The sequence below is a fragment of the Pempheris klunzingeri genome, chromosome 21 (genome assembly GCF_042242105.1).
Source record: "Pempheris klunzingeri isolate RE-2024b chromosome 21, fPemKlu1.hap1, whole genome shotgun sequence".
Taxonomy (NCBI): Eukaryota; Metazoa; Chordata; class Actinopteri; order Acropomatiformes; family Pempheridae; genus Pempheris; species Pempheris klunzingeri.
Window position 1 is genome coordinate 14,579,896 of NC_092032.1, and position 283,107 is coordinate 14,863,002.

Below are 283,107 nucleotides of genomic sequence, written 5' to 3' on the forward strand. Positions count from 1 at the left end.
GTCAATATAGCTGAGTTTGTGCTGTGATAACAAGCTCAGAATGGCAAATTAACATAATCACCGTGCAAAGTGTGCAATGAAACTAATCCCCAATACAAATAAGACGACTGCTTGACAGCTGTGTGCTCAGATTTTACAGAAATATGTTGAAGCTGAGAGCACTAGAATTAAATCACAGCAAGCTGATTAAAAAGATGGGAAAAAAAAGCTTCTCTGAAGCCCAGTCATGCTTTCAATATCACAAATCCAATTTTGTACAAATAAGTTGATTTACAGGGTTTCATTTATCTCATTGTACTGATGTATTCATCACATTCTCCACCTCCTTTTGCAGGTCCACTCTGGCCGGTAAAGAGCGTGTGCGCTGTGTGGGCCGGATCGCTCCAGAGTTTCTGTCTTGCACAGCGAGCATTAGTCATCCAGGTTGGTGGATGAAGAGAACAAGTAGCTCAGGTGGGTGGAAGTGCCCTCATATTGGATCACAGAGAGGCCTCAAAAACAAAGAACAATGCCTCCGAGATGAGACGCTGAAAGAGAGCAACGTTTCTTTAAACGGGTCTTCAAAAATAAATGTGTTTCAGAGCAGCTTATGCCTAAGAAAGTCACAGTACTTTATTCTTTGCACCAAATATAAGAGCCTCTCATTTAGCCAATTGTATATTTAGGAATTTTCTATATATACAACTCCTGAAAAGCACTGAAATTTGGTACATATCTATAATAGGGAAAATGTGTATTTCCTTGAATAAAAAGGGGAGTTAACTTTGAAAGCTGTAGACATTTACAAGGCAGGGAGCCTCTTAAGTCTCCTTGTAAAATATGCCTTTCGTGAGTCCTCCCATTTGTCGAAGGGCAGAACTAAATCACCACAGTTTACATTTAATTGGAATTCATTGGAGGAGTAAAAAATGAAGACTGTTTTTCTTATAATTAGTCCTCAGTACAAGTACAAAAGCAATAAAAACTCATATTGACTTGACGACTTTTTAAATTCCCCCACTCAGTATAAAGAAACTGACATAAGATAAGTAAGTAACAAGTAGACTGACTATACTTTATATTTTGCTGTTGAGAAATTACTTTAAAATCAAATGGTTTGATTGTCTGAGGCAATATGAATATTTCACAGGGCAAAAGAAACTGTTTCTGATGCAGCCAAATAAGGTCATCAGAGTTTGAACTACAGTATTTAGTGTCCACCCATGATACCTAACATACAAAAATAAATCATAGAGTATAAAAATGAGGTTTCATACAGCTAATGTACATTTATCATCCAGTGCTGACACTACGTCATGATGAATACTCACTCTTTGAGCAAAAATGACTCATTAAAACATCCTGGTTGCACACACTAACACTTGCATGTGTTAAGAGCAGGACATGACAAAACACTAAGATAAGTCAACATTTTTCTTTTCGACTCAACTCGGCGTGAAGAGATACGTCAGGTTCACTGCATTTAGAATTTGAGTTCATGTTCGAAGAGGGCGAGGAGCAGCAGACAGGCCCAGCCCATCAGTAGGCCGAGGTTCTGCAGGAGAAACATGACACATGGTCTGTCGGTCTTCACTCGGCTCATCTCTGGAAGCTGAAAAAAAGGAAAGAAATGACGAGTAAAACAATATTAACAGTAGTGGTGGCAATATGTTTTAAAGAAAAAGGCTTTTTATTCTATATTTCTTATCGTCAAGAAATCCCACGAGACAACCAGCAATGTGGCAGTTGGTCTGTCAGTACTGTGTCAGGCTGGTGTGTGCAGGGGAACGTGAATACAGGGGATACGACCCAAACGCAGATGACTGGGCCAGAAATGACACAGTTCTGTGATTTGGTTATCAAAGGGTGAAGGTACAAAGGCTTAAGGAGACATGAAACAGGCAAGGGTCAGAACCTGGAAGGGAGGAATGAGGGGACAGGCGGAAAATCCAAGGTACAAAATGTGAGGGAAGATTTAAAACAAACAGGTAACAGGTGAACAGATTACAGAATATTAAGGCTAGAAAGGAAAACCGTGAAGCTACTTCGTCAATCTGAAGAGGGCAAAACTCCAGCAACTCTTTTACTATACAACAACATTATTGTTAGACCATTGTGTTTAAGCTTGTACCCTTCATCAGGAGTGAGTGGGAATGCTGTGGGGGAGCGTCTGCAAGACTCATGAGGGAAGTGGTGACAGGTGTGTGGATGGGTGGGGCAGTCAAGTGATGGGGAAAGGGGGGAAAGTCTGAGGGCATCTGGTGGACAGCTGGAGGATGGCAGGTCTGGGGAGATGGATGAACGTACATGGCCTGGGAGTAGTGAACATAGGCCAGTGTGGCTGAACAGAGGGACTGTAGAGCAGATCACATATGTATAGTTTTCTAAAAAGGTTAAATAATTTCCTAAAACATTGCTCGAATAGAAATAGAGGCTTTTTCTTGCTATATTTCAGACCCTCTCAAATGCAACAACGAGTCGACAACAGTTAAAAGGTTAATGTGACAATAATTAACAAATGTGTGTATAGATATATAATCAAATCCTAATTTCTTTCTTTTTGTTTTTTTCATAGGATGCACTGACAATAAGAGAAATATAGAATATCATCAGCCCTATGGTTTACTGAGGCTTTGTTACCATTTCTACCAGTGACAAATAGAGGAAAATCCCAGCAGTAACAGCAAAGATCCACTGCTGCACTTCTGTCTCTGAGGAAACAAACAGTCCGATGTAAAGGCCCATGAAGGCCGTCAGAGCGCTGAGAAAGTTCATTAGCACAGCAGTCTTCACCGAGAGTCCGGAGCTGAGCAACACTGCAAAGTCCCCTTTGAGACAGAAAGCAGAAAAAGATAAGCAGAGTGTTTCCTGGCCTCAGCCAAAAAAAACAACAAAAGCGTTCCCGTGACCTCTCACCCATCTCGTGGGGGATCTCGTGGCACAGGATGGCCACGGTGGTCGCCATGCCAGTTTCGGCTGAAGAGGAGAAGGCCGCCCCAACAACCAGGCCATCGGCAAAGTTATGAAGGCTGTCTCCCACGATTACCATCACAGCCAGCAGAGGAACCCCTTGTCCTGGGAACACAAAGGGAGCCAGTGTCATTCATCCCCAGACCGTGACGATTGCTCTGTCATGCCAGGCGACTAATTACAAAGCACATCACATTCAGCTGCGTTGTGTAGCTCATATTGACGGAGCTTACTCTGATGTGAAGGCCTCCTTGTGTCTGTGTGCTCAGGAGATACTTCTGTACACTCCAAGTCATCAACCGGTCCCTGCAGGACACATTTAATTATTCACAGCACAGATTTCTGAACTTTTTTAACCTTTGATTCTAATTTAAGCGATTAAGAATGGTTAAACAAAGGCAGCTGGATGAGACAAATTCACTGAAGCAGGATATTCGGATGGAGCAAGAAAAAAATAGGCCCCAGCTTGATGTACACTAAAACAGGCTTTCCACGTGAGTGACCTGTCTCCGAAATGTTCTAGTTTTGAAGTATGCACAAGCATGAAGTGCTTTCTGAATGATTCAATACTTCTCATTCTCCAACATCCTACATGCCCTGTTCCTTCACTCCCTCCCACACCACTCTTCATTGCCTGTTATATAAGAGCAGAGCAGGAAAATTGATTTTTAAGAGAATTTTTCAGTTAGTTTTTGAAATGTGAACAGGGATTTAATGGATTCATGCTGTCCTTGATCTACAGTATGTGTACATTTTTTCTTAAGATGGGGGTTCAGCCATTGTCTCATCTATTTTTTTTTTTTTCGATTCTCTGGTTTTACCCTGCTGTATATGTGTGCATATATTTAAAAAATGTCCAAAATTGTGCAGTAATTGACTGGCTGCTTTCCTGTCAACAGTGCCCTCTAGCAGAACTCCACTGTTTATAACTAGTGCTTTAGTGCTTCGATGCTTGGGCGGAGGAGTAGTGTGGGAGTGAAGCATCATCAGAGCAAATGAAACTATATTGACTTTAATAACTCCACAGTGGCACAGCACAGCAAAAACAGTATGTAAGTAATGAGTTAACTTAACCCTACCACTGCTGCTTGTTGTTTTTGGAGTGTAATAAGCTTTGTGGCACAAAGTAGGAATTAAAATTGTTGCTTTTGACAGTAATGGAGAGCAGTGTAATCATCATAATTCACATATTTGTGTTAAGGAGGAAGATGAACAAGAATAGGATCACAAATGAATTGATACTGAACTTAAGTATATTTGTGGTTGCAATAACCAATAAATTACCATAAGCCAACTGCTCGGGAGATTCCTCCCACCAACCTAATTTCATTGTGTTTGAAATTTTGATTGAATTAGCCAGCAAGCATAACAGTTGCAATAGATGGCAAAGGATAAATGGTTGAGACTGCCAGCTTCTCAATGTAGTAGCAGTGCAAATGCAAAAACGTTAAGTTTTTTCTTTCACTTCTACGAACTTGACATCTGATGCTGTTTTGATATTTTACTGCTTTGTCCTGGTCACTGCATGTGCTTTACCAAGTAAATAACAGGGGGGATGTCAGGGATCAGGTTTTGCAGCCAAAAACACCATGAGAAAACCAAATGGTTCAGTCTGGGTGGCGATGAGACTTACCAGCTGTATAGTGGAGATGGACTTGCCCCTCTGTGACTGGCCATTGCAGTTGAGCTCCAAGGGAAGGTCACTAGAATGACCCTGCAGAGAAAAGAAAATCAGACAACAATCAGCTCTGCAAAAGTTCAGACGCGGCTCAAACTTGTTTGTTTATGGAGAACTTTAAAAGTTCTACCTCTGGCTAGATAAAGAAAATCAGCTGCAATTTCAGTGGCTTGCAGTATCCGTGTCATATTTGTGTCATTAAATTGATATGGGCTGCAAAAAATAAAACTCTTACATGGCCATGAGAAGGAACCAAAAAAGAAAAGATTCTCTCAATAAGGAAAAAGCCATAGATGCCTGCAATCATGCCCAAGATCCTCCACAGATAATCCTTTCCTTCTGTGCTGTGTTCGTCATGACTGTGAGTGGCATCATGGAGGCCAAGGATCTCCAAAGGAGACAAAGAGGAAAGCGATTAGACATTAACTCCACAGTCTTTATACATATCTGCTCCTTGACTGTCCTATACCTGTGGTATGAGGTGCAGGAGTGCATCTCCTGACAGGGTCCCCACTGCCAGGCCCACAAACAGCTGCAGGATGAGTGTGTAGGTCTCCTGACAGGAGCTGAAGAAGATCAGGCAGATCCCGAGCATGGAGCCCACCGTGATGAGCAGGACAGCGGCCGTGCTGTAGCCATACTCTGCAAGGAGGAGACACATTTTTGTCTGTTCAAATGTTAAGATTATAAATTCTGAAGGTTACAAGGTTTAAATTGTTTGGGGTGGCCTTTTCCTTCTCCACTTAGTTATAATATTGTTAGTCTTTTTTGTGTTTTCTAATAATAAACCAAAAAATATTATTTGTTCAATTTAGGCCACTAACTTAAATGTATCATAAGTTATTCATAGCCAATTAAATCATTGAATTGAGTTGAATTTTTGACCCTAAAACAAAAGTATTTAATGGCAAAGGGCCTCTGAAATTCAGTAAAAAAAAGTCACAAATCTGCTGTTTGATTTATCACCAAATCTAGTGGCAATCTTTATTAGTGACTGAAGGCTGAAGAGAGAAACGATGTAATATCTCACTCTCAAGGGCAGTGGGCAGAGATCCTCTTCTTTTCTGCTCTGCAGACTCACAGGCGTTGCCTAGCAACTGCTGAATGATGGCTGGGCAAATTTGTCTGAAGTGCTCCTTGGAAATTGGCAAATGAGGATTCAGAGCAAAAATATCCACCAGCTGATTGGCTGAAAAGCATACCTGATTAGATTCAAGGGAAAAGACAAATGTGTAGATGAGTAGGAGGCTTCAAATCAAGCCCTGCAGTACGTGCCTGCAGCTCACAGCAACATCACCGTGCTTCTTGTGAGTACAGAATATTCTCTCTCAAACATTTGCTTCAGCCTCACCTGTGCCCAATCTCTGCTCATTTCTCCAGTTTCATGGTTGCAGCCATCCTGCGGGTGTGCGGTCCCTTTCTCTGAACTCCCTTTGACGCTCCGCCTCTTCCTGCTGTGAGAGTGCGTCACTCCTTCCTGTCCTACTCCCAGCTGATGAAGCAACTCCTCCAAGTCTGAGCAAAGAAATGACTGCATTGTGACACCATGTCAACCAAAACTCATCTGTGTAAAGTACAACTTTACACAGATGAGATTGAAAATGGAGACTAAGAAAGGTTCTCAAAACAAACAACACAGGTGACTAATCATTAATGGTTGTATCCAGTATCTTCTGTTTAAATGTGCATAAGAAGCCAAATGTGGTCTCAAACTTACCCATTATCTGCAGGTTGCTTGTACGATTAAGGGACTGAAAGATATAGTTGGTAAAGAAAGCGGGAGACGGAAGGTTCCTCTGTCTGAAACAATGACCCTGCAGGATGTGGCTGATGATGGCTGCAGCCACTTTAGGGACAGAAGACACATCAGCACCTGGATTTTTTTGTGCATTAACATCTTCAAGGAGGTGAGCGGCATCAATACACTGTGGGAGCAAAAGTGAAATGATCATATGTGGATGCCCAGCTGTTGAGACAGGATAGATCTCTCAGATAAAAGTTCCTTACTTGCAAATCAGATGAGGTATCTTGATTGGCCGGATCGTAATGCTGGTTGATGAGCTGCAGGATACTTTCTGTCTCACTGGATGACAGGACGCGACTGTCCTCAGCTGGATGGAGATTGGTGAGGGCCAAAAGGTAGAACTGATAGTTCCCAAGTGAGGAGGATGATGAGGAAATGGAGGAAGAGGAGGCAGCATCTGACACACACATGTCTTGTAAGTTAATTATGTAGTAAAGCAGAACAGTGGAGATGTGCCGGTAGTCCTCCTCAGTGAGGTAAGCCTTCCCATCATCCTCTAGCACGGAGAGAGCCACGTCTGGTGTCAGGCACTTTAACAAGAACAGGAACGTACAAGAGGAGGAGAACCATTTTAATCGGATTTTAAGGACAGACAGTTGCAGAATTCCAGGTTGTGATGTGAGTACCGACCTTAGATTTATATATCAACATCTGGTGGAATAGAGTCCGGTTGATAAAAGGCCCATTTGCTGCCTACTTGCACTGTAATCTGCTTCTCAGAAAAGCTTTGTGCTGCTGCTTTTTGCGATTTGGCGGGTCGAATTCAAGCCCAATTAGAAGCACAGAGTCTGTCAAGCACTGTACCTTGTTGGAGAGAACAGACTAGGAAAGTGGAAAGTTGCTCTCTTCGTTTTTAAATCTCACTCTCAAGCACATAATCCTATTGTCAGGCAGCCTGCACAAACATGTGAAGTACCTCCAGCTCCACTGTATGGAGTTTATTATGTCAAACTGAGGGATGTCTAAAGCCACTCAGCATGAATGCCCCATAGAGGTCAAGGACTTAAGCCTCCACATTCACTCACATTCCAGCCATAACAAGCACTTTTTTGGAATAAGCAGGCAGGAATGGGATGAATACATAATAAGTACTCAGTATATGGAGGTAAAAGTTCAGTTTATCATGCAGAGAAAGTTGTACGATAACATTAAAACAGGTACCTTGTCACAGACATCCTGAGAGGTGCCGGTCCTCTCTGCACAGTGGACTGCCTGGAGGAGCTTGGCGATCAGGATACCGATGTGGTTCTTTTGGAGCTGTGGCTCGTCATTGGTACCCAGGGGCAGATCTAACACCCGGAGAGCCTCCTGCAGGTACCCCTGCTCCTGCCCTCTCACTTCCAGCACCCTCTCCAGTGGACAAAGGAGCAGCAGCAGCAGCAGCAGCAGCAAAGTGGGAGCACTGCTCCTGAAGCGCATGTTCCCACCAAGGCCGTCCGACTCCCTCCCAGCACTGGCTTAGGGCTTCAGACAACAAGTAGATGATGGATAGAGAACACAAACAAGCAAAGAAAGGAGGAAGTTTGAATTACAGTAAATAAGAAGAGAGAACTGAAAGGTTTTAGGAAAGAAGAGCTGAGGTACGTCTGATCTGAGGACAGGAGGACTTGATGGGCACCCTTCAGCAGAGCAGCCCTACTGTGCCGAACGGTCAGCCAAAGCCTGGGCCCCTCTGTCCACAACAAAAGGATTAGTGCAGGCAAGTGAGAGAGCACAGGGGCAGGGAGAAGGGGACACGAAGGGGGAGACAGTGGAGAAAATAATTAGTAATGAGGAAAAGTTATTAATAAGGCAAAGCAGTGGCTCAAACAGACGGGCATCCACATCTAAAACAAAGTAGTTCTCCAAAAGTGCTGGTCAGGTAGCACAGAGGTCACTGGAACCGCAGCACCTCTTCAGTCTCAGTTTAAGAAAGTCTGAATCTTTCCATAACAGTCTAAATACTGAGCCAGTCTCCTTCTTTAGCAGCATCAATTGTTTAAGAACAAAACAGCAGCTTGGATCAGTGAGTGCATGTGATGTGTTGACTACAAGCCTCAGAGCCCGCCCCCCCCCCCCCAATCCATAAAGCACTGGGGATGTTCAAATCAAAGGGTTTTTTATTCAGTATGATCTCTGAGTCAAACACACAGTGCAAAACATGCCAAGCTTTCTCGCAACACATTCCAACATCCTCCCACACTGAACACCCTGCAGGTCACGCCGACCGAGCAATAACAGTTCAAAAGCTACAGTAATACCTGAGATAGAATAGATGAGAAAGCTTACCGGATGAACCTGGCCTATCGTTCTCCCCTCTGCTCCCCTCAGCTGCTGTAACTAGGCTTGTTTTCCTCCTCCGGTAGGATAAACAGAAGATCCAGTGCTTGTTTGGGGAGAATTCTTGGGCATTGGTGCCGCTGGTAAAAACCTCTTACGAGAAGTGAGAGTTGAGTAAGCTCCTGAGGATTAGCTGCGACAGCCTTAGAGGGCTGTGGTTGCCATGGAGAACGCTGCCTCATTTTCAACAGTGAGGTGATGGGGGTGGCCAGCCGCGGGTGGGGGTGATTGAGTGGTTGATGCCTGACAGTCATATTTTGAAATTGCTTTACGATTTACATTTTAAATTAGCTTTTATAAAAGGCTGACAATAATTTGATTGTATGCCTCACTTTCATCAACAATTTAAAAGTCATGCTGTTGCCAAAGTCAGTTTGTATCTACATAAGCAGCAAAACACAAACATGGAAACATTTGTGAGTGTAATTTGCAATAACATGAGAATTAATCAGTTGTCTCTAGTCATTAGAGAAGGGGTCTTGTGTGTGTTAAGGGTTGTGACATGGTGCTCTACTCCCTTGATCACTCTGATGGATATCCTGCAGCATAAGGTTAAGGTTGGCCAGACAACAACAGTTTTTCACACTGCAAACGCAGCTTTAAGAAAACACATCAATGTATCCTGTAGTCACTTAGATAAAGGTGATCTTGTTAAGACAATAGTATATTTTTAATAAGTCCGAGAAGAAAAGGGCGGATTCACTTCTAGCGTTTGATTAGGAGGCCTCATTTTAGGTTTTAAATATTGCCTTAATTTGAGGCAGTGAGGGTTAGGGATGGCAGTGTTGGTCTGCTTATTGGTTCAGCACTTTGGCCCAGACTGAAATATCCAACTATTGGATGAGTTGTGATAAAAATTGGTACAGAGATTCATGGCCCCCAGAGGATGAAGCTCACAGATTTCGGTGATCCCCTGGCTTTTCATCCCACAGCACCATGAGGTTTGTCTTGTTAGTTAGTTTTGGTTGAAATGTCTTGACAACTGTTGGACGATATTGCTATGAAATTTGACACAGATATTCTCGGTCTCCAGAGGATGAATCCTGATTACTTTTTGGATCCTCTGACACTGACAAGTCAAAGTTTTGACTTCTTCAGCGAGATATCTCAACGTCTTCCTTAGCGCCATATTTACATTCATGATTCTCAGTCGATGAACCACAGTGAATTTTAAGATGTCTTGATTTTACCTGTAGCGCCACCATGAGGTTCACATTTGGTTCAGTGTGAAATATCTCAACAGTTGGATATATGTTTACTGAACACACCATCTACGAAAAAAGAGGTCATTTCAGTTTTGTTCATTGTATTTCTTTTATTTGGCATCTATTTACAATATTGTAAGTCAGAAACGAGCTGATGAACAGCCCATGAATGATAACTAGCAATCCAGTTGAGAAAAATCTGGCTTAGGAATTAACAAAACATCTTCATATTTCTCAATTTCAACAATTTGTTCAACTGCTGTTTGATCTATAAATGTTCTTGGCTATGTTGATTGATGAAAATAAAAAAATAACCTTTACACAAATCACATAATCACATTAAATTTGCCATAGATTGTTCACTTATATTACCTTGTCCCTAATTCACTTAGTGCAGTGCCAGTGCTTGCATGAATTATTATATGACTATGAAACATTATCTTTCAATCCTCTTTAAATGAAAAAAACAAAAAAAAACAAGATGAAAGTCGTTTTCATAGTTCTGATTACCTCTTTCTATGCATGTTCATTCTGCTCTATGTTGGCCACCAAACCCTTGGTGTCTACACGGGCTCGGATCGGATTGCTGAAGTATAACTTGTTGTCAAAGGTGCTTTCTCCCAAGACAGGACTGGGAATTCGTTTCCGTAAGAGGAGGAAGGCACCAAGTCCAACGACAACGATTACAACTAGTACTACAGCCACGGTGATGCCAGCAGAGCCATGAGAAGCTTCTTTAACAACAACGTGGGCTGAGGAGGCGAAACAGAGAAGTGTTTACAATCATATAATGCAGTTTTCAAACATCATATTTAATATTTTGGATAAAATTACTTACCAACAGCTGGTGGCTTCTCTGTGGGTTTAAGAACTGAAAACAGAGAATAAATGCTCAATGTAAGTGACTCTTGGGTGAATTCAAAACTACAAACCAGCTAATGAAACGTACCTTTGGCTGTTTTGCAGATGTAATTCCGGTATCTTCTGCATCTCGTTGTGCTCCACTCCCCAGTCTCAGAACTGATGTCCACACATGAATCTTGGTCATCCACCGATGGCATCCTTTTTTTCCAATTAGTGTAGTCCACAACACTGTTATCAATCCACTTCCACTCACCTGAAACAAGGAAGCTTGTTACATTCATGGCCACACCGGTGCGCTCAGACAGTAAAGCTCCAGTCTGTGCCTCTCTGGTGTTGTCAATGCATTTGAGTCAGAGCTGAGCATCCAATTTTCCAAGAAATAAATGTCAAATGACGTTTGGAAAAACTCACCTCAGGTTTGAAGGTATTTTCAGAATCCTTAAAGACATAAAATATTCCTAACACTAAGACTCTGTCTCCAGCTGATTATTTCATGTTTCCATATGATTCATTTTAAACCAAGATTATACACATAATGGCTATACATGGTATACTGCTAAAAGATTGAGGTTAAACGTACAGTAAACATCAATATGTGACATGGAAAGACAGGAGCATTGTTTGTATATTTGTTTGTGTACTGGCAGGTTAGGCTGGTTAGTGCTTAGTTAGTACTATATAACAGTATTGTCAGATTAACCGGTGGTGGCCTTTATTGTCTTCCATCCAGATAACACGAGACACGCTAACATCTACAGCTACTAAACTACTAAGCTACTAAACGCCATTTCTGGCCACCATCTTTGTTTCGATGAAACAACTGAATAAACTAACCAAATAAAACTAAATAAAAAATCTAAATCTCTATATGTGTGTATATATGTGTCAATCAAATATCACATAAATCTCCATAAAAAACACATAAGGTAATGGAACTCCTGCTCTCCATTATCAGTATTATGAGTAAAAATGTAATTTAGATATCATTCGTTCTAACATAAGCATTGGACAGTTTGGATGCTCGCAATAGAAAAACCTTTAGTATGCTACTTTATACTTTAGTGTAACTGTGCAATATGTACCTAGGAAGTGTTTGACTTCTTTATATGATGAGAAAATGAAACTGCAAGACACTGAAGCTGAGTTTGACATAAGTAAACCATGCTCACCGTTAAGAGACTTGAAGAGGCCGATCCAGAAGGACTTGGCACTGTCTTCCAGGATCTCTAGGTTTTGTTTTATGAACAGACTCTCTTGAGGGTCCTCAATACTAACCAGAGAGGCTCCTGATGAACACAGCCACAGCAGCATACTGTCAAGATTTTGTACACTAACAACCGATAACTTATTAGTGGAGATTCTTCATAGCATACCAATTTTCAGACATTCAACTGAGGCATGGGCCCAGTTGTCCGATACTGAGCTGATGAAGGAATAACAATGGCCTCTGAAAGGTATCCAGGTGATTCGCCTGTTTGATTCTGGACAGTCGCCAGGGAGCTGCGGCGGCTCAGTGGGTGCTATTTCTGAAAAAGAGACCCAAAAATGCCATGGCTAACCATCCTTAGTGTTTGGTTATGTATAGTTTATAGAGCAAAAGAGCTAATAGAGGGACTGTCTGACCTGGTGACTTCTTGCAAAGGGAATAGTGAGTATTGGTACATGGTGCAGTCTTCCATGTTCTGTCCACATCTATGTATACACAGCCGTAGTTGTCTTTAGGCTCATTTTTGCCCCATTTGGAATAAGACAGGAGCCAGTTATCGACCCACTTGAACCGTCCACCAGTCTGTAAGAACAAAAAAAAAACATACATGCGTTAGTGAATGTTCACACAGAGCTAAAAGGTCCTTGACTCAATATGAAATCCCACTTGAATTAGTGGTACAAAATAACAGGTAAGCCCTTTACCACGTTGTTGTTGAGGCCAATCCACACAGGCTCATTGTGCTTGAAAATCTGCAAGGTGATGAATGCCTGGCTTATGGAGTCCAGGATACTAGCAAGATCTGCATCGTCTGCTTGGCACTGCCTCCTCGCCTCGTCCCATCTCATCTTCTGGGCTACCAGTTTGTAAGAGTCATTTCCAAGTTTGTAGAAAGCCTTCGGTAATACAGTTGTGGATGGAACTGCAATCTGTGAATCTTTGCAAACAAGAAACATTAATTGTTAGTCACTGTAATAAAAAAAGTAGCGATAATTCAGCTGAAAATTTACAATTGATGTTGTCCCCAGTGAGCATTTGCACAATACTTGACTATTAATTCTGTCAGTATAACCCACGACAATGTGCCTGTGTCTTACTCACCAGTGTTTCTTTTACAGATGAAGCCACGTTTTACAGAGCAGCTTTCCACCTTCCAAAATCCTGTTAGTTTGGAGTCAGTGCCCACCATAATCACACAGTCAAACTGCTGTTAGACAGAAAAATAATGGTACGTTAGCTCCCCTTAGTTGTACCAGTCTGAGTTGAACCACTGGTTTAATCTTTAACAATGAATGGTCTTCGCTAAGCTTTTCATGCTTTTTATTTTTATGGTGGTTAAAGGTGGGGGTAATCTTAATTACTTTATATATTGGTGGGAAGCTTGTGAATCCTCCACCCCTTATCTTATTTTAACCTATTGTAATTCATCATAATTTATTTTTTGATTATATTTTGTATTGTAGTCAGAATCTGCAATTAACTTATCAAATATATTTGAGTACAAATCTGAAATGTACTGGAGTAGCAGTAGGAAGTATGTATTTAGCTCGCTGCATAGCTGTGCTACACGCATATAGTGAAGGTGAATGATAGGCTTGTAAAACATTGTGGGGCAACCCTTGTATAGTCTTTATTGTGAGCAGTCAATATTGTAATTTAAAATCTATTAGGTTAGAATAAAGAAAGTTCTTTGGCAGAGGTGAGGGGTTGTCTAGTGATAAAGGTAGTTTTTTGTTTTCAGGTGTCACATTAACCATCATGTTATTGAATTAAACTCTATGAGAGAGCTCGTTGGACAGGAAAAGCTTTGGATATAGAAGCTGAAGTTTAAATAACCTCTTCATAAAATGAATATTGTCCCACAGGATGTGCTACTGGCTGCCCTTTAGCCCAGTTGGTGTATGAAATGCCTTTGCTGTCCGTCCACACAAAGTGCATATCCCAGTTGACGTCGTTCATGCCGATCCACAAATCGTCATTGTATCTCAGCATCTGCATTGTTAGGAATGCTAGAAAGAAAGAAATTTTTTTGTCTGTGACTCCCTGAAATTGTGGTTGATTTACATACTTCATAACTGCATTATGCAACTTTTGCAGACGACCACAAAGGGAACAACACGCTGCTCCAAACGCTCACCTTGCTCTTTGTCGTTGAGGATAGAAGCAAGGTTTCCTCCCTGGCTTATGCAGTGCTGCCTGGCCTGTTGCCAGTCCTTATTGTCATTCCCCAAAACAAATTTGTAGCACTGTGTAAAGAAGATGAATTTGCACTGTTTCAGAATTAGGTAACCAGTGTCCATTAAACAATTGTCAGGATATGGGAACACATTTCACAAAAACAGATTTAAAAACATAGAAGAGTTTAAATCACATCCTGAAAGTTGTGATAAGATATGCATATTCAGTATTGTGTTGGAATAATTTATTTTGTTCGCAGTTAGATATCATTACCTTTCCTTGGAAAGATATCCACTCTGGTGCACATCCTCCCTTAGGGACAGTGGTTGGGGCCATTGTTGTATTGATAAAATTACTGCTTCTTTTGCAAATAGAAGGTAGCTCCAAACCACAGTTAATATCATTCCAGTATCCTATGTATGAAAGTTTACAATTAATAAACAATAAAAAGAAATGAAGTTAGCCAATATTTATGAAACTAACACAGTAAGGTGTGACTCACCCATGTTCTTGTAGATGGTCACACAGTTTTCATCATTATTAGCAAAGTTGGGCTCGTTGTGTTCCCATGCAGTGAATGTAACAGGAGTGCCATCCAGCCAGCTGAAAATAGAAAGAAAATAATGAGCAAGATATCAGTGATAACATAACATCTGTATTTGTGTTGTGTATCAAACTTCATTTTACATTATAATGGATAGCTAATATGGCTAATATCCACTATATTTACTAATGTGGCTAAACTGATTTACCTAAATGTCTTATCCAATTCCACTGTCATACCAATGTAGTACTGACCCTGAACCCCATTCATTATCTGTAAGACAGACATTACATTTAGGTTAAATCAAAAAACTATTGTTACACATAGTTTTCAGGACTTTTGCCACCACATCAAATCAGTTTTTTGAGAACATAAATGCTGTAACAGTTTTGTTGTTTTGGGAAAAACATTCAGTATTTCTTGCCTGTTTCCAAATGAACTTCCTCTCACTCTCGCCTGTGATGACTGCAAGTTCACCGAAGTTCTTTCGGCAGAAACTTCTAGCAGATTCCATGTTTAGATCGTCATTGTTGATGAAATACTGCGTGTCGTTGTATATAAGCCAGCCATCCTCTGTGGTGTTGTATACTGTAAACGGAACAAAACTGGTACAGGGATTGGTGGAAAACAAGACTAAGAGCCTACTGATCTAAATTAATGTCAGCATGCTAACATGACCACAGTTACAATGCTAATATGTTGACATTCCCTCGCAGACCTTGCCACAACATTGTGATTTTAAAGGTTTAATGACTTAAGGAGGTATGATATGTTTAGGATGGGTGAATGGGTGTAAGGAGGGCAATGAATGTTGGGGAGGAAGAAGTCCATGCACCACTGGCTGTTCAGCTGTACAAATGCAGGCAGAAAACAAGGGAGTTAACGTGTGTTCTGCTAGACAAACTATGTGATTACACCATTTCTAAATACCCAAAGCATCTTTTTCTACATTATGTTCTGTAAAAAAGTTTTAATATATCAAATTGTACATCCAATATACCTCCAATATCTACCGGCATATCTGTGATAGTCCAATAAAGTATCTAGCTCTGGCTCTGGTATGGATATCCTGGAGCTTTTGTGCCTTCAAAGGTTGGCAGCTGTGACGAATGCATGGGGAGCAGGTCTCTGAGTTGAGGAGCATTTGACTACTTTGATACATTTGACTTGATTTGAGGTGATTAGAGGTGAAACTTACCTGTCTCAACTATGACAGGCTCAGGCTTGGGAGTCACCCCTGAAAGTACAAGAACCATGAAGGAAGAGCCTTAACAGCAGGGCAAAACTGTACTTAAACATTACTTAGGTCAAAATGGCTGTGTAAACTTAAGCTCCATAATGAGACCGGTCAGGGTTACCTTTGCGTATCTGGCAGATCCAGTCATTGTTGGACTCACAGTGGCGATCATTCCAGTAGCGTTCGTAGTAAACGGCAACCTCTGCACAGTGTTCGTTGTCATTGTGGTTGTTTGGTTCCCCATAGCCCCAGTTCTCATAGCTAAACTAGGTCACAGTTTTTGGAAATACACATAATTAGGCCAGGGTTGGGAATAACAGTGAGTAAAGCTTTTTGTGATAACAATAAAGTGCTACATACAGCCGACCCATCACTCCAGGTGAAGCCTTCATTGGTGCCCATGCTGAGGCCAATCCAAGCTACTTTACTGAACTTGAGCCTTAATGACAGTAGAAAACACCAGTACTGATTCCTTGAATGGTTAAGTAACATGATATGAAATCTGACATGTACAGACTGTGAAGCCAACATACGATGCATAGCTCAGGTCCTCCTGACTGTGAATGCTCATCAAGTCCCCACCAATGGCTTTGCAGAATTCTCTTGCTTCTTGCCAAGACTTTTTAAGACTTTTTAAGGATTTTGTGTAAATCTTTGCAATGAGTAAAAAAAGAAAAATGTGTTGAGTTTTATGTACTTAAAATTGGACAGGTTTCACAGATTGGTTCAGATTGCTCTCTTACTTTGTAGCAGACGTTCCTGTTGCTTGCAGGGAGCCACCCAGACGCACAGCTGAGGGCTGGGGTGGTGGGTGGAACTGTTGTCACATGTACACCCTCCGCTGGCTTCTTGCAGATGTACTTCTCCTTGTTGCTACAGCTGACAACATCCCATAACCCAGCGAAAACTCCGGTTGTCATGGCAACACATCCTTGTTTTCTGTCTTTTTTGAAACACACCAAAAGAAATCGGAAGAATATAGATATCCTGAGCTCAAGGATATGAAAACAGTGACCACTTATTATGCTCAAGGGAGGTGCCATGTAGTAGATAAAGAATGTGAGTGTTATTACAGGAAAAAATAAACAGTAAATGACTAAGCCATGTTCTGTGAGGCTATATGTGGGTACAACGGTGCTTTGAGCTAAAGGCTAATATCAACATGCTCAATGACTTGCTAACGTGCTGATGTTCAGGGGTTTTAATGTTTACCATATTCGCAATCTTAGTTCAGCATGTTAGCATGCCAACCTTTGCTAAACAACACAGCTCAGTTTGACAGGAATTTGTTCATAAATCAAAGTATTTGAGAAATTCAAACTTCCATCTCACGATAACTCCATATGAAAAATGAAGGAATCATCAATATTATTACACTTCATCCTAAGGGGGGCACTAATGTCTGTACTACATTTCTCTTTAAAATAAAATATAAACTATTAAATCAACTAAATATAGCACGTCATGACTCTTCCCCTCCAATCAAAATGTAATTAACACATTACATATAACTTGCTGCGTAAAACACAGATACACAGCTAAAGAGAAGTGTGCTCCACTATACCTGGCATGCCCACATTGAAATGAGTGAATGTGACTGCTCTTCTGGTGGTCCACTTGAAAGTGCTTCTGTCGTCTGTGTTGGAACAGCCTGTCCAGAAATACTTCTCTGGTCTCAAACCCACCATACTGACCAAGAAGGCATTCTCATATCTGCATGAGCACATATTACAGCATTCAACACATGTTATAAGACTTAATTACAGTGATTGACATACATTGAAAGCAGATTTTTTTTTTACATTTTACATAAACATGACATAAATTTAAAAAAAAACATACCTATCAGCCACATCCACCAAGTTAGCCCCATCTTCTGAGCATGCCCGCTTTGCCTCGTCAAAAGTTTTTGTCTCAGGTCCAATCTTGTAACAATAAGAACCAAATCTCATTGAGCCCTTGGGATAAAGAAAAAACAGTGAGACTAAGTACGATAAAAGCTTTGTTGTATAATTATACTCATTATTTAAAGAAAATTACGTCACTCACAAGCTTGCATCCTGGGTTGGCCTCCTCTTGAGCGCCTTCTGCTGGTACAATGGAGGCCTTCTTCTTACAGATGTATCCAAACATCTTCTCACACATGTGGTCAGCCCAACTCCCGTCCTGTATGGGCCAGTATACAACAGATAAGAACAGCACCACGCGTATTATTATTGCATTCATCAGCAACATTTTATGTTTCCCTTTTGTACCTTTCCTCTGATGAGGACACAATCCTCCTGGAGGTTGGTGACATGAGACGGCTCATCAGTCTGCCACTGGGTATAGGTAACATGGGAGTGATCGGACCATTCAAACAGCAACTGGTTCTTCTGATCATTCAAGCCAATCCAGAGCACATCTGTCGGCACTGAGGGGTTTAAATGCACATGCAGATATTAATGTGGTCATAGAGTAGAATGTTTTCATGCTCAACTTTAGATGAGAGGATCAATGCAACTTCCGTATCTGCATGGTGCGTTTGAAGCTAGAGCCAGCAGCAGATTAACTTGTCTTAACACAAAGACCGGAAACAGAGGGAGACAGTCAGCCTGGCTCTGTCCAAAGTAAGAAGATCCACCCACCAGCACCTATTAACACTCAATACTCAATAAGACACAATGTTTCATTAGTTTAATCTCTACAAAATCTCTAATTTTGCATCTACAACGCAGCACGTTGGGGTTTTACAAGTAGAGATGTGCTGCCCTGTTATGGAGCCCAGAGCAGTCAATTCTTGTTGTCACCATGAGTTTGCCAGGGGAACCAGGAGAGACTTCAGGAAGTTACTGCGCTCAGCCAAAACATAGTCTGGCACATAACCGCCTGGAAAACCATAACATGATGTCTTTGCACTTTGTTAGTTGTATGGATTAAATCCATACAAATCCGTGGATTAATTACTGAGCTTTAGAGGTATTTGTGAGCAGATGTTGTTACAGGCAAACAGAGCCAAGCTAGCTGCTTCCCCTTGTTTGCAGTCTTTATGCTAAGCTAAGATAATTAGTTGCTGGCTGTAGTCTCATATGTACCATGCAGATATAAGAACTTTTGATCTTCTTGTCTCTTTTTGCAAGAAAGCAAGTTGTTAGAGGAGAGGAGGGCAGGAAGCAGGAAGCAAGCAATCTCATCACACTTTTAAACGAAAAACTGAAAGTCACCAATGATAGCTTCAAGAAACCTAATAGTGTCAGGGTAGGACAATAATTCTATTTTTACCCAGAAGTCATCTTCTTTCAACAGATTAAGGGTATTTTCTATTCACCATTATATGTCAGGCATCTTCTATTACTAATAAAGGATTCCAAAGTCTTAACTTTTAGTATAGATCAAAGACCAAATAACTATAGAAGATGATTTGTTGCACACTTACGGTATCCAGATTGAGATATCATGAAGCTCTGCTCCTCTATATTGTGTATGCTGGCCAAATCTGCTCCCTCTTTGTGACACGCAGCCAAAGCGTCCTTCCATATCTTCTTACTCCTCTCCAGGTAGTAGCAGTTTCCTGCATATGGAACCCAGTGAAGGGGGCAGAAGCTGGGCTGGTCTTTGCCTGTGGATAGAGACCAAAAGAGGTGAGAACATATCTGGTAGTGACGTTGTACCACAAAGACTCACTCTAATGATAATAATCCAGATTCTGATCATTTGGAATTATGATATTATTTTACTTGGTGGTGGGGGCAGACTAGTAGAGTTTCCTCTGCGGCAAACATAACCAAGTTTCTTGGTGCAGGCGACACTCTCCCATTTTGAGGCTTTTCCAGCATTAAGGGTTGCACAGTTAAGCCCAGGCTCTGATGAAGGGTTACCTGTTGGAAATATTGATCCATGTAGTTTTTCATTTGTAATGTAAAAATGATTTTATATTTAATGAGAGCATTTGTAACACTAGTTGCTCCAACTGTAAATGTGTAGTCACAAAATAGTTTGATCATTGCAGTTATCATTTAGCTGGTCACATTGAGTGAAACGTGTCCGGCTGCTGTCACAGTATGTTACACGTCTTCACTAACCTGGGGCCCAATTTAAATATCTGAACGGGTTCCCGTTGCTCCACTGCCATCCACTCTCAAAATCCAAACTGTTCAGTCCGATCCACAGAGATGCTCCCAAAGTGTCTGTCAACCCTGCGTCAACCCATACATTATTATGCAGTTAAAGATCAATAATGTTTATTGTGTAGTGAGGATCAGTGGTGCAAGGCTGACTTTGTACCTGAAATGTATGACTGTTCATGTAGCTCTACAATGCTGAGGAGGTCGGCTCCCTGCTGCTGGCAGCTTTTCCTGGCCTGATGCCACGTCAACACCGACAGTGCGTTCCTCTGATACTGAACCCCTGTGACTGGATCAGTGTCCCAACCTGAGGTTGCTGCATTATAGTAGAGACACAAAGGACTAACACTTAGGGAAACAATTTACTTCAGGATGTAAAAGTACATGTTATCCTGAATGTATTTCGAGAGCAATCAGTAATAATAGTAAGTGGATTAATTTTGAAGATTGAGAAACATCTTCTTCATCCCTATCTAGGTCTGTGTGTAAAACTGAGAGTTCATTCCCACTTTTAGAGCAGCGTCAGGGGACAGACAGGCCTGTGAGAAGAGGAAAAGAAGGACAGTGCTGTGTTGACAACTCATGAAAGGAAGTGGTAGTGTTGTTCTGCTCCAGGGAGAGGAGGGGGGTCAGAAACCAGACCTGTCAGCACTGACCTCTTCATTGATAGCACTTGGAGAAATTACAGACAAGCAAGATATTTCTACATGGTGTGATGAATGAGGCATTGAATTGTTCTGTGAATTCTTAATAAAAGGAATGCTGGTTATCATAGATGTGAAATGATTGAAATGTTTCTCGCTCTTACCTTTGGTGGGACAAAAGCCCCACTTCTTAGTTATATCGTAATCTCTGTCTGTGGCACACCACAGGTATCCATCCGAGCGACCCTCCTTTGTGCATTCAGAGTACCACTTCTCCTGAAACTTAAATGGGAACTGACAGGGGATTCCGAAGCCATTACCCCCGATTGTGAAAATCTCTGAGGAGAAACAGATCACGAATTTAAAGATAATCAAAAATTAGTTTAGCGAATTAGAATCAAGCAAATCCTGCAAATCAGCAACTTGTTGGAAGAAAAACTAGATGTCCAAAAGTATGCGGACACTTTATCGTGACACACAAATGGGATTGTTGAGCATGGGCTGTTTCATCGGCCACTTTTTCAGAAGTCTCTCCAGGAGATTTTATGCACATAGTAGTAAATATATTTTTGACTATGTGCCAATAGTGTCGGGATACAATACGCATACAACAGTTTTACTAACTGGCTCTCCATCTGCCCACACTGTAGCCTTTTCTTAAGTCTGTTCTCAATGTATACACTGGACTGAAGGCATATTTCCTAAATTGCCCTCATTTACAGACAGGACTGGTTTTATCTGAGTCACAGATGGGTTCAAGGCCGACTATTAGACTATAGATTTGCCACAATATTGTTGCTGCTCTGAGGAGGCCAGTTACCTGCGGCAAGTGCCGCAACTGCATTTTGATCTAGTCACTTTGTGTCAAGTGTGATTGATATTTGCGACACATTGCTGCATTGTGGCAATCTGGACGGTCAAACTTCAGCAGTCTACAGATATTATAATGTACTTGGCCTTGATTGCTCACTTTTCTTTAAATACTGTACTCTTCTTATAATAACTCCATTTTAGCATACTGTATCTACTGGTAAATAACTATGTCCAAACCTAGAAGAATATGGGTGTTGGGTTTTCCACAACTTAGCTGAATAAGCATCAATGGCGCACAGGACCTACAGACATAAAGTTGTGGGATGAGAGACGCAGGAGTGATGGACTGCTACATAGACCTTAGCAGTTAGGAGTTGGACTTGAACCTGCCATCTCTGGAGCTACTGTCCCTCCAAATTACTAGGCATCTTTTTTAATTACCAGAAAATTTGGAATAAAAAGATATCACAAGCCAAACTGACTCTGAGACATCACAATATGCTGCATAGTATTACTATAGCATTACTTGAGAACTGAAATACCTTTCAACTATCCCCCGCATGGGAATATCGAAAACTATCGGAGGGATTTCTGACATTTCTGCAGCACATTCCACTTTAGATTCTGCAGTATATACTGTTGAAGCTTTTTCTTTATATTGACTGTGTCCCTATGATTCCTACCTTGATAGCCCTTAGAGCAAAGGTCGCCCTGGGTGCCAAATATCCTCCAGCGACTCCAGAGCCCTGAGCCTTTGTAGATCATTATGTTCCTCTCATTGCGGTTGCCCCAGTTTAAGTGCAGGTCTTGGTCTATTAGGCCAAATAGGGTCTCATTCTTGCACTGCCAATGCTGGAGGTTACTTTTCTCATCGCATTCAAACAGTACCACCTTCACCCAGTCTTTGATCTCTGTGGCTGCCAGACAGAGCTTGAGGGACAGACTGAGGACACGCGATTCGGAGGCCCAACGAAACTGCTGTTCTTTGGCATGAGGATTACACTGGGCCACTGTTATTGAGGTGGCACTCTCCACTTGTATGCACTTGTTGTGGTTCTCGTTGTAGATCAGGAAGGAGCCAGCGTCTGGAGTAGAACAGAGCAGCCTCAACTAGAGTCTGATATGGCAATTTTAAATGAATTTACAATTAGATTGCTCTCATAATTTTACTCACAGTCAAGTCGAATAGACAAAAATGTTTCTTGGGTACGTACCTATGTCTGCAGTAATGCAGAAGACTTGCAGGAGATAGAGGACCACAGCAAAATTTGAACAGGGTAACATTATCCTGGCTTGCACTCAGTGGTAGATGAGGTTGTAGGAGAGTTTTCCAGTCATGAGAGAAGTGGTCTGGTGTTTGCCAAGGTGTGTGACATAAAGCAACAATGACACAGAGACATGGTGCTTTCCTCCCTAAATCAGACTGTTGGATATCCTGTCACATGGGTAGCTAAGGTTGGTCAAACGACAGCAATTTCCATGGACCTCCACAGAATTTTGTTAGAGGAGAGGAGGGCAGGAAGCAGGGAGCAAGCGATCTCATCACACTTTTAAACGAAAAACTGAAAGTCACCAATGATAGCTTCAAGAAACCTAATAGTGTCAGGGTAGGACAATAATTCTATTTTTAATAAATCAAAGGCAAAAGAGGAACTGGATGATTAATTTGTGGAAGCACACTTCAATTTATTGTCTTATCTGAGTTGTTTGATCTATTTTAAATTGCCCTTCAGTCTGTGCTAAATCTGTACCTGGATAATAAACCCAGAGAGCAGATGCTATTCAGCAAGACTGGCTTTAAAAAAGTTTTAGGTGTTTTAGGAATCACATCTGATCAGCTCTGTGTCATAATTACTATGCCAGAGTAACTGAGGATTAAATGCAGTTTGCAGAACTTTGCTGATGTGATGGTTTTTCTTGGGATAGTAGTCCCCAGGAGGTCCGTGGGGCTTCGGGTGAGGAGTGCAGTGATGGTACAAGTCAGTAGAAAGAGAGGACAACAGGAAATCCTGTTTCCTATTGGGGGAAGTGAGTGGAGACCTGAACACTTTGGCCTCATAACTGCAGGGATGCCCAGCAATGGTGCGCAAAAACACCTGTCCTTTGTATGGACAATGCTGAATTAAACACAAAGATTTAGCAAAACCTATCACTGCGAGTTGTGCAGTATATTCTAATGAACATTTATCGACTGCAACCTTTGATGATTTATTTTGTCACTTGTGTCTACGAATGGGAATCATGAGGTTGCAGTTCTGGGCCTTTTTTGTTGTTACCACAAGGAGTCAGAAATGTTCAAAGCCTCCATATAGGGATATTCAGTGGCCATAACTCTGGTCACAAGTCTGACTCGGCTGAAAATGCTCACACGTGTTACTTTCTTGAAAGCCCTACTATTGACATGGTGTAGCCAAAATGTTCTTCAAAAACCAGCAATTGAACATGAAAATTGTGCAGCCGTGACAAAGAGTGTGCACTTTATTGCTCATTCGTCATGTAAAATGATTTTCAAATAGAAAACAAACATTTGGAGTTGTCCAACAGTTATTTTGGCTTTCATTATGCTTTTCAATTCTCTTCAAAATAAGATAAGATAAGCTCCTAATTTAAAGTTGAATTAATTAATTTTTTGTCCACCTCAGGGCAGAGGAACAACTTTGATAACTCAAAATTGACATAAAACTGTATGAAGTTGTTGAATGTGTTAGCAAACAGATTTCTGCAGATACTGTATGGCACATCATCAGCATTCATATCGTGTTTCGGTGAAGTTTTACCCACCCTGAAAATTGTGATTTGGATAGCACTGGATTGCACATGTGAAATTTTGTCTTCTAGTTGTTATTGCTCTTGTGTTCCGTACCATGTCGGCTTACGGGAAGGGATGTGATGAGAGTGTGCAGAAAAATGTCAGGAAATCTGTTCTCTCTGGGAGCGAAATTCCAGTGTAAAAGGTTTGTTTGAAGGTCAAAAACACAGAGTATATGTGCTTCCATTTCATGCCATTATTTTCTGCATACATGATGAATCACACAAGTGAAACTTCAAACATATATTTTAATGATTTTCTTTATTAATCTTACCAAAATATATGTATCAATGATACAAACTCACACTTTGTTTCTTTTGTGAATATAACTTAGCAAAGAAAAATCTAATATAAACAACATTAATTTCTGCTTTTACATATTCACTGCACTTTATGATGGTAGAAAAAAATCTGCCAAAAAATCTCAAGTGACATTACAGGTACATTCCCAAAGTGCCATGCTTGGTGAGGGTGAGGGGTTTTGAGGGGTAAAAAAGTATGTTTGAACATAAAGGTAAATAATACATAACACAACAGTTGTTTGACACATAATGTCCTTTATGGGAAAAACATTGCCCAAGAGCTCCCTTTTGGCCTGTTAAAAGTACCATCATGCGTTTGAACAAAATATTTCTTGCATACACAAATTCATACTTGCACCAGCTATTCTTAAATACCTTACTAAATTTGTGCCTAAAGTTCTTCCAAAGTTTTGTAGGTAGTTAGTGATTTGGATTGGACCATCAGAGCGCAAGAAATGTCTTAGCTTGTAATGTGTAAATAGTTTGCCAGGAAATATCTGTTTCACTGTCCAGTTCGAAATTGGTAAACATGAAGTCACTTTAGCATCACAATCTGTAGCATTGCTTCTAAAAATTGCAGTTTTAGGGGGTCCAGTAATATATTAAAATTATCTACATTCTTTTCGTGAATGTAACTGTTTTATTTATACATGGAAAAATATATGCGCTTCAGTAGTTTAGTAGTTTCATTCGGTTTTGAATGAGTATGAAATTTTGGCTAATGCTAACGTAACTGACATAATTAGATCAAACATTTTTAATTAAACATTTTGTAACTGGAGTTGTGTTATTTTTTTGTGGAACGCAATTCCAAATCTTCTCAATTTGCATCATGAGAATGTATTATTAGTAACATTTCAAATGGCCGCTTTTAGGTTCACATATTAGCAAGCTAACATTAGTTTTGTTAGCGTTAATTGGTGCAGTTAATGGTTGTATATATTCAATCTTAAAAAAAACTATTTATTTATCATGCCCACCATGTAAACTTATTCTTGCGATAAAGGGGGTCATGTATTAGCAAGCTAATGTTAGTAATGTCAGTTAGCTAACAGCAGTTACACCAAGTGCAGTGTAAATATTGAGTGACAAATCTCCATGAACAAAACTAGATTGTGTGTTACAACCTCTTTGTTCTTCACTTTGTAAATACTTAAATTAAACCTAAGCTAAAGACGAATTTACGAAGAGCTGGTGCAACTACCTCCTGAATCCTAGCATCCTGCAGTTCCTGATTGTGCCACCCTTTTGTTCCTACTATATATTTTAATGAGTGTTAATAAGTGTTGGTCTCAAAAGAACATCCTCTCTGTGTTGAAGACCCTCAGCTTAGTCATGAAGTTGAAATAGACAAAGGCCAGGCAGACCAACAGATTCTTCATCAAGTAGAGGAGCGGTGTGACAAAGCCGAAGAAGGCGATGAGGCCAACACGCACAAAGAAGAAGGGTAAGTCCTGCACAACCACTCCTAGTGAGGAAAGTAGGGGGCTGTGGGGCATGACCACCACACGCAGGCAAGACAGGTAGCTGAAGATATAGATGGGGAACACCCAGCCTGAGAAGTAGACCAGGGGATGTCCTGCCACCCTCACCATCTCAACTGTATCCATCCAGAACATAAAGCTGTCCACAAACACATCAGCTCGGGCGTCACTGGCACAAAGGAATCTCAGTGGACCCGTGTAGGCGTACGGAGATATGTGGTACGCTGTGGTGCTCGCTGATCGTGAGCTCAATCCAGAGATACTAAATGGTCTCCCAGGATTACCCGGTATCCCCGGGACTGTGCCATTGGTCTCTGGTCGAGCCCCTGCTCCATTCTGGTTCCTGTCATTGAGCTGGCTTGCCGCAGGGGCTGCAGGAGCTGGTGCAGCCTGCCCGGGCACAGCTGGCCCTGGCGCAGCTGGAGCAACAGGTGCTACTGGTGTTACCTGTTCCACATGTGTGAGGACAGTGGAGGGGATGTCTGCATCTCTCTCGTCATTAGCTGGAGAGAGAAAAGAATACACTTGTTGGTGTTCAAGCGGTTGTTTCTTTTGGAAATTAACCAAACTTGGCAAAAATCATAATGTGCAGCATGATTTTTATTTGAATTTTGTTTGACCAAAGTTGGGAGAACAGATTTAGTGAGAAATCAATATGACAGAGCTACATAATGCACCAGATCTTGTGATCATAAAAAAGTAACCATTAATTTACCATGTAGTTGGAGCCAAAACTAAGACAGCTGACATTACAAAAGAATTGGATTTTTCCAAGAAATACCACATAAACGGTGTTATTCTTGAACCACCTTAGTGTCTCCCATTAGAATAACATTGCTGAAGTTTTGTCAATTCAGCGCTGTTACAGCAAGTGGCTAAGAAATTTCCTGCTAATTTCCTCATTTGAACCAATATTTTTCAACTGCAGGCACAGAGTCAAATATAAAAAGTTCAAACTAGGTCTCTAAATTGGTGGGGATGAATGATATAAAGAGCTGCTAGCTGTATTTGTTGCCTCCGAGCTAAAGCGATGTAAAGCCGGGCTGGTATCACTATAGAAGTTGGCAGAGGAAAGTTCAGGATCTATAGCACTCTGTGAGTGATTTGTGCAATGTGTTCAGAGAGCTGCGCTCACCCTGGCCGGTCAGTCTGCAGTGGCGTATCCTCTCGACAACGTCAATACAGATGAGAGAGAAGAGGACTAGTGATACAGGGAGCTCCGTGAATGTGTCATTTTTCATGTTGTTATTTATCTGAACCTGGGCAAACAGCCAGAACATTAGTTGAACATGTAATTATTTCCTCACTTTCAATCAATACAGAACACATCAGTTCATCTCAGCAATCATGAACCTTTGCACCAAGAATTTACATCTATGTTTCTGACCTCCTCTTGTACTGGTTTGTGGGCCAAATCAGTTGTAGCTCTGATATTTGCCTGAGTCAGGACTTCAGACCACAGAAGACAGAACAAAGCAGACAAGCTGGTCATCTTAGCAGAATTTATGGCTCTTATGTAAAAGACACCAGATAAACCAGGGCCGAAAGGTCAGCCTGGGCTCTAGAAAGGGCCACATAAAACAGCAAATAGGTCCTGGGCTGCAGCCAGCGAGGAAGTGAAAATGTGCCTCATGGACAGATGATTTGACAAGGGCAGTTTGGACAGGAAGAGGAACCAAGCTGCTTATCAGTAGCTCCTTATCCATAAGGCTGGATATTCCTCCCCTGAGAACCAAAAGGTTCCTCGCAAATCACCACCTTTCTCTCTCTCTCTACTCACACTGTGACTCCACTCACCTACAAAAGTTTTCCTTAAGTTTCAAGCAATCTCTTTGGATGATAAACACAATAATCCAAAATAACTACAAAAGAGCTACAATTACAGACAGGCTCTTGTTACAACTATGGCATAATATAAGGGTCAAAGTTCATGATCAGAGTACAAATAAATTGATGTGATTAAACAAATTAAACAAATGGCAAGCAATGCACAACAAGCTGTACCTCAGAGCTGGCGATGAGAAAGGCAAAGCAGGGTAGTGTGGACAGGATCACATATACGAGGGCCACAGGCCTCCTGATACAAAGACAAAGGAAGGGTAAGACAAAAAAGTAAGGAAGGAAGACAAAGGCATTTGCAGGACTTGCTAACTCATGGTATTTGCCAGCCAAGTGCAGTCCAAACAAGCTACAGGCCTGTTCAGACTCAAACCAGCTGGTCAGGTCTCAGTCAGAGCTGCACTGGGTTCCCGGCTGCTGACCGTAACAACTAAGAGCAGCCCTGTTGACGTCAGGATTAAAGCGGGAGAAACTCACCACTTCTTCCTCCCAATGAGGAACTTCTTCTTCATGAACACCATATACTTCAGGGGTACCCAGACCAGCAGGGCGGTGGAGGTGACATAGGCAATGGAGGAGGCCACGATCAACCAGTAGGCCGTGCTGCCGTCGCCGGCGGGCTGCGCCGAGGTTTTGACCTTTGCTACGATGATGGCGAACCTCTGCATGACGATGAAGAGTGGCACGCACAGGCCTGCAAACTGCAGCACCTCGCACAGGGCGAACTTCAGCGTCCTCCCTGAGCCCATGCTGTGGTAGCTCAAAAAAAGAAAAAGAAGGGAGGGAGACGGGGGCTGTTGTCGCAGTGAGGCGACCCCTGTCCCTCTGAGGGCTGGTCAGGCCTCGGACAAGAGCATTGTCTGCCTCCACTAGCATTTTCCACACACCACAGCCCTGGCTCTCTGCTCACCCAACTGCTTACACTGCACTAGGCATTGTGTACCTCGGTGTGACGGTGATGCAACTGGCCCTTTACTCTCTTTATATACAGGATACAAACAACGATTTTCTAATTCTGCACCCTGAAGGATGCATGTGCACTACAGGCATCTCAGTGGGAGGATTCAGTGTTGGAAACAGTACTTCCATCAATGCTTCTGAAGCTAAAATCCTGTCTTATCAACCAGCCACACATAACAGACGACCTACATTGTAGAGTACATGAAGCTTTGCGTTAGTTACACCCTATATTCTACAGGAACATTCTCCAAAACCAGCAAATATAAGTGGACTGGATAACACCCACAGTAAAAGCAACATCCAAGGGCTCGCGGCTGTAAACTGAAGCCACGCGATCCCTGAAAGGCACTTGTGGCTGTTCTCATATTAACACATTGCCATCTAGTGGAAGAATATAAGAAGTGTAAAATGTCCAAAGCTGCACAAGGACGTCACAAATACATATCAGTAGTTACTAAAACAGTGCATCACCACATCAGTGTTCAGCAAATTCAGATAAGTTGATTACATTCATGCCAAGCAAAAGCATGACCTGAATTTATGAATTAATGTGACTGGTCTCTTTGGTCCAAATAGCATCCATGCAAGAAGAGATAACTCAAGATTGTACTTTTGATTGAAAAGTACCTCAAAACTGTACTTAAGTACAGTCCATTTTCTGCTACTGTCAACTTCTTCTCCACTACATTTCAGAGGCAAATATTGTATATTATACATTATTTACTTCACTACATTTATTTGATAACTTCGGCAGCGAGTTAATGTGCAGATTCTGATTATTAATACAAAATATCAACAGATAAAACATGATGCGTTATTATAGGTTAATGAGCTTTGCACTGCAAATCAATTTAATGTTTTTTTCTTTACAATGGCATTAATGTAATCATTGGTAACTATGAGCCATGTGGGGCCTGAAGAACTGTTTTTAGGGGTCACAGATTCATTTGCTGCACCTGCACATAGAGAGCATTCACATCCTTTACTTAAGTGAAAGTACAAAGGAGTGAGGAAAATGTACTAACTGTTAAAATAATCAGTGTTGTGACTGTTAAATGTTTTATCATTATTATTACTATCAGTGCATTCATGTAAAAGCAGCCATTTACTCTTGTTGTTGTCGATTGACCTTATCTTATCTATTTTGTACAGGACTGCATATAGGGATTATTTTCATTTCATTATGGATAAATCTGCTGATTATTTTCTCAATTAATCGATTGATCATTTGAAAAAAATGTTCATCTGCAGCTGTGGTTTATAGAAGCACAAGATGAACAGACTTCAGTACAAGACCCTCTGTACTAACACTCTCTGGCCCCCCGGCAGGCCACGCACTTGTTGCTGCACTAGTCCCGCGAGAGAGTGGAGCCGTGGGCGGATAGATGGATGGATGACCCTGCTGCTCCCCTCCCCACCAGCCCCAGCTGTCAGCTCCCTTCCTGACTTCCCCACCCTGCCCCCGGTACCATGGCGTCCAGCGAGGAGGACGGCACGGTTGAGGAGAAGGAAAACAACAACAAGAAGAGAACGAAAAGCGCCCTCGCTACCGCATGGCTCACTTTCTACAACATCGCCATGACCGCCGGGTACGTGCGTAATTCCGCCTCTGTCGCCTATTAATAAGAAAAAGCGTAAAGTTCGCCGCTCCCTGTAACACCGTAAGCGTGTGTTGCTGTTTATAGGACTGTGCGTCTGTGGCAAGTCCAAAGTGCCTGTTCAGATCGCTCAATCCAGCGGCTCCCCGGCGTTGGGCAAAACTTGACTGAAAGATTTGAGTGTTTTAAAAAAAAAGCTAAAATGCAATGTATTTATCTGAGTGTTAAAAAAATGAATGAATGGCGTTTGGTTAAAGTGACAGGCTGGAGCTGCAGCCGTGTCCAAATAGGGCTGACTGCGTGGTGTCAGCGTCAAGGCCCACTGTGCGTCCCACAGTTGCAGTGATAAGTATAGCCGGAGCGCGCTGACACTGGAGCTCAGGTCTGGGACACTGAAATGCTCAATGGGCAGATTCTTTAATAACAACATAACATTTGTGAAGTGCAAACAGAGCGCGGCAATATCGATCCTGCCTCGTGTTGAGATGATAAACCGGTAAAACAAACAGGTGGGAATCGATATTTGCTGCTGCTGATGTTAATAAAGCAGCAGTGGAGGAATTAGGCTCCTCAGAGCTTTTTACCACAGTAAAAAACAGTAAAAACAGGGTTGAAATAATGCTACAACCAAGAGTCATGCATTCAAAATGTTCATAATAATAACAATAATAATAATATACCAAAAGTTAAAGTAGCTTTCTCATAGAGGCATGCATATTACTGGATTAATGATTATTGATGCATTCATGTGTAAATCACCCCATGTGTGTTGCTGCTGGTGAAGGTGGAGCTCATTTTAATTACAATATATATGTTAGTGGCTATCTTTGTCTATAATGAGCCATCATAATTTGTTCATGGATTATAATCTTTATTATTAAAATGAAGCAGCAAAGTAACAGGTAACTAAAATAATTGAACATATGTAGGTGAGTTGAAGCAATTAAACGTGACTTAAGATTGATTGTCAAAACAGTTTCCAATTCATTTTCTATCAATTGAATAATCAGTTAATCGTTACAGCTGTGCTTGTGTGTACTTTTGGGTAGTTTATATAATCCAAACAATGTACCAGTAACCAAATCAGTCAAGTAATTGTACTGGAATAGAGGTATGAAGTAGAACAAAATGGGAACGCTCAAATACCTCAGAATTACAGTTATAGATTATATTATAAAGTAATTAGTTGTAGTTACTAAAGTAGTTACTTTCCACCACTGCTCAATGGATCAATAATGCACCTCCAGTTAATGTGATTGGAAGTAGAGGACAGAAGTACAGAAGTATTATAATCAAAGTGTATTTTAAGTGTCTAAAGTAAAAGTACTTATTTACTATATTATAGTAGTTGTATATTATTATATTTTACATGATTAGATCATTAATACTGATGAATAAATGTGCAAGTAGCAGTCAGTGGATGGATTGGACCCCTCTAAAGGGTCACCAAATAAATCTGAGAGAGATGTTTGATGAGAGGGAATTATTATTTATCAGTATGTTAGACTTTTCTCTAATCTTTGCTTTTTAGTGAAATATTATTTGGGATTCAGACATTTATTCCATTCTTATACTGAAGGCTACAAATGATCTGTGTCGCTTTTTAAGCAGCTTTCACCAGTTTCTGCTTTTCAAATGTGAGAATTTTCTGCTTCTCCATATGAATGTCAACTGGAGGTCTTTGGGTTTTGAACTTGGATTTGATCTACTTGAAGTGTAATGGCACTAAATTCAATTATTTTAGGAGGGCCACATACAGAAAAACATCCAAAGGTCTGGGCCACTCACTAGAAGTGAGCTATGCTGCTAACTTTAATCCACTAGAGGTGATGTATATCTCCTCACCTCTTGTGGATTAAAGTTGGCAAAATCAATCACATGTAGGTAAATTCTGCTTGATAACTGAATATGATTCAAGAAAAAAAACAGCCTTTCCATTAGTGGGCTTTCATTTATTAGCTGTGGTACAAGCTGGTCTTTGCCTTGTGGGCTCTTCTTCAGTGTGTTAAGGTGAGCCAGCCCCCCCCCAGCCCCATCCCTCATACCTCCACACTGCTCTTCCCATTTAACTCCGATCATGCCGACTGCTCTTCAGACTGCTAACATCAAGCAGCTCCTCTGTAATGCAAAAGTGATCATCATTAGTTTTTAGCTGTGCTCTCATCGCACACCGCGTCTGAAACTTTCTACACTCACTTGCTCTCTTACGTTTCCTTAATTCCGCCATTTTGAGTCACCTGTAGCACATTTCTTCTTCTATTACTCATTTTATAGAGAAGCTGCCTCGTTCAAGACAGTTACTCCACCTAGTGGTGAGACTAAGAAGTACAACACAGTCCAGCGCAGGTTCCATGTGTGGGCCGCATTCCAATACATTTTTTGAATTTCCTGCGGGCCAATGAAAAATGGACCACGGGCTGCAGTTGGCCCGCGGGCCGTAGTTTGGACACCCCTGCTGTAAGCAGTTGTGTGTGTGGTGACTCTTCACAGCTGCAGTCTCTCCTCCTGTTCACTCTGACTGTGTTATATGTTGCTGAGTCGGGTTCAGAGGGGGCAGCCTGAGCAGATGGGTGACGTCATGACAATTTGGGTAAAGGACTTTTGAATGTTACACCTGGATCACATTTTGGTTGTGTTTCACTTGGAATAGAGTTGTCCACAAGACTTCAGGGACAGTCAGCCTTTACTCACAATGTCTCAGCTCTGAAGGGAAGGAGTATACAGGTTTTTATATTGTGTTACATGAAGGGTTGGCTATTGTTGACATGTTTGTTATAAAGGAGAACTGTAGAGAGCGTGGAAATAATTAAATAGTTAAACTTGAAACAGCTTTTTCTGGACAAAATGGATGCTGCTCAGTTTCAGAAAGGTGTTAATGACAAGTTTAAATTGCAAAAACTAATCGGGAGTGAGTTTAACTTTTAGTGTAACGACACCTCTTTTCAAATGTCGTTTTAAACGTCACCCATGACTTTGTTAATGTAATCATCACATTTTATCACGTTTCATCAAATCAGTCGTCACCAGCAAATATCTATTGTCCCATAACTTTCACGTTTTGTGAAGCACAGGAGCAGCCAGATATCCTGTGCACGCCCTCTTAAAGGTGGCTTCAGTTGATGTTGATGCTCTGTCTTGGACCTGGAGAAGAAAATATAAATATGTGCTTTCTTTTGTGTTTTAGTCTCCTGACTGAAGAAATGATATACGTGAGATAGTTGTTGATACTGACTATGCACATCAGAAAATGGAAAGAATACTGCATGTGAACAGAGCTGTGTGAGTTTGGGTTTCAAATAAATGAGCATTTGCCATGTCACAAAACACTCTGCGTACAACTACATGCACAGCTGAATGACACCAGTTTAATTTCTGCTGTCATTAAAAAGCCCCTTTCCAGATCCAGCCCGCCCCACGTTGCCCGTTCTCTCTTACTGGTCACACTAACTGGTGCCATCATGTACTGTTGTCTGTCTTTCTTTCTCCAGGTGGCTGGTTTTGGCCATGGCCATGATACGCTTCTACATCCAGAAAGGCACACACAAGGGTCTGTACAGAAGTATAGCAAGGACACTCAAGTTTTTCCAGACCTTTGCATTAGTTGAGGTAAGAGCTTTGAGTAGGTGGTGCTGATGGAGCTGTCAAATCATAATCATTTAAATATAGAAAAAGGAAACCATCTTATTTTTACGTGTCTTGTCTTTCAGGTGGGACATTGTGCCATCGGTATGTGGTTATTTCTCTGTATCTTTAATGTTGAAATGTAAACAAAATTTGCTCACATACCAACACCTCTGCAGCTGTAAACAGTTTTTTTCCCTGATCGGCTGCAGGAATTGTGAGGACTTCTGTGATTGTAACCGGGGTTCAAGTGTGTTCGCGGATTTTCATGGTTTGGTTCATTACCAACAGCATCAGACAGGTGACAGTCACAGCACAACACAGACTCTACTGCCACCGCAGGTTCAGTATTACATACAGTGTACATATTGATGATATTCTCTCATCAAATGCAGATTCTCATTGGGGTTCCTGGGACGAATCTAATCAATTGAGGCTTCTATTATGTGTCTATTTCAGCATCCGTTGCATGAAAATTGCTTTATTATAGTTTAGTTTGTTTTGTATTTACCAGTTCACATCATTGCTGCTACACATTTGTACACACCAGCACTCATCAGGTCTGACTCATGCAAACATCCTCTCCTTCCTCTGTATATTCGTCAATTTTTCTGACATAAATGAAGATCCAGAGTGAAGAAAGCGTAATCCTATTCCTGGTTGTGTGGACGATGACTGAGATTACCAGATATTCCTACTACACATTCAACCTGCTCCACCACCTGCCGTACTTCATCAAATGGGCCAGGTGGAGATGCCATTACCCGAGGCCGGGATGAGCTTGAATTGTCATTGCTGTGTCGGACATTGTGTGTGAGCATGTCGGCCTGATCTGGTGATTTCACCTCTGGCATGCTTCCCTGCCCGGGCCTAGACCGGCTTTACATCAGGAAGTAGTGCAGCCGTGTGTGTATTAAGTATCGCCTGGCTCACACACAGAGGAGAAGCATGTGTGTGTTTATTGATTAGCACCTCATTAGCCATTCTCAGTCAATGGTGGGTGAGCTAACGGCTAACATTGTGCTCTGACAATACTGATAATGCACAACAGAAGTTACAGGCGACAGACTGACATTTAATAATTTTAGCGCTTATTTAGATGTTTTATCAGTTATTTAATCATTTAAAAATATATTTAAAATATGGATTACAATGACATACATTTCTCCTAACACACTGTGTCTTTGCATTGTTATAAGAAACTGTAAAAAACAATTTCTGACAAATCTAAAAAGTGTTGTTTTAAATCTAAAGCTTTAATATAAGCGCAGAAAACATAGAGTTGACAGTCATGATTATCAGTGAAATGGGATGACGATCAACTAATTTCTCATCTCCAGAGTGACATAATGTCTGCCTTCTACTGTATGGAGAGTGTGTATGACGTGGCGGTCTGGCCCTGCGTGTCTCTCTGCTACAGTAGCTCAGCTGAAATCGGAGTAGGTGGGAGGAACACCAGCTGTACACATTGATAGCTGTCCAACACACAGGCTTGGCATCTTGCAGCCCAGAGAGGGCTATCTCGCTTAAGAATAGTGAAGTTTACATATTACATCTACTCATTTACAAGGTGAGACATTGTTTTGACTGTCGGTCACCGCAGACAGAAGTTCACCTGCAAAATATGCATTTTTCTGCTACTTCGGTGTGTTATGTGATCATCAGGAGATGGTTCGGTTTTGTGACAATCAGTCTTTTGTTTTGGGTTCTGATTCTCCTGTAGTGAATGCCACTCTCCTCCCCGCCCCCACGCTTCACGTCTTTCTTTAAGCGCGGAGGAGACGCCAGGCCCCCGGGAGAGGGGCTCATGTTCAGCTGCTCCTGTTTTTAAGACCATCTGTTTTGGTCATGGAATGTTCGCCCAACATTTCTCTCACATCCGCTGAGACGCTCCCCTGAGCCTTTGCTGTGGTCTTGACTAAATACAGGGTCTCTGCAGCCGTAGCCTGCAGAGTCACGGCATATACTGTACCAGAGAGGCCATGTGTTGTTACAAAGGGAGGCAGGCTATCTCACACTTATGTGAAGCGACAGGCGTGATTTTGTGGCATTCCCAGATCTGTTTACCAAGTTACCAAAGTTAAGCCAACTTTATGTTGAATAATTCCAACCTATTGATGTTTTAAGCCTTGTAATGAAACACTGGTCGTCATCCAGTTGGAGAGACTGTCTGTGCATTCATGTGTGTATGCCAAATGTATTCATTGTCACTGTAGTAATCAGTCATTTAGTGCAGGGATTCAGTCGCTGACAGTTGTCAGAGGCCCAAAGTGCAGCCACAACCTGATCCTGCAGCTTTGCCCACCTCAACATCTGCCAAATCAAATCCTTGTTCACTGGGGATTCCCAGCTCTCTGTCCAAGTTTTAGTCACCACCCATCGACAGTAGTGGAAACGTTTCTTGAGCAGCTGCTTTGCTCCACTTTAAATACAAGAAGAAGTAGCATAGAGGCATTTTAATAGTGGACATTTGGGACTGGCCTGAATGTCATCCTACTTTCATCCTTCTCTTTTTCCAGTTTTCTGGTGGTTATAATCTCTACTAAGACTGCAGGTTGGCCACTGACCTGTACTGCATCAGGAAGATCAGTGTTGTTAGAGATTCAACAACAAATATGGATGTTGAGAAAAGGACCCTGTCATTTTTGTAGCTTCTCAACTCTCGAATCTGACAGTTTGTCCAATAACACGCTTGCTTCAAGCTGCATACCAATGCACTGACAGCAGCATATGCAGAGCATGAATAAAATATAAAAAGAGAATGAATGCATTGTTTTTGATTACCTGTGGTTTGAGAAATGAAGTCAGACAAAGATTGTCCAGAAAGTCAGAAAAATCTGCTCTTCAGTCTGAAAAGCAAGAGGATATTATAGCTCAGAGTAAAAAGAGACAAAAACATGCAAACATCAGAATCCTAAAGCTCGTCTTTCTTTGTACAAATGTTCTGAAAATATGATGAATGATCGTATCCTTTATATTGCATGTGCTTACATCAGAGCAGTGTGCATTTGACTGTTGTATGTCCTACGATTGGTTTCTTATGCTTACTGTATGTTAGTGATGATTGAAATTTAAGCTAATTCAAGCATGCATTAATTGATGAACTCATCCTTAAAAGGTTGCATACGAATGCGTATTGTGTGTGTCAGATGTCTTTGCTGTATTTGGACGTCTAAGCATGTGAGTGAGTTTTGACGGCTGTAAACTTTAACTGTAGTGATGCAGATGTGTGATGCAGATGTGTGGGCGTGTATATCCCTGAGCCACACTGCTGAATGTTGAAACATCCTTCCTCTTTCCCTTCCCAGATACAACCTCTTCATCGTCTTGTACCCGCTGGGAGTCATTGGAGAGCTGCTCACCATTTACGCTGCTCTGCCGTTCGTACGCAGATCTGGAATGTACTCCATGAGGCTCCCCAACTTGTATAACGTGTCGTTCGACTACTACTACTGCCTCATCATCGTCATGCTGTCCTACATCCCACGTAAGGAGCGTTTTCGGTCCTACACAGCACTTTATGATAGAACATGTAGAGGAGGATGACCCACCCAAAAACCAGTCATCATGCTTGTGAAGTGTCACTTGCTGAGATCACTGACTATGATGTTGTCAGCCTCATATGTCATCATTATGACCAATGTTATGAGAAGAGAGCTATTAACATTACACTGCAGACACCAACACTGACCGTAACCGTTAATCTCCAAGATTAAGTCCTGTCAGTGATTATTCTCGGTGTGGTCAGCAGGGCCACTTCAGAAAGGCTCTCCAGTGGGGATTCATCTGTGGACGTCACACTACTGGAGACTTTAGAGATAGCTTATCATGTCTGTGGAGCATTATAACAGCAGCTCAAAGGGTCTGAAAGAAAGACAACATTTTGGAGCTGAGGGTAGAATCCCACATGTCCTCTAAAATCTGCTGCACTGAAAGATTTTGCGATCTGTGTTGGTTTTCTTGCCACTCTCATATCTGTGCTTAAAACGTAACGCTGGAGCCAGGAGACTGTTATGTTGGCTTAGCATGAAAGCTGGAGATGGGGAGGATCACCGAGCATGGCTCTGTCTGAAGGTAGCAAAATATATCTGGTTTTATTCGGTAAATGTGTGTGAATGTGAAATTGTTATATACAACATATAACGTGGGCAGTATAATTCAAATTCCATGCAGAAAATACTCCTTTTAAGAGGCTGATAATAAATAAATGTGGTTGAGAAAGTTGCTATAGTTTGGGTTGTTGTATGTTGATTGAATTGCACACATTTAAATACACATTCTTCTTCTTCTTATTATTATTATTATTATTATCATTCTTATTATTATTTCTTAGTCAGTGTACAGACATGAAGAGAGAGTTGTGTGACATCCAACAAAGGTCCCAAAAATATGAAACTGATGTTATATTTTATTCTAATTGAGGCTTTAAAATGTCGTAGTGGTGATAATCAGCTTCTGGAGTTACAGTAGTGGCCTCTTCCTCCCAAATCACCGACTGTAACATACAGAACAGTAATGGAAAGTGTCGGCTCAGTCCTGTTTGTGTTTTTTTCCCCAGTGTTTCCTCAGCTCTACTTCCACATGCTGCGGCAGAGGAGAAGGGTTCTTCACGGGGAGGTCATAGTGGAGAAGGACGACTAGACAAGTCACCACCTCATGCTTTCGTTTGAGCCAGCCTGTCCCCGCACACCACCCTCACCTCCCCCACCTTCATGCCCACCTCATCTTTAGCACCATCGGCCGTTACATTCTTCACTGCACGGGACCGGGAGAACCGCACGGATGACGACCTGTCTGACGAGAGCCGTAATAATCAGGAAGAAAGGAGTTCATCAGTACTGAGCAATAATAACTGATCCTAAGTTTTTCTGTACAGGATTAATTCCTATCCGAGTGGTAATATTGGAAACATGTTTACAGTCCCAGTGTTGCTGGAACTTGAGGCAGAAGCCTGACGTCGTGTCTCAGCACAGAGAAATCCTGAATCCTTTATTCACCCACCAGCCTTATCGCACCTTGTTGCACTGAAAATGATGAGCCATCACACAGTCACAGTCACAGCACCGCACCGCACCCACTTGTCTGAAGGAGAAAAAATGCAAATGAGAGGCTTCCAGGGAAATGTGAAATAAAACGTGGGAGGAAGATTGTAAGTTGTGTCTCCTCAGTTGCCCCCGCTTCATCCCCCAACCTACCCAATTGGCAGTTTTATTATTTTTAAGTGTATTCCACCGCAATGATTTTATACAGAAATAGTGAGGCTGAAACAAAACAAGGTTTCAAAAGAGAAAATATTCGTAGTTCTATCATACCTCAACAATAAATCTACATTTAGACAATATGCTGCTTCTTTTGTGTATGTTTTACCTTATGTGTAAATGATGCAATGTGAAATTGCAGTTAATAATAAGCATATTTCTTAATATAGTAATTTATTCACATATTGTATCACTTAGAGCAAGCACAGCTCAAACTTAACATTTTGTCTGCTTGGCTCAGCATTCTTATATGTTGCTTTGATGTTTACTATGTCAAATTAATTTACAAGAGTGCTTCTTAAATGAAATTGAGTCTTCAAACAGCAGTGGCCTTTTCTATAGACTACAATTCAAAAAAAAAAATGTTTGAGCGCTCAGTCTGCAGTCGCTGTTGTGTTTGTCTTTTTAACCTAAAGGATCTCATGTCCATGTTGATAGAAAGGTTGTTAGATTCCCTCCTACTAAAGGTGCTATTGTAAGATCATTTCAATCTTCTGTGCAGCTGAAGGAGTGACTGTGACCGGAGTTGACCTGAAGTAAGAAAAACAGGATGTGAAATGATTGAGAGGAAATGTTAGTCAATGAACTGCATAGCCCACGGTTATCTACGAAATTCAACATTTCTGCTTATGATCTGGGTTAGAGAGGAGAAAAACAACAAAAGTCAATGTCAAATCACTGTAAAAGTTATTTGTCAAGAAAAAAACACTATAAAATGTGAAAATACCTTTTTGTGCAAAATCAATAAACTAAATTCTACAATACTGTGGAGAGTTTTGTTCACACTGAGTCATACGCAGACAGATTAGCCGTCTGGTTCTAGATCTATTCATCTGGATGTAGAAAGAAGCCGACACATGCAAACATCTTGTGGGTTTTACATATTTATTTGAGTGTTTCCTTCATCTTTCATAGTGTTGCTTCAACTCAAGTGTTTTTTTTCTTAACAGGAAACAGTACCTGAGTGCAGAAAATGGCACATTTTATAATTGTAGTTAGGATCCACAGATATTCAGAAACATATGTACGTCTGTAATAGTGAAAAATAAATCTCATTATCACAAAATACTGCATCATACATAGAGTATTAAAACTGTAAACTCGCAGTCTTGAACTAAAACTCAAGCTGATTGTGACACTTTTCTGTATTCATGTGTAAATACTTCATTGGTTTCTACTCGTATAATTGGAAATGCTATGCAGACATTCATGAGGGTAGATAACAGGCTCCTCAAAGATAGCATATCAGCGACATTATGTTTTTTGCGCATCATTTTGCACCTTTTCATTCTAAGACATACATATTGTGAAAAGCACTACGGTAAGTCCACTTGGCTTCATAGAATTTATAATTTCCTACAAAACTTGCATAATGAAATATACATTCAGATATTCAGTTGCACATGGAATACAGTTTGATAAAATGTATTTCAAATAACCATAAAAATATTTATATATATATAAAAATCAATTGGTGACTTGGTTCTTAAAAAAGTTGAAGTCCTCCATCTTTGATTGCCCTGCTGTATTGCACTTGCTGGTAAAGTTAGACTGGGTTCACTTTGGAGGAATAAGGCATCTCTTTGGCATCGGAGAGACGTTTGCTGCTGCAGCCCTGGGCTCATTTCAAAATTGTCCCATCGCTCTCTCCGTACGGACTCTCCATGTGCTCTGTCAGTGCACCAGTGCCACACGGGGGAAGTCTAGCTGCTCACTGCAAGCTCCCTTTCAAGACGTCGCTACGACCCAGGCGATCTTGCTGCAGAAAAAGACACAGAATGGCATTAGGACACCTCTGAGGAAATCATCATTCTCAAGATGTTTGTGGAGCAGGAAGAAAACAGTGGCATTTGGAAAGGCAGAAATAAACGTACAGGTCTCCATTTCCTTCTCACAGATGTAGCTTATGAGATCTTCACAGAAGAAATCATTCCATAATCCTTCATGGATGAGCCCGGCACAGTCTTCTCCCATTTCATGCCCATGGCCCCAGTTGTCAGGCTGACCTGATTTCCACTTTCTGCAGGCAAACAACAGGGGGCGATCACACATTAGATTTATGATATTTCATCAGTCTGGTGGAAAACCACAGCATGGAAGAAAGAATAAACTGCAGCAGGAATTGGAAGTTGGTGAGTTGGATCATCAGATTTCTTTGGCAGATTTTAACATTTTGATTCAGACCACCAGTGTGGATCTGTAATCCTTTATTTGCAGTTTCTTAAGCTTTAATATTTGTCCTAATGTTGAATTCTTGCCTTTTGCTTTTATCGTCCTGTGTAAACAGAGCACCATAGAGAGTGAACTGCTCTGACTGGTCCACCCTAAATAAATCAAGGTTTATTAAATGTTAAAGTATTTGTTTTATTTGAAAGGGCAGTGGGAATATAGGAGTGGCGTTTTGCAATCAGGTCAAGCAATCAAAAGTTGAGATTTTCACAAGAATTTTCATATTTATTTGGTGTTGTTTCATGTAACTGAAAGCCTACCGGCTGTTATTATTACTGGAAAGCAGTAGTTTGCACAGTTCTAAAACAAAATATCCATTCCAGAAACAGCACCTTCTTTCAGGCAGGATAAGACGTTCCCTATGACAGAGATATTTTCTGATCTGATACTGACGTGAAAGCAGGCTCAGTCCCGTCCAGCCAGCGCCAAACGTTCTCCTCCTGCTTGTCGGTCAGACCCATCCAGAAGTAACCTTTCCCAAAGATCTGCTTCTTCAGCCATTTCTGAGTCACACAAGGACAGAAAAGGCACTGAGTCACAGCTAAGAAGGTACCTCACAAATTACAGAGCAATGACAGCCTTTCCCTCCACTACATAATGATTTTAGTGGATGAGGTAAATCATAATTTGTCACCTGTTCCTCCATATCATTGATGATCAACAGAGAAGCAGACGTTGATTCACAGGTTGCCTTTGCGTCATCAAAACTGTGCAGGTCTTTGGAGAAAAAGTAGCACTTGTCTCTGTAGTTCACCCACTCATAAGGGCATCCTGTAAAACAAAGTGATTTCATTTAACTAATTAAAACATTATTATCAATAATAATGCTGAAGTGGTATAGGTCAAATGTATTCATTATAATTATTATTATTAGGGTTTGGGTGGTTTTGATCAGGTAACGTGAGTTGATTCAATGCATTTGTTCAGATTTTCATAAGTTGATTCTAGTGCTGAAAAGTGAATTCAAAATTGATGACTTAAAGACTTAATGAGTAAAGTTGTACCTGGGGCCCACAGTGTTGGAGCTACTGCCTCATCCTGCAGAGACACAGGGCCCAAAGGAATGACTGGACTCTGGAATGGGATTCCTGGTTGTCCCGGTGGTCCCGCTGGGCCCGGAGGCCCCACTGGTCCCGACAGTCCCCTTGCCCCCTGCTCCCCTGCTGGCCCCATTGAGCCTCTGATACCCGGAGGGCCCTGTGCCCCCTGAGGACCAGGCTGTCCATCTCTTCCAGGCAGACCAGCAGCGCCTGGCTCTCCTTTACTTCCAGGAGGTCCAGCCCTCCCTCCCGACCCTCGGGAGCCCTTGACCCCTGGGATGCCGGGTATGCCCGGCAGGCCTTTTAACCCTGGCAGACCTGGTGGTCCTGGGATACCCTGCTCTCCTCGGGATCCTCGTATCCCTGGATTACCCTTTTCCCCTTTCTCTCCCTTCTGACCAGGCTGGCCAGGTGGTCCCAGGGGTCCTTTGTCCCCTCTTGGTCCTCTGGGACCAGGGGGACCTGAAAAACAAGATCAATCATCAAAATAGTTCCAAGAAAGTGAACAAGAGAATTTCCCCCAAACCCCAAACAATTCCTTCCACTTAAAAACAAACATTTCATGCACCCCTCACCCTGTAAAATAGTAAAGTTGGTTATTAGTTGTGAGTGCTTGGTGTCCACCAGCTTCATCTCCTCCATGACAATAGACAGGTTGGTAACCTCTTTGTCCAAACGTGCTGCCAGCTCCTCCTGCTGGGACCTTAGACTGGCTGCATCTGTCCTCACATCTGCCATGCTGCTGTTGAGGTTTAGTAAGAAGTCTGAGTGACGGCCGACAGTCTCTGAACAAGTGCGTAGGTCATTTAGGTTGAGGTTGATGGCGCCCAGGAGCTGCGTGGTGAAGCTGATGTTGCCGGTCACACGGTCCATGCTTTGCTCTGTCTCGTCCATCCGCACCTCCAGTCGGTCAAACTTGGTGGATGTGAGGTTAATGAAGTCCCTCTGCTCGTCCAAAATCTCCCTCAGGGTCTGGTCATGAGTGTCAGCCCTGCTGCTGGTGTTCTGGAGCTGGGTGGCCATAAGAGAGAGCTGCGATCCCACCTCGTCCAGGCTGTCGTTGTTAGCCTTTGCAAGAGCTGAGACATTACTGGCCGTGGCCTGTAAGTTTTCCACCTTACTACGGAGCCACTCAGTATCAGAACGTGTCTGTCGGGCCATCTGCTCAATGCCCTGATAGTCATTGCGCATTTTCTGGATGGCCTGGCTGGTGTCATCCACTGAGCGCTGCAGCACAGCGATGAGGCCCCTCTGCTGGGCCTGGGTGAAGTTGAGGCTGCTGATGCTGAGCAGCGCCTGGTCCTGAATCTTCACCTGCTGCTGGAGCTCTCTCTGCAGCCTGATCGTGTCTTCCTGCAGACCGTCAATGATGCTACCATAAGACTGCAGGGTGCCATTTACTGAGTGCAAGGTGGCTGTGTTGCTCTCCAGTAGCCCCTGAATAGAGCCCTGGTTGTTCTGGATGTCTGAGCCAATGTTCTGCAGCTGACTCAGCGTAACTTGATCGCTGTGGATGCGTTCCTCCACCGCAGACAGCTGCCTCTGGAGACTCCAGATGTTGTTCTTGAAAGCCTGGATTTCTGTGGTGGTATTCTCCGACTTCTCCCCTGCTTGATCATCTGAAAAGGGAGATTTGTAGAATAAATTACAAATCAGTTTCAGCCTCTCACTGTAACTTTCGCTTATCCATATATATACATATAAAACGTACTTATATATAAAACTTACCGAGCTTTTTCAAATCAGACTCAACAGCAATTATCTTTCCTCCATAGTTTGCGATACCTTCAGACACACTGTCAACTCTTTGCACCACTGAAAGAAAAGCAGGATAGGTAGGACAAAGGTTAGCGTCATAATCTCCTTTATTAACAGACTAGAATGTCCTGCAACCACAGACATCATATATAAAAGGGATCAGAGAGGAAACCAATGAAATTCACTGACAGATGCTATAAGTGATGTGTCTACATATCTTGTAGGCATGTAATAATGTTGGACTCGATTAATGTAATCTCTTGGTTTAGGCCAGATTTAAAGTGTGACAGAGGAAGAGAAAAGCAATAATTTACAATTAAGTTTAGGCTGCGAGACAGAAAAAGGTGGGTATTGCGAAAGAGACAGAAGGAGAGAGGGAGGGAGGAAGTAACGTTGAAGATGGAGTGGGTGGTCAATGAGAGAGACCGCAGTGCATGGGGAGACACTGGCAAGGGCCCTCGGGGACAGGAAGTGACCTGGAAGGGGGGGTGGTCTTCAGTAAACAGGCCGATCAAAGACAGCCCAGAGGAGACAGACACTGTGGCAGGGAGGCTCTTCACGCCCCCACAGGCGACACCAGCGTTCATTTCCTCTGGAATGTGTCTGGGATTCCAGGGAATCAGCCCACTTCTACCACCAGCCTCGCCGGGGGGACACATCCTTTAACTGGGAAGCGCATGGGCTCCTCTTTTGGGAAGCTGCATCCCAGCTGTTTGTTCCAAAAGTTAAGACAACAGCTCAGTCACAAGGCTTTCGCCTCCAGAGGTCAAATCACCAGAAAGACAAGATGAGCTGGTTTAAACCCATCCATCCCTCCAAAGGAGGACATGGGTAAAGCCTTTTATTTATGGCCCGATTAGCACTAATAGTTGCCTACATTTTTGGTATTATAGTTAGCCGCTAGTTTATGTCTCCTGTTTTCTAAACCTAAGGCCGTGACTTTTTTGGGGAATATGCTTTTTCTATTTCTTGCTTAAAGTTACATGAGAAGATTGAAACCTCTCTTATGTTTGTCCCTTAAGTATGAAGTTACCCCCAGCCAGGCTAGCTTAGCTTAGCATGAAGAGTGGCTCTGTCCAAAGCTAACAGCAACTCCAAAGCCTATGAATCACCACATTATAAATGTTTGTTTAATCTGCACCAAAACTGTTGCTGAACCAGGCTAGCTGTTAACCCTTGTTTCCAGTGTTCATGCCAAGCTAACTGTCTCCTGGCTCTAGCTTTATATTTACATTATATTTACCCTGCAGATATGATGGTGGAATAGATCAGCTAACTCTCTGCATATAAAGTGTTATTCTGTAACAGATTGTAAAAGGATTCTCTGGTCTCCAGACTGCAAATGGAAAAGACCTTTTACTGTCCTGAAAAAAATGGCCTCCACTGAAATGTTTTGGAAATATCAAATTGGAAAATTAATGTTTAACCAATATGCTCAAAGCAGCTTTTTGTTTCTTTTCTTCACCCCGTTAGACGACCTACACACGCACTACTGTGTCTCATGGAACAAATAAACACATTTAAAACCATACAAACTTAAAATGTTCTGCACAGATTTGCACATTATTTTTAGTTATGGCAGAACATTTTCCACACATCAAACTAAATGGGACACAGAACGTACAGTTCAGCATTGCAGAGCACAAAAGACACTTTGACTTCAAGTCCACAGGCCAACCATAGGGTGACCTATGGCACATTGTTTCTTTCACCAACACTTGCACATACTGTACACTAGCCTGGAAACTGAAACTAAAACAAACAAACTCCCACATAGACACATTTCTAGGCCTTTTCCATGTGTTCTGTCCATGTACTGGCCTCCAGGGAAACTCATTGCATCACCCCATGGCAAAATTAACCGTAAAACACTCATGCAAAGAAACTGAAATTGCGACAGGGCTGCAGTGGAAAGACCTTATGGGTCCAAAATGAGCTGTTTTGTACCCTGTTTGAACTCTTTCCAGTTCTTGTGTGGGTGGTTCTTAAAACTGTCCGGGCTGTCTTGTAAAATCCAACTTCCTCATACATATAAAGTCAGGAATAGTAAAAAATAGTTATGAAGTGAGTGAAGTGTAAACTCCTTGCTTTGATTATTTTAGAATTTTTTAGAAGTCACAGGACATGCATCTCAAAACTCACCATACAGCTGAAAGCACAACTGCTAGGAGAGATCAGATTGCATAAACATTTGAGGTTCAATTTAAAATTTAAGTGGAAACGCATTTACACATAAATGTAGAGCTTTCATGTCATTTCCACTGGACACACTTAGTTTGTTTTATTGCTCGTGAATTCAACTTTTCGCTTATAAGCCGAAGGCTATGTTACTTCTTCGATCAACAGTTACACACCTGACTTTAACAACTACAATCATCTGTTCTTTATGGTGTAAAACTGAATTCAACTGAGACTGAATGTAAGTGAAAAGCCTGGATCCAGACAAAGCTTGCTCGCTCCTTAAGGGACATGAAAACATCTACAGAGGACACTGAAGGAGATGTGTCATTCTCCTCTCTGTTACACTGCTGAACAGGATGCTTTGCTTGACACTTTGCTTGCTGTGACACTTTTTGTGCTCATTTACAGTAAAAGCAGTTGTGGTCTTTGAGAATAAAAAGACTCTCACACAGGGAATGAGGTAAAATGCACGGGTTATGTCCTTGCGTTCTCTCCCAGTCACTTTGCTTACTGTCTGTGAGGATTATTAATGGGATTTAAATCCTCCAGGGTCCAGAGAATGACCTCACATTGCCTTTGGTCGTGTCAGTCAAGACAACAGGCTGCTGGGGGGAAGACAGGACGTCACTGAATCCCTGCCAACCTTTTTAAGGATAAATTGCACCAAAACAAAAGAGCCACATAGAGGACGTTTCCATGGGTCATTGATGGAGGACAGAGAGAAGCACACATGTTAAGTGCATAGAGCACTCTGGGTCTCACTACATAACCATCTGGAGCTGGGAGAGTGTTTAGGCTGAGCTGTGGTTCCCTTGACAGAGCCGTGCTTCAGTGCCAGTAAAAACCCAATTTCAGTGGGTTCTGCTGGAGTTGCACTGAGTTCACTCACCGCTCATCTGGGATCAATTAGGCCTGCATGAAAACATGCACCATGGAACAAGTAGGACCGACTGAGCTCAGAGAGTAAGAGGACATCATTGTTAATGTACTCAAGACACACAGATAACCCCTGAACAACTGAAAACAAGGAGGGGGCATACGCATATTGGAGTGTTTAGCACAATTATGGAAGGAACATTCGGAGTTCAGTTCTCTGAAAGACAGCGGGACCGTTTCCTGACCTGGAAAAAATGTGAAAAACCCAACCAGGAAGTTCAGCTACACACAGCCAGAAGACCCTCCCAGAGGTGTGAGCTTTGGGGGTGTTGGTAAAATAAACTGTGAGAAGGTTGTAGGGTGGAGACACAGGGGCTAAAGCACAGAGAGAGGGGACAGATAGACAGAAGAGGATGAAACGTAAAGGGCTGGTTCACCCAAATTACATAGCATGCAGCGTTTTCTAAAAAGTCTCAGTTACTGTGAACAGTTTTCACTGCATCTAGTTTCCACCAAATAAATAAGAATATGATAGTATATAATAGAAATACAATAGTAATATAGAAAATGTTGACAGTGAGATCCATGGAGATGAATTGATGAGACGAAACCAAAACTGTACTATCTACATGGTTAGACACTACTCACTCTCGAGGAATAGCTCAACAGTTTAAGAAAGGCACTTCGCTTTCTTGCCAAGAGTTAGATGAGATTATTGTTACCACTTTCATGTCTGCACACTAAATATGAATATACAGCCAGCATCCAGTTAGTTTAGCTTAGCACAAAGAGTGGAAACAGCAAGCCTGCCTCTGCTCAAAGGCAATAAAATCTGTGTGACAACATCTCTAAAGGCCACTAATTAACATGTTGCATCTTGTTTAATCCGTTTTATCCGTATAAAAGCTTAAGTGTTAAAATGACAAGTTGTGGTTTTGCAGAGGGGAGGCAGGCTAACTGATTCCCTCTGCTTCCAGTATTCGTGCTAAGCTAAGCTAACCAGCTGCTGGTTGTAGCTTCATATCTAACGGCCTGATTTAACTTCATCTGACTCCTTTATCTTTATCTAAAAGTTACTTCTGAGAAAGAAGCTGCTGATTTTTTCTTATGGTTGTCGTTGTCCTCTCCTCATATTTCACTGACCTATTGTCTAAATAGGTTGTTAAAAAAGAAACATTACTAAAGAACGTCAGTGCCATTCTTTCCCACGTTGAAGGCCACTCCAGTAATGACAAACTCTTTGTTTCTCACAAATAAACACACGCGAGGTCTCAGTGCACACATGCACTCATCAAACAGCATTCTTGGAAGCTGGAAGAGAAACCAAATGATATGTTTGGACTCCCGTGCAGTGTAAGCAAATCATTTTATGATTTTAGATACAAATTGCATCACCGAAGTGATGATTAGAAATGTTTGCTGTCCTTGCTGTTGAATAAGTGTCCCATCAAAGTGCTAGATAGAAGACTGCAGTTTACTGGGCTGTCTTACCTTTATATCCAAGTACAGCGACAGCGATGGTGAGGAGAGTACATAGCACATAGAGCAGAGCTATGGAGGTCTTCAGCGCCCATTCATTCTTACACTTAGTGCACTGGGTGCCCTCCTGGATCCCTGAGTGAAAAAGAAGAAAGAATACCACATGATTGAATACATTTTGCTGCCTATTGCACATTTCAAGATCTAAAAAGGACATGTGGCTAGAATTTGGTGTTAACTAGGGACTCTCCATGTCCAGGAGTCCCACATCTGGACAAACAGGCCTGGAGTCTACATTAAAGAGTCCAGCAGTTCCCTTAGGGCCTGGGTGGTGAAGGGGCAGGGGACACAAAAACAATCCCCCCCACTGACTTGTTTACAGGCAGCGACATGCTTATTTTCCTGAACTCAGCCTTCACTCAACAAACTTCCTCTTTTTCAGTCCTGGTCTCTCTCGTGTGCACAGATTCCCTCTCAGCGAAGCACAAACAGACTTCAGGAGTTTTACATACGAAACACACACATGAAAGTAAATTATGTTTATTGTACGTTTTGTGCAACATTAAATGCTGCCTCTTTGTGATTCTGCACCCTTTTAGTTCTCCTCTCGCAGTGCCAGTTGACTTTGGAGTCAAAGTAAAAGCCTTTAGCTAGCGGGGACACTTGTGGAATATTTCTTTCTGAGGATATCTTTCATGACAGATGAGTGGTGAGATCCACAGCACTGACGGGAACACAGCTGCGTTTCATTTTCAATTCAGGAAGTGTGTGTCTGCGAATGTGTGTGTGTGTGGAAAGGTTGGGAGCGCGTTGTGTGAGGATTCTGGTTTTCATACACCTGGAATGAAACACACTTCACATTGGCAATATGAAGGAGCAGCTCTTATTCAACATGGCAACACAAAGAGTGCAATGCATGACTATCACCATCTGAAAGCCAGTCAATCACATGAGCCTCATTCATCAACCTGTGAAGTGCAGGAACCATTTTAGAGCCAAAGGTTTCACCACACATCTAGTTCAAGTAAATTTTAATAGATGAGGTAATACTTCAGTAAATTATTTGCACCACTGATTGCCTCGTTGGGGTCTCAATGGGAGATTAGATGCCAAAGTTAACAATTTCACTCTTACGAGTGTGAAGGGATTGTTAATGATCGCTGAGTGTTAGACCTAAACACAGTCCAGCTGGAAGGCAGGTCTCCTCAGTGCCCAGCCAGCCTGAGAGAACATGAGATTTACAGTAAAGAGCATGGGCAATCCTGCAAAAATAAGTGAGTTTAATGGGGTTTTGAATTTAATACCTCAATGGTTTTGATTCTTTGCCAACTCAAATGACACCATTGCTTCACAGGCCAGAACACAGACTTACGTTAGTTCATCTGCCTGAAGCTGCACTGCCTGCGTCGCCAAAAGTGACCGAGCAAAATCTAGCATCTAGCATCAAACTCCAATATTAAGTCATTGGAGATACATTGGTGTAGATGACGGGAGGAACTGAAGTACAGAAATGACTAACTTGATTTGGTCATTTAGAATCACCATTACATATTTGGTCCAAAATATATCAAGACCAAAAAATTTAAATTGCCATCTAACAATTGATTGTGATTGGATTTTTTATTAACTCCCACATTTTGATATCAGTATCTCCCTCAAAAGTCCAGCAAATAATTTATTTACACATCCAGCAGATATGTAGCAAAATTAGCATTCGTTCATTCATGCTTTACGTGACCTGACAAATACAAATCTTCACTATCGTTTTAGTTTTATTTTGGCCTCCACCAACCCCTGCAGGAAACATCTGGCTCTTTAGCTGCTAAATGCTTCACCGTGCTCACCAGCTAGTCACTAACTTTTAGAGCTTTTTCACTGCCTGCTGCAGTTTAAAAAGATACGTATGAGACATTTGAATGAATATGGATACTTTTACTGTAACTATTTTTCTTTATATGTTTATACTTCAAAAGATGCTACAAAACTCGGTAGAACTGAGGGAAACCGCAGACTTAGGTGATAATTCTATGTGAGCTTGTCACTGACGGCAAGTCTTTTCAGATGAAACATTTGCGTCTTGTCATTTGATATAAGAATAATGATTATAGCAGATTTAAACTAAACTTTTTTTGAAAGGGTTTTATAGCGTGCTTCCACAGTTTTGACTCTTTACCAAAACAGATGACACAATCGTCTCTCAGACCAAATAAGTCCTGATTTATTTTTTTTTGCCTAAAGCTCCACTGAAACATCTGTAAATAAATCTTATCTTGATTCCAAGCTTCCAAGAATGACAATGTAGTAGAACATAAATTTCATCAAACTGTTTCACAGCATGACATCTTTACATAAACGAAATCAACTATTTGTGACTTTTGACGATTTCTTGCCAAAACCATCTTCAAAGCAAGCACGTTTTTATCTGAAAACAGTTTCTACAAAAGGTGGTGGGAAAGAGAATCAAGAACAGACAAAAAAAACTGTGGACTGAGGAGAAAACTGTTGTTTTGGGGTGTTCTTTACACTTTATGTATTGTGCCACACACCTGAGAGTGAACTCAGCTTTTACAACATGGCTGGTGCTGATCCTCATGTTCAAAATATGTTAAGATCCTCAATGGGCTCCTTAAAATGTATTAACAAGTGTATTTGCCTGAAAGACATTTGTCTTTTAAAAGTGCAGCTCTCGCTCTGGGTGTGGAATGAGTTACTATGCACAAACTGGCGAACACAGCTGTGTATGAGACGTCAGGACTTACCAAAGTCTTCCCTCGCCACCGGTTTAAGTGTAAGCAAAGAGGTGCATTCTGGGAATACAGCCGAGATAAATGATTGCATTTCTGAAATATTCATAACTGTTGACATGTTTGAAGTGTCAGCTCATGCATGCTCCCACAATACAGTGAGCATATCAGTTCATCAGTTCACAGTAATCAAAGAGCTGCTGCCCAAAGTTTCTGTTCCAATCCAAACAGGCTGACAGTGTTTACAAATCTGCTGCGCTGAAATGACACCAAAACAATTTGTAAGGGTATAAACTATTATACAGACAAAAGGTTTTTCCATTCCAGTGCACACTTGACTTACGAGCCTCAGATGCTCATTGGATTTTGAGTTGGCTGTCAAATGTGGAGGACACCTGGCATAACACAAAACACATGGCCTGCAACGCAACAACACAGAGATTTCAGCTTCACAGCTCATTCAGCTCCTCTGTGAGATCATGGGGAGAACAGACATAAGATAGAGCAGCTGTAAACTTTTCAACCCCCGGGTGTCGACACACCAGTGGGTTGTCTAAGCCTCTATCAGGGGTTGCGACCTGCTTGCTGTTCATTTCCCAGTGGGTCACTTCCTGGGTGAGCAGGACAAATAAGGAAAAGAGACAGATGCTAGACTGGACTGCTGAGCAAGGCTTTAGGACAATATTTGTGTTTTCGTAAATGTTTTGTTTCCTGGCTCTTTTAACCCTCCAGAGTCTTGGGGTGAAATGGCCGTTTTTTACTACTTTTCATTTTACCTTTGTGTTTCCCATTAAAACTGTTTAGCTTGCTTTCTTTGTGTTTGTGTCTTTGACGCCGACGGGCGGTCCGAGACTCTGAAGAGTTAAATTGTTCCTTGTGATGTCTATATATACACATGAACATCATCAGCATAAGTGAAGATATCAGGACTTGTTTTCTTGCTTTCAAGAAGCAATTTGTTGTTCATTTATTGTACTTACACTGATTATATTTTGACTAAAATCTTGATAAAAATCCCAAAGATTATGTAAAGAATTGCAACATACATACACAAAATACATACTGAATGAGATGCTTGACAGTTGAAATATCAACTGTTTCACTATTAGTATTGTGCATGAACGCGGTAGAAGAGTGCTCATTGGACATGCTCATGTTTTTGGTAAATGAAGATGATGTTTCCTAAACACAATCAGTCAAACAAACACACACCAAAATGACTAAAGTCTCAAACTAAATTATCAATTAAATCAGAAACAATAAAAGAAAAAGTCAAGAAGAGTATGAATTAGACCAAGTGTCAAGTCCAGCTTTCAGTACCTGAAAATAATACCAAAAAATTCAACTATCCTTGGTTATGTTAGAGTCTGCTTAGTATCAGTCACCTCATCCCTACAGGGAGGAAGATTAAAGACATTCCCAAGTTCAAGTTTACACTACGCTAAATTGGGTTGAAAGGTCTAAAGCTAAAAAAAGTCTAGGTTACATGTAACTGTTGCTGCAACAGCGTTTAAATGCCTACTTTTCAATGTGAAGTAGGTCCTACTTACACGTTGAGAGGTAAACATTGAAATCCTGTTCAAATGGTGGTGAGATGTAACTATAGACATCTATGAAGCTCATTTTCCAACCAAATTTAGCTCAGTTTGAAGTTTGTCTTTTACCAAAACCATGCTCACATGGATGTTGCTGTGTAAAGTATATTGTCACATTTGTGTCTTCTTACTTGGGCCGTTTTGGTTAGCAGGAATAGAAAGTTCAAAATGACAAATAAAAAGTGAATCCAATACATTATGAATTACAGAAGTGAACTATACTATAGACAAAGAGAACCACAAATGGTTCTGAATCCAAATTACACATCATCATGAAATATCACAGAGACACCTGGGATATGGCATCTCTCTACATTCCCTAACAAAATGTTTACATGACAAATGGCCAGATGGATATAAGACAGCCAGGACACGCGGCTTTCACACATTGTCAAATATCTGTCACACTAACAGGGCCCAGATGCACAAATTCAAACACATGGATAAAATATCTTGAGGTCTATAGCACAAGACGTTTGGCCAAATGTGGTGTTGTGTGTAGTAGTTTAAGGCCTGCTGATAAAGCTAAAAACAGAAGACACAGAGTGAGTTCTTAATATATATTCAAATTTTGATATTGAACTTGAAGCAGACTGCAGAAAAACATGTGAACACTGACCTCCTTGTTCACAATTTAACATCAGAGACTCAGTTTCCTTTAGTCTGGCTGCTCATCATTAAAATTGGACACTGATTCGTCATCTTTCCCCCTCGCCTGCACCGTCAGACACAGTCAGATCTGACCGACAACGACCACAAAGACAACCATCGTCCAGGATGCTCAGACCACAACTTGACAACAACACTTTTACTGCTCATAGCAAAACAAAAATGATGCTCCAAAGACAAAGAGCCTTTCCAAAACAAAAACACACCAGTGGGTTTTTTAAATGTAAATGGGTTCGTTTGTCATTGTGTGTTCTGGCTGGATATAGTCACCCATTGTTCCAGCAAAACCTCTATGTTGAAAAAAATACCTGGACAGGGTCCACCTTAACGATAATGAAGTGTCTCCAAGCATGTGTCTCTCACCAGCCTAAAACAAAGGATTACCCACACATCATGGGTATTAATTTGCAGCCATAGACCTCGCTCATAATAAGGCAATGTTTATTTACTGTAAATAGCAGAGGGGACGCTATAGTAACGGATGAGAACACAAAGCCGTGAGCTGAGGTCACACAAACTGTGATTTGGATCCCTGCCTTGCCTAACACACACTCAAGTCCTTTCCAGGAACCAGAGTGCGGATTACTCCAAGAGGGCAATCAGTAAATTGTACCTGGCACCAAAGACGAGGGGAGCAGCTCAAGACAAACTACTGCGATGGAAGAATACGTCCTCAAAGCCTCGACTGAAGTGAAAGTGTCTCAGAATGGAATAATACTGTGTTACACGATAAATGTCTGCATTCGAAATGATGTAGTACCGTAGCAAAACTAGCAAACATAGTCACTGTGAAGAAAGAAAGAAAGAAAGTTTGAGAGAAAGAAGGTAAAGCGATAGATGTAAAAGAAGAGAACACCATCATTGGAAAAAGGGACCTCAGCAAAAAAAAAAAAGGGTCAAAGAGGGACAGAAAGAAGACACAAAGTAATAAAACTGACAGAAAGTACAAGTCGCCCAACTTAAATGACAAAGTATCTCCTTGCCCTCCAGGATGACAAATAGAAAGCTCTTTCTGACATTAGGTCACTACTGACATCATCTCTGTTTCAAAAGTAAATCTTTTGAACGTTTTATGGATTTGACAGTGCTGTGATTATGGTTTTATTACATTTAGAACTACTTGGTTAGGTTTAAGGAAAGATCATGGTTTGGGTTGATTTAAGTGCTTAGTTAGGATCAGGGAAACTCCTTGGTCTGGGACATAGTTACTACTTTGTTAAGGTTAGGGGACCTTCGTCATCATGGTTGCAATAATAAATACGTGGTTAAGGTTAAGGGACAGTCAAGGTTAAACCAAACCAACATTTGACTGACGAGCAGTCGGACACAGGAAACAAACAGCAGTGCCGTTACTTCTGCCTTTGGTCCCAGCAGTCAAGACTTATATTTCCCACAGCCACTAGAGGGCTTTGTTACATGAACATACAAAAATGCTTTTGGACATTTGCTAAAAGGGTCTTGAAAGACAGAAGGGCAGAAAAAAGTCAAAAAGAATAACAAAAAAGCCTTGTACAGGTTGAATGTAATCTTAATAATGTGTCAGTATCATTCTCTATAAGACTAAGACAAAGATTTTCAGTTATGCCCAAACTGACATCCTTAAGATACAAGATGCTAACCCGAAAACAACACTGACATACTTTTAAATCCAAAATCTTAATCTGCAAAGCAATGAGTAACTTCAGCTGCCAAAGACAATGTAGATTTGTAAAAAGTACTTAAAGATTTTATTTGTTGCTTTAAAAATGTCTAACATTGGTGCTCTCAACTAGTAGTATTTAAAAAGTACAGAGATACTAATGAACGGCTGGTCTCCACCAACAGAATCTATGCTGATTAAGAATTTATTTATTTATTTATTTTGCCATAACTGTAGTTGTTTGTTTCCAGTTGTTTTCTTAAATAGCGCTCACCGCTCATGCCATCTGTCCTTCATTACCGGAGCAGAAATAAGACGTTTTACAAGATCTCTGATACACTGTAACACAAGCCAAGTTGTTTTACAGTCAGGAGAGAGATGATGGCTCAATGAATGAGTCACGCACCGCTCAGCTTTCTCAATGGCATGGCGATGTGGCCTGCACTGAATCATGTGCTGCAATAGTGTGTGTGCACGAGTGTGTGTGTGTGTGTGTGTGTGTGTGTGTGTATGTTCTACGTGTATGTGCATGTTGGTGTGCAACTTTCAGGCCCTTTCAATTGCTGCTTTTGGATCTTCTCACGCATGAAACACCCTTTATCTGTGATGTGTGATGCATTCTGGGAGAAGTTTTGTGATGTTTTAAATTCACATATTTGGTGGAACTACTTTGCCTCAACCTCTCTAAAGGTGATTTCTTACTGCAAAATTTAGAGGTCAACTTGTTGTGTTCAACAAGTTGTAGCTGAAAAGAAGGAAATGTTCCTGCTCAGAAATGTGGTTCTCTTCATACAAAACTGTTCCATAAAATTTAAAAAAAAAAAACTCGAAATGAAAATTACATCACTAACAGCTCTTGTAACTGTATTTTTGGAAGGAATTCCCTCGAAAGGACGTAAAGAGAGGTGCTGTGCACTAAGCACTGTCAACAGCCAATGCACAAAGCTCTCTCGACGTGGAGGTCTTGGCTGCGTGGTTACCACGCCTAATAACTGACTGTTTAACAGCTTGGAGAACACACTCCGTCCTACAGCATGCCCACTGCGCTCAGTTCGAGGCTGTACCTGCCAATGACGCCATCAGAGGAAGTGAGAATTAGGGCCAAAGGGTTCTGAGTTCATGGGATGGCTCTGGGGCCCTGCAGGAAACCGACACCATCCCAGCTCCATGTGTGGCCTGATTTAGGCTCCATCTCTTTTATTACATGTGATGGAAACCATACGCCTCCATCACATGAGACAGGCGGGCATGATGCTCATGGTGTACGTAAATGAATGAGGGGTGAGAGGAGGAGTGGAGACAGGCAGGACAAGGCCAGTGATCATCGCAAAAAGGATGAAATCAGAGAGAAAAACAAAATGTGAGAAAAAAAACACGGCAGAGTGGGAGAGCAAAATGATTTACAGATCTAAGAGGTGGAAACAAAGCAGTGACAGATGAACTGTAAAAGCCAGTAACCTCTGTCACATCATCCACAGTGAGCCAAGAACGTCTCAGGGACTGCAACATGGGCCAGATGATCCACATAGAAATAGGAAAGAGAGAGAAAAAGTGGTGCCTCTCTGAAAGGATATCTGTGACCGAGCATCCAACAAAAGGCATTGTCAGATTGTGAGGCAACCAAGATTGCAGCATCCAGCAGTTCTCACAGGCTCCAACTGTCTGCCGCCTCTCTGTAGGGGAGCGAGGCAGAACCTTTTTCTTTTCCACATAAAGATCTAATTCATCGGATCTCTTTTGATCCACTGACAGGTTTATGGGGTTACATTAGACACATGTTAAAAGGGAAAGGAAAATCATGCCGACCAAACAAAATGTCTGCCTCAATGTCACTGAGCAGGATGAGTTTGTAAAGAGATGTGCAAAACGTATTTTTTGAAAGTGGAAAACAGATACAAGGCAAGTTTAAAGGTGGTAAACTGTGAGCATTTTTTTCTTCCCAGAGAGCCAAATAAATAATAAAAACTAAATAGAAAATCATTGGATGGTTAAAATTCTTTTCTTTGTTCATTCCCTTGAAGAGAAAGAATCTCGAGTTGTCACTCGCCATGCAAACACCTCTGGTCAGACACAGAGAGCTCGCCAAACTGCCCATTCCTCATCCTACCCTAATGACATCTCACCATCTGATAGTCAAGGTAGAGATATAAACACTTCCAAAATGGTTTTCAGATGAGCTGCGGTCAGACGGGCACGCAGGCTCCGGTAGCATCCCAGGCCTCTCCTCCTGTCCTGCAGCCCTGCCCCCTCCCACAAGCCCAGAGGCCCCGCTCGGCTCTGCACAGACTCAGCGCTCGCTGCAGTTACACAAACAGGTCGTCTTTCCAGAAAACTACATCAACAACGGAGTGGGGAGCGGGAATGGACTTACTCAGCTAAGGGATTTGGGGCCCACCGAGTGACTTGGGTTTTAGTTACAAAGCAAAACATCGGAGCTTAAGCACCCAAAACGTTGCAGCTCTCTAGTAAGTGTGTGTGCTTCTTTGTGTGTGTGTGTGTGTGGCCCACAGGTTAATGACCATCACATTAGCATCCAGAATTTGATAGCCTGGCTACGCTCAACTTTGAAGGAAATACAACACCATCAGCAAAAAGAAGTGAGTTCAAAGTGAGAATGCAGGAGAGCAGTCAAGAAAAACAAAAGAAACTCTTTACCCAATGAAAAACAAGATTCAAAGGCTGTTTATCTTCAGTCGGCTGCCACTGAACTGTGCGAAATGATCGTAAACGAGAATCAGCATTTTTGAGGATCCAGGACCTTCCTGCAGAGCCGCCGCTCAGCTGCGATGATCTCAATCTGAGTTTCTGTCTCTGAAACCTCATCTGATCTTTGTCTCCCCTCCCGGGTCAGATCTCCTGCTGGTAGCTTCAGGTGCCACTCAAAATGTGAAAACCACTACAAAGACCCCCAGTGCCGACGGAGCACTGCCAAGTACTTCAAAGAAAAACAAACAGCTAAATGCCGCCAGTCAGAGAAAACCAGAAGTAACATAAATAACATGACATTTTCCCTCTGATCAGCAGCTGAGAAAATAAACCACAAAAATGATATTGGAGGCATTCAAATTTACTTTCTGTCTTATCTGCAGAAATGACTGCCGTTAAATCAAAGTGCAGCCACCACAGCTCAGTGCTGGATACTAATGCAAAATTGTCCAAAGACGCAGTGTCAATGACGGCCACTAGATGCATTAGCAGGAGTGTTGGCGGTAACCTCCCACTAAAACGGTACTACGCCATATTTTCTTAGGATCAATACTTTAAGAATGGCAGTGTTTGAATAGGTTAGGTTGAATAGTGGTTAGCACTGTTTCCTCACAGCTAGAAGGCTCCAGGTTTGAAGGTGTGAGTGTGATTGGCTGTCTGTCTCTATGTGTTGGCCCTGTGATTGGCTAGCGACCAGTCCACAGTGTGCTCCGCATTGTTTTGACAACTATGTGAAGTTTGGATCGCAAAAGTAGTTTTAGTCTAACGTGTGCTTTGTTTGGATGATACGTGTCTCATTCATTTTCAGGCTCAACGCTGCCAATTTGACACATTCATATTAGGTAAATGTGCCTGTTGTCACTAGTGATGTGATTTGAATTCCCATCAAAATCTGATCAAACAATCACTTTTCATATATATGTCAGATGGATGAATGAACAACAGGATGATTCTGATCAATTATCTCCAGTCTATCTGCTTGACAAAACTTTCTTCAAAGATCTAAAACTAATAGTATCCAGCAGAAGAAGAGGCCGATTCTAAGTTTTTTCTCAGTTGTTGTGATGTCAGACTGAATTTCAAGCTCAGGCTACTGTCACACTTCATGTCCCACTAAAACAGTCTGAAATGTAAATGTACTGAACTACAGTTTCTGTTCTGCTACATTGCTGCCAGATAAAACCAGGAAGGCTTTAAAGAGCTGTGCAGATTTTTGGGATACTTGAAGGAAAAGTCGGTTGGGAAAGTCTCACTGGGACAGTTCTTTTACAGACCATGTCCACATGAGCCAAACTCATCACCATGTTGGCCACATCCGTCACTGACTCCGCCATATGGACGGAGGACAGGTCTACACCAAAGCGTGTGTTCTTTGAATGCGTTTCCCCTCCAACAGATCTACTAAAGGGCTGAGATTTTCTATCCGAGCCGGTGGTTTCTGCCCTGGTGTCGCTTGTGGGTGATGTTGGTATAACATTATGGTCATCGTGGAGTGAGCCGCTCTGTGATCTCAGAGCTGCTCGTAACAAGAAGCTCTATAATTTAACAGTGGCTTTGAGAGAGCATGGAGGGCTGTAAAGTATGGATACGACTGTGGTCTGTGTGTTGTCAGGTGGTTAGACTGACTTAAAGGGGCTTAGAATTAGTTCACTCACATGAGGTGAACATTCATGCAAATTTGGAAAAATGAATGGAATTTATTGAAGTTTACAGTTCAGACATTTAAACCTTTTTGTCTCATACAGTGTAAGTGAAGTTGCTTTTAATAAAAGTAAGCGAAGGAGGAGATTTTGAACTAAATATTTAATCTTCAGAAAGTGGAAACTTCAGAATGGAAACAAGATAATTATGATCACTTGCATGAATTGCTCAGCGCAATAATTCATATTTGAGAGTGAAAGCAAACCACATGCAGAACATTCAATTACAAAATTATACACTTTTCCTCTGAATGCTGTGCAGCCTCCAAAATCAACAGAGAAAATACGAAAAGGTACAGGTCTAAGGTCTGATGGGTAACAATAGAAATGCCTTCCGCTATGCAGCATCATGGGTGTTGGAGTTCCTTCTGGGTGGCCCGCCACGTCTGTGGTCTGATGCGGGGGCCTGGTCTGTCAGGCTGAATGACAATAAGTCGTCTTCTCCTGCCATCGGTCAGGAAGAAGAGGAAGTTTTTATGCCTAAATCTGCTCAGACAGACGCTCTCCAGACATGGGGGTGGCACGCTCCTCTACCTCAGAGCAGCCTGGAGTCGACATGAAGCGTCAAGAGGCTGCAGGAGCTATCTGACATCTGGACAGTGAATCACACGGAGACGATACCACTCACTGAAAGCAGTAATTAACCCCCGACAATGGCTGTAAATTACTCTACTGTTTGTCTGGCGTTAATTAGAAGGGAAACTCCTCTCTAAGTGGTGAAAGAAATTAGTTTGTGCTTCCTTATCGGGAACCAGACTCAATAACAACAGCAAGATCGGATTACCAAAAACTATTAGTAATCCAGCTGTGCATTCAGAGCCTTTTCTTAGAGTTTCAGCAATGTGTGGTATGCAGAGATGAGTAACAGAATCCTGCTGAAGTGATCACCTATTATATTCTGCTGTATTTGTAGCTGTGTAGTGTATTCTGATTACAGATTCTCATGACAACCTTAGACAACGTGTGCCTCCACAAAGTTGTTTTTCATACAAACTACACAAACTGGTGAGATGAACCTATTAGTGTCTGTGGAGAAATCGTGGCTGGGACTCCAGTGGGTGCTGCCATTCCTTTCATACCACAATAGAGCAAGTGCTAATCCCACAGTATATACAGTCCATAACATATCAATGTGTGTGAGGATCCCTGTCATAGTACATGTAGGAATGCAAAGTCAAAGGCGTCGTCAATAAGTTACTGTTAGCAAGCCCAGTTCCCTTTGATTTATATGACTAATTTATATGATATGAATACACAAATGTCAAATAGGTCAAAAAACTCATTGAGGGCCATGTAGGCTCACATGACCTGCTCGATACCATATATCCCACAGTATAAAATCAGCTGCCTCAATATTAATATCATCTTTTCTTCTATATACATGTACATCACCAAATATGAACAAACTTTTGCTCCATAAACAGGAAACTGGGATTTTTTTTTGCTTTGGTACACTTACAGTTCGGTTTTCTCATTAGCATTAAAAGAAAACGAATGTCTAGTTTTCATAGTGTTCCAGCTCCTATGATTAGATGTCATGCTACTGTGTATCTGCACAAAACATCAATACTATTTTTGGCAAATCACTGATTCTTAAACTGCACTATCATACAAGGGATGTTGGAAACATATGCAGCCATTAAATACAGACTATTGTGTATAAATTACATAAGCATGTATATTCAGAGTGGCTTAAGCTCAAAGTGGAGCATAATCAGATACAGCATGTGACCTTTGGAAAAACAACACAAATATACTGTATTCCTTTTTTAATTTGTTAATTAACCAGATGCATGCATGACAAGCACTGTGCAGAGCTCTGTGAGGTGCCAGAAAATGAATTTAGTGAATTCCCTCTGTCGGCATTCTTAGCCACACATGGAAAATGTGATAGTCATTATGTATCTGACAGAGTTTTGGAACAGACCCTGTTCCTCTCCGCTTCAACTCCCTTTTGCAAACCAGGAAGCTGTAGGTTGATCTTGGCAGCCCTCACAGTCATTTTCCCCCCTTTCATTAACATTTTGGACTGTGAAGAGCAGATTTAGGAGGTTTTATTACTTAAACTAAAAGAGGAGAAATTAGAATCCCCAAGTTCATTGTTAAAGTGTGTCTGTGTGTTCTGCCGCCAGAGGTGTCGGAGATATTTTAGCATTCATGCACACAAGAGGCTCACATACATATATGTTTTCAGTTTGTATTACAAAAGTGTGATGTTGTGTGTTACTGTAAGGTTGAAAACACACACATACGCACACATGGAGGGAATACAAATGTAAGCTCTAATGTACGAGCATGTTCCTCGCAGAACAAAGAGCTGCAGCTTTCCAACTGGAACACAAGCCTTTTCATGGGAGGCGTTACAGGAACGCAGGTGTCTTGGAACGCCTTCTCTCTGCGCCACTATTCTTTTATTTAATTACCAAATCAATGACTCAGACCCCCTTGTTGGAACGCCCCCTTAAAAGGCACTTAAATAGGGGCCATACTGAACTCCAGAAACCCTCCCCTGACATCTGCATGTGGGTCACATCAAGGACACCGGGGTTATTATGGTGTGTGAGAGCCGGAGGGGGACTGCGATGGGGTTTGCTGCTTTTCCTCACTCTTAAAAGGTGAGTCAGAAAAGTCACTGACACTCGGATGATCATAGGCCAGATTGAAAATAGCAGCTAACGACCAGCACATGTGTTGTTCTGGCAAAAACATCACCGATCGACGCCTGCTCTTCACATCCAGCGCCTGGAGTCATGTTACTGCTGTTTTATTCAGCCTAATGAAGGCGTAACAGGGAGAGAAAAAGGAGGAGGGTGTGGAAAGTTTGGACAAAAGTTAACAGGATCTCTCAGAACTTTATAGTGATGTTAAAACCATCTATTGTGTGGTAGTTTCTCTACTCGCTGTCCAGTTTTGAAACATCTATCCATATCATTTTATTGTCAGTCCACTGATTTATTTTTTTCAATTAACAAACCACGAGTCTGATATAAGCATCATTTTAATGCTTATGGAAACTGAATCTAAATTTTATGTACTTTATATACTATTAAGCTGCCTAATGCATGGCAATATGCTGATAAATATATTAATCAAACGTATTATGAGGATGCAGCATCTAATTTTCCTGAAAAATACTCTCTAGCACAGAAAATATGCGTCTTAAACATGCGAGTAACTAGTGTGAACTTGTATTTTTACTTTCATGCTTTTGTGTTAAATCAACACACTCAAGTACAAATATCTTGAAACTATACTTGAGGCATGTGTGAAAATGGATTCAGCTACTTTCCCTCATTGCTTCCGTCATCCTACCTACAACCTACTGTTGTAAAGTCAAATAAAGGAAGAAAAGATGTTTTCATAAAATTCCTCTGTGATCTGTTGCTATTTTCCCCCGTTTGGCTGCCTTTCTTCACATTCAGACTCCAGATTCCAGGTTGAAAGGATTGAATTATAACAGAGATAAGACAGCGTCTAAATGTCTGAGTGTGTGAGGAACAAAATCTGAAAAAGTGGTGCTAAACTAATGATTTGTTAAATGTATATGCGAGCGATTGTGATGTCATGTCACAAAGGTGTGTACGTTTGTGCTTCAGATAAACAGTTCCAGCTGGATCTTGTGCTGTTACCTCCTTTTCTTTATCAACTACCATCACACACACACACACAAACCCTTATCTCCTCACAAAGAGCTCCTCTCATGTTCCTCCAAACCCATCCATCCACTTCCTGCTCTTCTCTTACAACCGGCTGCGTCTCCTCCACCTTCTCCCACTTCCTCTTCACTCCCTTCCCTTCTCCTGGGATAAAATACCCTCTCACCAAGCACCCCCTGCTCTTCTAGCTCATTCAGCATCCCTGTGTTATCTCTCCTCCCGTCTGTCCGCCGGTGCAACATTTTCCCAAAACCAGATATGAGGAAATCCCTCATTCCTGGTCTGTACATCATCTCTGTTTACACACTGCAGAGGCTTCAGTTTTAACAGCCCACTCCAGAATCTCTGGGCGAACTATGAGAGAAAATAAGCCTTAAGCCTCACAAGAGAAACTGAGACGTGGAGCTGGTTTCTATAAGCCACTGGCTGACATCTAACTTTATGTATTTAATCACATTATACTTGTATTGTTTTTGGGTGTCTCCTCGGGGGATGTAATTTGTAGCGTCTGCCGACATATCTTTCACTCTCACTCAAACACGAAACACTTAATTCGCCTCTTTCTCCTCTTGTCACCACATTCAAACCTCCACATTTCACGAACGTGCTTTGAGATCTTTTCAGGGATCACCACAGATTTTAAAAAGGGTTAAAGTATGAACATTTTCAAGGCAATAATCAATCAATCAAAGAATAAGATCTGTGCCCAGGTTATGGGACTCCAAATGGCGCAAGTTAAAGGAAAACATATTTTTGAAGTGATTGCTCAAGCAATTAAGATGAATGCAGAGAGTTTAACATCAGAGCCAAACAGAGCAGCAGCCGCACACCGTTCTGTTTATACTCAACGAGCTTCATTAGTCAACAAGCAGCAGGTGGGGGCCAACGGGTGCAACAGGTGTTAGAGGACTGATGCACTTTGATAGGAGGAAAACATTTAAATATGAAAAAATGTGTGCTTGAAAATGTTTAAAAATTAATTTATGGCCTTGAGATCAATTTAAAGCATTAAAATAGCACTTACATGTGAAGGAATGACGGGTATTTATGCTGATACTTTTAAATTCAAGATTATGACTAAAACAGGAGACCCCAGTGATGTGTAACCCAGAGGCCAATTTTAACTTCCTGATTTTTACCAGACCAGCCCTTGAAAGTCAAAGACAAACCCTGTGTTTTATTGCTGGTCTTCCCCATTTTAGCAGGTGACTCCACTAAGTGTTTTCCCATCTCTGTCTGCTGTCTGCAACAGGTGTTTAACCCGCTGCATACTCAGGTCACGTCTGTCTGCGTCTGTCTGTTTCTACAGGAGCTCATTTCAAAAGGTCACCATGAAGCACTTAAACACACCTTAAATGATTGTTTGGCCGCTTGGGGGCAGCAGAGAATAGCTTCAAAAACAACGCTGACAAAGAATCGGTTCTCTCAGGTTCCTACATGTAAACGTACCAAAGCTTTTTTCTGATATGCCATCTGTTGTAGAACATGAATGTTCAACAATTAGTGTTGCCTGCCCCAAATAATTTCTCTTAAATACATTACCACACATTATTCTCCATATATACATTTACAGATAAGCTATAAGATAAAATATTTATTTATTGCATTGATTCAGCATCCCATTTGCCTGTAGGTAAGCTCAACATGCTGTTACAGAAATGTGCTTTGACTGCATCAAGACAAAAAGCTACTAGCTGAAAGCTAATTCTAATGCTAATGTACAGTAGCTACATGCTAACGCTTGCTACAGTATCACATTAAGTCAGTAACATCCACCAAGCTGATACAGAGCAACATTAACATTTATTTGGGTCATGTTTGGGCCCAACTGATGAATGTAAGTATGTATGTATGTATGCCTATCAATCACTCTCTTTTAGCTCTGATTTGGTCTCCACCACCTCCTGAGGGAAGTATCCATGAGCTACAATATCTACTGTAGCTCACTGGCTGCTAAATGCTCCACTATGTTCACCAGCTTGCTACTAACTTTGTCTGTCTGCCACTGATTGCTGGGAAAAGAAAGGAAAAGACAAGCGACTTGCTGGACGATGAGAATCACATGAGAGAGAATGTAAACATTAAGCAGAAAACAGAGAAGCACAATCAAAACAAGACAAATTCACATGTGCTCACACACAGGATGAGTATGTTTGCTGAATGTGAAGTCTCGAGGCCAAGGGAACATTTCTGACAGCGGTGTGGCAGACAGTGAAGAACGCTGTGCACACTTCACAAAAGTATTAAGTGATCAAAGCCAACCAAGCAATTTCAAGAAAGAACGTCGAGGCAGAATTTGAGAATACCACAACACAACACTGCAAAAACAGCAAAGAAACCACAGTGCATAAAAGTCCTCATCAGACATTCTGACAAACATACTGCAAAGGATCACATGACAGCACGTTTTAAATGTGTGAGGGTCTGACAAAAGCTGGCTAGTGATGTTAAAATGTTTGATTCCATGTTAACCAGGATGGATGAGGTGGTGGGTGAGGTGTCATTATGACTAGAGCTGAGGGTGGTTGTGAAGTCGGGGAATGCTCTCCGTCAGAGAAACCCACCGGACCGAACCGAGCCCCGGCTGTGCTGACACAGCTGGTTCCAGGCACAGACAGCCTACCACCGATTCCAGAAATGTTCCGGGGCCTCGCCGGAGAAACCATAACAAGTGCAGGAAACAGATTAGTGCACTTTGGGTTCCACACTGGCCGCAAACCTCCTGAGGCCAGCCTCTCCAAGCCCACGTGTGGGAACAGGAGGTGCAGCGGAGGGAGTAAGACCCCCACCTAGACGTCAGTGAAGATCCCAGGAGGACCAGCTGCATGGAGTAATCAGGCCCCCATTATTTCATGACTGGCCTTGACTTGTATGTGGAGACCAACCTGCAAGTCCTCCAATAAAAATACTCAAGAGCCTAATGTACACTAACACACATATAATATTTGGTGCCTGTAACTCAATGAGTTGTGAAAAAAATCATACTTTGATTACATTATTATTATATACATAATTGACATTGTTTTTGCTTTCCAAAATCATAGCTGTCTGGGTCAAAAACCCTGCAACTACCTGGGACATAAATGCTTCCTTTGGGTGCAACTAGCATTTTGCCCCACCATTACTGCTGGAATTCTTATCTTGATTTTCATCGTGCGTGTGCCTGAACCTCTTGCAATTGGCAGTAACTTATATAGCCTACATGTGGAGAGACAGCAGTGAATACTGATAAGGGCAAGATAAACTGGAGACAGCATGGCTTGAAAGCTGTGTTTCATTCAGGTCAACTGAAGCTAGTATCTGTGGAGAAACCGCCTCTTTCTGTACTATCAACAGTCTGACTATGTATAAATGACCCCCAAGCCTGATGTATACCAACAGTCTAAATATTTTCTGCTGTTCATTTGTAACTGCACTCTAGATAAACCTCAGTTTGTCAACTTGTCTACATTTAACCAGTTAATATCCGAAAGAATAATACACCCCCGTGTCGACAAGCACAAGGCCAATGGCCGATGATTATACCAGCTCTGTGGGGGCTGGAAGAGTTCAGCCAAAGCTCAGGTAGATTTCTGTTTTATTCTGATGGCTGTCTTATGTCAACCCCCCACAGAAAAATAAATATGTTTAAACCTTGAGCACTGTGGAAGCAATTCCGGCCTGGCTTCAACTTGGCAGGGAGAGAGATGGGATTACCATATGAGTTCACTCAGAGACTCTACTGGTGTGTGTGTGTTGTGCATTTCCAGATATATACAAAGGAATGGAAAAATTCCTGTTTATGTGTGTATTTGTGTAAATATACATGATGTATGCATGCCTTCTGTATGATGTTTGTGTAAGATAGATCGTGTGTGTGTGTGTGTGTGTGTGTGTGTGTGTGAGTGTGTGTGTGTTTCCCCAGTCGACTCTTTCTGACCAGTGGAAAGCTGACTTGTTACTTTGCACATCAAAAAATGTACAAACACCCCCAAAGATATTTTAAGAACAAGGACACTTTGTGTTACTTGTACATGTGTGTTTTTTGGTCTTTTGTGTGAATGAATTCTGGCCAAAGCAGTGAAGAGACTGAGTCAAGGCTCTTGTCAGATTTTATTACAAAACTGAGATGAGTGCATCAAATCTTGGAATTCATGAAATTGGGGGAGACTTTCATAAATACCTTCACTGGGAAATGAGACTGTTAGACCATATGGTGTTTTACTGCTCCTTTATCTTTCCTTATATGTTCTTTAAAGTCACCAGCCTCCCCTTTTGTCACCCCCCTTTATCCCCCTGAAGCATCTTGCTGAAAGGACCGCTGTGTTTCTTTTTAAGCCAGCCAACTACAAGCCATGTATTCTTTGTGATAATAAAGGCCATTTTCAGAAGCATGTCATGACTTTTAAAGGTGCAGTGTGTAGGATTTGGTGGGATCTACTGGAAGAAATGGAATATAACATTGATGAATAAACCTGAAAAAAACCTGAAACTAAGTTTTTATTTGCTTACAATGAGCCCTTTATATCTACATAGAGAGCAGGTCATCTTCCCCGGAGTCTGTCATTTTGCATTGGCATGTTTCCAAAGTAGCCCAGAAAGGACAAAAGGGATCTTTCGCATATTTACATTGTGGAGTGGTATCTTAGATTTGATTGTGTGAATGCACTGATTTGAAGATGAAGAAGAAGAAAGAGGAGGAATGTCTGAGGATCATTCTTTTACTTAGCACGAGGAAAAGCAAAGGAGCACGAATCCTCATCAGCCACCGTAGTTTCTTCTCCTGGAAAGGGAAGGGTGACCTGAGGGGTATTCAGTTAGCTGCAATCGGCAACCTCACAGCTAGATGTCACTAAATCCCACACACTGCACCTTTAAGATTGATTTCTTGATCGTCAACCATTGACCTCTAATCATTTCAGTCAGGTATGAAAATCAACTTGCAGATACTTGAAACTTAGTTGAAACAGCTAATTCATCACAGTGAACATGTAGTTCTCTGTGTTGCTGTGGTCATGGCTTGTGTGAAACTACACAATCAGAAGCAACCTAATAATCCAGAAAAATACAAACTTCTAATCATATAATCATGACATCTTTTATATTGTTCAGATTTGATTTATTCTACACAGTAATTATGTAATGCTTTACTCACAATTTACCAATCATTCACACACGCTCACACTGATGGTGGCAAGCTCCCACAAGCAGAAAATGCTTTTCAGTGTCTTGCTCAACTTCGACACTTTGACCTGGGGACAGGAGCAGCCGGGGATCGAACCGCCAACCCTGAGATTAGTGGACAACGCGCTGTACCTGTGACAACCACCCATTTCTTGACAACGCGGCTGCTAACTTGCTAACAGTGGATGTCCAAACATCACAAAAATTGCTTTCAGAACCGTCTCTGCTTCCAGCTGCATTGCTACACAGCAAGCATGTAACTTTGACTGGACACTATAGGTGGGTAAAGTCACTGATGGAATATATATTCATGTTTCAAAACTTTGCAAGATGGTTTATATTGTGTACTGGAACTGGTGGAAGTCAGTGGCTTCCTGGAAAAAGCTTCTGGAACACTTTGTAAAATCGTGATGCAAAATATGGGAAATATGTGTGTAAATCAACTAATTAAAACAAAAGCCCACTGATATTGTATGTGCTGTTTACTTTCTTAAAAAGGATTAAGTGTGTCTGTGTCTAGTCATCCTCCTTCGAGCTCAGTTTTGCACAACAGTCACAGCTTTGACATATCACAACTCTTTAAACACTATCAGTCTCCTGGGAGATTGCAATGAGTTGTAGCAAAACATGCAGAGAGGAAATAACTGCTTGTTTCCCCTGAGTGCTGAGATTATAGTGCTAATAGTGAAGAATGAGGGTTTGTGATGGTTTGCATGAATGCAGCTCTATTGCACAACAAAGCCTCTGGAGAGGCGAGGCGGACCCCTCGGAGCCGGCCCCTCCAAGCATCTGCCGCGTCCCTGAGTGGGCCAACAGCACTCGGCCCAGAGTTCAGCAGCTCTCTCTTCCGACTCCTCTACATGTCAAGAGTTCATATGAATGAAGTTAAAAGTGAGCTGGATTTGGCTCCCCTGCCTCCCCTCTCTAATCTAATCCATGAGCGGGACTCGCACGCGCTCACAAAGAAAGACAAACAGGATGCTTCTACTCGGGTGACTCGGATGAAAGAGAATTAACACAGTTTGAATTCTTCTCTGCTGGTGCTGTGTAGTCCGCTGCCTCACATCCACTCTCATGGACCTCAGCCGAACTGTGTGTGAATGAGTCACACTGCAGCAACACCCAAAGTACAGAGACATAGAGGCTCCTGATCCCAAATCAGTGTTGAATCAACAGAACAGTGACGGAGCACGCGCTCCGTCTCCAAGGAGAGTAATAATGATGTGTTTGAGTGTGTGTGTGACACAGTGTTTGCCCTTTACAGCCATTTTTTTTCTTCTTCATCCAAAAGCATGAAAGCATGCACTTGATGGAAAACATACTGCCTCACAAAACCCAACAGCAGCAGCTGGAGGAGCATCTGATCTTTACTGGGAATGGTGAGATTGCGCACCATTGTATGAGAAACAAATGCGCATTTGTGAAATAAAAATGCTAATTGTGTTAAAGAAGAAAGGTAGGAGGACAGAATGGAGCATATTATAGTTACCACAAGGGCAAAAAATGGGCTAGAGGCACACATATGAAAGGGTCAGTTCACAAGAAATTACATAAGACATATTTATCCACTTTATAAGAAGTATTAGTCATAGGAGCTATTTGTTTGGCAGAAAATAAAATCTGTGGATTATCCAGTGAAATTGGGACACTTTTTCCTTTGAGCAACACTAATAAAAGACTAATCACCTCCACTGTTTTGGGGACAAACCGCATGAGCTGACCACTAGAGGTTAAGTGCTTGCAATTTGGGTGAACTGACCCTTTAAGCGTTTTTATCACTCTGGTCTTTTCTGCTTCACTACCAGTGTACAAGTCAGCTGGGACAACTGGGGTGTAAAAGTGCCAGACTGCATCCTTTGAGCTGCACAAACCAAATGCATGTGAGCTCTGTCTGCTTGTGCCGCACCACAACAGAAACGTATAAGTTGACTACAATTTCAGTTTGAGTAACTCCACATATTTGAGGTTCCAGGGCTTGTTTGTGTGAGTCAGTGGGTTTAAGTGGCTCAGTTTAAGTGGATGAAAGAGAAAAGAGAGTTTTCCGGAACTTCTTGATCTGGCGTCGGGCCTGGGGTTAGCCGGACCTCACAGACTGCCAGCCACATTGATGTTTAGCCCAAACCCTGCAGACCAAATAGTCACAGAGCCAAATATCAGGACAGGTGAGGCTCTGACTGCCTGCCGTCTGTCCTGACATGACAAATGTGTCTTTTGTGTTAACTGGTGGATTCACTTTGATCGCAAATGCTCGCAAATATCAAGATTAAGGTAAGTAACAGCAGAGGAGAGAGTCAAGCCCACACACTTAGAGGCTTTAATTCACAACATTTCAGTCTGAACACATCAAAAGGTTTATGATTACAGCTTTTGTTCTTCGGAAAAAGGACAGACTTTTCACTCACCGAACCTCTTGTATCCAAAAGACTGTACTTCCTCCTCGTCTGCAAAGTCGTCTGCATGACATAATGAGAAAGAGGACATAAATAAGTCGTGCACAAGCTGTTGGGGGTCCAATGTGTCTAAAGCAGTTGTTAAGACTCCACAAACACAATAAAACAGAGCCAAGAATTCATAATGTCATCCTAAAATATATTGACCTCTGCTGTTTAGTGGAGCGGAGGCAGCCAACGAGGCATTGGGTTGGAGATAGTGGAGCATCATCTGTGTGTGTGTGTGTGTGTGTGTGTGTGTGTGTGTGTGTGTGTGTGTGTGTGTGTGTGGAGATAGGTCCAGAGAACTGTAAAAGCCACAGGCTGCGGTTTCTCTGGGTTGTTGACAGTAAACCCTAATTACACTGTGCTGCACTACAATGGAGACTGGAGCTCAGGGGGGACTTCACTAATGGTAAACAGATGGGACTTAAGGAGGGGGGGGGGGCAGGGAAGACAGGAGAGGGATGAGCAGAGTGTGTGCTTGTTGGTGGGGGGTCAGAGGGGGTTAGGCTGGATGAAGAGCCATTGATGCCAGCTGAGTGTTATTTCACATCTGTTCACTGAGTAAAATTAATGAAATATTGTAGTGGAGGCTACAAATACAGCATGTTGAATTAAGTGAAACCAGTTGGCTGTAAGATCAAATTCAGCAGGCAGTGATGAATTAGTGTTAACTGGTCATCATCAGTGGTGCAGGATCTTTTCTCTACCACTTTTTTTTTGGAAACAGCATCTTCGCCTTTTATTTCACGACTTTTTAAAACAAGTTTATAATGGCATTCTTTACCGGATGCCTAATTGCGCCAACATGATTTGCTGTTTTATATCCTTCAATGGGGTGCAACTAAGTGGTGGAAGAAAAGAAAAGAAAAAACTCCCAAGTATTTCACAACTTCTGCACCGCAGCAGTACCGTAATGTCATCCAGATGTGGGCCGCGCACCACGAAGAAATACGGACAGACTGGATGAAATCTGTAATCTGTGAGTTTGGGTTTTAAAACAAAAAAATGCATTTAAAATATCAGCCACGCGTAAAAGTACCACCCTCTTACCTTTCATGGCGTTTTATAGCTCGTTGAGGACAGTAGAAGAGATGAGGACCCCTGTCACTTTCTGCGCATCTCAGCATCCAGTGCAAAGGTGTAAAGTTGCTCCACGGAGAACGAAGCGACGCTACTAACAGACAAACTGTGAGGATGTCTTCATGCTGCACTTTAAAATCCCATCGTCTCGTCTCTGCTCTCTCGCTCGCTTTGTTTCTCAACTTTTTGCCGGAGTGATGTGATGTTCAGCCTCCTGGAGGAGGAAGGAGCGGACTGATACTACCAGTGTAAAGCCACACAGCATGACATGCGGCACTTCCGGTGAAGCTTTCAGAATTAAATCACAACAACGATATAACGTTTCAAGAGGAATAACTGCTGTATGAAAATAAAGTTACCTTTTTCAACCTTACTCTGGATATTTAGCACAAGATTCACATTCAGGGTGATAAATTCACTTTAGTGCCTGTAGTTAGATGAGAGGATTGGCACCAGTGTCACGTCTGTCCATTCAATAGAAAGCTACTAAAACAGCTAAATTTACTTGCAGACAGAAATTTTAATCAAGAAAGATTGCAAATAAGGATAGTGTTAAAAAAAAATGGCAAACTATTCCTATATTGCTATTATCTTTGGATATTTTTTTTAAACTTTCACATTTGTTGCAGGTTTCTACTATTCTACAACAAGTTTTCCCAGAAACACAATTTTATCCCTAAAACAAAGACAAACTCTTATTTTGAAAGCTACTTTTCCTCATTTCCGGTTTTCCTTAATTTTCCACCGCCACTGTCTCACTGTGATCTGAAGTCGTACAGTGACTGTCCCGTCCTCCCCTGCTGTGTCTCCCCCTGGAGGGAGACAGGAGGTGCGGCCTGCTTTCAGCACCACAGCCCCCGGGACGTCGTGCACTAATCCAGCCGGAGATGAGATTAAGTTACTGGGGGTTGATGGCAATCGCGTCCCCGGGTGAAAATCTGGTTCTCATTACAGATAATTTCAAAGCAATCCTGAAACGGCGACATTTCAGAGCAGTTTTTGTATTTTTACATCTTCACATCTCATTTCCTTTAAGGATGAAAAATCTCTTTTATACTCATGTGATATTATTTTAGGACCATTTGGCCCCTCTGTGGTGCTCAGTAGTAGGTTAATAATGTGGTTTGGTGCAGCCTAGGTGTGGTTCAGGTGTGGTTTGAGCTATTTCTGCCCTATTTTATCAACGGATTTATCACAATTACCCTCCATTCCTGCAAAAATGTACATTTTTACAATTCATTTTTTCCTGTTACTTTGATAAAATAAATGAAAGAATCTGACAGCACAGCAAAACTGGTTCAACCTCTTCTGATACAAACAACTTCTTTAAAATAAAAAAAGCAAGAAGTAAGTATCTATGTCTTAAACAATGACAAATAGCTTCACTAAAATTAAGAAAAGTAACAATGATTTCTAGGAAAGTCTTGGATTAAGTTGATTTGGCCTAATGAATTAAGTAATCTTGCTAATTTGAATAAATTCAAATGTATTGGATTTAATCATAGACAGTAACCACCTCCTGAGGACATAGATTTTGCATTTTAGAGCTAGATTATCTGTATTAGGCTGAACTGGTTTACCCTGTGCTTTTTAGTGCTTTTATGTTTATCTGGTGTGTCTGTTTTTTTAGTAAAAAAGACTGATTTGCTTTGCTGTGACACATGACGTCCTTCCTAACTTAATCATAAAATGGTACAAATGTTTGCATTTGATTGCTTTTGCCATAACAAGGATTTCTGTTGCGTAAAAAGGTCCCAATGGCTGACAAGAGTGTCCACAATCTATCAGAATTAGACTGTAAGCTTCACTGGCAGCCATTTCCCTTTAACTCCTCCAGGTGATGTGATAATTTCGTCAGTTCCTGTGGCCATAATCTCTCCGGCCTGCAGATGCAGACCACTGATCAAAGGCAGAAAAAAAACCAGCTGCATCGAGCATCAGAGAAATTAGACAGAACCACTCTCATGTCTTCACAGCGCAGGTTAGTGTCGCCGGGTTAGATTGCACTGATGTGGCCCTGATGTTAATCTGTTTTACGCTCGCTCAGTTCAAACCAACTGAGGAGAAGGATACAGATAACACAAAGTGACTCAGCCCTAAAATCCTCTCAGTTCAAAAAAAAAAAAAAAAAAGACAATAAACTAGGATCTGTTTTTCTTCTGTCAATGAATAACAGAACCTTCAAACCCAAGCTCAGTGCTAATAGCTCACGTTTGATCCAGTCCACCACATATTATTCTCCAGACCAGCCTGAGATGATAAACCGACTAATTACTTGTTTTCCTAAAGGCTTCAAAACTGTTATTTTACTGTCGGCCATAATTGGAGCAGCAGGCTGGTTTTAGGGCTCAGATAGGGATCGTGGTGGGCTGATAAAAAGCAGCTGAGGGCCCGGGTATCTGACGGCCCCGCTCCTGCTGGTCCTCATTCAGAGGTTGGGACCTCATTTGCTGGGTCAAGGCGCTCGGCAGTGGGCTCAGATTAACAGAGGGCTGAGAAAGCGTGCAGGAATTCCACATTCACCACCCTGCTGCCATGTTTAGATATAGTGATAAGAACAAGTCAGATTGTCTTGTGTGCTGCAGGAGAGAGACAGGAAGCAAAATGACTTTTTCTCATACAGTGCTGACACGGTATGATGGATGTTTTAGATTATGTTAGCTAAGAACTTGCAGGAAAGTCTGAAAAGTTGATAAGAATCTATATTCATGATATCATGAATTTTTCTGCTGGTAACTCAGCGTTTAATCAAAAAATTTAATCAAAAAAAAAAAACCTGCAGCAACAGATTATTACTGCAGATTATTTATTTACATAACCATCAGTTATGGAGCAACACTGTCATTCATTTGGAGTCGTGTTTCTGGCCACCTGGCGAATATAAATCCAATATTCACCCTTTTTTTTGCTCTGCTTTCCATCTCCACTGACTCCTGGGGGAAATATCTGGCTCCTTAGCTGTGAAATGCTTTGCTATGTTGATGTTCACTGGCTGGTGTGTGTCTAACACTTGGTTTTGAGCAGACAATGTTCAGTGGATTTACCACAGCTTTGTCATTCAAAACAGCTGGAAACAAAACTGTGAGAGTGAACCAAAACAGTGAGTTAGCAGCTGAAAGATGCTAAAACGGCCAGCAGAGTTGAGGGAATTGAGTTGTATGATAATAGTAGTTGTGCTCTTTTCATAAAAAAAAATACTTAGTATTAAAGTTAGTTTTGAGTTATTTTTTTGACGAATGCTTTCTGGTGTAGATTATATAAATAAATTTGACCTGTATGGTTGATGCATCACCTCACAACAAGTAAAAGGTTGCAAAAAGACTGGTTTCCTCTGTAATGTTTTTGTATTAGCATGCATGTTTGCACCTGCACGTGCAGTCCAGCTTAGCTGAGACCATGCCAGTGTGTGCCAGGTCTCTACAGGGAGCCCAGGCTTACTGTCAGTCCGATGGAGATTAGAGCACAAAGTTTTACCTCAGGAGGGCTCCGGAGTATGTTGGAGACAATTAAGTGAGGTAGATCTGCAAACAATTGACCATGTAATGTTTACTGTGCATTAAAGCCTGTCTTTAGATCATCTGTAGTTATTCCGTGCACGTAGGGCTTAATAACCAATAATGCCAACACACTAATAGGATCTGAGCCGGTGAGTAGATCCATAAAAATAGAACACAAAGCAGACGAGTCACTCTCACTCTCCAACAGCACAACCTGCTGCTTTTCCTTTGGAGTCTGATGTTTTCATAGCTGTCGAGGTAAATATTTTTCACTGTATTTCGGTTTAGCATAGGTTTAACATCACTGTGGTTCACTCTTAAATAGTAGGAGATACAGTCATAGTCTGTCTGTGTGACCAGATTTTTGTACACATGCAACCTGAGAGATACACAGTAATGAAAATGACCATAAAAGAGACAATACGATAATATTTATTCTATGTGCTGAGGTTCGGTGCCAGTTTGTGCTGACTTTAATTCATATTATCATTCTGTTTTTCTCTTTTACTACTTACACATGTGCACAGAGATGTTATATACTGCATAACAGTTGCTTACTGTTGTTAAATGTCCACAGTCCACCTTTACAGCTGCTAGAACAGAAGTAGTCCAACTTATTTTCCATCTTATATATCATGCTAAAGAATTAACATTTATGTCCTCTGGGATAATTAGTTGCCCTCAATATTGTTTTCATTTGAAATGGCCTCTAAATCAAAATGCTTGAGAAATGGCACCACCTTGTGGCAGGTTACCGAGCAGACACACAAATCAGAGCTTGTGTTTTGAGGTGCTGCGTGGTGCAGTGTAGCAGAATAATGGGTCATTTCTGCACTTTTTTACAGATAAAGACAGGATGAGGACGCTGCTCGTTATTGTTTGCATCACTGAAGCTCTGCTCTGCACTGCTGACTCTCCACCTGTGAGCGGGGACACCCTGAAAAGTGAGGCCTTCATGTCATAAAAAACACTTTTTACACTAATACTGTTTGCAGAACTCAAAAAGAGTATTTTTCATTTGGTGTGTGTAGTGCTGTCTGCAGCAGGAGAGCAGTATGTCGATGAGGAAATCAAGCGAGCGTTACTCGGGGTGAAGCGGGTGAAGGAAATGATGGAGAAAAAAGAGGAGAAGCACCAACATCTTATGGACGCCCTGAGACACAGCAGTGACAAGAAGAAGGTACAAAATGTGTTTCTGTGATTGTCTCTGTAAACCTTTTATATTTGCTGTAATCATTCCTGATGTATGAAACCCACAATCAAAATACTGTGAAGTCAGGTTGTGTTTAAACACAAGAACGCCTCCCAGAACATGACCATTATACATGCCTTTGAGCATTATTCTGACCCATCACATATTTTCTGCCTCATAAAGGCAAAGCCACAGAAAGCCTCACACAGAAACCTCAAAGTAGTCGGTGAATAATGCATGTGGGAGTAGGGCTAGTCTACGGAGCCGGGGTGTAGTTTTACTCCAGTCAGGATAAATGAACTGTCTGTAGATTCATCTGGTCATTTCAAAATAAAAGACAGGGCTTGGTGCCAAGGCCCCAAACCACATCTTATCCTGTCTGGCTTATTAAGACGCAAAGTATCTGTGACAGAATTTTCTGTTTTCCATCAGGGGGCGATGCAGCTGGCCCGAGAAACAGAGCAGAAACTAGAGGAGGCTGAGCAGCAATGTCGAGACTTAACTAAATCTTCCTTTGAGGAGTGTCGACCTTGTCTTGAAGATACTTGTAAGGCCTTCTACACCTCTACATGTCGGCGTGGTTTCACCTCTTTCTCGTTCAAGGTTTGACCTCAGCATATTCCTGTTATAACTGGCTCAGACCTGATGAGTTGACACTGTTGTGTAACGGGCTCCATCACATGATGGCTCTGGTATGAATCTCTCTCTCCACAGGTGGAGGAGTTTTTCAGGAAAATGGCCGCCCAGCTGGACGCAACAGAGCAGGTTTACAATCAGAACGAGGAGAAGGTGGGTCGCACCAGCTCAGCCGAGAACCAGGTCTCAGAGGATGCGGCCGATCTGGAGCTTCTGCAGGTGGATGCATCATTCAGCCAGATGCTGCCAAACATCAGCCTCCTGTACAACCGGAGCGTCACGCTGGTGAAGAAGATGCAGCAGGTGTTTGGGCGTTCCTTCCTGGCGGCCTTCACCGCCGAGCTCCATCCTAGCCCGCGGTCAGCCATGCAGGCCGACTCGAGCGCTGGCTTCGTCAGGACGGTGGGTCTGGATCACATCGTTGATTCAGTGTATGACTTTGGGAGGAATGTGCTGGAAGAATTCAGCACCACAGTGGCTGATACATTTGAGGATATACATGAAGCAGAGGAATTCTTTCAGCAAGGTATCCCATTCCACTTGCAGCAACACATTCGTATTCACCTCATTCACTCCCATATAGAATAACAATAACCGCTGTCACATCTTTTATTGTATGTTTGTCTACAAAGATGCAGGATTACTTTCTGTTTTGGGAACATCCCAGAGCAGAGATTTGTGCAGACGGCTCCGCAGACAAGCATCAGAGTGCTGGCAGCTCCAAAAATTGTGCGAGACGTGTGGTGATTATCTGGTAAAAGGTACATAACTGCCACAAATGTCATGTTATTTTAGCGAGCACTATTCCAGATCTATTTAGCTGCTCCTCCCACACAGTCACACATGCGCATATACTGTAGTAGAGATATGCAAATTGTTCCTATCTGGACTTTAAATGCAAATTCTGGCCCAAATAATGGGGATTTTTACCTAAAGCAACAATAGCAGTGTAGCCTCCTACACTTTTAGGTTTTAATCTTGTGAACTAGCCTTTGAAATAATAGGCATCATGAGTGAAACATTCTGCAATATTCTGATCCATTATTGATTGTTTGACCACCAATCCAAAACATAAAAGATATTTACACAGTGGTGTGAAACAAAGAAAATCTTTTTCTTACGCCATGACTTCACCATGCACACCTGGATTTATGCATTTATTCTCTCATTTATGTGATCATCTGTGCCAACAGAGTGTCCCAGCGTCCAGCAGTTACACTCTGAGATGGAGGAGATGCACATGCTGCTCAATGCCTCCCACCAGCAGTACGACGACAGGCTGCAGCTCGTCCAGAGACACACAGCGGACACACAGAGGTGGCTCTGCAGCAGGGACGACAAGTACGGCTGGGTCAGCCGGCTGTCCAACAGCACAGTGGGCCCACACAGCATCTTCAGTGTGATCACAGTATGTGATGTTGGATTTGTCAGACTTTGTCATGCAGTATTTAGTTTGGGATGTGTGATGAGAGCCGCTTAGTGCCAAATGCATTTTAATATTTCTGTTTTGGCTAATAAATCAACAAGGATTACTGTCACTCCTACCTTCAACGGGTGAATTTCTTTGCCAAAGAGTATTCAAAATAATCGTGTTATTTGAATTCTGTCATAGATAATATATTTGATTCCTTAAAGGGATGAATAAATAAATAAATGATCCGTGTTTATATTAAAACTCCAAAGCCAAATCCCATCCTGTTTATTGAATTTTTACCTGATTCTCTACATAATGTGTATAATAACGTTGGCTGGTAAGAATCTTGTTAGGAATACTATTAGAAAAATTATTTGTTGTACTTCCATCAGAAGTATTGATGTAGTTTCACTCATTCTCATTTTCCAGGTGAATCGACAGCAACAGATGAAGAATATCAGGCCTAAAGCTGACAGCAGTGTGGTTGTTACCATACTGGACTCGGCTCCAATAACTGTGTCAGTCCCAGCAGAGCTGGAGGTGGAAGACCCTGCTTTTATCCAATATGTAGCTCAGGAGGCCCTGACGCTCCATAAACAGCAGATTAAAGGTATCGATCCCGGCAGTGTTGTGGCCTAGTTAATTATTTGGCTCACGGCAACATCTGGCAGAGCTCCAGACTGAATCTGGTAAAAATGAATTGTGATCATCTGAAACCGCCAACAACCAATCTGAATTCTAAGAAACACAATGCAAACGGTTTGACAGGTTGTAATCCAAAGTAAAATGTAAAATGAATTTTAATCCTTTAATCCAACCCTCTGTACACCTACATGGTTTAAAATGGTATTTTTTCTATAAATCTGTTTTGTTTTTTCTCTACACAGGAATGGAGTAATGTGAACCTCTCAGTGGTCACACTTCATGTTGAATAAGGAGTACAGCGCCAGTGTTTTCTTTGCACAATTAAGCTGATCTTTGTAAAACTTGAAATTTGCTTATATATTTGCTTATATTCTTTTAAATCATGCGTGTGCAATTTTTAGGATTTTAAATATCTCTGCAATAAATCTGTGTACTGTCTGCTTGAGCCATCCTTTTGTCTTTTGTTATTTTTGTCCAGAGTCATCTCAAGAAAGTCATTGACATTTACGTAACAACTTCTGAAACAATTATTTAGAATGTAAAATTTGCATATTTTGTAAAGATGATATTTTGAATAATTAGAACAGATTTTCTGAAGCTTTACTTTTGGAACAATCTGTATCTATGGTTGTGCAAAACCAAAACCTTGACTTAAAATATTTTAGTTGAACATATAATGGTAACATATGGTTGACTGGGTCAACAAAATGATCCTGCTTAGAAAATTCAATTCACACAAATGTTTATTTTAATATTAATACATTAGAACTATAAAATCATCTCTGCTGCTGTCAGTTTCAATGTTAAAATGCAATTCAGTATGTGATAATAATAATCTCACAGTATACTATATAATAATACGCCCATTTTGAGAGTACTTTTACTTAGATTTACACTTTTATTTACATTTTCTTGATAATACATACCTACTTACATAGAAAAACTAAATAAGTAACTTTGAATCCAATATTACATGTAACAACATTTCTCAAACGTCAGTTTAACTACTTATGCAATTATATTTTATTTTACTATATTATGTTTATTGTATTCATTGCTATATTCAATTAGTCTCTGGTTTATTGTGGGAGTCGTGACTGCTGAGAAAAATAAATATATATGTATGTAAATGTATATATGTAAATATGTTTGGTGGTTCTGTGGCGCGCTTTTTACCGGAAACCGGAAGCGATCATTGGCGCGCTGTTGTTGGCGGTAGTTGACTGTTTCCATCTGTTTCACCCGGGATATTTGAGAGGTAACGCGCAACAACACAGCACGTCTCTGAGCAGACCAGGCTCCTAAACCGTCCGCAAATATGCCCGCCACTTCAGAAATCCACACCGGAGACACGCACAGTGCGGAGAAGAAGGAGAAGAAGAGCTTCGGTGTTTTCTGTGATGAACGCGGGTATCTGGACCAGGTGGAGTACATCATGCAGCACGGCCGCAAAAAGGGGGACCGAACCGGGACAGGAGTCATCTCTGTGTTCGGTGCTCAGGCCAGATACAGTCTGAGAGGTCTGATACATCTCACTTTGTTTGGCTTTTAATGTGTTTACTGTAAATACTGGTTAGAAGGATTCTGTACTAATACCACACTGAAAACATGTTGCAAGTAAGAGTCCTGCTTTGAAAATGTAATTTATAGTTAATATTAATATAAGTATGATCATAATGGACTAATAATTTCACTTGTAAAGCTGCTGGGTAGTTGGATTTATAACAAAACATCAGATTTTATAAGCTCTTCATATGTTTTCTATGCTAAAATCTGTACATTTGTAATATAACTAGGGCTGTCAAATAGCTGCAGTGCACAGGAAATAAAAAGTGAAAAAGTGAAGTCCAGTTATTTTCCACCAGAGCTGGAGGAAGTAAAAGTACCACAATGTAAAAATACTCCTAAATGATACTACCGAACTCAAAATGTTGTCAAAGTATCTGCAAACTGAACTTAGAAAAGTATCACATTTTACAGAATGGCCTTTTTCAGTGTCATTTATTATATATATATATTTTTTTGTAATTATAGGAAAGCAGCATTTTTATGTTCCAGGTAAATTAACCATTACATAAATGTAATGCTAATGTAAGTATTATTATTGAATTCAATAATATCAATATATCCATATTTATGCTTTTTAAAGGAGAAGCAGTTTAAAATAGCATGAAATGAAAACACTCAAGTAAAAGTAGCCTAAGTCAGTAGTTGTATAAGTGCAGAAACCCAACAGATAAACTGGCAGCAATGATGTTATTACAGATACACCGGTGGGCTAATAAGTAACAATAAACTATGGCACAGACATGCCAAAGATATGTTGGTGGTTATATAGAAACGGTGTCACCGTTACAGCGCGTGTCCACCAGGGAGCACTGACACGTTTATTTTTCAACTGTAAAATTTCCCTTACACATCTTGGTCATGATTAAGAAATTGATTCTAAGGATCATTAAAAATGTTTGTTTTTGTGTAAAAAGAAAAAAATAAAACTCTCAAATATGAATATTGTTTGGTGGCCTCATTTGCACCACAAACAATTAAGTTGGTAATATCAAATAACTTGTTTCTGTTTATTTGTAGATCAGTTTCCCCTGCTGACGACCAAGAGAGTGTTTTGGAAAGGAATCCTTGAAGAACTGCTGTGGTTTATCAAGGTGAGGATCATAAGACAAGATGGACCTTTTTTCTTTCTTTCTTTCCAGAAACCATCTCCATCGCTCACCTAGACTAGAAAATACCTACATGTCTACATGAGATGAGATATTTTTTGCTTCATTTCTGTCTGAAGTTGTCTGTCAGTTGCGCTTTAATATTTCTTTGTGTCACCACAGGGATCAACTAACGCCAAGGAGCTCTCTGCCAAAGGGGTGAAGATTTGGGAGGCCAACGGGTCCCGGGACTTCCTGGACAACCTGGGCTTCACAGATAGAGAGGAGGGCGACCTGGGACCTGTGTACGGTTTCCAGTGGAGGCACTTTGGTGCTGAGTACACGAACATGCATGCAGGTACAAAATGCCACAGCCACACACAGTTTACTTGTGTAGAAACCAAAAATATGTATTTTTGGTTTTATTTTTGACACCCAGGCCCCACTTCTGTTTAAACAAAACTTGTGGCAACCGAGTGTGGATTTGACTGTATGATCAAAGTCATTTGGAAATGCTGTGGCCAAGTATTGGCTACCACTTTAACTGGATGTATTATTTAAAGACTTTGCAAACTGTGCATATCAGGCTTCTGTTTTTAAATGTAGGACCACGAAACCTTAAAGAAATTGTTTGACATTTTGGGGAATGCCCTTTATTGACTTTCTTGCTTGGAAACTGATATCTGCACTTTAAACATGAAGCTACAGCTAGCAGACAGTTAGCCAAGCTTAGCATAAAGGCTGGAAGCAGGGGGAAGCAGCTCGTCTGGCTCTGTCTGAATCTGATCTGTATGAAAACCAAAGCGTGAGTAGACATGTTGTAGTCTTACAGTGGTCACGTGCCGGACTATTTCCAGGTTTGGTGGCAGGAAACTATTTTATTAATGTTGCGCAAACTCTTGGCAAGACAGCAAATGAGTGCGTTTCTCAAAACATAGAACTATTCTGCTCAGCTGCTCCACATGTATCAGATTACTGAGCGCCACATCTTAATTGATCCTTTTTCCATCAATTCCTTCAACAGATTACACAGGACAAGGTGTTGACCAGCTGCAGAACATCATTGACACCATCAAGAAGAATCCGGAGGACAGGCGGATCATCATGTGCGCTTGGAACCCCAAAGGTGAAGCATTTCCAACATTTAAAACCACTGCTCCAGAGCGCTCTTTAAGTCTGACTGCAGTGACGCATCATTTTAAATGTTGTTGCAGACCTGCCCCTCATGGCTCTGCCCCCCTGCCACGCCCTGTGTCAGTTCTACGTGTGTGACGGCGAGCTGTCGTGTCAGCTGTACCAGCGCTCAGGTGACATGGGCCTCGGGGTGCCTTTCAATATCGCCAGCTATGCTCTTCTTACCTACATGATCGCACACATCACGGGACTCCAGGTGAGAGCAACATTTGTTAAAAACAACTTTTGATATATTGTTGCAGACTCCATTGCCTCACCTTTTTTTTTTTTTTTTTTAACTCCTTCTTCCAGCCGGGCGACTTTGTTCACACTCTGGGAGATGCTCACATCTACGTCAACCACATCGAACCTCTCAAAATACAGGTGGGTCGGTTGAGGATAGTTTTCTGCCTGTTCTCTCTGCTTGATTTCAAACTTACACCAGCTCGTCTGTCTAAATTTGCAGCTTGAGAGGGAGATCCGCCCCTTCCCCAAGCTGAAGATCCTCAGAAAAGTGGAGAGCATTGATGATTTTCGCTCAGAGGACTTTGAGATCTGCGACTACAACCCTCATCCCACCATTAAGATGCAGATGGCTGTGTGAGAATCCAAATGTAATGGTAATGAGGGATAGATGTGGTGTGTGTGGAAAGCGCTTTAGATTTGTGTGCGTGTACTTTATGATATATATCTAAGTTTTAGAAAGATCATATGTTTTAAAAGTTCCGTTCATCCAGATCACAAAAAGAGGTACGCAGTAAACTGTATTGTGATTTTAGTGAACTAACACTTAAAATTACATGAAGTTGTTACAGAAAAGTATTTTCTTCCATTGCTGTAGTTGAACTGCGGATGTATAAAGTTTGATTGAGAGAAGAGGAATGTTTTTGTGACAAACACAAGTTAGATCTGCTTCATTTTCCTCATGTGAAATATTATTGATATCTGATTTGTAAATAAAGAATTTACGTTTGTGTCGTCTTGATTTGTGCAGGATTGTTATTGAAGCAACGACAGACTTAATTTGAGTCCTCATTTGCTTGTGTGCAGCTTCCACACGGCTCCTTCTGGGTACTGGTATCTCTGCACTGACGATTCCAGCATCTCACAAGAATATCCTGAATCCTGTGAATTATAATTATCGGACTCAAACAAGTGCCTAAGTGCTGTATTTTTTTAGATTATTATTTATTTACTTGAATTTTTTATTTAAATCGTAGTTGGCATGTGTACTTCATCTTACCTTGGGGGGAACGTAGTGGGCGTTACGAATGAGCACAGGACTGCTGAAGTGTTCATGCAGGTGATCTACGTATTCACACATTCTGGAAACAAAATAAAAATAAAACTGATTATAATGTGCTAATCTGCTGCAGTCAAGAGTTCTCAGAAAAACAAATCCTGCTCTTACCGGTTGTGGAGACTTCCAGACACACAGATGTAGTCGAACAGAATCAGATGCTGGACAAGCTCACAGAGACCCACTCCTCCAGCATGAGGACAAACCGGCACTAGAGCAAATGAAAGTAATGTGTGTGTTGTAGCCATGTGTTTAGTCAGAATATTACTTCTAGTATATGCTGATACTATGGGGCCCCAGTTTATCATTTTTCCTTTGATCACTAATCAGTTGGTAAAAAAAAAGGATAAAGTTATATTTCCTTTTTACCTCCAAACAGTTCAGAACTTCATATTACCAGCTATTCTATTTTTTCAGCTCCTTAGTCGTCTATTTTTTGGTCATAGACTAAGTTTAACCACATCCATTTTCCCCATGCAACATTTCCAGTGATTAGTCCTGAAAATGGGGAATAAATAAATACATATCTCAATTTATGGTAAGTGAAAAAAACTGAGGTGAATCGTGTGCATGAAATTAACTAGTGAAAGATAAAAAGAAGAGAGGACATTTATGTCATTAACTTATTAAAACTATGAGAAGAGAAATTTTTTTTTCAACTAACTAATTTGAGTTAAAATAAAAATGTTATTTTTTCCATTTTTTGATTGTAATTTAGTCTCTTCTGAGGCTCTATAAAAAAAAAAATCAAGGACTTTTAGGACCCCATATGCTTCTCTCGTGTGATGGTTGACTTTTACCCTGGAACTTGTGGGCCATCAGCAGCACAGCCAGGTTCTCGTTGACACTGCCCAGCCGACAGCTGTCTATTTGGACAAACTGCAGGGCCGAGGCCTGGAGGAACTGCTTAAACATCACCCTGCTGTGACACTGGAGAGGAAACAGTTACCCAGTTAGAAACCATTCATCAGCCAGTGATACAGTTTGCATGCTAGAACAAACTTGAGCTCTGACCTGCTCTCCTGTTGCCACTCCAATCCCGAGCGGAGCCAAAGCCTGCAGCAGCAAAGTCAAACATCTTTTATCAGTGCTACAGAGAAAAAGACACAAAACGACTAAAAACGAGACACAAGCTAAGGGAGACTAAAACCAAGCACAAAGAGGCACAAAACGTCCGTTTCTGTTTGGGTGTCTTGCTCCTATCCTCAGTGGCCTTCAGCACACAAACATCAAGCTGCAAAAGCCAAACTTCTCCGTCACCTTGGATATAACAGCGTGACCCAGGATGTCATCAGGACACGTTGGCTCCTCGATCCAAAGAGGTTTGAACTCAGCCAGGCTGGACACCCAGCTGACGGCCTCGGCTACGTCCCATCTCTGGTTGGCATCGATCATCTAAGGCAAAGACACTTTTAGCACACTGTTATTTCTAAATATAATAGCCAAGGCATAGGCCACCTTACCAAAGTGTTAGTGGGCCCAATCATTTGCCTTATGAGGCGACATCTGCGTATGTCGTCCTCCAGATCAGCGCCGACTTTCACCTTGAACTTGGTCCAACCGCTTTTCAGTGCATCTGTGCAGAGCTTCAGACAAACAAACACACACACACACACACACACGCCTGTCGTGATTACTTGTCCGACCTGAGAAATGACATTTCGCGTTTTACATCACAGAGACCTGTTTGAGCTGCTGGTCTGAGTATCCGAGCCACGCACAGGAGGTGGTGTAGGCAGGATAACCGTCTTCTAGCATTTGATCCTCTGGTAGGAGAAATAATAAACACTCAAGGAGAAGTGTGTTTTAATAGAGCAATCATGGAGTGCAGGGGGCTATTATGGAGCCTAAAAGTACTCCCGATCGTCTCTAAAGAGGCAATTTTGTTCCACAAAATCCCATTTAGCCATGTAATTAATGACTCTTTGTAGAGTGCTCACCTCTCTGCTGCTTGCCCTCCTGTGCTTTCACAAGCATGTCTGAATAAGGAGAGAAAAGCGAAAGAAATAGTCTACTGCTTTGGCTACACTTCTGTAAAACTGTACTGAACATATACCATTCACCCACCTAGAGCCTCCTCCTCTGTAAGCACATCTGTGATGTATCTGAAGTCGATGCATGACACAATCTGCTTGGGATCCTGAGGTGAAAAAAAAAACATGTCAGTCCCCCTGTGATCACACCCCGGATTTAAAATCAAACATCTAAACTTCCTTTGACCCACCATGTCAACAAGCAGCTTCCACAGCGGCTACAGGAAAGTGGAACAACAGGTCGTGAGTCACCAAGTGTCATAACTGTGGAGAAAATGGTGTTTTTCTAATAACGCCCCATCGAACAGGCCCACCTTTCTCTCCGCCCTCGCCCAGAGGTCCCACACAGCATTCAGGACTGCGGCGGTGGCCAGGTGGATCACTCCTTTCTCTGGGCCTAACTGGTTCAGACAAGAGTTTAAAAACAGTTTAAAACAGTAACGTGTGTTATGGCAGGATTTGTAGGCAGAGTTTTCAAATCTCCACCAATTTGGCTCATTCAGTCATTACGTTGGGACTTTGAGACCTTCAAAAACTAGACTACATTTCTTTATCTGTTGCACACATAAGATGTTGCTTTCTTTGTGTCTGAAGAGCCTCTTGTGCACACACCTGACACTACTCACAATGCCTGGACTCTTTCACATTTATTTGCCTGAGCCTGCGAGTCTTTTGTGAGATTTTAGGACCATAAGAAACTAGATTAAAGGGCCTGTGGGAACAATCCAGTAGACTGAAGAGTGATTTTTAAATTTCAATCTTTAACCAAACAGGACTTTATGTCTCTTATTTCCTATTTCTGGATGAAGAGACAGAAGCCAGATATCTTATAATAAAGAATGAATGCAGTTAAAGGACTCCATGACATAAGCAAGAAGGTAATTATAGCTCATTCTCTGCCATCCAGCCCTTTAAAGCCACCAGGCTGTTCTCTGATTGCCATCTACATTTTCACTGCTTGTGTTCTCACCCATCTCATCTGGCCATCACTGGTCAGGAGCCGGTAAAATCCACGGAAGTCGCCCACAATCTCCTGCAAGGATTTCCCAACAACCAGTGCGGCCAGGGCCTCCACAGCACACACCACTCCAGGGGAACAGTTCACAAAAAAAAACACAACCTCTAAAAGGACGAACCTCACAATTTAACTAAACCTCACATGCACCATGTTGTGGTCTTTGAAGAGAAGCAGCTACACTCTGTTTTTCACAAATATCACCACAAGATGGCGGTGTAAGGCTTAAATCTTGAAGAAATCTTTAGGCCCAATCAGAAATACTGAATCTTTTGTTACCTAAATGTAACATTTTATTAACATGACTTAATAATTATTTATCATTATTTTAGTAACATTGTTAAGCAGTATAATTAGCATTAAGGTTGTTTTTTTTTGTCTTCCTGTGTTATCTTTCTTTTTTGCTTTTTGCCGTTTTTGCTTTATTCACAGGAGTTAAAAGTAATATCTAAGTTAAATATTGTGTCTGTAATTAAACGTTTGGTAGTTTAGAATCTAATGCAATTAGCTGATCTATCTATCTATCTGTGTGTGTGTGTGTGTGTGTGTGTGTTATATTCAACAAGCCTTTGAGGCAATTCACAAATTAATTTAATGGAATTTGCACGAAATTCAAACCAGGAAGTCGAAATTCGAACTTTATTAGGCGCACCTGAACGCAGCAGCAGCAGCAGCATAGTAAACATGAGCGTCAGTACTTCAGGTGTCGTGAAGCTACACTGTGTCTTTTCTCACTGAGCGGCTCTTACCAATCTCTGTGCCTTTTCCCAGAGTGAAAGTGAGGCCGAAGCCTTTCAGCCCGCTGTCCGTGTCGAGGACCACATATGCGGCCGAGTAATCCGGGTCTGTGTGCTGGAGTGCGGAAAGTTACAGTGAGGAAACGCACGCATTGATCACGTGCTGCTCAAGCTGCAGAAACCTCCTCACCATCGCATCTGAGCCGTGTTGCTCCAAAGACGTCGGGAATCTCACATCCCTGACAGACAAATTAATAATTTTGTGCAGCATTTCGCCGCTGAGATCACATCAGATTCAGACACAGCCAAGAGTGGTTTCTTCTGAAATGACCTGTACAAGTAGATCCCACCCTCCTCAGCCTGCCATTGGTTTAAACACTGTCCACTTTGGACACTTAAAGAGACAAACCAAAACATTTCATGTATGAAAAAGGACAACTGGACCGTGTAAAATCACGTATTTATTGTACAAATTCCTCAGATGAGTCTCCACCCACTACACCCCCCCTGCCCCCCCCCCCTCCCCACCCCACGTATATTTTGCAATCTTGCCCATTTTTTTTTATTAATAATCTTATAAAATGAGGATTTCATAGCATACAAAGCCCTTCTTTACAAGCTCAGGCGTCAATTAGCGTTATTCCCATCATAATACTGTACCATACAGGAGCAAAATGCAAAGATAAAATCACTGTAAAAAAAACTGTGATCATTGCTATACAAAGAGCCAGCTTAGATTATGCGAAAGAGACCCAAGTTCTTCAGTCAGTCACATTGTAGGAGATAAAATGGATGTTTCCAACTTGTCTGCTGGCTTTTCAAGTGATCTCCACTTTTAGAAAGAGCCGCTTAAAATTCATCGAGGCTATACGAGAAGAGTCATGTGAAGAGAGGCCGCAGGTCCACGAGTTTCATCACTGTTTAACTCAGTGACCCATTAAACAGATTGTTTCTATGTAAGCAAGCCGCTGTAGTGATCACAGTGAGATCACACAGTGCAAACCGGGCCGCGAGGGACAGAGGGAATTATGGCACCATAATAAAAAAGTCTGAGATTTCTGGGTGATGATGGACAGTTGGGGAGGTCTTCAGGTGAAGCTATAAAACCCTGTCCATGTGATATGCATACATGGTGATAATACATGATAACGAAGGAGCATAGAACATAAGATTTAAAAGAATGCATTGTAAAACATTAGAAAGGCATAAAAGACTATGTCACAGTCTCACTTTAGTTGTAACAAATTTAAAAAAAAAAAGCACTGTAGCTGATGAAATGTAACCGTTAAGCTGTGTGGGATTTACTTTTAAATAATCACTGTCAAATGGACTGTGATAATGACCACCAGGCCCCTGAGAGCTTCTAGCTATTTAGTTTAATATATTATCTCTTTAATAATCAATTGTTTTGACACATAATTCACCAATTCACCACAAAAGAATACAATTTGGAGGCGAATGGAGTGTGAAATCTCCACATTAGCCACATGAACAGCCCAACAGTGGGACTGTCAATCTCGACAACATCTTTTTCTATTGCGAGGCATTATCACAGCTTATTTCACAGCAACGCACTGTGTTCAAGAGAAAGAATCCCACATGTAGTGTAGTTAAAACAGAACTCAGTTTGTGTCCTCCTAACCACAGTTAGTATTGTACATGGTGATAAAGTCCACATTAAATAAAAAAAAAAAACATGTCACACAGCTAAGACTTGTGTAGTACCATGACTGAAAACATATGAATATAAAATGAAATGGTGGCAGACACTGAAAAAAACAAAATAAAGAATAGGTAGAGCAAATAGTGGTTTAGCCTGGTTTTCAGTCGACTTTTATGGAGTCAAATAATTAAGAGCTCGTGTCTTTTCTCTGTCTGTCAGTAAGTCTGCTCCCAGGCGGAGGGATACGCAGGCAGGCTATAGGTTCTCTCCAGGTTGGTACTGTGGCTCCGTGGCCGTAAAATAGTCCTCCAGGAAGGACTGCAGGTACTCAAAGGTGGGCCTCTCGTCGGGCTCCTTCTTCCAGCAGAGCTTCATCATCTCGTGCAGGGACTCGGGGCACCCCTGGGGGCAGGGCATGCGGTAGCCTCGCTCCACCTGCTCCAGTACCTCACGGTTCACCATGCCTGAGGAGGAGACGGGACACAGAGGGGGCTGTCAGAGCTTTGTTTGTTGTTGTTTTTTAGGCTTTGGTTAGTGGAATCAAAAAATTGGAATACCAATGGCACAAGTGAGAGGAGGACACTGCCAGGTGCTCGTGTGTTTGTTTTCAAGTCGATAGATTACAGACTTAAGAGTTTATTGTGTCTTTTCACACATTAAGAGTATATAAATGTAAAAAAGAAAAGATGCAAATTCCCAAGTTTAAGAGGCTCAAACCAGCAAATATTTTTGCTTGATAAATGGCATAAATAAAAGAAAAGATCAACTTCATGTGACTTATCCTCGTTTGCTCTTTTGCTGAGAGTTAGATGAGAAGATATTTGCCACTCTCATACCTGTTCAATGAATTTGCTACAGCCAGGAGACGGTTAGATTAGTTTATATAAATGAAAAGTGGAAACAGGGTTAAAGAGCCTGGCTCCCTCTGAGGGAAACAGTTTCCACCCACCAGCACCTCTGAAGCTCACCAAAGAAAGTCACTGCACCCGGCTAAGAAATAGTCCCACACATAACTCCCTATAAAACCACAACTTGGCATTCTTACACCTTAGCTTTCATATGGATTCAACAAATGAGATATAACATGTTAAACAATGGGCTTTAGGTAGAGTTTGTTAGCTTTGGACTGAGCCAAGCTACCTGTTTCCAGTCTTTATGCTAAGCTAAGCTAATGGACGTCAAGCTGTAGCTTCATATTTAGCGTACAGCTATTCCTTAAATCAATCATCAGAACTGTTTTTCATTAACTTTCTGTATGGATGGATCAATCTATTAGTTGTTTCAGTGCTACATCTGATAGAAAGCGGAGTTGTGTGAGGGTGAAGCAGAGCACTGCAGGCACTGCTCCCCAGGGCAATATCAGTCTGGCAGATGGTTATAAACAAGAGTGGTGTTCAATCTCCTGATCGTCCTCCACCAGATGGTCTCATCTAATCTCAGATGTGTGTGTGTGGGTGTGTGTGTGTGGATGTCTCTGTTCCCCCTGCAGAGGCATAAACAACCAGCGCAGACAATGTCAGACAGCTTCACTTCATCCTTCGATATTAACGAGCACGCCAGCTTGACGTCTACTGACAGACTGGAAGCTGATAACTCTGGCTGTGAATCGACGCCCTCTGACGCTACATATGCATGTTTTTGTGTGTGTGTGTGTGTGTGTGTGTGTGTGTGTTGTCACTGTCACTCACCCGGGTAGGGCACCCTGCCTTTGGTGACAAGCTCGGTGAGTAAGATCCCAAAGGACCAGACGTCTGACTTGATGGTGAAGCGGCCGTACAGGGCGGCCTCTGGAGCCGTCCATTTAATAGGAAATTTGGCCCCTGCATGTGATGGAGGGGAGGAGAGGGGTGAGGTGATGCTACTAGAGGGGGCATGCCTTCATTTCTGGTTTTATTTCCAGGAAATCACAAAGACCACAGTGGCCCACAATGACATTATTAAGACTACATCATTTTTTGGTATTCAGTTTCATACAGGAACCTCAGAGAAAAGTCTCACAACTCTCAAATGAAAGATTTCAGGGATACGAATGAGTATAAAGGACATCATTAAGGATTTTGTTGTAAAGGGTCGGTTCAACTTCTGGGTGCCCAAACATGACTTTATATTCTATGGCATATGTGATATCTAGCCACGCAGGTAGTTTTGGATTTCTTCACCTGTTTAAAGTTATTTCTGCCACCACGGCGGACTGAATTCTGTTTGTGTTAACATTAATGTAGTTAATCGGTACGTCTTTCTAGAAACATAATACTCGTGCAAGTTTTCATTGGAACCGTTTATATGTTGTCCTTGTAAATTCCCGATATAACACTGGTACTGGAAAGCTGCTGAAAGTTTTAAACGTAACTTTTTCGTTGCTGTTGGCATCACAAACAACATTTAATCTCCTCATCAGTCTCCTTTTCTGCCACCAGAAGTTAGTTTCAGTTGAACATCCTGTTGCTAGTGGCAACCACTCCTGTCAGTGACAGTTAGAAACCAAGTACCCGAGCAAATATCGACGGGCATCTTTTATGTACTATTCAAGTGCCCTTGTAGGAGCTGTGTCTGTAGATACTCTTTTCACAGCTGCTTTATGACTATTGATTTTGTTTTCCTGTGGGGACTTCCTGCCATCAGGGACAAAGTAACTACAATACTTACCATCCTATACTTTTGTAAACCCAGCTTCCTTATTACTGTAGTAATTCATTTTAGCAGTAAGTAGCAAATGATACCTGCTAAACATTAGCGTGTTAACATTCTGACTGAGGGCATGTAAGTGTGCTGCTGTTAGCTTTTAGCGGTTAGCTTTAATACAGCTGCACCCATCGACTGCATAAAAGTGGACGTAGCTTCTGGGACTAAAAAGTGAAGCCAATACGAAGTTTCTAATATCCAGCAGGGGGCGTCTCACTGGCTCCAAACAGAGGTCTGATTGTATGGAAGTCTATGAGAAAATGACCCTGATTCTGACTTGATTTATTACATCAGTAAAGATTTTCCTAATCAGTTTATGATCCCAATCACTAGTTTCAAGTCTCCTCCAATACAAAATGATGTTGATTTTGTAAATTCTGATCCTGTTTAGAGTAAAATAGACCATAAAGCAGGTTGTGCTTTAGGGCAGGGCTACCGTCTGACTAAACAAAGGCAGTCTTCTTGGGACGAATGTCACTTCAGGCTCCAAAAAAACCAAGATGGCGACACCTACACAGCCAGACTCAAGGCTTCAAAACGGCAGTCCATACATCAATAGGTGACATCACGGTAGCTACATGCACTTCTTAAATACAGGCAATGGCTGCGCCTAACAGTGCTGTAGGTTCTTGGTCTTGTTACAATACATTTAGTCTCCCATGTTTTATGATATTTTATCTTTTTTTTTCTAATATAATACTGGATTTGTTGTCCAATATTGTTTTTACAGTTTCACAACTGCTTCCAGACTCCGGATCTCAGAGACAGAAATATCAAAGTCTGAGTAAATAAAACAAAAATTGCCCACATAGCTAAACACCACTGCAGGCAAGTGAGAAAATATTTTTTTGTAATTTGGGTAGGTCAGTCCTTTAAGGAACAGCCACAGCAGTGAGATGAATTATCTCAGCGTGTGAAAAGTGCAGCTAATCAGAGGGAACAGGAGCATCTGGTTTCCACTATTATCCTAATTCACCATGATAGGAGACAACGCGGAGTCGTCCTTGCTGTGAGGTCACTGCTCCATCCATTTCTACCCCGACACCTCATTCACCTGTGACTCACACAGTCTAGGTTTGTGTTTACGTGCTCTGTGTGTACCCACCTTGCCTCGCTGTGTACTCATTGTCCTCTATCAACCTGGCCAGACCAAAGTCGGCGATCTTGCACACCAGGTTGTCACCCACGAGAATGTTGGCAGCGCGCAGGTCCCTGTGGATGTAATTCATCCTCTCGATGAAAGCCATGCCGTCAGCGATCTATAAACAAAACATTTGACAGCATCTCACGACAGCTGCTTCGGCAAATAATTTTTAGCTTCTCACACTCGGAACATCAAGCCCTCTGTCAGGCATAAAGAGGAGACTAATAGTGAAAGAACAAAAGCAAAAGCGTGCCAAATCTGGGAGAGGAAGACATGTTTACCTGAGGCAGTTCTTTTTTTAAAATCAGGGGCTCAAAATAGAACTTAACAGCACGAATCACTCACATAAACTCCGCTATCTGAAATCAAACAACACAGGAATTTGTGGTTTGTCTCACCTGTGCAGCCATGTCCACCAACAAGGGGAGTTTAAGGAATTTGCCGTCACCCTCTTTGAGGAAGTCAAGCAAGCTTCCTATAAAGACAGCACCAGTGAGAGGTCATAAATTCAGGGCAGCCATAATATGCTGTGGGAGCAATAAAAAGGCCAGTGTTACACCCTGCCTACTAATCTACTGCTATATGAAATGTTAAATATATCAATGAAGCCCTCCATCCTTACCATACCTGGGTGGAAAATTAAATTGAATATTAAATTAGGCTATGAATTGATATGCGAGTCATAGTGACATCTAATCACTCCATCTAATTCGGAGGTAGTATTTTCTGCATGACGAGTGGGGGAACTGTGGAAAATACAACAGCAGTTGCTCTAAGAGCTCACGACACACAGCCGACCAACAAACTGAAGGCATTTAGACAAGCATGCACACACAGAGGCATATGTCATAGAGTCAACATTTATGCACACATAAATCTAATTACTCATAAAAGCCTGAAAAAAAGAAAAGAAACGCATTGCAGCTGAAGCTATGAAAGCCTCCCACAAAACCGCTGCAGTTTTCAATTAAACATCCCAGTTTTGGGCCTCAGGGTGCCACAGGGGATTTTCAAGGACTTTCAATCCGTACAGCATATTAATTAAAACATCCATAAAATTTACATTTCCCCTTTAAGGAAATCACCATGCGTATATCTGTGCAACATCAGTGCCTGAAAATCCAAGACCGTGTGATCAACTTTATGCCTGAAAAGTCTACAGGCTGAGGCTTGATGTTGTTTTGCTTCTCTTTAAAAATAGACCTCATCAGTGGCATGTAACAGGAAACAGCTGAGTCTTGTTAATCTCTAGGGCTGAGAGTTCTCAGAAAATCAGTTTAATTGCTTATCAAATAAGCCATTCTGGAGCTTGTAATGGGTTTTCAGGTATGTTTCAGGGTACCTTTGGCCATGTACTCTGTGACGATGTAAATGGGCTCCTCGGACACCACAGCATAAAGAGGCACCAGTTTGTCGTGCCTGAGCTTCTTCATGATCTGAGCCTCTTGGAGGAAGGCCTCGGGCGACATGGTGCCCGGCTTCAGCGTCTTTATGGCCACCTTAGTGGTGCCGTTCCACGTGCCTGCAGTGACAAGACAGGGAGGTAAAAGCCCGCAGGCCGCAGGGGTAATCAGTGCTGTTAATGGGGTGGGAGCAGGACAATATCATTAATTAGGTCTTGTAATTGCTCAGACATGTGCTGTCATGCATGCGCTCCTCGCAAAAATATCCCTGGGATGAGCGAATACGAAGCCTGCAGTTCAAAAAAGGAACAAATAAATGAGTGAGACGATCTCTGGAGATTGAGAGAATACAACAAACAGAGGAAGCAACTGCAGGAAGTGGATAATTCCCCTGTTTGGACAAAAATAGACACAACAAATATAAGCTTCAAGTGTTTGTGTGTTTGATTTATGCGCATAATGTCTGAATTTCCTACATAAATCTGGGCTGATTTTGTATTTCCCCATCAAGATAATTACAACTGAATACTAAACAAACGCATAAGGCCAGAAAGCATTTTGCGAACACGTTCCTGTGCGTCTCGTCTTGTCTTGCTCTTACCCATCCAGACCTCTCCGAAGCAGCCCTGGCCCAGTTTGAGCTCCAGTCGCAAGGACTCTCTGGGAATCTCCCAGGCGTCTTTAGCAAGCCCCTGGGTCTGAGGCTTGACTGTGGGGCAAACCGTGGTCAGCCTGTGGCAAAGCCCGTCGGCGTGCTCTGTGATAAAGCGAGACACGGAGATCAAAACGCTACATTACACCCAGCAGGGTCACACACACCCACACGAGTCTTTGAAACCAGCAGGATGCAGCGTTTAAAAGCCAGCCTGTTTCATGCATCGATTCATTCCATTTGATGTGGATGAATTTTTACTCTTATACTAACTGTGATGAAATATAAATGAGATGAAGTGGCTGTTTAACACACCAAAACCCTCTCTGGAGTCAGACTGAAGTGAACCTCAAGCCTTTTCAGGCAGAAGACAACGAGGGAGGCTCAAAATCATAACCGCACCATGGATTGTTAATAAAATTGAATGCTATTCATCTGCCTGTAACACCCCGGGGCCTGTTGTAGGTGGCACAGAGCACAGGTGTGACTGACAGTAATTTTCAGGTGTGATGAAAACGACAGAAGACAGAACAAGAGAGTGAGCAGGAAGCTTTGCACAAGACATACCTGTGTAGTGTTTGACGAGCTTCTGTAATGTGTCAAACTGCGCTCGTGTAGTGATGTAGTATCCCCCGCTGTCAAGCTTGCGGATCTTGTAGTGTTTCACATTGTCTCCTTTGGCTTCATCCCAGTCTCGTATGGAGAGAGAATACGCACCTAGAGGAGGCAAGAGAAACGTCCTTCATCCGTCCAAACAAAGAAGAGATTTTGACGTTTATAGAACTGCAAAGTGGGATGAGACGCTGCTTCTCTGAGTCCTTTTTTGCCACTATAAATTCCACTTTATGACCAAATAACTTCAAAGCTAATGACATTCCCATCAGCCTCCACTGTACATTAAGTCGGTCACCTTTGTACGCATTGACCGTAGTAAAACAGGAGAAAGTAGACTTGAGATGTAAAAATACGCTTTGGTTCAGTACGCTCAGAACATAGTTACATGGAAAATGACCATGGTGACATTAGCATTCAGCATTTAGTATGGTTTAAGTCCTGTTATACACCGTCTTCTCCGTTTCTGTTGTCTCCCTCTTTCCACTTTTCTGATTGGATGTTTCATACCAAAATGCTCACTGGAATTTGTAGTGGACTTGTTTCCTTTTGTTTTGTGTCTAACTACTAGCAGGCTAGCATTGTCCCAGCAGGAAATTAATAGAAGTTTTACTCATGGATGCCTGAAAACTACACTTCCCACTTTACCGCTCTGTTAATGAAGAAGCGATCGTCACCTTTAGTAGTTTCACTTTCTCGCACCAGGAAGGTTCCTCGATGGTTCCCTGGATTCAGCAGCAACCTTTCAGCATCTTTGCGACCCATTTTGCCAAAGTACCACCTATAAAGAGACACATACATAAAAAAAACTGCCCAACTCTAACGTGGAGACAGAGAAGCTGATAAAGCTGTTAAAAATTAGCTTTACAAGATGTTGTTGATTACAACATCAAAATCACATTATGAAGCTGTTAATGTTGGGACAGCGTGCTTGTTGTAACCCATGTGACACGAGATCATGCTAGCGTTAATAGTCTTCTGGTGCAGTCGTTGTAAATGGAGTAATGAGGTTATAACAAGTGGCAACAAGGCCCTACTCTTCAGCCTGGATGGAGTCAGCGGGGGCCACATAATTGCTCGGGATGTAGCCTTTCCTCCCCGTGTTGATGGAGCGAGCCTCCCACCAGTCTCCTTCTCTGCAGGAGGACAATGACACAGGAGAGATGAGACAAATGGCCAACCAAGGCCTGGTGCTTATGTATCTTACTATGACTGATCCTCTGGGTGAATCCCAGTTTATAATTGCTAATTGTTAATGATTGGAGGATCAGCCTTGTATACAATTATCCTCAGTAATTTGTTCTGCATTCATTTAACCCTCCAGATTTGATTAAAAAAAATGTCGAACTGGCTTAAAAAATGCGAGGCGGGACTGAAAAACACTGTCACTATTGGGATTGAATGAAACTAATCTACTTTACATTACAATGCTATAACCTCAGGCAACATCTCTGCCACAGCATGAATTAAATAAAAGATTCACAGAACTGTGCAGAAAGGCAGCTTCAGGAAACAAGTTGCAATCAAACTCATTCATGAATACAGACACACAGGGAACAGGTGCAGTTTAGGATTGCAGCATGAAAGAGAGGCATCTTGTTATCACTGCTCCACTACAAACATATCTAAATAAATGCAACATGAACTGAGAGAGAAACTGCGAAGATGCTCACGTGTTGTTGATGATCTGGAAGCGGTCCCCTTTTTTAAATGAAAGGTCATCTGATGTTCTTGCTTCATAGTCATACAAGGCAACAAAGAAGGTAACACCACCTAGAAACACAAAAACAGACCCACCTATAATAAAAGACAACCTTGTGCGCTTGTGCAAGTGAACACACACATAATAGCAGACAATGATGTAAGTAGAGGGCATTAGAGATTTCAGGAAACAGCAGGTTTGTTTGTTGTCTAAAGGCCAGTGAAGGTAAATCTGTCTCGCCACATTCTGAGAGCTCATGCTGTATTGATTTTTTTTGGCCTGTGAATAGTATGAGAACTTCCCCTGCATGGAAATATGACTGTGACTAGACTCCACAGAGACAGACAATGATACTCAGACACAAGCCAAAGTAGAGTCAATATATCCAACTTTTAATATAACAGTCTCCATAACTGTCATAAACATAAACTGGAGCTCAAACAAGACATCACAAGACCATAATTTCAGTAAATTATGGTACGTGTCAACATCTCAAAACATTTTGCCCTCTATATTGCCGGACCCCCGGACAGATGACATTCATATCCCCTCCGCTGACAGCAGTGATTGTCAACAGTAATCCCATTATCTCCAGCAGAAAGCAAACACCATGGCAGTGCCACCTTCACCCTCCCTCTGAGAGCAGATAATCCAACGTGGAGGAGGATTACAACCTAAATCCCACCGAAACAGGAGGGTTCAATCTCATCACTTTGCCCTCAGGATCGCTGTAAGCAGCTCAGACACGTTTAGAGTGATCACAGCTGATAGCCGGACCTGTGTTCAATCTAACAAGGAGAAGCTAGTTAAAATGACAATAACAGGGGCATTAGCTGTAATGCCGACATGCCAGATCAGCATACTGACCAAGTTCAGCTCGGTGTTAAGTAATGCTATGTTTGCACGTTTTAACCCAATTATTGTAATAAAAATTATTTGAATTTTAACTTGCTAACTGGTAACCATTCACCTGTGTTTTATACTGACATCAATGTTTCCATTATGTCTATTTTTAATTTTTTTTTTACTCAAGATTGGTTTGATAAGTCATGCACCACACCACACAATGACAGCCATGCTAACATATCCGTAAGGTGTAATGCTGCTGACAAAGCGAACACACTGATGTTTAGAAGGTATTATGTTTATCACAGTCTTAGTTTGGCGGGCCACTATGCTAACACTTGCTAATTAGCACTAAACATAATGTACTGCAGAGTGTCACAAAGTGATGGTGCTACTTTAGGAGTTAACAGATCACCAAAGTCATTACAATTCATCTTGAGGGAGGCATGAATGTGTGTATAAAATTTCATAGCAATCCATCGATTAGTTGTTGAAATATTTCATTGAAAATCTCAAAAGTCAACCTCAATGTGGCGCTAGAGGAAGTCAGGGGATGATCAAAGTCAGTAGGATGCACCGTTCAGGAACCACAAATACCTTTATAAAAATTCAGTGCCACTTTATCTGCTGGAGGATTAAATTCAAAATGGGATGATTGGTCATTAGGATTCATCCACTGGGGACCATGATCTAAACTGACGGACGGTGATACTGAACATATCTGAGATCACTTAAGTCATTCAGATTCATTCTGGCAAAGTAGCGGATCTCCATCCCTTCAGCCGAGCCACTAGCACGACAAAATGATGATGAAAAAGCATGATGGATTGCTCATCTGCAGCAACTCAATCAACTGGATTTAAATACCATAGCAAAAAAAATATGTCAGTAAAGACAAGATACCATACAGCATTGTGGAAATACCACAGATTGAAGAATATAAAGATTATGAGTATCTGTCTGGAAGATAATAAATGGGCTAAAATGTATGTATTGAACATGAATATTAACAGGGAAATGCTCTCCATGTTGACCATTACCACCATTGAAATTACATCTTACAATAAAACACAACTCACTTGAGACAGCTCCCGAGAACGAGTTGGAAACAGGACCGGTGAACGAGGACGACGCCCCTCCAAAGGGAGTCATGGCAGACGAGGAGCCACCAAACGGCGTAAGGGTGTGGTTGAAGTTTGCAGCCCCAGAGCCTGTTGAGGAGGAGGGAAGTTGACTTTGCTGCAGTTGGGTGGGATCCGGTCCGTAGTGACCTACGTGAGGTGTAGAGGCGGTGGCGTTGGGGTCAGACGCCACGGAGTTCTCTGGCCGATACTTCATCGTAGGGCCTTTGTCCTCTTTGCTCTTTATGCAGCCCATCGTCTCGACCTGCCTGGACAGACAGGACACAAAGCCGTCCAGTTAATTCCAGCAGATTGAAGAATACAGCATCCAAATCATGCCTCGCCTTAATGATACATGAATAAAGTGAAGGGCCAAGGGAGATGTGGGATTAACGCTTGCAACATAAGGCCTGTTGGAACATGCGTTATGAAATGAAAATTTAATGACCTGATATTAAAATGTGAATCATTTTGTTGTTTTTGTTGCAACCGCTAAGACTATAAGCCATGTGGTAACTGGGGCATATGGGTAAATGTAAAGTGAGTCAAATGTGTCAATTCCATTGTGCATGCATGTTTTGAGGTATGACAAGTGAAAAATAGAGGGATGATCATTTTACATTGTTGTGATCTATTACATAATATTGTCTTTCCATGGAGAGATCACATGAGAAATTGAAACCAATCTAGAGCAACTCCGCCTTGAAATGGAGAACAATATGAACTCAAGATCTTAAGGGAATAACAGAAAAAAAGGAGTGACCACTAGGGCCTGGAGCTGAAGCAGGTCATGCTGGCCTGTAGCGACCTTCGATAGTTGTCGTGCTTGCCTGAAAACAGGCGCTGGCTCTAGCTCAGGGGTCAGGGGTCCCTGGGCCAGAGCTTCCGTATGAAGTGGTAGTTAATATTTTTTGTTGGAAAGAATGGAGGACAATGACCACAACGAGACACAAAATGACTACCAAGAGATCCAAAGTGACTACAAAGAGATACAAAACCAACACAAAGGGGCGAAACCCGAACGCAATCACAAATTGACCACAAAGAGACTCAAAACGATCGTAAAAGAATCCAAATGACCACAAAAAACTCAAAAACGACTACAAAGAGACCCAAAACAACCAAAGAGAGACTCAAATCGACAACAAAAAGATGCAAAATGAGTTCAGGTCTGCTCCTATGTATGAAGGGTGTTATGTCTGTCATGTGTTACATGCCTGTACCCTGGGGCCTATTGTCTCTCCATCCCTCAGCCTGACCACGCTACAAGATTTAAAACACTGGTGTGTCTCCATCTGCGTGGTTGTCATTCCTCCTCCTAACATAATTTGGCCGGAGTCACACTGAGGCATTCTTTTGTGAGGTGAAGGCCCGGAAAATGTGGAGACAATCAGACACGCTTGTAAAGAAGCCTGAGCTCTGGGAGATCAGAAGGTTTCCATTCGCCAAGAACAACAGCTGCTCGAGGAGTTGGACTTGGTTAATTGGTGCTGACACACTACAAGACAGTAAAACAATAGAGGATTGAAGTGAAATAGGAGCTTTTATTCAGCGCGGAGAAGATGTGGAACATGAAAGCAGCCTAAACAATCGTGGTGCTACTGAGCAGCACCGTGGCACAGTTGGTGACAGGAGTGACAAGGGTGGCAGTTCTCTTCAATTACAGGGTCACACTCCAGCAGTGTTGAAATGCAAGAGAATGTGGTGCAGCGATACACCTTTCACTGATTTTGGAACAGCGGCCTTGATGTTGGGAGGCGGGAAGGATTTTTTTCTGCATCAGAGAAGGAGGGGCGAAACGGAGAGTTCATCGAGTTCTCCAGCTGAACTGCCAAGGAAATCAACAAAATGGGGACAAACCACAGAAACCTTCCAAAGATTCAGAACACTTTGCTCAAATAAAACCGTACAAGCGTTTAAATTGCAGGTTACAGCTCGTCCTGAGCACTGGTCGTCCTCTACAAAACCATTTCAAGAGTGGTCAGTCACCGGAGACGCTTCAAAGTGAAACAGACTTCTTGAAAATGCTTTCAAAGGAATACGCCGATAAATCTAATCTCAGATGTTAGAACTACTGCCAATATGCTGAAAATGTTGGCACGGAAAAAAGACTTGAACTTTCCGAGCCAAACTTTCCTTTAACCCCAAGACACAGTCAGTGTCGTGGAAAGCAGAGGGCTTCGTTCAGCGGCTTGGTCAACTACGGTGGGCTTGTGTTTCATCATCAGAGCCTGGACGGTTGGCTCAGCAGTGAACTGACCGCGCCATAAAAGCACTGGACACTGTCCCAGGAATATTTGCACTTTAAAGTGAGGATGTTTTTCCCTTCTAAAACTGAGACATCAGCCGTTTCATAAAACTGACATCACTCTTCCAAAATTATCATAACTGCACAAAACCTCAGCTGAACTTCTGGAGCCTTTCGAAAATAAAGCACCACATTAGTCATTTACATTCATAATGTACAAGAAGCTTGCTTAATAATTATGCACAATGTTTTTGTTTTTCTGATAAGGATTTGTGTTGATGCAAATGGTTGACTGATTTCACAAAGTTTTGACAATCAATCCTTTCTAGTGAAAAGGAAACCGTCAAACTGTGTTTTCTTTGGTTCAGGTCCAGCATGTTGTTGCATGTGATTCTCTATCTGTTGTCCCCTCATTTCCTGTCATCTCTCTACTGCTGACTGACTAATAAAGAATAAAACATCATTATATAAGAAAATCAATAATTTTTAGTCATTTAATGTGTAAAAATACCAAACATTTGCTGGCTAAAGCATTAAAAAGAAGATTTGTACATTTTTAGCCAAGCTCTCGGCTCAGTGGTGACATTGGTCAGTTCTCCACTTTGGTCCAGATTGAATTATCTAAAAATCTGAACCCCACCTGAATTGATTTAATTTGTCCAATACTTTGGCTTATGACCAAAGAACTTGTGTTTAGTGCTGGTAACCAAAAGTTAGCATGCTAACCCACTAAACTAAAATGGCAAACCTGGTAAATATTACCTGCTAAATATCAGCATGGTGGCATACTGACGCTCAAATCACAGCTTTGCCTAAATACGGCCTCAGAGGGACCACAAGTAAGTTGTTTTAAGGGAATTTATAGAGCAAATAGTTTATTATATATTGTGAACAGAGGAATCAGTGATTAAAATATGTGTTAGCAGTATCAAATGTTTTTTTTAGCTTGTAGACAATGTGTGTTTTCTTTCAGTGCTGTAGCTTCTCTGTGAGCAGAGAGGGGGTGTATACACACTGGTCTCTGGTCATATACAGGGAGAAACAATATAATATATGGTCCATCATCTTCACTGAGAGCTGAGCTAAATCTACACTGCCCGATACAGATGAAATGAATTCTATTGGACAAATGCATTTAAAGTGAAGCAAATCAATACCTTTTATGTACATAAATATATATCTAAGAAAATATATATCTAAGTCTAATGTTTCCCACCGAATCCAGGATGATAAGTGAAGCACTGCAAGGCAAAAGAATAACTCTGATATAACTCCCATTGGTGGCTGTGTGGGCATGAAGAAAATAATTGAGATCGAGTCTAAGAGAGAAACAGAGGGGAGACAGCAGGTTGGTTGAATGAGGGAGGGGGGCACCAGGCAGGCAGTGCCAGCTCTACCAGCTTGATCTACTAGGAGGATTATGAGGATGGAGGATTTACCCTAAGAGGATAATGACAGAAAACAAAAAAAACCCAACAAAATAAAATGAGTGACCCCTAGGGCCCGTAGCTGAAGCAGGTCATTCTGGCCTGTAGCAAACGCCCATGTTTAAAAGTACAAACAGTGAGATGTGTTTCAGAGATGACAGGGCTCTCTATTGGAGGCCTCTTACGGACTCCTGGCTGCGATGACATGATGCAAACAGCCTTTGCCTTTGAATCAGCTCAGCTCACCCTCTATCAATGACATACTGGTAAAAGCAGCCAGCCGTCACATGATGACACCACGGGCTGTGTCCACACTTCAGATCGCACCGCCAACGTGAGAATGCAGCGACTCTGGATGAGGTGAAAAATTATGCAACAAAAATAGTTTGTCCTGGTGGCATTTAAGGCCACAGAGGAGAATGAAAAGTGTTTTTCCAGGAAAGATGTTGCTGGATCTTAAATGTCAAACCAGATTTTACATTCAAAGTCTATTCAGTTCAACACAAGATCATTCCTGAACAGAAGAGCCAGAAAATCTGCCTGATTCTAATTATAGTAACTAATAGTAACATCCCACTGCCCCCGGGATGATTACTTGACCTACAACAGCACACGGCATCCAAACACGAGAATACTCCCAGTTGCACCAGTTGGAGCCACACACAGAAACAATGAGAGAGGAAGGTGAAGAGTTTAAATAAGGAAGTTTATATGACATCGCTAAGTATAAAAACGTGTGTGTCCTTCCTCTATCTGATTGGAGAGCCGTGGTGTTATTGTCTTAGCGCTGCTCCCGTCTGATAGATGGAGACAGACAAGGAGGACAAAGTCAGCTTGACTTTTCTTTCAGCTTCAGTCAAAGCACTTGGTGTTCAAAATGTTCCACTATCACTATCCACTAAAGGCAAAAATGTCTCTTTCTTCAGCCAACGTGACTATGAAAGTTTAAAAATGATTTATACATTCATTCCTCTTCTCCTCTTTTCTCAGAAAAATGAATACACAAGCATCTGCAATAAAAGCCTTGCGTAACTTTTCTGTCTCTGCTTAGTTTGCTTCTGTCGACAGGGTTCATCTTTTTTTTTTTTTTTATCTGTCTCAATAGTGTTACGTGCCACAGATGGATAGATGGTATGTTTGTTTAATATTCCTCCTCTGGACGGGTCAGATTGCTCCGTCAGTCACTGCAGAGCTGATAGCTGGAGGGAATACAGCGTCTTGCTCAAGGACACTTCATCAGAGCAGATTCTCACAACACCTGCCTGAAACATGATGACTCTAACTCAGGGACACTTTGAAAAGGAGATTTCTTTTTTTTTTTTTTTTTTTTGATTAGCAAGATTCGGTTCACACAAAGCCAGCGATGGCTGTGAATGTTATGCCTTCACATAAGTGTCTGAGAGCCTTTAGTTCAGATGTTCAGTTTATTATCATTTAAGAAGACTCATATTCTTACATTCGAAAAGCTGAACACAGCAAATATTTGGCTCTTTTTCTTAAACAGATGACTAAAACTATTCTTTCATTATCCAAATAATTGCAGTTTTTTGTGTAACCCTCTTACTGTTACATTAAGCTGTAAGCTCCCTTATTGCTAATATAGCCAAAACACATTTCATTTAGCAACGACCCAAAAGTATCTACAACAAACAGAAAACGAAAGGCTCCAGATGTTCCCCTGAGGGACTGAGTCCTCCAGGAACATCTGAAGCTCCCCCATGACCTTTGACCTCTCTGGTCCCTGCTTGTTTCCACATACAACATTCACAGTCTTCTTTCACATACCAAGAGGTTTGGAAACAGCTCTGCACACAAAACCAAAAACAGGCCGCTATTCAATTTGGGCTTTTCAGACCAGCCCCCAGCTCTAACGCTATGACATCAGAACTTTCTATATTCTTCTGTTACAGTGATAACTCTGACCTGCACTCTTCTTATCAGCGACCCGCCTACGCTCCCCCCGCCCCGCCGCTCCGACCACAGAGTGAGAATTCCACACAGGCTTCACAAAATGCTGATAAGACAGAGGAGGGCTCAGGTTTTTCTCTCTCACGCTCGCTGATAGCCGGAGTGGTGAGGAAGTTTGGCTGCTTGCAGTGGTCATGGTTCTGAATTTTAAAGAAGGCTGCAGAGACAAAGTTAAGCTGAGTTTACAGACGGCGCAGGAATATTTGTGTCATCCACATTTACAGTCCTACTGGTCAGGAGCAAAGAGACGCCTTTAGCTTTAATGTACAGAAGATCACCTGCAAAGAATCCACCGCTGGTCGCCGTTGGTTGACAAAGTCTTTATCGCCAAGAATTTTAATGATTATTTATCAGGCCAAAATGCCAGGATTTGCTGCTTTTCTTTGCTTACTATCATTTTAATGAAGTACGTTTGGCTTTCAGACTGTGGAAACAAGCTTTTGGAGGGATAAATTGATCATTAATCATTGAATGATTATTTGACTCACTACAGAACAAACATTTTGAAAGACTATTTGATAGTTGATTACTATTAGGAAGAACCTTACACATCAGCTAAATCTAACATTTTTATTGGTTTGACCGAGATGACTTAAATGTGAACCTGATACTGATGGCACTGAATGGGTACAGTCACAATACGTAACGTGTCAGTGAAGTACCCATTGCTGGACAAAGTGAAAATATGTGTTATCTTATGCAGAACTTGCAATCTGACTGACGCAGCATATCATGCATATCATGCATATCATGCATCATAAATAAACTAAACTCTGATTCTCAAATATACTGTGGTCCTTTTAGCACAAACGGCCTTCGGTGTTTACACAGCCTCCATTCCCCTGGGTTTGGATTATCCACCCTCTAATGAAGCTGACATTTGGCCGGATGACTGTCAGACAGCCGAGCTGAGGGGTACGATGGTGGGCTTCCTCCATCCATCAGCCGGCCGTCTGAGTGAAACCCTTCCCAGCATCTCCTCGGACAGGTGCTAGCGGCTGACGCTGCGGCTGCAGACGGGGAGGGTCTCCAGAGCTTTACTGGGCCTCAGATCTGCAACAGATGCTGCCTGCCACCATTTACCGCATTCCTCTGATGCCAAAGGGTTAAAACTGGGCCTGGAGAAATGTCATGTGACGTTTGGGAAGTCTAGCCTCGGAGCGGATAAGTGGCCCATACTGAGATCCACACTGAACTGGGTGTAGAGATCTCAAACAGACCAGGAAGCTCACAACAGTTTGAGGTCAAGAAAAGACTCGGAAGCAGCCTAATTCCTCAGCTCTCTTTGAAATTCAAGAAAATATTATGATTAATTTTGAGAAAGATAGTTTGTAGGAAATCCAAGTCCTCATGGAAAAGCATGTGAGCAAGGGTGCTGCCGGAGAACAGGCATCGCATATTCTTTAGAATAACAGGTCTTGTGGGAATACCTGAATACTGGTACCTGAGTCTCAGCTAAGTGGGAGCTATTTTGGGAATCTGAGTGTTGTCTACAATCATCCATTTGTCAGGACACATAACAGGGCCCAGTGTTTGAACTGTCAACATCTAACGGGGTGACTTTAAAAGTCATTCGATAGCCCGGATTAGGAAGTTTTCTCTGGAAAAATACACTCACTAAAATGTGATTCTTTAAAGGTTTTGCGGCGGGCTTGTTTGAGCTGAAGGAATATTCTGCTTTACTGTGAGACAACAGAGAGGAAAGAGCACAAACATATCAAAACCCACTGTCACATACTGACTGCTGACAAGAGTTTCATCCTAAAAAGTTTGCTCATGTTTATGTGTATTAAGTGGATTGTGGCTGGCAGCTTCCTAAAGGATTTAATGCAAGTGGACACAACTAGAATCTTTTCCTGCCTCTGTTGTTCTGATGGTTTTCTTGATGAACGACTGATGAATTATTTAGCTGCAGTGCAGATCATAATAAGCTGTTTAATGTCCACTCAGACACTCAGTGTTTTACAGAGACGCTGGTGGAGGAGGTGCTGCTTTGCTCAAGAGCGCTTCGCCATTTTCAAAATCTAAATAGAAAATACTCTCTAGGAACCTTTACACGGTAGCCATGAACTTGCAACACTCTTTCCCAAAGCTGGAGAGACAGAAAATCTGAATTTGACTATGATGAGAAATCAGCTGCATGACAAAGTCGCTCGGCCTCTTCAGGCTGTTCAGGGATCTGCGATTACCTAATAGTTACATTTTAAAATTCAGTGTTTCCAGATCGGAGTCACCCATTCAGCAATCTCTGCCTCATGTTGCGTTAAATTAACAGGATCTGAATGAGTTTCACACAGTCAGTGAGGTACACAGTCAGTGATGATTAGAGTAGTTCTGGTAGCAGCAGATACTGATATAATACTGCTAGAAAGTAGCTTGAATTCCAACCGTCCTGCCGTGCAATAACTCATCCTGTGGGCCAACAAAGTCACTGTCTGTTCACTGTCTGTGGAGCGGTGCCAAATTTTTATCACATATATCTTAGAAATTGCGGCATTCCCCTTTAACTCCCCTCAGGCCAGGTTCAGCAGCCCTCACATGGGTTTATACTAGCAATGACTGCTGCTGTTCAGGATGAGCTGCACGCTTTACATGACAAGCTCTCCAGGCAGGTTAAGCGTGACAGTCACTTTACTTCACACAGGCTGTCACACACACACACACACACACACACACACACACACACACACACACACACACACTGAGTGGGTAACGAGGACAAACCCCCAGCCGCTGCCTTCAGAGCGGAAAGGCAGAGCTAGAAGAAGAAGAATAAAAGCAACAGCACAAAACTGGGGAAGACTCAGAAAGTGTGACTCAGCTGTTCGACCAGTAAGTTTGAATTGAACTGACAGTATCACAGAAAGGGCTTGAACCTCCTCTTCCTCCTCCTCTTCCTCCTCCTACTTGACTGATCTGACAATAATCTGACTCAGCATGAGTCAAAGATTGGGTTAGATATTTGAAAAGATGAGGTGGCACTTATCCCCTCTTGTGTCTGGCTTTAAATGAGTACAATAAGAGGGAAGCATCACTGCAGTCATGAAGACTGATGGAAACACAGAACATTTTTGCATAAGATTTGAAAAAAAGACAATTAAATCATTTTTTTTTATTGATGTTTTAACTTTTGTTTCCCATAATCCTTTAATGACAAGTTAATCTTTACATTTATATGATTAAACTAATCTAATATGAGCTTTTTAACACATGCAGTGTTATTAAACTGTCAAATATCCGTGCTTAAATGACCTTGTCCTACTTTAAAGTGTTTTTTTCTGATATCTGATATGGTTGCACTAATATCCCTCGGGGACTTGAAGCACATGCTGTGTATTCACTGATATTTTCTCCTATTTAAAGATGATTAATACGCGGATCTCAGCTTGCAGGCAGAGCTACAGTGCAGACTTCACCCTGCAGACAGGTATATATTTGTACGATCATAAGGCAGCTTCATTCCTTTGTTGATGACAGGTCAGACAGGCGAGCAGCTGCGTTTCGGCCCATCCTTATCTAATCCTGCTGCTCTGACAAAGACACGTTTCATTTGGGATTTTTTTACCTTCACAAATCCGCGTCTTCCTTCTGTGTATTCTGCTTTTTTTTTCCTCCCCTTCAATCAAATCCGGGAAAAAAAAAAAATCTGAGTTATTCCAACCGGGACCGAACCGCCTTCATCCTCACTTCATCCATCCAGCAGAGCAACTGTGGTCAGATAGGGAGCTGAAGTTAAACCAAAGCGGTGCCACAGTGTGTGAGGATGGTGGAGGCGCTGGAGGAGACGGTCATTGTTGTCACAGAGGATGGATCCAGCAGCAGCATGACACTGGATTTAAAATTTAAAAAAAAAGGAAACAGGAAAAAGTGAGATCCTGAAGTGTCCCAGCTCTTTGTCGCCTCTACTTCCTACTACTAAACTTACATCCACCCCCACACAACAACATGGCCGACCCTGCCTGCGGGACTGGAGCCACGCACAGCTGGAGACGCGGATCCGTCCGGTGCAGCTGATCTGAGAGCAGCTCGAAGGCGATCAGGGGAGCAGAGCCAGAGGGATAAAGATTATACTCTGAAGAGATAATAATGTGGGAGCGGAGGGAGAGCGGACTGGCAGAGAGGAGGATGGTTTGTGGAGAAAAAAAAGGAGGACTCAGAGCGACCTCAATCTGATGAGCTTTCAGCAAAAAGTACAGGTCGCTGGCGCCCCCTGTTGGTTTAAAGGCGGTACTGCAGCTGCACATCTGCAGGTCAGGGAAATCTCACTTTATAGGTCATGTAATCTGCTCATTATGAAGTTCATACTTGTGCTTGGAGGTCCCACTAGAACAGGTTTGCATGGTTTGATGTTCAAAAAGCAGTTTTTTCTCATGCTGCTGCAGTCTGCACACTGTTTCAGAGGAACACATCAATGTGTGTGCTGTGATCTCACCTTCAGGAGTCGGCGTTAGTGAGGAAAAAACAACGGAGGACTCAGTGGATTCAGGATGCTGTTACTATCTGGTGACAGACGGCCTGCTGACTGTTTGGAGGAGGTCACATAATCAACATATCCCCTTATGACATCATAAGGGGAGCTAAATCTAAAGGGAGGAGGGAGCAGGAGGAAAAGAGAGAGGACGGCCTTTTCTTGTAGTTTTGTGGTCTCTTGGGGGCGCATATATATGTTGGCATTGAATTAAAAATTAAAAAGACATAAGATTAAAAATGAAATTAAAAAGGGCATTTTGCACAACGTGGGGCCTTTAAAAATGTGTTTGCTGTCAGTGGTGGTGGTTTAAACATTCACCTGTAAAAACTAATGCAATCCAGTACAACAGCTGTACCATGAATTCTTTCTTTACAAAGATAATAATATTTAGTTTTGACTGATACTGTCAGAGAGGGATTCATTTAACTCTTTAAAGGTATTTTGCAGTGGTGTTCGGCTGGACTGTATTATACTAGGAGGTGTTTCGCATGTTTTACTATTTACCACTTAAAAACATGAGAGGACGAATATTAGAAACATATTTCTATGTAATGCAGTTCATTACAACAATCTCAGTCATAAGAGAGCTCAATTTACACCTTTTGGACAGTTTTAACAAAAGCCGGCCATTATATGCTTCGTAACGGTCGGACATGTGGCAGAGGTGTATTACATTTGATTGTATTGGCCAGGGAGTATTTATTTTACTGTATCTATGTACAAACTCAAAGTACTATTTTCTTTTTTTGCAACTGTATCCTTGTACTTCACTACATCTTAAGGGCAAAAACTGTACTTTTTACTGCACTACATATATTTTACAGTTTTAGTTACTTTTCAGATTAAACTTTTTCATACTGTCCTGTTGAATCAAAACCAAATATGTATTTTGGGTATTCATGATTCTTTAGATGTTTGTGAACTTAAGGATGAGGTGTTTCTTTATGGGTCGAGACAATTCTCCCACTTTTACATAATATATACTTTTACTTTTGATACTTTAAGTACATTTTGCTGATGATACTGACGTAATACCTGTAGTGAAGTCTTGTGCACCCACACAACATTCGTTTCACGCACTTTTGTCAAACAGAATAGGACCAGAAGGATTCAAGACTGTTAAAGTGTCCTTGAGCAAGGCAGCTCAAGAGGCATTTTTCTACAGTAGAAACTCTTGGGCATTAATACCGCACAACACAACCAGCTTTAATGTGTTGATTTTACGGAAAAGGAAGCGTTGTTGGTCTGTTTTTAGCTTTAAAGACATCCGAAGGTTTTGTAGCCAACTCTTTGTAAGATTGTAATTATTTAATGTCAAACTAGGGATGGATGGATATCAGGTCAACAGATTATTGCCCTTTTAATAAGATAAGGATTTATTGATCTTCAGACAACTACAGAATGAGTACAGATGAATAGAGAAAAGGAGGTATGAAAAGATAATATCTGGTATGCTAATATGGCAGCTTTTCATCGCTATCAAATGAAAAACATGGATGTCCAAATTTGGTAAATCGTGAGTGAGAAAATAGTGATTGATGGTGAATTAATAGTTCCCATGTGGGTTAAGGAGATTCTCCTACTTCTTAAGGTGAAGAAACCCACAGTTTAAAAACCCACTGAATTATTTGAAAAAATAATTATCACATTTTATTGTGTTTATATTTTTTCCACATGTCCATTTTGCATCTTTTTTAAATTTCTTCTCTGCTGTTCTGATTGCACACACATACCTGTACTTCTCCCTTTGTGAGGACCCTCATTGACATGATGCATTCCCCAGCCCCTCATCCTAACCTTAACCATCACAACTAAATGCTAAATCCCAACCCTTTGCCTAACCTTAACTTGAACCTGATTATTAAAACCTTAACCTTAAAAACCAAGTCTTAACCTTCAAACAGCCCTCTCATATTGTGAGGACAGGCGAAAATGTCCTCACTTCCCAAAAATGTCCTCAATCTGTCTTCTGGTCCTCACAATGGAGCAAGTACACACACACACACACACACACACACACACACACACACACACACACCCACACACACACCTTTCAGATTTGATTTAAAAAGCTACTTTCTGTCAACACTCATCGCTGTAAAAGCTGAGTATTAAAATACCTGAGTCATGAGACTGTAACCTCAATAAAACATGACATGTCGGTAACAGGTCAGCACTATAAAAAGCCACCAGCGCTAAAATTAGAGTGAGTCATATGTTCTTCTCTGTCTTGTTTGGTGTGATGATAAAGCTCAGCCGGTATGATTGCTCACAGCTCTCCTTCCAAGTGAAACATATTAAATAAGTGAGTCTGTTTGCACACCCATCTGAGCAAACAGAAACACATTGTCCTTTACTGTACATCATTTTTAAAACTTACCGCATATGGATTTTGTTACATTTATCAGATTGTCTATCGGCTTAATTAAAAATCCAGAAGTCATACTAAGAACAACAACAAACAGTTCAGCCAACTTGTAACAGGAGATTAAAATGCTTCTATGAATCATAAATTGATCATAAATTGAATATGCCGCTATGATTGCAACAGGGAGGCACTTAAATGGTGTGGTGAATCAAGCACCAGTTGGTTGCTGGATAAATATTCTTATCTGCTTCATGCTCTCGGCTCTGAACATGTAATTAGGTGATGAAGAAGTGATATCCTGCAAGCATCATGTCAAATAGTTTTAACATCATTTTGCTGAAAGCTCGCTGAGTAATCAGCGTTTTACTGTGATCAGTGATTCACTCCCACATGAGACGATAGCGATTATATCATGATTGTTTTGTGTTAAACGTAATTAATTTCCACCCTATTCACTTAAGGGTCCAAAAGGAAAAAACGTGGCACACACACACACACGCACACACACACAGGTCCTTGTTACAAAAATGGAAAGCATGATTCCTAGGAACACATTGTTCTGTAATTTGGCTGTAATGGGATCATTTTGCTGTTACATGTCTGAATTGATACAGGAAGGTATTTGTATCCTGTGTAAGTTTTCATCCTGACATTAAAAATCTTGATACACCACGGTGCACTTTCTTCTCATAACCACTTGGGTGCAGTGCTCTCTCAGAGTAAAGAAAGAGCTCCGTTGCGGTCGGCATTTCCCCTCCACGTCTTTAAGATTCAAAGTCAAGTGTTTCTCTACGCTGAGCAAACTGTCACATGATGCCAGAGCCAGGAGAGGATCGACCGGTCTGAATCACCCACTAAAGATTCAACACATGGTCCTGATTCCTGTGTGGAGGGAGGACACAGCTGACTGTTAATGAATGTGGCCATAAAGATAGTCATGAGAGCCTGAAAATGAGAACAAGTCAAGCAGAAAACACAAAGTTCGTAACATTTTAAGTAAAATAACCAACTACTATACGTAAGTACAGTTTCAGGGCACTTTAGTCACACCATTTCATGCTACTTTATACTTAAACATACATACATTTCTTTTATATTTCAGAGAGATCGATTGTACTTTTTACTTTACAACATTTACTAGGCAAAAGTAGTTACTTGTTACTTGTTGGATTAATATTTTACATAGAGAATATATGAGTTTATAGAATAAAATGTACTGTTAAAGATTAAACCAGTGGTTTCCCACCTGTTTAACAGTGTCTAGTAGGGACTCCTCGCCATGGTTCATATATCAATGAGTTGTTAGCAGTTTCATGAGAGAGATGTTTCCCCTCTGAACTTCCATTATTCATCCATTATTTCAGAAAAAAAACTAACCTTGGGATAAAGTCCAAAAAGGATGTTCATTTGGAAGAGCTTTAGTTTTCATCTTTTTCCTTCCCCTCAGGTTCCCCTCGTGGCCTTTTGGGTGGGTGTGGCCCCTTGGTTGGAAACCATTGGACAACACTGCCGAACTTTACATGAAATCGTTAAAATGATCTCCACCTCAACCAGCTACAACTACAGCTGTAAACTAAGGCCTCAGTATGAATGAATGTACAATAATTCATGACTGACACCATCCTGAAGAAGGAGCCTTTTTACTTTTGGTACATTTTGTTGATACTAATGGATTCTGAATGCTGGACTTTTATTTTTAATTATTTAAAGGATTTGAATACTTCTCCACTATTGGATTCAACCGTAAGTGTTCAGCATCACTTAAGTGTTTGAAATAAGGACAACAAGGAGAACCAAGTGGTTAAAGATACCATAACCAGATGACTCAGGTGGCAAATGTCTGTTTCTATAACTGAGGCCTTAACAGAGTTGGATGGTAAAACAAAAAAATAAATGCTGATAAATGAAGCCAGAGACATCTCTTAGGTGCTTTAGTTTAAAAAGAAAGAAGTTTATATTTCAGACCTGGACAGCTTCACAAGGCAAAAGCCGATGTTAGATACATAAATATGCAAATTCATCAGCTTTACCAGTCAATGAAAATCATGTAGTTCCATGTTTGGTGCTGTGTTGTGGCATGAATGGTTCATTTATGGATTCTCTTCTCTTAAGCTAAATAAACAATCTAAAATCCCATTGGGTTATCTGATAAATGCCTGATCATAAAGCTGAAAATAAACTTGTTTTTATCAAGTTGGTGTTTTGGAGATACACGGTTATCCTGGGACTGGAACGAAGACACAAACACCAAAACATCAGAGTTGAAAAGCTCATTAACACAAATCCTTCAACCGCATGACTCTAAACTCTGAACATTAAACTTAAGCAGTTCTTTAACTGAGCCAGAGTCAGCTGACATCTTACAGAAGAGAGGCTGTCCGTCATATTTCAGCAGCTCCACCAAACAACAGCTTGTGTTTCATTTATAAAACAATATAAATATTTGTCACTGTCCAATTCACCCTCTGATCAATAGAGTGTCTGGCTGGTGTGACTGACCTCTGACCTCAGCAGAGGTAGACAGGTGAATCATGGGAAAAACATCTAAAAATACATGTAAATCATACTAAATTACGTGAGCTGCCTCGCAGACATCTCTCTGATGCCTCAGTTAGAGGAACTTTTTGAAGGAGGGAGGCTGTCGGTCATATTTCAGCACTGGACAGCTCCCCCCATCCCACCAGGCTTCAGAGACCACGTGGTCCTGTTAATGGCGTGACGTCAAATGTTGGCATTAATTTACTGTTTAATTAATGATCATGCTTCAATTCAAGATCCCTTCCGTTTTTTATGACTTGGCCCGGGGTCTTTCATTGACGCGAGAGAAGGATACTCTCCAATGGGACGAGGAAGGGGGGCGATGACGCAGCCGCACACCTCCCTTCTCCAGCCTCCCCCCACCCCCACCCCCACCTACGTGACAAGTGAAAAAGGCATGCCTTTCGCATCCATGGATAAAAAACCAAGGGGAGTTAAGTTCATAGGACGCGGGAAAGTTCTCCGCAGACAAATGTTTGGCGCTCTTCTTTCCGCCCATGACCGAGTACACGTAGAAATCTGAGCTGCGGAGGGCTGCACACTCGGACCAAGCACAAGGAGACCGAAGAGGCGCTTCACTGAGGGAATAGAGGAAGAGGAGAGGAAGGGAGAGAGAGACACAGAGAGAGAGAGACCGAGATAGAGATCCTATCTCACTCTCCCAGTTGAGGTCTTCAGCGGATCGCGTCCAGCGTCTCGCAACCGGTAAGAGGAGGCACTTTTACGCAGCGTAAAAGTAGGGAGCGTTTTGGGTGGAGAGCCAGGTGTGGCTGATTTTATGCTTTTGGAAACTCACAGGTGTGTCGTGAAAGTAACTAATTATCACATGAAACAGTAGAGCATCAAAGAATTCTTCTTCTAAGTTTGATTTTACACCTGTGGACTCACTTCATGTCGTTTTTCCCCCCTTTTGCAGCAGGACAATGTCTAGTAAAGCGACTTTAGCCTTACTCATCTATGGAATCATAATGCATTACAGCGTCAACTGCTCACCTGTGGGGCTTAGCTTTCCCAGTGTTAGGTACGTACACTCTTACTTATCGTTTAAGTGTCACTTTTCAGGTGTTGATTTCCCTTTGAAGGCAGAATTTAGAGGCTAAAGACCGCATCTGCTGCTCTGTTAGTTACCTCTGCGGCTATAATAGTGTGCTGGATTACTGGATAACATCATCTGACAGACAATCCATAGAGCTGCTCACACAGAAATAATTGCAGAGAAACATTCACCAGGGAGCGAATGTAATTTAGGCTACTGAGGCAGTGTCCCGGTGTGTCCTGCGGCCATTAAAACCCACCATTTTATGTAATTATGTAATTAATAGAACAGCTTTTTGTGGGGAAAAAGGCTTAGAGCTCTGATTTTTATCTTTAGAAAATTGTATTTTTGTTCAACAACAATCAAAGAAATGTTTCTGGTGGATAATTATACAAAACAGTGCTTTTTTTCCCCTCTTTTTTTTTTTTTTTTTTTTTACATGTAAGGCATTAAAGGGTCTCGAAACGAGTTCATAAAACAAAAGTGTCTAATTTTTCCAGACTTGACAGTGATGTTTATGATGAGGATGGAAATTCCTTACCGTCCCTGGATTACGACAGAGACCAAATGGATGTGAGGAGCCCTCCGTCTGTCGCTGACGACGTCTACACTTTGTATTACCCACCAGAGAAAAGGTGACTATCTTCACCGTTTTATCCCAAACTCTGTTTTTTTTCCCCCTCAACGTTGGAGACGTCCATGTTGAACATCTCATTGCTGTGGTCCTATTTCTGTCCACGTATGTTGTACGTTTTGTGTGAATCAGTGTAACGTATCGTCGAAACGTTGTCAGTAACTTTCAACACTATGAAAATGTCTTTTTTTGAAATTATTTATTATTTCAAGACATGCATTCACCCAGTTAGTCTCTCTCTCTCTCTCTCTCTCTTTTTTTTTTTTTTTTTACTGAATTCCCAGGAGAGCTCAGTCGAGTTAAATCGTGCTTTCTTTAAAATGACATGAATAAAGATTTAAAAAAAAAAATTGCAAGAAAAGTTGAAGAAAAATCCATGAAATCTGGCTGCATAAAGAAGCGCTGAACTTCATCTGCAAATTTTAGTCTTAAAACAGTTTTTTCTCAGTATAAGTGAAATATTCAGCATGGAGTCCTGTAGAATATCCTGAACAAAGGAATTATAAAAAGTGAAAAAAAATCCAACACCTCTTTCTCACTTTCTCCAATGAAAAACAAGTAGGAGGCCCAGTGTTACACCTATAATTGACTTGTTAAGAAAAGGTATTTTTTGCAGTGCAGCTGCTTGAAATTGTTGCCTCTTGCGCTGGGTGTGTGGTGACTTTACTGTGTGGCTATCTATCATCCCAGAACGGAAAGGCATGCAGACGGCATGTTTAATAAAGCCTACAGGAAAGCGCTGGGTCAGTTATCAGCAAGGAAATATCTGCATTCTCTGATGGCAAAACGTGTAGGGTAAGAACATCTTCTTGGTTTGTCACCTCTTCTCTTACACTTAATGTTTCCTGTCCTATGTGCCTTTTTGTTTCTGATCCTCTAAATGCTCATGGTTCATAATTCTGTCACACGTCCTGTATATGTCTGTGGTCCCGTTATCTCCAAGCGTGCAGCTAAATCATGCGCCCTCGCCCTCTGAATCAGCCTTTATTAATGCTCTGAGATCGTCTGGGAGAGCACAAACGGGCACTTGATTGATTTGGGAAGTGTCATTTGTCTGAGCGCGCTGCTGTGGCGCAGAGGGAAGAATTAACCCGCACAGGCTTAAATTTATTTCCATATGAATAATTTATAGGATGGAGTCCCAGTGGTTCCCAATGGAAGGGGGGGTATGCTGGGAGGGGGTGCAATTACTCTTGCCTTATGGGAAGGCCTATCACATCTTATTGCAGGTCGGACATATATGTCAAATCATCCTGGGATGGGCTAAAAGTTAAACAAAGAGACTGTGTCGTTGAATCAGATGCCTTTGTAACATCATGTTGCTGCTATATTTTCTGCAAAATGACACACATGCTTCCTGTTTTGTCCCAGAATCAACTCAATGGTGCAATCTGATTCTTTTCCCTAAAAAGCTCCACAGTTAAGGACAGAGTGGGTGTCTGCTCAGCTCTACAGGCTGCATTGTTCTGATAAAAATCTGGATTATTTCATTAGTCACCCCCTCCCCAATTACAAAGATCCTCCCAGCTCTAATTTAAGTGTCCACGCTCTTCACTCAGCACCACAGGCTGTACATACAGGGGGTCATCATGTGGATGTAAATGCACCAGCGTGATGGTGGTGAAACCTGCCTCTCTTCTCTCTCTCCCTGTCTCACAGCGGGGGCAAAACACTGGACGACAGCTCGGAGCCTCTGTCCAAGCGACACTCGGACGGGATCTTCACAGACAGCTACAGCCGCTACCGAAAGCAAATGGCAGTCAAGAAATACCTGGCAGCAGTCCTTGGGAAAAGGTATAGACAGCGAATTAGAAACAAAGGACGCCGACTGGCATATTTGTAGCATCCTCCCCTCCCCTCCTGAAAAAAACAGAAAACTTAAGTGTGTGCAGCCCCCAGATGAAGTCATTTTGAGATCTGAACAATCAGTGGATCGCTTTTGTGTTCTTAAACATGTATTTATGTATGAAGTAAGCCATTAAAATGAATATTTTGATAATAATATTGTTTTTTATTTTGTACTTAAAGCACTTGAGGACACGCATATCTACTTTGTGGACCAATTTTTGTTCATTCTAAAAAAAAAAAAAAAAATAGCCTCTATTTATGTATTCATTGATTTATTTTTTTTAGACCTATTTATTGAGGGGAGACAATTGTTCACATGACGATATGCTCCAACAGCCCTGTCTTTTAAACATTCAGTGAAGAGATATGATTGTGAGGAAAATAAATAGTTTAAAAGACAATCAATGTATTGAATGCTGCTTTTTGTAAAGTGACATTAAGAGTTTAGTTGTCTTTATTCACAACAGCCTTGAAGACATAGGTTTTCACCATATCCTACAAGACATAGACTTTGATGCCCTCCCGGACGGGGATGAGTTTGAGGCTTTTATGGGAGACTGGCTGAAACAGTTCTCTCCCGAATTTCCGGTGAGTTTCAGGCTCTTTCCTGAGGCCGTGTCCTCGCGGGGGCGTCTCATGTCCCTCCCTTTTCCTCTCACCTTTAACTCTTGTGATCTTGCTCCAAACACTCGAACCTGACTCTTCTTCCACCTCATTTGTGCTCCTGTCTCTCTCTAGAGTCTCACAGATTTTCACCCTTAATCCCACTTTTACCCACAATGTGGAGAGACCTCGCCTAGACCGATATGTTATACATATCACTGTTGATTGAAACAGACAGACTAGATTTATAAGCATCCTGTTATGGAATCAAGGATGATATAATGATGCTAAGAGCTTATTTTAGTAGATCTGGGTTAGACCAGATCAGAGCCCTGTTGGCTTAGAAACCTTCAAAATGCCAGTTATCCATTTTTTAAAGTCAAAGCTCGTCAAAAAAACAAAGAAAATCCCAAATTTGAGATGAGGACCAGAGTACTTTTGAGGTTTTTCTTGTCCTTTTCTTCTGCAGTGTTTACAGAGTGAGCTTACACCTTTGACTCATGTAAAGTGCCAATCTTGTGTTTCTATCAGCTGGTTTCTGTGTGTTTGGAAACCTCTTATAACCTCTGCTGCGGGTTTTCTCACGTCTCTCTGCCCATATAATAAGTATCACTGACATCTAAAGCACCATTAAGCAAATTTAAACAAAAAAAGCATTAAAAAAAAAGGAAAATGATACTTGTTACATGGTGACTTATCCATCGATTGGTTCTTTGTGAGAGACATACGAGGCAGTTTGATCTTTTGTGTTTGAACCTTCTGGGTCTATTGTGCTTCCCTTTTCTGTCATGTGAACCAATGTAAAAACTACAGTAGATTGCATGATTAAAGTAATTGCACTAGCCACCGCATCTGTGCAGACGACTCCAACTAGATGGTTTTGCTTGCTTTCTGACTACTGCAAACATACATACCTGTCATTTCTGGATGTTGTTTTGTGTTCTGTTCTCCTCACTGACATTTCCACACAAGCTGTATGTTGAACTTTGAATGAAGAATCATCTGAATGTACTTTTACGACTGGCAAGAATCTCTCAGTCTAATGTCATGCTTTACCTTTTAGGGGAGTTTGTAACCAACTGTTCACTTGTATATGAAGAAAAAGCTGTGATTGGACATTGAAAATGGTCTCTGCCTATTATCGATCTGCAGAATGGCACAAAGGCTGCCATAACTGATTAATTGACATAATTGCATTAAAAGAAGAGGAAGGATGAGATGCAAGTACACAAGAGGCAAACACAGTTAGAAACACATCAAGAGAAAGCAAATAAAGGAAGCGAGGGATGAGCGAGGACATGCTGATTTTGAGTTTAGGCCTCAGTCTACATGTGAAACTAAAAACTGACTGTAAACACATCACATTATAAAAGTTACAGTAGTTGCACTCCAAGACCCCCCTCCCCCCTCCTTTGCAAGCTTCTTACCAAATTTGTGAGGAAGGAATACAGAGCGAGTTAGTTTTCAAACGTTCTTCGATCTGTGTTTACTGTATCAATCTTTCTTTAATTTTGCATTCTCCTCTAGGCTTTGTGACGCAGGAGGCAGTTTGCGGCTGTGGTGCCTTGCATCGACTTTAAAATCGCCATGAATCACAGATGGCTATTTAGTGGCCCTACAATGCTGCACATCATCAGCTTACATTTCACCCTTTTGTTGTTGTTTTTGTGTTTCACAGACGTTTGGTAGGATCTTTAGTAGCATCCAGCTTAGACATCAAGCGTTCTTGCTTGCACTGCTTTCTTTTGCATTTTGTTTTTAGAGCACTAGACGTAGATTTTTGTGAAAATAGAAGGAAGGATCAGTTTCCCACTCTCCATGAAACATTATATGTATGATAATGAAAGCGCCAATAGCCTTACTAAAATGAAATAATCTTCAAAGATATATATATATATATATTTACTGTGTAGAAAGTGATTAGATTACTACTTCAAATGGCGATCTGCAAGGGTCAAGTCAATAAATGTTTAAAAAAAAAAGTGTTGTAAGATTTGTATGAATAAATTTTTGTAAACAACAAAAATTTCGTCTAATCTTTGAAGCCAATATCACCATAAGTCTTTAAGTAAAGACACATTTAAGAGGATGAAAACGAGTAATAAAGACCAAACTCATTATACTCCTACAATCCAGATAGACCCTCCCTCGACAGTTTTAACAGGATGTTACATAAGAAAGGAGAGAAACAAAAATCAGCTCGTGGACATCACAGAGGGAAACAATAGTGAAATACTGGCAGTATGAAACATTAAAAAAAGACCACACACACAAGTACACATAATTAAATGAGACAAAGCAGCATACAGAAAATCAGTTTCAAAGCACAGCCACACATGCACATGTATTAGCTGGAAATAAAAACCTATTAAAACCATGCTGAATGTAACAAAAATAAGACGTGTCAATCACTTTCCTCTCTTCATCAATGTGGGTGTTACGTGTTGTAGCCGTGTGGATGGTCAATAACTGCAAAATGTTGCAAAATAAATCAGCAAACCACACAAACAAAGGATAAGCTGGTGAAAAGGAGACCAAAAGATCCAAGTCTCTGTCCCATTTTCATGGTGACTCAGTGGCTTTGGCGGAGGAACAGTGACACCAGTTGGCTGGGTGTCTGCCTCCCCTTGGGACAGCATGAGTAAAGAGACGTGGGAGGGATCACCCAGCCCGCTCCACACACTGCCTCGCTGCACTTTACACCTCTCCAGGACTTCAGCAGTCACCACCAAAGGCCTGCAGTACTGGTGGAACAGTTGGCCGGTCTCAACACTGATACATTCACATTGTGCCAAAAACAACAATGTTGACGCGTGAAGCGAAGGAGCTGGTGCGGACTGGTTTCAACCAAACATGCACAGCGATGAGGAAATGTAACAAGATAGATATCTACCTTTTTATGTTCGCTCTTACATAAAATACTCTGGTGGAACAGCTGCTGTGGGAGAAGCCATCTTTTCCCAGCTCACCTTCATGGCACAACCCACATCGCAAAATAGACCAAAGGTAGTTTAATTCAGTGGCTGAGCTTTCTTTTATGTTTTTTCTCTGTTACATAAAGTTAAAAGTTTCATGGATACGTTTTCATATGGAGGGTTAGATTCAGATTTCTTCCAAATTAATGCATCTGTTTATTTTAGAGAACAATTAGCCGAGACAGAAAATGAATCAGCAACTGTTATAATGATATAATGATAAAATAACTTCAAATTCTATAATGCCAAAAAACTCACTCCAGCTTCTTAAATGAATATTTACTGGAGTCTGCGATGTTAAACTAAATATTTTTGGATTTGAATTAAAATGTCTGGGATTGAAATTTTAAGCATGGGAAATTCCAAAGGGACATTTTATAGACAAACAATCAATTCATCATTCATCAACACATTGATCAATAGTGAATGTAACTGTTATTTACATATATACAAGCAATACTGCAACAGTAGGAGACATAAAGAAATAAGAAATGCACCCTTAAACTATAGTTTTGTATCTCTACACTGTTCCACAGGTTTTGGTTCAGGTTGTTGGTCTTTATCGGTATAAAAGTGAAGAGCTCTTTTAGAGCGAGCAGATCAACTTAATGCAAAGTGTGGTTTTGGCCCTGAAAGCGTTCCCTTTGTAATCCCTGTTGTGCAGGAATACACCTAATGAGATGCAAATGATGTTAGAATAAGTTCTTTTAAAAACAAGCAGGCGCTAATGCTTTCACAGTGAGGAAAAGAAAATATGAAGTATTCTCACAGGTTTTGGAAAACAGCCTGGCTATGTGAGCTCACTAACATTTAATAGCTGAACACGTTAGCTGACATTGCAAGTACTTTGTCTTTAAATCTACATTTCATTACATTATCACAACAAATCACAAGTTAAATGCGTGTTCCCTGTAAGAGAACTAACAAACTCGATAGTGAAATTTGAGCAGGAGTAACAGAAGCTAAAATGCTAAGTTAGCAGTCAGATAGCCTTTTTCAGACCAGACAATGTGGCATGTCACCGCAGGAGAAGCAGACGTGAATATTAGTGATAATGACTGCATTTCATTTAGGTGAGCTAGTTCCACTGTCCTGTTGTTTCTGCATGCTGGCTCACCGGGGCCTTAATGTTACTTGTTGCACCTGTTGCCTTCCTTCTATGACAAGTCAAAATGTCTGCTGTAAAAAAGCTCCAGTGTCTTCGTATAAACAACATTTTGTTTTTTTCTCCGTAATCTCGCCACTTGCCAGAGCTGAGACGAAACCAACAGAGTCCAAGTTAAAGCTCGTATTGACTCCCATACATAAGCCGGATCAGGACGTTAAACATGTTGAATAATCGCCATAATTTGATAATGAAAAGGGTTAACACAACATCTTGCTTGTGATGTGACCCATCAGCCCAGTGCTCAGACCCAAAGGGACCCCACACTATGGGTGCAGCAGATGGCATTTGAAACACCACCACCCACTCTATAGCCCTCCACCCTGTTCCTTTCCTCCACACGTGACCCCTTTTCATACTTGTGTGTTAATCCAAATCACAGCAAATTGAATAAATTAAATAGATCCCCCATATCTCCTAATGTCTGATAGTAGGTCACCACAGAGGAGGATCTTTTCTAGACATCGAGGGCTTGTCCCTGCAGACCCGCCCTCTCTGGGGTAGGTCTTCACTTACAATCACGTCGCTTGTGTTTGTGAGTCGTCGCAGCATCACACCGTGATGAGCGGTAAGGGATGTCAGACTGAGCAGCCACACAAAGCCTGCCATGTCTCGCTTCGCTCCCCCCGTGTGCGTAATAACCCTCTCTCAGACATGATGGCAGGGCTTTGATTTTGTGGCTGTGGCCTCAGCTCTCGGAGGAGTGCAGAGAGAAGATGATCAATGGGAGTGATCTGATTCCTCCGGCCCGTGCCAGACCCTTTCTTAACCCTGCTAACCCAATCAGCCAGTGTTGCCAGGCAACCAGTCCCAGGAGGATGGGCTGGAAGTGGGCGGGGCGCCAGCGGCCTTCCCGGGCACCCAAATACCACACTGGATATATTTCACTCAAATAGCTTCAGTCTCAGCTATGTTGCCTTTTACTGGCTGCAGTGGCAAGTTGGACTGGAGGGAGGGGCTGATAGATGGAGGAAAACAGCGGTGATTCATAAAAGTGTGCAGATGTAGAGAAATACACAAACAGGCACGCACTGTTACCACTGCTCTCATAAAGTGACAGAGTGAAGCAAGACTCACGACATTTTCATGACAAAAGATGTGCTAAAAGTAAAAACAACTCTACAGCACTCTGTGCCTCTGTGAATCTGTACCACAGAGGGATTTTTCAGGGTTATCTTATTCAAAGGATTTCGAGGCACGAGGAGGTCATAGTATTCAGCTCAAAGATTGCTATTCAGCCATGCTCTGTGAGGCTGCTCTTGGGTACAGCATTGTTTTGTGCCAAATGCTACAATTTGCATGCTAACATACATACACGGGTAAAGTCAGATTTTGACCTGATGATACATGAAATGAATTTTGAGTCATGCCCTGGGGAACACGATTGGCTTTATCAGATTTTGTGCCAATCTGGAGTCTGAGATATTTAATTGGATACGTGAAAACTTTGACCTTCTGGTGGCGCTAGATAAAGGTCAGGGGATCACCAAAGTCAGTGGATTTCATCCTCTGGGGACCATGATTGTCCATACAAAGTTCCAATCAATCCGGTAGTTGGTGGGATATTTCAGTCTGTCGGTGGACTGACTGACAGACAGACATACCGACATTGTCATCCATGACGTCACCCTGCAGTGTGGATAAAAGGAGGTGTAAGGGCGACATGGAGCTCATTCATCCCTAAATAGTGCGTAGTAGTGTTCGACTGATAAAGGCTTGAGCAGTGTTGATGCTAAAAATGTTGTGATTGAAGCCGACAGAGCTGAGGCTTTCTTCCTAAGAGAAGAAATGAAAGAAGCAACGCGATCAAATAGCAAATATATTCAAATATATGTGCTGCCATTGTTCCACATTGATTCTATTTTGGTCCAATCCAACTTTGCTGTTGGCAAACTGCTGCCTAAAATACTCAGACTGTCTCCCTCACCCGTTAAACTTCTGCTCCACAACACAAACTCTGAGCTTCAACCCAGGATCCCCCCTACTCCTCTGGGGGCCGTGTGAGTGACAGCTTTCTGGAGGGGGAATCCACATGAAGCCCTTTCATCAGTGCCGCCCCCTGGGCCCCGCTTGACTGACTGCAGCACAGTGCAAAAGTTCAGCCATTATGGAAAGCTTCTGCTTGTATTTACACTGGTGAAATGTGTCATTTTTTTAATGCCAGTCCTCTGGCTGTGTGAGAGGACAGAATCCATCATCTTCTACTTTTGAAGGTGGGAAACCTTTTTTTCACGGGTGTAAAAAGGGTCTGAGGTGTTTGGCGTGAATGCATTGAGCAAGTCTGCCTAACTGAATCACCAAATCTACAAAAAACAGTCCTGGATTTAAGTTGTTTTTTAAGGCAAATTATTGCGCTTACATTTTTGTATTGAATTTGTGAATCTCCAAAATTTCATACTAATATTAAATCTCTTTAAGATCAACCATATTCATTAGAGAAAATGAGAAGAATCCTATTAATGTCGAGGTGGAATTCTCTCTGAAACCACTTTTACTCTCACTTTTCACTCTCTCACCCCCATCCCTCTGCGTCGCTTTCTGTCCCTGTCTCCATCCTCTGCTCACTCCTCCATGTCATTTTCTCCAGACCTGCCATCCTTGAGCTGTCCACCAGATGCCCTTGGACTTTCCCTCCTTTCTTGGTCACCTTGAGCTCTGTGTGCTTACTTGTTAACCACTGTTCATCTGAGACCTGCTTCTTCCTACCTGACCTGTGTGTTTGACCCTTTGCCTGTTTATTGGACTTTGGATCCCTTCCTGCTCCTCATCAGATTTGTTTGCCTATTTGGACTGTTTTTCGTCAGTTTAGACCCTTACCCCTGTCTCACTCCCTCCGTAGGTTTGTGTACCTCCACTTGTCGTAATTGAACCCCTGAAGTATATATCCAGTAGAAACGTATGGATGTGAGTTGATCTGTGTCGTATGTGAGCAGCTTTATATCTATTTAGTGTCATTTATGGCTACAATACCTGGGTCACTTAAAGGCAGAATGGCCCATACATCTGTTAAACATCATTTATTTACAGAATCAGTGAACAATTAAATAAAAAACTTTTGGAAATTCAACAGATTGTGCAACATGACTAGTGGATATGTGACATTTGATAAAGGCCAAGCAGCTGGCAGCTGCAAACTATTTGTTTGCAGTAGTCTCAGTTACACAGTGCATATGTATCTCTTAGTCTCTGCTGTGAGTGTATGGGGAATAGAAAGAGCTGACAGCAGTTCCCAGAATACCTTGTTAAGTGGCTGAAATGTCTGCTTTTCATCCCACCTTCCTAACTGAGGCATAAAGTGCTAAAGGCACAAAGTTTTTATTAACAACATCTATGAGGAGCCATCTGAACAGAGACCTGTATCTAAATAATGAATTTGCAATATTTCATTTCTGTATTCACACACCCAATTTCTGATGTTTCTCCTCCACCTCCCCCCTCTCTGTGGACACTGTTCGGTACATCTGAGCCCAATTAGCATTCTCCCGGCTCAGACGTCATGGCAGTCTGGGGTCAGGGGCCAGAGGTAGGGGAGCATGTACCTGGATTTGGACTGAACACTGTACTCATTATTAGGCTGTCAGCTGACCCCTGATGTCATTTTCCTCACATCATTAGAGATACTGTAGGTCTCAAGGCTAAACTGAGCACACACACACACTCATAGACACACACACACACTCATAGACACACACACATACAGAGGCCGCAGTGGCTTTAATATGCATCTACTGACGTCACACTATCGATCTGTCCATTAGTGCAGCATATTACCTCATGAAATCATGGCTGAGAAAGGACAGTGGCTGTAACTTTGCAAGCATACACTATGTGGAAGGTCACGGACACTTTGGGAGATTTGGCAGATATGCACACAATTAAATCGCACACCTCTCTGCACATTACAGTATGCTCTTGTTCACTGTGCTGGGGGGACATAGATAAAAAAGAAAAACAAGGCTGGTGTCTTGTTGTGGTAGTTTTCATATCTAGACGTTCATCATTCATGTGACACCACTGTGATGGTGGTAATACATCAGTTCAGCCTCTTGCTTTAAATCCTGCTAAAGATAGAGGTACACTTAATTCATCTCACTTGTGCTGACGTGGATATACCTGTCCTCTGTTGTTGCAGGTGGTACACTGCAAGCAGAGATAAATCATATGCTACCAGAACAGAGCATTCAGTCATCTCTTAGAAACACTTTTATAGCTTTGTTCTTTTGTTCCGTTGAGGCCAGTTGAAAAGAACAAATATTTCTTTTATTTCAGGCAAATTATTCAAGAATAAAGGGATATTAAAAATGTGTCTGCTTGTGAGAAAAGCTTTGATTATGTACATACATGCTGCAGAATCTCTAGTGAAGCTAACATTTATTTTGTAACATTATAATGAATATTAACACAAAAAGGCAGCATAAATATCAACGTAAACAAAAACAAAAGATAATATAATGACCAATTATTAGCCTCTGACACAATTCATGCCTAGTGATCATCTACTTCTTGTTTCAGTCTACATTTGGGTCACACAGTATCTTTTCTCTCTTGTAAATCTTTGGAAAAAGTGATTCATAAATACTGTGCATGTCCAAATCTACTATGATTCTATAAAGAGTCCATTCATTCCTTTTGTTCCACAACAGCACAGCAGTTTCTTTGGGCTGGCATTTCAAGAATGGCTCCTGTTATTCATCTTCATCGGAGGTTTCCTCCATCAGTCTTCCCAGCTGCCAATGTGAGCTGCAGTCTAATAAGGTTTCATGGATTCATTTAACCCTTTTAAGTGGCCGCCATTGTAATGACACATAAACAAACTGGTGATGAATAAGAAAGGTAATTAGATATGACTCAAGCTGAAACGTATTTCTAAATTAGCTGAGCAATAGCTGCATGACCATTACAATCTGCTATGTCGAAGAAATTAATTTCCTGTCATACACGATTAGACAGCTTGTTCTGAATATTATCCTGTTCACAGTTAAGCAAATGAGTCATTCGCCCCTCTTTGGGTTTTACAAATTGTTAACATCCCTTTGCAGTGTAGCTGAACATTAAACAGTATTTTCTTAATGATGCTGAATATAGTATGCACACTTTCTTGTTCTTATGTTGGTGAATGGCCCTTAAATGCCCACATGAACTAATGTTAATATTTTATGCCATGGGTCAGTGGGTTAATGACCAAAAACAGCAGCAGGTTTGTTGCTCAGATGCTGGGCTAATTTGCAGCTTGACCGCTAATCAACAACTACCCCTTGTCAATTAAACATCCATAATCACACTCGTGGTCACTGACTGATGATAACCTTTGGATGTTTAACAAAAGCAGCTTTGTAGTCAAAGTCTGAATGAGTGTGCTATCATTCATCTTCTCCTCTGCCTCTTTCATATGTATCTTTAATATCTTCAGTTGCAAAAATAGAGCTTCTATCTTTAGCTGTTCACAGTTCATCTTGGCAGACATGACTGCGCCTGAAATAAAGTCTTTCGTCTTCTCAGATTCCTCCTGAGGTAATGCTGCCAGGCAGAAGTGTTGATGAAGCAGCAGGGAGCAAATGACTGAAAAGCCAGAAGACTTTTAGTGACTGAAAAGCATTGACATCATCATTCTGTAGCTGATAAATAATGCAAAAATAAGATATTATAGATACGATAGAAACGCAGACAACTGAGCAACACAGCAGCTGCAGACTTTAAAGGTGAAAGGATGGAAAAAGTTTGTTTCCCCTCATAAAATCTGTGGTTTCTTTGACGTGTTAAGTCTTGAAAAATGCATGATTCTCGTTTATTTGTCCCCTGCACACACTGAAAGATCACAGCCAAGCAGCAAACAGCCCTTTATGTCAGAATCAGCACCATTACTGTCTGACAGTGAGTAGCGCTGTTAAGCTCTGAGCTTATTAAAAAAGACTGAGCACACCGTATCTGCTGACAGCCCTGAATCATTCAGTTAAGCCTTTCTCTTATTGTTTGGGAACATGTGGAGGGGCGACCCTCTTGGGTGTCATCCTATGTACTTTCTGTTATTCCTTATGTGCTGGTGCTCCATTTGAACCTATATAATGATGTCATATATTTGTTAAATGACATCATCAAGTGCTACAGTGACTTAGAGAGACTCACAAAAGAGCCATTTTTTTAGACAGATGATGGCATTGTAAAAGACATGAAATAGCAACTATACCATGAAGAAAAAGTTCTCCAGCGGTGCACGGCACCTTCCTCCTCTGGGAGTGGAAGCCTGTGCTCACCGACTGTAGCCCAAGGGCTCCTCTAAGCTTTTCCCCTGCTCCCCCCTGATTCCTCGCCGTTTGGTGCGCATTCAGGAGGACGGTTTAGGATTCTGGTGGCTCCAGAGAGCACCAGCGCTCATCTTAAACTTGCTCTGCCTGCTTGTTTGTCATCATACAGTGGACTTTCTTTAGCTCCCCAATTTTGCCAATGTAATGCAGTGGCGTGGCTCCATGGATGGAGCCTGGTTTATTGGTTGGTTCACCTCAACAAGTATTGGACTTTTTTTTATTAGACTATAAAACTTTGTACAGACATTCATGTTCTCAAGACAATGAATTCTGACTTTGGTGATCCCCTGGCTTTTCTTTTAGTGCCACCATCAGGTTCACATTTATTGGTTTTGAGTGAAATGTCACAACAACTGTTGGATAGGTGGCCAAAAACTTTGGTACAGATTTGTCCTGCAAAAAAAGCACCTGCAAAATGTTTCCGAATATCCTCAGCTGTACATTGTGTTGTACATGTGCTAATTAGCAAAGGTTAGCATGCTAATCAGTTAAATACTGATGTTATAATATGTATATAAATATATATACTGTGCTGTATGTGACTTGTTATTCATTACAAAGGCTACCTGACCAATAAAAAGTGTGACAAAGGGCTTCTCTGAAGGAAAATCCATATTTAACAAAGTGGGGGAAGCCAGTCGAGATGGCCTAATTACTTTTTTGCACACAAATAAAATGAATTAAATTTAATATGATGATGGCTTCAAATGCAATCACAGGTGATACATTTCAAGGTAAATCTTTACCTCAGGCTGCTAGAATGCCATGAAAAATGTGCCTTATTAATAGGAGAAATATAAGACAAGGTTAACTGACAGCAAACGTCACTCCATGTAACCGAAGTTGTAATTTTCAACAAATAATTACCACATACAGTTACGGTTGTGGAGGATGTGACCCTGGATTGTGATTTTCCCCAATCCGAGAGGTGGATGCGTTATTAATGGTGCTCCTTATGGCCTGTGTGTTCTTGGGGACACATTTTCATTTGTGCGTGAGGGCACTGATGACAGTGAGGGCACGGCACCCTCACCTCACCCTGAATTTCATCTGCTCATATACCACAAGGGTATCTGGTCACACAAAAATCTACCTGGAGGAGAAAAGATTCCCCCCAGCAGCTGTCATTTTGACCTGCAGTGTTAATTACACTGAATTATAATGGCTCAAAAAAGGAATAATGGAAAAATACCATTAAAAGGCTGAAATAAAAGTCTCCGTGAGCTTGGTGCAATTATGTCAAAAACCTTTCTTCATGTTTAATTGAGAGGTTGCATGATCAGGATGAGTGTTTTCCTCTTCTCTCCTCTCTGTTTTGCAGGAACAAGGACTTGCTCATTATTGCTCCATTCAATGCAAGGGTGTTATAGTGTCAAATGAGATTTGTCTCACCATTACAAGAAGTAATTGGTGGAGGCTCTCTCTGTAATTTACTCTCAGCCAGTACTGCATTGCTTTATGGTGAATAATTGCTCCTGTCTGGCTCACTACTGTTATGTGCAACATGAGTGTGGAGCCCCTGCAGCTGTGGAGACGATGATCCACAATCCACAGGGCTCTCATATGTTCTCATCTGCAGTGATGTCTTGTTTGGAGCTTAATATATTTTTGGAAAAATTACAGAAAGTTTGTTATTTTGTTAACAAGAACGCTTGCAGATATATGAGAAGACAGTGCGAGAATGAGTAAATATTTGATGAAGTTATAAAAGGATTTATGCCTCTTTCTAATGCGCTCTGCCAGGATACTAACCCCCTATGAAACTTGAATTTAAAAGTTCACTCCTGGCAAATTTGTATTTATGACACTCCTTAAACCACATCCCTGCCTCTTGGTGATAAACAATGAAGGTGAATGATACCACAATCTCATTTAATGCCCATAATGTGTTCATAAGACAAGCTCACAGCACTATGGATAATGCAGCCGCACAGACATTTTAATAATCCAGTACTGTGGTTCTTTTTCTATTCCAATCACCTCACTGTATACTGATGAGCTGGTGTGAGTCTTGCTATTCATATGAAAAATATTATAGGCTGAACTCTGAGTGCTTTATTCAGTTTTCTTTGTCTGGTAGATAATCATCAATCACCATTTGGGTTTATTAAAGTCAATCATGAAGTCATGTCTGAACCCAAACATAAAATGCAATTTTTCGTCCTGATGTCCACAAACGACTCTTTATGAGTCTGTGCTTAAGTTCTTTGTATTTGGCTTTTTTCATTACAACTGAGAACTATTTTTTTCATATTTAGGTATAGCATTTACATACATTATATTATGTACAGCTAAATGTCTTTCACCAAGTGGGACTGATATTCTGTTTCTGTAATTAAATATGAATGCAGACAAATCCCAACAAAGAATAAAATACATGTGAGATATTCAAAAAGGCAGATAATCATTAATCATTTGTGCACAAGCATGATGTTTACGTACAAAGTAAGATTGGACAAAATAGTTACAAAATGAAACCATAAAATGAAATAAAACAGGCTGCAAATGAATTTGGAATAAGAGAAATAGTTAAATTTCTTTCTTTAACTATTCTTTAACTACAATTTCTTTAATTATTGTTAGGCTTTTAGAGTTTCTGACAAACTTCCTCAAAGTCAGTCCCGTCCAGATGGCGATTTCACTGACGTGACAATTGGTATGTAAAAGTAGTTAGTTGTTTTGCGTACAGTTATGTAAACCTATCAGATTAGAGATTTAGGTGACTGGGAAATTAGTTCATATTGTTCTTCCGTTGCAGCCTTTCAAAGCACCTTTACACAATGTTCCTCTCCCACCCTCAGCACCACAGGTAGTGATGTGGATCCAACATACACCATACAACACTGCTGTAAGGCAAGCAACATTACCAGGGTTTCCTTCTCTATGGTGGAGGATCTTCACTGATGTCTGAGAAAAGTGGCAGACCACACGGCTCACTCCCTGTGCATCATCTTGGAAGATGACTGCTCCAGCTCCTGCATTGCTCGCATCCACCTCCACTTTAAAGGGCTGGGAAGGAAGCACAGGTGAACGCAACAGGAGAGCTTTAGCACATTCAAAGGCATGCTGGCAATCTGCGGTCCAGGAAAAGGGCCACTTTGGTCTACACAGACTTGTAAGAGGAGCTGCGACAAGTATTTACAGACAAATCTGTAGTTGCCACCCATTCCTCTCTGTGTGTTTATGTGTGGTTCGATTTTCTCATCAGCAGTTCATCCGATGACATCCGATGTCCGATGACATCAAAGGTATCATTAAAAGAAAACATTTAGGGGATCTTGACCTCCCCAAGATGGCGGCCTCACTACCTCAGATGTGTGTGCATATGCTGTATGTAGGCTACAGTAGCATGAGTTTCTGTAGAGCAGGAAAGGAATCTGTAGCTCACTTGGCTATGGGCCACAGAGGAAACAGGCCCTCATGGTATATTGATGGCCTTGGCTCAGATCCGAGTCCTTCACTGTCTGCTAGCGGTGTCCTGGTTATACATGCCTCACAAATTTTTAGCTTAGGGGTAGTATTTCAATAAAAACGTCATAAATGATTTAGCGATAAAAATGTTCCTGTCCTTATGACGTGCGTCCTTCTCTGTGTGAAATAATTTGGCAAGCTTTTCACAATGAGGTTCACCTCAGGTATAACCTTGCTGCATCTCAGAAATAGTCCAGAAAGAGCCTCATTCAACAAACAAACATATAAGTAAGCGGCTTTGTATCACCACCTGGCTGATATTTATGACTTTTTTCAAGGAGTTTTTAGTCAGTTCAAGATAAACTTTGTCAAATCAGGAGGTTAAATGTGAAGGCCACATATTCTTTGCATGACGAAAGCTCACATCTGAGTTTGACAGCTGTGATTGACAGTTTTGGCTCTCTCCTTTGTGCTGAAAAAGTTATTTTTGCAATGCTAACCATAGGCAGCGGGCACACGCCTGAGACGTGGCATTCAGTGTCAAGAGAAAACACGAGTATTGTGTCTTAGCTCATTAGTTTGTATCTCATCGTTAAATGTTCAAAAACTCGCTTGAAATCTTTGAATCTGAGGAGGTCAAATAATTTGCAAATAGCAGATTTGCTAATTGTCCTAATGTGACATCAAATTAGGCTGCAATGTTGTTCTCGGGGGTAATTAGCTGAAATTATGCTAATAGAAGTCTTCCTCTGATTTTCGAGAGATTTAATTACAGATACAGCTAATTGGGCAAAGATCTAGCCTTATTAATGTTGAACAAGTCCTGTAACCCTGGAAAAAGTAACAGGCTAAGCATTTTCTTCTCCTTCTACTCGTGATTTGAAACTGAAAAACATATTGAAAATGTTTAAATTGGTAGCCTTTTGAGATTGTGAGCTGTTTGTAGCACGTACAAAAGTGTCATGATTGAATAAACAACTCAAGAATCATGTGTGTTGCATGTTGAAGGCAGAGCTGTAAATCTCCCCATGTCTGTAAATCTCTGTTACACCTTGACACTTTTATACGCGACATATCTGTTCACACATTTGATGTGTTCATGGCGGCCCCCGGCGATGCTTTGATATCACTTACTGTATGGATCAGGTGCTCGTGGGGCCGGACATGCTATGGTGAATTTCCCTGAAGGAGATGGAGGAGAGAGGGAGGCGGTGTGTGTGTGTGTGAAGAGGGCCATGACAGTGAGTGGGGTAAGGTAATTTGCTCATGTCCATTCATTACCTTCATTAAAGTTTGAGGGGCAGACACATGCTCGCTGTCTGATTTATTCTGTCAATCACAGCAATGATAGGACACTCAATTACGCTCCCTCCTCCAATGAGATTCTAGTTCACGGTCTCATTTTGCTGCAAGTGTGAACATCAAAATATGCAGGGAGGATGCACCGTGAACAGCATGCCGTGCTGCAGATGACGCATACAGGACTCATCTGTCTTTTATTCATGACCATCTCTATTTCTGTATTTCCCTATGCTTAAGAAGTTAAAGTCATGTTTGTTAGGGAGTGTTGTTTAGCATTTGTGGTCATGTGAATGTGTATTCCAGCCTCATTAAGGCAATGGGGGAAAAAAAGAAATCAAATTGACAGAGCACATATTTGTCTCCCACTTATGAAATCACCAGAGAGAAAAACTCAATATTTTGCAGATCTTTTTTGTGTGTCCTGTCTATTATTCTCCACTGTTAAGAGTTAAGACTTGGGCACAGTGGTGTTTTTAGCTAAATGCTGATGTCAGCATACTAACATGCTGATGTTTAGCAGGTATAATGTTTAACATTCATCATCTTAGCTTGGCATGTTAGCATGCTAACATTTGCAAATTAGCAGTAAACAAAAAGTGAAGCCGGGGGTGATGGGAATGCCATTAGGTTTAGTACGGACAAATTAACATTTCAACACAATGGTTGCACTGGAGCAAAAGTCAGGGGATCACATAAGTCATACTGGCAAGAACAGAAAGCACAACATTTTAATTCTGCACCATAAAAAAGTTGTTGAGACATTTAGCCTAGAAGAAGAATCATGGGATAACTAACATCAGTGGGATTCACCCTCTGGGGGCCATGAGTGTCTGTACAAAATGTAATCAGGTCTGAAATGGTGGATGTGTCTACCCAACAATAGAACATAGTTGGTTAATTGTTTGGATTGTTTCACTTTGAACCAATTAAACCTTCTATGATGGTTAATTAATCCCACCCTAACATTAAACATCACAGATTTCCTCCACCTAACAGATAACCCACTGCTTTACATTTTGAATGACACATTCCTGGTGTTATGTCCTGCCTAATCATATTGTTTTAACAGGAAATGCACCAAATTAAGACGGCATAATGCTCTCAAAATACTATTCCATTGTACATTTAAAAGACCCATAAAGAAAATGCTGTAAGACTGTAAAAGGAATGGAAAGGCTTTCAGGACCATACAACACTATCTACCAGATTAAAAATGATCTCCACAGTGAATCAGCACCTCTGTGCTCATCCTTTTGTCCTCCGCCTGTTTGATGGATATTTATAGACAATGAAAGAATTCTCAGTTTTGCTCAGTGTCAAACTGGAACCAGGTAATTAAAAGTCACAGTGCAATCTCAGCCCAACACCCAGGAACCCCTTAAACTTCACAATAAGTTTAAGGAGACACGCTATGCTCATTTTCAGGTTCATACTTGTATGTTGTAATGTTCAAAAAACATTTTTCTTATGCTCTTTCTTACACTGCATATTGCTCTTTTTAGCCTCTTTCCGAACCCTCTGTTTCAGCTCCTGTCTGTTTCTGCTGAGGTCTGGTGGCCTTGAGCCTGAGCTGGATGTCAGGCTGAGGAGGAGAGAGCTTGATTGGAATTAAGGCTCTGTTTGTGGAAGCTCCCACAGTGACGGCCACAGGAGGCTAACTGGTCTTTGTCATTAAACACATTGTCGGTCGGAGTCAGCGGACACGTTCCCCCATGTGTTTTGACTTCTAGGTTTGCATGAAAGAGCAGAGAACAGCATGAGAAGATGCAATGCAATGCTTATCTCACATAAGGATTCCTGAATGAGGATATAAGTCATATTTTTGGTGATTTTTACATGTTAATGCTAAATGTTAGGTTCTGCAAGGCCATCATGATACAACACTGACATGCCCGTATGTACAGTTGCTTTAATCATTCTGATGTGAAAAGAAAGAGGCACAAATCATCTGTCTTCAGTGGTCTGAGTAAGCCAAATCAGATGGGAGCTGTCCAAAGCTACAGTTTTGTATTAGGCAGTTGCCTCTGTAAGGTGTGTAACACAGGCCTCATTAGAAATAAGTATTTTCCCCTGCTTTGTGCTTTGTAATGGTGTCTTCCAATCCTTTTCTCAGTATACTAAACCAAAATCCTCATTCTTAGTCATTTTGTTTAAGATTGCCTGCAGGAATTTGTTGAATGGCATCAAATGGTTGAAACGATCAGTGTACTACTGCAGTTTGTCTTCATCTCTGTACTGTCACTACTAGTATGTACTGTACTGTCTTTTACAATGCACAGGCCACACATGGGATTTCAGAGCTGTTGGGCTTTGACCTGCTGGCATTTCTGGAGGCAGAGCAGAACAGATCAACTCTCCCTGCAGCCTCCCTGCTGGGCAACAGGGATCTCACTGAGTCATGTGTGTGTGTGTGTGTGTGTGTGTGTGTGTGTGTGTGTGTGTGTGTGTGTGGACTCCAGTTTTCCTCATTGTCACCAGTTTCCACAGAACCTGTCATCCTCAATCAGCTCACTGTGACTGACATTAAATGCTTGGTAACTGCGAGAAGCCTGCAGAGCCAAAGATCAGGAAACAACCTGTCTGTGATGGTACTACTCTGACATAGCTCCTCTACCTTCAGCGGAGATTTAACAATGCAAAGCCTCTCCTGGTGAGTAACCTCAAACCTCTAGTGACATAATACACGCAGGGTAGAATTAATACATGATATGCAAAATAAAACCAGCATGAAAGTCGTTATCAGAATAATCTCATGCTTTCTGCACACGTGTCACCCTCATGCTTTGCACATCCTCTCACATCGTAGATACAAAACCAAGGATGTGACATTCTCAAGTGTTTCATCACATAATTACATTGTATGGAAAGACTACGTATATGTGCTATGTTTTAATGCCTCATACATTTTCTGTGGAATATACTTGGTTTTCTCTTGAGTTAGGGCAGCAGGGAATCTTAAAACCAGATTTGATCTCACTCTTTAAAACACTATTTCACCAACTGTTGCCGTATTTCATCACAGAAACTGTCAATATATCTGTTACGGCTTTTTCTTCCTTAAAACCTCTCTTTTCATCATTTCATCATTTACCCCAAATCTAATGAAATATTCAATTACCATGAGATTGATGTCCAAATTCCCAGGGTTGTCATGACGAACACCAGTAAATGTTCTTTTGTTGTATTTTGTTTGCAGCTTTTTCATGCAGAAGTCTTTTATTTTTATTACAAAGAATAAAAACAGTCATGCTGGCTTTCTATATGAAAAATACCTAGTGTGTGATGCTGACATACTGTATCATTTGGTTTAAAAAAAAAAGAAGGATGTACTGGAATATGCGCAGAGTCTCATTAAGTGCGAAGAGGAATAGCTCTTGGACGTCAGCCTGTTCTCTCACAGACAAAAGTTCAGACATCATCTTTATTTAATGGATCATGTTTTTTGGATTCTGACACTAAAACCTGAAGATAAATGTACATCTACAAAACTGCCATGCATGACACCACTGTAAAAATAGTTAAAAAGCTTCACAAAATGGTTCAGCTTCCTGCAAACAGATGAACAGAAAAATACAAAAAATTCCTGCAAATTGAATTAGTCATGGCATTAATGTAAATTATGTAGAAGTGTTATATGCATATGTATACTTATACCTTTACTTTAACTAGGGGAGAACGGGATGATTTGAGCCTGTGGGGAAGTTCAGCCACCCATTGTTCCTAGAGGACCGTAGACAAAACACCATTTTAAAGAGTCATCCATTTTAATCACCCTGTGATATAAAGAGGCCTGTGGAATAATAAGTGGTAAGGACATTTAACTTAACAAAAAACTGTTCTTTGCTTTTAAAATTGATTTTTTTTAATGTTCAATGGGGCATGATTCTTGCGTCTGAGCAGTCTGTTAAAAGTCTGTTAAAATAATGGGGGTGGGGTCATTTGAACCTAAAGGCCTGAGAGTAGTTTAGCCAGTGGTTAGATTTATTTATTGGCTCCATAGTACCACTATGTTTACGTCATTACTGACTACTGGTTTGCTTAGCTTACCACAAAATTAGGATCAACAGTCAACATAGTTTGGTAAAAGTAAAGGATAAACAGTTGAAATAGTTACCTGAAAGTAAAGGATATATGAGGTGAAAATGTTCAGTTCACCATAATCACAGTTTATTCCCATGTGGCTCAATTTATCCTCTCCCTCTTCTGGGGTAAGCTGAGCCAAGAGACCACTTTTGTTTTGGAAAGTCGTACATGGAAAATCGCTTCTTTTAGATCCAAATTGATTATTCTCAGGGACGCACTAAATCCTAAAATGTATGTAAATGTTTTAGTTGGAGACATTACTGTCCTACCCTCACATTAAAAACACCTCAAGTAAAAACTGCCTCAGCTCTCCCTGCTCTCTAATTAGGATTAGCATCTTCTAAAGACGTTTCTTTCACAAAATTATATACTTCAATTTGGCTAAACTTTCAACAAAGAACAAGGCAGAGGTCATGCAAAAGCATGAACCTTTATTGGAATATTTTCAATATACACTAATAGAAAGACAATAATTAGAAGTAACATAAAAATGTATCAAAAACATTTCCCTTGTGATAATTAATGCTTTCCCTGGTCAAGTATTTTCTTTCATTAAGCCATGTCCACCTGCCACATTTCTGCTCATTAGCAGCTTGCTACTTCAACCTGCTACTTAAGCTTGCAGTAAGCGTAGCACAATGGCCTCATGGGAGAATAGGTGACCAGTCCGTCTCTGCAAAGGAGGTGTTGTTGCTTACAGATGACTACCAATTAGCATATAGGTACATTCTATCCATTTTAAACCTGTAATGTGAGGAACCTCGAGTATCTTTAACTGATAAATATTAATATTTGTGTTAAAGAACAACTCTCTAGAGTATAGATGTAAACCTACATGCATACATTTTTAATATCTATCATTATTATTCCTGCCCTCATACAATCTGGCTAACCTCACCGTGTGTGTGTGTGTGTGTGTGTGTGTGAGGCATGGCTATGAGATTTAACAATTTACACCACTTGCAGAAAGAAGAAAAAACTAATTAGTAAAAAAGTAGATTGCAGAAAGAAAGGAAGATGCTGCATGGTCAATTAACATGCATTTACTGATGTAATGACAGCATCATCCCACTAAACCCACACACGCTCATCCATTCAGTCAAGGCCAACCACTCTCTATTGATCTGGCCGCTGAAGAATGTTGTGCAATATAGGACTGCGCTTTCACTATTATTCATCTCAGCTGAATGGAAACACTGCAGCAACAAACTACAGAAAAACAGTGGGAAAATAAAGTGAAAAGGTGAGTGTGGGAGGTGATGCTGAGATCTAGCTGTAACTGGAAGTGGAAGTCCACGCAGGATTCGTGTAAAGACACTTATGACAGCCCTACAAAGCCAGAACTATCTGGAATCTAAGTTTTTACTCATCTGTTTTGCACATGAAAGCATAGTATGCCACAGAACTGTAATTACTGTTAAAATTGCTTGTGAAATTTGCATTTATTACAAAACAGAGCTAAAAATAAGCAGTAGCTGAACTCTAAATGAATTCAATCAATGTTTTTTTTCTCCCCCATTGCTATTATACATAATTGAATAATATCCACTTTGATTGAATGAAATGTTAAATCCATTTGTTACTCCACAGTTACTTTGACTAATGAAGTAACTAAATCCAGCAATCTGCAGGTTTTGATTCTAGAAGAATTCATGTGATTTGATATTAGATGAAAGAAAGTGATTAAAAGATATTTTTATTAATTGAAGAAGTTCAAAGTAGTCAAAATGGCCAATGAAGCTGAGAAAACACTTGATAGATAACACATGCTGCTACTGTTTAGATTTAAAATACTCTTACCAGTGGCTATAAAGTGCATTTGGTTTAATAGATAAGTTGAATAATCAGCCTACCAGAAACAAATCAGATGTGGACAGACTGAATAAAATGTAAAAAATGGGACAACTTGAGTTGACTAGACACCTGCCAAATCGCATAGGAGAATATTAGGTGGCAGAAAACTATACGAAGAGACTTGGGAGTTGAAGTAATTAATGTGAGCAGAGAAGGCAGATTATAAACAAACTTGTGGCACCTAGAGCCTTTGAATTAAGTTGGACGACCACAGAGATGGAGCTCAGGTGTGTTTAGTGATGATTAAAAAGCAACAGCTGAGCTCTCTGATCAAGGCTGGAGTTGCACTGAATTCCCATGTTGTTCTCGTCCCAGTCTGATCAACAACAACAGACTGCATCTACCTGCCAGGTTAATAACACCTGATATTTCCACGTAGAGTATTCATAATTAAATAATAAGTCAAAACAAGCTTGGCAGTCAATATCACACCACAGACTTATTTGGAAAAAGCCTGCACTTCTCGTTTCTATGGCTACTACTATTCATCCTCCTAAAATACAACATTGATTGCAAAACGATGGGTTTGAATAGCAACAGTGAGCACCAAAAGAATGCACCAAGCTGAACTGAATGGAAATCATATAAAGCTGGCTAAACCTGATTCAGCCCAAATCAATGGGAGCTCAAGGTCAGCCTTTTGTTGGATATGGTTGTGAATGAAAAAAGTCGATGCGCATATACCGTGGTATTCAGAAACAAGGCTCCCAGCAGATTTGAATGGATCATTGTAGTAGGCAGACCTTCAGGTCGAACAGGGCAGGACGACACTCCAGGTGTCATTGCAGTAAGATGAACGGGAGGATGTGACCTCAGACGTAGACGGACGTCTGTCTATTCTCTAAAGTACTGTTTTACTGAGGGGGCTTTGATGCTTGCTGCGCCACACCTGACATCACTGCATTTTAGTGACAAAATCAGGCTTTGATGTAACGCAGCTTGGACAGGATGCAGTTGTGAGTGGTCATGTCCTCTCAGGAAACGTCAATCTAAACCTAGAGAAATGTACAGATGAATTTTGGGAGATAGTAGCATGTTCTGAAACTTCAAGCAAGTGAAACACTTTGTTTCTTTATATCTGCACTTTGACATTTGATAACCAACATCTGGTTATTATGTGAACATTCTGTTATTTTAGGAGATTTTGAGTTTAAAATTTGATTTCTAATTATATTTTTGTTGTAGCTCTTCTTACATTGTTACTCTCGTCCCTCACTCTTACTGCCCCCATACCTTCAAATGAAACCAAATCACAGAAATAAAATCAGAGAAAAAAGATTGCAAGATATTAGCAAAGGCCATAAACTGGATGTATGTGTTAAGAAACTTCTTGACCTTGACCAGCTATGCAGTGAAGTTGTTTAGTCAACTACAGTTTTATAATGAATTCTCAATCTGAGTTTTTAAGGCAACATACACATGAAGACCCAGCATGCAAAAATGTGCCAGTTAGTCCAACAAACATGTATGTGGTGCAGTTGAGGTGAGGAGAGTGTGCAATTTGATGACCCCAGAATTGCATCTCTGCTTTTTGCAGATGATGTGGTTCTGTTCATCAGATTGTCACCTCCAGCATATACTGTTGTGGTTAGCGGATAATAGTGCCATGGCTAGGATGAGAGTCGGCACCTCTAAGTCTGGTTGTCTACCAGAATATGGTGGATTGCTCCCTCTGGGTTGTGAGTAAGTTGCTGCCCCAAGCGAAGGTATTGCTAAGGCTCTTGTTCACGACGGAGGGATTGGTGTGGTATCAGCAGTAGTGCATGCTCTGTACCTGACCCTTGTGGTGAAGAGGGAGCTAAAGCTTTCAATTTACCTGTCCATCTACATTCCAACCCTCACCTGTACCTCATGGTAATAAGCTTTGGGTAATGACTGAAAGAACAAGAATTCCAATACAAGCTGGATGAACATGTGTGGTATTGTTCAAAACCACGTAGCAGGGAAATTGATTAATGATGGGTTCACTTTGAAAACAATGTTTCAAGGGTTCAGGGGAAAAAAGTGTGACACTTCTCAGTCTATATCTAAAATGATTTAATTTATAATTGTGCCTTCAAAATAAATTGTTTTCCTTTTAAAGAGAGGATTTCTCTTTTCATGTCCGAGGTCTTTAATTGGAATTAGGTGTTAATGAACAGACTGCTTGTTAGTGCTTGTCACAATGAACCTGTTGTGTACTGAGAGGAACGTCTCCAAGAAACACACAACCTCCCTCAGCATCATCTGAAAGTATCGACGTGTTTCCATAGAAACTCGGAGCTACTTCCAACTGAAATGAAAGCATTTCTGAGAACAGACCCAGATGACGTGAACAATACCTTACAGACTTAACACAAAGATGATTTTTAACACTCACAAAGGTTCAAGGACTCTTTCTCTTCCTCTGTGGAGATAAAACCTAATTCAAGCATTTTGGTCAACATCATCAAAGACTATCATCTGAATTTCTCCCACATACTCTCTTAAATTTAAAATATGGCTGTAAATTAATTGAATTTCCATTTTCACTTTGCCCAAAAAGACAGGAGAGGTGCCATATAATCACATAAAGATGCTGTTGAACTTTCTATTATAACATTTTTTTCAAATAATATTAATAAATAAATGAACTGACATTTTGCAAAATAACTGAACTCAATACTTTACAAGTTTGCCTTGAATTGAAAAGAAAGAAGTCTTTCTTCAGCTAATGTACAATTTTTCCAGTTTTTCCTTTTCCTTTTTCCTTGTAGTGAGGTGTTCCCACATCACGTTCAGCTGTCCAGTCATGTCTTTGTACCAATCCCTTTTCTGATTCCCTGTTCATACATGTGATCAAAGGCCAATGATCTGACCTCCACCTGCATATTTTTTCTTGTTTGTGTTTCCGCTTTGAGGGGTTTGATGGGAGTTGTTGGGAGAACGCCCCTCATGTATTATTGATGAGGCAAGCTCCCCATTGATTCATCTGCTGTTTAATCTCAGCGGTGGCACGATATTTTCCCACGTCAAAGTCACCGTCACTACTCCCTCAGCCTCAGCTGTCACAGAGAATTACCTGCTCCACCCTTTGCCAGCTGAGGTGAGTTCAGGGGTACGGAGGGAACATTAGACACTTTTCTTAAGCAACACCAAGACAGACCCCAAAGTATTATGAGATTAGTTTGAGAAAGACCCTGTTACTTTTTCTTTACTATGACTTTTGAGTCCTAAGAGTCTTTTTTGTGAGGGCCTGATTGTGGCTTTATACACTTTTTTAGATATGTTTTTTTATATAGATTTTATATGTATATATATATCACACAATAGAAACTAAAATGGTGGCCTGTGGCGGCTCTTGCATTTTTAGCTGGCCTAGAAGTTTGAATATCCTAAGACTGGCTCAATGAATAATGAATAAAGGTAAGGTAAGCCCAAAAAAGGTACCAAAAAGAGGAATTACACATCTAAACTTAAATCTATTTAAAACAAAAATGTATTGAACAGAGCTAAAAGATCTGAGATCTCCTTTTTAGCAACTTGTCAAACTGGACTGTAACATTTGTCTAGAAAATAAAACTCTATTTTTATGACCTTAAAACCTTGTTAAATCCTGCAGTAGCACAGAGCAAAATGGTGCCATTGTGTTGTTGAATGAAGCGAGGTGATTCACAACACCTCTGAGAAATGTACTTTTTGCTCTGAGTGCTCTTTCCCTCCACAACAGGGACACTGACAACAGCCTTTCAGTTGGCCATAACAGTATGGTGGTCACATATCCAGTCACAGTAAATGCAGTCATAGCAGCATAATCAACCACCTACAGCTTGGCTAATTGGCAAATGCCTGGGTCCCTGAATATTTCATATCAGACATTAGTTATAAGATCAAAATGAGTCTGTATTTGACTATAATGACCCACAAAAGGTTAAGGATTGGCTCACTACTGAGGCACTCTCTGTGCGACCAGGGAGTACTCACACAGCTAATGACATTCACAAGTCCATCAGCAGCCTGGTGCGGCGGTCACTGCCAGACCACAGCGGTTAGAAGAAGAGACTCTACAGAGGAAAGTCTTATTGATTCTTTTCAGATGAAATCAGTCAAGCGACAGAAACATGTTCTTGTAATTTATCATATTTAAGTTTCACTCATCACATTCTTCATAATATCCAGAAGTGGAAGACAATAAAAGCAGCAGCAGGTAGTAGTGGCCCAAAAAGCATTTTCTCCATCGGCCACAATTGTAAAAGAGACATCTGTAAAACTGCTGACAGGACACCTCCAGCTATAAATGCGGACAATTATTATTTTTGCTGACGTCACCATGATGACTCATCAGCATGGCTGGGCCAGAGGCATGATGGGATTAACACTACCCTGCATATTAAGGTTGCATGCCCCAGAACCTAATTTGTAAGCACTTTTTTTGACATATGTGCCAGGCAAGCAATTCTTTTTGGATTGAATAGGCGCCATTTTCAGTCCGGTATCCAGATCCTATAATATACCCATGATCAATGCCGGCTGTACGTGACCTGACTTCAGACTTGGAAGCTGTACGTTTTGTGGTGTTTTACATTGTTTTGCATTGTTATGAACTCATGGATATATAATGAGAACTGGATACAGCGTCTCTTCATTCTTATGGAAGTTATTCAGTGGCGCAAGGAGCCTTCAACTTCCTGGGTACAAAAGCACCCGCAACGTCCAACGCAGGCCAGCCGAACAAACACCATTTCCCATAAGCTCCCGACCCCTGGGGGCTAAAATGTCTCAACATAGCATGCGAGCCTGTGGGACATGTGTGTAATAGCAGCAAAACAGAGGACTGAATGGTGCTGCATAGTTGTTTTAGACAGCAGGGATTACAGCTGAGGAGTCAAGGAACGACTTCAGATGAAACAAAACTAAGTTACAATGACGCAAGTGCTCGCACAGGTGTGCTGGCAAATTTTCATGGGAGCTGTAGTTTTTTCTATTGTATAGCCAAAGTATTTTTGTTTGACTTTTTTCAACTCACGCACGTTTGAATTTCATCATCTGTTGATGCCAAGTTGTGATCATAATCTCCAGGAACATGCTTCATTTTTCATAAAGATAGATGACATATAGTGTATGCCTATAGTGGACTACTACCAAACAAAAGTCCAATTTTCCAATTGTCTGTCTATAATTTGGTTGGTTGCTGCATGGAAGCGCAATATGAATTTGTCAGCGTGTTTGTGCTGAAAACAATGTTGATGGGAACCACAAAAAAGCTCTGTAGGGTTGAAGGGAACGGAAGAGTCACTACTCGTGATCCTATTCACATATACATAGTCATTTCATCCATTATTAATATGAAAATATACTTAGTTTCCACCGCTGATAACGCTTTAGGCCATGCTCATCCGGGCAATCAAATACACAAACATACCCTCAAAGTTTATTGGGTTTTCAATGACTCTCAAACAAGTCACTCAGGTTGCATTTATTACAAACAGGAAATTTGAAAGTGTCTCATGTTCGCTTAATATTCTGTTGATCTAAATTAGACAAACATTGTGTGGGTAACAGCTGCAATATAAAAGTAATTACTGCTATTAGTGTCACAATGAAATATAAATACAGAGCATGTAGAGAGTTTCCACTGAAAGGGTTTAAAATTGCATTAGTCATTAAACTGGGCACAAGGTCACAGGCGATTTATTTCTACCTATTGTAGGTGTGACATTTCTGATTGGACAACACACTCATCCTCAGATGTGTTATTTTTCCATTCAGACACTTTCTCTGATCCATAAGTATAAGACAGGTCCAAACTCCTCATGCATCATTCACATCTAAATATAGTTTACACAAAAACTCAGCAATAAAATAAAGTATGCCTCTGGCATTTCAAAGGAGATGAAAGAGTTTCATGACAGAAATGTCAATGTTACTAAATATTTCATCTATTTGACGTGACCACTGAATAGTCATATAGCGGGTGTAATCTCTCAGGAGTAAAATGTAGGACCAAATTAGCAGTTTGATTTCCATATCAAAAGCCACCGTACATTCACTGTTCAGGACTTTGGGTGGGGTTGGAAATGGTAGAAAACAGTACAGGAAATAGGGGAAAGGCAAGTCCTGGAGTTGTTTCTGTGCAATATGATATGCAGTGCGATTATGATGTGATGATATGAATTGAAAGCTAGTTGTCCACACTTCACCTTCATCATGTGACATCCTGTAAAATTGTGCTCTGGGGCTACGAAACAGGTTTTATATTAAACTCAATGCATCAGGGATCGCACCTGTCTTCTGCTCTGCATAGACGCAAATCTTTGGGATGATTGAAGCAATTTTCTTTCTTATAGAATGTGTTTGCGGTAGATTTTAGTAGTAAAGAAATCTCTCTTTGTCATATTTCTTGCTGTTTTTTTAATCATGAAATATACCATAGTCGTACTGTTGTCAGTGATTTAGGACTCAAAGCATGTCTATTGACATGATGTCCATGAACTTGACATCATGACAGATTCTAATTGTTGCCTCATTACAAGATTAATACATGAACATTCAATAAAGGATTTAATATCTGTCTTTAGAAATGGTTATCAATTGAGCTCAGCTCAACATAATGTCCTGCGGGTCAATCACTGGAAGCTTTGTAAATGCTTAATCAGTGGGCTGAGTGACTTATCTACCATGGGTCATGTAACATTAGCGTCACAGTATTGATTTCAAGTGTTTTTTCCTGAATGATGTTCAGACGCTGTCAAAACTGTAATTGTTTTATTCAACACCTTACGTTAAAGTAACTGGGAATTCAATAAGTATTGATTTCATTTTAAAGTGTATAATAAGTTCAAAATATGTCACTGGGAGTGGATAATAACTTGCAGTGTCAGGACTTAAAAGCAGAGTTTGGTGTTTATCTGACTTTACTAAAGCAATTCTCCCTGCAAAACTTTTATTGGATTCCCTCAAGTCTGATTTATTTGGGATAATTTAGACATCAAATACATAATCCAGTCATGTTAGCTTAAAGAGCAGCTTCACTTTGTGCTTTATCTTGAAAACATTTTGTTCACCAGCTATTTGCTCTCTAAATAGACAAAATTAGACTATTTAAATCGTCTATACTTAATATACACCATTTTATATGAGTGGATTTTAAGACATGGATGCTCTCCACCTCTTCTGCTGCAAAGAAGATCTTACGTGTGTGTGTTAGATCAGTAACACTCCTCCAACATCAACTCTCACTTTTCAGCTAAACACATCGCAGTTATTTCACGGATATTTCAGACATTGCCATTGGTGTTTTAAAACAAGAAGAGATTTCCATTCCATTCTGCTATGCTGCAGCCATAATGAGTGTGTGAGAGTGTGCACAGTATCAGACCTGTCATTGATTGCTGACACGCTGTGGAAGCAGAGGACAGAGTCGGGCCAAAGGATAAGAAGCTGAGCTACAGTCTGAGCACAGGCTGTCAGTGAACACAGCTGACCTTATAGCAGGAAAACCTGCAGAGAAAGAGAAGAAGCCTCTGCAGCGCTTTGTTCCACAACTTGATAGTAGCTGGGAGGCTGGAGGGAGTTTATTTTTGTTTGTTTTTCATGTCAGGAACCACCCAGGGATGCCACTGGCTGTTTTTAATTGCACTCACCACCTTGGTTAAGCTTTAATTACTTTATTTTACTGTGGAGCTCATTGTGCTGGTTTGTTGCTTCATCTTTTAGCAAGGATTCAAAGATATGCTAATATTTGTGTGGTTTAAAATAAAACCTGGGGTGTTCTTCTCAGCCTCATGAATAAAAACATATGCTAAATGGCCTAGTTATCCCTCAGACTTCGGACAACAGTGATGCATTTTAAGGCACCGTTGCCATGAGGTGTTTTCTTGTCTCAAAACTTAGACTCATATTGATTCACACACAGTGACACATAAGGTTCAAGCCTCCATGAAAGCAGTAATGTAATGTATTACCAATGGCTATTATTGTAATCAGTTTACAATTTATTGTGAATTATGAGATAAACACGCTAAAAGAAAGATGTTTTCCAAAAAACTATGCACCATATTGTCTCATGATTGACAGAATGGCTGAACTTCACCACCAAGGAACTGCTGCAAGTAGTGGTCTGCTGTGTGTATGTGTGTGTGTGTGTGTGTGTGTGTGTGTGTGTGTGGGACCACGTAATGAGCAGTTAAGTGTCTCTCTCTTTCTGGGACAGCACACCCATTAGTCTATTATTTATTTATTTATGTCCACCTCTACCATTAGTTATTTTAGAGATCCCCATGCTGCTCAGACTAAAAGTCGAATCCTGGCTGCCTGTGCACGTGTGTGAGTATCCCTCTTTGCAACCTCTCCACTGTGCTCTCCAAAGACAGACCATCTCAAATTTCTTAATCCCACTGTTTGCATGTATGAGCATGTCCTCGGTCAAGCCTGAGAGAGCCAGAGAGAGCCAGATCTCATTGATTGTCCACGAGTCTCTCAAAGAAAAAGCAATTTGGTTTTTTGATGCTCAGGAACATGATGAATGAAGTGTGTTGAGAAATAAAAAAATGTGAAGTTTTGATTAAAAGAGGTGGAATTATGATTAATGAGTGTCAGTGAGTGTTAAAAAACAAAATTGTAGATCATCTCATTCTATGAGATTGTTTTACATCTTGAAAAACAATACAGTGCGGTGCGATTCAGAGAGCAAGATTAAATATAGTGGCAATCCATATTGATGCTGAAGGCTTTACTGATGAGATTCAAGGATACAGAAAACCAAAAACCAAGAGAAATCAATGTCCACTAAAATTTTAAAACTGTGAGAGAGCTCATTTTCAGTCAACATCAATTCTTTTGAGGAGAGGGAAAACCGAAACTGACGGAACAAGACGGGTTTTTGAGATTATAAACTTGACCAGTTTACAACAATATCACCACCATAAAAGCCTTCAACATCCCAAGAAGTTACTGTTACTGCCAAAAACTGCCAAAAGGGAGCCTTATAGTAAAGTATAAAACATGCTATCATTTATAAGTGACTTACTACCATTTGCAAGTGGAAAAATGAAGAAGGCTGCTGACAGCTGCTGAAGCCTTAGTGTGTGAATCTGGTCATTTTAGATGCCAAATGAAACTTTTTGACAATCAAGATATACCAATGGTGGTTAAATGCCAGTAACTTGTTAACAAATACATGATGGTGCTGGCATGTATAAATGCTGACTTAACTGGCTTAAATCCTGATGTTGAACTTCTCCCTGTGATGTAGACCTGCACCTGAGGGCGTGTCAGTACACCATGACATCATGGTTGGGCGTGGCTACCGGTGCAACAGAGGACACTTCTGACACCAACCTACTTTAAACTATATCAGAAAACCAGAATCAGAAAATATTAATACTGTTTACTCTACTCTACTATGTCTTAATTTTGATTTGACAGCTAATGTTGGCATATTTTAGCTCTAGAAATGTCTTATAATGTAGTTTGCAGCTACATGTTGTAAAAAGACCATCAGTGTTTGATAGATGCAGAGACTTTATCATCCAGAATTAGATACGGATAACAACTTGTTTGTTGTTTTTGTTGTGTTGTTGTGAGAAGAGTTCATGCAGAGTGACCTGAACAAGTGTTGATTCTGTCCAATGAGACTAAAAGAACTAAATTAGTCTGAGCTGCGTGGGTGGGTAACTTTTACTCTCACAATGTTTTCCAAGACATTTTGAAAGCAAAAAAAATCCATCATAATGACACTCAATGACAGTAGTGTCTGCTTATTCTAAGGCTTCAGTGAAGTTGTATCACATTCATACTCCAATCCAAGGATGCCATTTTCATAGCTGAAGCATCAAATGAAAATGTGTTGAGGGAATCATGTTACACACATTGTTATGAAATGTAGTAGATATAATTGTTTCCTCTGAAAACCCCAGGATTTTAACCGGAATTTTAAACAAAAGTCTGTGGGTGTGAAGATTTTTATTGTTATTTGATTTAAGATTTCAATAATCTACTATATATTTCCAGGGAAATTATATAATCTTCACTTTTAATCATGCTAAAACAACTCATCTTTAACTACAGCCCCGCCTCCCCAAGAGAGGGAACCCATGTACACTTTGTTTCCCAATCATCCTGTTTGATGTAGAGAAGCTGCTCATCGCCTTGTTTCTCTGCCTTGTTAGCTTAACATGGGTTTAATTGCTGATATCACATTCACACTCCTGCCTGCATTTGTTTGCTTTCTCTCCATGTGGTAGTGAGTAGGTGGAAAACGCAAATGTCACCAGCGATAAGGTGTAGGCTAATGCATATGCTGTGATTTAACACACACTGAATGGTAAACAACAAAAGTGTGGCAAGAAAAGACAAACTGTTTCTTTGCTTGAATGAAGAGAACTCGCCATTCAGCCCAACTTTGACCATACATCCTCGACAGGTTGCTCTTTGTATCATAGTGTGATTGAGCGAAAACAGAATGATGTATTTTTGTGCTGCTCCCCACACCTTTAAAGCACCTTTCACCTGCCAATTTGTATTCTGGTTTTCTGGTGTTGGGCTCTTAGCACGCACAAGCAGGGATATACCTGGGGGAGCAGAGAGGAGGTGGGATAAATAAGGCTTTGAGCCCAGTATTGACCTCAACCTGAAGATTCACAACATGTGAAATGACCCCTGCAAGAGAACAAAACAAGGAAACATTACGTAGACTTTGTCAAAAGAAGTTTGTATTAATTTCCTTCATTTCCTCTACTTTTTTATATTCATGCATTTCCCTTGGACAAATCGTAGTTTTTTTTTTTGCATCTGTTTATACCAAGCAAGCAAGGACGCATGAAACTAACTATTTAGTCCTTTAATGAAAAGTTGGGGTGAAAAGCCTGCCATGGTTTTGTAATCATTCAAATGTGCATAACAGAGCACATTTTTCGGTCAGTCTTTTCTCTGATTAATTCATTGTGTTGCACCCAGTTGTGATGAAAGTTCTTGTGTAAGAAGACAAAAAAAACAGGGGCACAACTGACCAGTCATTGTGTGAAGGGAACAGAAATGTCGCATTGTCAGTTTCAAAAAGTTACAGAAATGTGGGGGAGGGGATTTCAGATGCTGTATGGCTAATCAACAAGCTTCTTGGATGAAGCTTACTTAACCGTTAGTCCTGCATTTTTCACACACAAAAACAATGTTTCGACTCAACCCAGTAATCCCTTAAAATTTCGGATGACTTCTGCTGTTTTCTGGCTGAAAGAAAAAAGTAAAGATGTGCAAACTTCAGTAGTTTAGCATATGAGTGTGGACAGTGAATTCTATAAAAATGGCCTGAAAACAGTGTGAATGCACATTACTTTCAGATTTAGCTGTCTCAGGTGTGCACATACTGCCACTCTCTCTTGGCAGACTGCCCATGATCTTTGAATATGCTGTTGGGGTGAACTAGGACATCTTGAAGTATCTCGTCTTACTTCGCACATGTACTCCACCTCTTCTCAAACCTTCTGCTCTCCTCCCACATCTTTAGCTCTCTTTGTAGTGGCTCAGTCACTCTGCTGCCTCTCTCCTCTCTCTTCGGCATGATGAGTGCTCCCTCTGTGTTCCCTCCTAATCCTCCAGATGCCACAACAAGACAGGGACAGCTGTTCTTGCTTGTACAAATAATGCAAAAAAAATAGCTGAATGTGCCTTGAATCAACACTCGTGGCCATTTTGTTTAAGTAGAATTACTTTGGTGACATCGTTTTTGATGCGCGCGCTCTTTTTGTTCACTTCTTCATTGAGTTTATGAGTTCATTCACATCCTTTGAGCATTCATAATGTTGCTGACAACTGCACTGTGTGAGCTGAAGCTTAATTTAGAGTGTTAATTAACGAAGCTCTCACTCCTGCTCTGGTTGTTCTTGCAGTTTGATTTGTTTGTGTCACCCAGCTCAGACGCCTCCATCGTTTTCTGCTGCCGATCTTGTACATTTGAATATCTGAATATAGTGCAGATTTATTAAGGTAAATATAGAGCTGTTGTATAGTCTAATGTCTATCACTACTATTTGCTTTTCTTGTGTGGTGTATAATGAAAGAAACTACTACTATCTACTGAATTCATTTAAGATGATGTCTCACTTTTTAATTGAAGAATGAAAGATAACAATCGCTCTTTTAAACAGATTTTTTAGGTTCTCCTCTGTTGTTTTTTAAGTTTGTGTTTTTCACCATGGTATGGGGTGTACTGACTGTGTCCTAGCCCTAGAGGGGCAAACTATTCTGAGTCCTATGTACCATCCCAGCCTGGACTGACTAAATTAACTTAAAAGGTACAGTGTGTTGGATTTAGGGTCACTTATTGGCAGCAAGTTAAACGTAATAGGTATTCAGCATTATGTTTTCAGTTGTGTATAAACACCTGAAACCGAAAGAGTCATTGTGTTTTTGTTAGGTTAGAATGAGCCATTTGTATCTACACAGGGAGCAAAATCCATCATGGTGCCCCGTAATGTTTCTACAGCAGCCCAGAGTGGACAAACAGAACCTGTGGCAGTTGACAAAGGCAAAGAAGAAGAAAGACGAGGAAAGCTATTTAGTGCTGTAAGAAGTTCGAGAACCCAAATTTTGACAAATAAACAATTGTCTTTATCATTTAGCACAAGATAAAGCAAAAAGCAAAGAAGCGTGAAAATGTGTTGGTCATTGTAGCCTCCCCTGTAAGCTTGGAAAGGAAAGAGACGCTGCTCCTTTAAAGACCAAATATTCAGCTAAAATATCAGCACCATTGTCTGATATGTTTTACACTTGTTTGAGTGGGTCAAAGGCAAACATTTTGCTCCATCAGGTGACATGGAGTCACCAGCTATTGTTGGAACAATGGACTTTGATTGATTAAATGATTCTAACCTCACATTAGCTGTCTTCACTATTCCACAGCCTTCTTCACTTGGGATTTTGATCATATGACAACAGGTGGAGGTAAAGTACAGTCCTTTACCAGGACTCCAGTCATTTAATGAATTTGTTTGTTTTCTGCTGCACATCAGCTTCACAGCAGGAAGGACGTGGAGATTTGTGGTGTTGCAGTTCAAACACTGCACAGGTGCAGTTAGGGTGCCCTATGCTCTTTAATTATTTTTCAGTAAATCCCTCACACAGTGGCCGTCTCTGTCTCTGCCCCTTTCTTTTTTCTATGATTTCACTAAATTGCAAGATGTGCTTTGTCACTACTTGATCTTTCTTTCCTCCCAGGAGATACCGGGCAGATAGAGCAATGTCTGTCTCCATCTCTGCGTGCATGTTAGCAGCATCTGTTCCATCTCTGCTGGGTTATTGGTGAATGAATACACAAACGGTCACCAGATTTGTCTTGGCTGTGTAATATTGATGACAAATCCGGCAACCCCTGAGACGCTTGTTATCATCTGTCAACAGTCAATTGTTATAGGGATCATTCATCCAACCCCCTGTCCTTGTACATCGTTACATCTACTTTGGTAAATACAGCACTCATAGAGCTGTTTTTTTAAAGGAGAATGTTTTGATCTCATACAATGGTCTCAAACAGTTAAGCTAATGAAGCAGTTTTAGACGTGGAAAGCATTACAACAACGGTAACAGTGAAGAAGTACAAATCGTGCCCTACATAGACTTGAATAACTGAGATTAGATGATGTTTTGAATGAGTCACATTCACACAGAATCACAATTTTTCACTCATTCTTCTTTTTAAATTACATTTCTTTACTTGTGGCACCAGTCAAAATGCATCATCAGCTTCGGATCGAACTGCATGTTTGTTAGGCAAAATGTAAAATTTCTTTCTTTTCATTAATCTAATTGTCTCATGTTTCCAGTCAGAGAGATATTGTTTTACTGTCCACAAACCTCCAGGAAGGGACACTTTAATTCTAAAATAATTGATGCAGAACAAAATTCTCATAATTCATTATATAAACTATCATATATACTGTATATTTAGGCACAGTGTATTTTAGGTGTCAATTTGAAACAAAAGTCTCAAAGGAGTTTTACTTTCACCGTAGTCAAGTAAACATCCGTCACCCTCCAGCCTCCACACACACACACACACACACACACACAGAGATACGCTGAAAAACACACATGTGTTGATGAGATGTTATTTATGGACAAAGCAGGTACTCTTTCACTCACCTCTTTGTCTTCCACTGAATCCTCCAGAGAATGAGGGTGTTTTACTGTTCTGGCAGTTTTGTCCTGTTAATAGATGTTCATTAAAATCCAATTGCTATGTTTTGATGTGTTTTTGTTTTCTGCATCTAACGAGCACAATTAAAATGTATTCAGTGATTCAATGCTATTGTCTCTGTGGACCTTTCAAGCGTTTTGGCCAAAAATACTAATTAGTGTCAGATTTCCACTGTAGATTAATTTACTCTTTTTTTCCTCACACACACAGACAGGCTCTGGTGTCTCTAATGAGGCCTGTCTAGGTCTGGAGGAGGAGAGAGGATAGGAAGTACAGGTGGCAGCTCTCTAATGATGTCCCCAGTGGATGACTACATTACCCAGGTACCCCAGGCTTCTGACAGGTGGGTGGGTGGATTGGAGATGGACCATCACTGGGATGAATGACAATCTTAATGAATCATTTCCTCTCTTATTCCATTAGGGAAGGGAGTGGGCCAATGTTTTTCCAGTGATAATTACAGCAGAATTTCAACAAGATGATGCACTTTTGTTGTCTCTGCACAGTTGAACTGAAATCACAGGGGAGGCGTCCAAACATTCATTTCTGCATTATCTGTGCTGTCAAGATTTTGACTTAAAGGCTACAGTTTTAGTTTTTGGCTGCCAAGATAGCACCCTATATATTAGTGCTCACCATAGACTGTGAAAAAAGTGGATATTGGTTTCAGGGACTGTAAAACTTCATTCTCTCTAATAGCCAGCAGGGGGCGACTCCACTGAAAACTCCAAAAGTCAGATTGTATGGAAGTCTATGAGAAAATAACGCTCTACCTCTAAATAGTTTCTCCTTTGGTTTATTACTTCAGTAAACATTTTCCTAATGAGCTTAATGTGCCACTGAGCAACTTTAATAAGAATGAACGGGGCCCACCTCCAACGTTGTATCCAGTTCTCTTTACACTTAACTAGACTAGCTACTAGCTCCTTTGTATGATAACACAGCACACTGTAAAGTAGCTCCCGTTGACTCAACAGGTGTTGAGATAACAAGAACAAGAAGAAGAAAAGTAATGTCTTGTTAGCAATGCAATTGTTAGCAAGCTAGTCAGCTAGCAAGCTGTGTCCCACCAAATGTTTAATGTTGTAAAGGTACAGGCAGTGTACAGTTAATAAATAAAGCTATGTGGGAAAAGGGGGAAAAACATAATATTAGCATTCTTTATATTTTAATATTAGCTTTACAGGCAACAACGTGCTCCACTGACGCACCGCGGAAGTTGCTGATTGCAATTTTGGCTCTCAAAAGTTGCCATGGGAAACGCCTCCCAGGAAACCTGATGTTTTTTCACTAATATGTCAGGTTTTATTCTGTTTTGAAAAATAATTATAGTTCATATTTCCCTTCTCCCAAAATGTGAGGAGAATTACATCTCCAGTTCGACTGTAAACAGGTTTAATTAATAGCCCTTGGCAAGTGATTTCATCACTATTGGATTGTGATCTTTCAATATTCCCCTCACCCCCCCTTCCCTGGACTCTCCTCTTATTTGAGTAAACAGTAATTGTCATTTTGAAACGGTCACGGGAGCGGGCCGAAGCTTCTTTGGCAGTGATTTGTGTGGAGGGAGTCGGGTCCCATCTGTTCCCTGTCCGCGGGGTATGTTGGGTTAGGCAGCCACTCTCCACCATCACCACCCTCCCCCCTCCTGTCGCCACTCCTCCTTAACACCCAGAGAGAGGATAATGAGAACAGGGAGAGGGTGCACCGCACATCACCGGGCAGCATGCGTGTCTGAGCTCCCGCCTCGTCACGTCTCGCCCCCTCACCCGTCATATAGACTTGGGGTCTCAGCTGGTCACATGTGATCAGAGCTACCAAGAGATATTCTTCGGATGCAGATGAGCTGTTTGACTTATGTCCCAGTGACTGTTGCTGACGTATCCTGTAGCACTTTAAGGGTCAATCCACCCATATTACCAAAAAAACCTTGCTGTGAAAACAGTTTTATAATGTCTTCTGAAGCTCTGGAAGTAGCTTACACTTAGATCTAGAAAATGTATCTTGAGTTGGGCTTCACAATTCAAGTGCTTGACAGAAAACGGGCGTTTCAAACAGAGGGCGTATGATTTCAAAATTTAGGGTAAGATAAGTCCAGGAAGTAAAGGTTGACTCAGACTAGGGAGTAAAAGTGAAGATACCTCAGCTTCTGGTTTAAGGTCAGGGTAAGGTCGGAAGTGTTGGGTCATAAAATGCTTATATAAATGATTTTCATAATCATCATATGTATGTGAAAGCTACTGACGCTACTGATGCTGTCCTGCAGATAGAGGCCGGCAGATCAGAAAATAGGTTATAATGGAAAACAATGACAAACACAATTTGGACATTTTGTCTTATAGGCTGGAGGACTTGTTGCATTTGTCAATGTTGTGAGCACTACAAACTAATTTCTAGTCACCTCCATTATATTAGAGTAAGAGCACAAGTATCAGAGTTGGATAGCAATAAAAACCTGGGCAAATAAAACCAAAAAACTGCATGAATTTGCTAGATACGATGGATAAATAAGTGAGAAAATATGTGATTTAGGAATTTGGGTGAGTCGACCCTTTAATCATTCTGTCAATAAATGGCCATCAGCCATTGATTCATCAGCCATGATTTTAGCTTGCAAGTCAAAGTAAAGACTTTTTTACTTATGTGTCTTGCAGCTCACTCACAGTACTTTGTGTATCTTGGATCACTTCCTCCTGTCACTGTTGAGCTTTCAGTGGAGGCAGGTCAAGACACAGCTTCAAATATTCAACTGAAATATTTAATTAAAAGGGGAATGGCAAAAGATGCAGCACTTGAATCCAGTTTTTGTTTTTGTTATTTTTATCCCTGTTTTCAGAGCCACTGAACCACAGCAAGGTGTCAAACTCACTTCTCTCTAAGTGTTATCATTTTTCTCTGTGATAGAGAATCAATCAGTTGCTTCTCCCCTGACAGCAGTTTGGAAGAGCCTTTCTGTAAACACCGCCTGAGTTGTGACTAAGAGGCCACCTTGATTTGTGCCTTCGCCCCTCCCAGATGACGTCTTTCATTACCTCCCTGCACCTCTCGGCCCTCTGACAAGAGCTCTGACAAATGTTAATTCTTTATTCAGAGTTAGACGGAGCGTTAAGTCATTTATTTCAGCTTGTTCAAGACGACCAGTCTCATTGTCTGGCACGACTGCAGCCCGCAGTGATGCAGCCGCAGACCGAAGGCTTAAAATCTCACGACTTAACAGTGTGACCAGATGTTCCAGTGACCGTCTCACATTTGCAGTGTAACAGATGAGCTGTGGCATCACACTCTCTGCTGGCCGGGAGATGAGGACACACCCACACATGCACACGCAACTCCTGATGGGCCCTCGCTGCCTGAAAATGAAATTCCCCTCACACCGCCTGCAGAACACAATGTGCTTAGATTTGCATGTGTGAATGAAAGTGCGCTCCCCTCGTGTGCCGTCTGAATACTAGTAATGTATTCTTGTTCTTTTCACCCTCTGCAAGATTAGTGTTACACAAAAAAAAACAGAGCCACTGTATATATATTTGCTTAACTTTTCAATATCTCATCCTGTTCTTGTTCTTAGTGTTTGGTTGATTGGTTGTCCTCAAATAATCACATTAAACAAAGGGTAAAATACAGAGCCAGAAAACACCCGAGTCCTTTAGGGACCCGGGTCAGACCATTATTAGAATACTGATTCACACAGAAAATGGACTCAGGTCAGCCTGGCACCGACACACTTTGCAGCATAGTAAAAATATAACAGTATCTGAGAGTTTTGTGGAACATTATTGTATTTTATTCTAATGGGATGCTTTTTATTTCAAAAGTGAAAAGGTGATTCCGTCCTGAGCTCAGCTTTAAACATTTGCAGCACATTATTCATGCCTGCCAGTATTACCATCTCCTCCCAGACCTGCAGTAGTCCTCAGTCCTTCCTGATGCTCCCCAGTCACCTGACCATCACCTGCCTGCACACCTGCTCCTCACTGCCCCTCATTCATCACTTAGTTTATATATATTCCATCCACACAGTTGCTCTTTTAGCCAGTTTTCTTGTAACTGTGTAACTCTGTGTAACTCCTGTAACATTTTCCATGAAGACCAAATAAAGCATTTCTCTGTCTTTACTGCTCTGCTGCTGAGTCCTACTTTTGGAATGTGACACATTTTCTTTTAGGGTACACTTTTAAGTTTCAATTGTTGAAAGTTTACTTGCCAAAGCAAAACAGCCCACTTTATTTGGTCTTTCAGAGTTTGTGGCGTGGATGGACTCTAGTCTATCCTGTGCAGGTGTTAGTTCAGTTGACTATCCAGGTGTGTGATGCTAATATTAGCTAATGTGGTCACTGTTTAAAAAAAGTTGAAAGGTTTAGAGAAAAGTTGAAAAACTTTAAATATTGTCTGAAGTTTAATACCTAACTGGAATAACCTTTTCAGCATGTTAGACTCTATTGTATGTCCATAGTCTTTTGTACATTTCTATTACGTTTTCTCCAACAACTTTGTTTTGGCTGAAAGTACTCTGAAATCTGAAAGTACTCAGTATTAAGTGGTGTGTTGGCGTTTTTAAATGAGATTGTGTGGCAGCAAAGTTTGTCCTTTACTGTATTTAAGACACGTAAAAGCCTCCGTTCAGATTTTAATTATGCTTCATGAATCTCGACTGTAATATTAATAGCACATTCTGTAAAAAGTGTCTGGAGTTATGTAAATTGCAGCATTAAAAACGCTGTTGAAAATTCTCCATGTTCACCATCCCTGTGCCTTTCTTTTACGTGAGAAGTTCATGAATTATGCAACCAGGGCAGTGTGAAAGAGGTGAAAATTTGTTTTTTCTGCTAGTGTGAGAGCTGCTCAGGGTTAATTCATTTTTCACCACCACCACCTCCCCCTGGTGTCACACACACCTGCATCTGCCTACACGCCTACCCACCTACACACACACACACACACACACACACTATAGGATGTAAACAAGCCCAGAGGTCAGAGGGGCAGCGGAGACACAGGAGAAAAGGAGGAGTGAGGCTTTGAGTCACTCTCCACCTCCAGTCTCTGAGCATCCTGCTGCTCCTTCGTACCTGATGGGGACACCTGACTGTTTGATGTGTGTGACAGCGGTACAGAGAACACCACACCCTGCAGTTCTGATCTGGTCTAATCATGGACCCACCACTGGGTTCCCCCGCCGATCCGCATCCTGTCACCTGCAGGGGAAAAGGTCAGTCTAGGTAACATCACGGCTCGCAAGGCGGGTAACTCACGATTATTTGTACTGTCCCAAACAAACATGGCTGCCGTGACACTCCGCCCACTTACCTCTCAGTGCATGTTTTAAATCCACGCCTTCACACGGAGCTGGACGCTGCAGGTGAGAAACCAAGAGGTGGCTACAACAGTTGAGTGTTGAAGCCAGAGCAGAAGTGCCTTCGGATGCAGTTCCTCAAATGGCATTTAGAAGCTCAACAGTAGGAGGATGTTGGGGAGGGAGCTAATACAAGGAGGGAGTGTGTGAAGACTGTGCTCAGTACATCAAATGTAAAACACTGACTTACATTCATTTGTAATTATTTTGCACGTGGAAAATTACGCACAAGGCAAAGTATGCTTGCAATTTGTTTTTGTTTTTTTTAACCTGTAATGAATCAGGCAGAATTGTTATATTTAAAATATAGTTTCACTGTAAAATGTTCATTTAAGTTCATTTAAGTTTGGGAAGGATAACTGCATAAATTCCATGGGTTTATCCAACCATACCTCAACATCGAGGTCCTTTCAAACTGCTCAACTCACTCCCTTATCCTGCAGGTTTGAGGTAAGAAGGTGAGAGCTGGGGCAAACATTTCCCTGTACGCTTAGACGAGCTGAGCCTGCGCCTAACCTGCATTCAGTCTGATTTCTATAAGAAGAAACCAGGTTTAATTTGTTTTAGTCATCAAAGAATATGTTTTTCAGGTGTCATTTAATATTTATTTAATGAAAATGTCAAACACTCTATGTGCCCGTGCACATTAGACTAACGCCTTGATGTGATTGATGAACAAAGGCAACTTTAAAACAGACACTTGTTCACAAAGTTGACCAATCAAAAGTATCTCAACATGATATGACGACATGAACTATTTTATTCATACCCGCTTCTCAAGAATCAACTCACTCTGCTTTTTCTCCTTCTCTCTGATTCACTGTAATCATATGCTATTCTACTCCGTTGTCCTTTGGTGTCATCATAAATGTCCTCATAATCAGAGTTAATAGCACAATGAGGTACTCGTATTTTTAATCCTCTTTTAATGAAGTATCTATTGTTAAGTAAATGAATGTAAGTGCCTTTTTCTTCCTTTTGCCCTCTTATGAAAAAACAAATCTAAGTTAAAGGGATAGTTTGTGTTTTTTAAAGTGGGGCTGTATGAGGTACTTACTCATAGTCAGCGTATTACGTACAGTAGGTGTCAGTCAGCCCATAGTTTGGAGAAGCAGACAGGAGTCAAACAATGTACTGCTGTGGACACATTTTAGCCATCTAAAAGAGGCCATCTGAAAATAATCTGTTTAAATGCATGCAATATTTAGAATATTTCCACCATTTTACCTTGCAGGCAGACAGCTCTCTCCTTTAGCACTACATTTTCTGAACTACAGAGCCTTTGTATAGCTATGAATGCTGTGTAATATACTGTGTGCTGCAGATCAGCTGTTTGGATCAGAGTTTGAGCAGAATACGAATCTTCTAAATGCTAATGTCAGTATAGACCAGACCGGCACCACAGGTACTTTTGTCATGTCGCTTTTTTGGGGAATAGAAAACTGGAGGAAAAATATTCTCTAGATGTCAATTGAATTTGACGTGTGTGTGGACAATGATTTTTGACACTCAGTAGTTTCTGACATTCTGTGAAAGTACCAGCTTACCCGCAAAATGGGTTTTGAGTTTGACGGCTGATGATGCTATATCAGTCAGGTCTATGCCAAATTTTTCACAGTGAAAATGCTAACATGCTGATGTAGGAGGTCACTTTTGTGTCTTTATTATGCAGTTAAACAGAAGAGATTTTAGGGCAAAACTATTGACAATGAACTATAAAATAAATTTGTAATTAAAAATGTGTCGATGCAAATCAAAAAGTTCGTTTTCAAAACCAAAAATTTTGTTTGGGAATCCAAAAGTTTTGTTGCCTCCCAGCCATGACATTCAGCTCAACAAACTGACATTGTGAAAGCTCAATTTCCACAGACATGCGGCCTTTGTTCATTTAAACCTGTATTTTCTAAATGTTATCTCTCAGGTCCTACTACAGTTTATAGACAAAACTGTAATACTACACCGGCCCTAAATAAGACAATAGTACCTTAAACAAACGCCACATAATGAGTGTATTATGTAACGCCGAAGGCTGCTAATCTTTGGGCGAAGAGTCACAAGGTTAACCTAATAAGAAAGGCAATATTTCTCACTCGATCTCAACATTGCTGCTTCTACAAGGTGAGAGATGCTCAAATGGAAAAAATATATAGATGTAAAACCTCAATGCAGAAAAACAATATAAGACAGAACATTATGAAAGAGTAAATATGCAACACTTTGTGGGCTGCAGATATTAAAAAAGGGAGACGGTGTTTTTAATGAAAGAATAATCATGGCTAAATCCCCGCGCTCTGTGAGAGGGGGGTGTGAAGGCACCCAGATTGAGACTGAGGTGGTGAAATGTTCTACAGAGGGAGGACAGAAGGGGGGAAGTCGGTCGAGGCTATTGATACCGTGGCTCTCCCCAAGGAAATAGTATGAGAGGTTTAATTCACAGAACCATCTCACGATTGGGAGGCGAATAAGAGCTTCGGCAGCCGCAGAAAATGAGACACCTTTTATGAGGAACAGAATTTTCCTTCGCTCACAGGAACAAGTATGCATGGAGATAGAGTGTGATGCTGCTACATGCTAATGACCAAGTGCTCATTTACATTGATACTCTATGAGACCTCATGTTTATGATTTAAGATATAAGAACAGAAATTGTCAGCTGTTTAGGAGCCTGTTTGTGTTTGAAAACTCTTTCAAATATGACTCGAAACCACACTGAAGTCATAAAAGCCTGTTGTTGAATGAGTTTATAATGAACGCAACACCTGAGCAAACATATTTACAGAATAATAAAGTCACATTATGTGCTTTATTGCCATCAAGCAGCCAAGCCTATCGATGTCTGTTTGATCATCTCCACCGCGGTCTGTTTAATGATCTCCACTGCTTTCTTCTTGCTATGAGCCGTCTGTCAAAATTCAATTAATTTGTCAGAGGTTATTCGCCTGTCAGTGCAATGCATTTTAATAAAGCTGGAGGGCTTTGATAAGACCTCACTTTAATCGACAGCGAGCAAGCGATAAAGCCGGCGTTATTTATTTCCTCCTTTTATTTTGTCTCCTGCAGTTGAGGTTTCTCCACTGCAGGCTGATCAGTGAATCAAGGATGCGCCCCCTTAAGCTCTCCTGAAGTTGCACTGAGAGTTTTCAGCAAGTGCTCTTGTTTGAACTCCCCTCCGGGTTTAGGAGAAGGACAGTGGCATCCCAAAGCTGGGACTGGTCCTCCCTCTTATCTGCTGTCTCTGTCACGCTGGTATTCTGAGCTGACACGTCTCTTTTCCATCAAAGCAGCACATCTGGCCCTCCTGGAGCTGTACTCAAATGTCACCCACAGCCCCCCACAGAGTGATGCCAGCCCTGTGTTGGGTTACACCACCAGATATTGAAGCATTTATGTGTCATTCTTGTGTCGCTGCCCACTGTGATGCCCATGGGCTACTGTCTGGTTGTCCATTTTAAGAATTGTGATATAATGGTTTAACAGGTTATCATGATTCAACCAGGTTTTCCTTTGTGATTATCTTCTTTTTTTTTTAGTATGAATATTATCAGCAGTGGAGCATAATATTCAGTTTACACCAGTAAGATTTTAAATCATCTCTTGACCAATTATTTTGCATCATCATCCTGATAGCTAATTTATAAGTCAACACATTTTTACTGACTTTCAGGTGGATGTTACTATAATAATAATAAACTCATCCACACCCCAGCACACACACTTGCATGCATGCACGCACAGTATACAATCTTTGCACATAACTCATAAACACAGTTTATAGTTGGCACATTTATACATCTGCAGCCCAGGATTTATGACCACACGCCAACACACATGTGTTAAAAAGTCCACCTGTGCAGACCCCTGATGTGATATAAATAGAATCGGGTGTACATCCGCTGTCCATCCCATGAACATATGAGACCTATGATAAGGTGGCGCAAGCAAACACTGCTTCATATTAAAGCAGTGCACCATTGATTTTACAACCTCACTAAGATCAGTACTATCCAGCCTCAACAGCTCTATAATGATGTGTGATCGAGGGTTATCTCAGCCTGAATTCGAAGACCACAGAACGCTTGTTGGGAACAGTAGTGGCTGGGTGTTTAAAATCTTGACCTACCTTTAATTTTGACATTTTGTTAAGAATACCATCTGTCTGTTGCAACTGATTAAAATGCTTCTGCTGCATTAACATTTTTAAATCTGGTTCTTTTGAGACTATTTCACAGAATTCCTATCAAAAAGGTCATAAATCTCTAAAATTCCTCAAACCCATTTCATTCACTGTGAACCGTTGTGTACTGTCAGTTGTGGCCCTTTGAGATCATACAAAAAGGGTTCCTATAGCAGCCGACGTGTGCATTTTTTAATTAAAGCAAAATTTGTGATTCTAGTGTTGATTCCATACCTCATAGGATCTCATTTTCTAACTCGATGTTCTAACTTCATAAAATGTCACCAAGTTATCACTGTTGCAGGATGTTGTTGCCATTTTCCAGTGATTCTTGTTATCAAAGGGATACCCTCGAAACATTACGATATTTCCATAAATAACCACTTCAGCACCCAGGCACCAACATCACCTCACGCTTTCCCATGGGTGCAGCTATTCTGAGACGGCTTATTTCTTTCTGTCTTCTAATCAGCCACAACCGAGATGCGTTCAGTTTCAGATTTACTTGTCATTTCTGCTTCCAGCTCCTTCCCCTGAAGCTCTGACGAAATGGTCAACATGAAGAGCTCAGTACAGAGAGCTACGTGTTCTCAAGCAAGACTGGTGAATGCCTCAGGATAAAAATACACACAAACCCATTGTTCCCCTCAGTGTTTCATTCACTTTTGCACTCTTGTCTTTTTTTTTTTTTTTTTGCCCTTAGAGACTTGATTGAATGGTTCTCAGACTGGCCTTGACAGGTTAAGTAGGGCACGAGACGCTGCTCTCTGCAGGTCCCGGCCCGCTGCTAACTCACATTACCAGATACATCTGTTGGAAGAGTTTTCTTTAAAGGCCGATAAGTCAAGTTGTCATCGGCACTTTTCCCTGGGTGGAGACTCATTTTGTACACGGAAAATCAAGAAGGACTCCGGGTTTGGCATCAGCGTCTGCTAATGGGTTTTCAGCAAACTGCTTGTTCTTCCTTGTCCAAATCAACTCTGGCGTGTTTGCTTATTGACTGCCACATTTTTAGATTCATGATAATCTAACATATTATGAAATCCCACGCAGGGCTGTGGTGTTTCCTCTGGGCTAATCATCTAATCATTTGATGCAGGGTGCTTGTCTTGTTTCTACATCTATTGAATAAAATATTGTAATGTGCTTTATTTTGAAAGTACTAAATGATATACAGTGATGAAGCATAAACTGCTGCTGCATATTGCCTGTTTATGTTATTTAGCATTTCCTATTTTTTAAACTTTCTATGAAGTAAACACTTTTATTAGGGCCATTCATTTGGATAATAAAGAGGCTCTGTTTCGCCAACGTTTTCACTCAAGATAATGAGTGTGACTGTTCAGATCTCCTCTGGCATTTTAGCTGATTAAAGTGGGCTAACCAAGTGAGCAAGAAACATAGAAAGGAATTATATCCTTTTCCATAAAATGAGAATATCAGCTGTAGCACACAATTAAATGCATTTACACCACAGATCTCACTACATTTTGATCCTGCTTGTCACGACCAGACCCAAATGCTCGACTCAACACAGAGGTGCTCAGAAAATATTTAATGAAAAGTTCTTGTTAGAAAAGTACAACAGAAAAGCACTCTTAAAGAGGAAAAGTTCAATGAAAACAGACAAAGGAAGTACAAAGGAAAATACGGCTCAAAGCTCTTCCAAAAAAATCACAGGGACTTGACTTGACTCGATGCTGGCTCTCTGACACAAACGGACAAAGGGAGACATGGACTATATATACACATAAGACTAAACTAAATAAAACAACTGAACATAATTTATGAGACATGACACTGCTAGCAATGGTGGAAGATTTTAATTTCCAGCCCTGCCAAACAGACACAAACATACAATGTATTTATTATTATTGGCAAATTTCTGTTTTGACTTGGCAAATTAAAAAATATTACCCAATACAGAGCCAGAACTAGTCTAAAGGTCATTAGTGAACTCTGTACCGCAGCCATGGTGGTAATAATGACTAGCTCAGGGTCATAAGCAACATGCACAAAATCACTGGCTGATGGAGGAGTTAGTTAAGCATTAATGCAGGGACACTACACCCAGATCCCTGACTGGTCTGAGGGCAGAAGACGAGCTCCATCCCATCATCCTGTCTTTGCATGAGCGAGCCAAAGTGGGTTTGGATTTGACTGTCTGGAGAAATAAAAAGGCACGATGTTGGAGATGTGTGTCTATGTGTGTGCATGTGTGTGTGTGCATGTGTGTGTGTGTGCATGTGTGTGTGTGCATGTGTGTGTGTGTGGGGTGGGGGGGGCTTTAGGGGCAGTTGTTCCTGCTGGACAAGACTTTATTTAAGGCCAGAGTAAATGCCAAAGTGGCTCAAAAGGTCCCTAATTAAGAGTTCGGCTGTGAAGAGAGCTTAGTGGTCAAACCATTATATCTTCGCCTTTCACTTCATCTCCTCCTCGGCGATGGAGCGGGCCTGTAATCATTAACGAAATGTTATGGATGAGTCCGTCAGGAAATCCTCCGCAATGTTCACTTGAGCATCAATCATGTATTGACTGGGTTTGTCCAACAAAGGGAGACACCAATATCAGAAGTTTTGGGCTGCCCCTGTCCTAACTTTATAACAAGCTGTCCAAATTGTCCATTAAAAGGTGTCTATTAAAAGCTTTCTGTCTGAGGCTGTACCTGTCACTTTCTCCCCCACATCAAACCGAAACAATGACAGTCACAGCCTGGAGTAGAAACTGACAATATTTGTTACAGCACACGTACCTTTGGTGCAGCATCTATACCGAAAGTCCATTTTTTACTTGACTTAATGACAGATGTCATACATATCTTGTATTGTAACAGTTTTAATTACTTTTCTCCCTCTGTAGATTGATGAAGACAAGAAAATAGCACCTGCATATTGTTTGTTCATTAAAGAATCTATGTATTTTGACTTGTTTCTAATAGAGATGGTATACATGAGGATGTTTCTGACATTATAGTTAATATTTTCTCCATGTAATGTGGTTCCAGGGTGTCAGATTCTTAGTTTTTTGCCCACGATTTAGACACAAACTGATCAAATGTTCATGTTTTTCACATGATGCAGTTTTATGCAACAGGTGTTCTGGGCTCCAAACCTCATTCGCACCTTTAGAGTTAATCCTGGCGATGTGAAACACCACATCAAAGGAAATATCATAGGCTCTCCAAAAATGACTGCATGCAATTAATCCTCAGTAACACCAGATCAGAAAATAGGAGCTGAATACTAAATGAAAACAGTTCAAACCGAGAGACTGAAATTGATACTAGTTTTCAAAATCAGACAAGGCCCCATGGTGAGAAGCCAAGATCTAAGGTCAAACTCGCCTTAGTGGGTTGGAGTGTGTATGCATTATGAGTGTGTGTGTTTGTTTGTGCTTGCAGTTGTTCAACTTTGCAGGTGGACTGGAAACACAGAATCATTTGGAAAATGTATATTACTCTTTATAATTATGTGTATGAAAGAACAGTATGCTACGGTATGTTCATGTCCTCTACGTGAGAGAATTAGACCATCCAATAACTGCTTGATATTTTGATAGGAGTTATTGCAGCGCTCTTTGTGATCCCGGCTCTTCACACAGTCAGAATTCGTAAGTCTCGCAAAATGAAAGTAAACTCGATTAGGTGATATTAAACATGTGAAATGTAGTTCCTGTTTATTCACGCAAGCCTGGCTCCGAGCCAACTCCTGCCCGACTCATCTAATTATTTCTGTAAACTGTTTAGCACAAAGCAAGTCATTCATTAGTGTGATCGCCACCAGCTTTGATTGTTCAGAGCTCCCGATGATAGATTTGTTTTATGTAAATAAGTTGTTGTGTTGATCAAGTAGTCTGTAACCATCTGGTTTAATGTCATTGCCTTTTCACTATTAATTGCTTCTGGCAATTCATAAACCTACATGTTGCTCTGTTGTAGAAAAAACAAAACAACCAAAGGCAGTCCACATGACAGCAGTACCATCATATGCAACTGATCTATTTTTAATATCATTTTCAAGGTCTCTGTTACTAAATCAGATGGAAAAATGGGGTTCATACATTCATTTAATTTTCACTTGACACGTGCTTTGCTGCAACGAGTCCCCCAAGTCATTTGTTGTTGCCTTTCAAAACTCATGCGAATCAAAAATAAAACAATTTTCTGATATTACATCACTATGGTAAGATTTAGGCACAAAAAACAACTTGGTTAGAGTTAGAGAAAGGTTTGGAGACCTGTGGCATCATGTTTATAATAACTTGTAAAGGTCAAGGAACAACTGAAAGAAACCAGCACTGACTATCTGTAAGAAACGGGACATGAACAATAATTTGATGTTTTCTAGACCTGTATAACATAACAACATCACACTACTTCCTCTTTTGCTCCCAGAGGTCATAATTACAACGGTGGCTACGGGGCTTCACTTCATCGTAAACATATGACATTTATGGTCCCATGGTGCGACGACTGATGGAGTCATTTTTCTGTGAGGGACAGGCTTCTTTGGTGCCACCGTTTGCTGACGCAGTTTCAGTGGCGTCACTTTTCATTTCTGAAGCTCACTGTTTTGAAGAAAAAAAGAGAGGCTGGTATTTATCTTTTTCCTCGCCCTCCCTCATCTCTCTCACATTGAGCTTTGCTATTGTAGTCAGTTTCCATGTTAAGTCCTTCCTCTCTAAAATAGAGCTCCAGAGCCCTGGAGAGTGGATGCTGAAGTGACGGCATGTCATCGCTGTCCCATATCAGTGACTCACTGAGGCCCGTGTGCCCCGGCCTGTCACCGGCCTGTCGCTCTCTCTTGGTGGGCCAGTTGGCAGCACGATGTCTCACCACCGTTGTTAACACCAGCTCGGAAGAATCCTCACCCCTTCCACAAGAAAAAACACAGCTAAGATACCTGTCCTTCTCTCTTAATGTCTCTCTGCAGCATCCCTTCAAAACAAACCTTTAACTTCAGCATAAAACAAAAAAGACCAAATGTTAAAACTGTAAAAACATAACTTAAAGGAAGTGTGCTCAAGTAGTTTCACTGGCAGGCCTGAGTAATTTCTACTGCTGGTTAATTTGGTTTACAGCCACAGCCCTCCCCTGTGCCAGAGGGTAGAATAATTACAAATGTCCGAGAAATGGATTTCCCTAACCTGCCGGAAACACTTTGTTATGCCATTAAAGGCGACGTACTTAGAGGCAGATTTGTGAGCTGTCAGTAACAAAGGGAATAAGGACGGAAGTGATATAGTGTAGACTTGGAAATGTAACTTAATCTGAACAGAAAAGCTTTATGTGGCACGGCATGTGCTGCGGGGCATCCGCTCCCCAATACTGAGCAAAATATTTGAAATTGTAATTTGTGGGTTCATAAAAGCCACAAGTGAGGGTGTGGGTGGCCTTATTTCTTTGCTGCTGATCTATAATGACAGATATTTTCAAATAACAGAGGGATGATATTTTATAGAGCTTGCTTCGGGGCTTATTTGAAAAAAATAAGAAAAGAAGCTGAATTAAGCTCTTTCTATCATTAGTCTCCACTATAGCTAAACTTTAAGACCTTAATCTACTTGTGCCATTTAAACAGTGAAATAATACTTTAATTTCAGCGGAGTTACTTAAGTTTGCTGCTGCGTGTTTTTTCAGTGACTGTTATCACTATCAAAGCTAAAACATAAAGTCACGAGAGGCTGAAATTACAAAGACATAAGAGCAGACACAAATTAGTGAGTGTTTGACCTGCCGTGATCAATTAAACCCCTGTTACGAATTAACATTTAGAAAAGAACCCTTCAGTCTGTCTCCGCAGGATAGCTTTATTTGGCCTGAAATTCATTATAGATGGGTCAGTTTCCAGCACAACTACTCAGCGTTAAAGGTGAAACTCATTAATCTTCGGAAGAACCTTCCCACTTTCTTGGAGAATGGTTTTTGAAAGGACTGATCAAAACACAAGTAGACCTGGATCTGTTAAAAAAAACAACCTTAAATGTTAAAAAGTTTGTGGTTGATTTATGAGCAGATGATTACCTGTGACATTAGCTTACATACTTGTTATTTTCAGTCTCTTTTCACTTTTACCTACCGAGGATTGGGGCAAGCTGATGTGTCTTTAGACTTTAGCTGGGATGTGAACTTCCCCAATAAAGAGCAGGACCAGCAGAGTATTATGCCAAAGCATATAGTAGACCTGCGATCCGTGTCCAGAATAGCATGTCAGTGTCACGTTTTGCCTTAGCAAGTCAAGTATACGCCTGCATGAAGGTGCAATACCAGCAGGGGTTGATAATGACGGCAGCAAAGGACGAATGTAGCACAGACACAGGGCACCCAGGAGTCCAGGGTTTGTTTCCCTTCGTGACATGATTTTAAGTTACATCAAAATCAAGTTACATCAAAGAAATAAGTCAAAGTTGACCATTTAGTTGGGGAAATTGCAGCCATCACCTGATGTGTTTCTGAGCAAACTTTATTATGAGAGTGTAAAAGTTAGGGTTGGGATGTTGCATATTCATTATTGCTAACTTGACCACAGAATGACAACATTTTGATACATAAGCGGAGCACAACATGATACTGACATGATGTTCTCTAGTGGACTGGTGAGTGGCTGATACCAGGACAGATGACAGGACAGGGCCGCTAACGTTAGCCCAACGTTATCTTTAGCCGCTAATGTTACCCTAATCTTTGATAACATCCAGGACCTCCTCTACATAGTGGGGGAATACCACACAGTGGATGTGATCATTTTGAACAAGGCTTATTTTATTTTAACATTTCACTGCATGTCCTTGCACTTTTGCTCTCCGACAGGCCTGAAGGGTCTCAAAGAATCTTCAGTCCTGAAACTGACAAAATGAATAAAAGAGCATCTTGACAGTGTGGCGAATGAGTTTTTCATTGGTATTCAATTTACAGACTACAGTAGCTCACACTTAATTCAGCATGGATGATTCATCATCCCTTGGCATTATAAATGGCAGTTGTTACAGTTTGTTCCTTCATGTCTTTTTGAAGATGTGAGCAGTGTCCATAGACTAACTCTCCTGAGTGGAGACATGCTTATCGGTGGTAAATTTAACACAGCTTAAAGTGATATTTCACAAGTCAGAAACTTTTTAATTTTTGCCAAATAATGCAACTTTAACATGAGTTCATGAACTGTGTCTTCTGATATACGATGTTGCAGGGCGTTGATGCAATAACACCTGTTGATGCAGTCAGATAAAGCCTCGCAGCAAATGATGATTCAACTACAAGCAGATTTTTGGTGCTGTTGGTTTTAGTGTCGTCGTAGTGGATTCTATAATATCAAGTATTATATCAGGTATTCTGTTTTGTTAATGGTTTGATAGGATAACATGAACATCTGAACTTTTAAAGCCAATGCATTGCATTATATTTTTATCTTAAGTCCACAAAGAAGTGCTCTCCTCCCTCTGTTTAAGGCTACAAATACATATCGTATACATTTGAATGGAGGTAAAATAGTGAGAAAATCTACCTAAACCTTCTGTAACATAATTTAAAATTAAAAACTGCACAAAGCACACAGGTGTAATACTTTGTTCAAGTGATCTTTGCCTCAAAAAAAACAGGAAATTACTTCTTGAAAAGCCCTCAGTGGTTTGTATGTTGTTAATACAATAGATTTTTGTACAATTTTCTTTGGATTCCCCTTTGAACAAATAAAATTTACAGAGCTCTACATTACCTCCACTTTATCACTTCTCCTGCAGTCAGCTCAATACCAGGATACTAACCTGAAGAGTCTGAGTCAATACCCAACAAAGGTTATCCATCGGATTCTTTCCATAAAGCTCCGATCCATACTGCCCTATGAGCAGCGTGTTTAAACAATCGCCCTACTGCTGGCTTTGTTTACACAGGGCTTTATTGAATTGAAGCTACAGTGCGGCAAAAAAGTATTTAGTCAGCCACCAATTGTGCAAGTTCTCCCACTTAAAAAGATGAGAGAGGCCTGTAATTTTCATCATAGGTACACTTCAACTATGAGAGACAGAATGGGGGGAAAGAATCTAGGAAATCACATTGTAGGATTTTTAATGAATTAATTGTTAAATTCCTCTGTAAAATAAGTATTTGGTCACCTACAAACAAGCAAGATTTCTGGCTCTCACAGACCTGTAACTTCTTCTTTAAGAGGCTCCTCTGTCCTCCACTCGTTACCTGTATTAATGGCACCTGTTTGAACTCGTTATCAGTATAAAAGACACCTGTCCACAACCTCAAACAGCCACACTCCAAACTCCACTATGGCCAAGACCAAAGAGCTGTCAAAGGACACCAGAAACAAAATTGTAGACCTGCACCAGGCTGGGAAGACTGAATCTGCAATAGGCAAGCAGCTTGGTGTGAAGAAATCAACTGTGGGAGCAATTATTAGAAAATGGAAGACATACAAGACCACTGATAATCTCCCTCAATCTGGGGCTCCACGCAAGATCTCACCCCGTGGGGTCAAAATGATCACAAGAATGGTGAGCAAAAATCCCAGAACCACACGGGGGGACCTAGTGAATGACCTGCAGAGAGCTGGGACCAAAGTAACAAAGGCTACCATCAGTAACACACTACGCCGCCAGGGACTCAAATCCTGCAGTGCCAGACGTGTCCCCCTGCTTAAGCCAGTACATGTCCAGGCCCCTCTGAAGTTTGCTAGAGAGCATTTGGATGATCCAGAAGAGGATTGGGAGAATGTCATATGGTCAGATGAAACCAAAATAGAACTTTTTGGTAAAAACTCAACTTGTCGTGTTTGGAGGAGAAAGAATGCTGAGTTACATCCAAAGAACACCATACCTACTGTGAAGCATGGGGGTGGAAACATCATGCTTTGGGGCTGTTTTTCTGCAAAGGGACCAGGACGACTGATCCGTGTAAAGGAAAGAATGAATGGGGCCGTGTATCGTGAGATTTTGAGTGAAAACCTCCTTCCATCAGTAAGGGCATTGAAGATGAAACGTGGCTGGGTCTTTCAGCATGACAATGATCCCAAACACACCGCCCGGGCAATGAAAGAGTGGCTTCGTAAGAAGCATTTCAAGGTCCTGGAGTGGCCTAGCCAGTCTCCAGATCTCAACCCCATAGAAAATCTTTGGAGGGAGTTGAAAGTCTGTGTTGCCCAGCAACAGCCCCAAAACATCACTGCTCTAGAGGAGATCTGCATGGAGGAATGGGCCAAAATACCAGCAACAGTGTGTGAAAACCTTGTGAAGACTTACAGAAAACGTTTGACCTCTGTCATTGCCAACAAAGGGCATATAACAAAGTATTGAGATGAACTTTTGTTATTGACCAAATACTTATTTTCCACCATAATTTGCAAATAAATTCTTTTAAAATCCTACAATGTGATTTTCTGGATTTTTTTTTTTTCTCATTTTTGTCTCTTGAAAATTACAGGCCTCTCTCATCTTTTTAAGTGGGAGAACTTGCACAATTGGTGGCTGACTAAATAATTTTTTGCCCCACTGTATTTTTATTACTCTAAAATGTATTCCCTCTGCTTTTGAGACAAAGGTTGACAGCGATAGCTCTCCATGTGATTAAAGTTTATAAAACATATGCATTTGTATATTTTTATATTTGTAGCATTTGTGAAAATCATATTTCATCTACAAATTACGCTCTAGTGAAGCTCATATGTCATTTATCTCGCCCCTGCCTCCTTGTGTCCATGTACTCTTTAAAGGTCAAGGTAAGAAAAAATAGAGGTTGTTGTTGCTGTACTGCAGAGGTGGGAGTTTAGGGAGGCGTAGACACACCACTGGGACTGTGATTGATGGAAACCCCTCTGAATAACTGGGTAGCTGGCTCTTACCGGCAGCAATCTGCCAGCGCTGCAGCCTCATCAACACAAACCCACGTCCTACACTCACGAATTTACTCTCTTTCACATACTCCCAGTGGCAGGCATGGCTGTCGCTCTGATATCCCGTTAATACTTAATGGCACAAACAGCTGAAACAAATTATCCTGTTTCTGAGAAGAAAAAATCCAGGTGTTTTCTCATCCGCCCTTAGCTGCATGCATGGGCACCTGATTGTTGCATGTCAAGATACAAGCAGAGCCAAGAGATAGCGCCCATACCCAGGTCAGCGCTCTATTATGATTCACTAGCAAGGTTTCTATCAAGATGTGATGCAAATATTCCAATTCCAATTCAATCCAATTTCCAGAAAATCACCAAAGAAAATGTGTTTCTACCATTTTCTCCAATCCTCCAATTGGGCGCCATTTGTTTTGTTGGTTTACTTTTAGGGGAGTCTATTGATCCATCTGGCCAGGTACTACACATAAAATGACCCTTTTAGCTACTTCTCACAGATTTACTGCTATAATAATAATAATAATAATAACAATAATAATAATAATAAGAAGCAGTAAAATAGGGTGCAACAAGATGACATGTTTAAAAGAATCCCAGGCAAAACTCAAACAGAGGAAAACAATGTACAAAACATGATGGAAATTTTACATTTATGTTTCTTTCATGTATTAATTTGTGCCTATTTTTAGTCTCTGCGGTGTAGCAGAAGCCTCAGCAGATGTTTAAATCACATCTTTCATGTACATCATGATTTCTGAGACATCTGAGGTATCGTTCAGCGCTGGAACAGCAGAGAACTACTTCATGAAGAAAAGCTTCCTCTGTGTGGTAGACGATTTGAACCATATTTTCCTTTGAATGCAACTTATTGCATTTTATTTTGCCCCGCCATGTGTGGCCTAAAAACAAATCGGTTCACACATACCTTACCCCACATGGCACACAGGTGCCAGCCTAACAGATGGTATTGGATAGCTGGATTAAAGTTGTCAAAGCAAAGGATCAAAGTACAGTCTGCTCCCTCATGCCAGACTCTGGTCATACTTTGGCTGTTGCCAGGTTGTGGCTTCTTAAACGGTAACAGCACAGCAGGAGTAAAATTCGCTGTCCACTTTATTAGATACACCTGTAAGATGTAATGCAATCCAAAACAACAACTCAGTCATAAATTCTGCTGTTACAAAGATAATAATGTTCAGTTTGCAGTGGTGTTGAACTGGACTTCATTGTATTTAAAGCCTTTTTGAGGGGGAAGAATACAAACACACTTTGATATGATTTTAATCTATTCAAATATCTTAAATAAAGCAAACAGAAATGCTTTTGTGTGTAAAAAGTGCTGATCTTGCTTTGAAGTATTCAAATCAAAGTACATGTTTTTATGTCTGCACAGCAGCATAAAATTTAAATATTCTAGATGTCTTCTGCATCATGTTCAACACTTTTATCCGAAAGTCAGGCTGACATGTTTGGTATTTTTAGAAAACTTTGGGGTCTTCACCAGAATTTAAAGTTGCCCTGCACAACATGAGTTTGTACAGTCATTACAAATTCAGTTCAGTTAAATCATCAACTGAAATTGTGCATTAATTGTTAACTGCTCCTCGACAAATTGCTCTGTATCATCCATTGGCTCGCTGTTTGTACAATTACAAACCCAAACAAAGGCACATAGCTCTTAAAAGTGTCTTTTAGAGGAGAAAGATCTGCAGTCATATTGTTTCCAGTGTCGTCCTGATTTTTGTTTGGACCACCGCTGACCTTTGCCCCGTAGAGATAGGGGGATAGGTGTTCTCCCCCTGAACCTGACAGAAAGCATTCACAAGCCAAGCAGGCAAGGAGCTGCGGCTGCACAGTCTGGCCCGTTACTGAGTAGAGGACCACTGCTACAGTTTCTGTGGCCAATTTAGCAAAACGGATTGTGCTAAAGGAAAGGAGGATGAGTCAGGGTGACCATAGTTCCTATGTAATGGCACAGCTGATGTTTGGTAAATACAATAAACCTAATGAGGTGAGGAAAGGTGTGAAAAGAATGAGGGGAGGTCTGTGTCACTACGGGACATGGACAAATAAAAAACACATTCTGTCTGGCCATATCAAGCAGTAGTTTTGCTGCAACCTTTTATTGAACACAATGACGAATCCTACTAAGTATAAGAGCAGATGCTTGATTGCCCACCCTCTTAATACTCGTTAAGAAATTCTGTGTCCACACAGTCCCTGTGTTCGTATAGTCTCTCTAAAAATAAATGCAGGAATGACATTTGTTTTCCCTGTAACTTGTTCCTTTACTACATGGCCAAAAATATGTGGAACATTACACCCAAATATATGAGGAAGAACTCATCCCAACAGCACAGCAGCCTCCGCCGTTTTCCACAAGAGTTTGGCATTTTCTGCAGGGATTTGCTCAGTAAGACAGTAAGATTTGTTACTCAAATTAGCCTCTATTGAGAATTAATATCAAGAAAGGAAATTAAATCAAAGACAAAAATGATATATTGTATTGTATATATTGTCAAATTAATGAAACTAAATGATCAAAATATTACCCAAAGAAGATGTATCTGCCAAAGGCCACAGTTTTGGACAAAGCGCTGCTTTAGTTTCAGATGGCGGTGGCAGCTGCAGCTTCACTGACGGTGAAAGTGAACTTTGAGATCCATTTCCTTCTTGATTTGTGAGTACCATTTCTTTTTGACTTTTTTGTCCCTCCTACGGTTGAGACCTGGAGCGGAGCTACCTGTATATGCTTCTTGTCAGTGTTCAGTATTACTGTGTTACACTGCAGTTTACTCTCTACTGTGCTTCCTACAGCAGACAGTGTGCAGTGTGTTGGCCTGCACAAAGACTTTAACCACATCCAAGCTGGAAGACCACTAAGTTTTTCCACATTTGACTGGGAAAACCATTTCTTTATGGACCTGGCTTTGTGAATGGTGGCATTGTCATGTTGACACAGGAAATGTGTCCTTAAACAGTTATCTGAAATATCATATATAATATAATATTAGAATTTAGCATAAATAACAAGAAAACTACCCAAGGTCAAACAGGATCAGTGTAGTAAACCACACAAGTATAAAAACATACTGTACATCTTTAATCTACCCACCTCTTTTCCAAAGTATTCACTCACCTGTTAAAGCTCCATCTCACCGTTTAACAGCATCACTATACTAATGCTGACAGACTCAGGCTTGACGATCAAACATGAATTCAGTTTTAACATCTAGTTTTACCCACTCAGATGCTATTTCACAAAGGGATTCTTGCCTGAAATCTGTATTACACAGCAGCCTTTGGCATTTTATTCATTTCCATAGATTAATTTTCCTCCCACAGAATTAAAAAAAAACTTCTGTGATTTTGTTTACTCCTCTCACAGCGGCGTACCCTGCAGCAATGCATCTACTGTGATGCAACATGACCCGTCGCTGACACAGAACTAATACTTAAGAAGATCTTCCTGAGCAAAAATAATGAGGCGTCTCTTATGCAAAGTGAGTAAAAGGGAAGCATTTTATGAGTTTACTGAGGAATAGCAGGGTTTTTCCTTTTAAATGTGCCCCATTCACAAATTTACCTCTCTACTACCGCTACTTCCTACTGCTGATCTACTACTGTACAGTTTTGTAAGTTTGTAAATGCACATCACAGACAAAGACAGCAAGCAGAGTTGGGACAGACAGGGAAAGAGCTGTCATGAATCTTTCTGTTTATCAAAGCCAAAATGTTTGCAAATCTGGCACAGAGTGATTTCCTGCCTGCTGCCATCCACCTGTCAGCCATTTTGACACCTAAGCTGCTAATATCCCTCAATTCATCTCCTTCAGTGACTATTTTGGACTGGCTGCCCATGTTCAGATGTTCAAACTGTCCTTTTTTTTCCTCCCTGACACCTTTTCATTGACTCACTGACACACGCTGCTTGCTGACAGACAGATCTTTACATGAGAGACATGAGGTATCCTGTGAATGAATATGGATGGAGCCATCCATCTGTCCATCTGCCATTAGGCCTCGCTGACACTGAACGCTGACAGGATTCAGGGAGAGGCTGAAAAGAATCTGAAAATGAGCTTGATGTGAATGAGGCTCTAATATTTTCCAGAAAGCCCAGGGGAAAAGCAGTCAGCCTCAAGGAATAGTTTCAGTTGTGTTCATACTCCACGTGAAGGCAGAGTGGGGAAGGGCTTTGAAATATTAGCTTTGAGCTTTCTGACAATATGAGGAGAGTGACTGTCAGAATTAACAGATAAAGGAGGAGGAGGAGGAGGAGGTTTGGATGAGATGAGAAGGAAGACAGGTTCAGCACAGAGATACAGAAATAAGCATATTGTCGTTGACAATATATTGTCATGCACTGGACAGAGGGCTGGAAAATACCCTGGACAGCAGGTCGCCTGTTAAAAGACAAAATGTACCAACGCTCACATTCAGAACAGTAGGCAATTAGGAGTCTCCGCTCCACCTGACAGGCATTTCTGTGGATGTGTGGCTGGAGGGGAGCAGCAGGAAGCAAAACCCACACAGAGACAGAGATGACTAATTAACGGAAATCAAATTAAAACTGAAGATGTATAAGATGTAAATAAAAAAGAATGCAGCATCCATCATCAAGTGGAATAAAATGACGGAAAGTTAAACGACTGCTGCTCACACAGTGTTTGTGTGTTTCACTGCTTCTCAGCTTGTTGGTTTGTTAGCGTATTAGCTGTCAGTGGCTTGCAGCAGGACTTCTTATTATACAGGAACACTGTTGCTCTGTTCTGTCCTCTATGGATGATTTTGGTCAGGTAGTAAAACGTTCTTTAGACACGTGACTTGGGTTTAAGTATGCGTGCTCAGCCTCAATTGGAAAATGAGAGGAAATGCAGGTGCAGGTCTCCTTAAAGCGGTATTAATTGATTTATTTCGCCACTTAAGGGGCGGTCAAACGAGTTGGAAACACAATTTGGCACATTATCACAGTGTTTCTGGCCACCTGGCAAAAATCACACGTTTTAGCTCTAGAGCAACAAAGTTTGCTCACATCAGATTTTAAGTTTGCACTTTGTTACCCAGCCTACACTCAACGTTTTTTTTAAGCATGACTATGATTGTTCCCTATAACCTTAACCACGTGTTTATCATTGTCATTATGATTACAAAGTTCCCCTAAGTCATAATTTTAACTCAAACCAGAGTGAAACATCACCTGACTTCCTCCTTTGGTCCAGTCACATGTCGTTTTGGGGCGCTTGTTTCAGCAGTGTGACTGAAGATGATGTTTTTCTTCAGAGGCAGATGAAGTATGAAGGTTGTGTTCTCTGGACGCCACCAGCTGAAATGTCATCACAAGGAATAATAAAGTCCGAGACACATGCGCCGGATCCAGCAGTAGCTGCAATGTTAGCAGCAACTTATGAGAACATGCAGTACAAAAGGGGGCCTGAACATTTACATTTAAAACCCCTTAAACCACTTGACTATGACATTATAACTTTATGAAGAAACTTTGATCCAAGTGTTACTTTTCTTCTTTAGTATTCACTCACTGTACAGGGACCAGTGTTCCCAGTTTGTATCCAATAAGTCCACATGATGTAGCTCTTCAGCACTGACTCCTATTCAGGGTGAAAGTGCGAGATCTCTGAACTTCTCTGCGTTCTTCTAAAGTGATTAGCTCTACAGCAAGTCTCGATTTAGCTCTAAAACACCCTCATCGCTTTCTCCCCCCTCCTCATATGTATATTTAATGGCAGCCAGATATATCTTGTCCCTTGGGTGACTTTGAAACATTTCATAAATTACATGGCGCTGCATTAAAACTGATTATGTTACCAGAGTCTACATCCTCATGAATACATTTAAGATATTCGGCAAAGCATTTGCTTTGATTCCTCTCATCTCAAATTTAGAGGTAAATGAATCCTTTGAGGAGATGAAATTATCATTTGAATGTGTATCAGAGAGGAAATCAAAGCTCGCCGTTCTGCCTGTTTAAGGAACTGCGTAAAAAAAAAAAAAAAAAAGGACTAATATCAAATATTAGGATTTCTGCTGATGCATAATGAAGTCCGAGTCAGGCAGCAGGAAGTGTGTCCACAATAAACTAAATAGCAGAAATGGAGATTTTAACTTTTTCTAAGTGCAGCTTATTTTGCTGTACTGTCTACCTTGCAGAAGAGAAAAGATAAGAGACTCCTTAGTTAAAAATTTCCAGTGGTGGTGTTTCTTTTACCACAAAACTCTTCTTTAGAAATGTAAAACCATACTAGAGCTGCTACCATAAACATCAGAGCTGGTGGTAATACATTTGCACCTTGGGAACTGTTTCCACGTCTGCACCCTCAACTTCAGATTTCACATTCTCTCTGATGATGCTCACTGATGAAACTACTAAGTGTTGCTGCTCATTCATTGTAGTTGCTTCAGAGCTGCGTGTGTGTCTAGCAAAGACAGCACAGCGGACAGGGCCGAGGGATTGAGACAGACGAGGAGAAGCAGCACCTCTTTGGAAATAATTATCTCTCTCATCCCCCCGCAGCCTCCTGTGGGAGATCTAGCTGTGATGGCTGCCAGTTTGCTGCACGGCTGTCTCTGAACCAAAGGCTTTGTTTTTCCCTCTGCGAGAGAAGTTGTTGACAAAGCTTCTGACTGTTTACAGCAACATTTTCTCAAACTCTCTCATATCCAGAGTTACATGAGGAATGTGTCTGGTAGTTTACCATTGGCATTGTGGGATAGTGTCTTGTGATAGCTAAGCACAATGAGCGTGATGTCTGATGTGATCAAAGCCAGTGTAACAGACTTTGTGACACTTTGTGACACATTCTTTTCCTCAACCATCTTGAAACACTGGCGGCGTTTAGATGGACGTTAATATTTGTCCAACAGTCAGAATGATAGCCAAGTCGGAATAAAAATGACCTTCTCAATCGGAGGTGACTGGCCTGATTAGAAGTCATTACTGTAATCCGTTAAATAGGAAAATATTAGCACCTATAATTGTGTAAACACTTGTTCCTTTTGTTCACAGGTCGTGGGAGTGTGGCTTTGAAAGGATCCCTGAAGGAAAGGTTGGGTATTTTCTGTTGAATACTCTCAAAATCTGGCTACTCCTGTTAGTTTCTTGAATTTTGCAGACCCTGTCTTTTTGAAATACAATACAATGGAATAGATCCTGGATATACTCTATAAAGCAGCATTTTTATTACACTGTTTTTTTGCTTTGTGATCTATTCACCACATGCTTCTGTTGTTTGCTAAGTGTTGATTGTAATAATGGATTTCTTTGGTTGTGTCAATTACAGGCCATCAGCCTTTGAGAGGGATGATGATGTTCTTAGTGTTTCCAGTTTGAGGCTGAAAGAAATCATACATTAGGTGAAACTGTAGTGAAGGAAAAGCTCTTAGCCCTCCATCTCCTCTACAAAGCCAACAGCAATCAGTGCTCATTGACAATTTGAGGCTCCTGCTCCTGGTGTGAGAGGCAAAATTGACAGTGAAGTCAAAAAGCTATGATTTAAAACAACAAAATACAAACCGTACAACCTCAGTTCATCAGAGTAGGTGGGGGAGCTGGAGGAAGAAGGGATGACTAGGTCCTCACCGTGGTGCTTCATCTTGAGTTTGACAGGACACTCTCCATCCACTGGCGCCTGGAAGAGAGATGATGGCCGTGGTGACATCACTCTGCGGTGTATTGTAGGCTTTTAGGGAGTGATTACGTATTCAGAGATGATGACTATTGAGCAAAAAGAGAAAAAAAAAAGCCAGTGATGAGGAAGGAGAACAAAGGGAGAAGAAAGGACAGACATTTGGGGCGATGATGGTGTGATATGGATATGGAGTTCAGGTGGGCAGGCAAGCGTTCGAAATAGCAGAAGGAGGGAAAACGTCAAAGAAAAGCCAAACGAAACAAAGTGCATCATGCGAGCAACTCTGTGTGTGCCATATGCTGTAATTAAGTCATTTGTGGGATGTTTCATAAAGTATCTGTTTCTGAGACATTCAAGGACGAGTGGTGAGCGATTCTTTCCTTTGCCTCTCGTTTCCTTGGGAACACAGACAACAAGAAGAAATCCTTGGTGAGCTGATTGGCATTGGAGACTGATTGGAGACATTTCATCATGATGTTTGACTATTATCAGTGAAGTTCTTTCTCAATTGTTAGAAGTTACCTTCGACCATATATATTTATGTTATGCGCCTCTTTCTGTTTAAAGTTTAAATGGCTGAAAGACACATATGTCGTGGAATTAAATGAAATTAAATGAAAGCACAGCAACTGTATGGAGTAATGAGTCACTTAGATAATAAACCACAATGTCTCTACATTGTTTACGCCTCCTGACATTTCAGATTTTAATTCATATAAAGTACCTATGCCTGTATCTTATTCCACATTCAGTCCTTCTCCATCTATTTAATTGATTTTTAACGTACGCCAATGACATTGATTTCATCAAGGCACTTTATTAGACCAAACTGATTAGCCATATTGGCTCTTTACCATAAAAGAAAGAGATTTTGACTTACAGTGGTGGTGTAGAGCAGATGTTTCAAACAACAGGCAATTAAAGAAGCTACTTTAAAACCCTTAGTGCCTGATTGTAACAAAATTCATACTCAGAGTTAGAATTTGAACAAACAGGAGGGAAACACATACCTGTAGTTTCAGTGTGACTTAACACTTTCCCTGGATTTCATGATCTTCGATGTCTTGTCACTGCATTGCTGTGGCACCAGCTGCAGATGGAGGGGCAGGAAGTGATTTTCTACACTGAAAGCACTAAGACAACCGCTCAAAATGCCCATGGTTTGCATTATGTATGGCTCAATGTGTATGGTAGATTTAAAACAACAACTAAAGGCAACACCACCAACACTTAAAGACAGGTGATCATGCATAACTTACCCTGTCATGCAATTGCAATGAGACGCCAGTCTTTTCCGTCTTGTTTCACGATGATCTACCTCTTTAGTGGTGTTTCACGGGACCTTTGAGAGTAGTTAACCTTGTAATGTTAAACAACTGTAACATTAATGTGGAGAATGTGTAGCTATGGTAATCCACAGGACAACAGATGAAAAAAGCCACTCATCCACTGTGGAGCACCTTGGAACAGAGGTTTTCTTGAATAGGATGTCTGGAGGACAAGGTGTTTATATGTTTCTACATACTGCCTCAATACTGGGCATGTCCTTCAGTCGGGTTGAAAATTGCTCTTACCTTTGTTATATAGTATGACGTACTTAAGAGTTTGTTGGATGTATTTAGAGCATCATAAAAAATCACTCATGCTGCTGTATTTAAAATCAATAATCATGATGATTACAGAATCAAATACACTCTAACCTTTACAACATACTAAAGAGGTTGAAAAACTCACATCATCTGGTATAATTGCAGGAAATCTGTTTAATAACTTTGATTTGCCTTTGAATATCATAGAGACATTGCTCCAAAAAGTGCTTCTCTGCCTCTCATCCTAACTTTAGTCTGGGCAGATAAGGAGAAATAGATATATAGACGGGTGTGTGTGTCACAGAGAGACAGAGAGCATGACTAGGTAATGTGTAAATGATCTTGCTGGAGTCACACTCTGGCTTCATTAGCTGTGATGTGTACGGAGCTGCAGCGGCCGTAACTCATTCTCACCTGCCTTTAAGACAGCCCAGCTCATCCCCACAACATCACCACACCATCTCTCCTCTCTCTGGAGAATACAGACTCATTAGAGAAGCTCCACCCAGTAGGAGAAGGTAGGTTAATGGCTATGCTGACGGTTAGAAGTGTCACACAGGGAAGAGTGCGTCTTTCAGCAGAAACAAGGAACATTCACGGACAAACCATCTAAGGGTAGAACTGGGCGTCCTTGACAGTACAAAGGCAGACTGGAGGATAAAGCAACGAGCTGCTCGAGTGAAAACTTTGAACAAAATGTCTGTTGGCAGAGGAAAGTTAGGAGCAAACCAAATGCATTCAATATGAAACTTTCTTTCATTAGGATTTTAAAATTCAGATCAAAACAGCATGAAATGAGTAAAAATAGAAATACTTTGATCATCCTTAAGGCACATATTGTGCCAAAGATTACTCACAAGGCAAAAAAATAAAACCTTGCATGTTTATCTGATCGCACTGTGGGACGTTAAAAACATAGCTGCACAGAAATGCACTTTCATCTCTCCTAATGCATCATCAGCCCTGCGATTCACCACCTTTAAAAACGTACCCTGACCCAAAAAAGAAATCAAACGTCCCGCATGCATGAGACGTACAGATCAAAAGGAATTGGTATCGAAACATTTTAGCGTTGAAGCTTTATTAAAAACACACTGAAATACTGACGTGACAAGCGATGAAGAGGAGGCGTTATTCCACAGTGTTGGGACAATGACATGGAGGGGAGGATTCCCCGGGTGAGCTCAACGCTGGTGTGACTGTGGGTTTGTCCCTGCAGAGGTCTGTGGCCTCGTCGTCTTTAGGGACGTCTGCTTGATCATCGGTGGGTGTGAAAGTGAAGTAGCTCGTGTGCTGAAATTTGAGAACTTCGTTGCCCCAGCTGGTCCATCCGGGCTGAAGACTTCTGGCAAACAGCTCTAAGCACTTGGCCTCAGCTCGGACGTACGGCTTTAACACCTCTGCAGAAAGAACGAAATGAGTAAGAGGAATGATCAGGGCTGGTTTAACACACTTTTTGCCCTAATTGACCCCCTGTTGCCTTTGCTCTCAATTCAAATTAAGTGCAAACTGGAGACTACACATGGCAACATTATATTTTTGCCAAGGGAGCCAATAAACAACCAGTTCTGCCTGCCTTAGGTTTGCTGTCTCAATTAGCTTTCTGCAACTTAACACCAGGCTGAGCAGCAGTGACTCACTCTCTGGTTAAAGGTTTGTGATGTTATGGTGCTCTGGCTTTCGGACCTCACCACACCATGTTAAGAATCGGAATCACTGTATGTCAACAAAAACACAAAGCTGCTGTTAGGTTGCTCTTTAAAGAGTAACTGCAGCCAGACGAAGAAACAAATCTAGCTTGCCCTGCCAACTAGTGGTGACAACATGCCTTATCCACAGCCTGGAGAGCAGTGATACTGTAGCATGTTATAGCACAGCTGGGTGTTGTCACGAGTGCAACAATCCACTTTAAAACAATAGAAATGCAACAATATTCTTACGCTTTCATGCATTAAATAAAAATGAATGCACAGAGTGTGAAAAACTAAAGATCCCCCCATAAAAATTTACATTTTAATACATTGGATGTCAGGCTGTGTGATCACTGCATTGCATCCATTTATAATGGAGGCTTGTTTGTTACTCTGTGAAATGCAGAAGGCAGCACTGGCAACTGCCCAGCTCCTTCACCTACCACAGCACCGATTTTTCTATGAGCAGACTGGCAGTGACCTTGAGCCTGTAAGCGATGATATTCCGGGAGCAGCACACCTGACAGATACGTCTCACTTCCTCTGCCCCTGTGCTACTCTGCCTGCTCTTGTGCATGCTCAAACCTCCCTGACACTCCCCTCAGCCAATGCTCAGGGAGTTAATGAGCACAAAGGCCTGATCCCCAAACCGATCCAAATTGCACCATGCGGAGTCCGGCCCCCATTTTCTCTTTCTTTGCACGTCAGACAGCCACAAGGCGGAAAGGCCAAACATGCAGCTCTCCGACTGATTCAACCCCAACCGGTGACTCAGCTCTCAAAGTTGAACAGAGAATAAAAGGTCTAATTATCCTCTTAACTCTGAAATGGGACAACGTATGATATGTCTTCCATAAGGGAAAAGGGGGGTATCACTATTCTCTAGACAAGCAATTTCTTCAGTCTTAGATCTTGCAGGCTCCTCCTGCTCTTTCTAGGGCGGATCCAGGATTAACCAAGTAATAGGGAAACTAATTATGTTGTACAGAACTGCTCCGTTAGCTCAATTAAATACAGTGAGTAATTTCTCCGTCCTATCGTTCCAATTGAATGCCTTCAGTCAATATAATGAATGACTTCGATTGTCAGCGCACGCTGGCCGGCAGGTTTGTGGTTTGAACCTCGAACATTTCTGTGTGCATGTTCCCCACGTGCTTACGTGGGTTTTCTCCGGATAGTCCAAAGACATGCAGATTAGGTTAATTGGTGACTCTAAATTGCCCGTGAGAGTGAAGGGTTGTCTGTCTCTATGTGTCGGCCCTGTGATTGGGTGGCGACCAGTCCAGGGTGGCTGGCAGAGATATTTTTTCCTCAGGAGTTGGTGGAGAGTAAAACAGAGCAAAAAGAAGAAGTAACACTGGACTAAAAGAAGTTTCCAAATGAAAGCTAATGTTACTCTGTGCTAACATTTTTCACTGTATCAAGTCATAGACTATATCAGAAGTGGATATAGCCGTAACCGTGACGTCACCCATTGGTTTATAAACTGCCATTTTGAAGCCTCGAGTTTGGCATTGTGGTCGTTGCCATCCTGGTTTCGAAACCAGAAATGATGAACATTTCGAGAAAACATTAGCTTCTAATGGTTATATGGCTGTTTCATAGAAAGTTTTTTTTATTCTTTTTTATCAATCAACTGTACCTCCCCAAAATGTAGGTCAATATTGAGAAACCAAAGCACTACAAGCAGCCCCCTACAGGCAATACTGTTCAGTGATTCCAACCATCTGAGTTAAAGAAATAAAAGGGAATCAGACTTTTAGCAGCAGGGTTTCAAGACTCTGGAACGACGACCATGAATAGCTTGAATCTGAACAATATTGTATTTCACTACTAATTGACTGGCCATGTGAAAATAGAATAGTTGGTAAAGAAAGCAAAATATTGTAACTGCCAATGAAACATACTCGTGCCTAGATCACTGTCACAGATCCATTCCCAAATCAGCGGCAGTGCAACCCACACAACTGGCAGTGTGCCATTTCCTGAGACAAATATTAGAAGCAGCCATTTAACCACTAATTATAATACCAAGTTGAGAAGGGACTTCCTTTTCTCACAATTTCTAAAGTTGTAAGGGGTCCTAATTAATATAAACCACACGTCTTGTCATTTGGAGAAGTGCAAACACTTTTTTTCTGCAGCTTGACCATCTGGCAAGGATGTGTAGTATCTGTAATGGTGGAACGGTGTCCCTTATCTCTCCATAGCAACCAAGGATGTCAGTGATAGGAGCCCCATCTGAGAGGGGAGGAGAAGTGGGTCAGGGTTTCTCAACACTGCAGGCTGGAGGGTTGTGGCTTCACACCACAAGGGCTGCCCACTGGCTCTGGCAGACCTGACAGGCTCGACATGAACACAAAGTGCAGCAGAATTACTGGGAGGAAAGCTTGCGATGAGAGTAAGAAAGCTCAGGTTGATTAATGCCAGAGGTCTTGGGACATATTTGAAATTTCTAGCAGTTGCATAATCTATCGCAGGAGTGAACAAAAGAAAGAGTCATTCATACTTTAAGCCCCGAGGTGTTAAATTATCATCTCAAATAGTTAAACTGTTATGCTTTTTCTGGCATCCCAGCAAGAGTTGGATCAGGCCTTTTTAATATTTGCATTTACAATTATCACACTCACAGATTTAGAGCCACACCCACTGCCAACAGAGGTTTCTCACCTCTTGCTAAAAAAAAGGGGGGCACAGAGACTTGAGTTGAAACGAATGCAACAGAGGTACACCACCGTTAGAGAGGCTGCTCATCCTGCACATTTAGTTGGACAAATGTTTATTTAGAATACAAAGAAATAACTAATGTGTTAAATAGTTTTGTCTTTAATTATTAGTGCAATTTAGTCTACCTATTGAGCAGCCAAGTACATTGAAATAAATATGTTGTCTGTATAACAGGCAATAAAAAAAGCCTCCACAGCAGCAAATAACTGCAATAAACAGAGCACTGATTAAACCTGCTGAGAGGCTTTGCAGTGACCAAAGAATCACTGAGTAAGAATGAACACAATCTGTATCCTCATCTACTTGATCTCTATGGAATCTCAGCTCCACAATGGCATCACTGTGATTTAAATCAATGTATTTTGACAATAACCAGCCACCTCCATGAGGTGGAGGCTTTTCTGTGCTGAAAGGGCACCGACAAACGCTGGCCGTGTTTTGCTCTCCATACTGCACAATAAATCGCGTTCCCCTGAGAGGGAGGGAGATGACGTCAAGCCTCGCTTATTCACAGCCCCTGCATATTCATTGTCAAGGTTTTACATTGATTCTAAGTAGCAGAGTCCATGTTGGAGTCGAGACTTGCCACACCACAATCAGTGCAGACGCGACAAATTCAATCAGATATGAGCAGCAGAAGGTCCCATTTGGAGAAATCAAACCTGGCGTGGGTTGAGGAATAAAGTCCTCCAGTTATTATAAATACAATAGTGATCCTGCATGTTGTGTTTGAGCAGTTTTCCCTCCTCCGTGTATATCTGCAGCCAGTGGTAGCATTCTCAAAAGAAAATACTAACTTGCTGCAGTGTAAAAGTTTTGCATCCAAAAAGTGCAATGCTTCTTGTTACATACTACATAATTTATTAAATTAGTGTGTTCATTTCTCATACCAAAAAACACTGTAGTCTTAACTTTGTGTGTAGTGACTGTCTTTTAACACTGAATAAAGTCAAAGTGGTATTTGAGGCAAACCTAAAGAACTGACTTAGACTCAGACTTAGGAGCTTTGCTTTGTGTATGTTGTAACAGGCTGTAGTAGGATCTAGAGCTCATCACTAGAGCTGTATAGAAAAGATAACAATCACTGGTGTTGCAGCATTGCCCTCTGGTGGCACAGTAATACAGTTAACAGGACTTCTCAGATATACCAAGAGGGTTGGCATTCTGTACAATGTTGAAAATATTGACCTGAGAGTGAGGGCTTCTGGGAGTGGAGAGCTGAGGGGACACTGACAATCAAACGCTGATCCTCCACGGGAAGCTCCAACGTCTTTGAAGAGCTGAAAATGACAGAGACAGAGAATAACTATGGTTTGGGAATATTCCATTTAAGGGTTAGAGCGTAAACAGTGGGAAAACTGGCACAGCGGTGAAAGCGTTTGACACCTTGAGTTATCTGCAGTCGTACGATATCGGCCCAGCACCAGCACCTCATATGGCTTCTTATGCTGTGAATCCAGTGGAAACACAAACCCTCCAGATGTGGTGACCTGAGGGAAAAGAGCGAACCCTTAAAACATCTGGAATCACAACAAATAGGTCACGATTTTCCGTGATAGAGAGCTGCGTCTATTCAAAGTTTGTGTACCTTGACCCAGAACCATTCGGCCACAACTTCTACCCCCCAGTGTGGATAGAGCTCATCACGGACAAAACGGAGGTGGCTTGGCCGGTTTGTGACCCAGGTGACCACTAAACAGTTCGGGGACGCCAGCAGGGGTAGAGGGAGCTGTTTGAGTTGAGTTGATGGCAAAGAATTGTACCTTCAGTGAGAAAATAGATGAACAGCTTTTGATGAATAAATGCAGCCACTATAATACTTTATATAAGTATTAACACATGTATAAATACGCAGCAGGCCGAGAACAGGCAACAAACCCACAATCAAAGTACAAGTTCAAGTTTTTGCCACTGACAGGCTCAGATCATTATCCGAAGATTGTATTACTCGATTCAAACCAACCAGACTCCATTGACAAACCCAGTAATTTTAGCTTGCAGAAATGGAGCAGCTGGTCTACTTCTGCCTCAATCAGTTTCTGTTATCGTGTGTTACACAGAAGTTGCATTGGAAACTAACCTTCTAAAACATCAAAGGTCAAATGATGACACAAATAAACTAACCGATCAAGACAGCGGGGGAACCAGCAACTGGTGGTTTTGAACCAAGCAATACTACTGCTTATCTTCCTTCTTGCTTTACACCTTCTAACGTGCTTGAATGCTAAATTACCTGCGACTCCTTTTCACAGACTTGTTTTCCCACGGTGGATCCATAACTACCAAGTCAAACCTCATTCCATCTGTGTGAGAAACAAGCAGCTTTAACAAAGAACGTCAGGCTGGGAGACAACTACTTGAGAAACACAGTGAGTCATATTGGAGTTATTTACAAAGATGCATTCAGGGATGGGTGGTAATATTCATGCCACAAGTCATGCCGTGGCTACAACTGTAAGGCATGTTGTTGAATCCCTTCCAGATGGTCTGAAAATTAGTTGGTTAGCTGTTATTCATATTACTTTCAGATTTCAGACGTATTGTTCCCATCATTGTACTCACAGTGTACGAGGGGTTTTATTGTAGTGAAATCAGAGAGCAGGAAGGCTGTGTGTGGTGGTATTACATACTCCTCTCCCATTAGTGTAACCACTGTGGCCCAGTCTGCCCTGCTCTCTGTTACCCTAGAGAACAAGTCCACATGTGATGACGCACAGCCATCTTCTGCAACAAGTAGCTGAGCAAACTCTCCCTGTTCCTCGGTGTCCACTAGAGGGAGATCTTTAGCCATTTCACAAAGAGCAGCAAGACTGCATTCCTGGGAAGGAAGAGGCTCTTTCACAGTGTCCGTCGGTCCGTTTAGATATCCGACGGATTGGGCAGAATCCACCAAAGACTTGGTTCCCTCCAGGATGACAGACCTGATCTGCATGAGCACACATATGAAGAGTTTAAAAAGGCAAAAGGCTTTTTACAACTTTTTTTTTTACCCAACACCTGTACATGGAGTTTGATGTATAAAATTGGTGGAATTCCCCTTTAAGCAAAACATTAAATGCATGACTTTAACTTGCAGCAGAAGATTTGGTATTGCTATTTTTACTTAAGTAAAAGATCTGAGTACTCCTTCCATCACTGCTGCTCATACTGAACGCCTTTGTTTTATACATAAATTAATTTGAAATTGGGCTAATTGTGATTCTTCTGGAATTATTAATTTGACACATTCATTTCAGTCTTTTAATACAATCTCTACCGACACTAATCTCTAATGAGAATCAACCTACCTTCTCATGGAAAGCCTGAGAATCCACTTCTCCCTGGTTGAGTTCACAGTGTTTTCGTTTCCTTTTCTAAAAGTCAAAGTGATATTGAATGATGAACGGTGAGCACAAGAAAAGAGTAATAAATTCAGGTACCAAACCCAACCAAAATAATGATCAGAGTGACCTAATGCCATCATATGAGTTATGTATGCTGCTTTTTCTTAAAGATAAAAAACACAGTCATTTAGGAGCTGTTAGGACCTTATGCCATTAATTGATTAATCAGTCACTAGACAGAAAGTGAATCGGACGCAACCATTTTGTAAATTCATCGCTTCATCCATTTTTCAAGCAAAAAAAGTCCAAACATTCTCTGGCTGCAGCTTCAACATACATGATTAAGAACTGAATATCTTTGAATTTTTGGCTGAGTTGAATAAATCAAGTAGGTGAGGATGGCACTATGTCATTTTTCACATTTCCTGACAGATAAAAATGATTGATCAGGATAATAATTTAGCAATACTTGAATTTATCTGTAATGAAAAATAATGACAGTAGTTGCAGATTTCCTTTATTTTGCTACATTTTTCCAGTGTTTTAAAATGTGTTTCTTTATATGGAATGAGGAAAACATAATGTGCAACCACACTAAGATCTAGGTTCAGCAACCTGAAAAGTACACATCTTAAGATGAAAACGGTCTTTTACTGTAGATAATGATGGTGGATTTTTACGTTTCTGCTCAGAGAATCAAAATATAGCTCATGTTGCATTAAAAATGTTTACTCCGTGTGTCACTGCACAGACAGCAGCAGTTTCTGGGGATGTGACAACAGCTCTGGGACCAGCAGCTCTGGGACCAACAGCTCTGGGACCAGCAGCTCTGTGACCAACAGCTCTGGGACCAGCAGCTCTGTGACCAACAGCTCTGTGACCAACAGCTCTGGGACCAGCAGCTCTGGGACCAACAGCTCTGTGACCAACAGCTCTGGGACCAGCAGCTCTGTGACCAACAGCTCTGGGACCAGCAGCTCTGGGACCAACAGCTCTGTGACCAACAGCTCTGTGACCAACAGCTCTGGGACCAACAGCTCTGGGACCAACAGCTCTGTGACCAGCAGCTCTGTGACCAGCAGCTCTGGGACCAGCAGCTCTGGGACCAACAGCTCTGTGACCAGCAGCTCTGGGACCAGCAGCTCTGGGACCAGCAGCTCTGTGAGCTGCCTTTGGAGCATTATTTACCTTTGATGGTTTGTCTGCTTTCTGCAACACATCCGTGCTCCCTCCATCCGCAGCAGCACCATAATGGCTTTTTAAAATATGAAAACACTGGCTTTTGAAACGACACTTAACGTGTGACTTCTGATCATCTTTATATCGGATGCAACGCGAATACCCCTGATCAATGAGCGAGCACGCATCCAAAACCCAGCCTTGGCTATCCTGAGCCACCACAGACATTTTGAAATTTAGCTCGGATAAGAGAGAAAATATGTTCAAACTATTCGACGAGGAGTGCAGTGACACAGTCAAGTCCCGCCAAAAGAAACGGAGCGCCAAAAACAACCAGATTTCCCTGGAAACGAAACCAAAGCAGGGCGCGTTTAAAACTTACTGCCGTGTTTCTGTGTAATGTCTCTAACGAGCTTCCGTAGACCGGAAGCGTATGATCAAATTCATGAATACGACAAGGGAAATGTAGTCACACAGGCCGCTAGGGAACTACAGAGAAGAAAAACACACAAACACACACCCACACACCCACACACACACACCTCAAGCTCATCAGCGGCGCACGGGCTCAGAGGCGATAGGAAGCCTCAATGTGTTTGTGGCTTCGCTAAAAAGCGAAGCTACAACGCTGCATTGTAATGGAGAAGATGTTTAATTCCTCGGCAGAAAGAAAACCCGCCAAAAGGATCCGTGTTTACGACTGTCGTAACGAAGAGGAGCTGAACGTTCCGGAAAAATGGCTGGAAACTAGTGGTTTGGACTTCAGTGGTTTTCATCGAGCTGTGTACAAGGCAATGTTACTTACTAACTTACACTGGTCTGTCTGTGAGGATGGTTAAAAAGTTAATATGCACTTATACAAGTATTGTTTTACATTTTAATTCACGGGTTAAAATGTTAACTAACATTTGTATCATATTTTATTCTTCACTTATAATTTTCTATGAGACATTTGAGGCTATAAAGTGGTCAGAAAACAACAAATTAGCCAGAAAAAGAAAGAAAAGTAGTGCCAGCAGTGTAGCTCGTTATCGTTATTGATGCGCCGTTGAATAAACTAACATGAATGAACTAAAACACTGATGTATGTATAAATCTGAATATTGCAACCATCATGAAGGTAGGGTTTATTTTATTAAACTGCGTCAGTACTAGCTTGGTGTATCCAATACACAGGCAACTGGGTGTTGATCCGTTGTGCTTCTCCTATTTGCCTGCATGCAAAACAGGCAAGATGAAGGGAGGAAGTCTGGTCGTGCCATATTATTTTTATTTTATACCAATGCTTCATTCTGATGTTATTTTGACATTTGTTCTTAGCTCCACACTCCTAGAAAGTACAGACCACATAAATGTGTATGACACAGTCGCAGGTAGACTAACACACAGAATTTTGAATGCTGACTTCTGCCATGACTCAATTCCCTGGTGCAACCATCCCTTTAGACCAGTTACCACTCCCTAGTTAGCAGACATGGCATGTTAAGACAATCATCATGTGAGTTGTTTTAATAACAGGAAAATCTTGTTTGGAATCTTGTTGGACTTTCTGTTCTGCACAGACATTGTAGTGATTGCATTGTAGGGATATTTTAATGTGTGGCTTTTCGTGACAAGAAATCTCTCAAGAGTGCACATATGATGGCACTGTCAGCTTAAATAATATTATGAACTTCTTAGTGGGACAGCAGGCATTGGACAAGTTGTTAATAAAAACAGCCCGCATCTTTCCTTATCTTGAGACAGCATAGCCTTGATGTTAGCATTTAGTTTTGATAAAGAAACCTTACAGTGAGTAATGATTATTTTCTTTATCAGTTAATCTGATGATCATTTTCTCAAGAAAGTGAAAAAATGTTGGGAGTTTGCATTATTTCGGAAATAATGATTATTAAAGAGAATTTATAATTATATTAATTAGTGGGACTTAGTGTAAAGTCCACCTCGGCTAGGCCACCACCTCGATAAACGAGGAAAAAGATTTAATTTAACTGATTCAATCTCATAGAATACTAAACTATCAATCTGGTATTATGATTAATAATGAACTTAATAACTACCACCAAAATGAGTATTTTGACAGCTAGTTGAAGGGTTTTGGAGTTCTTTACAGAGTAGAGGTTGGCAGTATTCACTTTTGTACAATATTAAAGAAGACAGCATGTGTATTAAAACAAAATCAAACATACAATCAATCTAACTGTGACTAGCTAAGAAACTATAGGGTGTGTGTGAGAGAGAGAGAGAGAGAGAGAGAGAGAGAGACTAGGCAAAGGAATGTAAGATTGAGGGCTACAAAAGGTGGGAGAATCAAATGTTGACTCCCTACAAACTGGTGGTATGTTGTAGAGAAAGGTATGCTATGCTATGCTGCAGCTGTAGGCTTCATCTCTCGGTCGAGGCCTATTTGTAACACTGTATGTATTAGTGTGTAGGATGAAGGTGCCAGGTTGGGAAGGGATAGTTAGTCGCATGCACAACCCTGTGTCTGTGTGAGCAAACTAAGATCAGCTTAACTATGGCTGCACAAGACATCACAAATAAACAATCCCAGGTCTGAGGTTGTAGGGTCATGTGTCACAGATGGTGGTCGTAAAGCTCGGTCCAGGGGTGCGTTTAGCACTAATATAATAATATAAAGCAGTAAAGCCGCAAATCCTCACATTGGAGATGCTGAGAATGGTTGCAGTTGGCAGCAGCCACATACTTTTCTGTTTATTGAGCTTTAATAAAGAACAAATACAAAAAAGACACAATTGACACTTACTTTCTACATTTATTCTTTAATTTACAGGAATTTGCAATCCGTTCACATGAAAGATTTGTCTTGGTCACGACGGACAGAACAGTGTTGGATTTTGACACATTTGGTGAGTAAATCCATCCTTGTTGGTGCTGCCTTAAATTATAGATAAGAAAATCAAATAAATACATTTTAAACTGTGGATAATTTGTCCTGTAAATGTCATCTCCTGTAAGTTTTTTTTTTTTCTTTTTTTATTCTGAATTTGCTTCCAATGTATTGATAGAGATCATGTTGTAAGTTTATTTTCAGTTTACACAATAAAATCCATTTTTTAATTCTAGAGGAGCTTCGAGATGGCAGCACAGTCCACTTGCTGCTACAGGAGAACCAAGCTCTTCCAGGAGCAACAGAGGAACATATCAATTTTCTGCCCCATTATGATACGATAATCAAGAGTGGCACCTATAGGTACTACGCGAGTGCGGGCCACAAACCACTGCGTGAGTGCTTACACGATTGAGATAGTATACTTGTGACATGGCACTGCCTATCATCCTTCATAACTTGCTGCTTTTTGTTATTTTTATTTTTTTTTCTCAGCGTTTGCACTTGCTGAGCTGATCGACAACGCTCTTTCAGCCACAGCTAAAAACACAGGAGTGAGGACAATAGAGATTTGGATGGTTGGTTCTGCAGTTTCTCATATTATTTATGACACAATACTTTTTACGAAGTGTTCATTTGCACCCAGGTGCAAATAGCCAGACTAAATCCAGTTTGGCCACACAGTTTAAAGATCAATTAACTCTTATGGTGAATGTGGTGATTCAATGGTTTCAGCATAGGACTTTCATTCAGGAGATCAGGGTTTGAATACTATGCAAGACCAGCTGTCAAATTAGATTATTTGTTTGTAGACTTAGTTAAGTTATATTTTCAGTTGTCTTTTATTGTTATCTGTTTTTAGTACCAGTTTGGTTAGATTTAGGCACCAAAACTACTTTGTTAGGTTTGGGAAAAGATTACGGTTTAGGTTAAAAAAAAAAAGTCAAATACAACTATAAGAGGCAGGGTACATTAAACACAAAACTTTTCCAACATAAATCTGGGTGTAAATAGTCACATTGGTTATTTACACCCAGGTGCAAATAGTATTGTTGGCCACTGACTCCCAAGTGCAAAAAATATCTGCCATATTTTTACACAATGGTTCAACATAATTTGCACAGTGTTACCAAACAGTCGATGATGCAGTCGTGAAAATGATTTACTTCTCGCTCTGTTTTCCAGATGTTTGATCACACTCTTGGGAAGCCTGCAGTGATTGTTTTAGATAACGGGTGTGGGATGACCTCTAAGCAGCTCACTAACTGGGCAGTGTACAGACTCTCTAAATTTACCAGGAATTCCAACACAGTAACAAGGTTCGTGTGCTGTACTTTCTCTATTTTCTTGCTTCATATTAGCCAATGGTCCATGGTATGCTCCCAATATTGCATTTTTTAGTTTAAAATGCCCAAAATGTGAAATCCATTGTTTTTGTCCTCACCACAGGGAGGAGGGTTACGTTAGGCCTGACCCTGTCCCTCGTAGTATCAACAGTGATATATCCTACTTTGGAGTTGGAGGAAAACAGGCTGCTTTCTACATTGGTGACTCAACCAGGGTAAGTCTTCAATGTAAACAGTCAAGAATGCAGAATTATTGCCAGAGAAAGTAACAAAATCTACAATGAAGAGGAAAGCTAATGTACTCCATGAAATCTTCTTTTTTTCTGTGTTTTGTAGTTTATAAAACTATAAGACATGTTTTTACAACCACACACACTGTCACTGTTTTTTCTTTGTTGTGACAACTGGGAGGTAAACAGTAGAAATATGGCATTCACATTACAAACCCCCTAACTATAGATTGGTTTCCTTTGTTTCTTAGATGATCACTAAACCAGCAGGCCTCCCAGATGTTCATGAGCTGGTTGTGTCAAAAGAGGACTTTGAGAGGAAAGAGAGGAACAAAGAGAATATCTATAGCGGAAGCATCATAAGCAGGAAGGTAAATGCTCCGTTTTAAAATCATCTATAAGTAAATGCACGCTTGAAACTTCAGAATGTGGTTATCGTGGTGCCAGGAAGTTCACTGTGAGCTCTCTGTGTTAACATATCTGCTGTCTATCCTCTGTGCAATGTCTCACCCTCCTCCTCCAGCCTGGTGACTCCTCACATGTCAGTAGAAGTGATGAGAAGTTCCTCCATGCCTTAATCGCTGAGGAACGTGGGAAGGAGAGCTTCACCGCCGTGGTCATTACAGGAATCCTACCTGAGCATATCACCTTCCTGAAAGATTTCAAAGTGTGGACCAGAGAACTAGCGTGAGTCCATTCACCTGCACCGTCCCATATGGACTCAAGAGTCTGAACAAGTTGTTTTATTTATAAATTAATGTAAAGTAAAAAAAAGATATATTTTGTCTGCATTTCAGTCACATATATCACTATTACATTCATGGAGTCAGTGGAAATGACATGAGGAGCAGCTCTACAAGCTCAAATGATCTCCCTAAAATTGACATTCAGGTGAGGCTGCTGATCTTAAAAGGGAGAGAGATGCATCCTATTCATGGTTTAATGCAGTCTTTCCCAAGTCATCCCATCATATGACTTTTAATCAGGTCACTTTGCGGGAGAAGCCCTCCAGATGTCCGCATGTGATGAATCTTCGGGAAGTTGACCACGACATGGAGACTTTGTACATAAATGCTGCTGTGGACACGTTTGAGTTTAAGGCCGTCACCGAACAAGACAGAGGCACAGTGGAGGGACTCATTCGGTATCATCCCTTCCTCTATGACAGGGAGACTTACCCTAAAGACCCACATACTATGCAAGGTATTTAAGCTTTAAAAGAATGAATATGTACTTTGAACATGGGCTAGAACACCATGTTTGCAGTAGATGTACACCAGTATAGGTTATGCATGTATGGATAAGAACTTTTCTTTTTTTCCCTTTTGCTGTTTTGTCCTTTATTTTAATTAACCAAAATAGACAAATACCAAACAAATACCAACATATGACCGCTTTGAATTGACATTGTAGATTTTATTTTGATTCCTTGTTCATCAGCAACTCCTGATGACGACGACGACGACGACGATGACGACGATGACGACGATGACGCCGAAAATGATCAGTCTAGAGTCCTGCATCAAGCAAGAGGGCAAAGGCCAATCTTTGACTGTTTCTGGAATGGACGTCTCATACCATACACCACTGTGTCTGAGTAAGTACTTTTTCTATTTTGTTATGAGAGAGAGAGAGAGGGGTGTGACGGTGGGTGTGTGTTGTGAGACATGACTGATTTTTTTTCTGATTTGTGCTGATAGGTTTTGTTAATTGTGTTATCTTATCAGTCGTCCCTCTGGTAGGCTGAGGACAGTTTTCAGGTCTGGAAGAGTCTCAGCAAGAAGGTTTTCTGTGCACTGGATGGATTACTAGTTGATATTTAACAACTTTGGTTCCCTTAACTTCTCATCTAAAGCCATCATCAACCAATAATTGATCACATTCCCATCATCCCATGAGTTGAACACCTGCTAAACGTCAGCATGTTATCTTTGACAGTGTGAGCATGCTGACATTAGCATTTAGCTCAAAGCCCCACTGTGGCCATGTACCAATTCTCTGAGTTGCTGGCGCTGTAGACTGTCTAGTTTTGTTAAAACTTTGGACTGTTTCCCCCTGCTTTTAGTCTTTATGCAATGCTAGGCTAATCACCCCCTGGCTCCAGCTCTGTATTTAGCCTACGTACATCAAGTGGCACCAATCTTCTCACCTAACTTTCAGCAAGAAGTCAACTTTAACTTCATATATGAATCAGTATGTAGCTCTTCTTATGTTTTTGCTGTCCGTTTGTGACAGGTTTGACTGGTGTGTTCAGCCCAGAAAAGAAGCAGACGTGCCTGCAGAGTGTTACAAGCGGTTTTCAGGGGTGCTTTTTACTGACGACAAATTCGAGGTCAGCACGAACAAGCTCACCTTCATGGAGCTGGAGCTGAAGCTGAAGAACAAGAGCACGATGTTCACACACTACGTTAATGGACAGGTAGTTTGTTTGTTTTTTTCTCTCAGGCCCTTTGATGATCTTTGATGATTGACATTGCAGCCACACATTCAACAGTAACTGTAATACACTATAGAGCACTTGGCATGACTTGAAACAGGGACACATGTCTATACATCTTTTAGTCCATTATTTATACATAGTTGAGTCTCACAGCTTTCAGCAGCCTGCCCATACACAACTGCTGACATTTAAGAGTTGCCAACGCTACACCTATATCCCTACATCTCTCTGTTGCTTAGAGGTCAAGTCTTAATGTTAATGTAGCTTTAGGCCATTATGTATTTGCTGAACTAATTTCTTTTCATGTTCACAGAAACAAAGAGGCAGCATTCAGAAGGAGTTTAAGCAGTGGCTGCAAAAGTGTCACGAGAAGTGGGACAAGCAAATACAGTTCCTGGGCTACATGGAGACCATAACCCGAACAGATGTGCCCACTAAGAAAATGCAGTATCCCTGGGCGACGTTCTCCTCTATCAAATGGGACGGCAAAACATACAGAAAAGGCCAACTCGTGAGCATCTGTTTGTGTTTTTGTGTTTTCTGATTGCATGGTCTGATTATTCTGTTTTCTATGTTGATGTCTGCGTTCTTCTTCCTACAGCTGAAGTCTCGGGGCACAAATCCCATTCTGTATGGTACCGTGGTTCGGTTTTTGCTGTATGGAGAATATAAGAGAGATGTCTTTGCCACAGGAGGAAAGGTTGAAGTGACTCGGGTAAGGAATGCATTATGAAGTGTGTATTTATTAATAATAATAATAATACTACATTTTATTTAAGGGCGCCTTTCATGACACTCAAGGTCACCTTACAAAAATACAAATAAAAAGTGCATTACAACAGGCATAAAAACAAACAATACAATACAAAGACAAAAAGTGCAAAAGATCAGAGGGAGTAGGAGAGTTTGAACAGATGAGTTATCAAACTATGTCTGAGTTACGACGTTCTTGCATGTTGAACCTTTCTGTCTCTTTATCTAGCTGCTTCTCTAGTTTAAGACTTGTTTGACATCGTTTAAGACAAGGTCCACAAATCCTGTAACTTAATGGAGTGGAATAAATCTCTTCATGCCAGGTTCACAGTGACAGGAAACCTGATCTAGAATTGTCTTCCTTTATATCTATATGTAGGACTACACATGATGTACTGCACAAAGCATTTGTCAATTCAGAAAATGTCAAATTACAACAAAGAATCACCACATAATGACAACCACATAAACAACAAAGCCTTTTATATCCAGATCTACTGAAAATCTGCTCTGCACACAAATATCCTTTTTCTTAGTGACTTGGAATAAGCTCATAAGACATGGCAAAATCCTACTAATGTTTATGTTTCACCTGTCATAGTCTTTCTCTGTCTACAAATTATTTTGAAGCATGGTGGCGGCATTGCCCTGATTTTGCAATACTTATCTATTTCAGCAAGTTTGCTGGTTTTTAGCATGAGAATGAACAACTCTGTTTTCTAGGAACCCAAAGCACTTTATGACCAGACAAAGATCATACCCATTTCCAAGATCGACAAGACCGTCACCGATGAAGCCATCAACAGAAACATCGATAGTGACAACGACAAGTGAGTTAGCACTTAGTTTGGACTTTACAATTGTTGTGCTCAGTCCTCTGTGTTACACAGTGACACCAAAATATGTTGGGGTTTGCACCATTTCAGGGGCAATTTGGCTACTGGAAATAATTAATGATTATCAAAGATAATTAATAATTATATTGATTAATAGGACTTAATGTAAAGTCCACCTCGATTGGGGCACCACCTCAATAAACAAGGCAAAAGAGAGCCGATTTAACTGATACAGTCTCATTAGAGTAACTAAACTATCAATTTGGTATTATGATCAATAATTAACTTAATAACTACAACCAAAGTTACCATATTGACAGCTAGTTGAAGGATTTTGAGGTTCTTTACAGAGTAGAGGTTGGCAGTGTCCACTCTTGTGCAACATTAAAGAAGACAGTACGAATTCTCGCTGGCCACACGAAACACTTCAGAGTTATCAAAAACGAGGGTTGCTGAATTGCATGAATATCAAACAGACTTTGTTATGAATGGCGTTTCAGGCGAGTTAAGAAAATTTAAGAGAACTCCGTTAACTTAGTGGCAGTGATCAGCTACGATTTAAGAAAAACGGGGTATAGGATAGTTCAGCTCAGGAATTTCCATCCTTTATGACTGCTATCTGGCAAACCTTCAGGGCATTTCGGTGTGAGGAGGACACTGGTCATTTATGTCCGCTGCAGTGTGTGATAGGGAGGGGAACCCAAGAGGACAGAACTTCCCTTTGTTCTCATGGCTTGAGTATCTCCAGTGAAGATACTTAGATATTGTCTATACGAGTCTTTGTACATTCCTTCAGTTGGTTATTCCCCAAAGGTTCAGAACGGAGTCCACAGGGTCAGCTGGTGAGTGCCACTTTGAAGCTTTAATGGCCCTTACCTGTGGGGGAGGTTTGACTCCGTCAATTCATCATCCAGACCTTAGGCAATGGTTCCCTGTGGAGGGCACGGAGATTGCTGTGCAAGGATCTCTGTGGTCCGACTTGGAGCGTGATATCTTGGCATGGAACGTATCACTCCTGAAGGTATTATAATACCTGTCTTGGGAAGATTTAATTCAGAGTTTAGTTTAAACAGCCAGGTCACTATTAAGACCCGGGTTAATGGACAACCCCCCCCTCTGGTGGGTCTCACAGGTCAGTCCAGAGGTCACAGGAGAGTATGAGACGCAGCCTCAGAAATTCCACAAAGCTTCGACTCGGCCATACGATTACGGCCATATTCTGAACTGCAGTCAGAGATGCTGTAGTCATCATCTGATCTGCCCATTATCTGGTCATAATTCTGGGCCAGAATTTCTGCTTATGGCAGTCTTCTGTTTCTATCCCATCCCGGGGCAGCTGGTGGACATGGCGGTTATGCTCAGTGTGTGTTAATGTGTTGCTATGTTTTATTTCCCTCCACCTTTTCACTGTGTCCTGGCCTGACTTCATCAGCTCAAGTTTCTTGTGTTCCAGGCTTCCAGAGAAACTGACAGTGGACTGGCCAGATAAAAACCCCTGGCCACTGAATGCTGTTCGTGTGGCTGGGACTCCGTTAGGTAAAATGTTTATACACTACATCGGTTAACACACCAGATGGTCAAAAAATGTCCCTTCTCATGGAGCCCAAACATCACACCATCTTTTGCATAATTTCAGGGCCACTCAAAATACAAATTTTGAACAAGAAGGGAAAGTGCATATCCAGGATGCCATCAGCGGGCTATGGAACTAGTAAAAAACTGGTCATTGAACTCAAAGTCATCAAGGACGGTAAGAAGAGCAACCTACACCTCTAAAACTCTGAAAAGTTACATCAGATTGTTTGATTTGTCAAAGCACAATGCTGTGCTATTTTTAAGATAGAAGTTACCAGCACTAATAAGCAAACTAATTAGTAGAAAAAAAGATTAACTTGTACTCTGCAGTAAATTCAACAAATGATTTCTTTCCGTCATTTCTCTCTTTCTTTAAGAACAGTGATGCAGAAAAGCAACAAAAACTGCTGTCATGGCCATGTAATGGAAAATTCAGTACATAAAAATGCAATTAATTTATTATTTTAAAATAACAAAGTGGTACATGGTACACACAACATTTATCTGTTGTATTGTGTGCTGTTTTTATAGACTTATATGTTCCAGAGATGCAACCAATAGTTATTCATGTGTTGATTGAATTGTCAATTAAAGTTAATGTAGTCAAATTGCTTGTTTTGTCTGAAGCGTAAACCCCCAAAATATTCACTTATCTGTGACAGACAAAAGAAAAACAGCAAATCCTCTCATTTGAAAAGCTGGAAATAACTAAATTTGGGCATTTTTGCTTTTACAATAACCATAAAAACTTGTTGCTGCTTAATTTTCATTGCTTACAAATATTTACTGCTTTGTTGGTACCCAGCTTCATAGTATATGTGATGCAAATTTGTCTTTAGTCTAGTTTATTCAAACTTTTGCATGCAACATCTCCCGAATCTGTGAATTATGAGGCATGAGTACTGAGTTCTTAGGGCAAATCCTCCTTCAGCCTGTATAAGACACTAACGAAAGCATTGTAATAGGAAAAGGTTCAGATAAAGTTTAAGAGATCAAGAAAAGTGGTATGAAAAGGCACACTATAAAAGACAAAGTCTTTGACCTTTGTAATCACACAAAATTAGATTTGCTGCTACAGTATACAGCTTTTAACAGTGATTTTGTCCTCTAAACGTTGTAGTAAACTCTGTTGTGTCGTAAACTCTATTTGCTTTTCATACATAGGTCCAAGAGGAGGTCACGAGGTTGTCTCGTTTGTTGCCCAAAATTTAGGAAAGTGGGATTACTGGTTCAAAAGAATTGGTATGTTTCTCTTGTTGGTTACTTTTTGGATGCCCTAATTTGTTTCTGATGAAAGATTATTAATCAATTTTGCAAATATTTCACCTTTATCAGATAATCTGACTGACCTGGGGATGTATACACTGTCTCTGAGCACTATGATAAATGAAGGTAACGTTAAAGTGTTTGGAGGCAGAGAGCTTCCCAGCTACAAACTAAAGTTCTCCATAAAAGGTAAGAAAAACCCCTCAAAAATGAAATGTAAGACGCACGACCCTCTCTGAATGCCCCTCTCACCCACATGTGCTGTTTTTCTCCTTCTCAGAGGGTGCTGCTGAGAGTTTCGATATCGGTGCAGTGAGCTCCACTGTTAATGTGGGAGAGCCGTTCAGCATTCCTCTGCAGATGAAAGACGCATATGGCCACCCGGCGACGCCTCCTGCCAATCTCAAACCTTCACTCAAATGCAGGTGGCTCACCCCACTTCATTTGTAAAACTTCTGTTATTGTTCCAAAAAATGTTTGATGACAGATTGTACAGAACTTTCAACAAGATCACGCCTGTTTAAAGCCTCTTCAATTCTCTCCCTGTTTTTTTTGTAGAATTGATTTTAGATCTTATTGATTACTTCTAAGGCTCTTCATGGCTTGACACTAGTTTGTATTTTAGACCTTTTAGTCCCCTTTGAGGCAGAATTATGTGTCTGAGTTCGTTGTCTCTTTGACTCCAGACTGAAAACTAAAGGAGGCTCTGGGCTGACCTGCCCGAGGAAATAGGGCTGACTGGTTCATTGTCTTCGTTCAAATCTCTTTTCAAAAAATCAGAAAGCATTTCCTGATTGTACTTGAGCCAACTGCTTCTTACTTTATTTGTTTTAATTTCTTGCTCATTGTGTAATTCTTTCAGCCTTGACTTTTACCCACTTTGTGTTCTACAATGTGTGTACTTTTATGGTTTTATGAGTTTGGTGTGTATTTGTTTCTACTGTAATACACTTTGCAATTGTGTTTGAAAGGTGCTATAGAGATAAGGTTTATTATTATTGTAGTGGTTACTGTTGTTGTTGTTGTCTTGAAGTTGCCAGATGTGGGAATTAACGCATACGCTTACTAGGCTACTTACTTATATATTTATTTATTTGTTTATTTATTCATTTAAGTGGCCTGGATCTGAGTTATGAGAACGTGGACAGCATAGGGACCATGTGCACCATCAAAGGTGTCAAAGCAAGAGGAAAAGTTCTGAATTATCAACATTCAAAGGTGAGGAAACACATGCTCTCACCTTAGAAAACATTAGCTTGCCATTTACCAGAAAGGTTGACATAAAAGGTATAATTGTATAGTAACAATAGTAACACAGTGTATGTAAAGATTTGTTTGGCAGTTTTGCACAAGGACCTACATTTCACCATTGCAGTAAAATCATGGCCCGATACTTAAGATACAAGGAAATATCACTTGTCAGCCCTGTCAGAACATGTCACGCCCCTTTTTCTTTTTCTAGACCAGTAGAGGGAAAAAGTACAACATTTGATTCAAAGAATATCAACTCTGTTCTTTATTTTCATCTTTTGTTTTATTTTGCAGACATATGACCTGATAGTGGCCCTGCCTGGCCTGAAACAAGACACACAGATCATCAAGATCAGTCTTCTTCCTGGTGAGACTCCACTTATCTTATTGATTTAGAACAATAAGTGTGGTTGTATCCGAAGCACATAATGTCTGATTGGTCAAATGCTTGAAATAAGGGGTTTGTTCAGCAGTTTAGCAACAGTTACTGAAATGATCATTTGTGAAATGAAAGAAAATTAATCAAATCCATGTTTTATATCATTGCACCACCATCCTTTCAGCAGTGTGTTTTTAGCATCTTATCTTTCCCTGTCTAAATAATTATCCTAAAAAAACAGTTAAGAAAACACTCAACCATTTCTCAGCAGCATGATAATGTTTTTCAGGTTATCCATATTCCCTCTATGTGACACCAGAAGACAACCCAATCATAGTAGAGAACAGAAACCCTGTGAGGTTTCATGTTGAAATTCACGACGAGGCTGGAAACATCACCGCTCGCCCCAACCAGAATGTTCGCTGCCAGGTATGGATGTATAGCTGCCGGGAGATCATCAGGTGTCAGTGTGAAAAACTAACTCCTCTAACTATGAAAGGAGCATTTTGATTTATCAGGATAGATTTCAGAACCCAACAGTGTATTTGGGCTTATTAACGCAGGGGTGTCTGTAGCATCTGCCCACAAACCGTCTCAAGATAAAGCTGAATTCTGACTGAGCGGAGATGCTGAGATGTGGTGATGAGCAATAGGATGTCTGTCTTATGAGACATTGCTCCACAGTTTATCCTGGCATCTTAGTCATTGACTGTATATAAAGATAAAGTCTTTGCTTCCTCGTACGAATCAAAATGACGCCAAAATATCCCAGATACAATCGGCCCCTGTCCCATCTGCTAACATAGCGGCTGACTGATACTACAGCCAGCCACCAGGGGGAGATCGAGATCTTTTGGCTTCCATTTTGGGAGCTCTCATGCCCCCATCTTTATATATACAGTCAATGGTCTTAGTCATCATCCCATGAGAAGAAAGGGAAAACAAGGGGGCAAAGCGCACATGTGGTCAGAACTGCTGTCAATGTGGTCTATATCTCACAATTTAAAACATATGAAGACACTTTGTTCTGACTTGTTTTTGTAATGCATACATTTGGTTTAATTTGCTAAAATTATTAGGGGATTATGGCTTTTTTTTCAGGAACCTCAAGACTCCTCTGATTTTGACTGATTAGTCACTGTATGATGCCTTTGCCTTGAGTCTTTTTTCCCCCTTTGCCATAAAGTATGTTTAAAGTAGTAATAATATGAATGGACATGAATGAATAGTTTGTGTCAGTTGACTTTGATCCTTGTCTGTTTATCTGTGAATTTCAGGTTCAAGGGTTTTCTTGCATGTTAACTAACTGCAGCAGGACAGGAGCTGGACAGTTCACGACAAAGCCCATAGATGTGAAAATAATCCAGGGAGAACCACAAAAGCTCGCAGTTCAATTTGATATGCCTGTAAGTAGAATAAAAATAAAGTTTTTCTGCTCAGTAGAACACTCTCTGACTAAAACTTTGATCATGACAGCTCCATAACTTCTTTGTTCTCCCACAAGAGTCAGAAGAACATTGCGTCTGTCACGAAGGAGCTGAAGATGGTTCCCAGTACACGAGTATCCGTGATGGCACTCTGCAGACGGAGTGAGGAGGATGAGAAACTGCTGCTGAGGGACAATGAAAAGATAGAATGGCTGGCTGGAGGGTCGCTGGAGAACCTGTTCTATATTCTGTATGACGAGGCCTGCAGGGAAGTGCCGCTCACTGCTGAAATAGCCTCCAAGATCAAGGTGTGCCTGGCATACATCGTCTACCTGTTGTGTTCACTGCATCATATCCTACACATCAGATCGGAAATATGTCATCCAGAGTAGACTCTCATCACCACACTCCTTTTGAGGGAAAACAGTCCCTTGTCCCATCTAGATGACAACAGCGTATACACTTAAAAAACACAGTTTTTTTTTTACGTTCAGTTTTTTCCTTAATCATCTGGGCATTGCTGTCCTTAGCAAACGTTACTCAGACAGGATTAATAAAAGGGCAATCACACACAAGGAGGCTGAATGAGTGAATGGAAGCAAGGAAGAAGAGCATCCCAAATCGCTGGGTTGTTCCCCCGCCATGTCCTGAAAAAGATCCTGATAGAAAGGTTTTGTGGCTCCAAGCTACATGCTAATGCTATATGCTGTATGTTAACCGCTGCACTTCTCATCTGCCCGTGTGTGAAATGAGTCACCTGTGTTTCTTGACGCAGAGCCAAACCAATTTTACTTTTGTGAATTAAATATTAAAGCTGCAGACTAATGTCAGTAGGACAAATTCTTGTCAGCCACAATACATGCAGGAGGAGGACGGCGGCTGATGTATTATAATCTGATGTATTATGTTGATGATGGTTTGGAAATGTTAGAGATCTTTTTCTCATCTGGAAAGGTTTTGTTGTGATGTATTACCTGCAATAAGTTAGACATTAAGGAATCATTGTGTTTGGGCACTACCCAGCTGATTTTTCACTGTGACTGACTGACTGTGTTCAAGGTTAACTGGACAGCAGATGTAAACCTGGAAGATCTGCGACGGGGGAAGCTGCCTGATGTACAGGTGCCCACGCAGGTGCAGGAAGAGCGCTTCTACCAGGTGTCTTACCAAGACCAGAGTGTGTGTTTCTCCTTTTATATAGTGTAAGCCACATACCCAACTCAAAGCTTTGATTCAGTGTTTGCATGCTTAAAGGCATTACTCATTTTGGGAAATGTGCTTATTTGTTCTCTTGCCAAGAGGTTGATACTGATAAAAGATACTTTTATGTTCATGTAGTAGCAGCATGTTAGCTTAGCATAAAGTCAGGAAAAGGAAGAAAACTGCTAGCCTTGCTCTCTCAGAAGCACCTTTAAAGTCACTAATTAAACATTTGCAAAAACTGAAGTCTGAAAATGATACGTTGTGGCTCAGACTGATGTTAACAGCTTCCCCCTTTTTCCAGTCAAGCTAAGCGAACTGCCGCATACTTAACGGACAGATATAAGAGTGGGATTGATTGTCTCATTTGACTCTCTCCAAGAAAGCAAATAAGAGTATTTCCCAAACTGTTCAACTTTTCCTTTAACATTCAGACCTGTATCTTTCAAACAACATCATTGCTTGTTTTGTTTGTAGGCCTCGTCCAGACGAACCAAAACGGCTGAAAGCAACTCTGCCCCAAAACACAGTGAAGCTGGGTGAAACCCTCCCTGGAAACATCAGTGAGTATGAACTATCACCCAAAACATCTTATGTTTGACAATGTGGTTGCACACTAGACGACACACCTCTGTTTCCTTATGCAGTCTTGGAGCTTGTGGACCAGTATGATAATGTAACCACAACGTTAACCTCCACCTGTGTGGACCACATGACTGTGAAAGCTGAGGATCTTGACAAACCGGCCATCGAGTTTATATGGCAGGTGGGAAAAGAGAGACACAAACTTGACTTGAAATTCAGAAATTAAAGGACTTTATCTGCCCAGTATTAAAATGTAGTCTTTCACCCATGTCATCTTCATTTTATCTCAGTTTTCGCCAAACTGTATGAGGTTGTCTTTATTTAGTCAGCTAAGTAGCTCATGAAGAGTATTCCAAATAGTGGGTTTGAGGGATTTTCCTTCATAAAGTAACTTGGTAGTGCACAATTTTGAAGTATTTGTGTCTATACTAATGTTTTGTTAAAGTTTCATTATGTTAAAAGTGTCTGCCCAGTCACACAAGTACACATGTTGATTAAGCCTGTGACTGACAAGTTCAAACAATCCCCAGATATACTGATAATTACAGATGAATTGATCCTCACTCTGTGTGTTGACATCAGGAGAGCAGCAGATGTGTTCTGGTAAAGGGGGTGCAGTTTCAGTCTGGGACTCCTGGTTCCAGAGAGATGTGCTTCAACTACAGGGGCTACGTGGCGCACGTCATAGTTAAAGTGACTGCTGGAGACCCTGCACAGCTCAAACTCATCAGCGGGCCAGAAAGGGTAATATGGGATTTTTACTGGAATGTCCTGGTGGGCTAGGGGATAAAGACCATGTTATCACAACCTCCTTGGTCTGAGTCCGGCCGGGGACTTTAGCTGCATGTCATCTCCCCTCTCTCTCTCATTTCCTGTCTCCTCTTTGTTATTCAATGTAAGAATAAAATAATCTTAATAATACCTGAGGAAAGAAATGCTTTTAATGTTCAGCTGTGTTCATTTCAGGACAAACTAACCATCAAAGCACATCTTTTTTATCTGTAAGCCTTTGCAGGTGTTGAATGACCATGGCATTGTCACACCGTTCCTTGTCCAACTGTTTGACAAGTGGGGAAATCCCTCTGGAGACCAAAGGGTGGTGGTAGAACTGAAGTCTTCAACTCCGATGCTGAAGGTTTGACAAGGATGACAAACAAGTACCATTTGCCCTGTTCAGCAAAAATCAGTAATGGCCAGGAACTTATGAGTTGTACAGAATGATCTAACTGGAGAAATGTAAGGAGATCTTCTTGTTGTTTAAGGTGAAGTCTGCTGTAATTTCACAACCCGTGAACACAGAGGGGAAAGCCTCTTTCAATGTCACAAGTGTCAGTGGACCAAAGTGAGTGTCACTTTATAATAATAAAGTAATAATAATATAGTATAAAAAGGAAGCATTTTTATTATTATCATAATGGAACAATAGCAGCTTCCCAAATCAGGGATTGTGTTGTCAGACATTTTCAATGCAGCACACGTGTCTCAGAGGTCACCAGTGGGAGTGTTGTTACCCTGTTGTTACACTAGGGGGTACTATCAGCTGGACTTTAAAGCTTTATTCAACAAGAAACCCATCCCTGGTCCATCGGTGGATCTCACGGTCATCCCTGATCCCAACAAACCAGTCAGCCTGTCAGTGGAGTATGACACCAATGCCAAGTTTCCTGTCGGGGACAAATTCCCAGGTTTGCATTTATAGCATACAGCAACACACAGTGACTGTCCTGTTCCACTGTGTGCAACTGGTTTAGCGTCTGTCTTAGCAAACTAAGGGCATCTGTGTGTGTCTGTTCAGTGTTCTCGGTGACTGTGGTGTCTGATGAGGGAAGCCCGATTACGACTTTTAACCCTGCTGCAGCGTCCATGTTGCTGTGGAAGGGAGTGTCCTCAGGAAAAATGCCTCCACAAAATGTGAGTGACTGACAAAAGGCGCTGTCACTGATTTATATTTGCCTTTCTTTTAAACTAATATCTTATTTGTTATATTCTTGTTACGCCTAGGCCACTGAGCTGAAGTGTAGTAAACCCATGGAAAATGAAAAGAACGACTGTTTTCACTTCAGGTAACATCCTTTCATATCCTGTCTGGTTCTTAGTGCTGTTGCAGGATTTTTAAAGGAGTAGTTTGACATTTTGGAGAATGCAATTATTGTCTTACTGAGAGTTAGACGTGAAAAGATGGATACCATGCTCATGTCTATCTGGTAAATATGAAGTGAGCACCAGTTAGCTTAGTTGCCTGGCTATGTAAAAATAGTACGGCCCACAGCCCTCCGTAAAATTGTGAATCGTTGTTTTTACTCTCTGTTTTGGTAGCGTATTAATTAGTGGGCATTAGCAGTATATTTACATTGAAATTAAATATTTCCTGAACAGACGTGAGTGTGGTATCAGACTGCTGACTTAACTCTTGGTAAGAAACCAAATAAGTGTATTTTCCAAAATGTTGAACTATTCCTTTAAGAAATGTAAATGCTATTTTTTGTCTTTTTTTGTCACCGCAGAGATAAAGAGATCCCAGAGCAAGTTGGGAAGCACACCATCCAGTTTTCTCTGCATATAGACAATACAAAAGTCCTGTTCAGTAAGCAGGTTGGTTGAACCTAAAATCTGGAAACATCACAGCGCCTTAACAACTTAATTCCACCTAACAGTTAACTTTTAAAAGATATAAAGTGAATGGGGATGGTCTCCACATTGTGGTCTTTCACATCTGCATCACTAGTTGTTGTTGCAGGCAAGTAGTTCATGACTTACTGAGAGAAATGACCAACCTCAGCATTGCTTCCTGTCTCCTAGATTACTATAAATGTGGTGGCCAATGATCCTGTCAAACTGGGACCCGACGCTCAGCCTCCAACCCCTGCTGTTTCCTACAGTAAACACATAGCCAACCGAACCTTGGTGGAGAACATGACTCTGAGGATAATGGTAAGTTTGCCATTTAGATATGTGGATTTTAAAGGTGTGCTTTGGGTGTTAATCAGCTGATATACAGTCTGCTTTGCCTGATTCCAGGATTCATATGGAAACCCAACAGGCCAGGACCTGGACGGGAAGGTGGTCGTCTCTATAAAGAGTTCTAGTAGAGGCAGCAGCAAAAACATCCCTCTGTTTGAAGGCAAAACCAACAGCGTTCAATTTAACTTGGTTGATGGAAAGGCCCACATTACTGTGAGTGATCATTACCACGGGCCACACCACAGCCTGTATTTTGTCACGAGTGGAGCCAATGAGCACATCACACACATTGTGATAATATTTGTACACTTGTTCTGGACAGAGGCTGGCTGTGATGGAGGACAGCCCCGGTGAAGACGGCAGTTCTTACATCCTAGTCTTCAAACCTGGAGTGACAATGGCTCCCAGGCCGCTGGCTGCTTTTGAGCTCCCCTTCCATTTTTACAATGGTATGATGAAAAATTTTGTTAGCACAGTCCTGCTGCTGAAACTGGTACATGAAGGTGATTCATTAGCATAAGTAGGGGGGTTAAAGTAAATATGACAAAAGCTTTTTTACCATTTTCAATTACAAGTCGTTTTCTCACACAATAATGGTATCCAGTCATGCAGAGTTTTGGTTTTATTTAATCGGGTTTTGAGAAAGACATTTCTTACATTTCTGTCTGTACCCCAATACAATAGAGGTGGATAACATATAATTTGTGTTATTTACAGTGTTAAAACATGGCATTCATTGGCTTTTTTTCCACTCACGTTCTCTTTGGCATATTGTGTTCATAACAGTGATTTTTCAGAAAATTCAACTGCAAGCTTTCTTTTTAGAAAAAGTGTCACTGTTAGTCTGGATAATTAAAAAACGACCTGCTGTTAGCGGTTTTTATGTGGACTATTTCTCTGAACAGCCAGTTCACACCAAGGATTTATCCAGAGTAACCAATTATTTTTTTAATGCTTTTTAGACCAGATACAAAATTCAGTTCCTCTTTCTTTTATTGGGATGGTGGCAGAAATTGGATATCTAAAAAAAATGAGAAAAGAGGGGAAAAAAAGGAGATGTTTTATTTCTAACTTGCTAGAACAAACCTTTTAAAGTCTGTTGTTCATCGTTTTATGTTTCAGATGCAGAGAACCAATGTAAAATGTCTGCGCTGTCCAAGGAGAAAGATGAGCTCACTGTTGCTCTTAATGAATATCAAAACATGTTTTCTTTACAATCCCAATTACTTCAGTCGCTGACCAGTAAGAATTTAACTTCTTTTTTTAAATATTTGCATACTTTTTTATGTAAGATACTAGACAAATGTGTATTTTTAAACACCTTACACTCGAAGAGAAAAAAATCACATTTTTCTACTTTTTCCTCCTCAAAATGTGGAAATGAGGAAATTTAAATGAGAAACTGTGGGTGCTTTGTTTTTTGTCTGCCATTATGTGTTTGAAATGCACGTACCTCTTCCGCAATAGAGTGCCTTGAGGATGCAAGTAGGAAACAGACCGACCTCAGATGTGAGCTGAACAGGAGGAACGTGAAAATGGAACCAACTGTGTCTGTAAGCAGTGATTTTACTTCTGGAAGTGTAGAAATAATGATCTCATCTATATGGTTTTTTTTTTATCGCAAAATGACATTTGTGTATTTCCTCTTTGCAGATCCCAAACGTTGATAGGCTTCTGGCAGAGAGGAACGCTGAAGTCTTACGGATCCAGAGAGTGCCCACGAGAGTCTGCTCCATCCGTGATAACTTCAGTTCACAGCCGGATGTTTTGGGAGTGGTAAGTCATAGGAAAGAAGGACTTTTCTGTTGGTTTAGCTACCTAAAAACTAGCGTGTAATTTCAGGAAACAGTGACATCCATGCAGATGTGTGCAATCAGTGTGTCAGTTCAGTGGAGAAAGACGAGGAGTCCGAGAGCAGTTTTGCAGGACTGGTGGACCTCACAGGTCGCACTTTGAGTCGTGTGTTTTACCCTTTTCCTACTGACTACAGGTCGGCCACCTGGCCTTCGTGCAGGATGACGATGCTGCGAGGGTTATCTCCTGGCACATCAGGGGCGACATGGACTGTGTCGTCACCAAAACCATAGCAGCAGCACGGAGGATCTATGACTACACCAGAGGCAATCAGCAGGTCATGTCCCTCGACAGTGTGTATATGCCACCAGGGGACAGGTACACCTTCTACGTCAGTGATGATTGTTTTTTTGTTTTTTTTAAATGAAGCTCTAAAAAGTTCAGTTTGACATTTGGGTCCCTGCAGTTTAAACCTGTGTTCCTCAAGTCTGTTGATAGTGTACCTTCATGCAGCATCATTCATTTCAGTAATGCTACTGCGTCTGAGTAGCTTTCCTGTGCGTCTTTGATTACGGTCTTTAATTTTTAAGCCTCCTCCTACTCCAAGCTCTCCAACAACAGTAATTTAAAGATATCTTGGCTCCTCCTGTTAGACAGACTGTGAGACAACTAAGCAGCCTCATAGAAATCCTGCTTTCATTCATCAGCTTAAACACGTCGTAATTCAAAGGAAGTTATCATGCAAATGAATTTATTGTTTGAAACATGGGCAATATAAATGGACATTTTAAAAGTACATCATGCATTAAATGTAGATGCAAGTACTGCCTTTATTCACAACCACCGTTCTGGGTTAAAGTACAGACAATGGCGGCAATAATTATTATCATCTACAAGATGGAGAACAACTTCCTTCCTGTTGTGGTTTTGTGTTGATGAAAGTAAAGGCCCACACCAGTGGTTTTGGATTATTTAGTAAACTTTACATCACATAGAAATGATTGGTTGTCAGTGACTGCCTGACGCAGTCTGAAAAACACACCTAAAAATCAAATAACTGACAGCATGAACTTGAAAATGATCAGTGAAACTGTGAGGTATACATGATTTGTTCACAAGGAGCTAAATCTTTCAGAGACAACAGTGAAGTTCTCTAATTTTGCTTCGTTTTGGATCATCTGTGCGTCTCTCTGCTAAGATTTAAATTGCTTACAGACCACTGCCACACATAAGAAATGGCTCCATGCTCTTTGATCCCCCTGGGAACCCAGTCCACGCCAGAGGGCTCCTGATTTACCGCCAAGACAAGGAGAGCTGCGACATCGGTGAGCTTTGACTGGATCAGTGTGACATTGCCTGGCTGCTGTTTGCTCTTTGCAGATTTATAGTAGGAGTGCAGGCTTTCTGTGGTTTTCTAGAGGCTTCCCAGGTCTCTTTGTTTGCTGTTGTTGGGGTATTTCCTTCATACCCCCAGTGCTCCTATTGAGTCCTGGGTAAATGGTTCCACCTGGGATCCAACCTTACAGGGGGGGAGTAGTTCCTCTCCGGGGGCCCTGTCACTGGAGCAGAAACTGGGCCTCTTTCACCACGTTAATAATAATAAAATGTTTTAACTTATTTAGGTATTTTCTGTAGTTCTCTCTTTATCCTCCTTTAATCTTTTCACTGTGATAGAGGACGTTTTTCAGCAGTGTAAACATTGAAACGTTGAGAATGTTGAGATTTGTCAAAACAGGTCTGAAGGTTTCCTGCCTGTGCTTTCGTTGCAGTGTTTAAAAATTTCCTCGGAGATACCATCCTGATTGATGACCTGGACTCTGCAAACATGTACAGAAAGACGGTGAGTTGTGCTAGCTGCTGCAGCCGTGCCCTAGATTAACCGTGCGGTGGTTGCTTTTCCTCTAAATGTGCCGTTGCTTACAGGTGGTGCAGAATAGGATGCCGTGCCCCACCATCCTGACCAGGCAGGGGGACAGGATCAGTGGCAACGGGAAGTTCGGAGGTGCACAGAATAAAGCACCACCAATCAACACATTAAATGTGTTCGGAGCCCCCCCCCCTCAGCATTACAACACTCTTAGGGAACAAATAGGTGACACCTCTCTCAGTTATATTTTAAGGTTCATTTCTGTGGTCCTGTTCAGTCAAACTGTGCTTTAACTCCTCTTATTTTGTTTGACAGGCCTGCTCAGTCAGTACCGGTCAGTTCTGCAGAGCAGGGACGAGTTTGCAAAGGAACGTGAGGATTGCTTAAAAACAATGAAGTCTACTGAAACTGTAAAAAAGCAGCAAGACATGGAGGAGAAAAAGAAACAACTGGAGGTGATTGAGAGACAACTTGGTGAGTTTGTTGACCAGGGAGTGAGGGCAGAGAGTACATTTCAAGCTCTTTGCCTCGAGTAATTTTAGGGTTTTTGATTTCTAACTGTTGTGTCTTCCTCTTCTAGTGTCAACACTGGTGAGACCAGGGAAACGGGGTCCTGAGGATGCTGGGGAGACGTCCGGCATCGTTACAAAGAGGCAGAGATCCACATAAGTAGATAGTTTGAGCACAGGCCCATTTGGTCACTTTATTTTATTTCCTTTTTTAAGTTAATCAAACTGCAATTCATGTAATTATGTGTAGTTTGTACAGATTAGTTTTCTGATATATTTTAACACTTGTAATCACCAAAACTACTTATGACAATGTTATGTGATAAAGTTTAAAGAATGTCTGTGTGCTTTCAATAAGAAAATACATGTTTACTATTTCCTGTGTCCGTATTTTTACTCAGTTGTAATTTAAGTAAAATAATTAACTTTAAAAAATCTCCTGGGCAGACAGACACTGACATGCGCGCCTGTTTTACGCACGGGATTATTAAGGTGCCTTCTCCAAACAAAGACAATCATTATCCAAGTTTAGACCTCCGGAAATGATGTAGGCCTGATGGCACTGTGTTTTTAAATGCTCAAAAGAGAGCTGGATGTGAGCTTTGGTGTGTGTGCGGAATAAGGCATCTGTCAGTATTGGAGGGGGTCCCGAAACGTCACATCCAAGGCCGCTGGAAGGAGCTTGTTCAGTCTGTCTGCGCACCGCAGTGAGAGAACAACCCGCTGTGATCACTGGACCTCAGACTTTCACTCCTCCGAAAGGATACTGGCGGATTTAAAAGAATATTTTCACCATGAAGCACGGACTCTGCGGACTGCCACTTGTTCATTTTTTATTAACTTTCCCTCTCATCGGTGGATCACCTTTCCAATACAGCATGTTCCAGGGGAGCGCGTATTCTGGCGCCGACACCCGGCAGCGAAATAAGTGAGTGATGGATGTATGTAGCTTATATCGTGTTTGCATGTAAATGAACTGCTCGCTGATTTCATGGCTCATTTATCCTCCTCTGTGTGTAAATGGGGTCGTTCAGTCACACTAGTGGAAAGGACAATCCATGCAATGAATACGCATCTCTCCACATCGGGACTGATTAACCTGTGATTTTTTTTGCAGAAATTGGTGCGCCTACGTTGTGCACAAGAACGTGAGCTGCGCCGTGGTGGGAGGCACGGAGAGTTTTGTGCAGCCGGAGACTTTGCCGTGTCCACCGGAGCTGCCAAACTGCGAGCAACAAGTGATGTAAGTTCCCAAAGGTCCTGATTAAGGGCGGATAAACTCTACTTCTGTTTTTCAAAAAACTATTGCAGTGTTGTTGTCAATATGACTGATATTAACGGGGATATCTTGGGCTGGGAGTTAAGGATGTCTATTTTATTATATTTTTATATTCTTAATGAAGTTCTTGTGTCCAACATTCCCCAAGTGGTCTAGTATATGTTCTTAACAAATGCATTACCGTGCTGTGTGTTTGCTTTGGTGAATCTCACTCTGAATGGGGACAAATGTTAATGAGATTCATTCTTTGAATTAATTTAAAAACGTGACTCGAAAAGCAAAACTCCCGATTATTCAGGCATCTGTGATGAATTTTCAGGAATTGCAAACAGATTGACATGACAATGACTTTGTCCTTGTTTTGCTTCAGTGTTCAATGAGCAACAAACACATGAGAGACTATAATCATCAGGTGGCAGGAGCATGTGGTCCAACATTGTCCCCATTAAGGAAAGATTCAAGCTGCCAGCTGCATGATTAATTAATGACAGCTGACTAGTGTTTATCTAGTTTTAATTGTCAACAAACAGATTTTATTGTGCTGCAATTGCAAGTTTACGTCGTATTCCTTAGATAGTCATGCAAAGTCTTACTGAGCTTGTGATGAACAGAATTCTTTCTGTCTGTCACACTGCCAACCATGCCATTGTACTGCATCTGTGCATTTTAAGAAAACAGAATGTATTCATGTCTTCATGTGTTAAATGTTTCCAGATATCGGACACACTTCAGGCCCATGTATAAGATTGCATACAAGACTGTAACAGAGCTGGAGTGGAGGTGCTGCCCAGGGTATCAGGGCCACGACTGCAGGGAGGTGAAAGACTTGAGGCTTCTCCAAGTAGAGCGTTTGCCTCATGCTGCCTCTGGGCATGATCCAGTCCAACAAGGTGAAAGATGTGATTATAACTAAATCTAGCATAAAAATATGTGAAACAAAACTAAACAAGTACGTAACTGCTGGGAAAATATCAGAATGAGAGCATTCATATTTGTGTTTCCAAAGCATCTCTCTCTGTTGTTTCTCGCTATAGCTCCCGACCAGCGTACAGATGGCCAGAGAAACCGTCCATGGGGAGAGGAGGGGCAGTTTGGAGGTCGGGCAGGTCACAGGCCACTGGGGGGTCACGGAGGATCACAAAGTGCACCACACCTGGAGGAGGAGGTGCAGAGACTGTCCCAGATGGTCCTCGACATGCAGGCAAGAATGACAGACATGACCTCCAATCTGAGAATGGATTTCCAAGAGGACGCCAGTAAAATGCTGGCTACGCTGCTGAATAACTACAGACAGCCCTCCAGTGCTAGAGGCGCAGAGACCCAAACCATTCAGGTGCAGGGCTTCTCTTTTGAACACGAGCCAACACAGATGGACGAGGTCATGAACAAGATCAGCCAGGTCTCAGACAACCTGGAGGCCAAGAGCAATACCCTGGAGGACCTGCTGGGCCGTGTCAACCGCCATGACGGACAAATTCATCTGTTAATGGAGGCTGCCCAGAACCAGCTGTCCACATCACCTCCTGCCACAGCCAATGATGCAGACCTGCGCACCTACCTGGACAAGAAGCTCCAAGCTCTGAGAGAGGAGTTAATGGAGGGCATGGAAATCAAACTGGCAGACTTGAAGAATTCGTGCAATTATAAAATCATGTCAGTTCAGGAGCAGTGTGAGGGGCAAGAAGCCAACTACCTCAGCCTGGCCGAGCTCATGGACTCAAAGGAAACTGACCTCCGCAACGAGATCCAGGAACTTAAGACCAAGCTGGCTGATCCAGGAAAGGAAGAAGCCCGAGTACCTGATTCTGTCCTGGCTCATGTGGAGAACCTCGAGATCCGTCTGAACTCATCTGAGAAGACTGCAGTGGCCCAGTGCCTCTCTGTGGAGGAGAAGCTGAAGAAAGAACATTCAAAGGCCGTCAAAGACCTTAGGGAGACTCTGGAGGACAAGCTGGCCTCCATGGAAGACAGACTCACCACATTGTTGGTGGATACAAGCACCAGCTCCCCGTCTGGGGGTCAACCAGAGAATCAGGATGCTCTACAGAGGGACATTAACTCTCTAAAGGGCTCTGTTCAGACTATGGAGGATCGATTGGATGTCTTGGATCAGCTGTGCTCAGAGGAGTGCAAAGCAAATTTGTCTGCTGTAGAAAACATTCGACAAGACTTCCAGAGCTGTAGAGTTGCTGTAGATAAAATGGAGAGTAGTCTAAAAGGCCAGAGAAATGACCTCGGAGCAATGAAAGGGCAACTCCTCAACCACAGCACTAGCATTGAGAGCATACACGGCGAGTTGAGTTCCCTGAAAGGCCATGTGGGCAGCCTAGACGACACGCTATCAGATGTGGCCCAGCAGCAGTCTCAGACCTTGCAGAGCCTCAACTCCACCTGGAGTCAAGTTAAAACAGGGGCTGAGCAGGAGGCCAAGGACCTCATGGAGCTCCACAGGGCTCAGCATCATGAGCTGAGGAGCCGGCTGGACGAGCTGGGCAGGGAGGTGAAGGCCGAGGCCGACCGCTGCAGGGAGCAAGCAGGAGACGTCGGGAAGGAGATTGCCCACATGGACAGCCGCATCGTTAGCGTGGAGAGTTTATGCGGCAAGCTGGACCCCATCTCTGGTAGCCTCCAGAGGATCAAAGAGGGTCTGAACAAACACGTCACCGGGTTGTGGACTTGTGTCAACCAGCTGAATAGTACAGTTAGTGCTCATACCCGCGATATTGGAGGACTGAGGGGAACTTGTCAGAACCTCCAGAACCGCATATCTAATGTAGCCGGAGACCTCCAGGTGCTAACGAACAACAATCCTAGAAAGACAGGTAAGCTGTAGGTGACGTAAACCAACACTTTTTACTGCCTCGAAGTGTGGATGACTGCTTTGTTCACATGATGCAGCAATTTAAAGCAACACTACGTGACTTTTGAAAGAATAAATGATTAATTCTTCTTCTTAGAAATTAAAAGTTGAATACTTCACCAATAGCACAAGCTCTTCATCAAGTCAGTACACGTATGGGTTTTGTTGCTACAGCCTTACATGGTCTGGTATGACCACTAGCTTATGCTGGCTAATGTTATTACTGTATAGCTGACTCAGTTCACTGACTCTGTGGCTATGTTCTGCTGGTGCTACAGCATTTTCCATTATCCTGAACAAGCTACAGCCATCACTTTTCAGCGCAAGTTACATAGTCTGGCTTTAAACCATTTTTTTTCCAGGTTTATATCAGGTAAAATCGGATTTATTTCTGACAGAAGTTTCAATAGGAAAAGCTTGAGATCAGTGAAATAGCTGTAATATTTCCCAACCTTTTAGATCATTGTTTGGACATGAGTCAATTTGTTGATCACAGTTTGGCTGCGTTATTTGAGAGGCTGCAGTGTTGGAGTATGTTTCAGTGAGTGAATGAGAGGATGTTGGATTTTCATTTAACCATGTTCTCAGTTAAAGGAGGCAGGGCTGATTGAAGACACATGCTTGATTTAATAGACCCCACTTGTGTTGAGCAATGCCTTGGCATAAAGAAATATAGTTCACTTAGCTTTTTTGTGCATCCAAGTTTGTATTTATGTGTGTGTTTGTCCATGAAGTCAACACATGTGAGAACATCAGGGCGGTCTCATTCACCTAATTTGATATGTCGAGGAGCCGTTTAGCCGTTTGCTTATCATTAATGCTCGTTGTTACTGTAAAACTTAGTTTTGTTGCTGTAAGCATATTTGAGAGTAAAACTTTTCATATTAGCACATATGTTGCATTCTTTTTGTATGAGTCTGCACATTAATGGCTCCTATGTGACAGCGCTGGACTTCTCTGGCTCTCACAGTTGTAAATATGAACTAGAAGTACGCCCATAATGTTTACGAGCCAAGTCTCTTCCTCTGGGACCGGCCAGTTTTCAGCCACTGGTTTATGGGGCAGGTGATGCAGCACATGATCCCGTCCGGAATCGCATGGGACGGGGGTTGGAATGAAGTAAGCCTGGTTCTTATTCTGGTTTTAGTCCAGACCAGAGGTTTTGCATCAAGAGTTGTTTCAGGTTTTGCTTCTGATTCATCTCTGTTGCCCAGAGATGCCAGTTTTCTTATTTTTGCCAAATACTCAAAGTGTGGGACTTTGAGTATTGGACATGTTGCCCCTCCACCCCACAGTTAATGATATAATATGGCATTTAATCCATCATTCTGTCATTGGGAAGTTTTGCACATTTCTTCATGATTTCTCCTCATGCTCAGTGATGTTACAGGGGCCATTTTGTTTGTCTTTACCCTGCCAGCTGCCTCATCCCATTGACTCCTATGCTTATCTGAAGAGACTGGAAAATGCTGCTTGGAGGAGTCCATTACAGAGAAATCTCAATACAGCTTATCAGTGATCCACTCACAGAGGCCTCTCATGGGCGTCTCTATTGTCAGAGCCAAGAGCTGCAGTGCGTTCAGATCAGGCGCTACTGGATCCACACTTACGTCGCTCCTCTTCCTCACACCCTCTTCAGTGCTTCATTTTACTCCTGTCTCTTCAGTTCCCGTCTGCAGTTCTGTCACATCTTTTAACTTCAACAGCTGAGTTCCCTTTCTGTTGAAATAAACTGTGTGAACAGGCAAAGCTGCACCCGGGTCCCAGGGGCCATTTGTCAGTGTGTTCACCGTGATGTCATACCGGTTGTTAGCCTTAAAACAAGAGGTCAGGAAAGGGACGAAGACAGATGCAAAATATGTCGTTCTTAAAATGATTTGGTTGCTTTCAGTTTGCAGGACAATCACAATGTTTTCACTGAAATTTATTACAGTTTGTTGACACGAGATAGAAGAAATACATGAGTTTTTCCTTGAAAACCTATTTCTTTATTCAGCAGCCACATATTTCCAGTGAATGTGTGTTACAGATACAGCTGCTTAAAGCTGAGAAAAAGCTTCACCATAGGTTCAAACGTTGCTACTAATAGCTTTATTAATGGCTCATCAACTGTTTCAGATCAATTACAACCCATTAATAAGAGTTTATCCTTTTTGTGTGGTAAGTTATAAATGTTGCTAATCTATTCATAAATGCTTGTGGTTTTCACATTTTCTAATAAGCCATCAAGTCCAGGCATATGTTTTTTGTTTTTTTTCATCCAGGTACAAGTCAAAAGGTAACTGGTCCACTGGTGAACTAAACAGCTTTTATCCTTTTAGATAGTGTCCTGCAGGAGGAGGGTAAACACCAAAGGGATGAAGGGATTTTTCAACCCAAAAACATCGTCTTATTAACCCCCGTTTATAAGGAAGCTGTGCCAAAAATCAGAGATACTAAAAAGCCAAAAGCTTTTCAATCACACATCACATTTTAATTCATTCCAGCCAAGCGAGACCTTAAGATGCGTTTCCTTATATCTTGTTACTGCTGTGTGTGTTTGGCTTTTGTTTGAAAAGGGCCGCTTCCTCCGTTTTGTTGTGTAGATACGTTAAAAGTAAATGTTTCCTAATCCCTTTACTGGCACTGAAGCACATCCGTCTCACTGTGTTTGACAAGGTGGCCTCAGCTCACTTGAAACAGCATCGTAGAGCTCCATTATGGGGATATTATTATATCCCCATAATGGAGCTTGGAGATAACAGAGGGTGCTTTCCCGCTTCTGACAAGACTCAGTGGTTAAGTTAAGTTGTCGGGTCAATGACCTACGAGAGATAAGGCGACTTGCAGGGTGACACGCTCTGGTCAGCGGTCAAACGTGATAACCCCATGAACCAAAAACAAGACAGGACCTGACAGAGCGCCTGCAGCGTTTGGTGGCTGCTCGTTGTATCCTGACAGAGTAGGTGTTATGTTATCTGACGTAATAGCAGATATTACACTGCGCTTGAGAGCCCAGCGTGGTTTGGCTGACAGTGACTCATAAAGTCAACACTTTAAATTGCTTCGCATTGCTGTGCAGTCATTATTATGCCGTATGTGCTGTGGCAGTTCTCGTGACAAAAGGGGCTGTTGTGTCCTGGAACTGGATTCTGCTTTGGTGGAAGGATGCAAATCTGTGGTCAGTGGCAGATCCAGCTGCATTTGTTTACAGCTCACCTCTTTCATCAGGACAAACACTCTCTCAAACATACAGTACATCCTGTGTTTGCCTCTTTTATCCTCATGGCACTCGGTCTGAGATCAGTTTCCAATCCCTCCCATCAAAGACCACTCACCGGAGCACATACCTCGCTTTATATGAGGAGCGACACGACTAACAAACGCAGCCCAGTGAAACACATGCACATGTGCGATTCTGCAGATTTTACCCCCCTGCGCTGTTTTACGGTCACACACCGGTTGCTCCCCACATGTTGTGTTTAACAGGCAGGCCTCTATACTAAATTACCCTTTTCCCCGGGGTGAGGGGACAAGCTGTCTGGTGATTGAACATGTGGCCGTGCTTTGGTATGCTGCCGGTATGCCTTTTATGTGCTGGTTTTCCTTTTGGAAGAGAGGGACAGCGACTGTGTGCCCCCCAGCCACGAGGGTTGATTTGTTGATAAACCCCAGGGTTCGTCTTAGCTGTGGTTCTCAGGTATGCGGTGGTATGTGTAGTTCAGAGCTGCTCACCGTATGATGGGAGTTGGGGCAGCGGTCTGTCATTTTCTCTGTTTACGGCCATAATAAGAGGCTCAGATAATCACTCTGTTTGGCTGTTAAATGAGAATCACCGGTAGCCCTACCATAAACATCAACGCAATTGCATGTTTCTTGAAAAGTGAAAATTAGACTGAAAAAGTGGAAATACAGAATAAAATGTAGCTACATGTTATTCCTTTGAGGTTTGTCAATATTTGTTGGTGCCAACAAAACTGCACAACTAGATTTCAGACTCCAGTTTGATCATTAAATCACAAATACTAGGAATACCTGAGAGAAAAGCCCTTCAGTGAATACTACTATCGTGAAATCTATGGTTTTTAGGATTTGTAGCATTTTGTATTATTCATATATTCCCTTTACCCATAAACACATTCTCAATTAAATTCACAGAAAGTTTACTATATCATGATATATATGCGGCTCTGTGATTGACTGGGGGCCAGTATAGACAATGGATGGATGATACATATCAGTATCGCACAATATGAATCTAGTAATAATAATCTAGTAAAAAAATGAGATATACCACGACCAAAAAAGATTTTATTCATACCTCACTGCGATATTTGGAGGGTTATGTTTAGGGTTACAGTCCCTTATATTACAAACTGTACGTATGTTTTATGTCCACTGTTAATTATTCAGTCTATTATAAGGTGGACATCATCCTCAACAGACTTTTTTAACAGCAGACTTGACTTGACTTAACTAAGTCATTCCAGTCAGTCAGCACAGACAAGATTTACTATAGTTATTATAGTAGATCTTGTTGGAAGGTGAAGGAAAGTACATTTGGCTCAAAGGTCAGTTCGTGCTCTTATTGCCTAGTCAGGCAGTAATAAGAAAACTCTTATCTTCTCCTGTCTTCTGCTCATAACTTAAAGGTGTTTGACTGGAGTTAAGGGAGTTACAGGAGTGAGGTTTTAGAGTCGCAACATAACCAGCTGGTTTGTTAACACATCTGACCTCCAAACATCTGGCCCCGGCATCTGTCTCTGTCTGACCTCCAGCCTCGGCCCCATCGCTCACTCCTTATGTGTCTTTTCCAGGAGTTCAGGTTTCTGTGGAGGACGCAGGACTTCCACAGGGTTCAAGTAAGAGCCTCACGGTGCCAGTTGGCCCCCTGGACGCCTCCCTCCCACAGCCACCTGTGATGGAGGCCGGAGAGGCGGGACCCCCCGGCAAGATGACCTCGTCCAAGTTGCCCAAGGGGACCGACGGCAGCTTGATGCCTGTTCAGGGCTTTGCTGGAGCTCCAGGTGAGACACATACACATGTACATGCATTTTGCTCTGCTTGTTCCCCACCGCTGTTTCAGCTGTCTCATGTTTGTGTTTTATTTCACAGCATCGCCAGTCAAATCCACTGATTCGCTTAAGCCACTCGTCTCAGGTAAATCCTCTCAGAACATTTTTTGTATGTGCTGCATCACATCTGAGCCTTTCAAGAGTTCATGAACCTATTTTACTTTTGATCAGCAGATGTGAACATGCCCCACAGACCGTCACCACAGAAACCTGTCCTGAGCCCAGGTCAGAGTTTACTCATTACACAGATTCCTGTCTTGTTTATGAATTAGAGCTTACAAATACATATTTTGCTTACATTTAATTGTCCACTGTAGTTAATCTGAGTTCCTTCCTTAATATTTAAGATGCCTCGTACCTGCACCATCTACCAAAGATCAGTCAGTGTTTGTTTTTTCTTCAAATCATATAATATCCTACAGCTTACACCAGTTTCCATACATTCTACTTATTGGTGCTACAATTGTCAATAATGTGCAAAATAAGCTTTGATTGTTCTGTCAAATACAGTTTTTCATATTAAAGCATCATCCAACACAGGACACTTGATTTCATAGTTTATTAATACAATATTTATACTAAATATACGATGTATACAGAGTTTATGTACAGGAAATCTACAGTTAAACCACAAAAGTGACTTTAAATAATTCTTGCTTTCAGAGCTCACTTCCCACACGTCTCAAATAGAAAGCAGATCAAACAGTCGTCCAAAACATTCTTTGTGCTTACATTGTTCGATCATTACATAAATCTTACAAAAACAAAACAATCTACAGAAAACACCTGAAGAAGCAGCAAAGGTTCTTCATTGAAAAGTGAAGTTTGACGACACTAAACTAGGAAAATACTGTGTGTTCTCGCCACACAAAGTTGATTACACAGATTCCTGCCTCGGTAAATAAAATGCTTGGTAGTGTATGATGTTTCCTTTCCTGTGCTCAGGTGAGACGGTGTCTTTCTCAGCTGGTCTGACTCTTCCGCCGTTCGAGGGAGAGATGGGAATCATTCGATTCAACAAGGTGCTGGTCAATGATGGAGGACACTATGATGCTAATACAGGTAACCATATGGCCTCTTCTGCCGTCTTTACATTACAGCTCGCACTGTTGTGAAATTTGTTTAAACTTTCTTTAATTCATTTTGAAAAATGGCAGAATGTCATATTCAAAATTCTTCATTCATATTCTGCTGATTGAATAACAGAGTATTGTTGCTGTGCCTGATGTTAAGTGTAAAGAAAAGGGATCATCACAGTGATTTCAGTTCATCTTTAAGATATAAATGAGTGGACCAAATATAATGGCAATCCATCAAATAGTTGTCAAGACATTCAAGTCAGGGGATCAGTACAATCATAGTGGTTAATCCTCTGGGGAACAGGAATATTTGTATCAAATTTCATGGGATTCAAGCTCAAATAGTTGGGATATTTTAATCTGGACCAAAGCGGCAGACATAAGTCATATTTAATGTGAAATGTTTGTCTTTGAAGACGATGTGTGACCTAAGAGCATCTCCCGGCGTTCTCAGGTATCTTCACAGCTCCCACAGATGGCCGCTACCTGCTGACTGCTGTGCTCACAGCCCAGCGAGGTGAGAAGGTCGAGGCAGTCCTGTCTGTGTCCAATCGCAGCATCCAGAGGATGGACTCGACGGGCTTCTTGTCGGGAGCGGCGGCACCGCCGTCACATGACCAATGTAACTGCAGCAGCTCCACCTCACTGAGCCTGGTTCTGTCACTGAGGAGAGGAGAGCGAGCGGGACTGGTCATGACCGCTGGAAAGCTCGCCATCTCAGCCTCCCCTGAGATCCTGTCATCCTTCAGCGCCGTGCTCCTTTACCCCAACCCATCAAAACGGTAGCCCTGCCCTTTTTAAGGACAACTGACACCTTATATAAGCCATAAGTTTGGTCCACATTATTGCGGACACACATGCCAACAGTGATATTATATCATCACAGGAGGGACAGACTGTAAAAAGAACGAGCAACAAAATACAGTCTCCAAATTATAAATGAGATTTTTTCTATCATGAGTACTAATATATAGTGTTTACATTACAATGTCTTGTTTATGAATTAGAGCTTACAAATACATATTTTGCTTACATTTAATTGTCCACTGTAGTTAATCTGAGTTCCTTCCTTAATATTTAAGATGCCTCGTACCTGCACCATCTACCAAAGATCAGTCAGTGTTTGTTTTTTCTTCAAATCATATAATATCCTACAGCTTACACCAGTTTCCATACATTCTACTTATTGGTGCTACAATTGTCAATAATGTGCAAAATAAGCTTTGATTGTTCTGTCAAATACAGTTTTTCATATTAAAGCATCATCCAACACAGGACACTTGATTTCATAGTTTATTAATACAATATTTATACTAAATATACGATGTATACAGAGTTTATGTACAGGAAATCTACAGTTAAACCACAAAAGTGACTTTAAATAATTCTTGCTTTCAGAGCTCACTTCCCACACGTCTCAAATAGAAAGCAGATCAAACAGTCGTCCAAAACATTCTTTGTGCTTACATTGTTCGATCATTACATAAATCTTACAAAAACAAAACAATCTACAGAAAACACCTGAAGAAGCAGCAAAGGTTCTTCATTGAAAAGTGAAGTTTGACGACACTAAACTAGGAAAATACTGTGTGTTCTCGCCACACAAAGTTGATCACTTTCATAGAAAGAATTCATTAAAATTTACCGACAGCAACTGAAAAACTGAGCGTGAAAAGAATAAAAACCAAGGAGGCATAACTTTAAGATATTGTAGTTTTCACAATAGCAAAAATCAAAAACAACACTGGCAGAAACATCAGCAACAAAATTTCTACTTTAGGTTTAACTAAATAAATCTTGACTCTGGAAAAAGACTTAATACCAAACAGCAGCAGAATCTACAGTCGCAGTAATGAGCATAATCATTTCACTTTTTTTTTTCTAGCGTTACAGTGCAAAAAAGATTTCTACACATTAAATAAGTTAAAGACTGTTGGAGTGAATAAGGCCTTAAAGGAATGAAACACAGCTACTATAAATATTAAACTAAAACTACTTTTTATGATATGGTGTAAATCAGGGGGAGAGAGTGCAACACAGTATCTTTTTACGTTTTTACTGAACTGTGGCCAGTTTAAACACAGTTGTCGTACCTTTACTGCCTAAATAAGCGCATAGGCAATGTCTGCTCATAAGTATTGTACTAAATGGTAAAAAACCACTGATATTTCACACCTTTGGCTTTCATATGTGCCAAAAGCTGAGAGAGCCTTTGAATACACCTCTGAACTGTGTGGCTCAAACTCAAAAAAGTCTGCAAGTGCATGAAGGGAATAAGTCCTAAATTATCAAATATGGAAAACATTAATATCCCAAACTTTTTTAACTTAAGACAATGACAGAATACTTGTATTATCAGTATTAAGTACCAGTGCACAGTCATGACAGATACTACGACTCACTTCTGTAGATTTCAAGTATTGAAAACATTAGTATGAGCGTGAGTTAAAGCAGCTCCTCGAAACACACCTCAGCGATCGGCTGTCTCCAGTAACAGAAGGAGCTGAACTCTGGGCAGCTGAAGGTGGCGTTGTGTTGTGAGTTTCGTAGGGGAAAAACATGCTCGACCAGCTCGCTCAGCCGGTTGTATCTGTAAATTTAAAGAAAGAAACAAACCAAAACAGCAATGGAACCAATAAACATTGGTCTGAGAGAAAACAGCTGGCAGAGACAAAAACAATGATTCCACTGATGGTCCAATACTTACGATGTTTTATTGCCCTTGGCTTGCTCAAGGATTAACTCCCCTTTGGGATTTACTGTGAATATCCTGCACACAGGCACACCCACGTGTTTGTAGGCAAACACGTCCTAAAACAGAGGAAACGAGACAAGAGCATCTCACTGTACAAAACATTACACCTATTTGTGCTCAGTAAATCCTAGATTTTCTCACAAAAATAAAATGTGCTGCGATGAAGATGTGAAGACAATAGTGAGGACAAAACCCCCCAAAACTTTAAAATGATTCTGCAACTAAAACGTTCCACTTACGCTGTCTCTGTTTCCAAAGGCTGCATAGAAGGGACGTGTGTTTGGGAAAAACAGGTTCTTGATGTCTGTGAGGCATTCGATCTTGAACTTCTCAGGCTTTTTCTCAATGATCTCTCTAGCAAGAGAATTACAAAGACAGGATCACATACTTAACCTCTGACCTTTGGCTGCTGCCTACTTTGAAATTAATTTCAACACATTTGTCACAACTTCATGAGTCGTTATCATTTTGAACTGCAATGATGCATTGCCATTAATGCCTCAGATCTGTCAGTGCTGCTACAAACCCAACAGATGCCGATAAATGTCTATTACTTAAATCCCGTGAAGAAATTCATCCGTGCTGCATCTTGTCCAAACGGTGCTGTTGACCGACGCTCAGAATAGAAGAGGAGTCGTTACCTGTGGAAGGCAGAGAAGAGGCTGCTGGGGGAGAGCATGAGGGGTCCTTGAGGCAGCAGAGTCCCTCTGTCGTTCACCCAGTGCAAATATCCTCGGGTCATGTCAGCCATGCCGATTGCTCGGGCCGAACAGTACAGGAACTTGTAACCGTTCCTGCATCAGTCAGATATTCATTGATTTTACTGTTTGACACCTTTTATGCTGACAGAGTAGTAATGAAGGGAAGCGGGCGTCTGTGTCTTACTCGTGCACCGAGTGGTAAAGCTTCGCGATTCCTTGATGAGTCCAGTCTTTCCCGAGCTGAGGGAGAATCTGTCCGAACACATCGGATCTGTGGGCAGAAAACGACCAGCGTGATTTCAAGGGAGAGCCGGCTGTGTTAATGCAGCTGAGGCCGAATGTGATCGCAATCTAGAATGAAGAGGTGGGTGTTTAGACTCTCGTACTTGGTGATGGTGCCATCGATGTCGGAGATGATGACCTTGTCGTCCCAGTTCCACAGGTAGATGGTGCCCTCGCAGCGACACGTCCCCTGGTACTGAGTGGTTATGCTGAAGGTGACGTCATTAGGCCCCTCCCTTAGCTTCAGGCTGGCCTGGAAGAGACAGGAAATGAGTTAAAGAGTGTCCACTGATTTAGCTTTTAACACTGTTGTGAATAACTATGGACAAGAAGGATAAAAATCAATGCAGCCGTTTCTTTGTTCCATTTCTGATCCTGTTGGTACTTTATAGGTACAAATGTGCTACTATATTGGTCTCCATCTCCATGTGATTCATCTAGACAAGATTTCACAAGAAAGAGGAGAATACAGTAACATTTGAGGTCAGCAGGGTGATAAGCTCTTAGAACTACACAGGTTGATATTTTTCACAAGGCTTTAGTTTACATAATCATAATAATGGTGGGTTGCTTGCTAATTTTATCCACACAGCCAGCATCAGGGAACACTCTCACACTCAGTCTTACTATCTGGTCAGACGACAGGCGGAGGGACTTCTTGTAGGAGGGACAAGGTGCCGGTGCTGGGCCTTCTTTCTGCACGTGCTCAGTAGGTGTCAGAGCAGGTGCCACAGCATTCAGCTCTTTTGTCTCATCCTCACTGGACCACTCTGCTGCTTTCTGCCTGTCGGAGGGAAAACGCTCTCAAGTGAGACTAGGAGGCAATGTCAAGACGAGACAAAAACAGCAAACTGAGCACTGCGCCAGAATAAAATCAATTCAATCTGAGTTTCAGACACAAATCTAAGTCAAAATAAGCACAATAACGAGGCAATGAAGTGACGAAAAAGCCATTCGTATACTAGCTGAGGTTTCACAATGCACGATCATTTAGCGTCACCAGAGGGCAGCAAACCTCCTCGTGTGCCTTTACCTCTGCTTTGTTCAACAATAAATATGCAGGATGTTTGTGCTTTCACTTATTTTACTCAAAAACTGGATGCATCCACAATCATCTGTAACAAAGTTAAAACTAGCATATAAGCCAGTCTCTTAAATTCTTAATGCTGAGTTTGTGAGTCATAAAATGGCAGCACTGCTCCCTCAGCAACATGCTAATCCGGCCTGTGTGGAACATGTTTACCCAACAGTGCTGGTGTTGGTGTGTGGCTGTAGTGCTGTGAGGAAGCCAGAGCTTTGTTGCTGACTCACTGTGTTTCTGGGGCCTGGTGAAGGGCAGGGCTCTCTCTGGTCAGCGACTCCTGTCTCTCTAACTTGGTCTCTGATGATAACTGAAGAGGGGGAGAGCTATTGTTAGCCTTCTGTGGCCTGTTAGTTAAAAACGCTGTGGTATAAAGGTTCTTCAGTGCCGTAAGCACACAGATGGAGGTGGGAGGCTGAGTCACACGTACCTGCTTCACACTGCTTTTCCTCCAGAACCACCAGCGTCCAGACTTTTTTGGCATTTTCTCCTTCACCCAGGCCTCCTCTGTAGCCTGCAATTCACATAAATGGTTTATGTGTCAAATGATGCAGTGTGCAGACCCAGTATAAGATCAAAGAGCACGCTATAAAACACATTAGAGCAAGAGGAGACCTTTGGCAAGTTCTTCTGGAAAGCCTGCATGCAAAGTATCAACGGTGCCGCCAGAGTCCAGTTGTAATACCTGGAAAAGAGAAGCCTTTTTGAGCTGTAATGTTCACATCATACATTAAACACATGATAATCATGAACCATTTTTGTGGGAAGTGGGAAGACTCACCTGTTTGCAATTCTAACCACCAAATTGGGATTGTCAATTATTGCTGGGTTCTCTGCAAATTCATTGTAGGTGATTATGTGCTCCATGAATTTTTCTGGAGTAAATAGAACATAAAAGCCTGATTATAAATTATGGCAATCGCCCGCATTTCTGTATTTACAACAACATCACGGCGCAGTATAGAGCTGTGAAGCAGGACAGTAAAAATATGCAAAGCATTCTTATTTAATCTGAGGATTTTAAAGGTTTATTTGTCACATACAAAAGTAATATAATTAGTCAAATGCAATGTGCAGCATTCTTAAGACTAACAAAAAGACTAACATGAAAAGAAATGAGGATGAAAAATGAGGATAGAAATGTATAAATAGGTTTTGTCATAAGTGGAGACATGCAATGAGCTGGGCAAAGGATTTAACTCAAAAACATGCAATAAATCTTTTTTTTAATAACTGTTAAAACCTATAAGCAATAAAGCTTATGCTGCTGTTGCATCTTTCAAAATCTACTTAACATCCTGTTTTTTGCTTTAAGAAGAAAAAAACTCTGTTCCCACTGGGTTTTTAAGATGAATGTGAGAGGAAATGTGTTTCATCAGTGTTGCTGCAATTAACTGCTGCTAATAGAGATAACTGGGTACCTTTAGGGATCTCCGAGTTCTCACCAACACCTCCGCACAGCGACAGGGTGACGTCAGGGAGGTCACCTGCAGCGTCAGACAGACACTCAGTGCCGCTGTCCGCTGCTGCGCTGCCAACAGACTGGGGCGACTGGGATCCAGAGCGCCTGCCCATCTCGACCCAGTGTTTAGGATCCTGCTCAGACTCACTGAACACACAGAGACAGTCAGTTTCACACAGCAAAAATCCCCGAGTTGTTTTTTTCTCCCAAAAGTGCACAATGATACTTATTATTTTCATTTTTTATGTGGTTCTGTTTCCAAGAAGGGCTGGATGTCAAATATTGCAATACTTTTTAGTGCCACATTTATTCATACAACATAAAATAATCCAGAATGAGGTAATGTGACTTTACTCTGAAAGGATTCCCAGGTTTGTACCTTTTTGGAAAGTACCGAGCAACATCATCAGGGTCAAGTGCGTTCAGGTCATCCAGGTAAATGTCTTCAGGTCCCTGATGCTGGCTCCTCTTTCTCACACCTAAATGAAAGCAAGACAAGATTTGCCTTCTCAGAAATCGCTGACTTCCTTTTCTGTCCACCTGTGCATGTGAACGCAGAGCAGCCACAGACACACTGGCGCAAACAGAAGCCACATCCTTCCTGTTAACATTCATTCATCCTAGTATATTTAAACTTCCTGTAGATAACGCTCACATAATCTTGGGTTTTTACTCGAGACTTTCCCACGATACTGAAGATGCAACTAATGTAATTAAACTCTCATTTTCATGCAGCATCTAAAAACATCTTTTTTTGTAGAGCAAGCACACCAATAAATACTGCAACATCAGAAATTATACGCTAGAAATTTGTGGGCTTAAAAACTGTACTTTTTTAGGACAAGTTATGAAGGAAGCTGTCTTACTTCTCCTCTTCACGGGGGAGTCAGTGGGTTTAGAGGAGGCTCCTGTATCAGGACAAACTGCCACCGAGTCCGCAACCACGTTTCTGCCTCCACTGGCAGCAGAGCTGTCGTCCCTGCGGCCGGGAGGCGAAGATTTCCACCTGGTCTTGCACTCGGTTTTGGGGCTGAAGTCAGAGTTAGCGGCACATGGCTCGGAGGTAAAACTGCTGGACATTAAGTCAGAAAGTTCTGGCTTGTGCTCGCTGATGTTTGCGTCGTGTGATGAAGCTTCGGGGGGCTGTGGCTTGCAGCTGTACTGATCGACTTTGATGGTCCGAGGCTCTGGCTTTACAATACTGCAAACGGGATCAATGGTTCTATCGCCTTCCCTTGACTCTTCCTCCATGGCTTCGGTGCTTAAGATAACCCTGAAATGTGTGTTCTCAGAGGGAGTGATGGTCAACTTTTTTGGCTCCGACTTCTTGTTTACCTGAATGAGAGAAAAAAATGGTACAAGATAAAGTGTAAATATACATAAACATGTATAAGTGAACCAGACCTGCAATTCAACCCCACAAATCCCCGTCAGCTCATTTGTCTCATCGCCAAAGTTTAGACCAGATTCTACATGTCTAGACCCGAACCTTACCCTGGTGGATTCAGGAAACTCTCCCCAGGTCCACTGCATGTGGGACTCGGCCCTGAGCATGCTCTCTGCCGGCTTCACCATCAGCTCAGAGTCACTCTTGGGTGACGCGGACTCGGACATCTCCCTCCTGTAAACAAACACCACATTTCCACTGAGTCAGCGGTAATGACCTAGTGGGAGTGATTTGTTTTACTCAGCCCTGTCTGCTTTGATTAAGTGTATTAGAAATGATGCCTCATTGTTTCTCTGCCTGTGCGAACAATGTAAATATTTGACAGGACAAAGTGGGTGGGCCGTACATAGTGCTAGGGGACCAGTCTCCGTCTGAGAAAGGGTAGCTGTCCCATTCGAGGGCGGTGAGGGGGGAAGGTTGCCTGTGGTCCATGTTGTCCTTCATCGTGGAGAATGAAGATGCCCTGAGGACAGAAAACAATAAAATCAACAAAAGGTTTACAACAAATAACAGCTTTATAACTGGGTCTGTCTACTTACCGTCCATTGTGCGCATTGTGCTCCTCATCTGAACTGAGCTCACACAGCTCCAGCTCCCCGCCTGCAGGTGTGGTTTGCTCTTCCTTGCGTGGTTCGGCCTTATGTTTCCTCCTGCGTTTCTTTCTTTTCTTTCCGGCCATGTTGGAGCAGGGTTGGAGGTTTCCAGAGGCCGGGTCTTCTGGACTCTGAGAACTCTGACTGTTCTCCGCCGCTGAACCCCCACATCTGGGCTCTCTGCTCCTGAAGAAAGCCTCTTCTATGGGGATGGGCGAGGTCACCAGGTGGGCTGGGACAATCTCCTGTTTTGAGGTAAGCAAATAAACAATATTGAGAGTCTACAGCCATGTGAGGCCTTTCTTAGCCACAGCAGTGCTGAATGCCAGCTAGCTAACAATGACGATGTTTGCATGCTGATGTCATGCAGGTACAGTGTTCACCACCTTAGTTTAGCATGTTAGCATACTAACATTTGTTAACAAAGAAATTACACAAAGAACAAAGACACAGGATCAACATTTGAGATTCCTCCTCTGGGGACCATGAATATGTGTATGAAATTTCAAGGCAATCAATCCAGTAGTTTCTGAGATATTTCTGGAATAGACCAACATTTTGCTAGCATGGCTTTAAAAGAAGCTAAGGTGGACTGGTTGATTTCTACACTAATCAAAATCTGTTTAGCTGCTTCATTTTCATCATATGCTGTTCAAAACTCACATTGTGCTTCTCCGTCTCCTGGACGAAAAAGGCCTCTCCATTGTCCCCAAGCTTCATGTGTAGTTCAACAGGTTCTCCATTGACTTCTATATCAATCTGCAGAGTCAAACAGCACATTTCTGAAACAAATATTCTGTACGAAGCTTTACCGTGTACAGTTCACCACCACGTTCTCCTCAGCTGACCTCGAAGGCAACATAAGCATGTTTACAATACAGCTTGTGGATTTAAGAAAAGAAAAAAACGGTGCCACAGATTTACCTGAAGAATTAGAGTTAAGCCATCAGAAAAAATGAGAACAGCTTGTACAAACAATTGCTGTTGTCAGCATATGCCACTTGGTTTTATCCATGTACTGAAAGAGCAGGGTTTTACTAAGAACTGGGCTGCCTAGGTGGAATTAGGTTGTTAAAAAAAGGTCAAAGTAATCATATAGTACAGTGATGCTTTCTTCCATCTTTAAATTATCAGAAAGATTAAGACTACTTCCTGCACTGTCTGGATCCTCTGTTAGCTTGTAAAGATAAGACACTCTGTAATAAGATCCTCTGTAAGACACGGTTTTTTGAATGGGATGAAAGTCTTGGGAAGAAGCTAAATTGAGCTTTCATCGGTGTTTCCCACCTAAGTCGTCAGCTGACAGCTACACAGTGCCTATAAATAAAGGTCTTGTGGGAAGCAGACAGTGGTGACGTTTAAATCCACATTTATCACACATTTTACTGCATGTTTTTAAGCATCAGCACCAGTTTTCACTGCGAGATGGAAAATCATTTGAGTTGCACAAATAATCATTTCTCACCACCAGTTAATTTTACTTAATCAACAGAATATTGGAATTGTATGGAAATCTGTACCTTAAAACAAATGTAAAAAATATTAAGAGACTAAAAACTCACCACTTTCTCCCGGGAGCGCAGCACTCCCAGTTTGCCGAAGCGGACATGGAAAGGGGAGCACTGGAACGTGCCATCAGGCTGCCGGACCACGATCACATCGATGCAGCCGGACAGAGTGGCCTGGTTGATCCCCTTATACAGCTCCTTTACGGTCACCAGCACCTGGCCTGCCAGCTGCCCCACGTAGTTCATGGTGTCCACCTGTCGGCAAAAATAATTAGCATGTACATCTAGGAAATTCTGCATTTATTACCCTCTAAACCAAGTTTAACACACCTGAAATGCAAGCAAAATGAAACCACGTCACTTTCTGTCAGCATCTTACTGGGCCAGTGTCCTGGTAGTAAGGCTCCTGTTGTTCAGAATAGTCTGCAAAGGAAATGCAAGCTGGTCCCTAAACACAGTGGCTCTGTCCCATTTTCCTCAAAAGAGTCCTGAGCTGATCAAGACATAATCAGGCCCTCGACTGCAGCCACAACACTGCTGCAGGCCACAGCAGAACGGACAGTGTGTGTTTCTGTCTTCACAAGGAACAAAACTGCGTCAAAACTGACCAAACTGGGGCAAACATAGCCAGCTACTCTAACTCCAGGTCTTTTTTAATCCTATGTCACTATTCATTCTGATTAATAATTAGATGTGTATCATTTGCACTTTTGAATGCCACCTGTGTATAATTTTGTTCAACTATTTTAAGGTAAAAACCATCTAACCATGGCTCAAAATAGCCAAACAATACTACGTTAACCCAGTATTGTGTCTGCACCATATTGATCCAAATGAGCTTGTGACTTTTAGTTTGGCGGGATTAGTTTCCTACTAGGCTCCTCTGTCTGGTGCTGATCTCCCCTCTTGAATTAGGTTTGAATTCAAAGGAGGTGAAGTCAAATTCATCTGATCTCCGACCTGACATGACTTCTGCCATGTACGAAACAGTGTGACCCTTCAACAATACAGAGCAGCTGAAAGATAACGTGAATTAAGTGATAAATTGTCAGAACTGCCCCCACAGGAGAACTGTTTTGTGGCAGATTAGGGGGACAAGGCAAACTTTCACACTGTGTTAATACATGCGTTAAGTACTTCAGATAATAAACTCATGATTATAAAAATGAAAATCCTTGGCTGCCATTTAGTCTAAACCTGCACCAGTAACATTCAGCTAACTGAGAGGAGAGAAAAATTATACAGAAGTGAAAAAATCAGAGAACAGATGTTCAGTCGATGCTCACTCATTCCAAAACCTTTGAACTTTTACACACACACTCTTAAAATCCTCAAAAGACAAAGGTTGAGCCTTGATTCAACCATACAACACCACTGCTCCTTTACATAAACTGCTACTGAGACCACTGAGAAAATCTCTCTCTGATCCTTGTCTGGTCTTTCAGAGCAGTTTTCTGTCTCTGTGGTGCACATGGTATCACATTACTCTTTCATGCTTCATTATTTAATTATTCACCCCACGCTTTAATCTAAAGGAGCTCATGATCAGATGGTGCATGAGTGTCTCCTGGCTTTTTTTAATAACATTTTCAACACAAGGACACATGATGCACGGCCTGTTATGGCCAAGTTTTGTGAGATCAGACCTGGGCTCAACGCTGAACATGAGCTCAAAATAGTTTTTCAGAAACATTTTCTTAAGTTTGTAGCATATCTGGCCTACAGACAAGGACTTGCCTTGAACAAAGAGACTGCAGTAGTCTGTTTCAGTATTTAGGACAAAAGTTTACACTGGCTAAATCAGAGCTGCATACCAGCTGGATGGACTTTGAAACAATTCAGTCTCTAAGACTGGTAGCCACTGCACCCCTTAAACTAAACTCTAAAGCACTTAACTGGTGGTAGAAGGAAATAAACGCTGTAAATAACCACCTGCTTATAATAACTGAAATAAAACATTTCAGATGAATACATGGAATATGAAAAAACAAAAGGGAAAACGTCATGATATGCATCACATTCTGGACACACAGTCTAGTGATGATAAACTCTACTGACCTTCAGGTGATGACAATATTACAAAAGAAAGTAGGACTAAGACATGGTGCCAATGTGATTCATGGGATTTTTGCATCAGTGTGATAAAGTATCGTGATTTGTAAGGTATTTAAATCACTAGTTAAGCCTATAAAACAGAACTCCCATCTAATTTTGAGATTATTTAACTGAAAGTATTGGATAATGTCACAAAATAAATTATATGTACGCCGTGATTTATCAATGGGTTTATCCATTATCTTATCCATAGTCTATAGGTGTTTACTTTGGGATAGGGTAAGAAATAGATTCAGGATTAAAAACACACAGGTCACAGCTACACCTGGGGTTAGGATTAGTTCAGGGTGAGATTTACCAGACTAAGGAGACTCACAGCAGACTTTTGACACCTAATTGTTAGAGATCAACACTACACTTTCCAAATAAAATGCTACCAACATTTGAAGTCATGTAATTTTTGTGTTTGCAACATCCAAGTCAAAAGTTAATAAAGAAAAACTCACTCTGCATATTCAAACGAAGTCTAACCAGCACCCCAACTCACCAGAGTCCAAGGGGACTTCAGGTGCTGCCTGTTCTGCTGCTGTCCGGATGACCTCCCTGAGAGCTCCATGTCACCTCTACAGGAATGAGCCGAGCTGAGGCCTCCTCTCCTCCCCTGTCCTCCTCAAACAACCTGCTCCTGGTCTGTGCCATGCACCACAGCTCCTCCGACCTTTCTAACCCCTCTGACTGAGCACAAAGTCTCTGAGGGAAAAATCACCCCCAGCCTGAGCCCTAAAACGCTTACATAACCTCCTCCCTCAGCACCAACACCCGTCACCACTACCGTGGGCTGGAGAAGTCTCTGTTGGGGGAACTGTTATTGGTTTGACTAATAGATGATAATAGAATAGATTATTCTACAACATGAGGAACCAGGACGAAGGCACATCAAAAGCTACATTTAGCATGTTTAGTACGACCAACCACTCTGGCATGCTAATGTGTTTATGTAGGTTATAGTATGTTAGCATTAATTAGCATTAGGGCTACAGTAAATTTGACCGGTTGGTGCAGCTACAAGAAAAGTCAATGCATCACTCAAGTCATCAGGATTCCTCCTCTGGGGATCTTGAATGTCTATACCAAAGAGTTTGCAGCAATACTAGTGGCTCGGTGAAGCTTTACTTAGAGCACAGTGGAGCGTCACGTCATGTAAAAAGTCTTAAAAGTAAATTGTGATCTACAGCATGTTTACAGTCAGAATGGCCCCTTCAGGAGAGCTGTTTTGTGGCAGATCAGGAAGATTAACAAAGGGCATTTCTTACAAGCCAACCTATCCTGTAGCCTGAAAAGTCAGAGGATCACCAGAGCTAGGATACATCTTCAGGGGGCCATGCATTTTGCGCCAATCTATCAAGTAGATGTTGGATATTTCATTGGCACAGTAAGGGACACCAACGCAGAACTGGGTTCAATTCCAGTCCAGGAGAGTTGGCGTCTGGTAGTTAATGAGCCAAACCTGCCCAGTGTCTACCTGCGACAAGCCATCCAGGACTGGATTTGAACAGCCCTGCACTAGAGGAAAGGTCAAGAGGTCACCAGAATCTTGTGGAGGCCTTGACTGTCTGAACAAAATGGCAACACATCCAACAGCTGAGGCAATTCAGTTTAGTGATGATGAAGTCACATACTAACTAGTATAAACTAATAGAGTAAAAAAAAAAGCTACTGCAAGCATTCATTCAGTGTATTGTGCCACCAGCTGATAATAGTGTCACATGTCGTTCCTGCTGTGTGCTGCTCTCCCCTCACAGCACATTGTAGAGTGAAAATGCACCTCATTTAATGGACAAAGCAGAAGTGTCTAGATGAGACTCATCAGCCGTGATACAAACGCTGCACAACCACATCTCTCTGGTGAGCTGACTGCACACTGTCTGCATGATCCACACACCACACCAAATTTAGTAAGAGCTGCAACTCCCACTGCGCTTCGTATAGACTCCTCTGCTACAGCACTTCAGGCCTGAGTAAAGATATAGGAGCGTGACCAATGTTCTGCATAGCCGCTGTGAGGTAAATCAAATTAGAGTTTGTTCCCTCATCAATAACAGGGTTTACGTGAAGGACCAGTACAAACTTATTGTTTGGATTTAAAACAAAACAATCTCAACACACTTGTTTTTCTAGAGCTTTTGACCATTTTACATGCTCTTCATCATCATCAGACAAACTGTCAAGTTTTCATTAGCCTTTTAATTAATGGAATCACCCATTGTGATTTTCCATAGCCCACGTCGACATACTCAAAGAGCTTGTTTGTCCACAAAACCCAAAGTTTGACTCTGGAACCAGTAAAAATAAAAGAAATATGCAAAAATGCAAGTGAAGTGACTAATTGTCTCTGGTTCCAAGACAACTAAGCAAAGATGGACTTTGCTTATGCTGATGTGCTGATGAAGACAGCTGAGGAGGTGGATCTTGAGCCGAGATTGTCAACTACAAAGGTCATGAAATATCTTTGTAAGCGATCACTAGACGGTGTTGCACTTCCGTTTTCATTGCTAAACATACTGTCTGTGGCCGTGCTCCTTCCTCCTCCACAGAGCTACAGCTTCATGCTAAGACAATAATCCAGCTGCCTCCATGGATACTGTACGAACAGAATAACTCTGGCCAAACTCATTAAACAAAACATTAAACCATTGTGTTTTTAAGTCCATTTGGTGCAACATTTCAAAAACACCCCAGTACCTGATGGTACAAATCCAGCACAACCAGTTCCCATCCACGACACTGTGAGGGGGCTTTGAGAGGTGTTAATCCTGTTTACAAGATTAGTACAAATCTAGCTTTCCCTGTCGCGGCACGTTTGTCCAGCTCACTACGTCCAGGTGTCCAACGTGATTCTGCGTCACCCACTGTTGTTTTGACCAACATTGTGTCACTGAGTCTGCAGGTTTATATTTTGACCACAGGCCACTGACAAGTCGAACACCACAATGTTTTTGAGTCTGCTCACCGTATGTTGACGCTGCAGCTATGAGCTGCATTTATTCATCACTTTCATTTGATTTTTCTGTTATTTTTTGATGTATCAATCAGTACCAAACCCCAAATTATTGAAAATACAAGTACACAAGAACAGAGAAAATCCTCACATTTGAAGAGCTGAGTCAGAGTATGTTTAGCATTTAAGCTCGAAAAATTACAAGTTATATCATAAATAGAATTTCAGCACTAAATGCGACAACATTTTGGTGCTTTACAGACATCTAGCATGTGTGGGTGATGTGACCTCTGGGGAAAATATAGATTATTCATTTGGACATTCACTCATCATTCTGCTATATTTCACACTTTAAGAAAGAAAAGTCAGATAGACAGAGTAACAAAACTATAAGATCAGCTAAAACACATAATGCCCAGGATATTGACAAAAATGTTACCCACTCTGTGCATGTGCACCAGCAGATGATGTCCAGGTGAACTCCTCAGGTGTGTAAAGTATAAAACCTACCTATGATGCGTTTAAGGACACAGTTGAAGGGTTTAATTTGACAGAATAGTTGATTTTAAGAATGACTAGCGTGGCGTACATCAGTAAAAGCCCGGTTTGCATATATATATATATATATATATATATATATATATATATATAATGTTTAGATTTCTACTAACTGTTGTCAGGCGGTATTAAGTATGAAACAGGACAAACAAGCCGCTAAATGAGTCCTCAGGAGGTCCTAAGGAGTCCGCTGCTGTTTCTACAGCGCGGAGCAGCGACATTAACAGCACACTTCCTGTCTCGGTTTATTTTTCTACAGCTGCTGAACGAGGACACAGAAGGAGAATATATGTTTAAATCGTCCTACCTGCTGGAGATGAGGCTCACCCGCAGGCAGTCGCACCTTCCGTCGCTTTGTTGGGTCCACCTTCCTCCTCCTCCTCCTCCTCCTCCTCTGCTGAGCCGGCCACACCACGTGACCCTGCAGCGCCGAGGCTGCACGTGATTACAAGGCAGGAGGTGAGGTCAATTATTAAAGTTAATTATTTTTACGAGGACTTATTATTTTTCCCGCACTAACAGCAATAAAATGTTGAAAAAAGATCTGTAATGCTAAAAATATGTCTTCTGTTAGTTAGTAATTTAACTATTCAACTTTAACTTTATGGTAATCTATGGTATGGTGCTGTATTCTACAGTAATCTGTGGTATTCTGTGATATGGCACACTGTTCTGTGGTAATCTATGGTACAGTAATCTGTGCTAATCTATACACCTGTTCATTCAGTGGTTTTTCTTTATTTTCATTATTTTATACCTTTACAGAAGTGAGTTAAACTGCAAAAAGGTTTGTTAATTAGCACATTTTCACAAAGTATCTCAGCGGTAATAGTATGACCTCCATATCATAAGAGAGAAAACAAGTCTTAACGATAAGTATGCTCGTTCACCAGAACAAAAACATGAAGCCTGGCTGGTGCAGTAGTGAACTAATGCTCTGGGGGGAAGTAGAAAGTTTCAGTTCTCCAAAAAACCTGATGAGTCAGACTATGACTGGCTGTTTTATGCAGGGAGCTCCTAGATTGAGAATTTTAAGTTTGGTGCCTGGATTTTTGATATTTTGAAATAATATGGCATCATTTTGCATTCAGATGAAACTCTAGAGTTATGTCTTGTAAATCTATATGTTTTTTAATATACTTTTGCTTGCTATGTCCTTATTATGCATCTACTACAGCATGTTACGAGTAAAAATAACAAAAGTTTTTAATAAACATCACCGCCATCGCCATCACTGGACCTCTGCAACTTTTACACCTGTTGATTTGGATTAATTCTGCCCTATTTCACCCCAAGAATGTCTCATGTTTGCTTTGTTCTTCCCTCCAACTAGCGAGTGCCTCAGCTCTATAAACTGTTTAATTCTGTCACTCCGTATAATCCCTAAAACCTCTGAAAACCTTACAAGTGTGACCATTTAAACCAATAAATATTTCAGCAGTCCTTTATTCAAGCAAATATGATTAAAAAAAAGATACACACAGTAGACAAAATATCCAAATCAAATGCAGACAAACTGTAAAAACTGTGAGGTGTTATACATAATGTTAAACAAAAGATGATGTTCCATAAAATACTCGTTGTATTACAGAAATGTGGAATATTGTTATTGTTAAAATCTTATAAGAGCATATGCAGTGTATAAGGTACAATAACTAGAAACACATCAATCATATTAGGCAGAAAATCCCACATCAAACTTAACATATTTATGTACTTTATATGTGAGTAAACTCAATATTTTTCTCCACTAGATTCACTGTGATTCTGGCTGTGTTTCAGCTTGCTGTTCAGACTCCTCCACTGTGTCTGCAGGCTGCTCAGGGGCTTCTGATTGGTCAGCAACCTCTTCTTCAGCATTGTCTGTCTGTTCTGAATCTGAAGCTTTGGGTTCTGCTGCAGCATCAGCCGTCTCATCTTTCTGCACTTCGAACTCCTCACTCTCACTTTCCTCGACGTCGTCTTCCTTTTCCATGGGAAGAGCCTCAGCCACAGACTCTGCAAGACAACAGTCATTAGTAAACACTTTGTCCCCGTCATGACAAAATTAGGCCATGCTGCAACGTCTCAGGCGTCACATTTTGGCCCTCTCACCCTTTCGCTTCTGCATTTTCACTTCAGTGCCCGGTGTTTTCATCTTTTCCGCTGGGGTGTTTGGGCCAAATACCACATTCCCATCTGCATCAGTCCAATATGAAGTCACCCCCAGGTCGGGGGTTCCCTCTATGATCTCGAGCTGGGAAGAAAAAAACTGGAGTTGGAAAAAAGATCCCTGCTCTAATCACAAGCAACCATCACACCAGCCAAAGAATGATGTCCACTACTTACCCAGGAAGCTCAGTGAGGATAGACCTATCACTGAAGTCATCCAGGAAACTTTCATAATATTCTTCATAATCAAACTATTCAAATCCATATTCACCTGATTCATACATTTTATAACCAATTTCATTTCAGAGAGGTGTCTCCATTGCAACATATGCAATAACTTCACACGAAGAGGGATATTATATTTGGTATTATTGCCGGATCACAATCACATTCTTCAGCTGCTATTAAAGCAGCCATTCAAAAATTGTAAAAGGACAACGTATGTAAATGCATACTGTGCATAGATATATATAATTGAGTGGTTAAACTTGGCCCACTTTCTAATGAGGACATAGAGACAGCCCTTAGGACTTGTCAGACACACAGTAGTTCTTTTATGTTCAAGAAATCATTTGACATTTTGTTATATAAATTTTTTTACACCACCGTCACGACTGTCGACAGCTAGCCTAGCGCTGCTTAAAGATGAAGAAATCTGCCTGCCAGCCAACTAATTAACAAGTTATATCTTGTTTGTTCAATCTGTGTGATATCGTGGTTTGGGAGGGAGGGTTATTTGCTGGACTGTATTTGTGATAAAATTCATGGGGAAAATGTTTGTATATTGTATTTCTACTGTATCATGACCAGACAACAAGGGCAAACAGCATTAGTTTTCTCTCGATTACATTAAGGTGAGCTTGGTTTTGTTTGCTTTGTTTGTGCTCATCTAAAGGTGAGTTTTTTGGGGTTATTTTTATCCAGAGCATCATCAGTCAAGCACACCATGGTTACAGTGGAGAGAGGGGTTGTCTCCATGCTGGTGGTTGAGCCCCGCGCAGTCCAAGTCTACAGAAATCGTGACTGGGGGTGAAAAAGGTAGGAGGAAACTGAAACGACAGAGTGAATAGTGAAGGGTTCAAAACAAAAGTGAGACAATTCAAAGAGGAAGTGGGGAAGTACATGCTCGTTTTTATTAGTCTCAAAGAGAAACAGGGGAGTAGGAGGTGATGCAATAACAAGTGACCCAACAGTCTTCATTACAGTGGCCTCGTTATCACCATGATCACAACTAAAGGAGGTATCATAATCATTAATGAAGGACTGTGAAGGGGATGTCGTAACATCGGTGAATAACATGGACAATAACAATGACTGTGGGCAAACAGAGAGACGGGGAGACAGAGGAAGTGACCACAACATTCAAATGATTGTGTGAATAACAATAAAACAGGACTAAATGTGAAATCTGGTAAAATGGTACGATTACAATAAAGGATCATGTTTTAGCCTATTTGCAACAATTTTTGAGTACTTCTACTCATATATAACTTAATATTGTAACACACAGTACAGACAGGATGCAAACTTTTTAGAGAAAGTCGATCGGAGATGGTGTTTTCAACCAACTCATACAGCTAATGTTAGCTCAGTTAGCTAGCCACAGCTGATAAAATCTAGAAATTCGTCATTATTGTTCTGTTATTGAACACAGAATAGGTGTAGCGACAAACTTATGGTGGCTAGTGGCTTAGCCAACTGTAGAGAGGTGAAAATTGATTGATAATGCTAACATTAATAACATCATTGTGTGCTTTTGAAACTGGTTGGCAGTGAAGTATGCATAACTTGTTGCAAAATAGGATAAAGCATGTAAAAACATTCATTTGGCTTTTAATTGGACATTCCACACTAAATTCACGACTTGTTTTCTACGACTTAGCTTTGCATCTCATCAACACATGTCTCGAACTGTTATCTTTGACTTTCTTTGTCAAATAACGTTTCTTTTTTTTTTTCCCTCTCTGCACGCCACAAGTTTACACAAACAAAAACTAAAATTGTACCATTTTTGAGTGGACATGATGATGCCACAGATACATTTTTATATTCTAAGTTTGATTTGTCAATATTGGACCAAATATCTACTTTAATTTCAAGTTACAGCTCTCTTAACCACACTCTTGATCTGTTGGACATCTCATTTCAGATTCAGCACCACTTGAGTTAATTTTATATTCTACACAAAACATCTAACACATCCTTAAGCCTTTTTTTTTCCTTTGACTGTTTCCAGTGTTTTTCATTTATACATATTTACGACAAGATTTGGACCGCTTTTATTTTTTCTTGCCGCCCGCCTCATCAGGGATGAAGACACTTACGGTGAAGTCCCCGCTCTCTGTGCCGTACTTGTTCTTCACCAGGATGCTGTACTTGCCAGAGTCCGACGTGTTCACGGCGGTGATGGTGAAGCTGGCAAACTTGCCCGACGCAAACTTGAGGATGCAATGGTCGTCGGACGTGATCTCCCTGTCGTTCTTCAGCCAGGTGACCTCTGGCACGGGGTCGCCCGAGATGTTGCAGGTGAGATTTAGGGCCTGGTGGGAAGACAAAGATGCAATACACACACACACACACACACACACACACAATATTACAAAGTTATAATTACATGTAGCACAGAATTTTTTTGCATGTCATGGAAATTCAAGTTTTTAGTCATGCAAAGTCATGAAGAACTCAAGGTCAAGTTAAGACAGAATTTCACATTTGCCTTAGAGAGGGAACAGCTGGAAAAGTTTACCTTGCCCTCCTGTATAGTGACCACATCAGGCAGGCCTCCTGCCACTCGAGCACGACCTGAAAGAAACAATGTTAACTTAAATAATGACAACACATTCTTCAAAAATGTTTTTTCTTTCCATAAGAATAAAAACCCTATAAACTTAAAAGTTTTACTACTTTTCTACTTTACTTAAAAGTCTGTGATACAGTATTCTAAAAAATATATGAAGGAGGCGTCACAAAGTGATTTAAAAACCACATCACTTACTTCTCTCTGCAATAGCAGCAGCTCTGATGAGATTTAAAAAAAGAGGGAACAACAAATTAGACCATCACTGCAGAGAATTAGAAGTGAAAATTTAAGGCTTAAACTGCATGCATACTTCGTATATTAACTCAAATCAGAAAAATTGTAGGTTTACATTTACAAACGTGTGTTTTTATGCATGCTGTGATAAAGCTACACAAAGCTGATTGTCATCGAGTAGTTAGCAGCTTACTTGAGTCTCTGGAATTCTGCAAAAGCGTCGTCGAATGCTGCAGAAAAAAAGGTTGTAAGAATCTGAATCCGGTTTACTGCTCAAGTGAGTTATACAGGAAATTCAGCTTGTGTAGGACAGACCAAATGCAAAACAACATAACTACAAAGACTAGTTTGTCGAATAAGCAACATGAAACTATAGAATAGTCATGTATATGATCTTTATATGCTGATGGTCTCACCTTGACCAGACAGCTCAGCAGTCCTTCTCAGGCCACCTTTTCCATCGTTGAACTCTATGGCATATTTGCCCATGTCTTTCTCCGTGGGCTCTGTGATCTGCAGCCACAGCTGCTCTCCCACAACACCACTCTTTATACGGTCAGAGAAGGCGATGGCCGAATCCCTGTCGGAGAGATGTCAAACACACACACACACACACACCTCTGTGACATGGAAACACAAGGAAGACTACAGGTGGACAAAAAAATATTTTACTATCATACTTCCTTCATAAAATCTGTCTTAAAGGGCACAAAACTAACTAATTTACTCTCACAGTGATATAATACAATGTGGTCAAGTGACAGGTGAGAGGGAGCATCATTCTTAAAGTAATTAGAGTGGCTGTAACTAATTCATTTTAATAAGAAATGGACACCCGCTTCCATAAGTAAAAATGTAGACACAGGACTTACTTGTAGTGCCATGTCACTTGAAGTAAATCATTATAGTAGCTGACAAAGGTGTAGAGTCGGATGCCCTGATCTGTGCTTGTGATCTTCAGCGGAGTGGAGGAATTGGCTGCAGTTACAGGTAATTCAGATATTTACTTTTAGGTAAAATGCAGGTTTAAACTGAATAAAGTGCCACGTTATTTAGGGACAAAATGTTTGTTTACTTACCAATAAAACCGAAAACTTCATTCATCAAGTCTTTGAACCCTAGAAGAGAATATATACGGTGATATATTTGCTACAGCCACGAGGTAATTGATCGTCTCATTGTGTGCGATTGTAAGGATACCTTGATCTTTCAGATTCAATGTGGACGTGTCTTTTCCTCTGTCGTCCTTCAGAACGACCTCATACACGCCAGAATCCTTCTTGGAGATCTGACAGAGAGAGCAGGAATGTCAGACTCGGCCGTAAAACAACACAGGACAAGGAGTATGATTTGTATTCATCTGAAAAGGCAAGCTTTTCTCTTCTGCTATGGGTGCTGCAGAAAACACATACATGACGCAAAAAGCAAAAAAGCAGACAGACAAACAAACATTGATAATAATAAAAAAAAAAAAAAAAAGCATTCTCAGGCAGGACGGCAAAACCATAAGTGGCCGTCGGCCCGTGACGACAACAGATAACTGTTCCCAACTTTTAGTCTTCTCCAGATTACGTCGTCACCACTGTCTGCTGGGGAGTCGCGCTGAAATGGGACACATGTGACATCATGTTTATATATGTTAGAGCACCCGGAAGGACGGCATGTGAATGTCACACGGACAGAGGTTTAGAGACGGGACAGTGGGATGGGAATGAGTTTATGAGATGAAGAATGGAAATAAGGGTTAAATGAAATCAGAGAGGGAGGCACAGATTAAAATAGAGAAGAAGATGAACAGTACAGTTAGAGAGGAATGATAAGGGCGTCCAAACATTTAGTGTGAGTTATTTAATGACACCGTCAGGTCTTAAAATATGATATGTTAAACTGATACTTAGACAGGTAATGCTGGTTATTTATAACAAAACATTTTAGGAGTGTTCAAGTGTAATTAGTAAAAGAAAGAATGTGTTAACAACTCCATTTTGATTGTTTTTGTACTTCAACTTACTCGTCATTACTTGTGGACCAACACTGAGGTGAAAGATGCCCATAAAGTGTGAAGGATCCATATGGCTTTGTGCAAGGATTCCACCATTTACATTCATATATGCAGATGAATTCAGTGACAAATATACAGAACAGAAATATACATATATATTTATATATAAATCCGCACGTCACGCAGGTCTCTTTTCTCATATTCCTACCTGAGCAATTTCCAGTTTCAGCACTCCCTCGGTGAAGCCGAGATGCTCGTCTGCTTTGATCTCGTGTCCGTCTTTGTACCACAGCGCGGAGGTCTCCTTCTTCATGTTGCCAACCTGAGGTGGAGCAGAAGGAGGTGAGAGATGCTCACAGACACTCACAGTGTTTCTTTGATGCTGAAGATGAAGAATCTTTTACGTCTCACCTTGCATTTCAGCACAACGCAGCACTCTGGTGTCACCTCATAACCCAAATACTCGATGAAGTGAGGACCTGGAACAAACATGGAAGCTCTAATAATGGAAATCACAACTTGTAGAGCTGATGTAGACAAAGATTCAGGTGGAGGTGGAATGTGTATTGGATTAAGTGATTAGTCAATCAACAGGAAATTAATCAGTTATCTATTTCATAGTAATTAATAATTGAAGCAATATTTAAGTCAAAATACCAAAGATTTGCTGGTTCCATCTTCTTCAGAGTGATTTTTTTTTTGCTTATCTAATGTCTTTGTAAATGTGACATTTTCGATATTTTGGGCTACTGGTCAGACAAAACAAGACATCTAAAGACATCAGTCTGGACTCTGAGATACTGCCCTGAATACATGAGTAGCACATCAGCATACAGCCCTAAACAACTGCGATAGTCATAATAGTGGAGGTGCCGTACCTTGCTTCCTGAACCACTCTTTCCTCTGGAACTCTGATTCCTTCTGCAGCTCCTTGAACACTGCAAATCAAAAGGGTTTACAGTGTTAACATTTTATGGCTAAAAACGACACAACTTAATCTAACCACCTGTTTGGTTGCTGTTGAATTATGCGATAACATGAAGGTAGTGTGGGTTCGGTGTTGCCAGGCTGGACTGACGTACAGTAGCCCATTCAGAGCCCAGAACCTGCCAGATCATAAACAAGCACAAATTCTTCATCCTCAGTCAGGAAAGCAATTTTTTTTTCTTTTACTGTGTCCTTTTTAAATGTTTCTACTGCCCCCTAGTGCTCTGCATCACAGCTCCACACTCAACCAGACGGGTTTGGGAGGTTGATTCCCCATGGGTTATAGCCTCTAAAATAGTATTCAAACTAAACTAAACTCTCATTGAAGTTCAGCTTAATAAAATGTTTGATAAGAAACATTTTCAGGATGATTTGACAGAACATACCGTCTCCTATTAGCACCAGGCTGGACTGGTTGGTAGCTTTCCCATCCTGCAGCTGGAAGGTGAAGGTGCCCTCATCTGCCGGGGTCAGAGACTCCATGATCATCTCAATCACACCGGTGTTCTTGTCGAAGTTCATCTTGTATTTCTGCAAAACAAAGACAACACTTTTAAACATAGAACATTTTTTTAGATATATTATGAATACAAATGTCTGAGGGATGATTTCCTTCTTTTTTGTTTACTGACCTCCCCCTGAGAGAGAACGTTGTCATTGAAGACGTAATCGACTTTGCCGTTGGCTGAGATCTTCTCAGCCTGCAGCCAAAAGCGAACTCTCCCCTTCTCCAGCAGCTCCACAGCCAGCTCGGACTTCAGGGGAATAACTAGAGGACAGAGAAAGAGTGAGAGCCAGCTCGAAGAAGCAGTCCAGTTCGTGACACACTTAAAAACAGCAGTGATGAGATGCGGTGCTGATACACTCACTGGGAAATTTGTGGTCATGACTGATTACCAGCAGCCTCTTCAACTCTGTTAAAGATAGGAGAAACAGGCTCATTAATAGAGGCCAAAAAGCAAAAAACTGGAGTCACTTTATTACATTTATTCATTGAAATGAGGTTTTCTTTGTTTTCCCACCTTCCTCAGAGAGAGTGTAGCTGGATGAAGCACCATCAGTGTGCGTCACAAGGCATGAATAAATGCCAATGTCCTCCTCTCCAGGAGTGTTGAAAACAGCTTTGGACCTGCAAGGAAACCACAGCAGAGAGGGAATAACTACTACTATTGACTTAAAAAACTTAACTCAACTTAACTTAAAAAACTTAAACTTATAAAAGTTAATGTTGAATTCCTGAATCGTTGGGTCTCTCTCTTCATTAAAAAGTTTGGTCCAGACCTGCTCTTTATGGAAAGCGTCTTGAGATAACTCTGATATGAATTGGCGCTGTAGAAATAAAGAATGATTGATTGATTGATTGAGCTCACTTGTTTCCCTTGGTCTCTGAGGTCACGCGGGATGATTCTGTAATTTCCTCATAATTCTTGGACCACACAAATTTGGAGTCGGGGGTCATGTCACAGCATTCAAAGTTCAGGGAGATGACGCCGTCATCATCAACATCCACAACTATCTCTTTAGTGCCTGAAACCCAAAGAAGGGAGAGTTACAGCTTGAAATAATACGCTTAAAAGCCACCTGTGACCAGAATCGAACATTTCTCCTACCTGGTTTGGTCAGAGCTGGGACCGGCTCTGTCACATCTGATGTTTTTCCAACCCCAGCGTTATTCTGAGCCCGCACACGGAACACATACGTCTCTGCTTCCTTCAGATTCTTAATCTGCAAAGTGAAAGAAAACAACCAGATTACACACCAGCTGCTGCTAAGCGAATCTCTGAGAGGCCAAATGATGGCGACCTTGATGTACGTCTTCTCCGTGGCCTTAGTGTTGACTCCTCTCCACGCCTCCTCTGGTGCCTCGGCCTCCTTCATGTCGATGTAGAACCCGTTGACAGGATCACGGCCCTGGTATACAGGTGGTTTCCATAATAACACCAGAGAGTCGCTGCGCACCTCTCTTATCTGCAGGTCATGAGGAGGTCCTGTGGTCCAAAGAGATAGAAACACACTGAAATAGGCACAAAAGGCTAAGAATCATCATTATCATCATGTTAACTAATATTTAAGGGATCCGTAAAATATCTCACAGGCGCAAATATGTACTCAGAAAAATGAAAAATGCTGCTTTCTTGATTTCATGTTGGCACGAATGACATTATAACAGCAGACTGTCTTCCTCAAGTGAAGGTGAAGATGTGAACATGCATACAGACAATAAGCAAAGACACGTCATGATATTGTCATTAAATTAGATCACTTTTTTAGAAACAATGCTAATGCGATAAGTCTTCATCTCTTAAGGGGGATTACGCAATGTGATTACAACCAGAGGTGTGGACTCCAGTCAGACTTCAGTTCAGACTTTCAACTGGATTTTAACACCAGTGATTCCTGACCTCACCTGAACTTCAACCTCTTGACTTGGAATGAGTAGATCTCCTCCCCTGGCCCAAAGGTCAGAAATAATGTTGTACAAAAGTGTTTCACGCAAATCAACTTCTCATTTTACTGATGTGTGTCCTTTCAATCAATGCAACAACAGCCAGTCACAGCAGGAGAAGAAGGACGTGTTATAATCAGGGCTTGAAAGAGATAGTGAGGACTGGACTTGGGAGTTTTTGGATTTTTTTTGCTGCTGCTTTTTTATGATTTTTCACAAATTTGGTGGTTTAGCGATGTGTGCTGCTGGTTTTATCTCATCTTACTGGGACTTAATAGCCAAAGTTAGTCTAACAGACCTGGCACGGCGATAGTCCACTCCTCACACAGGAAGGTGTCACTGGGCAATGACGGGATGCCGACGCCTGCCATGTTGGCTGCCCGCACCTGGAACTGGTACTTCCTGTTCTCCCTCAGGTCAGACACCTGGAGACAAACGGACACAAAGACAAAACCTTGCTTGTGAAATTACCCTGCAGATCTTTGAAATGTTGGAGGTGAAGAATTTCATATCTACTCACTCTGTAGGCCCTCTCGCTCACAGCCTTGATGTTGGCCTCGTGCCACTTCCCCGGCACGCCATCGATGACCTCACGGTAATCCACAAAGTAGCCAGTGATGTCAGCACCGCCGATGAAGGTTGGCTGTTTCCAGGCCAGCACCATGGAGTCACGCACACACTCCAGGACAGTGATGCCATAGGGTGGAGTAGGGGAGGCTGAGATGACACAAAATAATGCCTCAGTAGGGGAACAGGGTGACGTAATGGGAAACTGAAGCACTACAACGAGGTGATATGTTTTATTCCCAAACTTCTTTTTACACCTCCAGCCAGCTGCTCCTAATTTAAAAACTGCATTTCATGAGTTTGTAGATGCTGTTGAGCTTCAGCGTCCCATTACAGAAAACTTTTCTGTTTACAGCAGGTATTGGCTGTATTACAACTCACTTTTTTCCATGGCTAAAAATATTACTGAACTCACCACTGGGTTATCTATAGGATTAAACACAATAGTAAGTGAATACCGGCTGTAACAGAACACAAGTGCATCTTTAACTGTTTACATCAAACTTCACTATTGTGATTTGCATGAAGGAATATTCTGAGATTTTAGGAAAAATGCTTAGGAAAGCTTATTTCCCAAAAGGTCAAACTATTTCTTTATACACGTAATGGGAAGGGGTAAACTAGTGATATGTTACATAAAAGTTGTGGTGAGAAAATTCCAACAAAGGACACAGTGATTTCTTTGAGTGAATGTGAATAAAAGGTCTCTCCAAAAGCAGGATCACTTTACATGGTGATAATAAATTGGCCTGTCGTACACAAATAGTCACGTGAACTTGACACCCTCCCCTATTTAGGGGTGAGAAGTTGGACAAAGTGTCTGAGAGGTGGACATCTGTAGGCGTACACAGTACGCTTCCAAAAAGGTCTCAGGTCACAAGTATCCTGCTCTTGTGTTGGTTGGATGACCCACTTTTCGAGCACAGGGTGTGATTAGCCAGCTCCTGCTGTGACATACTGTGTGTGTGTGTGTGTGTGTGTGTGTGTGTGTGTGTTAAAGTGCTCTAGGTACTCTGTGTGATGGCAGGTCCTGAGGTGCCAGGTGACTGACACAGAGCAACCAAGTGAGGAGGTTGTGGGAAAGTGGTGGCCAACGAGACTACTGACAGACGTGACTGTGTTGAGTTAAAGTTTGGTGATTTTTACAGTGACTTACCTTGAAGAGAGGAGTACTAGCAGAGCACTTCACCTACTCTTTATTGATAATTACATGTCAAAAGCCTGTGAAAGTAAAGGTAGACCCTTGCAGAACTGATGCAACAAGGGAAATCCTTTTATTAGATGGTAAAGTCAGGGTAGAATATTCTCATAGATCCTAAAAGGGGCGACAATTGACTTTTTTGTGGTTTGTTTTGGAGTTGACACAAAGATATCCATCTCTGACCAGTGCTCACCTGCCGACTCTCTCCTGGGCTTCGCTGTCCTCCGAATAGCAGAAGCATCTACTGAGGACTTACGTGCCTGTGGGGCCTCAGGCTCAGTGACTGTCTCTACAGCCTGATCCTGAACCTCAGCAGGGACTGGGTCTAAGTGTGCAGCTGTGGCTATGTCAGTAAGTGAGTCAGAAACTAAGTCTGACACGGACTCTGAGACCAGGTCTTTAGCCAGGTCAGGGGCCCAGGAAACGCTGCCTCTCTTGCCCCCTTTGCTTTTACTCTCCACGGGGTCGGGCTCTGTGAGGGGTGAGCCAGCAGCCCCGGCCCCCTTCCTGGCTTTAGTGTCAGCCTGAGCTTTATTGCGCTTTTGCATAGTGTCAGGGGGGGACTGGACAGTTTCATGCGTGCCCGTCCAGCGTGGCCTGTGCTCTGTTAGTTGGCCCACGTTACCCCCCGGCCCCATCTCCGGCAACACACCATGAGGGATGCCGCCCCCTACAGGAGTTAGCAGAGAAAAGCAAGAGAAGCATTTTAACAACAGGCCAAAAGATCCGTTCACAAGTCACAGCTCCTCTCAATCACGCAACATTCAGAAGACAAGCGGAAAACAGAAAGACAGAACGCAATATTCAGTACATCAAATACAGTAAAATGTCTTCATCTGACTGGGAGGGAAAAATGAAGACAAGATGACCAACGTGTGACATCCATGTGAGAAGGCTCTACTTGGGACAATGAGAGCATGCAGCGAGTGAAGTAGAACAGCCGATGAGTGTGGATGTGCAGGCTTTGCACCAACCCTTTATGAAAAAAAACACTGTGGTTTAGCAACACTGCCAATGGATTTCATCACTTCCTCAATTTCCAACCAAGAGATTAAAAAATTGGTGTGATGAGACTGAATGTTACAGAACACCATGATCTAATTCATATGAAGTAGTGTAATTATTTTAACCTGTTACTATTTCCTTACTATTAAGAAGTTTGACCTGTATTTTTCTAGTATGAAATGCTCTGCAGATTAAGTTTATTAGTTGGAAACGGTGGTATAACAGCACATTACCAATACGTGTGCCTGTGCAGAGAAATACATCGGCATTTTTACTAAGTGTGTTTCATAAGGGAAAACAGAGCATGCCGCTCAGCACAAAGCTGGCCAGTGAATGACTGACATTCAAAGGCTGAAAGTTGTGTTAGTTATAATGCAGAGAGACTTCGGGGAAAAACATGCATGAGATCAGAAGGAGCGTCTCTGATGGTTATCACAGCAGCAAGATCCGTCTGCACAATAAGAGTTAGGACTCAAATTCGATATTACCAGTCTCATCCTAGCTGTGATTAACTGAAATTGTATTGTAGCTTTCTTAGTTATCAATCATCACAGGTTTGCTGAGCTCAGTGAACTGTCAGTCTCAATCAGACTACTAGGCGTAGAAATATAGTGTGTAGGAAACTACCCAAATGTATGTGATGTATGTATGATGTACAGTTAATTGTCATGGCAATGTGTGCATTTTTAACTTCAATCAGATTTCATAAATAATTTATAGTTTGGTTAATAAAGTTCAGTTAGCTATTGAACAGAACAGAGAAAGAGGGAAGCTCAGTGCAGCTTAGGGTACCGGTGAGGTGGAAGAGGTGTGCGCGTTGGTACCTTTAGCACCATGTGGGGTGCTGACACGTCTTGTGCCCAGGATAGGTGAGGGAAATGGGGTGGTGGTGGTTGTGGTGGTGGTGGTGTGTGACATTGGGCTGGTTTGTAACGACCGCTGAATTGGATCGCACTGACCCAAAATAGAGGAAGTCTACAAGTCCTGACCCTGACCCCGCCTCAGGCATTGCAGGGAGAAGGAAGGGGGGGTGGATGTGGCTGGACAGAAGGGTGGGTAGGTGGGGCACATAACAGTGCAGAATAACGTGACAGGGTGACAGAGTGGAGCCATGGTGGAGAAAAGTGTGGGAGTACAGACACTGATGATATAAAGAAGTGCAGACATGTCTCCTACAACATCATGTTGAAGCATTGACGTCTTTGATTTCCAAAAATATAAACATATTTTAAAGGAACATGGTGGATTTTTCCTCTAAGCCACACATATGAATTTACAAACATAATGATTAATCATTTCAATAACTTTCTGTATCCAATCACTTCTCTATCAGCCTCTTGTATTGAGATATGAACCCTCAGTGTTACTCACCAATAGCAGCCTTCACCTCCACAGGCTCAGACTCCGGGGAGAACTGGCTGAGCCCTGCTGCGTTCACTGCCCTCACCCTGAACACGTATTTCTCTCCTGTCATCAGGCCGTGGCAGATGAACCTGCAAATATATGTTTGATAAAATGTAATAAATGTGTGGCCTGTTTAAACATTAAAAACACAGTAAAAACAAGACAAAGAAACATTAAATTGCATGTAAAAGATAATAAAAGCACAAGAAAATAAATAGATAAAGCTTAAGAGAAGATGTATATGAATAGTTAGTTATGTAGCTCTGTTATTGAAAAGCCACAGTAAACAGTAATGTTTTAAGGCCTGGTTTATATGCACTGACAGTTTTAGCAGCCCTTAGGTGTTCAGGAAGCTTGTTCCATCGGTGTGGAGCATAGAAACTAAAAAGAGGAGGGATTTTACCTGGTAGCATTCACAGGCTTGTTGTTGCATGGCTCCCATGTATTACTGTCCACAATACTCCCCTCAATGTAGTATCCCACCAACTCTTTGGCATCATGGGACGCTTCCCAAGACACGACGACCGATGTGTCTGTGTTTCTGGTGGGGACTACTTTGCCTGGGGCAGATGGGATATCTGTGGACCACAATATTCAACATTAAAGGTGCAATGTGAAACAAACTGAATTCTCCTTGTTTCACCCTTCCCTCAGGAGAAACTACCATAGCCTTTGTAAATAATAAGTGTGATCCTCCATTGGTCAAAAATTGGATTTTCAAACTTCTCACAACACAAAAGAACAACCACTTGTTGTTGAAACACTGCTGCTGTTATGACTCATTAATGTATGTTTGTGTGTTTTCTGACCAAGCTTGTCTCCAACAGTTGTGGCCTCGGTTGGGTCCGATGGCTCGCCGACACCGGCAGAGTTGCAGCAGCGAACACGGAAGCAGTAGGACTTCCCCTCGGAGAGATCGAACAGCGCAAAGCGAGGAGACTTGACGGGGATCTCTGTGTTCACCCTCTGCCAGCTGTCTGTGCCTGAGACACACTGACAAACACAGATAACTGGGTAAAAATCTATCAACTTTAGTTGCAGTTTGTGTTTTAGTGTTTCCTTTAATAGATAACATGTAATAATATGTTGTTAAGTAGGTGTAATTTACCTTTTCCACGTAGTACATGACACCTTCAAGGCCTTTCTCTCCAGGTGGTTTCCAGCTCAGCACCACGTAGTTCTTGGTTGCTTCTGTCACCTGCAGCTCACGAGGTCTGCCAGGAACAATGCCCTCTGACGGTCAAAGGGTAAAGAGTTAGGTCTCCTTAGGGTGTCATGGATATGACTGAGTATAAATCATGGTATTAAAAAGGAGATTTCTCACCAGCAGGTTCCTCCTCTGTGACAATGATTTGACCAGTCCAGGGAGCAGAGGTACCTGACAGCAAGTAGATGATCATCATGTAAACGTTTTTTTTTCCAAGTTCTAACATTTCTATATTTTGCTCCATTTTCAAATCAAAATCTGTGTTTCTGACCAGATGTTTATCTGTGAAACTGTGTACAAGCCTTAGAAACATTTAAAACCACACAGAAACCAAGAAAATAACATTCTTAAACAATTAATACAATTTCATCACTGTTTCATGTAGCTGTTATCTGCAAATATCAATGTATCAGCCAACAAATACATTTTCCTAACTTTCTTTCTACTGTTTTACTGTAGTTAAAAAAAAAAGAATGAATGAATGGGAGTCTGGGAGGCTGTGCTTCGACCACACATACATTTGAAGCTGCAGTACCTCTCATGCGGGCGCGGTCAGCTGGGTCCATGGCCGCCACCGGCTCAGAGACTCTGGACGGGTGGCTCATGCCACCCTTGTTGACAGCGCGCACACGGAAGGTGTAGGAACGTCCCTCCACCAGGCCAGTGACGGGGAAACGGGCAAACTTAATCGGAGTGTCATTGCACTGGATCCAGTGGTTGGTTCCAACCTCACATCTGTACACATAGTACATGATAAATCTCATATACTTTTGTTTTCACTGAAACGTAGGAATATATGTATTGATAAGCAGTTCATCACGTATTGCTCTGTTATTTTCACACTTAGCACTTATCAGTGAAATTGTCACCAATGCTGCATTGTGACACCTTGATTGACACACTGGCTGACCTGTCCACAAAGTAGCCCAAGATGGAGGTGTCTCCATCGACAGCTGGCTGCTTCCAGGACACAATGATGTAATCCTTATTGGCATCCAGACAGCGCACATCCAGAGGGGCACCGGGAGCTCCCTCAACCTCAGCATCAGCATCTAACACAAACAGTAACAACATTACTCCATTGTTTCTTCATATTTCTTCATTTCTTTGAGCCAAACATTTGTCTGTATTGAGGGTGGGTGTTTTAAAGTCAGCTTTGTCCTGTGATGAACTGTGGAGCTGCAGGGCTTGATGCCAGGAATGCTTCTGGTCCTCAAGTCAAACACAAGCCAGGAGTCAATCAGCAGCAGGAGGACAGAATTAGCAGCAGCCCGCCCCAGAGTGAAAGGGGATAAGAGAGGGGCCTCTTAAAGAAACATTAGGGTAAAGCCAGGGCACCTAGTAACGCCCGCACTATAGACAAGACTGGCATCATCATGAAAAAGCGAACATGTGCACATGTGAATGTAGCCTATATTTTACAACCATGACATAGACATGACAATAGATCAAAACATTTTAAAATATGACTTCTCTTAATATTGCAACTTTAGCATGGCAGGCCTGATACAGCCAGAGGAGATAAATAAGAGGATAATTGTAACGACAAAGAGCAGTAAGGAAACTGGGCAGCCTTTTGTTTCTCCTTGAAGCAGTTATGTCCAGCATCTATCAGCCAGAGTCATTCCATAGCTGAGCTCTCTGAGAATAGCCCGACTGCAGCCGGGCTCTTATAGCGTTTTGTTATGGAGACTGTACCTGGCCTCCTCTTTACTGGGCAACCATGAGCCGTAACAGGGGGGACAACAGGGTCTATTTTCTGGCATGTTCATAATCTACATGTGTAGAAGCCGGGGCTTTAAAGGTCAGATTGTCTCTGAAGCAAACATAAGCTTCACTGACCACTTTTTCCATGGTATTCAAACAGATGCCAGGGAGTTGCCACCCTGGTGTGTCTCTATTAGAGATATCCTATTTAAAACCCCTCACTCAAATTCAGATACTTTGACTATGTGGTATAGTAATCAGGTGCCAGAGGACATGCTGTTGTGACTTTGACCTTTACTGTTGACACACTTGATAAAAACAAAGTTGGGGGAATCAGGCTGCATTAAGCTTGTGTTGACTGGGTGAAAATGTCTGTGGGGAGATATCTTAGATACATAACATTTTATAGAATTAAAGGCTTGGGGTCCTAAATGTGCTTGAAATGCGATTTGAACAGTGGACAGCGTGGATATGAATGAGTCAGAGCCCTCTGAGGGAGCGTCAGGCCTGGAGGCAACATTTGAGCAAGATGTAGGTAGCTATTTAGGACAATAGCGGTTGATTTGGGGCTAATTCATAGTGAGCTGTTCCTAAATACCTAAAGAACAAAAAGATAAGATAAGACAACTTACAATAATACTTGAAACAGTAATCCCTCATCTAGTGAGCGACTGAGAGTCTTCTAACTTTTACTGACAAGTTAACATGCAGGGAAGGTGTACCCACCTCTGACAAAGACATAGGCTGAGTAGGTTTCGTATCCAGACTTGGTGGTGACACGCAGGGTGTAGAGCCCTTCGTCCTCCTTGTTGAGGTGTGTGAGCGTCAGCGTGGCTCGATCTCCACTCCAGTGCATGTGGTGCCATTTAGAAGGAGACAGCAAAACATCTGGAAAAAAAAGATGGAGGGTCAAAAGGAAGGTAAAACAATATACTGAAAAGCTTAAATTATACAAAACAACTGTACTAATTCCGTGCTTTTTTTTTAAATGCAGGGTATCCCAACCAAAATAATGCATGCGTAACGTCTTTCTTGCTTATTAGAAAAATAATGAATTTGAAATCTCCATTATCCTAGTGTTATTCACACAGGCTTCAGGTTTGCAGTGGCAATAGTCTACAGCTTGAAGTCATCTGCTTACCGTCTCTGTACCACTGGACCTCTGGCTGGTAGCGATGCAGGGCGGGGTAAATGATGACTGTACACCCCAGACTCATGGTCTCACCCTCTCTTCCGAACGATACACCAAACTTATCAACAATGTGAGTCTTGAAGGTGATGCCATACTCAGACACTGGGCCGTCTACAGACAGAGCGTGGGGCAGCAGAGTCAGAGCTTGGAACATGCAAACGGTCTGCATTCGAATAGCAGATAAGAGGAAAGACTACTGTACTCAAATCAAGTGGAAGAACAAAACACTGCACTGTAAAAGAAGCACAACAATATCACATCAATAATCAAGCCCCCCTTGCCTCAAAAAAAAAAACATGAACAATAAGCTAAGTCAAAACTTTTCAGCCAGACAGAAGAAAGTGGGGAAGAGAGCACATAGTTAAAAATAAAGGAGGACAAGCAAATACAGAGCAAAAGAGTGACTCTGAAACATAAGTACAGTGCTCGCAAAAAGAAGTGGTCATGCATTAAACAGTGAAGCACAAGAGACAATAATATCCTGTACTGAAAATACTGAATATTCAGTGAGTTGTTGAATTAGTTAGAAAAATGAATAATTCTACTAATTTCTAATTACTAATTCTCTAAAAATCTATTTTGCAACAATGTTCTACTTTTATCAATACATTCCACTTCCAAGTCTTTATCAGTTAAAGTAGACACTATCAAATGGAGACATTATGTATTCTCATTTAATGAGAAAATCAAAATCAAATACTGCCTCAGTAGTTCCTGTACATCTTGCACCATCCTTCTACCAATGAGAACTATTGCCTATGAAGGTTGCGTACACGCAGACATTGTTGATGCACACAAAGCGCAAGAGTTTCAGCCTGAAATGCTGAAAAATGTGTACATTTTTCACAGTGAGGGAGAATACCGTGAACTCTAAATTTCTACACAGACAAGGGTGGCCATGCATCGACATTTAGTCAGTGGAAACATCAAGTTCACCAAAACGATTTCAAACCAGATTCCTGTGACCCTGTTACCTTCAGCAGTGGCCCCTGCATTGTCGCCGCAGCATCAAAGAAACAAAAGAGTTGTTAGTGCAGAAGCACCCAGTGTCCTCACAGCACCCAAACCCCCCACACCCCCCTCATCACTGCAGGTCAGTCATGTATGAGCAGTTATCCATTACCCAGCATGAGTAATGTTGATAATACTATGGAATTATTTTTGTAAATGCATGATAACATTAAAGATGCATTATTTTAAAACGTGGTATGACAAACTCACAGAGCATTGTTACACTATTGCTAAGCTTTGTGGAGCCCCTTTCAGCCTCTTTTAGCCCAGTGTTTTAGTTTTACAGCCAGAAAGGAAATTTGCTGCTCAGTCTCATTGCTCTCATTAACTCTGCTTCCAGCAGCGGAGGGCAGGTGTTTTCAGCAAATAGGCTCTGACAAAGCAGCTGTACATTACATGCACGATGAAAACAGCAGAAAAACAAGATCAGCATCCAGATGGTGAGGAGAATAAAACATTTTGTAGCTAAATACCCAGGTATTTTTCTCAAGAGATGGTGGAGACCTATAAGAGAGCTATAAGGAGGGTCAATTTATGATTAACATTCATCAGGTAGCTATAGAAATCACTCTAAATGGATGCTTCAGCATCTGCTGGATGCGTAAATGAGTAATTGTTAGCCATAACGCTTAATAAGATGAAACTCTGCTTTCCAGCTTGTTCTTCTGCCCTCTAGTGGCTATGAATTAAATAATGCAGTTTTAATTCCACAACAATAAAATAAATGTACACTTACGTCTGGGTGCTGGCAGGGATTCATCAATTTCTCCCTTGAACCCTATGGAGAATAGCAGCAGGCACTATCAATACATACACAGTGGTTAAGTCATCACTTAGTTCCAGGTTTTGAGACCTATTGCAATGAGAAGGTATTACCAAGAAAACCTTTAAAACTATTTCTGGAAACTTGATTTTACTGATTTATAGTTTAACTTATAGTTTTCTTGTGATTTACAATCATTTTGTCATCATGAGGAACAGTTTTGAGCTTCGTATCATTGGTGTGGGATGGTTTTAAACCTACTCTTGACAACGACGGAGGCAAAGACAGACAGCTCTCCCTGGGAGTTCATGGCAGAGACACGATACTGCGCCGTGTCATCAAAATCACATCTGAAAGAGGAGAGCATCAGGTGATCAATGTCTATGATACGCACATTCTATCTCTTAAGGATTCACGTGTGCAGTGCCTTTCCCCCTCCTCAACCTCAGCCCTCTCAACCATGTAAATAATACCAACTATGTGAGCCCTGACTGTAAAGAGTTCCATAACTCCCAGCCAGAAATACTCATGCAATAAATAGACACCACTGGTGATGTCATATGCACCAGGTGGTGCTGGTCTCTGTACATAAAAGCATCTGTTGTGTGTTGTACATATACTAACAGTCAGACCACAGATGACATATTCCACTAATTCGTGATCTCTTTTGTTGCTCCTAGTGAGGTTTGGTTGCTTTCGAAATGGTCTCAGCTATCTTTAGAGACATGCTCTTTGTTATCTGCAGCAGTTAAGGAAAAAATGTGGCTCTTCTCTTATTCGCAGTCGGACAGTGACAAGTTAAAGGCAGGGATAAAGGCAGATATCAACATGACCATGCCACACATAGCACTGACATGTTATGGATGTTAAACTGTGGTACAAGATGTTTCAGCTGCTTTTAGAGAAGAATTTATTTTGAGATCTGCAGAGAGGAGAGGCTACACTTACTTGTTAATTTCCAGACAGTGCACGTTGTATTTGCTCTCAACTGTATACTTGCCAGGGTTGGCAAGTGGGTCAATTGACACATTGTTTTTGTACCTTGTAGCGGGAAGAAGAAAACGTGAAAGAGGACAGACCAAAGGAAACAGAAAGAACATGAAAAGGATGAAACAGAAGAGGAAAACAATATAGCAATGGGAATTAGATGGAGCTCAAAGGAATGAGCAGGATGTTGAGATGACAGAGAGGATAGATTTGAGGTAAAGTTATGGGTGACGTGTCTGTGACCTACCAGACGACCCGTGGGTCGGGCCAACCACTGACAGTGCAGTGCAGCCGCACACACTGTTTCTCCCACACGGTGTGGGAGCGTGGTTTAATCACAAACTCCGGGGGATGCATCAGGCTGTCTTCGTTCATGCGCTTAAAGTGTTCCTCGTGTTCATGGATCTGCAAACCAAACAGTACTTAAGCATTAAGTCACTCAGGACAACTGTACCTTTGCCATAAACTAATAAACCAAACAGAAAAAAAATAAAAATCCCCATAACTTCCCAAGAAATTCACAATGCATGGTTGAAGCAAAAACAAAGCTTTGGCATACACGAATTGAGCAAGCTCCCAAAATATCTTTTTTTTTAATTTTTTACACATGCAGGATGTATGCACTTTTCATCATTACACATGTTATGAGTGTGAGTGTGTGTTGCTCCTAGCGAGGGGTGCTGAAGCCTAGTTGTGCATCCAGAAGCTAATCACATAATATGACAACACCACTGGGACACTGCTTCCCTGTGTCTCCAGAAACATGATCTCCTGAGGAATTTGTCGCCCAGCAGTAAGGCTATCTGGCAGAGTGGAGACAGGCGAATACACTAAGGGGGTCACTGCAGCTTTTATGATGCTCAATGAATGGTTGGGTGCTACATCACATAATCACCCTGGGACATAAATAACTCCCTTGTGGAAGGAGTAGTAACAACCACTTAACCACAGGCACTTGGCGTTCCTAACCAGTACTACACTTAATTATGCTCACTTATGTGACTATGCAGATAAAATAATTATGTTATGTAGCCTAATATTAAGTTTAGATTATAGATTTTCTTTTCACAAGTTCTCACAAGATTTCATAAGTAACAAATGATGGTCGAAGATTTCATGAAACAGAATAGTCTGCTGTTGGATCACATGTAACAAAAGACATGAAAGAGCGTGGTCTCCTGTGATGTCACAGGTAGAGTAGGCCAGTCTGTGACATCACTAAGCATGAAGTCTGTTTCGAGGAACTAAAACAGTCTGTGATGTCTTTAAACAAAATTGTGTATTGTGATGTCACAAGAAACAAAAACAAAAGAACCAGAAAGGACTACTGTGAAGTCACAAGTAACTAAAGCCACACAGTGACATCATGTTGGTTGCTATGGGTACGAAAAGCCAGTCAGTGATGTCACGAAAGGAGAGCGGCTTCGCGTCACACACAATCATGTCACTGATGTCCTTTGGTGTAAAGATAATAAGCACTTATCCACGTTGTTGTTAACGTCTTTGACTCCCTGTGTGACCTCAGGAGAGTTACATGTAGAATTCCCCCACTGACCCTTTTGTTCAGGGAGATGCGTTGGGCTGACTCGCGCATGGCCTCCCTCCTGGAGATCTGCTCTGACCTCTCCATCTCCAGGCCACTGGTGAACAAGTCCCTGGAAGCCATGTATGCAGCAGTGTCCCTCACCCTTGCTTCCCCTGTGTTCGATAATCCTGTGGCAAACTCTTGACTAGGAGTTTGCAGAGCAGAGCAGAGCAGAGCCAGGGATGGATGTGGGGAGTAAGGCACATCATTAAAACCGAAATAACTTTTGGATGTTACAAAAATAAGGACATCCAGATTTACATGGTGAAGAATTTATTACCTGCCCCTGAAGATAGGCACTACATAGCCGATGATTTGGTTCTCTTTATCCACAGCCAAGTAAGTTGGCTTGGCTCTCTTTGGTTCAGGGCTCAGTCTGCGCGCCTCCAGCCCAGAATGTGAAGACACTTTAAGTCTGGGACATATAGGACACCGTCAGCCTGGCACCCAGCCAGACAGTGCAACTAATAACATCAACATGTGAGGATGAAGCAAAGGTGAGGGTAGATGAGTTGTAGACGATGGTTCAGTGGGAGAGGTGGTTTAGTTTTGATTATTTCACATTTTTACACTTCTGCAATAATTACGTTTTCACAAACAAAAAAGGCTATCTGATATCAAAGACCATATCCACTGAAAATAGTTATTTTTCAATCACCAACAGACCCAAACAACACTTTTGCTGCAACCTAACAGGATGGTAACATATACCAGAGCCACAGATCTGGCACTACACCTGATATTATTGCCCAAACAAGTCATATAGCATCTGCAAATCTTTATAGATCACATACAATAATCCATAATGATACCACAGTTATTTCCCTCTTTGTGTTTCTTCAGATGCATTTAAGAAAGGGATGTCAAGTAGAGTAATAGCAATGTGGAAACACTATCTGCAGCCCTTAGAGACTTGGGGGTGGGGGCTCAGGATGAGATAACGTGAACATGATAAGGAGGCGAGAGCGAGATGGGTGACAGGGCAAATGCCCTCATTTCTCCTGCTTCTATCTGGGTCACTGTTCCTTTATCTCTGACCATTTACATTCTCATTACTTTCCAGGATCAGAGCCGCAACAACTCGCATTAAAATAGATTATAAAATGGGGGCTTCGTTTTCGTTACTGAAATCCAGTAACGGTTATCCCATGTAACAAATACAGTGATCTTTGCAACATTATCATAAGCACCCTGGCTGCTAAATCATCATCACATCATAACGCTACTTTCCTCACCTCAGCACACATTCAGTGGCTGGTGGGCCGCCTGGTGGGCTGCTTGGCTACAAGTGTAAAAGCAAAGATCAGACGGCGTTAGTAAAACCTAAGCCCTCTGACCTGTTCACACTCTCCAGGCCAGTGTATTTAAAGACCTGCCAGGCACTATTAAAGATAGGATCTTGTTTTACCATTCCCAGGATGATAAAGTTGTGGCAAATCAGACACTTGAAAAGCACTGTTTTAGTGACAGAGAATCACATTATCACATTGTTTGGAGAAGTCAGATAGAAAACCAAGCCACCTGACTCATAATTTTCATTTTGTTTGCAGTATTTGTTGATTTTTTAAACCAACTCTCTCCTCTCAAAGTTACTGCTTCTTCATATTAATGTATTGCTTTAACATCTAACAACAAACACAGACACTAAAAGAAACTCATTTGACCCATGTATGTTCTCTTAGCAATGCATTCAACAGAAATGACCTCTAATGAGCAACAACTCTTCTTGGGTCTATTCAAAATAAAAGGAAGCAACTGAGTTTCCACGACGTTATAATAAAGGTAAATGCTGTCAGACTTTAAAGATATTAAATCCACAACACAGGGGTTCAGATTTCAAGTGGACAAGACACCTTGCTTTCCCTCCAACATGGTATGCACAGGTCAGGATGCTATTTCAGTCTAAGGCATATACCATAACTCCACCATTACATAACAGTGCATTTTCTTAAAGTTTATTTAACAAAGGGTTCTGCTCTGAATGGAGCCAAAACGAGCCAAAAACTAAAAAACTTTACTGAAAAACTTGCTTTTCATAATCAGTTTAGTTGTTTAGGAATATGTGTGTTAAATTTGTCAGCATGCGTAAGCCGCCATGCGAAGAGCTTCATGCAGGATTCAGAGCTGTTTCAGGCCAGTGATCCTCAGGTGTGTGTGAGGGTTGATCAAAGTGAAAGATGACTGTTAGCAGGAAAGATGATCCCAAAGCTGTGACAGGGAAGTGGTCCAACAGGAGTGATGGAAGTAAACCTGATCAGGTGGGTTGGATGACGGTGTTAAGGGAGGCTTTCCTGTGACATAGAAGTGGACTGATGAAGGTATGATCCTCTTCCTCCTCCTTACCCCCTGCTCCTGCTGGCGGCGGACGTGCTGCTGCTAGCACTATACATGCTGCTGGACTGGTACTGGCTCAGTTTAGACTGTGTCTCCTTGCTACGGTAGCCACGGTCATAGTGGCGATGGTGCTTCTGGTAGAAGGGTAGAGATCCAGACATGCTGCAGGCCGCTCCTGGTACAAGCCCCGAGTTTCCAAGTTCCTTGCTGCCTATGTGCCTTTCTATGTGGGTAGTTAGTGTTCAGTTAGTGTATACCGTCTTGACTTTCATTGAATTTTAAACATTACAGACTTTTGGTGAAATCAGTAACTGTCTGCATTAACAAGCTGGCCATGCTTTCATTTACTTCAACATGTTCTGCATAGTTGAACATGGATAGTTAATTTAGCTCTCAAGGTGTAAAACAAATAACGAACAAAATAACATGGAGAAATATATAATAAATCTATGCCAGCCAAAAACTGCATAATATTTCCTTGATTGAAAATATTTCTATACATTTTAGCGTTCATGGAACCTGTAAATTCAAACCTGCAACATCAGCTAGCAAGACATGATATAAGATTCAGGCAATCAGGCACTTTCTCAGCATGCTAAGACAGACATGTGCAACAGCTACAACCAGGTTTATCACATCTTATCCCTGCACAACAAGTGCCACTTACCCTGGACAAAAAGCCACAAACTCCAAGCTTTAAAGGAAAAGACGGTCCAACTCCACACTTAAAGCTTGATATCCCAGCAAACCAACAGGTAGGTGCACACAGGGCTGCGGTCTACACAACAAAAATAATATTGGCCCTCGCCGGAGTGTCCAGGCAGCAGTCACAGCCTTTTATGGTGAGGGTGGAGATAAATATAGCTGAGAGCACAGTGTGGGGGCAAGTCAACCCCTGTAGTTCAACACATTTATGGGTGCGGGTCTCTGATGATGAGCATTACTGCCTGATATGCAGGTAAACACGGGCCTAACTTGAAGGTTTTTTGTCTGTATTTTTTAATAGAATTTTTTGCCTCCTTCATCCAGCTGATACACGTATGAAATGTGTAAAATGACAGCCATTGTATGTATGTTATGACGGTATTTGTAAGTGATTGTAAAGTATCTTTTCTGTTTATTTTGTTTGCTTGTTATTTGTTATACTCCCTAGAAGTTAGGAAATAAGAGTTGACCTGATAGTAATATATTAAAAGCTTACACACTTAACATCGGCATCACAAAGCACGTCACAGCCCTCTGTGATCCACAGATTTCTCAAGTGGCTTTCTTCTATTTACTTTAATAGCTGTTGTTTTTCTATTTTTGTCCCGTCCATCACACAGACGTGAAGATCTTGCTGGCTTTAAACCAGAATGTCATTCCTGGTAAAACACCAGCAGCTTTTGTCTTGACTTTTTACCACAGCAGTCTCAGCTGTGACTGTTACTAACTTTAGCTTTGCTATTGTTATTTGCTTCACATACAACAAATGCCAGTTACTGTCTCTTTGTTGTCACTCTCTCTTTCCGTCTCACTCTCGTTTGTGGAAGTACACAAATGTGCCCTCTTGTCCCCTCTGGCCATAAACAGCTACTAAAAAGAAAATGTTTAATAAACAAAAGACTCGGAATTGAGTGGCGGTTTTTTATTTCCCACTTTGGCCCGTTGATGAGATACTTTTGGTGATAATAATAATGTTGAAATTAAGTTTATTAGGGGCCATTTGGCAGGCAGATTTCATTTGGCTGCCACAGATGTTTGGACATTGTCCTGGAAATTCACTGCAACACAAACACCTGGTAAATTTCCATGGCAAAAACATCATGCCAGTGAATGCCTCTGAGACCTTTGAGTTCATCCTTTTTGGCCCTCACTCCACCACCATTCCCCCGTGACGCAACGGTCAGCTTGGCAACACACCTAAAATGTTATGGCAGCAATCTGAAGTGTAAACCCATTAAACGAGATCAACACTGAGGAGAACAATACAAGACGCTAAGCAGGGTCACAACACGACATGCTGTCTAATGAATATGAGATATTTACAACTCTAATATAACATGTCACAAGCCACTAAATCATTTGTCGACATTACTGTGTTGAACTGCTACAATTAACTGAGAGGCAAGACGATTAACTAATCATTAGAGAGGCAGCAGTGATATGAACAGCTTGAGTGTCCTGTTGGCTCCAAAGCCTTTTGTTGCTGTAATTCAAGAGCATTTACTTTTTCACTTAAAAGGAATAGTTAACATTTTGGGAAATGTTCTTATGCTTCATTGAATCATGTGCAATAACCGTAAAGGTCATTCCCTTTCACTTTGTCTCCCGTTTTGCAGTTTGCACTTTGCACATATATTTAATTGTTAAAGTATTCTATTCTGTATAGTTTCACTTACTTGGCACATTTACCTCACACACTGTGACACTTTTCACAAATTTGTACTTTTCAATCTGTACTTTTTGTTTTAAAAAGGGACAGACTATTTAATTTAATTGTATTTTATTGTGTTTTCTGTTCAATTTTGTATTTCAATATTTTGTATTGTTGTGACTTGACCTCTGTACCGCACTCTGGCACAACAATTTCCTCCGGGATAAATGAAGTCATTCTTATTCTTATTCTTATTCTTTCTTATTCGGTTAGGTGAGAAATTGGTCCAACAGCTAGCTGTTCCCTCCTGTTTCTAGCCGGTTGATGTAGCTTCATGAGAGTGATATCCACCGTCTCATGTAACTGTGGACATGAAAATCAAGTGTGTTTCAGCCATCCACTGGCAGAGAAAATATCCATCTATCTGTAGTTTTCTGTCTTTTGTTTCATATACTGTAAATAATAGAGGGTTGGTTTGTATCTTCCTAAAAAGTTAGCATGTGTACATTTAAACAAAGTGACACATGATCCTCTGAAAGTGTTCTACTGTGTAACAATGACATGACAGTAAAGTGTATATATTTAGAACATAAAGTCAGTGTATTAGTACCCTGTCACACACCTAAAGGTAGAGTGACCACCAGGATTAGTGTGTATAACTGAACGTCAAGGAATAGCGCTCAACATCACAAACATCCTCGGCTTTACTCTAATTTCACTGTAAGCCCCAATTACCAAACAGCTGTCGCTCTCGGCTCTTACACAAGAATCTTTTCCTTGAAACTCTCCAGTTCCATGAAAAAAAATGGGTGCGTATCTTCCCATGAACGTGATAACACAGTCACCTAATGACTTCATCCCATGGTACTCTTTGGTATTTAAAATGCATCATATGCTGCATAAATCTATGACCATTGTCAGCAGTGAATATTATCACCTTGGTGGAACCAGTACTCAGTGATTGGTTTATTGCAATGAGTACATCTGTATAATTCAATCACCCTGCAACTGAAAAGACGATAACGTTCACTTCTGTTGACCCTCTTATAAAGAAGTATATAGTGTGTCTAATTTTTTGCCCATTTCCTCCTTAAATATATGCAAGTAAATATGGTTGTGATTAATCAAATTCATGTCAGCAGCATGGCACTGTGTTCAGCTGTGCAGGAAATTCCAACTATAGGGACGTCTCAAGGGATCTATTAGGACTATTTTTATGTTCTGCTTTGTATGGCTCCCACACATTGAAGCTATTTGGAAATTTAAGTTACAAATTAAATGAGGCCTCAGTAACATCCTGACACAAACTTTTAATTGCCTTAAAAACAATGCATCACTTAGCAAAATATAGGTTTTCTTTGAAGCTAAAGCACAGCCTAGTGGATAAAGGTGAAACTACAATATACAGTTTGCTAAAGAGATAAGACAAAGTGGAAAAGTTTGCTTTTGCAGAAAAATAATTGCTTGCTTTCTCTTGAAAAGTGTGAAATAAAATAATTTAGATCCAGATATGAAATGCTGAATGACTATAATGATGCAGTTGATAGACCTGCACTAATTTACATCACATTTTACTAGGCCCTGTAAAAACCATCACTAACAATAGTCCTATTTTTTAGGACTATTCAGCTCTAGATTGGTGGCTTGTTTGTTCTCACCTAAAAGTGACTCATGGCACATGTTCACTCCTTTTGTTATCAGCTTTGAAAGTGATATGACAACTGGGCTAAAAAGACAGATGTGGCTTGTTTTAACCTGTGAGTCAACAGTTCCACATTTTTTCTTTTGGAGCCCTGCAGCAGTAAGCCTCTCTTTACAGCAACGACCGGACTACCAACTGTTGTCTGACCCACGCTGGGCTGTCACTATCTATAATTATCCATCCTATCAACATTTTTCCCCTTATTGTTCTGGTTGTAGTATATGAACTTCCTTTTATTTATTTCTCTTTCGCTTTTTTTTTTTAACCAGTACCAAATCTCATTAGGGTTAAAATCTCTTTTTTTTTTCTAAGAAAAACATTTTTATAGCAATAAATACAATGCAAATAACATAAACAGGCATAGGCATCTGCTACATGCTGCAAAGGAGCATAAACAGCAACCGGTGGAGATGGATGAGAAAGTATTTGAGAAAGCAATAAATTAGACCACTAGTTTCACTGACAAACAGAATAAACTCAATCATTAATATTGACGTAGGAACTATTATTTGCCAACTATTATTTACAACCACCATTTGCCGTTCGATATAATTTATCAAATAACAAAAAATGTTTTCCTTATCGATTGTAACAGACGTGTTTTCCCACTGGGATCATTTGCCTTAACCGCACCATGCAAAGGACATCGAAATCTTTCTTCCCTTAAAAGGATATATTCAGGAACGTCAAGGCAGGCAAGGGAGTGTTTGTGGAAGTTTGATTTTCTCCACCGGGGGTGTGAAGGTATATCGTGTATTTTATTACTTCTAATAATAAAACATTAGGATGTGTTGTCGAAAATAGCTTAATTAAATAAAAATAAATTTGTAGTATTCATACCGAAACAACGTATGGATTGTTTTTTTTAAGCGTGTAGTGATGGTTTCATATTTGGAGACTTCCCCTATTTTGCTGAGATGGTTTCTTCTGAATGTTTTGTACGGAACCCGACATTATTATCAGGAAGTGAAGGGCGGTGGTTGAGAAAAAGAGCAGCACAGGGCTAGCTGAGAAGTATCGGTTGCTGTCAGGTAAGGCTGATTAAGGTTTATTTTTTCCGTCTACCACAGTTAGCTACACTATAAATCTATTGTTGTCAGGATAGCACACATCTGATGGCGTATATCTGGGGAACAAGCTAGCTACCATTTTGAGTGTTCGGTTGATTACATTGAAAACACGACTAACTGTTAGCTGCGCGGCTAATGACTCGATAGCTAACTTAATATCAAACCGGTGACTAACAAGCAGGGTTTTTTTTAGACATGTAAAGTTAATACGAACTGAAAATGTATGTGTGATCCAGGGTAACTTCTGCTAAGGTTTCCAGCTGCATGCATGCTAACATAGTTAATGCTATTTAATGTGTCTCAAGCTAAAGTTAGGCCGTAAACCATTAAGACTGTCTGACGCTACGTAGCTATTAATGCGCCCGGAGATCAGGTCCCCAAACACATTAACACGAGAATAAGTTGGTTTTGTTATTAATTAAACATTTGTTTGAATGGTTTGCAAAGTGCGCAATATAAGAAAATTCAAATGTCACGATAACAATATTTTGTTATTTGCATATTTCGACGGTTTATAAACCTGATAATTTGTGCTTTCAGATCATGACGACATGTGTTTTACAATAATTTAGTTCTTACTCGGAAAACTAAACACTGAAACCGTTATAATAATAAGCATCCCCTTATCGCCATCAACAATAACAATGCAGAAAAAATTAGTCGTTTAATCAGTCAACTAATAGGCACTAAATGAATCCTGGATTATTAAAGTGAGTTTTGAAAGCAAAACAGACAGCTGTTTGATGCCAGCTTCTCGGATGAGACCACTTGCTGCGCTGCTTTTCCTTGTAAAATTCATATTTTTTGGAATTTGTTGGGGAAAAAATCAGTTTGAAGGTGTTTCTTGGTGATGGATGGGTCAAACACTGATCGATTAACCATTGAAGTACTCTGCATTGACAGTACTAAGTTGAACCCTCAACTTAGTATCGCTGAACATTCATGGAGCCTTTATGGCCACAGTCCTAGATATCATCTAGCCAGGGCACCATATAAACTTTCTCTCTAAGTTAGTTCCTAATGCTTGTAATCCAAACTGAGTCCATTTTCCCATCAGCACCCAGTGTCTTCTACATAGCTAGCAGCTTAGAAATGCGGATGATGGACAGTGTAAGTCTGCATTCATGACATTGCCTGATAAGGGCTTCTGTTCTCACATCAGTAATTTTCCTGCCCTCAGTGAAGCCAGTGAGCTATCCAACCTAGAAAGATGAGGAACATTTCCATTTATAGCTCAGTGAGGGACACCACTCTGGGGAATCGCTGCCAGAGTATTAAAATACCCTTCCAGCGATTTGTGGGCACGAATAACGAAATCTTATTTTGAGTAACAGCATGATCCACTTTACCTTTGATCAGAGTGTCTCCCTGCTTTCATCTTCTGTCTGTCTTATCACTCCAAACCTATATTTCGTCTTTTCTGATCCGTCCCCTCTGTTTTTGTTCTATGCCATTGAGACTAAAGGACTGTCTTAACATTGCCTATAGAAGCAGTGCTCATATTTCTAGCACCATCCTACCACTGTTGTAAGACATGGAAATGCTATTTACACTGGCATTTCAGTGTTTGTCTTCTTTAGGGAGTAGGTTACTGGCTGCAGGATCTATACTCTACGTAATAACATGACACGTACGTATTGATTTTACTCCACAGGTATAAAACAATCAAAATGTCGAGCAAAAGGGCTAAGGGAAAGACCACAAAGAAGCGCCCTCAGCGCGCCACCTCCAATGTCTTCGCCATGTTCGACCAGTCCCAAATCCAGGAGTTCAAGGAGGCCTTCAACATGATTGACCAGAACCGTGATGGGTTCGTGGACAAAGAGGACCTTCACGACATGCTTGCGTCACTGGGTGAGTAGGAAAGTCTTTGAGACAGTTTCTACTTCAGGATGTGAGAAGCTGTGAGCAGCTGTGTGCTTCACTCATTTGGGTGTTTGCACCGACATCGTTTGCTGCTTGAAAACGAGTTCTACAAGCAAACATTTTAATTTCCATCAGGTGTTAATGTCACCTATCCTTAATACCACTTCTGTAGTTGAGACCCTTCAGACTTAATTTTAAAGGCACAACAACTGTGTCACTACACAGGAAAAAATCCAACTGACGAGTACCTGGAGGCCATGATGATGGAAGCTCCTGGACCCATCAACTTCACCATGTTCCTCACCATGTTTGGGGAGAAGCTGAATGGCACAGACCCGGAGGATGTGATCAGAAACGCATTTGCCTGCTTCGATGAAGAGGGAACAGGTAAATTCTGACTGTAATTTATCTCCTTTTGACAGACACCTAAAGTATGAGTTGTTTGTAAAATGCTCAGTCTGTCTCCTCTCAGCTGTGAAGGCTTTAGTGTGAAATAAAAAGAGGAAAGTGGTTCGAAAGAGAATAAAATAAACTCATCTTGTGCTTTTGTTGTTCTTAAGTTTTTGTTATCATACCTAAAACAATCTAGCTTTTTAAAGACAGACAGTTACTCTAAGACACTGGTTGTGTCATTGCAAACAAAATGAAAATCTTCAGGAGGTGGTTCTGACGTTGATTCACTCTGTCTCAGCCTTATCCGATTTGATTGTTTTTTCCCCCCCTCAGGCTTCATCCAGGAAGATTACCTCAGAGAGCTGCTCACAACAATGGGCGACCGGTTTACAGACGAGGAGGTGGACGAGCTCTTCAGGGAGGCGCCCATTGACAAGAAAAGCAACTTCAACTATGTGGAGTTCACACGTATCCTAAAGCACGGTGCCAAGGATAAGGACGATTAAAGAGCCACACCAGCGTATTCCTGTCCCCCCCCCCCCCTTCGCCTCTTCGTCAGCTAGATCACCGTGCTGCATCTCTCAGCTCTCCAGTTAAAAAAAACCCATTTTAAACCAACCAAAGCAATAATATCCACTCTTGTTTGTTGGGAGCTGTCGGTGTTGCCAAACTTCCACATCTCTGATGAGAAGAAAAAATAATGAAATAGGTTGTCGACTGTTTTTTTTCTGTCATGTAAAGATGTTCAGTGGCAGCACCTCCGAAGCTCTAAGGGATAAGTCTTTGCAATTCATGTGATCGGGTCTAGCTGAATTTTTACATTTTATAATATAAACTTTTTAAATAAAGCCCTCTATCAAGTTGTATTTTGCTGACTGTTTCCCTTCCATAAATGACAACTGAAACACATGTGGCATTATTCTGTCTTTATTTTTCCAGGGAACAGCTTTAATGCTCATGCACCATTTTCCCCTCCTGAGGTGCTTGTCAAGTCTGGACAAGTCCGCTCTTTCCTCCTCACCAGATTCATTCAGCGTGTGCTGACTAGAACTGGCTAAATTCTTTCTGTAAAAGGGTTAACATGAAAACCACCGAGGGGGAAAAAGCCCAAATAACCAACATCACCTGCAAACAGTGGTGATGCATTACTGTCATTAAGGCAGACGCTTCATATAACAAAAGTCCTTATCTAACAGACGTGTGAGGACACTGAGCGATCAGTCAAGCATGATAAAGTTAATCCCATCCTTACGATTGATGAAGCAGCTACACTGCTGAATGCTGCGCTTTAGTATAACCTGTTTATGCTCCATAATACTTCACTTCTACATTTCTGAGCAAAATAATGTACTTTTAATGTCACTACATTTATGTAACTGCTACACTTATTAGCAGTGTAGATTTTACATATAAAACACATGTTGGACTTCCCAGATATGATACACTGGTACAGATTAAAGGCCCCTTGTACGCTCACAGTCATCTTCAGTTATGTTCATTAGACTCATGTTGGAGTCCAGTGAAGCTGTGCAGGGATTATGTGCGCTCATGTTGTACCTCAAACTCAACAGAAAAACATTTGTCTTGTTGCACACGATAACTGCAAAAAATGTAAAAGAATTTAATATTTTGGGTCCTTGAAGGCTCCACAATCTGACCCTCTGACAAGATGACATTTTAGTGTTTTTACTTTTGTCGCTTTGAATACATGTTACTGATATTTTTATGTTGGTAGAATTTTGAATACAGTAACAAGTACCTGTAACGAGTATTTCTACAATGTGATATTATCTTTACTTCATTAAAAGGATCTGAGTGGGACGTGTCTCAACCTTTGAAGGTAATAAAAATCCAGTGACGGTTTTAAGTCACTAGACATGCCATGCTGTCTTCAAATTACAACAGAATCACATTGCACTCTAAATTACTATGATAAGTTATAATATTTTTCTGTTTTTTGGTGGAGACAATCAAAATGATTTATGTATACTAGTATGAATCATCCATTTAGGAGTAGCCAACAGATAATTAAACCTGACCAATTGTAAACAAATCCACTTGCACATTTGAACAGAGGGTAAATCTTTAGCATCATTTACCTAAAATTGTTTTTATGTAACTTATTGCAGGGGGCACAGCGCCCTCTGGTGTCTGGATGAAAGTTTGACTGCATGGTGCTGCCTTCAATGTTAGTCAATAAAGAAACACTTTCTAAGAGGTTATCAGACTGACTTGGTGAGGTGATGTGGTGGATGTATGAATTTTCCTGTGAGATCCTAATTTATCAGGATGCAATATCTGAGGTGCAAAAATTATGGGAAGTATTTCTTCTGCCCCCGTGGAGGCATTACTTTGCTTTTATATTTCAGCACTACTCCTGTGTCATGGTCAGTTTTGATTCCCATCAAAAATTACATGAAGCAGTGCTGTGGTGAAGTTACTTTTAAGATGGATGTTCAAAAAATCCATTTAAATTGTCATTAAAATATCTATGTAAAACGAATAAATTACACACTAGCAGTTAAAACAAGTGTGCTGCATGAAATTGATTTAGTGTAACATCTTAGCTGTAATTGTCTCTAATATTATCAGGTCAGCATGCAGGTGATGAAAATTACATTGTTTGTGTGTCAGTTAAACAGTAGTTTATTGATGGTCCCTAAATGAGCCTCCAGCAGTGAAGCTCCGGTCCTTTGAGGTGAGCTGACCGTCCACCTGCGGCCAGCACAGGGGGAAAGGGAGTAAGAGGACGCTGCTGGGCCCGAGAGGAAAGTCTGCAGAATATCCAACTAAGAACAGCGATGGAAAACACAGAGTCGAGACATCATACCTCAACTACTGTGTGTCAGATTTACGAGGAGCCGTGAAGGCCTCAGGTCCAGAGGGAGTCACGTTAGGTCGGTGTCTCCTGTCAGCGGCTCTGCGGCTCCTCGGCTGCTGTCGGAAAGCCCAGGTATGATTCCACCACTTTCATTTTGTTATTTGTGGTTTATTTATCACTCTGAGCTGAGGTGTCTGCTTTAAAACAGGCTAAACAGAGCAGCTCGACTCTTCTAGGCTAGCCACGAGTTAGCAGCTAGCTAGCTAAGTAGCTAATGTTCCCTTCAAGGTTGGTTAGTTAACCGGAGAGTGACGTAGGAGGGGTTGAGTAATGTAACTCTCACAGCTGCTAGTTTTCTCCTCTGGTTTAGTTATATGTGTGAATTAGTGCGTGACCTTCAGCCCTTTCTCGTTTTTAAACCGTTTTATTTGTTATTGTTTCAGCTGGCGCTGAGGGGTCCTGGTCCAGGGTCATGGCTCTGAAGCTGGTCCAGAGACTTACTCTGCTCCGGCAGCTCGGGAATCAGCGCTACCCCCTTGTTGGACCTGTCTGCCCCACCAGGATCCTGAGCACCAGCGGTGCAGGTCAGCCCTCATGTGTAGCCTGTCTGTGCAGCTCACCCGGCGGCTGCATCCAGAGGCAGCGCCGCAGGAAGCCGAGCTGCGGGATAAGGAGCCTGACCACCGTCGCCAGGGAGCTGTCGTTCATCGCCAGCAGCTCCGTGGGACTCCACAGACACTCAGGGCCTCAGCTCCGTCTGACCCAGCTGCACCGACCCACAGCTGCAGAGGAGCATGCTTTCCAGCACCGTCTGCAGGGCTGCTCCTCATCCCGGCAGGTGTTCTCCCTGCTGCGCTCAGTGGAGGTCATGTCTGACACCATGGCTGCAGCAGCGCTTCACCGTGTGGCCGACCTGGAGCAGGAGGGTAAGGCTCTGAAGGACCCCACAGTGCTGGAGAAGGACACCATCAAAGCTCTGTGCTTCCAGCTGGAGCAGGACTCCAGGCGGCTGACAGATGCTGGGCTGGTGTCAGCTCTCCTGGCTTGCACACGCCTGTTCTTGGATCCCTGGAGCACGCTGATGGTGCGGCTGGTGTCTGAGAGCCAGGAGAGGTTAGACAGAGGGCAGATGAGTGTGGGCCAGCTGTGTACCCTGGGCCAGGCGATGCTGGCTATGGAGGGTCCTGGCTGTGTGATGCTGGGGCAGGTGATTGAGCTAATCCAGAAAGAGGAGCCTGCCCAGTGGAGCATGGCAGATCTCATTGCTGTCTATAGACTACTGCAAGATGGTGTGGGTGAAGATGGAAAATACAGAGACCTGCTGAACGCCATGCACACCCACGCTGTGACAGTCACCTACCGTATGGATTCTGCTGCTGTCAGCACGATGCTCAGTGCTCTCATGACCCTGAATCAGACGCAGGCCATCCCTCTTGTGATCCGTCTTTGTAAGCAGGCTGTACGGCATGTGCCACACTTCACAGATGAGGAGCTCACCGTTGTGCTCGGGGCTCTTATGCACTTCGGTCAAAGTGATCAGTACTTTGTCGAAGCGATGGAGAAGTATGTGCCTACAATGGTCTTCACATCCCACTCAGAGACAGTTACCAAGGTGATGCAGTTCTTCGGCCGGAGGAACATCGTGTCCCCGGCAGTGTTTGACGCCGTTGCAGAGAGCTTTGTGTACAGAGCGGACGACTACACCACCAGCCAGGTGGCCAGGCAGATCATGACCCTCGGGAAGCTCGGCTACCTTCCTCCCAACGCTGCCGACGTATTCAGGAAAGTTGAGGCCATCCTCCACTCTCGCTTTTCACAGTTCCAGCCTCGCACGCTGCTCAACCTGCTCCACTCCTGCACCCTGGTGCAGAGGTTCCCTGTCAACTTTGTCTCCAAAGTTTTCAGCAGCTACTTCCTCCAGCAACTACAAGGTAAAACATCCTGTCACACACCTGCAGTATGCACAACCTCCCTGTGAATGCACAATTGGAAATACTAATTTTCTGATGTTCACTTTGCTGCACATCAGACCAGGGCACAGGGATGAACCGGTACATCCTGGCACAGCTGACTCAGCTCTACATGACTTTGAAGTTGGAGTGTCCTTTCTATGAGGTAAAAGTGTGTAACTGTTAGATATGTCAAAGCTGACACCAGCCCCACAGGATGACAGGAATACACACCCTCTTACTCAACATGTCATCAGCATGAGGGGTTCAGTGTATTCAAGTTATGTGATGAAAGCTGCACCGGCTGTTCCACATTTCCCATAATGGCTGGACACACGAAATTTCCACGTACAATAACATAAAGGCTCTGCTGTATGGTGTAGTAAGAATGCCCTTATCAGGGTTTGTACAGCTTGTTAAGAGCAAAATGCCAGTTCTTTTCAAGCACTTTCAAATGACCTAAACCAAAAAGTCAAAGCATTTATCGTCACATCTAAATCGTAACTATAAATGCAAGTTTACAGAATTCCTTTATACCCATAGTTGACAGTGTAGATTGTCACTGTTTATTTTACCAGGTGTTCATATTAACTTTGATTGTATGTTTTTGGCGTGATTATTTATCCCTAACCTGCTCCACTTTGTTTCTGGAGCGAGACATCAGGAGATAAACAGATCTGATAAAGGGATCATTTCATTTCAAATACTTAAAGGTTTCTGGTTTACGTGAGTGATTGTGTAGATGAGACACCAGATCATGCTGAAAATCAAACATTTTTTCCAAGGAGTAAATTCAAATTGAAGCATGTTCCTAACCAGTCCTGCAGTGTTTGTTCCCATATGGATTACAAGACACCGCTGTGTATCATCAAAAATACAGCGAAACATCTTCCACATAAACAAATCCAAATTGATAGCCAGTAATTTTAACATTATATATACATCTATATATTTCAGGTAACAAAGTTATGTGTACGAGTATTAAATGAAGTGAACATTAAGTGGCAGAATTCAAACAATTAACTGTTTATACAGATTTTTATCCTTCTAACATGTTTGGATAAAAGAAAAGACAATAAATCTCAGTTTAAACATCAATATCAAGCACATTGGACAAGTTTGCTCTTCTCCTTCCAGGCTGTAGGGTGGAGACAATAGCTTTTCATTAATTGATGCACAGTGAGTGCATTTGTGTTCCTTCACACCTTCTGCCGTCTCCTCAGGGTCCCAGGCTTCTTCCCAAGTACCGCGTCAAGTCTTTCCACATGCCTGGACGCTCTCTGGAGACGCCGGTGGATACACATCTGTACAACTCTGTGAAAACTGTACTGGAGGAGTTGCTCGGGGATCGCTCATACTTTGGATCTAAAGTTCTGACCCCATACTGCTACACCCTCGGTAACGTACAGCTTTTTGTCTCCTAAATGTTTCCAACAGTCCAAGCACAAGGGCCTAAACTTCGTTTTTCTTCTTGTAGATGTGGAGATAAAACTTGATGAGGAGGGATATGTGCTGCCTGCCAGCAGTAATGATGACGTATACAAAAGGTAAATGGTCTCATAAACTAGACACGGTTGCTACACTTAAAAGTTTTTGATGCACTAAATGTAAAGTTCGTCTTTGGGAGCTGGAAGGTCCAGACGGGTGTTTTAAAACACACTGTGCTTGGTCGTTTTTGTTGCAGGATAGCGGTTTGTATTGATGGACAAAAGAGGTTCACTACAAACCAGAGGCAGCTACTTGGAAAAGAAGCCATCAAGCAGCGGCACCTAAGGCTTCTGGGATATGAAGTTGTTCAGGTCAGAGCCTTGCCCTCACTTCTATGCTTTAGAGAGTCAGCAGTTTGTTTGGAGAGCATTTTCTGTTCCAGATTGTCATCTGTTTCACTCTGTTTGCTGTGTTGAAATCCCTGAATAAGAATTTTGTTCTTTTTTCCTAGATTCCCTTTTATGAATTTGAAAAACTGCATAACAAGAGCAGCGCAGTGAAGTATCTGCACCAAAAGATCTTCCCTCACACTTACAGGCTGAGCTGGTGATGATAAAATTGAGTTTGCTGTGAATGTGCCATCAGGGGTCTTATAGTTTTTCTTAGTTGGAGAAATTAGTATTTATTTTTCTAGTAACTGTATCAATAACCAAACTAATGCATTTAAGTTATTGATTATGTGCTTTCACCTGTTAAACTTGACAATAAAGTGACTTTTGTATATATGACTATTGAATAATTCAATGTATCACAAAGTTAAGTCATGTTTGAAAAATATATAATTTATTTTGTTCTAGGAAACTCAACACTGCAGAAACTGTACAAATTTAAGAGAATCCCAATTTCAACAATCACCTCCGATATATAAGACACGAGCTCATTCATAGAAGAGTAATCATAGCTTTTGATTAAAGATGCCTGAGGTTATGTTATAGTTTCCATCATTTGTTGAAAAGAAGATGCTTTGGTTTTCAATGCTGAACTCTAGGGCTGGGGGTGTCAATTGGATAAATACAAAAAAGGCTATGATACATGTAAAACTAGCTTCAGAGTCCTGGTTGATCCTTTATGTAGCTGGAATCTGAGGAAGGCCGAACTCGTCCACCAGAACACCATCCTGATACACACAAAGAAGAATGACCATCAGTGAAAGCTCTGTAAACTAACGAGAAAACATATGAAACTGAAAAATCCTACAACTGTGAAGTACCCTGTTGGTTGAAGTTTCTCCAGGCAGGCCCTCTGGGATGGAAGGAGCCGTTGCAGCGTCATCCAGGTAGGAGCTGTCGTCGTCCAATAGGAGCTCGTCTCCCAAAGCATCCAGTTCTGTGGACACGACAGCAAATGACATCCATCGGTAGAACTATCACCTGTATAACTGTGGTCTCCAGGACAACATATTTGTTTGTTTTTTTAACAGCAATAGCAAAATAAAATCCTCAACTATATATATGTCCGGTCTTAAATAAGCACTAGAAGCCTTACTGTATTCACCAAGAAGGGAGCACTGGAGAAACAATGTGTCATGCAAAGTAACCACAGTTACCTTTAGCCATACTCAGTATCGCCTCTTAATGAGCTGTGGCCTCAGGAGGACACTTGATATGACGTGTTTTACTGACCCGCTTCCAAGTCTGACTCGTCAATGTCAGGCGTGCCGTAGTTTCTGCTCAGCGCCTCCTGGATTTCACTGGCGTCTTCCATCATGTCCTCTAGCTGATCTTGAAGATCCTGAATATTAAGACACAAGTTCAAATTTTCATTTCATCCCATGGTTCTGTAAGACGGCCAACAAGATGTCTATCGTGTTGTGTTGTATCGTACAAAAGGTTAATGAAGGTCCAACACACTGTCCCAAGTTCACAACCGACCATTGGGCACAATGGCATCTTTTGACCTAATAGCGGTTTTATTCTTCAACTTCTCTATACCTATATCTATGAGTCCACGGCAGCATTTGAAAACTGTAAACGCCCTATTAGCAGGGGAATGAGGGTGTTGTATTCAAATATACACAATTATTTTCTGTGACACCATTTTATCTGCCGATATCTATCCTTATTAGATGACTACTATTGCCCTCAGACTGAAGTAAATCTGCAGTAAAAACAAACCAAATACCTCGATCTTGTCAATTTTCACATTCTTGTATGCTTTCTTCATGTCTTTGAGGCCGACTTTCATGGCATCAACCTAAAAAGAAGAAGCAAATGTTAGCACAAAGGCTCACTGAGTGATTATCTATTTAGGTGTGGGAAATAAATCCCATGTGGCAGATAATTTCCTGTCTTACTGTGGTTTTAGTGTCTTTAAGGGACTGGATTGTGTAGTTAGCTTGTTCCATGTTGAAGGACTGCTGCATGAGGTTGTCTCTCTGGCCCTCATACCTGGAAGATAAAATGATGAAATTAAGTTAGACTTTCATAGCAGCTGATGCAGAGAATAACTGTGGTTGATGATGAAAACATATGAAGCTTATAAGATTAATTTGACGTATT

At 41.4% G+C, this 283,107-nt stretch overlaps 19 protein-coding genes across 23 annotated transcripts in view; 8 read left to right on the forward strand and 11 right to left on the reverse strand.

Moving 5' to 3' along the window:
* Window positions 1–1,462: 1,462 nt before the first annotated feature.
* Window positions 1,463–7,850, reverse strand: LOC139221351 (zinc transporter ZIP12-like). Its single transcript, XM_070853289.1, has 12 exons — window positions 7,593–7,850; window positions 6,635–6,961; window positions 6,345–6,552; window positions 5,979–6,142; window positions 5,658–5,829; window positions 5,097–5,269; window positions 4,863–5,015; window positions 4,583–4,663; window positions 3,183–3,255; window positions 2,896–3,054; window positions 2,620–2,807; window positions 1,463–1,591 (listed from the first exon to the last, which is right to left on the reverse strand). The coding sequence occupies exons 1-12, from the start codon at window positions 7,848–7,850 to the stop codon at window positions 1,463–1,465; spliced, it is 2,085 nt and encodes a 694-aa protein (XP_070709390.1).
* A 2,207-nt stretch (window positions 7,851–10,057) lies between these two features.
* mrc1a (mannose receptor, C type 1a) lies at window positions 10,058–22,894 on the reverse strand. The gene is made up of 30 exons (XM_070853100.1): window positions 22,760–22,894; window positions 22,229–22,630; window positions 20,897–21,070; window positions 20,249–20,404; window positions 20,047–20,160; window positions 19,702–19,842; window positions 19,401–19,583; window positions 18,241–18,398; window positions 18,035–18,151; window positions 17,828–17,943; window positions 17,550–17,698; window positions 16,729–16,928; window positions 16,519–16,637; window positions 16,346–16,424; window positions 16,107–16,251; window positions 15,947–15,985; window positions 15,173–15,336; window positions 14,957–15,021; window positions 14,707–14,807; window positions 14,478–14,617; window positions 14,164–14,272; window positions 13,863–14,035; window positions 13,128–13,233; window positions 12,731–12,963; window positions 12,443–12,608; window positions 12,193–12,345; window positions 11,989–12,105; window positions 10,905–11,072; window positions 10,794–10,826; window positions 10,058–10,707 (listed from the first exon to the last, which is right to left on the reverse strand). The coding sequence occupies exons 1-30, from the start codon at window positions 22,827–22,829 to the stop codon at window positions 10,472–10,474; spliced, it is 4,326 nt and encodes a 1,441-aa protein (XP_070709201.1). The 5' UTR covers window positions 22,830–22,894; the 3' UTR covers window positions 10,058–10,471.
* Window positions 22,895–25,796: 2,902 nt separating this feature from the next.
* On the reverse strand, window positions 25,797–28,743 carry LOC139221422 (transmembrane protein 236-like). The gene is made up of 4 exons (XM_070853348.1): window positions 28,457–28,743; window positions 28,145–28,217; window positions 27,276–27,399; window positions 25,797–26,643 (listed from the first exon to the last, which is right to left on the reverse strand). Exons 1-4 carry the CDS (start codon window positions 28,726–28,728, stop codon window positions 25,949–25,951), a joined length of 1,164 nt encoding a protein of 387 aa, XP_070709449.1. The 5' UTR covers window positions 28,729–28,743; the 3' UTR covers window positions 25,797–25,948.
* Window positions 28,744–30,331: 1,588 nt separating this feature from the next.
* hacd1 (3-hydroxyacyl-CoA dehydratase 1) lies at window positions 30,332–40,180 on the forward strand. Its single transcript, XM_070853237.1, has 7 exons — window positions 30,332–30,528; window positions 34,026–34,143; window positions 34,245–34,263; window positions 34,371–34,459; window positions 34,785–34,906; window positions 37,467–37,645; window positions 38,717–40,180. The coding sequence occupies exons 1-7, from the start codon at window positions 30,410–30,412 to the stop codon at window positions 38,797–38,799; spliced, it is 729 nt and encodes a 242-aa protein (XP_070709338.1). The 5' UTR covers window positions 30,332–30,409; the 3' UTR covers window positions 38,800–40,180.
* Window positions 40,181–40,296: 116 nt separating this feature from the next.
* LOC139221021 (collectin-12-like) lies at window positions 40,297–72,417 on the reverse strand. The gene is made up of 10 exons (XM_070852924.1): window positions 72,337–72,417; window positions 71,254–71,304; window positions 48,992–49,114; window positions 44,414–44,500; window positions 43,261–44,304; window positions 42,650–43,147; window positions 42,280–42,416; window positions 42,039–42,148; window positions 41,291–41,436; window positions 40,297–41,175 (listed from the first exon to the last, which is right to left on the reverse strand). Exons 1-10 carry the CDS (start codon window positions 72,341–72,343, stop codon window positions 41,156–41,158), a joined length of 2,223 nt encoding a protein of 740 aa, XP_070709025.1. The 5' UTR covers window positions 72,344–72,417; the 3' UTR covers window positions 40,297–41,155.
* Window positions 72,418–76,719: 4,302 nt separating this feature from the next.
* LOC139221494 (clusterin-like protein 1) lies at window positions 76,720–79,744 on the forward strand. The gene is made up of 7 exons (XM_070853420.1): window positions 76,720–76,807; window positions 76,895–77,043; window positions 77,488–77,658; window positions 77,770–78,217; window positions 78,324–78,452; window positions 78,885–79,099; window positions 79,535–79,744. Exons 1-7 carry the CDS (start codon window positions 76,720–76,722, stop codon window positions 79,742–79,744), a joined length of 1,410 nt encoding a protein of 469 aa, XP_070709521.1.
* Window positions 79,745–80,976: 1,232 nt separating this feature from the next.
* Window positions 80,977–84,558, forward strand: tyms (thymidylate synthetase). The gene is made up of 7 exons (XM_070852946.1): window positions 80,977–81,270; window positions 82,337–82,410; window positions 82,588–82,762; window positions 83,429–83,530; window positions 83,619–83,794; window positions 83,890–83,961; window positions 84,044–84,558. The coding sequence occupies exons 1-7, from the start codon at window positions 81,069–81,071 to the stop codon at window positions 84,179–84,181; spliced, it is 939 nt and encodes a 312-aa protein (XP_070709047.1). The 5' UTR covers window positions 80,977–81,068; the 3' UTR covers window positions 84,182–84,558.
* enosf1 (enolase superfamily member 1) lies at window positions 84,505–88,961 on the reverse strand. The gene is made up of 15 exons (XM_070852945.1): window positions 88,853–88,961; window positions 88,675–88,777; window positions 87,881–87,996; window positions 87,225–87,311; window positions 87,102–87,128; window positions 86,945–87,017; window positions 86,818–86,856; window positions 86,561–86,643; window positions 86,341–86,463; window positions 86,138–86,272; window positions 85,892–85,933; window positions 85,678–85,807; window positions 84,989–85,088; window positions 84,821–84,902; window positions 84,505–84,702 (listed from the first exon to the last, which is right to left on the reverse strand). Exons 1-15 carry the CDS (start codon window positions 88,931–88,933, stop codon window positions 84,610–84,612), a joined length of 1,314 nt encoding a protein of 437 aa, XP_070709046.1. The 5' UTR covers window positions 88,934–88,961; the 3' UTR covers window positions 84,505–84,609.
* Window positions 88,962–89,890: 929 nt separating this feature from the next.
* LOC139220785 (tyrosine-protein kinase yes-like) lies at window positions 89,891–110,227 on the reverse strand. Of its 2 annotated transcripts, XM_070852629.1 has the most exons (13): window positions 110,056–110,104; window positions 109,696–109,959; window positions 100,446–100,756; window positions 98,492–98,591; window positions 97,856–97,954; window positions 97,496–97,599; window positions 96,774–96,923; window positions 96,156–96,311; window positions 95,494–95,673; window positions 94,550–94,626; window positions 94,113–94,266; window positions 92,014–92,145; window positions 89,891–90,789 (listed from the first exon to the last, which is right to left on the reverse strand). In XM_070852629.1, the coding sequence occupies exons 3-13, from the start codon at window positions 100,741–100,743 to the stop codon at window positions 90,581–90,583; spliced, it is 1,659 nt and encodes a 552-aa protein (XP_070708730.1). In that variant the 5' UTR covers window positions 100,744–100,756; window positions 109,696–109,959; window positions 110,056–110,104; the 3' UTR covers window positions 89,891–90,580. The 2 variants fall into 2 exon arrangements, with proteins under 2 accessions (XP_070708730.1, XP_070708729.1); XM_070852628.1 differs by having other exon boundaries at window positions 109,696–110,227.
* A 5,710-nt stretch (window positions 110,228–115,937) lies between these two features.
* adcyap1a (adenylate cyclase activating polypeptide 1a) lies at window positions 115,938–121,614 on the forward strand. The gene is made up of 7 exons (XM_070852707.1): window positions 115,938–116,212; window positions 116,424–116,528; window positions 117,044–117,178; window positions 117,868–117,972; window positions 118,837–118,971; window positions 119,493–119,613; window positions 121,156–121,614. The coding sequence occupies exons 2-7, from the start codon at window positions 116,431–116,433 to the stop codon at window positions 121,162–121,164; spliced, it is 603 nt and encodes a 200-aa protein (XP_070708808.1). The 5' UTR covers window positions 115,938–116,212; window positions 116,424–116,430; the 3' UTR covers window positions 121,165–121,614.
* Window positions 121,615–184,563: 62,949 nt separating this feature from the next.
* mettl4 (methyltransferase 4, N6-adenosine) lies at window positions 184,564–192,678 on the reverse strand. The gene is made up of 8 exons (XM_070853211.1): window positions 192,409–192,678; window positions 191,185–191,250; window positions 190,460–190,823; window positions 190,131–190,200; window positions 189,486–189,660; window positions 189,284–189,387; window positions 189,086–189,177; window positions 184,564–184,879 (listed from the first exon to the last, which is right to left on the reverse strand). The coding sequence occupies exons 1-8, from the start codon at window positions 192,625–192,627 to the stop codon at window positions 184,611–184,613; spliced, it is 1,359 nt and encodes a 452-aa protein (XP_070709312.1). The 5' UTR covers window positions 192,628–192,678; the 3' UTR covers window positions 184,564–184,610.
* A 300-nt stretch (window positions 192,679–192,978) lies between these two features.
* Window positions 192,979–216,021, forward strand: smchd1 (structural maintenance of chromosomes flexible hinge domain containing 1). Its single transcript, XM_070852662.1, has 47 exons — window positions 192,979–193,190; window positions 195,194–195,269; window positions 195,487–195,645; window positions 195,746–195,828; window positions 196,436–196,569; window positions 196,700–196,811; window positions 197,078–197,197; window positions 197,350–197,513; window positions 197,624–197,717; window positions 197,813–198,029; window positions 198,267–198,423; window positions 199,062–199,245; window positions 199,580–199,777; window positions 199,868–199,981; window positions 200,743–200,849; window positions 202,309–202,391; window positions 202,492–202,605; window positions 203,595–203,672; window positions 203,766–203,885; window positions 203,977–204,121; window positions 204,812–204,914; window positions 205,242–205,314; window positions 205,616–205,755; window positions 206,604–206,732; window positions 206,831–207,061; window positions 207,813–207,955; window positions 208,431–208,516; window positions 208,601–208,719; window positions 209,121–209,282; window positions 209,545–209,673; window positions 209,801–209,880; window positions 210,066–210,223; window positions 210,334–210,449; window positions 210,540–210,601; window positions 211,043–211,130; window positions 211,338–211,469; window positions 211,557–211,712; window positions 211,822–211,948; window positions 212,622–212,741; window positions 212,967–213,052; window positions 213,153–213,275; window positions 213,490–213,671; window positions 214,509–214,618; window positions 215,063–215,133; window positions 215,217–215,385; window positions 215,476–215,634; window positions 215,741–216,021. The coding sequence occupies exons 1-47, from the start codon at window positions 193,038–193,040 to the stop codon at window positions 215,827–215,829; spliced, it is 5,955 nt and encodes a 1,984-aa protein (XP_070708763.1). The 5' UTR covers window positions 192,979–193,037; the 3' UTR covers window positions 215,830–216,021.
* Window positions 216,022–216,201: 180 nt separating this feature from the next.
* Window positions 216,202–227,207, forward strand: emilin2b (elastin microfibril interfacer 2b). Its single transcript, XM_070852663.1, has 9 exons — window positions 216,202–216,597; window positions 216,787–216,912; window positions 217,663–217,838; window positions 217,983–219,770; window positions 224,605–224,814; window positions 224,903–224,947; window positions 225,037–225,087; window positions 225,808–225,924; window positions 226,396–227,207. Exons 1-9 carry the CDS (start codon window positions 216,464–216,466, stop codon window positions 226,725–226,727), a joined length of 2,979 nt encoding a protein of 992 aa, XP_070708764.1. The 5' UTR covers window positions 216,202–216,463; the 3' UTR covers window positions 226,728–227,207.
* A 1,053-nt stretch (window positions 227,208–228,260) lies between these two features.
* On the reverse strand, window positions 228,261–241,758 carry LOC139220817 (phosphatidate phosphatase LPIN2-like). 2 transcript variants are annotated; one of them, XM_070852667.1, is made up of 20 exons: window positions 241,689–241,758; window positions 235,825–236,025; window positions 234,926–235,021; window positions 234,209–234,507; window positions 234,016–234,132; window positions 233,717–233,843; window positions 233,089–233,557; window positions 232,602–232,701; window positions 232,182–232,369; window positions 231,542–231,635; window positions 231,376–231,445; window positions 231,191–231,274; window positions 230,991–231,070; window positions 230,307–230,463; window positions 229,784–229,932; window positions 229,582–229,668; window positions 229,338–229,490; window positions 228,936–229,050; window positions 228,649–228,752; window positions 228,261–228,531 (listed from the first exon to the last, which is right to left on the reverse strand). In XM_070852667.1, the coding sequence occupies exons 2-20, from the start codon at window positions 236,014–236,016 to the stop codon at window positions 228,387–228,389; spliced, it is 2,826 nt and encodes a 941-aa protein (XP_070708768.1). In that variant the 5' UTR covers window positions 236,017–236,025; window positions 241,689–241,758; the 3' UTR covers window positions 228,261–228,386. The 2 variants fall into 2 exon arrangements, with proteins under 2 accessions (XP_070708768.1, XP_070708769.1); XM_070852668.1 differs by lacking the exons at window positions 228,261–228,531; window positions 228,649–228,752 and having other exon boundaries at window positions 228,958–229,048.
* A 1,282-nt stretch (window positions 241,759–243,040) lies between these two features.
* myom1b (myomesin 1b) lies at window positions 243,041–267,762 on the reverse strand. 3 transcript variants are annotated; one of them, XM_070852666.1, is made up of 39 exons: window positions 267,632–267,722; window positions 266,974–267,187; window positions 264,911–265,045; window positions 264,601–264,775; window positions 263,293–263,450; window positions 263,007–263,099; window positions 262,320–262,408; window positions 262,032–262,073; window positions 260,234–260,395; window positions 259,819–259,980; window positions 258,296–258,437; window positions 257,921–258,120; window positions 257,503–257,556; window positions 257,287–257,411; window positions 256,988–257,171; window positions 256,582–256,756; window positions 256,146–256,267; window positions 252,522–252,718; window positions 252,300–252,426; window positions 251,359–251,543; window positions 251,166–251,280; window positions 250,926–251,082; window positions 250,578–250,684; window positions 250,425–250,469; window positions 250,188–250,324; window positions 249,942–250,086; window positions 249,447–249,506; window positions 248,980–249,047; window positions 248,777–248,890; window positions 247,767–247,854; window positions 247,646–247,684; window positions 247,439–247,544; window positions 246,983–247,146; window positions 246,760–246,796; window positions 246,528–246,550; window positions 246,279–246,334; window positions 245,857–246,072; window positions 243,476–243,617; window positions 243,041–243,379 (listed from the first exon to the last, which is right to left on the reverse strand). In XM_070852666.1, the coding sequence occupies exons 2-39, from the start codon at window positions 267,123–267,125 to the stop codon at window positions 243,138–243,140; spliced, it is 4,740 nt and encodes a 1,579-aa protein (XP_070708767.1). In that variant the 5' UTR covers window positions 267,126–267,187; window positions 267,632–267,722; the 3' UTR covers window positions 243,041–243,137. The 3 variants fall into 3 exon arrangements, with proteins under 3 accessions (XP_070708767.1, XP_070708765.1, XP_070708766.1); XM_070852664.1 differs by lacking the exons at window positions 243,041–243,379; window positions 243,476–243,617; window positions 266,974–267,187 and having other exon boundaries at window positions 244,644–246,072; window positions 267,632–267,727; XM_070852665.1 differs by lacking the exons at window positions 243,041–243,379; window positions 243,476–243,617; window positions 264,601–264,775; window positions 264,911–265,045; window positions 266,974–267,187 and having other exon boundaries at window positions 244,644–246,072; window positions 267,632–267,762.
* LOC139221366 (uncharacterized) lies at window positions 253,280–255,692 on the reverse strand. Its single transcript, XM_070853310.1, has 2 exons — window positions 255,599–255,692; window positions 253,280–254,439 (listed from the first exon to the last, which is right to left on the reverse strand). The coding sequence occupies exons 1-2, from the start codon at window positions 255,690–255,692 to the stop codon at window positions 253,859–253,861; spliced, it is 675 nt and encodes a 224-aa protein (XP_070709411.1). The 3' UTR covers window positions 253,280–253,858.
* Window positions 267,763–271,960: 4,198 nt separating the features above from the next.
* myl12.1 (myosin, light chain 12, genome duplicate 1) lies at window positions 271,961–275,260 on the forward strand. Its single transcript, XM_070852690.1, has 4 exons — window positions 271,961–272,053; window positions 273,747–273,946; window positions 274,184–274,345; window positions 274,685–275,260. The coding sequence occupies exons 2-4, from the start codon at window positions 273,763–273,765 to the stop codon at window positions 274,855–274,857; spliced, it is 519 nt and encodes a 172-aa protein (XP_070708791.1). The 5' UTR covers window positions 271,961–272,053; window positions 273,747–273,762; the 3' UTR covers window positions 274,858–275,260.
* A 1,985-nt stretch (window positions 275,261–277,245) lies between these two features.
* Window positions 277,246–281,337, forward strand: fastkd3 (FAST kinase domains 3). The gene is made up of 7 exons (XM_070852858.1): window positions 277,246–277,304; window positions 277,616–279,103; window positions 279,202–279,287; window positions 280,345–280,519; window positions 280,599–280,668; window positions 280,806–280,920; window positions 281,061–281,337. Exons 2-7 carry the CDS (start codon window positions 277,645–277,647, stop codon window positions 281,157–281,159), a joined length of 2,004 nt encoding a protein of 667 aa, XP_070708959.1. The 5' UTR covers window positions 277,246–277,304; window positions 277,616–277,644; the 3' UTR covers window positions 281,160–281,337.
* A 33-nt stretch (window positions 281,338–281,370) lies between these two features.
* LOC139220966 (charged multivesicular body protein 5-like) overlaps window positions 281,371–283,107 on the reverse strand; it is a 3,425-nt gene continuing 1,688 nt past the window's right edge. The window contains exons 4-8 of the mRNA XM_070852859.1: window positions 282,903–282,996; window positions 282,731–282,802; window positions 282,232–282,340; window positions 281,820–281,935; window positions 281,371–281,726 (exon numbers count right to left, since the gene is read on the reverse strand). Of these exons, the coding sequence (XP_070708960.1) occupies window positions 281,676–281,726; window positions 281,820–281,935; window positions 282,232–282,340; window positions 282,731–282,802; window positions 282,903–282,996 (442 nt within the window). The 3' untranslated portion in view covers window positions 281,371–281,675. The remainder of the gene's footprint in view (window positions 281,727–281,819; window positions 281,936–282,231; window positions 282,341–282,730; window positions 282,803–282,902; window positions 282,997–283,107) is intronic.

Excerpts from the sequence above, each read along its gene's own strand:
- hacd1 (XM_070853237.1), top strand. The coding sequence starts at position 30,410 with ATGGCGTCCAGCGAGGAGGACGGCACGGTTGAGGAGAAGGAAAACAAC. Across the intron at positions 30,529-34,025 it reads AACATCGCCATGACCGCCGG|GTGGCTGGTTTTGGCCATGG; the intron begins GTACGTGCGTAA and ends TTCTTTCTCCAG. Across the intron at positions 34,460-34,784 it reads TTACCAACAGCATCAGACAG|ATCCAGAGTGAAGAAAGCGT; the intron begins GTGACAGTCACA and ends ACATAAATGAAG.
- LOC139221351 (XM_070853289.1), bottom strand. The coding sequence starts at position 7,850 with ATGCGCTTCAGGAGCAGTGCTCCCACTTTGCTGCTGCTGCTGCTGCTG. Across the intron at positions 3,256-4,582 it reads CCATCTCCACTATACAGCTG|GGACCGGTTGATGACTTGGA; the intron begins GTAAGTCTCATC and ends TGTGTCCTGCAG. Across the intron at positions 3,055-3,182 it reads AAGGAGGCCTTCACATCAGA|GACAAGGGGTTCCTCTGCTG; the intron begins GTAAGCTCCGTC and ends TTGTGTTCCCAG.
- LOC139220817 (XM_070852667.1), bottom strand. The coding sequence starts at position 236,016 with ATGAACTACGTGGGGCAGCTGGCAGGCCAGGTGCTGGTGACCGTAAAG. Across the intron at positions 232,370-232,601 it reads GCTCGGTACTTTCCAAAAAG|TGAGTCTGAGCAGGATCCTA; the intron begins GTACAAACCTGG and ends CTGTGTGTTCAG. Across the intron at positions 229,933-230,306 it reads GCCTGTCGTCTGACCAGATA|GCCAGCCTGAAGCTAAGGGA; the intron begins GTAAGACTGAGT and ends TGTCTCTTCCAG.
- LOC139221494 (XM_070853420.1), top strand. The coding sequence starts at position 76,720 with ATGAGGACGCTGCTCGTTATTGTTTGCATCACTGAAGCTCTGCTCTGC. Across the intron at positions 76,808-76,894 it reads GAGCGGGGACACCCTGAAAA|TGCTGTCTGCAGCAGGAGAG; the intron begins GTGAGGCCTTCA and ends TGGTGTGTGTAG. Across the intron at positions 79,100-79,534 it reads GCATCTTCAGTGTGATCACA|GTGAATCGACAGCAACAGAT; the intron begins GTATGTGATGTT and ends CTCATTTTCCAG.
- emilin2b (XM_070852663.1), top strand. The coding sequence starts at position 216,464 with ATGAAGCACGGACTCTGCGGACTGCCACTTGTTCATTTTTTATTAACT. Across the intron at positions 219,771-224,604 it reads CAACAATCCTAGAAAGACAG|GAGTTCAGGTTTCTGTGGAG; the intron begins GTAAGCTGTAGG and ends TGTCTTTTCCAG. Across the intron at positions 224,815-224,902 it reads GGGCTTTGCTGGAGCTCCAG|CATCGCCAGTCAAATCCACT; the intron begins GTGAGACACATA and ends TTTATTTCACAG.
- LOC139220785 (XM_070852628.1), bottom strand. The coding sequence starts at position 100,743 with ATGGGCTGCATAAAGAGCAAAGAGGACAAAGGCCCTACGATGAAGTAT. Across the intron at positions 97,955-98,491 it reads TTCCAGATCATCAACAACAC|AGAAGGAGACTGGTGGGAGG; the intron begins GTGAGCATCTTC and ends GTCCTCCTGCAG. Across the intron at positions 97,600-97,855 it reads GACTCCATCCAGGCTGAAGA|GTGGTACTTTGGCAAAATGG; the intron begins GTAGGGCCTTGT and ends GTCTCTTTATAG.
- enosf1 (XM_070852945.1), bottom strand. The coding sequence starts at position 88,933 with ATGCTGCACAAAATTATTAATTTGTCTGTCAGGGATGTGAGATTCCCG. Across the intron at positions 87,018-87,101 it reads GGAAGCTGCTTGTTGACATG|GATCCCAAGCAGATTGTGTC; the intron begins GTGGGTCAAAGG and ends TTTTCACCTCAG. Across the intron at positions 86,464-86,560 it reads CAGACCAGCAGCTCAAACAG|CTCTGCACAGATGCACTGAA; the intron begins GTCTCTGTGATG and ends GTTTGTCTGAAG.
- adcyap1a (XM_070852707.1), top strand. The coding sequence starts at position 116,431 with ATGTCTAGTAAAGCGACTTTAGCCTTACTCATCTATGGAATCATAATG. Across the intron at positions 117,179-117,867 it reads TATTACCCACCAGAGAAAAG|AACGGAAAGGCATGCAGACG; the intron begins GTGACTATCTTC and ends CTATCATCCCAG. Across the intron at positions 118,972-119,492 it reads GCAGCAGTCCTTGGGAAAAG|CCTTGAAGACATAGGTTTTC; the intron begins GTATAGACAGCG and ends TATTCACAACAG.
- myl12.1 (XM_070852690.1), top strand. The coding sequence starts at position 273,763 with ATGTCGAGCAAAAGGGCTAAGGGAAAGACCACAAAGAAGCGCCCTCAG. Across the intron at positions 273,947-274,183 it reads CGACATGCTTGCGTCACTGG|GAAAAAATCCAACTGACGAG; the intron begins GTGAGTAGGAAA and ends GTCACTACACAG. Across the intron at positions 274,346-274,684 it reads CTTCGATGAAGAGGGAACAG|GCTTCATCCAGGAAGATTAC; the intron begins GTAAATTCTGAC and ends TCCCCCCCTCAG.
- tyms (XM_070852946.1), top strand. The coding sequence starts at position 81,069 with ATGCCCGCCACTTCAGAAATCCACACCGGAGACACGCACAGTGCGGAG. Across the intron at positions 81,271-82,336 it reads GGCCAGATACAGTCTGAGAG|ATCAGTTTCCCCTGCTGACG; the intron begins GTCTGATACATC and ends GTTTATTTGTAG. Across the intron at positions 83,531-83,618 it reads GTGCGCTTGGAACCCCAAAG|ACCTGCCCCTCATGGCTCTG; the intron begins GTGAAGCATTTC and ends ATGTTGTTGCAG.
- mrc1a (XM_070853100.1), bottom strand. The coding sequence starts at position 22,829 with ATGTTACCCTGTTCAAATTTTGCTGTGGTCCTCTATCTCCTGCAAGTC. Across the intron at positions 19,843-20,046 it reads ATATTTAAATTGGGCCCCAG|GTAACCCTTCATCAGAGCCT; the intron begins GTTAGTGAAGAC and ends TATTTCCAACAG. Across the intron at positions 15,022-15,172 it reads GGAAGTTCATTTGGAAACAG|ATAATGAATGGGGTTCAGGG; the intron begins GCAAGAAATACT and ends TCTGTCTTACAG.
- smchd1 (XM_070852662.1), top strand. The coding sequence starts at position 193,038 with ATGGAGAAGATGTTTAATTCCTCGGCAGAAAGAAAACCCGCCAAAAGG. Across the intron at positions 197,514-197,623 it reads GTGTGGACCAGAGAACTAGC|TCACATATATCACTATTACA; the intron begins GTGAGTCCATTC and ends TCTGCATTTCAG. Across the intron at positions 211,949-212,621 it reads CCCCTTCCATTTTTACAATG|ATGCAGAGAACCAATGTAAA; the intron begins GTATGATGAAAA and ends TTTATGTTTCAG.
- LOC139221366 (XM_070853310.1), bottom strand. The coding sequence starts at position 255,692 with ATGTCACACACCACCACCACCACAACCACCACCACCCCATTTCCCTCA. Across the intron at positions 254,440-255,598 it reads CACCCCACATGGTGCTAAAG|GGGGCGGCATCCCTCATGGT; the intron begins GTACCAACGCGC and ends TAACTCCTGTAG.
- fastkd3 (XM_070852858.1), top strand. The coding sequence starts at position 277,645 with ATGGCTCTGAAGCTGGTCCAGAGACTTACTCTGCTCCGGCAGCTCGGG. Across the intron at positions 279,104-279,201 it reads CTTCCTCCAGCAACTACAAG|ACCAGGGCACAGGGATGAAC; the intron begins GTAAAACATCCT and ends GCTGCACATCAG. Across the intron at positions 280,921-281,060 it reads TGGGATATGAAGTTGTTCAG|ATTCCCTTTTATGAATTTGA; the intron begins GTCAGAGCCTTG and ends CTTTTTTCCTAG.
- myom1b (XM_070852666.1), bottom strand. The coding sequence starts at position 267,125 with ATGTCTGGATCTCTACCCTTCTACCAGAAGCACCATCGCCACTATGAC. Across the intron at positions 264,776-264,910 it reads GTGCCTATCTTCAGGGGCAG|TCAAGAGTTTGCCACAGGAT; the intron begins GTAATAAATTCT and ends GCAAACTCCTAG. Across the intron at positions 251,083-251,165 it reads CCCAGCTCTGACCAAACCAG|GCACTAAAGAGATAGTTGTG; the intron begins GTAGGAGAAATG and ends TTTGGGTTTCAG.
- mettl4 (XM_070853211.1), bottom strand. The coding sequence starts at position 192,627 with ATGTCTGTGGTGGCTCAGGATAGCCAAGGCTGGGTTTTGGATGCGTGC. Across the intron at positions 190,824-191,184 it reads CTCAGGCTTTCCATGAGAAG|ATCAGGTCTGTCATCCTGGA; the intron begins GTAGGTTGATTC and ends GTGCTCATGCAG. Across the intron at positions 189,388-189,485 it reads CCGAATGGTTCTGGGTCAAG|GTCACCACATCTGGAGGGTT; the intron begins GTACACAAACTT and ends CTTTTCCCTCAG.
- LOC139221422 (XM_070853348.1), bottom strand. The coding sequence starts at position 28,728 with ATGGGCTCAGGGAGGACGCTGAAGTTCGCCCTGTGCGAGGTGCTGCAG. Across the intron at positions 28,218-28,456 it reads CTCATTGGGAGGAAGAAGTG|GAGGCCTGTGGCCCTCGTAT; the intron begins GTGAGTTTCTCC and ends TCTTTGTATCAG. Across the intron at positions 27,400-28,144 it reads TTCTCATCGCCAGCTCTGAG|GTTCAGATAAATAACAACAT; the intron begins GTACAGCTTGTT and ends CTGTTTGCCCAG.
- LOC139221021 (XM_070852924.1), bottom strand. Across the intron at positions 49,115-71,253 it reads TTTTGGATACAAGAGGTTCG|GGATCCAGGAGGGCACCCAG; the intron begins GTGAGTGAAAAG and ends TTTTTCACTCAG. Across the intron at positions 41,437-42,038 it reads GGGACTGAGCCTGCTTTCAC|AAAGTGGAAATCAGGTCAGC; the intron begins GTCAGTATCAGA and ends GTTTGCCTGCAG.